Source organism: Passer domesticus, chromosome 1 (assembly GCF_036417665.1).
Source record: "Passer domesticus isolate bPasDom1 chromosome 1, bPasDom1.hap1, whole genome shotgun sequence".
Taxonomy (NCBI): domain Eukaryota; kingdom Metazoa; phylum Chordata; class Aves; order Passeriformes; family Passeridae; genus Passer; species Passer domesticus.
Genome location: NC_087474.1, coordinates 86498225 through 86734785, shown reverse-complemented (window position 1 = coordinate 86734785; position 236561 = coordinate 86498225). Strand labels below are relative to the sequence as shown.

General features: G+C 40.8%; 1 protein-coding gene and 4 long non-coding RNA genes across 7 annotated transcripts; 2 read left to right on the top strand and 3 right to left on the bottom strand.

Moving 5' to 3' along the window:
- Window positions 1–11331: 11331 nt before the first annotated feature.
- MYO10 (myosin X) lies at window positions 11332–183967 on the bottom strand. Its single transcript, XM_064427969.1, has 41 exons — window positions 183851–183967; window positions 138058–138156; window positions 100543–100701; window positions 83693–83880; window positions 76653–76787; window positions 75527–75651; window positions 74611–74624; window positions 74404–74488; window positions 73637–73740; window positions 71444–71573; window positions 70410–70528; window positions 69544–69690; window positions 69257–69357; window positions 68968–69034; window positions 67745–67837; window positions 66951–67019; window positions 66689–66771; window positions 65137–65245; window positions 62289–62369; window positions 41112–41236; window positions 40864–40978; window positions 37667–37773; window positions 36506–36715; window positions 36165–36204; window positions 34826–35728; window positions 33470–33593; window positions 31923–32166; window positions 29580–29675; window positions 26133–26226; window positions 25300–25355; window positions 23630–23772; window positions 23000–23194; window positions 21772–21929; window positions 20357–20480; window positions 19099–19396; window positions 18164–18371; window positions 17455–17591; window positions 16529–16649; window positions 13593–14045; window positions 13035–13226; window positions 11332–12773 (listed from the first exon to the last, which is right to left on the bottom strand). Exons 1-41 carry the CDS (start codon window positions 183950–183952, stop codon window positions 12663–12665), a joined length of 6264 nt encoding a protein of 2087 aa, XP_064284039.1. The 5' UTR covers window positions 183953–183967; the 3' UTR covers window positions 11332–12662.
- LOC135304975 (uncharacterized) lies at window positions 129300–134020 on the bottom strand. The gene is made up of 3 exons (XR_010366251.1): window positions 133805–134020; window positions 132630–132713; window positions 129300–131376 (listed from the first exon to the last, which is right to left on the bottom strand). It is a non-coding gene; the product is annotated as an uncharacterized LOC135304975 (long non-coding RNA).
- Window positions 134098–138185, top strand: LOC135304972 (uncharacterized). The gene is made up of 2 exons (XR_010366250.1): window positions 134098–134181; window positions 137809–138185. It is a non-coding gene; the product is annotated as an uncharacterized LOC135304972 (long non-coding RNA).
- Window positions 183968–203210: 19243 nt separating the features above from the next.
- LOC135304969 (uncharacterized) lies at window positions 203211–215527 on the bottom strand. Its single transcript, XR_010366246.1, has 2 exons — window positions 215194–215527; window positions 203211–203318 (listed from the first exon to the last, which is right to left on the bottom strand). It is a non-coding gene; the product is annotated as an uncharacterized LOC135304969 (long non-coding RNA).
- Window positions 215078–227576, top strand: LOC135304964 (uncharacterized). Of its 3 annotated transcripts, XR_010366245.1 has the most exons (5): window positions 215078–215647; window positions 216129–216231; window positions 218103–218199; window positions 221315–221472; window positions 227399–227576. It is a non-coding gene; the product is annotated as an uncharacterized LOC135304964 (long non-coding RNA). The 3 variants fall into 3 exon arrangements; XR_010366243.1 differs by lacking the exons at window positions 218103–218199; window positions 221315–221472; window positions 227399–227576 and adding an exon at window positions 216857–217048 and having other exon boundaries at window positions 215502–215647; XR_010366244.1 differs by lacking the exons at window positions 218103–218199; window positions 221315–221472; window positions 227399–227576 and adding an exon at window positions 216851–217048 and having other exon boundaries at window positions 215502–215647.
- The last annotated feature ends 8985 nt before the right edge of the window (window positions 227577–236561 follow it).

The window sequence follows — 236561 nt, the reverse complement described above, 5'->3', positions numbered from 1 at the left end:
CTAGATTACTGGCCTCTGCTTTCCTGACATATACCATGAAGGATATGAACAGAAATCAGTGAAAAGCTCTTCCAGAATAGGTTTGTAATTTAGCTAATGGAAAAAAAGAATGCTTGATGGATGCCAGTTCTATTTTTCTTGCTGTTGATTTTTCTTGGGCTTGGTTGATGTGAATGATTTTACTGAAAGCACTCTGGTATAAACATTAATGTGGGAGAAGAAATGAATACTTCATTCCCAGCCATTGAAAGTTTAGATGCCTTTTTCAGAAAAAAAAAAAAAAAGTAAATAGGTTGTCTGGCTTTGATCTTCCTGTACTTTGATGTTTTGCCTGCCAGGGTTTAAAAGGTTTGTGTGCAGTTTGAGTTTGGGATGGGAAAATTAGGACATTGAGCAGTTGCATGAGTGAGCTGTAATGCACAGAATTAGGTTAGACACTGTAGGTCTCGTGATAGGGACTACAGTGTAAAAAATGGATGAAAACCAGGAGAAAGCTTTGCAAGTGGCTGTTTCAAAGGAGTTTACAAATATAAAAGCATTCTAATGCTTCTGAAATATGTTTGAAAATGCTGATGTCATCATAGAGTAAGCATTGAATTCAGTTGAGAATTCCAACTCAAAATGGAATGAATTTCCTGCCTTTTTCTTTTTTGTTTTAGCTTGTTTTCCATTAGCTTCATTTCCTCACAGGATCACAGACTGGATTAGTTTGGAAGGAATACCTGTAAGACATTCGATCTGACCTTTTTCCCCACATACACGCTCAGCACCCCTGTTACTTGGCTGTGACATGTTGCTCTGTGTCATGTCCAGATTAGCTCTGATCGTCTCTGAGGGCTAGAGATTCTGCAATGCACTCTGGGCAACCTGTTTGAACATTTGGCCACATTCATTGTGAGGAATATTTTCTTATTATCTCTTCAAAATTTCTTATTTCACTGATTTCCTCTAATCTGGTTCTGCACCTTGCAGGGAAGGGTTCTGTCCCCATGCATTCTATAACCACACATCAGGTACTCTGTAAGTAGATCCCTGTTAACTCCTGTTCTCCAGAGTGAGTGAACCCAGCTCTTCCAGCCTTTCCTTCTATGTCGTTGGCTGTGTGCCACTGACATTCCAGGGGTCCTCTGGACTTCTTCCAATATGTCAGCATCTTTCTTGTCTTGGGTTGGCCCAAACTGGACAAAGTATTCCATATGTGGCCTCACAAATGCTAGAAGGAGGGGAAGAATTACTTCCCCTGTCCTACTAGTGACCTATAATTAATGCAGGATTATAGACTCTTTGCCCAGTCATATCCATGACACTTTCTTACTTGTCTCTGCTTTGAGGCTGAGAAATTGTGTCTTAGTCACTCTTACTATTGCAGCACTCTTGTGTCTTAGTCACTCTTAATAAGGTATGACTTTGAACATCCATCTTCCCTTTTCCTGACCTTTTTTTCAGTAATATAACTGAAATAGGATTTCTCAACAAGAAATAACTTTCTTGTGTGGTTCTAATCACATCATCTCTGCATTTATTAGAAGTAAGAACAGATCAAAGATTTAAATACTTTCATAACCCTGCGCCATGATTTGCTTTTGTAATAATTTTTTAACACTGCTTAATTTTTTTTCCTTTTTAATTTTTTTTCCTGTAACTAATGAAACATCACCATTTTGTCTCTTAAGTGCTAATGTTCACTTCAGAGCCTACTGTACAGCTCATTCTGGTATTGGGCTTCCCTATCACCTCACCCATCTCACTTTATCTACTTGGAATTTATTTGCCATTTCATTGGACAATTATTTGGTTTCCTAAAGTCATGCAGGTTTTTTTAGTCCGCTCTTATGCTGGCTTTCCTGAATAGCTCGATGTCATCACTAAACTCTAAGCTTGCTCTCCAGTATTTTCCAGTTCACTGTTCAATAGGTTGAAGGTCTCAGAGCCTCTCTTGAACCTCAGGAAGGATCTCCTTCCTTTGTTTGGAATGGATTGTTTTCTCTTACTGTCTGTTCCCTATCTTCCAGCCAGTTATTTACCCACTTCAGGACTTCTTATGTGTATACATAGCTTCCTTTAAGCCTTAGGTGATGAATTTTGCCAAAACTGTTTTTGAAATCCAGCTAAACCAGACTGCTGTCATTCAGAGATCTCTCAGAGAACTTCAGCAGACTTCTAGGGCAGAGCTTTATTAATCAGAACCTATGATGTCCCTTCTCAATTGATCATATTTCTTCAGGTGTCCACTCATTATTTCCTTTATTATAATATTGAGTAGTTAACATGAAAAGTCTTTAATTGCCTAGATTTCTCAAAACTTTTTAAAGACTGGTGTCATGGGTGACATATGTACCATGCACTTTTAGTTAAATCCTGTTTTGTCCTGAAGCTTCGCACATGCTTTTTTGGAATTTCTCCTGTGTCTTTTCACTAAGCTCTGATATCTTTCCTAGTTACCATTTAAGTGTAGAATAACTTTCAAATTAATAATTGGCAAACAGTTTTCTCCTTTGATGCACACCTTCTTAGCCTTTGCAGCATCCCTAAGGTCACTGTTGTGGACTATATTTGAAACTACATCCTCTTTGTTCTTTTATTTTACTGTAATATAATATTAACTATGAAACAGGAATGCAATAAGTGTTGTCCTGCAATGTGCAAAATGCAATAGGACTGTGACATGTGTTTAAAGTATTTTATGTACAAGTCTATGCATTTCAAAATACTCTTGTGTTCCACTGAAATATTTATCTGTTGGGCAGTTGAAATACATGGGACCTGATTGACCTTGTAAACTAAAACTATGTGGTAGCTTGACTGTGGCTTTGTGCCAGATGCCCACACAGCCGCTCCATAACTCCCCTCCTCAACTGGGCAGGTGAGAGAAAATACAATGAAAGGCTCAGCAGTCAAGATAAGTACAGGGAGAGATCATTCACTGTGATACTGTGTTACTGTCATAGGCAAAACAGACTCAGTGCTGGGAAATTAGTTTATTTACCAATAAGATAATGAGAAATAAAACCAGATCTTAAAACCACTTTCCAAACAACTTCCCCCCACGCCTCCCTTCTTCCCAGGCTTAACCTTCCTCCCCGCAGTGGTGCAGGGGAACAAGGCATGGGGGCTGCAGTGAGTTCATCACACATTGTCTCTGCTGCGCCTTCCTCCTCAGAGGAAGGAATCCTCACATTTCTCCCCTGCTCCAACATAAGGTACCTTCCATGTGGTGCAGTCCTTCAGGAACAGGCTGCTACAGGGAGGGTCCCTTCTGAGGTCACAAATCCTGCCACTGAAGCTGGTCCAGTGTGGGTTTCCCACAAGGTCACAGCCTCATTTGGTCATCCACCTACTCAAATGTGGATGGTCCCCAAAGGGGTTCTCAGCTGGCTGCAGATGGATCTCTGCTCCACCATGGACCTTCATGGGCTGCAGAGGGACAGCTACCCCACCGTGGGCTGCACCATGGGCTCAGGGGAATCTCTGCTCCAGTGACTGGAGCACCTCCTCCCTTCCTTCTTCACTGACCTTGGTGTCAGCAGTGCTGTTTCTCCCACATGTTCTCATTCCCGTCTCCCACCTGTTGTTGCACAGCAGTTTTTTTTCTCCTTCTTACATATATTATCCTAGAGGTACTATCACCATCACTGATGTGCTTGGCCTTGGCCAGCAGCAGGTCTGCACTGGAGATGGCAGCCATTGGCTCTGCAGACATAGGAAAAGCTTCTGGCAGCTTTTCACAGAAGCTACCCCTGTAATTCCCCTCCTTCTTCACCTTGCCACTACCAGCACCTTGGCATGCAAACCCAATACAAGGTGCATAATACCAGGTGGCATAAGATGAAAAATTCAACACAAGTGACAAAAAGATATGAGTATTGATGTTGCTTCTTATTAAAAAATGCTAGTGTATGGGACTTTTTCCCTTACTGCTAGATGTTATTCTTCTTAATACCTGTGAACTCAAAGATTTATGACTAGAACTCAACAATGAATTAATGAATGGAAGGATAATGTTTCAATTTTGCATTTTCTGTAATAGAGATCATGATCAGGAAGCTCTAATATCTCCCACATCTGATGTTCCTTTTTGTTTAGCAAAAATATGAGAGGACAGTAGTAAATATTCCATGCTCAAATGCAGTGTTGTTCTTTTCTGAATCCAGGTTTTTTAGAATTGAGATAATGTAGCAATAATATATACTTATTTTAGCAATTATTTATATGTCTTAAGTTATTAGAAAAAATAGTATTTCTGATGTGTTTAGGACTTGGTACAAGGGAGTTGACAGGAATGAGAAAATATATGGCTCAATAGCTATGGTCAAACCCAGTTAAGCCACTTAAAACAAGTGTTTTTAGCCCAGAAATAGTACTGTACAGCAATCCCATAAAATATTTATGCAACAATGTTTAACACCAAACTGTGCTGATCTTCCTGTCTGTCTAATTATGCCATGTAGAAGATCCATAAGAATAATTGATTTTCATGGATCTAATTTTGGAGCTAATTACTGTAATCTCTTCGATGGCATTACCTGTTTGATTATACGTGGTGGAGAGTCGATAATGACTTTATAGGTTTAACTCCACTCTTCAGTCAACTTTGCGTGAGAGCAGGCCAAGCAGGCCAGCAAGCTTTTTGAATCTAGCATTTGTTTAGAGTTCATGGAACAGGCAAGCTCATACTGGAGTTGTCATTGTCGAGGAAGAATCAAAATTACTGTGAATCAGCAAGTTTGGACATTTTGGCTTTATTTGTAGAAAGAGTGATCTAAGTAAAAACATTAGGTGCCATGTTAGGTTTAGTAAACTGAGAAGTCCCTAGTGAGAGAAATGCCTAGGTAGAGCAAACTGGATACTGGCACTGTACCTAGACATCTGAATGTGGTAACATGGATGGGGAAATATTCTCTCAGAAGGCAGTGTATAAGAAAAAAAGGGAAATGTCTTTCAGAATGCAGAATAGATAGTTTCCTTTATATGGGATTGTGCAGAGTGCATGCAAGAGCCCTCCTGTTGATTGAGAAAACAGGACTTGAAGATGGAATTTCATCAGAACTTACTGGTTTTTAATTCTAATGCATTCAAATGAGAGGATGTTTCACAGAGTGACAGGACAGATCAGGTTGGAAGGGACCACAGCGGGTCATCTGGTCCAACTTACCTGCTCAAGCAGGGTCATCCCTGTTCCCTAGAGCACATGGCACACGATTGTGTCCAGACAATTCTTGAATACCTCCAATAAGAGAGACTCCACAACCTCTCTGGGCAATCTGCCCCAGTTTTCAGGCACCTGTACCATAAAGAAGTCCTTCCTCATGTTCAGGTGGAGCTTCCTGTGCATCAGTTTCTGCCTCTTGTCCTACTGCTTGGTACTTACAAGTGCCTGATCCATCCTCTTGACACTCTCCTTGAGATGTTTATCAACATTGATAAGACTCCACCTCAGTTCTCTTCTCAAGGCTGATCAGGCCCAGTTGCCTCAACCTTTCATCATAACAGAGATGCTCCAGTCCTGTAATCATCTTTTTCACCCTCTGCTGGACCTGCTCCAGGCACTCTATATCTCTCTTGTACTGAGGAGCCCAGAACTGGACACAGCACTCCAGATGTGGCCTCACCAGGGCTGAGCAGAGGGGCAGGATCACCTCCCTCAACCTGCTTGCAATGCTATTTTTAATGCACCCCATGGACAATTTCTTGTCCATGAGGACTCTCCACAGGTCCTTCTCCACAGAGCTTCTTTCCAGCAGGTTGGGGTCCAGCTTGTTTTGGTGCATAAGGTTATTCTTCTCCAGGGGCAGGACCCTGCATTTGCCTTTGTTGAATTTCAGGCAGTTCTTTATCCATCTCTGCAGCCTGTCAAGGTCCTTCTGAAGGGCTGCACAGTGTTCTAGGGTATTGATCACTTCTCCCAGCTTTGTTTTGTCACTTCAGAATTAGGCACACCATCACCTTTCCATGGATTGAAGTGAGGCTGACTGGCTGGTATTTCTCTAAGTCCTTCTTCTTGGCCTTTTTTAAGACTGGGGTGATCTTTGCTTTCTTTCAGCCCTCAGGCACCTCTCCTGATCTCCATGACCTTTCAGATGTGATCGTTAGCAGCCTTGCTGTGATGCCCACCTGCTCTCTCAAGATGCATGGATGCATCTCATCAAGGCCTATGGACTTGTGGATGTCAAGTTTGCCTAGGTGTTCTCTGACCAAATCCTCCCTGACTCAGGGAAGGTCTTCCTCCTGATGTTCATTTGTCCTTGTCTCCAGGGTCAGAGGTCCCTGAGGACTGATCTTGTCAGTGAAGATTGATACAAAGAAGGCATTCAGCAGGGATCCCCCTCTAATAGTTATAGTCCCATGTCATGCTTTGGTTTCCTTTTGTTATTGATGTATTTGAAAAAGCCCTTCTTTTCCTTGACATTCTTGGCCAGATTTAATTCCAGATGGGCCTTGACTTTTCTTGCCTCATTTCTGCTTACTCTGACAACCTCTCTGTATTCAAAGTGGCCTGACGCTGCTTCCATCTCGTGTATAGTTCTCATATATGCATCAGTAATGACAGCAGTTCTTTTTTCATCCAATAGGTGTGTTGCTCCCTTTGCCTGATTTCTTGTTTATCAGGATGCATTTTTCTCGAGCCTGGAGGAAGTGATCCTTGAATACTGACCTGCTCTCTTGGACCCCTCTTCTCTGCAAGGCCTGTTCCTATGGGATTCTTCCAAGAAGGTCCCTGAAATGGCTAAAGTTAGCTCTTCTGAGGTCCATGGTTGTAGTCTTACTTGCTGCCCTGCTTCCTCCTCACCTGTTGCTGAACTCCACAATCTCATGGCCACTACAACTGAGGCAGCACCCAACCTTCACATCTCCAACAAAGCTTTCCCTGTTTGTGTATGAATCAAGCAGCACACCATTCCTTGTGGAATCCTCCACTACCTGTGGCAGGAAGTGGTCATCAGTGCTTTCCAGGATCCCCTTGGCCTGTTTGTGCTTTGCTGTGTAGCTCTCCAGCAGATGTCAGGGTGGTTGAAGTGCCCCACATGAACAATGGCCTGTGATTTTGAGGCTGCTGTAATTGCCTGCAGAAGTGCTAACCCACTTTTTCCTCCCAGTCAGGCAGCCTGGAGCAAACACCCAGAGTGTCAGCCTTACTCATCTGCCCTTTTATCCTGACCCATAAGCTCCTGACTCGCTCATCATCCACCCCGAGACAGAGCTCAGTACATTCCCAGTGTTGCCTCACTGAGAGGGCAACTCCACCACTGTGCCTTCCTTGTCTGTCTATCCTAAATAGTGCGGAGCCCTTTGTGGCAACATTCCACTGTGGGAACTATCCCACCACATCTCTGTAACTGCAGTGAGGTCAAAGCCTTGTGGCTGCACACAGAGCTCTTGCTCCTCCTGTTTGTTTCCCCCCCTGTGTGTTGGGGTACGGGCATTTAACAGAGGCATTTAATATCCCAGTGGGGTCCAGAGGGATACCCCATCATCCTGTCTAGTGGTTGTCCTTTTGTCTGCTTGTGCTTAATTGAAGTATTCCCTCTTAAGCCTCCTTTTGCTACTGGATTGGTTGCTATAGTTCTCCCCTTTCCTAAACCTCTGGCAAGTCCGGCCCTGTCCCTGTTCCTGTCCCCCTTATTGTTGGTCAGATGGTAAATATCAGTAGTGTGATTCCTGTCTGCCCAAGGAGATGTGTGTGGGTGTCAGGGAGCAAAGGAAAAATGAACTTTTTTGCAAGACAAAGGAAATAACACCTGGGCTAATCTCCTTTTGAACTCTTCAGAAACATTGTTCCCAAGAACTTGGTCTGTCTGATGAGCTCCTGTTTTTTACAAACACCCCTAGAAAATTATTTTTCTTGCCTGAATAACAACCCAAGTGGAACCATGTTTTTGTTATAAAACTTTCAAAGAAGTTACTGACCTGAATTGCTCCAGGATGGAAAATTACTATGACTTAAGGCAGCTCTCTTGCAACCCCATAAACATCAGTCCTAACTGAGACCCTGTGAACTCTCCAGCAGGCTGCAATCAGCAGCCTCCTTCTGAGTGGGGCCTCTCAGGGCCAATGAACTCTCAAATTTACTATGCTTGGAGCCACTGACAGACCCTGGCTGATACCCCCACTGCTTGAGGTTCAACCCTTTGCCCCTTGAAAAGGTGCAATGGCATCCAACATGAGCTGAACTCAAGGGGAATTTTTCACAGGTATGTACTCCTTTAGGTCTGTGGGCATGAAAATATATTTTCTATATATTTTCTATATTTTCTATATATTTTCTATATTTTCTATATGCCATAGAAAATTTACCATGAATATTGGTCTCTTAGATTCTTAAATATATCAGATTAATAAGTAAGCTAGGCCTGTGAGTTATTGTCATGTTGTAGTAAATTCTGTAGAATCTTTCGTTAAATTGTTTGAATTAGGCTATCAATTAAGTGCTGTTAAGTTTAAGTGCAGTTTAAACCTTGGCCTAAACCATTGGTCACGTCTGGGACTAAGTTTGGCAAAGGGGTCCACTCTGAACCTTGTGATTTAATAGGTGGGTCTCCACATTCCTTTTTATCCTTATCCTTTCCCATTCTTGCCCTTTTTCCATCCCCAGCCTCCATGTAAGTTACTTTTGGTAGATTTTAGATTTAGATTGATTGATTTTAGTCCAATTTTTCTCTGTATGCTTTAACCATCTAGTAAGCAGTAGGGCAAACCCTTAAACAAATTTTGTCACACTTTCACTTTAATATTAAAACTGCTTTTGCTGTACCTTTTAGCTGGTGATTCTTTGAGCGACTTGAGACAGTTGTTTGTGACAGGTGGAGAGCGAGAATAATGAGAAGACTCCCTCCCTGTTCCCTCTCCCAACCCAACTTCCTGATAAAGACCAGGTAAATTCATACTACAGGTGGAACCACTCGGTGTATGCTTCACTTCCTTGGATCGCTGCTGCCCTCTTCTGCTGACTTCCCAATGCTGTTGTGGCATGGGGAGCTTTTGAATTGTACCAAAGGCCTTGTGTCTGTTGTGATCTTATGGGAGGTTGTGGAATGAAATGCAGTGATTTTATAGGGCCGGGCTCCACAAAGAATTAGTTTTATTCAGGATGGTGCTGTCATATGTGGTTAGTACCCTTTCGTATTTACTTCACAGAGTCATAAATGATGTGGAGTGCTTGTGCTGTGAGAAAGAGTCTGTCAGCATTGAAAAAGCAGACACTGTTCTGGCCATGTTTCTGCAAAATGGACTTGGGCCAGCATGACTGGCAGTGCTGCAGCATGCCTGTGTTGAGCATTTGAGCTGGTGCAGAACTGTGAGTCCATGTAATGCCTCAGAAATGTGGGGCTTGAAACCCAGCTTTCTGATGCAACTCTTCTGGGGTAAAGCAATTTCCACTGCATAGCTTCTGTAATTAAGTTTATTAAGAATTCTGGCACCTTGACAAATGGTTGTATTGTATTGTGAGGCACAGGGAAAGCGCTAGATGGAATCCTGAAGATGTAGGAGGAATTGAAGCATAGCCAGCTAAGTCCAGAAGAGAGCCACAGAGATGATTAGAGATGGAAAAATCTCTTTTATGAAGACAGGCTGGGAGAGTTGGTGTCATTTTACCTGGTAAGGGTTCCAGGGAGGCTTTAGAGCAGCCTTCCAGTACCTAAAGGGGACCACAGGAGAGCTGGAGCAGGAGTTTTTATAAGAGCATGTAATGATAGAGCAGGGGGGAATTGCTTCAAACTGAGAGGGCAGGTTTAGATCAGATATTAGTAATTCTTTACTGTGAGGGTGGCGAGGCACTGGCACAGGCTGCCCAGAGAAGCTGTGGATGCCCCATATCTGGAAGTGTTCAAGGCCAGACTGGATGGAGCCCTGAGCAACCTGCTCTAGTGGAAGGTGTCTCTGCCCACAGCAAGGGGATTGGAACTAAATGATCTTTAAGCTCCCTTCCAGGCCAAACCATTCTGCAATTTTATGATTTAAGGTCATACTAAGATGAAGCTATACAATTTTATTTCCATTGCAGCTGACACTATTGCTAGGCCTGACTGCATGGTTTCTGCCCAGCCTTGAGCTCTTGCAGGGTGCCTGGCTGGTGGGCTCCTGGGCTCTCTTTGGTGTGGCTGTATTCCACCAGGTGTGGAAACCCAATGTGTGCTCCCAGAGGGATTTTGACAGACCTGGTGTAACCACCTGGGGTAACCACCATCTTCCAGAGGGGGAATGAGTGTCAGTTCCACAACTGGGGTCAGTTCAAAGGACATGGACAGGTATTCCACTTCCAAACTCAGGTGTATCTATTATGCTGTATTTATTTTTATAATCTGTGCATTTGTTTTGTTGAGTATCAAAAATTATGGATTTTTTTCTCTTTGCCTCAGTAAGAGTTATTGGACTAACATTTTCATGGCAAGTTGATAGGCTTGGCATGAATAAAGAGAAGCTCTTAATTACACTGATGTAGTGACAGGCACTTCTGTGTACTGACCAAGAGCAAACATCCTTCCCAATGGTTGAGAGCATCCAGAAGTCAGGAGGCAAATGAGTCAGGTAGTGGGGTCCGATTCTCAAGACTGTGACCCCGTACAAGACTGTCATCTTGTGTATTCCTGGCTTGTTAACCAATTACTGATTTTGATGATGTGCAGGGACTTCTCTGAGCATGTTTACCCGCAGGCAAAATTGAACTTTTTTGCTGTGCTGGCTGAAATGTATCAATTGTGCCATTCCAAGGATGCCTTTCTAGGAGCAGCTAAATTATTTCTAAACAACTTGCATATGGAAAAAATTTAAAAAAACCCCTCAGTCTCAGATACTTTGTGTGTGTGTGTAACTATACATAATGAAGTTATAGTTTCTTACATTCTTAAGTTTACCTTTTCTGGGAGGGTGGGGATATGAAGTCAGTAGTGTGACTTCGTAAGCCTTTAGGGACTGAGGGGGGTGTCACAGATGGGGTGACTAGAAGTATCTGGCAGTGGGAGGGGGGTGGAGGATTTCTCAGAGCAAGCCTTGTAGTCTACAAAGGCTATGTACACTACGAGGGCATTGCATGCTGCCCTGCCATGGTGTGGCTGGCTAATAAAAACAAGCCATCTTTCATCAGGGCTACATAAATAGCAAAAGCTTCACTTGCACATTCACTGTGGCAGGGAACTGCTCAGACACATTGCATGGACCAGGGCACCTGCCCCAGAACAACACACAGCACATGCACCTTTCCAAGCAAAATGCACACGCAGACACACAGAGACACACACACACACACACGTAGCCTGTGCAGTAGGCTTGCCTCCTGAGAAGACAGGAAATTAAAGTTTTGTTGCAAGTCTGACTCAGTAGGAAATAGAAACGGAACACATTACATATATTTTCTTTATTGCTGGACTTTTTTTTCCCAGTAAGTAGGCATGATTCCTTAAAGGCTGAGGTTTTTACAACAGTAAGGTTTTTCAGGTCTCTTTTTTTTCTTTTTTTTTTTTTAATCTGTGGACAAAAAGATACCTTTGAACAAAGTTTTGCCTTATATTACAGTATTTCTGTACAAAAATAAAGGTCCAAAATCAAATTATTATTAGCTGATATTCCCCAATTTATTTACAGGATACTCTCAAAAACCTTCATCAGGCAACCAGGTAAATATTAAAGCAATTGCATTGTATAACGTTGCCTTCTCTAGTCAACTCTGAAGGGCTCTGGCCTTTGGCAGTCAGTCTGGGTTGAGAAGTCCAGCCAGAAGTATAAAACATCATGTCTTTCAAAGAAAAAATTAATATTAAAAACTTAAGCTGGCATTATGGAGAATTGAACTGATAACTGTATTTCCATATTAGGGTAGTCTATAAATATTCTCAGCTACATCTCTCTTTATCATACAGCAGATACAGAATGCAGACTTCTGCTACTTATATGGTAATACATATTTGAAAAAGTAAAATCAGTGTATGAAAATTTTGGAGTTTACTTGTTAATAAAACTGCTTATAAAGTAACCATACAATTGTAACAACTATAACTCTGAACTATTAAAATGTACAGAAAGACTGTTTACACCATTGCACATACTTATTCCCTTTGCTTCAAAAGACTTGTGAAATACAGAATAAAATTTGTCAAATTTTACTGACAGCTCAAGCACGCATGCACGATGTGCACATCCATGGAAGCAAGGGGAAACAAAGTGTTGGTGTCCATCAGGAAAGCTGCCAGCAGCGCTCCAAAAAAATATACCTTGCTCTTCTTCCCTCCCCCTTCCCACCTGTATGCAGGCCAGTAGATTAGTGCATAATGGATGAATATAACTCTGTTTTCAGTGTTCTGAAAGGACAAAGGAAATCCTCTTGACTTTTATCAGCAATTTTAGATCAATACAAGTTAGGCTTATATGGTAAGGCACTTATTACTGCTTTGTATTGCAGTGGATCGAGTCTTAAGGCATTTGTTACATCAACTGAAGGTAATAATGCTTTGGAAAGTTTTGAATGAGCCAGCCAGTTCCAGGTATGTGACTATTCCAGGTGATTTTCCCCTGCCTCCCTGTGGTCTTTCTAAAACATTGTTTGAAGATGTTTTCCGTTGAAACTCCGGTTCTTGGTTAGCTTGTCAACAAAGGTGATCGATGTCTCCAGGTCATTCAGAGGCCAAGGAGTGATGTATTCTATTTAGGGTGCAGTAGAACTGGTTTTGTTTTCACCTGGAGCTGCCCTGACTTTCATGACTACTCACGGATCGAGAGGTGCTGTAGCGTTTCTTCACGATCATACTGATGTAAGCTTTCATCAGCTTTGCAATGTCAACCACCTGCCAAGAGTATGAAGAGCACAGTGAGGTAACAGTTTATGAATGAATTTCTTTGGACACTAACAATATAAAACTGTCAAGCTTTCAACAAAATCCTTTTGCAGCTAAAAGGATTGACTTCTCTCCATGTCATTCTGTCTTCCCTTTAGCTTTACAGAGATCTTGAACAAATCTCTAACATTTTCAGCCATTACTTGAATTACTAAGTGGCCTGGCTATCAGAACAGGAAGACCACAATAACAAAACTACCTTGCTCTTACCTCGCTAGTTTCAAAAAGCAGTTCTCTTTCATCCACCACGATCTTGTAGGTGTTGGCAAGCGGAGCACCAAATGACAAGATATGTTCATACTGGAACACCTCCAGAGGCCTTCCTTCACCACGCTTGTAGACAGAAACTGCATCAGCACTGACTCCAAGCCACAACTCCTGTGGGAATCCCCCTTCTTTACACTAGAGAAAAAAATGGAAATTAACAGCAAGGGGAACAGTGGGAGCCACACAACACTTACTGTTGATGCTTTTGTCTGCAACCATTTGTTAAAAAGTGCATATTGCTTGTCCTCTTTAAATGTAGCCTTTTATACTTGTACTTGTTTGCAACCTGTCAGAATAGCATTCTGTCCCTCTATTTTTACGCTTAACTGGTGGATTTAAATAGCTACAGAGTTTGCTAATGGGAGTAGGCTTTTAATAGCTCAAAGTTTATTACATCAGCTGTCTGAGCATTGTGATACTGTATTTATGGTTTCACTGCTCTGGAATGAAATCATCACCTATACAGTGTAAGCTGTAGTTTGAATGTTCATATGGTCTTACCTCTACGTCAAAGAGTGTTGAACCATAGCCAGGCCATTCCTTAATCAAAGCCATGTACTTTGCCATGGCCTGCTCCTGATTCATCCTCTGGAGTTTTTTCCATTTGTCAATAATACTAGTCCTGGAGGCTGAGATTTCCTCTTTGACCCACATGTCTAACATCTGATCCTCCTCAACCTTCTGTTTGCTGACAGAGCCACTTCGGAAACTCCTCCGCAATGTTCCTTCAAGAAAGCTGGCTCGTTTCTTCTCGGCCTTTTCTGATGCAGTAAATGTTTTGGTTGACTGTGTAATCCTGGACTTCAGCTTCTGCAAGGGATAGACTTCCTCCAGTTCTGGTATGGTGGTGTGCACAGTGTAATCTCCCTGAAGGTACTGAAGACGCAAAGCTGCAAGGACCTGGAGGGTTTCCTCAGGAGCAGGGTAATGTCCTTTAATCACTGCTTCATGAGCCTATCAAGGGGAAAAAAAGGTAGCTTTTATAAATCAGCCTTTGAAAGAAATACGAGAAACAAGGGGAGTAGAGTTACTCCCAGGCCAAGCCAGAACCTGAAATAAATGATCCATTAAATAAATCAAATGGGATAAATCTCTTGGCAAATTTAAGCTGGACAAGACTGGGTTTACCAGAAGAACTGCAAGGCACCTGAGGAACTAAATGGGAATTACTTTTACTAGGACAGCTTTTAGTGAACTCCCGTATGTCAGAATAACTGAACTATGAAAAAGGAAAATAAAATGTAAAGGGGAGAAAACAGGATCTAAACATCTGATTGAGGAGAAGCCATCTATTGCAAGGGCATTAGGAAGAAACAGGTCTTCCATTTTGTTTACTGCTATCAATAATCTGTCTGTGAAAACTGATGTTTCCCGCCAAACAAGCCAAGCTCTAGAACAGCTTTGTAATTTTACTGAAGGGAAACAATATATCTTCAATGGATCCCAGATCAAGTTAGTACAACATCTACATAGGACAGTGCTCTGTAGGCATGAGATTCTGAACCAAGAAGACTTTTAAAATTCCAGCTCTCTGCACACCCATTCAAACTTGTGAAAATGTGCAGCAGCTAGGTGTTTTCTTTCATATGACGGTAGTAGAGGAAACATACACCCATTCATTGTGTCTGGAGATCCAGGAATTGCAAGCTTAGTAAACACACAGCTAAGTAACAGCTAATTCACAGCTAACTAACAACTAGTTTGTTTAGGTGTACAAAATGTGCCTTTAAACATACAAAATGGTTTACCTGAGATTGTACACATGCAGAAGAGCGAGCTGTCTTTTAGAAATGGAAGGACAGTATTTTAATGAGGAAGAACTAAAAGATTTTCTTCAGGGCCTTATGATCATTAAAGGATTCAGACTTTAAAATAATGGAGACTGCAGAGTTAAAACTGATGACAAAAGGGAATTTTCATAATTGTCTGAAAAAAGTTGATGACTGACATCAAAAGCAGATAATTAGAAAAAATAGAACAGAATTGATGTTAGAATGTAATGTTAGCTCTTCAAGGTACTGCTGTAATATTGCTGGTAGGGATTGAATGTCATGCTTTGTAACAAATAGTACTGATTTTGGCAAGACATAAAGTATTTGGCTAAACACTAGTCAGCACAGAATGCCATATGAAAACAATCTGCTTCAGCAAGTGTGCTTGTTTTAGCTGTTCATACAGAACACTGCCTGAATCAGCCTCTTAAGCCAATAATGTAACTTAGAGATTTTCTTCTTGCTGCTTGAACTTCATCCCAAACAGAGGCACCGGATGACTCCTCTAGAGGTAACAACAGACAGACAGAATGGCCGTGTTTCTAAGCCCAGCCAGGGCAACCTATTGCCCAGATCCTTCAGCCAACAAGAAACAGTTCTGGACTGAGCTACAGCAGCAGGCTGTGGAAGGAGACTTCTGGTAGACTTGTGATGTAATATGTCTACATAATAATATATAGCAGACATATGTAATATCTATGTAATATTAAGTCTTAAAACTTAAACTGAATAAGGAAGAAATACTCTATTACAGGGAAGATGTAGCAGGGGAAAACCCTTCATATGTAGGAAAATTGAGGTACATCAGTTCTTGATCACATCAGGCTTGCTCACTAACAGAATGTCAGTGTCTTGGTGTTGCAAAGAGCCAGAAATCTTAACTCTATACAGAAATCCTTATCTGTGTCTAGTGTCCACTGAAAGAAGCTGACTACTGGAAAAATTTTTAATCATTTGCAATATAGCAGAATGTGAGAAGATCAATCAACAATAATAAAAGCCAGCAGTGAGTTTCTGAGTAACTACAGGGATTGATATAATAGATATCCAGCTGCTGATGCATTTAATTTTCATTAGAATTCAATTTAACTTATTTTATGTTTTGCAGTGTAGCCTCATTCTGGGCTCAGCATGTTCACTAAGTGGATTTCTGTTCATCAGAGCTGTCTTACTGCTGAGACTGGACTATTACACTATGGTACCTATGAAATGATCAATTTTTGACAAGATAAAAGGCTATTGCTCAATTAGTTCTGTACAGTTGCCAGCAGGAATCTCTTATTAATTAATTTGTTGCCAGTCAAACTTTTTTTCACTTTATTTCTTACAATTTCTTTAAAAAATAGTTTAAGAAGAGGAAAATTAAAAGCAAGTATTATTCTTTTTTATGCAGCTTAGATTCAGTTATTAATTTTTCTACCACTATACAGAAAGCAATTGACAAGTAATGCAGAAGTAAGAAACATAACACTGGAAAAATCATACGTGCTTCACTTATGTCAGGATAGGCCTATTTTGACTACTGAGCTGCTTCCTTTGCTCTTGATGCTTGAGTAGCAGTGCATTCAGCTGAACAGAAGCAAAATAATATCACTCTCTTTGCTGCCTAGAACCCTTTCCCCCCTCCTCTTTAAAGTGCCTCAAAACAGAATCTTTGTTCTTTACCTGCTCAAACATAAAGGCAAATTCCACGCTATCTTTTGGGACGTTTTCTGTGTCCAGGAAGCAGTAGAGCTTGAAGTAGAACTTCCAGTGCATGTCCCCAGCTTCAGCAGTGGCAGCAAGCCTGCATCATTTTATTAGGAAGGAGAGAGATCAGATCTGTGAAATCTTTTCTAAATTGCCACCTGCAGAATCTAAGCAAGGCATCAGCTGAACTTTGCTTTATGTGTGTCTTTGTATTTAGAGCCTAGAGCAAAATCAAGGACAAATGTTGGCTCAGTTCTCAAGTCAAAGGTTTCTAACCCATATTTTCTTAATAAATGTTGATTTTCAGATAAGTCAGCTGTTAATAAAAGCGCCATTACTAAGTCCTGTTATAAAACTGCATAACACTTAAAACACTCCTTTCCCCCCTGTTTTTATGTGGATAACAGGGGCCAATTGCCAAGCATAAAAAGTAAGGTTGAAAAACAGGTATTTAGGTTGTATTACATTTTCTTACTACAGTGGTTTCAGTTCTACTGGTAAGAGAAATGTTGTGAGCTGTACTGTGGTGACTTCCATGTGAAGTTAGCTAACAGTCAGAATGGCAGTGACTGCCTGGAGCTCAGTTCTCCACATTGCCACACACATTGCCTCATTGCCAGTAACCATGGAAAAATTTATAGTAGCGGAGAAGAAAATGTGGAAATAGTGATGAGAAATATCACTCTACTGGTGTCAGAACAGAGGAAAACCAACACAAGTGGTTATTAAATCTTTTAAGGAAACTAAAAAAAGAGATCCTTTTGTTCCAAAACTGGCCACGTGTGTAATTCAGTGCATCATCACAAACAAGCAAGTCAAAGAGAAAATTCAGCATTACTGAAATTGGAAATTTATTTAATTGCTACTTATTAGAGTGAAGAGAGAAGGAGAGGTACACTCACTTTTCAAACTTTGCCAAGACATCAGCTACAATGGTTCTGCTTTCAATTGCTTTATCAGTAGTTCCATTGTATTCAAACAAAGCAAACATATTTCTGCTATCCTCCATGGCCAAGCCACGAATTAATTTTTCAACCACCTAATGGAAAAACAGCACAAGAAAAAACCATAGCATGGAAAAACAGTATCACAGAGTTAAGACAGATACTTTGAAAACAATTAGAGCTAGGTTTTACATTAGGCTAAAAATGTTATTAACTTGTCTTCATCAGCATTATTAATTCTTGTCAAATTCCACTGTAGTTGTTATTATTTCAGAATATGTATGTGCTATCTCCTGGACAGACATAACCCTCTGTATTTCACCAAATCAGCAAGAATCTTCCAGTTTTAGGAAGCAGCTTGGCTCTCATACACACCAATGTCTACCAGAGTTTCTCCAATAATGCTCTCTGCCTAATTGCTTAGTGTTTCCTGTAATTTTTCCTGTAAGAAGGAACTACAGCTGGGTAAGCCTCTGCAGCACGAAGCTTTTATAGCAGGGATTTCTCCAGAACATACTGTGGGCATTTAAGCCTTTCCTTCCTGGAAAGGAGAGACTGGAAGAGAAAGCCCCAGTGATTCCAAAGTGCAACACTACTGCTGCCTGGGACTGGCATGTGAAGGGACATGCTGATTTTGTTACAAAGACATTCTGTCACCACTCCTCACCTCTCCAGCTGTAGTGTGTGAGTTGATTGTAATCTTACAGGAGCCCCCACCATGGCAATAAACTGTGGATGTCATCTCCTGCCTGCCAATGAGTGCTTCTATTTCATCTCGCGATGGCACAAACTCTCTGCATTTGGTTTTCTTCAGAGATTCGTAAGTGAAAAGTGCGTATTTCTCCATTTCGGTTCCTGGAAACTGGTCACGAACCCTGTGAGACAAAGCTTATTACTTTAAGCTGCAAGTGTGTGAAGTTTGCTTATTTGAGAATTTTTTCCCCTGAGATTATTTCTGTATCCAGTACACTGTTTAATTGACATGCTCCAAGTACAAACAAAGCTTTTAAATTATTGAGTTTGTTGGTGGACTGACTTTCCTAACAACACACTCTGCATTTTTCCATTGCATCACAGCAAAAGGAACTCCACATTCTAGTTAATGCTGAACTGACAACAATGGTTTATTATTATCTAATGTTCACTGATATTTTAAAATCAGATTTGCAATCACAGGTTTGTACCTCAAATACATCTTTAAATATGATACTGCTCTTTTATATGCACGATGCATATCTCATAAAATTAAGGTAAGTGGGATGAAGAATTTTTAACAAGTTGGTTTGGACAGGTGAAAATGGGACTTGGGGATATTGGGTGGAAGTCATTTAAGTTTATACAGTTACAGGAAGCGCCCCTTTTGCCAACATCAACAAACGGTTCATTCAACAGTAGCATTTGTAGCATTTTGCTTGATTCTTCAAATGTGTGTAATTCCATCCAGACCAACTCACACACACTTTTTCTATAACATTTTGGTTTTAGATTCACTGTTTGGCATAACCAAAAGTGAATGCTAAGTGAATACATCCTCAAGTCTCACTTCTAGATATCTAAACACTGTTAAAAGTGATGGTGCTTTAGTAGATCAAAGGTTCTCACCTTTTGAGATGAAACTTCAGATATTTGAGGATGCTGCGACTGGGCAGAAATGTGCAACTCATGCAGGTGAGTATTTGCCAACTGTAGAGGTTCCCCACGCTCCCAGGGTTAGGCACTTTATTGGTTTGCTTGATGAGCTGACAGTAGAGCTCATCTCGGAGAGGTCGTAAATCATGTCCTGTTTGCAGGATACCTTGGATTATAGGGATGGGATCAGACATAGACTCCAGCTGCTGTAAAGAATTAAAAATCTTGATGGCTTCATCCTGCAGAGTTGTGTAGCCTTTGTCTTTCAGCACTACAAAAGAAATATTGGGAGAAACATGTTTAGATGAGATATGAAAGAAAAAGGACCCAGTCCTAATGTGGAAATCACTTAATGCTATTCTGTGACCTTGTTATGCAGGATATTAGAATCTGTATTTTCCATTTCAAATGTATGATGCAAACTCATTTTATGTGCTTATTTGCTATTGCGATTTGTTCCAAATTTAATAACTGAAAAGATGTATCTTGATTGATTTTTTTTTGTGATGGAGAGTTTTTCTTTCAGAGGGAATCACACTGCTGAAGTGCCATATCACACTCCATATTAACCTCCCAGCCTCCTCCCAAAGGTGAAAATTTGTGGTCTGAATAATATCTTGTTTAATATGCAGTTGCAAACTAAGATAACCAAATCCTTTTCAAGGACATCAAATTCACAGTTATCAATAGCTCTGAACCATTCATTCAAAAGAGACTTCTAAATTAGTGTTTGAATCAAGAATATTAAACGAGATGATTACACTCATTTCAGGACTAAACAAAGCATTACTTTTTAAAACCATGTACATTCCTAAATGTTATTTCCCATAAAAATCTTTCCTACCCATCTTATAAAATGTACACGTTAATTGGAAGATGTGGCTAGAAGGGAAGGAAGGGTAGGAAGCAACAATAATTTAAAGAGGAGAATATGATTCAAGGGGACTGAGTGAATCAGGCTTGTTTCAGTGCAAGACTTTTCAAATTCAGTCTTCTTAGTTGTATTGCTGACAGCAGTAGAAACATTGCCTTCTGTAACACTCTTGAAGGAACACCACAAGCCCATGGCTCTATGCAACCAAACTGCTGTTTTCAAAAGAGAATAGGGAAACTTGTCTATTTGTACCATAAACATGCGTTTTGCCACCATTACTTCACGGTAGACTTAAAAATTCCACCCTCTGGTTTAGTCTTTCACAAGGAAAAGTGGTTCTGTTATTGGAAAACTTACAGTTTAGATTGATGTCCCCATATGGCAGTGGCAGTAATGGTGAGTGCAAGGGATGATGAGTGTAACGGAGAATGGGATTCCTCTTATAAATCTGTTCAACCACATCAGCATTCAGGCAGTTTTCCTATTGGGGTAAGAATAAAAAGAGGTTTTGGGGTCCAGCTTTAAGAATAATGCGATGCTTTGTGCCCTTAGCTTGGTTGTAAAAAACTGAGCAATCAGTGTTGCCACCACTATTTGGTGCGAAATCCAGTTGTGGGTGCTGTGGCTGCCAAGGCATGCTGTGGGCTATGAATGCTCAGTACCTGCCAACCTCAGGCCTTCGATAGGCTTGCTTTATCTGTGCAGTAAGAAAACCAAACTACAGCAGAGCTGCAGGACACCAAAATGAAGTATCATAACAATTTCTGAAGTGTGTTTTCATTTTATATTAATTTTTAGTCCAGTAATTTATAATGGGAAATATGATACCTGTATTAAAGTTTTATTTAAAAATATTTCTCTGGCATAATTAGCCTTTCAGCTAGAAACTGCACAAGCTACCAAACAAAATAGTCCAAAGTGCTGCTGTAAACCTGGTGCACCCACTCTACACATTCAAATACTACTCTTACTGTTCTTCTTAGGCTAGGTTTGACAGATGTGTGACCACTGTCTTCTATCAGTCCTGAATTCCATGTATTTCTCCTGCTCTGAAGAATAGCATTCATAATCTTGGAACTGAGAACTTAATACCTCTGTTCCATGGGAGAAGAGGTGGCACTCTCTAAGGGAAAAGGTCAGTAGCAGTTCTCCCCTCTTGCCTAATTCTTTGGTCTCTTGTGAGAATCCTTATCCTCTCATAAATGCACATTAGCAAAAAGCTCCAGAAGGACATTCTGTGGCTGTGTATGCACTGTCTCCAGTGAGATTGTAAAACACTAAGCAATAATTAAAAGTTTTTCTCATTACACAGAGATATGAGATGCTAAGCCCATGCTATCATAACAAAAGAAAGGGACCATAATGACCAGAAAAAAACCAAAAGAAGTCAGAAGAGCTGTTTAGTCCACATCGTGGTGTGCTGCTCACTGTGGATAGAGCCAAACACATCTGCTAACTCATGAACCTGAACAATGTGCTCTACTGCCAGGTGTAGCCTGTCAAGTTACACAAACCAGTAAAACTTGTTACTATTTTAATGGAAAAAAGTTATCCCTCTTGCCCTCCAAGCTGCACTTCAAAGTTTGCTCTTCTACTGTTTAGACAGAAATTCCTTTATCAGGTCAGAGAAGACATTCAGGTTTTACAATTTTAGTCCATGTCACTGTGTAATTAAAACGTAATTTTCTGCTTTATTACCCAATATGGCAAAGCCAAAACAAAGACTTAAGGAACCATTGTTTCTCACCCCATGCCATCCTGCTTGTGCCTACCTTAATATCCTGAATAAGCTGCTGAGTTGGAGTATCAATGGGTGCCTTTGTGTCAATCACGTTCTGGATGGCACTTGACCAGCGGGTCGCCTCATTAAGCAATTTCGTATGGAGACGGTAGCAGTGTTTGCGTCCGTACACGGTCACATTCCAGTAACCTGGCACAACAGCAAAATTCCTCATCACACAAGCTGCAGCCCAGCAGACACCCAGTGCTGCGTCCCAGACCATGCTGGCAGTCTTTCAGGAACTAAAAGTGTGTGAGTTATTAAGTATCATAATACAGATACTGCGATATTAAAGGAGATTTTCTCCTTTAAAGAAGCCTAGGAGTAGCCTCAGACTACAACAATGCATCATGCAGCTGCCAGTTTTACCCAGTAATCTTAGTAAGACAACACTGTTAATACTGTGGAATATTCTTAGGTCCTTGTAGCTTGTGGGCCCTACTTCTCCAGTCCTGTCTGTAACAGAAAAATCTGAGACAGACTTGCTTTGTACACAAGAGTCTTTCAGAGTCTGTGGCACATGTACAAACAGGCATAAAGCACAAACTACCTCCTCTGCCTATAATTTTACACCAATGAAGTGGAAACTATGACAGGAAGAGCATTTCAGTTCAAATTCTCTCTCTGCATCACTGTACAGGCTTTCATGAAACAGATTCAGTAAAGTGTTTCATCTTTCACTAGTGAAAGCCTCTTTGAAGTGCAAGTGACCCCAATGAGATAATACAGGACTGTCAACAGTCGCTTCTCATTTGCAAACAGACGCTTCCAAGTTGAAAACAAGTTCTGAAAGTGCACAGTGGAGGTGACTCAGGTGTAGGATGTAGGTTGCCACAAACTGGACTCTTACTCTGCATCTCCCTATACCTGCTCCAATGCTGGCCCTCATAGCCCCTCAGCACATAAAATAATGTATGAGAAGAGTGCTGCCCATGTCATTTCCCCAGGTCTTTGATGTGTAAGCATAAGTATTCAGACTAACTCGGCTGCAGTGCCAGTCTGTGATAATTTGAATGTTGGTGAGAACAAATTTTACTCCTCTATACATTACCTATGTTTTTCACCCAGTAATTCCCTGTAGAACACCTCGGTGACATGGGAACTGGATTTGTTCATGGAACTGCACCCATAATAATCCATTTAAAATATTCTTATGCATTGTATCTTGCATTACTAGGTAGAAGGACAGAAGGCATACCTGAACAAGAGCCAACAATTACCTGTCTCTTTGAAGATTTTTTCATCAGGTGGGACCACTGAGCAGAGGCTGTTCAGGACCAGTGTACCCAATTTCAAGGCATTTTTCTCTGAACTCTTGTAGTAGTCCAAAGAATTGTGCGTCAAAACAAACCAACGCTTCTTTAGTTTCAATGAGGACATCTTTGGGTTGTTCTTTACTTCCTTGTGTAGCCACCCTGTTTAGGACACAATTTGAATCACACTTCTTTTTCTTGAACAAAGGTGGACAAAAGTAGGTTGATAAAAGTAAATTGTATACTTTCAACAACAAAAACACTGTGTGAATTGATAAGCTCACATATGAAACAACAAGTAAAATTCTCAAATAATGAAATAATAAAGATAAAATTAATATGAAAACCTTTCCATTTTGATGTTTCACTGGAAGAATTATCTTGTCAATTTACAAAAACACCTTTGTCACCATTACAGTGTTTTCTTACATGGCACAGCAAGAATATAATTTCAGCTGTATTAATTTGTGAGTAAAGTCCACTGCACGAAGAGGAGGCTGCAACGCTAATCATGTTGGCATATTACCCACATTGTATTGTGGAGACAATCTCTTCAAAGCATAACAGATGTTATTTATTGCCTCACTTAGTTCTTACCCCTCACAATGAATTCTTGTCCCTCCACTCTTGTGTCCCCCTTTGACCTCTGGAGCAGGGTTATCCAGTGATGCATCTCTTCAGGAGTGTCAGCATTACAGTGAAGAACCCGATTAGCAGTGATGATCACAAATGAATTGGGTCTATGAAAATAAATGAGAATTGAAACAGCCTTTACAATCAGCATACATACTATTTATCTCACCCCCCCATAACCATAAAAACTGTTCATCTTTTGCATTTTCTATCCATAAAAATACTGTCCACCTCTAATGCATTATTTAGTTACCAGCTGAAGAAAAAAATTATTAAGACTCAGTTATGTTACATTCACATCAAATTGCAAGGGCAATGAATAGTGGGAAAGTTCACATTAAATTACAACTTGTCATATCTCAAATTAAATCTGTGGTGAGAAAAACTTCCAAACTTTAATCAGCTTTGCACGTGAATCTAAAGTGTTTCAGGGTCAGATCTATTTAGAGTGTCTGCTTCAGTAGCTACATTAGCTAAAACAAACTACAGTATACAAAGGTCTATAGTAAAGCAGCATGTGAACATCTATTCTTTTATTTTAATGCAGTGCAACCCAATTTACAGAGAATACAATCTATTTTTAATGAGAGTCTGGCTTTTACCCAATCCTACACCAGGATTCACTGAAGCATGAAGAACTAGCCCAAGAGAAGTGTGCTGATGGCTCTCTGGATCAGACAGGCAGGTTCCTCAGCCTACAATGCTTGCTTTAACCCTTTACCATTAATTTTTTCATCTGGAGCAAACCCCCAAAATTTAACATAAAATCCTCCCACAAGACTAAAAAATCCATGTGAAAAATGCTTACAAGATAAATGCTTAACTTATTGCATTAACATAATGTTGGAGAAATGCTAATTTAAAACTGTGAAAGCTCTGGACATTTGTGTTGTATGGTTAGGAATGGGCTTGTAAATTCACTGTTACTTCTGGTATCAGTGTTTTGGCAGACCAAGGACAAAGCACTAACTTAAAACCAGCTGTTTTACACATGTACACAATGAGGAGAAACTGGAGTGAGCTCCTGCAGTTCAAATAACACCTCACATCCAGTAACCTTATAAGCCAGTCATAGTCTGAACCCAGATTCATTTTTATTTCCCTTAACACTGTTAGTTCAAGAACTAAAAATAACCTTTTTGTTGTTTTTTATGCTGCACTGACTTCTTTGTTATAAGACATTTTTATTCTGGGGAAATAGTTTTCATCCCTGAAGAATACAACATTCATGAAGGAGAAGCTGAACAGAAAAAAACCATTAAAATTAAATTTTCTGCCTACTACGTTACTAAGGAACTCAAAAATGAGCTGGTGGTTTTGTTTGTTTTTTTTTTTTTTTTTTCCAGGCACATTACTTGTATAAATGACAGAAATATGTAATCTTCCAGTTTTGGATCACTTTAGCAGCTGCAGAGTTCAGGTACGAAGCAGTGTCAAGGAAATTACTGAAGCCCCTCCCAAAATGCACCATCATTCCTACTCCATGTTTTAACATGTGGAGTTTAGTGCTATGAAAAGGGAGGCAATAATGAATCATTTTAATACATGGGTGGCCAGAATATAGAGACTAAAGCGTAAAGTGTCTGATTTTGGCTAGAAGAAAAAGAAAGTCACCAGGCATGGTTCTGACTTACCTATCTGGATTGTCAGCAGCACAGACAGAATCAATTAGTCCTACGTCGAGTGTACCCTATAAACAAATATCCAACCAGAAAATGAGGAAGACATTCACTATTACAAAACTCACAGTACTCTTCTGAGAGACAGGAGAAAGAAGCAACAGCTTTGATCAAGCAAAATGAACTGCAGGTTTGGGCATCACTTTCTCTTAACCATTAAAACTACTGAGGAAAAAACTAAGAGACTTGGCTGAGTAGATCTAGTAAAAGATTATTTGTAGTTAGGATGGAGGCAGCTCAAAACCTGCTCTTTTCTATGCTCCCAAACATGCTTGAATTTTTTACTGAAAACTGCCATCCCAATAGAAATTGCATCCTCTCAAAACAAACTTCTAAAGCCATTAAGCAGAAGTTTTTGTTTTCCTTTGCTTGATATTAGATTCCAGATGTATTCTATTAATTACCGATGTATGTTGTACAGAATGATAAATGAAGGATCAGAGAAATCTCGAATTTTTAATTCTTGTTTTTTTAATTTACTCATTAACATTATCTTTGCAAAATTTCAAAACTGAGCACACACTGTGATGTGATAGGGAAGTGGGCCAGATAAACCACCCCCAAAACCAACAGTCATTTTTCATCAAGGTGAATGATAGGAGAGGAATCAGAAGCCACACTCTCACCTTGTACAGCTACAGGACCAAAAATATGGGAGCTCTAGCCAGTGTCACAGCTACCACCACATTTAAACAAAGTAGGTTGTGACTCTCAGAGGCTGTGGCCACCATAGTGGCCCTGATTTCTAAACATATTTGGTTTCAAAAGTTCTTCAGATTTAGACTTACCACAGCATTCTGTGGATTTGCCTGCTCATCATGCATCTCCCGGATCTCCTGCTCTGTGGACGCATGGACTTGACTCAGTACACTGAACCACTGGCTGGGGAGAGAAAGGCAGCAGTGTAAGTAAAATTTTGGCTCTGCACAAGCCTTCTGTCACCTTTGTTCCGCAGAGATGTAGCAGGTTCTGCAGGTTTTTGAAATTGCTTAAAATTCCTTTTGTCAACAGGCATAAAAGCAGCAAGGCTTTATGTCAGTTCAAGCAACACTGGATGTAAGCAAGCTGCTCCAGATCTCCCATCCAAGCTTGTGTCATACTCTTCTTCCTGACAAAAAGTACCTTGTACACTAAGTGGCATCTCTGAAAAACTGCTGTAAGCACACTGAAACATCTGAGTGCTTGGAGAGTCTTTGTAACACATTCCACCTTTCATCTGGAATAAAATACATTGCTAGCTACACACAAAGCCTTTAATGGGAATTTCAACCTTCAGATTATAAATTGTGCTGCACTGCTAGCATGACTGGTGGTAATTTCTTACAGTGATACTTCTGCAAAGACCACCTAAGTCCATTGAGCTCTCTGTAGAACCACAACTGAGAGGGAAAAAAAGAATAAAAACCCCCAAGCAAATACCTCTACAGTTTTTGTTCTCTGTGGAGCACTGAAAAATCCAGCTGCTGGAAGGATGAGCAAATTTGTGCCACTCCAGTGGCACTGTACATATCCACAAGAGGAAAAGTGGCAGAAAGGCTGCTTCAGCCCCTAGTCCAGAGCAGCAATTACAGATGGATTTAATTCCAACCACACCTTCTGCTTCTGGGAAACCTCTATCCTTCTGGCACTTGTATATGATAAAACTCAACTGCTCTAAGGAATCCCACTGAATCCCACAGAGCCTGGCCTGTTCAACAGGTTCCTGAATGCCATTCTTTGAGATATGAATTTGCCATTCTAATGAAAACCACCTGGGGCCAAGTTTTCAAAGGGATCAAAAGCCCAGCCTTTAAAACAGACTCCTCACTTTGCTGCAGAGGCTCCTCCACCACCACAGGGTTGAGGAAAAACTCAGCCTACTGCAAAACTACTGGACTTAAATATGAAATTATCTTTTCTGCAATTGCTTTTAGTCACAGAATTTTTGCCTAGGACACTGAAGAGCTGTCTTGTTAACTCCAGCATTCAGAAGCCAACTGTTCCCCCAGAATGTAGATTTCTGGAAACTGAACTGCTAAAATAGCTTGAGAAAAACTGTGTAGGCTGTCAAACAGTACCATCACTGCCATATCCTAAATTCTTTTTATCAGCTTGAGCTTTTATTAGAAACAGTACAAGCAATGAAGAAAAACGAAGATTGAGAGTGCCAGACCATAAAGCAGATGAGAACATATTTAGTTATTTCTGATTCTTTTTTTAAGACTCAGAGACACCCACAGAGAGGTTGTACTTGACACTTTGCTGGATGTAAGGCAATGCCACAAAAAAAGGAGAGAAGCTGTCATCTAGAGAGGAGGAACCACCAGCTGAAGTAAAGCTGAAACTGAAGTAAAGAAACTGAATGAAGAAAGCTAAGCCTCACCAACCAAAAGATTCCCACAAATTAAATTAATCTTTCCTTTTCTGGGCTCAGGAATTGCAAATTTATTTAAAGTGAAACTTTTATTTCAATATTAAAAAAAAAAAAAGACTTCATAGCACTGTATGCATATCTAGTGATAATTTATGGATGAATTTTAAAGAACAATTCAGAGTTTTCCTGATTTAATTTAATCTTTGTGTAAACAATGACAATGAAATGAATAATGGCATTTTGCAAAAAACAAAGGCAGAATTTATTTTTTCTTTTTCCCCTCTCACGACCTCCTTTGTTTTTCAGCTGAATTCCAGAACACAGAAATAGGGAAAAAGGATAGGGATTTGAAAGGAACAAACCCTCAGCAATGGCTGCCCACTGAAGCATTATTTTTTCAATAATAGTAACTCCTCTTCTGGGAGGAAGAGGATGTTTTTTCTTGCTTTTTCCCTTAATTTGAACAAAAAGCAACCTCAGATCCTGATCTAGCTCAGGTACAAAATATTTTTTCAATAGCAGATGTGGACCAAACACAGCCCAATGATTCATACTTCACTTTTCACAATGCTTTGTTAACAAGGCTTTGACTTAAGCCTGTCTGCAAATCCTTACACATCTTCCACATTAAGTCTTCTGGGATGAGTGAGAAAAAAGAAACAGGAAACACACTGCTAAAAGGTAATTTAATCTGGATGGTTTGTTATTCTTACTATACACAACAAGGGTGTATAGTGTCTCCTCCTCCATCTTTAAGAAAGAAATGAAGGAGATGCATGGCAACAGACAAGTCTGTGTGCTGATAATTGCTTATTGGTCCCTAGGGCACATACACAAGTCTGCTAGAAGAGACTTTACCTAAGCCTTCATTTTAAAATATCTTACATCCCACAAGAATCTTAACAGTAACTGCTAGAAAGCTCCCAAGTTATTTAAAGGATAACTTTAAGGATACCTAAAAAAAATGAGGATGGATTTTGAGTTGCTACATCTGTAGTCAGGGTCCTGTGATATAGGAAGGCATTCCACCTTTGCAAAGAACAGAATACGAAATAACTTTTGAGGCTTCTGAGCAAAGTAGCTCAAGTGATGTTGACAAAGGCATGCTGTATTCTGGCCTTGGGGCAGCAAGGCAACGGGTAATAAGCCCTGATTACTAAGTTGACTTTATTTAAATGCTTGATTTTTTAGGCAAGCATATTATTATCTTGCGTGAACTGTAGCATGGGGATTTTTTTAAAAGATGCTCTACAACTGATCAGACAAGTCAGACTTGCTCCTCACCCACCTGCCTCCTCCATGGTTAGCTATGGATCCTTTAGCAATAAAAGCAAGACCCTTTTTAAATATGCAGGAAGGGAAGCACTCTCTTACACACTCCCCTTACATGAATATGCTTTTGCTCTAAAATACAGTGACTGCATTACAACTTCTATCTGAAAAAACTTTAGGTTCTGCTTAAACAAACAGATCCCACCCCTAAGAACAAAATGCTTCATTTCAGGCAGACTGCAGGGTCTCAAATATTGATTTGATCAATGCAGCTAAACACAGCAGGGTAATCCACAAGGAGAGCATCAGTGGCTAACGACTGCCTCTCTACAGACAAACTGTATTTCAGAAAGTTGTGAGTAACACATGGGTAACAGCCAAACTCTAGGCAAATTTTCACTGGCAATCTGAGTCTTCCCAGTAATTGTCTGCCACAAGGTTTTCTCCTCGGCAAGCCTTTCAAAAAGTGTGTTAAATGCAATGGGTTTAACACAGCCTGAATATTTTGTGACAGTAATCAAACAAATTAGTGACAAGCCAAAGTCAGAATGGCATAGAGATTAAAAAGGAAAAGAAAAGGAGAAGAAGAGAGGCCTGATGATTTTCATACCTTGCATCCTCAGGAGATTCAGCAATTAAGTGGTAGGTCCTATCACTCATTATTAGATCAATACCATTTTCTTTGCCTGTATTATCAACAATCTCTCTGAAAAAAAGGAAAACACCAATATTGAGCATTACGGATTATCAACGTTTTGAAAATTATGTTCTGCTGAGAAGCTCACAATCTATTGATACTTAAAATAACAGCAGTCTTCATCAGGTTCATTTGCAAGACTCACAAAGTGATTTATCAGTATTAGTTTGCCAATACAGTAGTGTTTTCTGCCCACACAGTCCAAATATTCAAACTACTATGAATGTTACTATACCAATGTGACCATTCTGTCACCATTTTGCCAAGAACTAAAGAAAAAGCAAAGCATTATCAAACCCCAAGAGAGGCAAAGATAAGTGAGTTAAGAAATGGATATATTTCTGAACTGACTGCATAACCAAGTGATTTTTGGAATGCTAAAAGAAAGCTGTTGAAGATTGAAAACTGAAAACCAATGAAAACTGGATTAGTGATTCTGTGTGGTTGTGAGTCAGCATAAGGACAATTCCAAACATGACTTCCAGAAAAATCTGAGCACTCATCTGCTGAAAAATCACATATTTCTAATTTTTAGTTTGGACATCTAAGTATTGATATAAAAACAACTGTGAAGGCTTTAGCAATAATTAAAGTATGACATTAGATTTCCCTGTAGCTTAAGAAATAAACTTGATTTCCTTTTTGCTGTTTTGCTGTATTTGCCTGAAGCTTACTATTTCCCTAACTGGATATATTTTCTTATCAGCTCATTTATTCTCATAAATCTCTGTTCTATAAACAATATATGAAAGCTCTGCATATCAGACTCATGAGGATGACTTATCTGCTATCAATACAAAAAGCTGTAATTTTTTACTGTTTGATTCCTTCCCTCTCAGTAACAGTGTCCAATAAAATACCTCCCTGTTCTGTGTTTTAAGTGAATCAGCCTGAGATTTTTTAAATTGAACAAGGTCCCTAATAGAGAGTGGTGAAATATGTGAGTTGCACTATAAGTTAGGAAGGCACTCAGTAAATATTAACACTATCTAGAAAAGCTATTGTTTATTCCTTATGAAACACAGTTCCTTAAATACATGTACCCTTTCGTTTAGCTAATTTATAAACAAATAGTCACTGACTGAACCTACAGTTCAAGCTAGGTTCAGTAACCTTTGTCTGATAATTTTAAAGGTACGTGCAGCAAAGAACGTCTATAGGGCACAGCCAGTGAAGCAAGGAGGTAACAACCAAAAAAAGAATGATTGATTGAACATATTAGAAAAATATGCTAAATAAATGCTATGGTACATGAGACAGAGTCAAATCTAGTTTTAACCAAAAAAAAAAAAAAAAAAAAAGGATCTTCAGCTTCTATTCAGAAACTTGACTGCCAACAGCCCACTGAGTTTCAGGAGCAAGTCACGATTCTCACTGAAGCTCTTTTCTGTCCTACTTGAAGTCAGACTCAACCAGGACTGCCAAAGAAAAGATTAATCAAAGACTTATATTTAGTTTAAACTCTCTGTTAAAGTAACAAACAAATTGGATAGTTGCAGATTACAAGGCAGAGTGGAATTGAGTGTTACTAGCCATTTTTGTTTCTCGTTACCTTGGATGAAAGCTTTAAGTACACTTTATAGAGAAAAGAGACAACTAATCTTAGCACATTCTAATTTTTTAAATTAGGTAGATAATCCTAAATTGTTTAGAACGAAAAATACCATCCAGTAGAAAACTTTCTGCGTGCTTCAGGAAGCGTAAAATTCTTAGGCTTAAGGAACTCCAGTTAACAAGGCATAAGTTATTAGGTTTAGTAATCTTGTTTTTTTTAATGAATATATGCATTTTAAAGACTTTTCTAGACTACCACAATTATTTAAAGCATGAAAAAAAAATCTAAATACATACAGAAGATTCAGCTTTGACCCATGCGAACTTCAATATACTTGGGGCCTATTAATTCCACCCTCTGCATTCTGGGTTTGACTGCAGCTACAGACTTGGCAACATGCCCCAAATTGCCTTGGGAATCATTACAGACTAAGTAGGGCCTCTAGTCTGGGAGAAAACATAGATGGGCTCATTACAGCAGCATTTTTCTGAAGTATTTGGCACTGGCTTAGCTCTGGAGCACTCTCTAGACTCAAGAGAGAGCCAACTAAGGACAACACTTGCTTTCACTAACTTCACCACACACACTATCCTGCTTGCATTCACACAATTTGTAGGCAGGGCACTCAGTGTCTTCCCAGACTGAGCTCCAAGTACTACTTAGAAGGAGCCAAGGCTAAACATAAAACTATGTAAACCTACTTGGCAGTTCGGACATCCACGGCACCCTTTAACTTTTCTTCACTGTCATTTTCAAAGTACATCAACCTGGACTGTCTGAGAACAAACCATCTTTTCTTCCAGTTCCTTCTGGAAAGCGTAGATGATCCACCCCCCTTTTTGTGAAGCCAGCCCTGCTTAAGTGCTTCCTGCTTAGAACGAAACCACAGGAAGGTCTCATCTTTCAGGACACACCAGCGTCGCTTCCATGTGTTGATTAAGCCACCTGGCAAGAGAGACAAATGTGGGTTTATATGCAGTTAAAAGAAACAGCTGTATCATAAACCAGATGCTGTGAACAGCACCAAAATTGGAAGGTGCTGACCAACAACACTGCAGTTAAACTGAGTGTCTGCTGTAAGCCACAAAACCTCATTTTTGCATACCTTTATGGCCACCAATATTGTTGTCAATCTAAACATCCTTAAATTATAAATTGCAGTAAGTCTCTGTATTAGAAAAATATATGAAACATACATATAATTACATGTACATATGCATAACATATCTGTAATAATAAATTACTGAAAAGTCTTGCTGCACATGAGAATCTGATCTTTAAGACTGTTTTCAATGTATTCCAGTGATAATCTAAAAAAATTTAGCGTTAAGCTCTTTCCTCTCTCCAGGTTATTAGGAGGTAACAACATTTAACTCAAAACCACCAAACCTGACAAAGCTATGTTTAGAGCAGGAAATACACCAGTGTGAGCTCAGTCATACCAAAGTGTGGCCATACAGAAGGCAATGCACCTTTGGCACTGGAGTTACAGCACAGCCATAAAAACCTTAATCAAACCATTCCTGTTTGAAGACCAAATCCTGTCATCCCACAAAAACTGACTGCTAGCTATGTCAGAAAGTAAAAGCCATGCTGCTGCCAAATGCATTATTTTTCACACAAACATTGTGGTGTATACACTCATCACTGTTCCTATATCTACATACGGTATACTACATCGCTAAAATCATACAAGGATTCAGCTAGATTACAATTTGTTATCAAAAATCAGAAGATAAACTGAAGAATTTTAAGCAGAGAACTCCTGTGTGTATTCTTTCACAGTCTCTCACACCCCTTTGCTACATATAACCTTCTTCGTGTGTTCCAGATGCAAAGTGAAATTTGACTGAGGTCACTCACATTGGTACGCAATGTAGAATGCTGTCTATGTCACAAGGTTTTGACAGCAGGAAAAAGCTTTCCTGAAAATTTGATACAATTGGATTTGTGAGTTACTTTTTTCAATATATACTGAATATTTGCTGTTTGTGAGACAGCAAAGATGTAAGATGAAACAGAGGCAGCCCAAAACATTGATCTTTTTTTGCAGAGGGGAAAAACATTGCTAGATATAAGCCATTGCAAGTAGCTTAGCTTGAGAACAGCTCAAATTAAATAAAGTCACTTTCCCATCACCCTTTGAAAAATGAGAAAATAGCTTAACTCTACAGGAATTGGGAGTGTAATACACAATAAATATTTCTGGTTGTTTTGTCTATTTAGCAAATACTGATTCATCCAGTACCTTTCATGTACAGAAAACTGTGAAAGTAGGGCAAGCTGACACAGCTATAGACTGAATCCCTCCGGTAGGAAAGTTCATCGTCTGTATCAAACCTGGAGTCAAAATCTTCTTCACTGTCTTCAAACTACACAAGAAATGAAAGAGAGGTTATAATCTCTCAGGAAAGAGTTTAGATCAAGTTGGTTTAGAAAACTCTAGCTAAAACATTTTATTATGTATTGGAAGGTTCCTCATTGGTTTTTACCCAGCTAACAAAGGACAGACTACACTGTAGTAAGTTTCGGCTTGAACTGTTTGATTACACAACAAGTCTGTGTAAAAGCTTTGTAGATGCTCAGGAAAGTTATCCCTTTCTAAGAGTATGGTCAGGGTAAGCTATCCTGTCCTACTTGCCCCTATCACTGAAGTGCTGGGGAGGAACAGCTTAAAAATGTATTAAAAAGGAAACTTTGCACAAGCTGTGGTACTAGCTTTCCCTCACTCCAGAAAGTCAGAATTTCTGTTCTGTATCTGACACACATCCAGAGTCATGCAGCAGGAAGGCACCTTCAACAGAGATACTGAAAGTGTCTCTTTCTCAGGCAAGCTGTCAACTTATCCCAGCACCCACAATGGCTCTTGGACTGCTTATCACTGCCTCAAATGTAGCAGATATTATATCATTGAAGTTTTCCTTCTAAACAAGTCAGTGTTCCTGGAATACCTTTTCACTTTCCCAATCAGGTGGTCTCACAGAAACACTGGCTGAGTGGTAGAGGAAATCATATTCTTTCAAAAATATTTGTAGAAGGAAACCCCACAGTACACTCAGTATACAGCACTGAAAAATTTCTCTGCAGAATGTGTGTCTGCCTCAGTAATTTAAACATTTCTCATTGTGTGAACTTTACTCTCCAAATAATCTCAAAATATACCTGGCACATCAGGGACTTCTCCAAGCATCTTATTCTTCAATACTCTTGCAACTTGCACACATAACTAAATTTAGTTTTTCTGAAATTAATTCCCCAACATGCTACCTGGTACCCCAGCTCCAAACACATGCACAGAGAAGAACTTCACTGTGCACTGAGCTCTTACCAAGTAACACACAGTGCTGCATTAAAGCAGTTAAAACCATATCTGTGCAAAAGCCCAGGACTGCAAACAGCATCTGAGCAGCCTCTGACTCTAATGCATTCACCCCAGTGGCATCTAGATGGCAACAGACTACTATTTCCATAGGTGCTCGGAGCAAATTAAGCTACACAATGTTTTCTAGGAACAGCTACAGTGAATCTACAGCTGCAGAGCAGGGGAAAAAAAAAATCAGAAAGCACCTATCAATTATTAGGTAATATAAACACTGCTACTTACAGAAGACTGAGCTCCCTCAGAGCTGAACCGGTATGCTCCAGAGCTATTGTACGTCCCCACGGAACACCGGTAGTCGGGTGACCACTGGCTACTGTGTGAGTTAGAGAAGGTCACACTGCTGCCAGAAGTGATAGCACCATCTTCGTAATCGTCCTGGTCGTAATCATAGTCTCCATCAGGAGAAATAAGTTCCACAGAATTAGGGGGTCTGCAGGATACATTTTCTGGCATGCAGTACGTGGATTCGCCGCTGGAAGAGTTGTGGAGACTCACTGTGTCGTGGGCAGGAGGTATGACCATGGTGTCACTGGCAGCAGGAATTGTTGGCACCACGGTATCATTCATGTAAGGATCCTCTTCTGAGGAATCATCGCTTGTTCTGATGCCACTGGTCCTTTGATCAGAATGGCCATGCTCACTCGGGTTGGGCGAATCCTTAAATGCATCATCATCGGCTTCAAAGCCCTCATCTACCTCCTCCTCAGGATATGGCTGGCTGAAGTTAAAATTGGGCTTTTCACTGCAGGCATTTCCAGTCTGTTCAGCCAGCTCAGCAGGATACCCACTGCCCACAGAGAGAGACCTCTCAATGTTTCGGACACATTCGTCAATCTCATCAAAGTTCAGAGATTCCAGGAACTCCTGGGCTGCCCGACACGCTTCGTCCTCAAGCCGCCGGAGCTCCTCATCTCGGCGCTGCTGCAGCCTCTGTAATGAAGCCTCTGTCAAGGACAGCTCCTGCTGCTTCTTCACGCGTTGCAGGTCTTCGATTTCTTTTTCCAGACGCAGGATTTCTTCCACCTGCCTGCTTTCTTTCTGCTTCTCCACCTCCTGCTTCAGTTCTGCCTCCTTCTGAGCTTTCTGAATGGCAGCCAGTTCCTGCTTCTTTCTTTCTTCTTCAGCCTGCATAAGGTAAGTAAAATGAAAAAAAAAATAAAATCAAGCTAGACCCCTAAATGCAAGCTTGTTTTTTAAAATTTATTTCTAAAGCTCTACACTCCACCATGCTCATTCATTTAAAAGGAGCCCTATCTTCCTATCAGCAAGAAATGAAAAGGAAAGAAAAAGAAACAAACTAAAACATGAATACATTAACTCAGAGATAGCTGAGGAAAAGAAGTTCTAGTATATGCAGAAAATTCAATCTTTGCTGGAAATTAAATGAAGCATCAGGTGAAAGAAATTTCCATGCAAACTATATTGAGTTTCCTTTGGCTTTATCTGCCAGCTCCTGTAATTAGTTTAGTTTTAATGCTACAGGTACCTTTTATTTTTTTAATTGCTGGGTTGAGATACTCAAATAAACAGGGTGGCTGAAAGCATTAAGAATGTAATTTACCTGCTGGGCAAGACGCTCTGCTTCTTGCCTTTGTCTTTCCCTAAAAGTGAGTGAAGAAAAAAAGTCAGTCAATCAAGCTCAACATAAGCTCATGGCATTCCTTTGCTATGGCAATAGCTCAGCTTACAGAGATCATCTGCCACCTGGAAAAGACAGCCAAAAATAAGATCACAACGAATATGTTTGTGACTATGAAACCACCATGACAGCTATATAGGTCTTTTAGCAAAAGCAGCAAAGATTTCCAACATCATTTGTTCAAGAATAGCCTGAAATAAAGGCTTTCAGACCAACATCTAATAGAGCACAGGCAGGAGAGTGATGTAAACCAGAGACTGCACCTTTCTTCCTCCTCTCTTCTTCTTTCCTCCTCTTGTCTCCGCTTCTCCTCCAGTCGCTCCCTGTAAAGACGCCGAGCAAGCTGGCCTCGCCGCTGCTTCTGAAGGACTGTGGCTGCTTTCTTCAGGCACAGGAACTTCTTCCTACCACTGAATGCTCTGTAGTTCTTCTGTATCACAACCACATAGTAGAGAACCTTTCTGTACCGCTTTCTGGGGGGGAGAAAAAAAAAGAAACAAATTTGTAATGAAACAGTTGCGAGTGATTTTGCCATGGTGACCTGCAATAGTGAGCCCATGATAGTTCTAGCTCTGTCATAGCTCCCCCACTGTTCACATTCTTCTCCCTTTGAGAAGCAAGATTCTCTCATCTCTTGACAGTGCTGTGTGTGTCTTCATTAAGGAAATGCACGTCTTACATGTTCTTATGCCCCTGCCAAGGAGCTGCTAAAAAGACAGTTCTGTGTGTGTGCACACATGCAGAGAAAGAATATATACATCTCTGAAAAGAAAGACCATGCATAGCAGGATAGCTGGCATTAAAAAAGGAATATTGTTTTTAAGTAACATACTGGTCAGAATATAAGAACAGGACTATTAGCACATGAAAAGAAATGACCTCATTATGCAAACAAGCTTCCTTAAACTGTCCTCAACTGACTTATAGGAAAAACAGAGAAATAAATAGATGGGATGAACAACTCCACCTAACACATAATGCATGAAGCCAGGTAATCAAGTCAAACATTAATCAGTAACATAATGTCTTGGCTCTCCAAGAATTAAATAGATTTGTTTTATTTTCCTTCTGTTTTCTTACCATGAAGAAGCAAAGATAAATCAGGATCACAGCTGGTGACTTTGGGCAGCCCTACTAGGTGCCATCCAACTAGAGTTCCCACCACGGCTCTAATGCCATGATACAATCAGATGGATACTGACTGAACTCCAAATTTCTGTATTGTCCCATTCACTATATTAAAACAATTCAAACATTGCATTATTCATGGATATTTTCAGCTGCTATTTTCAAAAGCCACTTACAGGATTTGAATGCCTGGCCCCTACGAAAAGTTGAGAATGGCATCAGAAGGATTTAACTTCTTGACAATTCATCCATTTATTTAAAATCCTTGCTATTAATATTCTCATGTCACCACTTACCGGGCTGCATAACCTAAGATGTGCGCTCGGATGATCATTGCTGCCTTGGTGACTTCTGCTTCTCGCTGCTTCTCCAACTTGTGTTCTAAGGACTCCCGGAGAAACACCTACATAAGAAAACTTCTGACTTAAATTTTGGTGAGCACCATATTTAAGGGGGAGCCAAAACAATCTAAGCAGCAAGCCTCAGCTTTGAATTCAGAGAAAAATGTACTATTTCCTCAGCAGAACAAAGAAAAACAAAATGTAGTCCTCTTAAAAGAAAACACCTCCAGATGGTCCTCTAACTTTGGATTTCAATGGGAAGGGTCAGATTACTCTATTGTAACTTTTAATTAGGAGCAGGGTTTTCCCAAATGTAACATAATTACTGGATTCTTTAGCAGCCTTTCCCACCAGAGTAACACAGGTCAAAGAAGCTGCAGGGCTTAGCATGAACTTTCTAATCAGAGGGGCAGAAATACCACCCTGATAATTTACTTTTTTCACAGGCATATCAGGCTCCACAACCCCTTACAAGGCTTTCCGTTTCGAAAGACATTGCCACAGGACTGCAGAAGCAGGCAGAAATAAGAGTGCCTTCATGCTTAAGTGGACTTGACTGTGTTTTCCTGACATTACATGGAGAGAGCAGCTGACAGACACCCCACCAGAGCTGGCCACCCTCCCACAGACAGAATGCTTCCCAGGCTCTCTTCCAAGCACTAACCTGGACCATTCACCTGCACTTCCTAGTGCCTCTCAGAGGCAGCTGTAGCACATGGCATTGACATAAACTGAGCTAACACAGCCAGTTTTGCCTTAAATGAGTAAAACTGCTTCTCCAGTCAAGCAGGAGCACGGGGGAGGCAGCTTCCCTCTTCCACCTGCCTTGACATCTGCTCTTTGCCACACACTCACATAGTGGTGAGCTATCTGCTGTCAGCGCTTTTTCCAGCTCTTCTCAACTCTTCTTTTTTAAAGGCCAAGTATGCTGGTGTCAGCTACGGGTGACAACAGCCTGGCATGCTGCTGCCTCACACATGGGCAGCTGGAAATAGCCAGTTCAGTGACACTTTGATAATGTGGGATGAGAGCCAGGCTGCACACCACAGCGTGGGGATGAGGAAAGCTCATGGACAGGGTGGGCTCTGCTAAGGGAGGAGGGCTGCAAAGACATCTAAAAGCAGGAATGCATCTTTGAAGTGCTGGGTGTTTTCTCTTGATGTGAAAAAAAACCCCAAAACCCAACAAAATAATCTCACATTTCCAACTTCTCCCCCCCCAAAAAAAACCGAAAAACAACAACCCAGAAACCAAACCCAGTGGGGTGGATTGGGTTTGGTTTTGACTTTTGGGGGTGTTCACATGCAAAAGAAGCTGGTTTTTCCTCTGTGTTTACATGGGAAAAAACCCATCATCAAAGCCAAAGCAGCACTCTCAAGGACAGGAACAGTTGTGAGTTTTGAACAAAGCTAGAAAGGGACTTTCTAGTACAAGTTACCCGAGAAACAGGAACAGAAAAAGTCTCACAGAAAGTCTCAAAGTCCCAATGTCAGAGCTGCACTGGGCAGCTCTTTCTAGATTAAGTTTTCTGTCATGGAAAAAGCATTTTGTTTCACTCAGTGGGCAATCTTTCTTTGTTTTACACACAGGCTTTCAAAAACACAACAAAATTCTTCAGAAAAGCATTCAGCTACTTCTGGAACAATAAATGGATGATAAGCAGATGTTAAGCTCAGACTAATGCCTTTTCCTGACCAGGTGCATTGCAGCTTGGGATATAAAAGACAAGGAACAAAATCACACTGAAGCCAAATTATTGCAATGTCATTATTATCCCTCTAAAATAATATAGGGGCAGGACAGTGCCTCATCCCATGTTCAGCCTGAAAGCAGCGTTCTCTTGTGCTCTTCTCCTGCTTATGCAGTCTCACAAGTGCACAGGCAGCTCCTGGGGGAGGATGAGCCCAGACCTCAGTAAGGGAAGTTACAACAGAGCTCTGGCTCCTGCTGAGGTCCTGATGAGCAGTTGATTAAAAACTATTTCTGATAAACATGTGTCCCTAAGATGCCAGAGCACTCTCCAGGGTTCATGCATGAATACTGTTAATATGCTACATCTGATATAGAATGGGATGCACATCCCAGCTCTGCAGTGCCATTTGTGAGCCACTGGCTACAAAAATGGGACGGAAGATGACATCAATTGTCATCAGAATATTTCACATAAGAAATGCAAGATGTAAGATGATTGAAACAACTTTCCCAATGCAAGTCTAAGAGTCCTTAAGCATAGAGGAAAAGAAGAAACCCTTCCAAACCACCCAGTTGTGGGGAGAAGAGGAAGAGCATTTCCTTCAGAAATCAGATTTTACAAAATATATTTGCTACCTTACAGCACTAAAAAGCATTTTAAAAAAGCTTTTAATATTTAGAAGATCTCAAATCCTGAAATGGGGAATCTTCTCCCGAGTCTGTAATGCTTTCATATCATTTGCTGAAATCTAAGAGCACAAATCACAAGCTGCTGTCTACAACTGAACTTGCAAAATAAACATGTAAAAACACCTGGATTGTTTTATTTCTCAAATCAAAATTTTATTTTTTAATTTATTCTAAAATGATTTGATTTTTTTCTTTAAAGAAAAAAAAATGTGGGTGAAGGTCAGGTTCTCTGGAAGAACACATATCAAGGTCTAATGTACCTCTGGAAAAGACTCTCAGACTAGGATGGCAAACACACTTGGAGCTCAATTCTGCCATGTGAGCACTGGCTAAAATCCTTCCCCCTGATTTCTGCCACTGAAGAGGTGTTGGTTAGGTCAGTTTACTAGTATGAGTGGAGCTTTCTGCAAAACAAAAGAGTTTCCCTACATGTTCCCTACTTTTAAAAAATTAAAAAATCCAAATACTGCATTTTAAGTTCTGATCCTCACCAGTGCTACCACCTGTAAGCAGTGACAGAAATTTCAGGTGGACTCTTTCTCTGTGACTGTAATCACCAGTCAGTCTCTAAGTGCCTGAGACAGCAAATTCCTCTGCACAACCATTAATTGCTGCTTTAAGAGTTTCAAGAGCACCAACAGGCATGCACAGCTTCTTTAAAGGCCAGAAATAATTACCATTAGAACTACATCTCTGCAGCTGTGCAGTCTAAATCCTGTCCCCTAAGTTTGTATATGCACCAGCACCACAATATGCACAGGTTATTTTACCTTATTTTTTCCAAGCTGCCATTCAGTGCTTGTGTTGTCATACAGACGAAGCAAGACGGCACATTTCTCATTTAGATCTTCAGGGAGGGTTAAGTTTCTCATGAGGACTTTATACCTGGCAACCAAAAAGTATTCATTGCTTCATCTAAGAGATTAAGTTCTATTTTTGTCATATGATTCTTTTTACTTTTATTCCTCAACATGGGAATATTGACTTACACTTGAAGTCCACAAGTCAGTGTGTTTACCTTTTATAAAAGTCTTGAAAAGGCCTCCGGACTGGGAAACCAGCCCTCCGAATCCTGACCGTCTCCAACATCCCAGAATAGCGCAGCTGGTTAAGCACCACTGTCTGATCAAACTGGTCTGGCATCTGAAATAAGCAGGTTCAAAACAACAATTTTAATAGCAATGGTTAGAGATGTCAGGGGAAATAAAGAAGGGCAAATTGTATGAATCTGAAATGCACAAAGCCTAATAACTGGCTACACAATGTCTTAAAGGATATTAGCAGTCCTGAGCATATAAAAATATCTACAGAATGGAAATCATGGGTAATTACAGAATATAATTTCCATAGACAGGACATTTACAGCCATTTAATCTCATCAGCTGTCTCTTTCCATTTCATGTGTATTTGTAGGCTATTGCCGTGCAGGTGGAAACAACAGAAAGAAGTACAGGCAGTTAACAGGTCAACAGCTATAAGCTTGATTATTTTGCTTCTTTAGCAATTGAATTTAAAGTCCCTGTCGAGGATTCCAAATATTGAAGATACTCAAATACAAGCCATATGGATGTAATAAAAAAATGAAACTAGAAGGACAGAAAATATTCAATTTTTAGTGTATTGACAATTATCTGCTATGGATTCGGAGCAAAGTTTGCCAGTGGTACCTCAAATCTTAAATAAGCTGTATTTAAAAGAGTTTCTATTTATTGCTATTCTGAACAGTAGAAATATTCTCTTGTGTAAACAGATCCCCCCTGCTCATCTCAAGTAAGTTCCCCTTAGTTTGCCTGCAGCTCTTTCAGCATTGTTTTCCATTCAGAAAACAGACAACTCCCCAGCCACTCAGTTATGCAATCCTGTGACTACTGATCAGTATGGTTCTGCTATTGGGAGCCTCAGGAATACCCTCAGCCCATCTGAGAACCCCCCAAGTCACCTGTATTTTCACCATGGTTTGAGGTAACCCAGACAGAGCCATGCAAAGCTGCTCAAGACAGCACTAATTGCTGCCTGGCAAAACATGGGCAACCCCCATACGGAAATGCCACCACATGTAAACACACCATTTAATTCATCAGCATGAGTTATCATCATCCACTTTAACCCATCAGCTGACCCTCCTCCGCAGCCATTTGCAGAGCTGGAACACAGTGTTCAGTGTTTTGCACGTTCAGGAGGTGGGATTTCACAGATACAGCCAATGGTTCACATAAAGATCTGAAGTTCTTCAGCCGACAAAAGTGACAGCAAGATCAAACCCTGGGAAACTGTCAGTCAGAGGACTGTCTTGGCATTTATTAACTGGCTTTAATCATGCCTCTTGTTCAAATCAGCAAATGAATTACTCCCCCAAATTTTAACTTAACAAATAAATTCAACTTAACAAATAAATTACACCCCCAAATTTTAACTTGTACCTTCAGGAAAGCACAGACTCAAAAGCTCATTTTCACTATCCAGTATAACCTTTTCCATCAGTGCCTTTATTCATGAAACAAAACACTGTGTGCTAGTGGTGACACCAGACGAAGAAAACTTTTCTGTGAAAGATGGGAACAAACCCATCTCCCTCAACAACATGTTTCATTGGATTTTTCCATGGTGAGTAAAATCTCCGTATTTCAGTGAACATGCAGCATGAATGCTTTTAGTGAAGGCATCGATATTGCCATGGCTGGTATTGCAAACAGGGTTTCCTGGATGTGCCCCCTGTATGGCATCCAAGTGTCAGGGAACCAGTCTGGCAAAGCTGCCCTTTGCATGTCCATGCCTCCTCTTTGGGTGCAGGTGGCTGATGCTGCCTGATAGGAAAGGCAGGGAATGGACACAGATGTACACAGAGAAATCACATGGAAAAGCTTTCACTTTTCACCTTGTGTAACTCAAGGCTGATGCTTGCCACAGCTCTTTTTTTTCTTTTTTTCTTTAACACTAAAACTACCTTTAGTCCTTTTACCCCACCCAAACTTGCTTTCTCAAAAGGTGAAGTTTTTCTCAAGACTTGCAAACATAATAGTATTTTCTGTGTGCCGTGGTGAGGAGGAAGATGCATGGATGGGAGTGGGGATGCAGCACAGCCAGGCAAAATGCTGGTGACGTGACAGATGTCTCTCTCACTAGGCAGCCTCTCACTCTGCAAGGGAGCAGCTCCTGCTTTGAGAGACAGATGGCTGATGTATCACCTAACCCTTTTATTGCCACCTCCAGGCACCTAACAAGCCAAAAGTCAGCACCACACCTGGCTTGAAAGCTCATGTTACTGTTTAAAAAAACTTGAGTCACAGAGGAAGAAGAAACATTTTGGTAACATTTTCCCTACAACTACAGAAGTTTGAAACAGCCCTGCTCTGTCACCAGAAGGTGGAAATGTCACACCGACACCTAACTTCAAACACCTGCAATTTTTAAAAAAAGCATTAAATATTGCAAGAGATGTCAGCATGCTATCAACACAGGACAATATAGAGACCATTGCAACTTTAATCAACCACTTTAAATGTCTACTCCATCACTTTACATTACTTGCTATTTTTAATTACTCACAGACACATGAGACATTAAATTGAAGGGCCAAATCCTCCTGGCATATCATTGGAATTACATCTGCAACAAGTATGGCTGCTTTGAGAAAACAGAGGGTTGGTGATAAGAGATTTATCTCTTATGCTTTTCAAGGTGAAACTTGAAAAGATTCCTCCCCTCCACCCATAGCAGGGATAACCTTAAGCATAACTTCTAGCAGGACTCCTCACAATTAAAGAAATCAATTGTCTGTGCCATTATTGAACTAGAGTGCAAGAAATGCACATATCCCTCTACTGAACTGCAGACACTTCTCAGACAGAGTGACAACCATTTCCACTTGAACGCTGCTTGGTGCAGCAAGAATTAAACTTGCAATAGTGTCAAATCTCCATGCAAAGGGCTACCTGTGCAGCTGATCATCACCCTTCCCCTCTTTACTCTGCTCCTTCAGACCTCCTGTGGGAAGCAAGCTAACTTTCCCATTGACACCCAAGTAATACAGGACAGGACCTAGCTCTGGGGTCTGCTGAATTTCTACCAGTACTGCTGTTAAAGCTTGGCTTGGCTCACAAACGAACACTTGGGAAGCAATTGTATTCTCTAGGAAAACTTCATATAGACAGCAGAGCCATGACTGATTTTAAAACAGTACATCTTCCACAGTAAAAATTTGAATTCCTAAAACTAAGAGTTCTGCAAAGTAAGATCAAATTTACAAAAGAGAAGGCAACAGAAAAGAAAGTCAACATATAGCTTTCAGAACTGTCTCTGAGATGCAAGCTTTCAAAATTGTCTCTGAGATGCAATCAACTAAATTTTCAATAGATATTTCACTTTTATCATGGAATGGCGGTGCTGAACCACTCCAGCACACAATATCACTGAACAACAGCTAGAATCACATCAGTCAAGTCATATTAAGGCACTGAGCAATATCAATGTGAAATTAATAACTACAAGCCAGGTCTGTTCTGCATGATAAAGGTGCTTTTTTATTGTGTTGCAGACACAACTTGTAATTCATTATTTCCTGGATCTAAAAGTCTCCACTGAATTTGCAGCAGACAGCACCAAAGCCAAGACTTGAGCATGACCTGGAGTCTCAACTGGCGAGACTTTGGCTGCTAAATGCTTGCTCTGATCTATAGTGACTCTCCCAGAGGGCAAAGCTTCTGCCTGAAATCACAATTAGAAGCAGCCATTAGGACAGACATTTAACACCTATGTGTAATTTTAATAATAAAATAGTTCTTCAGATTACAGCTTGACTGAGCTTTAAGAAAAAAAATTTTTTTCGGACAGTATCTTTAGTGAAGATCCCAAGGTCTGAATAACACAGAGAACACAACATTTTTATGTCCTGTGCATCATTTGCACAGAAATCAATCATCTGCTGAAACACAGACCATACCTGACTTCACTCTGTGTAAATCCTTCTTCCTCCCTGAACTCCTGGCTGCCTCACCAGAGTAGAGGCACAATAATGACAAGTTACAGCACCCTCACAGACTTTAAGCAGGAGGGAGGGAGTTCACAGGGAGACTGGCAAGAGGGATAGGGGTGAGAGGAGAAAAGAAAAAAATCCCACTCCGTTGCTTCTGTATTTCTCTGTAAGAACTTGAGCAGAACTAGGTCAGCTTTGCTACTGTGTCTTAAAATTGTTGATTTTCCCGGCTTAGAAAAGTCTTTAGTGGAAGATACATGCAGAGAAAGAAAAAATGAAACAGGTAAGATGTAAAAAAGTAATTTTTTAAAAATTTAAACACCAGTAACTTCTTTTCAATGTCTTAGTTTCTTTAAATCTGCTCTTTTACTCCTAAAGTGAAATCCTGGCAGTTTTGCTCTGGAGAAAACCACCAGAAATTAACAAGAGGTCAGTCTTTCTCTGCTTTATAGGGGGTTTGAAATGAGTTTTCACATACAAATGTGTATATTTTGTCAGAAATAGCAAGACTTACTAAGCAAGATGTTTCTGAAACATTCCCCAGGGTCTTCTGATTTCAGTTAACAGCTCTATGAATCAAAACAAGTGCCAGGCTTTCCTTACAGACAAGTTTGAAAAATGTGACTAATTTAATTTCTAATATTTATAATCTAGCTGAACTGATATGAAGAATTCTGCATGCCCATTGCTTGCCCTTTTTAAACCAAATTATGCTCAGTGATTCTCATCCAAATGTACTGCTTGGCAGCCTTTATTGGTGTCAAGGATTCACGCCAGTAACCTGAAAGAAGTGAAAGGGAAATGCCCTTGTCTACAATAGGAAAATGCTCTATGACACCAGGACAGGCAGGGATAAGGCCTGTCACACCTGGAGACTGCAGCAGTGTGCATGTCATCCCCCTTCCTCCAACAAATCATTTCACCCCCTGCTTTTCTAGCCATCATTTCTCCAGTCATTTGCACCATCAGTTTTGATGACAACAGTTTATTAAACAGATTTTCAACCTCAGAATTTATGTGCTTCCAGCACATAAAGCAAGGAGCATTAAAATCTGTGCATATCCTGCCCAAGGACCTGGAGCATCAAGCTCCACTCACCTAAAAGCCTATTTCAAAGGAAGAAACCCTCTACATTTTTCTCTAGCATGTTTTCTCTAGCCAGCATGGAACAACTGGAACAGGTTTGGGTTGAAACACACACAAGTTTGATGCCTGCTTTGTTTTGGAAGGCGCTCCCTTACTGTCCCAGAGTACTTGTGTCCAGATAAACACCATAAAAATACAGGACAATAAAAACAAAGAATTTGCCACAGCTATGATTTATTTGGGGTTTCTACTGTATGGCTATGGCAAGTCAAGGAATATTTCAATAAACCTGAAACAACAGCAAGTGTTTCACATGTCCGAAGTTCTCCTGGCCTTTTTCCATACACCCACCCCAAAATCCCAGGAATAGCCTTTAAAAATTATTAACACTGCTGGTGCTAGAAAAAGAACATGGGTATATTGCAACAATCTTCCTGCCTCAAAAAAGTTCTGCTGCAAACTCCATGCCAGATTTCACTGCAAGCTCAGTAATGACATGCTGGCTCCTTTTACAGTCTCTACAGGTCTGAACCTGAAAGCACTGCATTTACCAGCAGCAATCATTTACACCATTAGCTGATCACTTCAACTCCTACTACTGCATCTGACCTGCATCACTCATCTTGCAGCCCTGAGTATTTCAGATAAGAGACAGACAGCAAAATTAGCCACTCTCATGCCACTGGTTAGAGTTTCCTGTGCTAAAAATAGTACTGCATAGAAGGAACACTGTAATTTTAGAAGTCTTCTACTCTACCAAAACAGTCAAAGCAGGAGCCTCAATAAATGAATGTGAAAATGCTTTTGTATTTATATGCAGCCTGTCACCCAGCTTACTTTACAAGCAAGGGCATCCCAAGGACATGTTTAAGACTGCAGCCCATTTAAGAGCCATGAGGTAGTGCAGTGCTACACTGACTATTTGCACTAGTGTTTAAAGATTTCAACTAGGTCAAAACACTGTTGAATTAGATCCATCCACAAAATGCTGCAGTTGTTTTTCAGGTCCTGCTTGACTATATTCAGCAAAGAGAAGAGCTGGAAGTAGCTACTTTGTTGGGGGGAAAGATGCTCAAATTATTCTGACTGGCTTGCTATGATTTCAATGCTTTCATCAGCAACAATAAAATCACAATTGCAGGGCTATTTAATATAGGTTTTATTAGTTATTGTCCCTGTACTCTTGCATTTCAATCTTTCTGTTTGGTTTGTATGGACTACAACTATCCCTGAGTAAATATACAACAGCCTCTTTGTGAACCTTCCTTTTTAAAGGTATCCATAATTTCATCTAAAGGAAGCCAGGATTTGCTACCTCTCTCATATGGGCCCAGAGGAATGCTAGCTACTCAGAATGACTTATTTCTTACACACTGGTTACAATTTCATGGAATAGAAACGGACTGTTAAAGGCACAGGCTTAAATGCTGGAGAGACCAAAGTTTTCTAAGGGCATATTTAGAGCTCTGTAAGTGATTGCCTAAACTTTCAGCTGAAGTGAACCCTTGTTGTTTGAATACATTATTCAGGACCTCCATTGAAATTCACAGCAAGTCCCATGGGCTGTTTGTCCCAGAACTGCAGGACCATCCATGTGAGACAGGCAATTAAAAGCATTTGGGAAACAGGGATTTAAGGTTTGAAGCCTTGCTGGCAGGGTCTCAGCACAGTGACAGAAGGTGTGACTCGCAGCACAGACCCCAGCTGGAACTTTTCATGGACCCTCCTTTCCACCTGTGTGTAATCTGCTGCCATTTCATCTGAGGTCGTCCTCACTAAAGCCTCCAGTCCCTGCAGACTAAACCCCAATCTGGCCTCATTCTCCCCACATTGTGAGTAATCAGCAGGCTTCTGAAGAAAATCAATCAGGCTGCCTGAGCCCCAGACCTACCATGAAGAAACATGCTGTGAGGTATTAATTGCAGGGACAGCTATCCTTCCTTACCAACCCCATGTCAAGACAACCAACACCAGCATCTCCATTGTTCATTAGATGTTAAGAAGATTTGTGCACACACCACTCCACATCTGCTGAGGCTGCACACAGACCAGCTGCAGGGAGAAACCCTGACCCTCCATGTCATCTAATAACTTATACAAACTGAGACATCACCCTTTTTTTTTTTCTGGGGGAGTATTTTTTTTTCTTGTTTTAATTTTTCCACTGTACTGTCACTTCTCTATGACAGACTTTGTATCCATATCTTACAAGATTTTTTTTTTTTTTGTCATTTGACAATTTACTGTCAGGCTGGGCACATAAATGCATTATTAAATGCTTAAAAGCAGTAAAACATGTTTTACCATGGTCTCTCTAACAGGATTTCTTCAGACAATGGTAGTTGGTATCAAGCATTCATTCCCAAAAGAGACAAAGGTTCATCACAGAATAGAAAACTAAGATGGAAATACTTGAGAGAACATGTTTAAGATTAATTTCCTCTTGCACAGCCAAGGCTGACATGGCTGTAAAATCTTGTAGCAATCTGTGTAAGAACCTAATCCTGTGTGTTTCTAGTACCTGGTGCACTGTTACCCTTGAAACCCTCCAAGAAGCCAGTTCTCACTGACATGCTAACACAGGATCACTTCAGCAGTACATCCCCAAATGGTATTGCAGATAACTTTGATCGCAAATTTTCTTTGCTCTCCGTGGTGACCCAAAACTGAGCAACCTCTTTTCAGACCACAGCTGCACACAAGGGAAGAGAGGATAGAGAGTTATTGCCCCCTTTTCTTTAATGCAGGTTAAGTGAAAAGGATGGGGTGGAAGAACCTCACTTGCAGCTCATGGGTGGAGGGCTCTAACACTGCATTCCACAGAGCGACAAGGGACATCACTTGTAGAGCACAAGAAGAGTAGAAGAGGATTCTGAATCCAAATCTGACTTTATTCCCATCTTCAGTTTTGTGCACACACCTGCTGCTTCTCTAGATCTCATCACACACTATCTTTTTAGGATCCCATGTCCAAATGCCATTTACTTCTTGATATTCTTCCATTTTGAGGCATTGCTTTAAAGAGAATACTTAAAATTCACTGCTATATCAGAAGTCAATTCAGTGATTTGTGAGCAAACCTGTGCTGTGTGTGACACAACAATCATGAATCACACCTCTGCAAACTACAAGATTTAGAATAATAAAAGTGTCAGTTGGCTTTAGCTGATTTAAATGTGGAATGTTCCTGCTTGTTGTAAGGCCCCAAGGGCCTGCAATTTCATAGCTAAAATAACTAAAATAAAATTCAAGAAACATTAAAAAGTCAGCACTGATCATACCCCCTTTTCAATACTGAGGCCACCAGCAGTTTCTGCAATGCATTTTACCCCTGCACACAGTTCTTTCATTCCATGTAAGATGCCTACAAAGCACAAGGCTGACGTAATGCTCAGACTTGCTGCTCCATGCTTTCTCAAGCAAGGAAATGTTTCAGAGCCATTCCTCTGCCGAGAAAAAGTATGTGGTTTTATAAAATTTTCTCCTAAGTAGCCCTTTCTCCTCTCCTTCCTGTACCGAGCCTGTTGTTCGAAAGCCATAATGGGAAATCAGCCAGGCTTAAATCACGGCCAATATCTGATATGTGCAAATGAGGAACGCCACGAAATATTCAGCCGAGCAGCTTTGTGTTGCTAGGACACCCGAGGTCGGGCAGCACTGAAAGGGCAGATTATTCCCACCCCAGCACAGGGCTCCATTCACAGCTGCCTCTGGGCTCTGCTACCCAGCCCTCCCGGAGCATCCCTGCCTCCCAGCTCCCTGCGCTGGCCCTTGCCACAGTGCCCAGCACACAAGCCCCTCTGCACCAAAAATGCCCCAGTGGGCTGCACATGGCTCTGGCTGATTTGGATAATTTCCAAAGGCTTGCTTCAGCCTGAGGGAGCCCAGGGTACCAGGGGGCTGTTCCAGACTGGGGATCCAGCAGACTTGCAGTGTGTGGTCTGGAGATCTCCTTTAAGTATCAGGAACCCTGTAACACTGCATTTAAGACCATTTTTAAGTCTAGAGATGGGAAATTCAAATTTACAGAGGTGATGGAGATCCCTGTGACCAGCACAGATGTTTACCTAGCTGACAGCAAGAATAGCATGATGGTCCACGTGAACAGCCCAGCTCAATCCCATGTAACTAGTGTGTTAATTACTACTGCATCTTCTATCTCAGTACATCTCAGAAAGTGTCAGTCTAATTTTGGCATTTTTCCTAGAATCTGAGCTGCTGTTCTTGTATTCCTATACATTTTTACATTATATACTCAGGACTTGCTTTGCAGATCTGCAACTGACTAGACAAGAGACAAGAAGAGTGAAATGTGTGTACGTGTGTGTTTGCAGGGCAGGGGCAGAAAAAGAAGGCAGTTGTTTGTTCTTGCATACATTAAGTTCACAGGAAAAGGCAGTAAATATGTTCTCCTTAGACAGCTTTGTTATAACACAACAGTCCTATCCCATTGTCCTGCTGAGAGTTGGAGAGTCTTCTCTTTCAGTTCTTTGATGTTTCTGAGAACTACAACAAAATCAAAATAGGTATTTCTGGTAATGCTGAAATTTCCAGTGTAAGTCAAACAAAAAGCCCCTTTACTGATTTCTTCATATTTTATATAAACACAAGGTGGAGGAGCTGTGGATTACAGCTCTCCATGCTGCTCCAGAGGCCACACACAGGTGAGTCAACATCACCCTGGGCCAGAACAGCAGGAAGCTCCTGTGTCTTCTGCATTGATATTAATTGCATTCAGTAGAGAAAACACCCCACCACTGTCACATCATCGCACCAGGTAATGCATTGACAAGCATTAATATGACTTTTTTGTTCCAATTCCTATACAGCTGTGAAGTAAGAGTTAACTATGGAGTAAATTCACTTTGCTTTATTAGCATGGTGCAGGGTTATCCAAAATGAATGGCAATAAACCTCCTTAATATCAATATGATAATCAAAGTAGCTATTAACTGATTTATCTACACATACATATCTAAAGAGTGAGAGAAAGAATGAATTATAATAAATGGTAACAGCACATCAGGATCTAACTAATCTAACATTCAACTGCCTTCTGAGTGACTTAATTGTGATGCCACTGCTCATCTCCTCCAAGCAGAATTCACAGCCATGGATGCTGGTCAACAGCCCTTTGTTTCAGTAAGGTTTAGCTCCATCTTCACTTAGGTACATGAACCACACTTTTGATTGACTCTATCAACTTTTAAGATGATTTTGTGGAGAAAACTCCTGCCCTTACCCATGATCTTACAATCTGTTGTGACACATTCAAATAAGATATTGTCTCTTCTTGTCCTGGAAGTAGATTTTTTTCTATCCCTCTTCCATATTTTCTGATCATGGTGAAAACAGACTGTTGAGACTCCATGAGTGATTAAGTGCATTTTCACTGCTGCTTCATCAGCACTCTTTCTCAGGGAACTGGCCAGCTGCATGGAACACACATGACTGGAAGCAATAGATGTACCAAGTCTTGTCTTCTCTGCACAGATGATTTGTGACTTTAGGCTGGGCATGCACTGTAAGGGAGCTGCACAAATGTCTCTCCCCTTCACAGCTGTGTGATAAGAGGTATTATGACTCCAGGTGCTCTGTTAGGTGCTGGCCAAAGCAGCATCAAACCAGTAATAACTTAAGCAAAGCATTTACATGTGTGCTTAGAGCTCATTGAGGCCAATAAGATGTACATGTCCTGTAAGAACCAGGCTGATTTGAGATGCACTATGTTGTGCATGCCAGGGGTCACAGGGAAATGCAATTTTAGATGGCTGAACAGCCATTTCTTCCCTGAGAAATTCCTAGGCTAGCTTAAGTATACAACCCAACATAACCCTTAATACTTGACTCAGACGGGAACACTTGAGATAAAATCAGCTTTCCTAAAAGCAATTTTGTTTGACATGTGAATTGCGTGCCTACATTAAAAACTTCCTTGAAGCTAATTTAAGTGCTGCACCACTTCTAATAAGAATCTTCATTTCTCCCTTTGAAATACTACTTTTAATTGATGAGGCTGGTCACTGTTTCTTTTTGGCTAAGTATGAAGTATGCACAAACAGTGTGTTTGCCAAGCTGCAGATGGACACACTCATCATGCTAAATCTGGGGCAGCCATTCGTTTGAGAAAGCCAGTATCACAGATGATCTGGCTTGTATCTGGCTTTCTGAAAGTGGATGTCTTCTCTCAACCCACCTACATTATCTCTGTTTCACTAATAATGGTTTGGAGACCCCTCCAAAGCAACTACTTGCCACATCCTTAGAAGATTTCTAGATATACTGAGAGAGTGAGTTTCAAAAATGCCATGATTGATTACATCATGTAAACAGTGGAAATAGAACATAGCACTATCAGTATGGTGACAAACTTGCCTTCTCTACACCAGATATTGTATAATACTCACGGGTGCATGGCACAGTCCAAGGTGGCTGCAAAACAAAAACTTGCCAGTGTCCCAAATGATTTACATGGTGCAATGGGCTTCTTGGCAACCAGCACCTTCACAGAGGTGCTCGGGACCCAGCAACAGAACAAATACTGCCCACAAAGCCTGAGGAATTGTGCTGCTATCACCTCCCCAGCAAAGCTCCTGTAAGCAGCACCAGCTGCCCAGCTCCTTGATGTCTGAATCGGGAGTACATATTAGGAATGTGGAGAGAAGACAAACCAATAAGAGCAACCTCAAAAACATCATAATGTGTCAGCCAAAAACTTCCTGTAGGTTAAACTGACCACCCTTCCAGCTCTGATGATGTCCTCAAACTCAGACTTTACAGCTACTACATTCCACTTCATACAACTGAAACCACAACGTAACTGCTATGGACAGTGATAGGAATGAACCTGCCTTGCTACTGAGGTTTATGAACTGCCTAAACCCACCAGAAACAGTAAATTCTGAGTGTAAGACAGCAAAGATAAAACACTTTGATGCTCTTTGAGTAAATATTTTGTGTTTAATGCTTCATCTGATGAGGTGGCACCAGATGTTCTGAAGTGTACTTAACCCTTACAAATGGATCATAGTGAGGTTTCCCCTTTCCCCCTGAAGTCTTTGCTGCATCCTGTTAATAATAAATTAAGAAAACTCACATGTAAGTATGTATGTAAACAGATAGATACAGTCAAAGAGAAAAAGGTTTAGTAACTGATCCAAGTTCTACTCTTAAACAACATTACCTTCTCCTCTTCACACAGATTTTGTTCTGAGGGTAGCTTTGACAAAAATCTGTGAATAACTGGGACAGCACTCTAACTTTCACTAATCTGTTTTTTATGTTATAACCTCTGTTGTTAAGCTTTCATTTATGCTACAGGTTGTAAATACATTTTTTTGAATAAGCCAACAAATGAGAATCTAAATAAATCTTATCTTTTCTAAAACTAAGAAGATTTAGCAGAAGAAATACTGAATACATATCATCAATGTGCAGACAACAAAACCAGTTACATTTTGACCTACCACCTCTGCTACCACTTGGGGTTTAAAAGGACGTATTTTAACATCAGTGAGAGAAGAACAACTACAAGTTATGGCAACACTGTTTCCTGGTCCCATAGGCACTTTATCAGATCGTGTACCCTCCATCTAGATTTGCAAGGCAAATCTAGGGCTGCACTTCTTGAGACCAGAATAAAACTCCCATAGACTTCAATGATGCAGGATCAAACCCATTCCCTTCATAACAGGTTCTCTCAAGCAATTTTATCCTAATTTTCTACCCCGTGGCTGAATTCTAATGTTTGCAGAGACAAGCACTTTAAGTGGGAAAGCAAGGCACAAAGTGCAGCTCCCAGAAGCAAAGGCAATCAGTGGTGAACGGCACTATTTTACCTGCTGTATTAGAGGGCTATTTCATTGGGGGCAGAAGGGAGAGTTGACACAGCAAAGAAGGTCAAAATATACCAACTGCTATGCTGTCCTTTCCATTACTACTGGAGTAATTTTTTTTCCCCAGGCATATTCCATTTCCTGTATTTCTACGGCAAAAAAATTACCGTTTCAAGTGTGCCCCATCAAAGTTTCTCCAGGAAAACAACAAAATTAATTGAGACTTCTGGGTTCTGAAGTTACCTTGCTTGACTCCCCCCATCCCGAATACACTTTTCCCCAGTATTACTTTTTTATCATGCAATCAATGCAAGAATACATGCCTTATGCCTTAAAAAATGGCAGGAATACTATAATCCTTAGCTTCACATAGCTGGTTTTCCTGAATATACACTATGGACTGATAAACAGAAAAGATCTTTCCCCAGAAAGCAGCCCATCACTACAACAGAGGTCTTCCCCCATCTCCACACACAGCTCTGCTTCTGTCGACTTTTTCCCAGCTCTGCAAACAATCACCCCTTTAACTTTCAAACAAAGTGTGATTTATTAAAGCAGACTGCTTGGCAGCAAAGCTCTCCTGGTGTTCAAAAATATGATTAGACCAGTAAATTTAGTTCTTTTGTCATAAACTCGATTCTGCATGCATTTACCCTCTTTAAAAGAAAATACAAGTTCAGAAACATTTCCAGTACAGCTTGCTGAGTCAAACTCCAGGTACTTTTTGTACTTTTCCTACAAGTCCACTGCAGCTTCAAGTATGCTAGACTAAAATAATTAAAAAACCTGCATGAATTAAGCCCCTTACCTTTTAAGACGTTTTCCCCCTTCAGTGTTCGTCCATTGTGAAAAACTGAATCTTTATCAGTTTTTTTTTGCAGCTATGCACACATACACACACACAGAGACACACACAGAACAGAGCTTTCTTCAGCTCTGGTATTTCAAGTCTTTCATGTGATATCTTTGGCTGTACTTGCTTAATTCATTCCTGCTGCTACTCAAAGGAAGTCAAGCCTAGCGAGGGCTGGCTCTACAGCAATCACTGAAGATATTCCTGACTAACAGGACACGAGGGCTAATCTCACCTTATAGGCAGCAAGAATGTAAATATATTTCACAGCCAGCAAATTCCTAAACATTAAGAGATAAAACGCACAATATCCCTATGACACAGCTTTGCAAGGAAGAGATGTGTGAACTTTAAAGTTTTTGCTAAAGAACAATGCTCTGTACGCCAGCGATGCTTTTGGAGCTCTAGAGATGTCTATTTATCATGGACTGTGCATGTTCCCTTCGAGTAGTTACCATGAGAACACAGCAAACAGGATTTGAATGTAAATTGCCATTTAGAGATGGGGGGCACTATTTTTTTTGGTAGTACTTAAAGAAGAAAACTTCCAGAGCTTGATGAAGTACACAGTTTTTCAACACATACATTTGCATGACAATGTTTGCAATTCAAATGCTTGGTAGAGCGCACAAGAAGGAAGAAAAGCCAAGTTCTTTGCTGGTATTTATAAAAAGCAAATACTTCAGACTTTGGATCAGTAGTTGCAGCTCCACGACTGTCAATTTATGCCACATAGCCACATATAAAGGAATTCATAAGCCACAAAAAAATCCATCAGGTGGCACAACACACAAGAATTATTGTAGTGACTGAAGTCAGCTGTAGGCAGTAAGATCCTCTGCTGCGGGCAGATCAGTTGCTGAAGCAGTCAAAATCTTTGTCACTTCTAGATATTACACTGAACTACACAGCAAATATTACACATTAAAAATATCCCATTCCTAGGCATTTGATTTTTCCACAGAATTGTTCTGATACTTTGCCATCTGGGCCACCCTCATCCAAGTCCCTCCCAAAGCAGCAATTGCTCCCCACGTGTCCCTCCATCCTGCTTACATACTGCCACAGTTACTATCCAAAATACAGAAATTGCTCCTACCACTTGTGGACAGAGTCCTACCAAATGGTACATGCTGCAAAACAAGCAAAACTCTTGCTTGCCTGCTCTGCCTGGAGCTGGGTGCAACCTTTACAGCACAGTGTCTGCTCCCTTGCCTGCAGCATCCCATCTCAGCTCTCTGTCCCTAGCCTTAAACAGCTCAATTTTAAACCCCTTAACCATGGTCACTGAAAGACAAACCCTAATACACTTAGCAAAGGAATGCCTCGTCAGCCCTGCTTAGCAGACAACAAACCTTGATGAAGAAGAGGAACATGCCTTGTCTGGGTGACTGCCCGGAGAGTGGAATGACCTACTTCAGCCCAGCAAGCAGGGATACGCTGAGATGGGGACAAAGGGACAACCCAGTGGCTCTCAGGCAGCATAACTAAGAGAAGAGGCTGCACCACAGCAGTGATGGGAGTGAGGACACTGAAGAGAGGCATGGCTTACATACAGCACGAAACACCTTGCTCTTTCAGACAGGGATTCAGATTCACACGTTACATTACTGCCAGCACTCTGTGAGCGGGAGCAATTGCTTTCCTCACACCCACTCTCCTTGCCACTTTTACCTAGGGAATGAGTCCTCTAGCGCCTGACCTAATTACTCAAGTGATGTGTCAGAAAATGATGCAGCTGGGATGTACTCCACAAGTCTTGATTGGAAGCTATGTAATTCTGCAAAACCCAAGGCGACAAGATCCAGGCAGCTGAATTAAGTGGCGTTGGCCAGGCACGACACCACACCTTCCGACTGCGCCTTCCTGCTTGTGAATAATAAAGCCTCATGAGCTAGTTAAAGGGTAAGGAGGATAAATAGTTTGCAATTGTTGACCTGCTAGATCAGGCCAACATGCTGTGTTTTTGGGAAACAGTTGCTCTTCTCCCAAATGATGAGCCTGAGCAGCAGCTCCCTGAGTCTGACCCAAGCTGCCCAAGCAAAAGCAATCTGTGCTCACAGCCTGTGGCTCTGCTGCCTCCAGAAGCAATGACAGCAGTAATTGGCAGCCAGAAAGCTTTCTTAAAGTAAGTATTTATTGAGAACAACTGAGATTAAAGGCAGATTTTAAGACAATAAGGATCTCTAATATATAAGCTCCTTATACAGCTGTAAATTAATACTGCTAGACCTTAACTTTCTACAGACAGCCCCACACACACCCAGCAGCTCCACCTGGGCTACATTAGCTATTTCCTCTACTTTCAAAGTATGACAGAGTAACTATTAATGTGACCAGGCTATCTATTACCTTTTCCTTATGGACAGCAAGTCAAATTTACCCCATGATCTGCTAGCTCCCAGTACCAGACACCACTGCAGCTATGCTGCAGCAGAGCTACCTCAGGGCTTAGCAACTGACTAAACCATACAGACACCTCCATTTAGGGCCTAACACTTTTTTAGCTTTTAACTGCTGGGCTCAGCATCTTTAAAAACCCAATAAGGCAGATGCTCCCCTGTAAGGAGACCCAGAGTCTGCTGAATGTCACTGTATAAAGCAAATGCTTGGTATACAACTACATGGGCATAGAAGTTTGGAACTAGAGCACCTTATTAAGGATAATTTTTTAAAATAAAGACTTCTGAAAGTAAAGTTATCCACATGCTTAGCAATCCTGTGCTTCAGGTACAGTAGAATACCCTTGAAGTTCAGAGCTTCTCTCCCTGAATCTTTCAAGATTATGTGTCAGTGCTCTTCCCAATGCAGTATTAGACTTGCACTTTTCTCATCCACATTTCTGAAAAAAAAAACCAAAACCAAAAAAAACAAAAAAAAAAAACCCAACAAAACAACCCATCTCCCTAGAAGGCAAACTCAGTATTTCATACAGTCGAATCTCAATATGACACCACTGCAATTCCAGCTTGACAACCAGCTCACCTACTGCACTTGTACCTGCTTTACACCCTGCACACAATCACCCTTGCAGATGGGGTCAAGCTCTGCTATCACTGTTCCTTTGCACTGCATTCCTGAGCTGTACTTCTACCTGGTGTTTAGGCTGGTATCATGCTAAACTTACATTTGTAATGATTCAGAGCTATTTTAAGAACACAATTTTAATTCAGGCGCCAAGCAAAATAGGTTTATATCTTATTTCATATTAGAGGACAAACTGCTTGCTATTCCAGGGTGTCTCATGGTCATTAATAACCTATGCCTCAAAGTACACTGCAGGTGCCAATAGCCATACCTTGATCCCTTCAAATGGCTCTGTCCCCAGAAGCCATGTTAACAATCTTATTGCCTTGATACTAATTTTCCTAGAATGAATATGGAGCATGATAGGACTCTAAGAGCAGTAGACCTCATAGAATTTATTACAGACTTTTTTCGACCAGTCTTCCTTTGAATTGCTAAGGCATTATCAGTTTCATTTTTACTGTTGCTCCCTGTAGCCCCTACCCTGCAGTAGCTTTATAATACAGGTTTAATTTTGCCTCACTTATTTACCCAAAGTAATTATATTTTAAGATTTAAAAAAAAAGTCAATATAAAAACCTGAAGAGAAACAGAATTGTCCCTTTAGAGATCACAAGGTCTTAGAGAAGGCAGCTTTTATCTTGACAGTGACAAGACCATCACTACAACAGAGGAATGAGACAATAAATGAGCAGACAGACATGAGTAGGGACCTTGCAATCCTGTTGCCTGGTGGCACACATCAACACAAGTTTTCCATAAAAACAATTTAAAAAGTGAAATTTTTGTCTACATCAAATACTTCATGTGAAACATAATTAAGCCAGAATTTTGTCTATCAGGACCAAACTGGCCTTAGATCCGTAACCAAAGAGAAGTGCATGCACCTATTTATGTGCAGGAGAGAATGGCCACATCTGAACCTGTTCAACTCTCAAGAACAGGGGATTATAAAAACAAGCTGTAATAACTGAGGTTTTGAGAGACCAGAACAGCTGAGGCGGATGCTGGAGGTGGGGCCACTTGCTATGATTATACCAGTATCATGCCACTGGAGATTATGCCAATGTATTTTCAAGAAATAGCCTAAATAGAAAAGGGAACCTGAGAAAGCACTTGAGCCAAGCTGCACAAGGCTGGCTGCTTCTGGGCAACAGGAAAACTTCTGCCTCTGAAACAGCTTGAATAGGAAGTTTAGATCTTAAATTTACTCTGATCTGTCTCCTGAATAGCACCAAGGCATAGCAACTTATTAATAGCAGCAAGCTGGAAGAACACTCAGCTGATGATTTTAGTAATGGCTGCAGATTCTTTTAAAAATACAGTCTTTTTTTTTTTCTTGTTGGTTTGGTTTTGTTGTTGGCTTTTTTTTTTTTGTGGTGGTGTTTGTTTTTAATTCAAAGTATGCAAAGAAAATGAGAAAGAGATCAGAAAAGGCAAGGTTGCAGGGAGGAATCATTATCAAATAAAACAGGAGACAGAAAAAGAAACATGAAACTAAGAAAGAGAGAAAGATGTGCTAAAGTTCAAAGGGATGAAATAATACATAGTTCTGCCAGCTGCAGTGAAGATAAGGAAAGCTGAGGAGAAAGACACTTCATTAGCAGAAAACACTCATTAAGCATACCAAGTGGAAAAGTTTCCATGTTATGGATAGTTCAGAACAGATTGGAAATTGTGAAAACAGATACCCTGATTGTTCTGGGGTCTCCCAAAGATTAATGGGTCCTCTGTCCTTCTGTCTGAGGCCTGCCTGCCGAAATGTCTTGTGACAAAAGGTCACGTACTCCATGCGCTCCCTTTAGGAAATTGCACTAATGAGTGTAGAACCTGCTTTCATATGTAAATGTTCAGTGGTTTATTGCTTAAGCTGAATTGTTTTTGCCTGCCACTGCAACATATTTAAAAAATGAACTTTAGAAAAATTAAAACAATGAAATAATTACTGTAAATTATCACATCTGCTACCAACATGAATACGCTTCAATATCTAGAACAGCAGAGAAAGTAGCTTGCTATACATTCTGCTTTTCAAAGGCTTGAATTTGACTTCTATTTACTTAACTTCATTCACCTACAGAATTCAAACACATTTCTTGAGTTCCCCTCCAGTTACAAAGGATGTTCACCAATAGGTGTGTCCCCTATATGTATCCAGTCTGTATCCAGATGGAGAGGCTTGGCTCGCAATAAGAGAATTTCAGCTCTCTCTTTGATGAATCTCTCTGGTCCAGCTCTGTTTTAATGCTGTATATTAAAAAAAAAAACCAAAAAAAACCAAAAAACCCCCCAAAACCAACCAAACAGAAAAAACCAGTAAAACACCCCTTTCTTCCACACAGGTATTTGGCAAGCACTGTTTGAGTACCTTCCGAGTGACATTTATCATTCCATATCACCATGACTGCAGATGGAAAACACAGAGGAAAATGCTCAGTGAGGACCTTTACTTTCTTTTGATCCAAGTTTACTCCACTTCAAAATCTTTCAAGCAGTTTATTTTTTTCCTAGGCAAACCTCCCAACAGTGAATCCCAAAGGTGCATTTTGGGGACACTTCCCTGAATGAAGAATGCCATTGACAAGCATTATATATGGCTTTCCTTCTCATTTTCAGTCAAGTCTTCTACTGAATCAGCTACAAAAGAGAAGCTCTGTGACACTTGACTCTTGTTCTTCAAACAGTATTTCTTATTTAGTAAAGTCATTAATTCAAGTTAAATCTGCAATCAAACAAAGGCAAATGGAAAACAAGTACAACCATTTTTGCATAAGGTTTCTGTGAGATTTTATATGTATATTGAAACAGATTGTCTACAGAAATCTCCCAGTCTCTTCCTGCATGCACTCCTGCAGTTAGAGGTGGTCCACAGAGACTGTCTCAAGCTTTTTCTCCTTGCACAGCTGCTAATTCTGTGAGAACTGTGTTTTAGTGGTAGTAAAATATGTGCACAGATACAGTAACACGCCAAAATTGCCAGGGATGAAACATTTTAGTGGGAAAAGACTGGAAGAACAAGGAATATAGGAGTGGGAACTCAGTGTTTTCCTTGTTATGGAAATGCAACAAGTGCCTGGTTCTTGCATCAATCACAGCAAATCCTTGTCCCTTTGCTACTGTGCAGATGAGCATTATTAGTCAGGTATGAAAAGACAGATAAGGAAAACCTGAGAGTTTGTTACTGAAATCCTTCTGTTTAAGGGTCATGGGGCTTCCAGACAGAAACAAGAGAAGGGAAGCAGACAAGCTTTTCAAAACTGCCTTCCTTCTGTGATCAGGGACTTTGCTAAACATGCAAGCTCACAAATCCCAGCTACAGGCCAGGGCTCTGTCATCCACGTGGGTTCAGCCATCTGGGTGGCTTCACACCTCAGAGCACCTCTTAAACACCTCAAGATACAGAAAGTTGTTTTTATTTGCTTCCAGGCTGCTCCCTCTTGCTAAGGTGCCCAAAATCTGCATGTTATTTGGCACATCACAAATAGCAGAACAGTCAGCAAATGAAAACATGTCAAGTCAAGGATGTACTGTCCAGGTGGCACAAAAACCTACAAAGAAATCCACACATCTGTTTTGTTAGTATCCTGATTACCTAGGCAGCCCAGAAAAATGGAACATGTAAATATGGATTTATAGTAAAGTCACCAATCTCTGAGTTGCCATGTGAAAACCATAAATGAGATTCACTAGCACTTCTGGCTGTTGTATTTTTGACAAAAGCAGACCATGCCTGAATAACAGTCTATTATGCCCAAAACAGATGTGAAAAACCCCATAATACCAGAACCAGGCTAACATTACTAATTTAAATGACTACTGTACCATTACCACTTCATTTCTAGAGAGCCCTCCAACATATTTAGGCAAATCTTGACACTGCCTTTCATTATCAGTAACTCAAAAGACAAGTTGATATTGTAAGGCTTAGTTTCCAAGCCTGTTTTAAAAACAGAAATCTGAAACAGAACAAAACATCCAGCCTGTACAATTCTAGGCATTTTCATAAATTGAAAGACCAAGAGTCTGACAACAGAGTCATTCACATCAGTTTTTCTATACACATCTGAATCACTGCCTCTAGTGACCTAAAACAAACTTTGCAATTTTGATATTTTCTCCCTAACAAGGCTCTCACAGAGTTGTCACACAAAAAGTGCAGCCTTCTTCCTTCTGTTTATAACCTTCCTTACAGCCAGTAGTTTATCAGAGTTGTGGGCAATGACTATTAAAGAGGTACATAATCTGTGTGTGAAAAAAAATAAAAAATTCGAAAGCCCTTCCTAGTACCTTCCCCTTGAAAGCCTTCTACAAAATCAGTGAAGAATGCTACCCTCTGCTTCAAAAAGCGGTAAATAACCAGACAGGCAGCAAAAGATTAGGCCTGAGATGTACAGAAAAGATGGACACCATTTAAAATCTTACCTTCTGCACGTTGGGTTTGATGCACCGAACAAAGAAAGGGTTTGAAGAACTCAGTGTCGCCATTAAAGAATGAAGTGATTCCTGAAACACAGGTAGAGAGAAGACAGTAGCTCACAAGCTGGATTTTTGCACAAGCAACATAACCCCAGACAAGAGCTCCTGCAGCTCAGCACTGCAGACAGCATCTAACTGCAACACCTAGTGGTGCATGCCAGAAGTTACTGCACCCTGGAAGCTCCTGCTTCCAAAGGGACAGGGTCAATATGTGTGTGTTCCCTTCTCCCACTGCCTCTTCTGATCAAAACAGGCATCACCATTTAACAATGAACAAGATTCACAGATTGATATGAAGAAAACTGTTCCTAAGGAAACACCAAATTGTTGTTTCAGGGATCTTTCAAATGACTGCTTAAGACTTAGGCTCCACATTCCCAAACAGCTAAACTTGAGCAAGTCAAAAGGAAGGATAAGGGGTGTGTGGCAAAACCCACCAACTCAGATTCCCTATTTTCATTTCAACCACCCCAAACCCACACATTTTCCATCTTCCCTGAAGACAACAGGTTTTTTCCTAGCTTTAGAACTGTGAATGATCCAACGCACATTAGACTATCAGTTGTCTGAACCTCAGCCTGAAGATAAAAATCACAAAATCCCTTAGTCCTTTTATGATTATTACTTTAATTACGCATCCGCCCCTTTCCCATCTGAGCCATCATTCCGTATCTTATTCCAACTTGCCTCATTCTGTATCATTAAGTATGATGAACCTTTTTAAACTGAAGTCTTGCATTTACTCTGCAGAGATACAAATGATTGTACAGGAGAGGAGCTCAGGCTCTGAAGAGCCCACAAAGTTAGCAATGGTAAAGTTACTCCCCTCAAAGGTGGCACTTTGTGCCAGGCAGCAGAGAGAACACAGAGAAGGCTGCCAAGGAGGCAGAAAGTGCACATTTTAAAGGAGCAACACTGTGTGTCCTGCAATATGTCTTGGAGCAAAACTGTCAGTGTCAGTCTGTTATAACAAATTCTTGCTTTAATCTGCAGACCAAGCACTTGGTGATTGAACATGCAGTGAAAAAGGCAGCAGGCAGAGTTATGGCTATGCACAGGAGCTGGGGCAGGGCAAAGTGAGGAAACAGCAAAATAACTGGGAACATAAATGGTAGTTTTTGGTTCGCTTGCCTTTGCCAGCCTATGGACTAGGGAGCTGGGCAGCAAATATTAAACAAAACATACAAAGATGAAAATCTTTGTGTAAAGATAAATAATTACAGCTCTGAAAAGTATAGGCTTCATTCATATTAAACCTGTGTGAACCTTACATCTATGCACAATTCTCTCCCAGGCTCCCACTTACAAACTGGAAAAGTTGGTCAGTCTAAACAAAAATGATTTAAACTATTTTCACTTTCACCTGTGGTACAGCCAGCCAGATTCTGCACAGCGCTGCAAGCCTCTAAGTCTCTGTCAGGTGATGAACTAATCTGGAGCTTGCCCTGGTAATCAACAGGCTGAAACAGATGGTATCTAAACTCTGCTATTCTGCATGCACCCCCAGGCCTGCATTAGGCAGGTCATCAAATGAAAAGAAGAGTCAACCAATTTATCATGAGAATAAAACTGTGAAGGCAAAGTTCTTATCTTCAGTTGAAATAAGATGGACTAATCCCTGTAAGGCTTTAAAACACGTAAAAAACACCCAACCTAATTCTCTGGGGAAAGCATGATGTGAAGGTCAGCATCTTGTAAAGCAGCCCAGCTGGTTAATGGTCAGTTACTGCAGCGTTAGATAAGGGGCAATAATGTTTTGATTTCGTGTTTTATCGCCCTTGTGTTCTCCAGGGCCCCTGACAGAGAACAGAAGGACTACTACACTTTGTTCTACCTTGCCAAATGAGTGAAAAAATATGGTCTGTTTTTGTAAGGTTAACATTTTAAAGGTCTACTTTGCATGTATAGAAATAACCAAGTGGAAACAGTACCTTCAGCTACCCCAGAAAACCAGCAAATAACACCATCTCATGACAAGAAATGGATACTTCTGAGATGAGTTATGGTAGCACAAAGCGAGCTGACCTGAAAATACATCAGTGTTTTTTAATAAAAAACATTGTGTGTGCCCCAGCATACACTCCTTGCTGTTCTGTCCAACACTTATAGCAATAGTCTATTAGGATAAAATCTGCCCTTAAGGGGTTTGAGTCTGCTCTTCTTTAAAAAAAAGTGAATGAACTCTGCAAATGTATATTAATTCAAACAAAATGAAAGGCAACTAATCCAGACTTGTACTCACGCAATTTAGGAGATGTTTCATGCCAGTCTTTCCCTTTTAAATAATTTGCAGATAGACTTTATGCTAGATTTCAATTTGATGCCATTTTTGATGAGAGGCTATAAAGCCTCATAAAAAGGTGTTTAACAAAAATGCCTTCCAAACTTTAAGTTAAAGCAAGGCAACACCTTAATGAGGTATTTATTCAGCACTTATTTTTCTCAGCATACAGGCACTGCTGTAAGGCTTTGTGGGATTTTGTGGCTGGATTTAGATTATAAAGACAAATCAGGACAAGAGAGACCAACTTCACAGATGAGCTTTAAAATAAGAACAAATAGGCAAGTGGGGAATGCAACAGGAGTTTTGTGGGGATGGTGTGATGGAAAGGTTAGTGTCTACTTGAAGCTAGCCAGGACAGTCGATCAGTTAATTAGCAAGGGAAGTATCATAGAAGAGACAGCAATGTTTTCATGCTAAAGTTTTGCCTTTCTCAATCTGCACCTGTTCCTTACTGAGCAGGGTCTGTCTGTCACTGATTAGCTACAGAGCAGAGACAACACATTAACTAACCTTGAACTGCAGACTGACAGTAGGCTTTCGGTGCTTGCTTCCACATTTAAGAGTGTCCTGATTGTTGCGACTTGAAACATGTTCAAACAGATCATAGATGAAATCAAGACTGAAATGGAAAAGAAAAACAGTATTTCTAAAGTGTATCTTAACAGACTATGAGGTTCACCACCGTAGAATGCAAAGAAAGCACTGTCTCTTAGCAAGAAACTTCACCATCAAAAACATGCTTATTGATTTTCTCCACAATCTTTAATAAACAAAAGATTTTGCCTTTGCAGAATTTATCCAAGGGAGAAAAAAAGCCCCAAAACAACAAAACCAGGAGGTTCTTTCTTCTCAATTCCAAACACATCATTAGGGAAATGAAGTGTGAAGTCCTGGAGGCTTTACTGCTTTTCACTCAAACAAAACTGCAGCTGACTGCAACCAGAATTGTACCTGAACAAAGACTAAAAAACAAGACTTCCAGCTTGGTTAGGGACATAACACAAAACAGCCACCCATGCAAGCCTCACTTTCAGATAACAGCTGTGCATGTTGTTTTCTACCCTACTGGTTGGGTACTCTCCTCTTAGCACTTCTACAGAAACACAGACATTTTAATTCAAGCTCCACACAGATGTTGATGTAAAAACAAAACCAGGCTCAGCCCAGTTTAACTCATTTAATATTTTTACCTAGACACTTCAGTTGACAAATGTTATATCAGAAATGTCATAAATCCAGAACAAATAACAGAGAGGGAACTGCTTATTAACAGTTTCCCTGGCACAGAAGGGCTTAAAGGATTTACAAACAAGCAACTCGCCCAGCAAGGCAGGCTGACTGGATAGGATAGGGGAGGGCAGCAGATGAGACAGCAACATCCAGGCTCAGCTCTCTCCTCTTCTCCCATTCCTTTGTGTGTCCTGGAATCTCACCCAAACACCTACAAAAAGGGATGTGGTACCACCACAGCCCACAGGGTACCACCATAAGGACCCTAAGACCTTACACAGCAGAATGACATGAAACACGCAGGTACCAAAGGCATCCAAGCTCAGACTTTCGGTCAGATAAATCTTAATAGAAGCTCTCCCCTCAAAGCTATTGCTGTATGGCAGTTTGCACTGTGGTTATCTCCAACAGCAAGTGTTCAACCAATTAGGAAATGCCAGAAACACAGACATGAAGTAAAAAACCACACATGCGCGCTGCCTATGAGGCACTCTGAAACAGTTAAAAACCATGACCACCTTCCAGCATCCTTACTCATTACAGAGCAGTAAGTTAGCTCTCTAGGAAGCTCCTGGACTGAACAGCAACAACAGTACAATGTAGGTAAACCCAGCTTTGTGAGAACCAATTACAGTCAGACCTGCTTACAGGCAACTCATTTCTGTGATATGATATGCTCATCCTATTTCATTCTGTGCTCCTTTCAGGTCTGTAAATGTCTCCTGCTATGCAACATCTAACACATTCAAACCCCAGCAGAATTAAGTGTTCAATCCCGGCAGAATTAGTTGATACAACACCCCTTAGCACCATGTCCTTAACAAAAACTTACCTGCTTTCACGTAACAAGTTCAGGAGATCATCTCTAAAAGTATCTCTGTTCTTCTCCAAGATCCCCCTGACATCATACTGGACCTAGAAGAAAACAGAGCTGGTTCAAACAACAAGCCAAACAGTCAGGCACCTCTCACAAGAGCGGTGCTGTAAAAAGTGCTGAGGGAACAGAGTGCTTTAGTTAATTTTGAGCAGCCTTGGGGGAAAATTAAGCTAATGAAAGTTCTGCTTGGAATAATTTCAGCAAATAAAGAAATTACCTCCCCAGCGTAGTGCTTCACTCCAAAGTTGTGAACGGCAACTCTTGGTTTTACATAAAAAGGATTGTTCTAATTGGAGGGGGAGAAAAAGAGAAAAATATTTGGAGGGGGTTGTCACATAATCCTCTCAGCCCATACCTAAAAAGACCATTGTCTTCCAGTAAACTCTCTGGAAGATTAGTGCTCCAAAAGCAAACAAGCAACTCACGATAATAGGATTTGTTAGTCTGGGCTGCTTCAAATGCAGTAATAACAGATTTATAGCACATAAAAAGGCATTATACTAAACCTGAACCCCATCTGGCAGAACCATCTATAAAAGGCACTTTGAAAGAGAAGGCTCTGTCTTAAACTGGCAGTTATGAAGATTGGTGGATATGCCTGCATCCCAGAAATTGTGAAAAATAATTCCAGTATCACAAATATAGGTAACACTAATCTGGACAGAGGAAACAGCAAAATTTCAGTAAATGATATCAAGGTGAATGCTTTATTACATCAAGGGAAATTGAAGATCTAAATAATCTGAGCTACTGCAGGCTGACAGAGTAGAATTTGAGTAGAATTTGACTTATTCACCACAATAGAAACTTTTAAGTGAACAGCAACAAGGGTATGTCCTTCCAGTAACCAGCTCAGCCTTGTCAACAAAGTACACGGATTGCCACGGAAGTAGGATCACATCCAAAAAAGCCTCTAGAACTATGCACCCCTATGTTTGAACCATGCATTTCTACCAAAGCAAAGACATCCTACATATTTTGCATAGCAAATATCAGCAAAACACCACATACAGCATGCTGGGCATTCAACTTCTCCAGTAAGGTGGAGTCAGTAGCTTGAGGAAAATGGCTCTCCTCATTGATGAGTGCCAGTAGTCCCAGTTTCTAGAACAAGAAGAGGCAGAAGATTAATTAGTGCATGGAGGGACACAGCTGTTGTCCCCTGTTTGGAAAATTCTCAGTCCTTGAAGTTGCTCTGTGCAGAGAGGCACAAAACCACTCATATACAACTAAAACCCCACTACTGAAGGTGACTGTAATCCTGGTTTTCTGGCAATGCTCCTTTTGAAATATAGAGCATATGATCTGTAGGCAAAATAAAGAAAAACAAGCTACTGGAAGCATCAATTCTCCTGACACAGGCAGTTTTCAGATGCATACAGTGACATTGCCCAGAACATATCCCTAGCCTCCAAGACCTCCATGATCAGAAGTCCGAGGACTTTGTGTAAAACAGCCTTCCAAAAAATTTATTCCATATAATTATCCACCCAGTTGTTGAACCAATGCAAACTTTTAGCACCCACAGTGCCCAGGGGCAAAGCAAAGGATACAGAGTTTAACTTCACCCTGGGTGAAGCACAACCTCCCTTTGCTTTACATATGCCTCTGTGTGATTTCCTTTGATGTTCCCCACTTCTCATGCTGGAAGAGGTGGTAAACAAAGCAAGCTACCCCACAGTTAATTAATGTGTCCAGCAAGCTCCAGGTTGATAACAGCCTCTCAGGAAAACACGGGTGTTCAGGGGCACATTTTAATAAGCCACTTCCCAAGGGCTCAAAGCAGCTCCTGAAAAGCCACCCTGCCCTGACTGCAGTCACGTCCTGCTGCTGGGTCCCCTGCCTGCTGCCACTTGCTGCTGTGCCTGTCTGAACTCTTGCAGTCACACACCCTGCCATGGAGATAAGCTCACAGAGCCCGCCTTGTGCTAATGGCAGGAGAGAGAATGGATCAAATGGTTCTTTTTAATCATCTCCAATACTGCTTTTTTATATAATCACACATGGAGAAAAGATGCTGCAAGGAAAATATAATTTTTAACATAGCCATACATGAAAATGATCTGATTAAAAGTTTGCTATTTAAACATGCAATATCCACCATTTTCTTCACTTGTTCTTTGTGTTGACAAATGTTTTAAAGACATATTACCTCAGAACAAAAAACTAAAATATGTAACAGTACCAAATTGTTTCTTAACTAAAATAGGTGACAGTATCAAATTCTTTCTTACCTTTTCAATAAGATCCAAGCACTCTCCATTGTCTGTCCAGTCAATATCTTCCCAAATTAGTCCTTCCCTAAGGAAAATAAAGCAGGCCTTTTTATTGAAATTATTTTAGTTGTAAAAATAGGAGAAGCTGGTGTATTTATCTTGAAAATTACAGTAAAATCAGCTTGGTTTTATAAACTACACAGCTCCAGACAGAAACTTTCAAAGGAAGCTAAGGTAGCTGTGAACTAAGACTTCAGGTAAACATGATATTGTCAAAATTTATTCAGATTTCTCCTCTCTCTCTTACCTGCTGTATTCCAGTTGCTCCAAGGAAAAGATGTGCTTGTTGAAATACTCCTGAAGCTTCTCATTTGCATAGTTAATATTGAACTGCTCAAAACGGTTTACCTAAAGAGACAAGAAATTTTCAAAAATACATACACTTCAAATATTTTATTTTGCAAACAAGGGAATGGGTTAGGTAATAACGTGTTTAAAAATCAAGTTCCAGAGAAGATGACAAAAATATGTAAAGCATAAATAAATAAAGCATAAATATCAGACAATCCATTTGAATAAGCTTTTGAAACCTACCTCAAAGTTTTCAAATCCAAATATGTCCAAAATTCCAATAGTCTTGAAGTCTTCCTTGCTCCTGATTCTGCTATTGATTTTCTTAATGACCCATGCAAAACACTGAGAATAAAGTGCCATAGCCATAGAATCTCTGCTGTCTATTGCCTGTGTTAAAGAGGGAATACACAACACATCAACCACCCCATGACCGAGAACTCACAAGACTCTGCTGGTCAGTGTCCTTAGCACAGCACAAAACAATGCACAATGCAAGCAGCTTCCTATTCCTATGTAGCTTGGCAGCAATTGTAGTAGCACTTACAAAGCATCATGATTTGAGCTTTAACAGATTAACTTAAAACAACTGTACTTTAAAATGTGGCTTTAAAATTACATTTCAGGGCTAAAGCATTCAAAAAACTAGGAAATTATAAACTTCAGGTGTGGAGGAAGGAAAGAGAAGCATAGGAAACAATATCTTAATTCACCCTTTTCTAGAGGGAAACAATGTTATGATACCTATTTCTAATTCTCTTCTTGTAAATTATAAAAATATTTCTCCTGAAAATTTTGAAAAAACATCCCCCTGACACAAGTGTCCACAGTGAAAAAAATATCAGCCAACATATTTAGAATTTGAAAAAAATGGGAAATAATCAGTATTCATAAAAATAACAAGGGACAAGTATAAGCCCTGGCCAGAATAACAGGATGGGATCTAAAGAGATTATACCCTTCCCAAAAAACCTATGTAATACTTTTGATTACAACTGTGATGCATGAGCTAAGCTTCTGTTCTTGAGTGATCAGTGATTTCTCTAGACTTGAAGACTAAGACACCTTTCAAAGACCCTAAAACCACGTCAAATTTGAGATGCCTTTACCTGTTGTATACTAAGAGGTGTTAGGATTTCTTCTCCCCTGAGAATCATCGACCTCTGAGTCAATGCTTCTGTTAGCTGTGTGGAGTCCAACCCCAGTAACTCAGCAGATCGACCCAGGGCTGGCAAAAGAGAAAGACAAATATAAATATGTCCTCAAATATATAAAGCTATGAAACCAATTTGGTTTTTTACTATTATTATTACTACTACTACAACCACCACCACCATTTAAGACACTTCTGAAATGACAGGGATTAGAGATGAAAACACAATGAGAAATTCTAGGATACTGTTTTGCTGCTCATGAAAAGGCATAAATATGAAGGAAATTAGTAGAAGTACATCACAAGCAAGTTACAAATATTTATTTTCCTCTTAATGCTACATCAAGAACTTAACCAATCTACTAACATATTTTTCCAGACACAAACATTAATTGACTCTTTGTCCACATGAATGTGTTTCCATTTTCCTTGGGATGTTGAGGATTAACCAATGAAATTTTTCTTCCATTCATACTTTAATCTTCAGTTTTGCTACAATGTGGTATATAAAACAATACATAATGCTACTCTCTCATGCAATACTTAAACAAACATTTTAAATGCCCATCAGCTCAATCTTTAGACATACCAACACATTCTTTCAGATATGTAATTGAAATACTGAAAGCTCTAAAAAAAGATACTTTCACTGGAGATCCTTGTTAGGGAATGTATTTGAGCACTTATGTTTTATCAACTTGAGAATATTTCAAAGAAGGAATTAGATTCAAATAGAATTTCATTACTGTTAATGGAATAAGTATGTGCCCAAGGTCTTCCAAATTAAGACCTAGCAACCAGCAGCAGACTACTTTGCCTTATCTGTCAAACCCCATCCTTCCAAAGTAACATTTTAATCAACATTTGCAGATGTTAAAAAGGAGGAAAATCCTTTCACTCCTTGTCCTTGCTATGTTCAGATACACTAACAACAAATAAGGCTTTCAGAACCCCAAGAAACATTTAGATTAGGATGCACAGCCTTCCCACCTGTTTTAAAGGACACTTGTGCCCCTCCAGCAGTGATGAACTCAACATTTCCCAGATGCAAAATGCCAGCCAACAGCCTCAGAACTTCTCGTACTTCCTCCCTGCTGAACTCCATCACTTCCATTGCAGTCTGGAATGACATGTGAGCTTCTTCAATAACATGCACAGACTGAAAAATGGGAGGCCTTAGGAAAGCAAGTCAGGACTAAAAGAGAGCTGGCTTGAGTCCATTCCTTTGGTTTCATCCCAAACTGAATACACTCTAAGGCATCACTGGGACATCTTGGAACATGTATGCATCACTCTGCTTTTAAGAATTTCATTTTGATGCTGTAATGGTGTTGTAATTTGCTTTCAAATTCATCATTAAAATCATATAAATATTGGAACGACCTGCTGAGTTGTGTATCAGATGCAATTACTATAATTTGAATTATTAATTGATTACCTCCTGCATGTTTTTACCAAAATTTGCCTACTGGCCTTGTAGGTAACAAGGCAGGGGGGAGAAAACACTGCAGCATGTAAGATTTGATAATTTTTGTGCCCGAACATGCACCTTACCAGTGTGGTCTGACAACTTCCAGTCAAACTGAAGAAGAAAGGTATCGATATAAAAAGTGTTGAATTTATGAATAAACAATATGGCAACAATCAAGGCTCAACCACATAAATGAGGAGAAGAGCAAACAGTAAAATATTAAAAGAAACACTAAAACAAGAGGAACACATGCTTTCCTTTGACACAGGACGGGTAAATGTAAGCCTCTTGAAATGACCAAACTTTCCAAATTTGGGTGTAATATGAGCCTGAGACCAAAATACTGTTTTGTGCCCTTACAGTCAGACTCATCATGTTATAGTCACTGCAGGTGGTTGACAGATGACACATTTTATCTTTCATAAATCACCCATAACAAATGGAAAAGCCTCAGACTCATCCCACAATTCAAAGCAGGGTAGAGATAATGGCTGAAGGTTTATTTTGTAAAGAAGACCTCTCACAATTAAAGGGAAGCAGCACTACAAGTTCATCTCCCTGCACACTGTGCTGTTCCTTCCTGTCTCCTATAAAAAAAGTTTCCCTTAAATAACACTTCCAAGACACTGAAATAAAAGCAGCCAAAGGAGATGACTATAACAGGAAAAGGCAGGTGAGGGTGAGATCTCGGGGTTTCTGCCCACCTCCTGCTCTGGGAATGCAGCCTTGCAGTCTGGCAGCCGGGCTCCCAGCCTGCCCACGCTGCAGGCAGCAGGCAGACATCACCTGGCCAGCTGATTTCTGCCTAGCCTGGGATGATTAACATAAATTAAATGTCATGATAATCAACTGCAGCATGTGACTACAATATAGGTAAGTTACCAACGTTTCCAACACCTCCTTCTGCCATACAAGATGAGGGATTATTACACTGAAAAAATCTAGACATTAGTTCATCAGTTTGGCAAAAAGATTAACATAGCTAAGCAAAAGCAGTTTGGTGAAGGGCGTAAAACCAAATGTTTTATCTGATTTTTAAAATCTAACACCCATCACCTCGGTGCTACAACACCCAATTAGCGTGGTCAGTAAGAACTAATTGCTGTGGAGGTGAGAACATAAAGCCATTCAGAGAGATTCCATCAGGACCCAGGTTTTTAATCTGTGCTTGTATTTTCATAACTCTATTATGTAAGTTACTCCATACAACTGCATTTTCCAGCTGCAACTTAAAGAGTCACAGCTCCCTGTGTGCTGTACTGCAGACTCCACCCAGTAGGTGCCACATGAACTGGGCAAAGCTTTCAGATTGAAAAACAGTGATATATGTGTATATTTATTTATTTATTTATTTATTTATTTTTATATATGTATGTATGTGTATGTGCATGTATATACATGTGTATATGTATATGCATATATATCTGTAATATAAAACAATGCAGGGAAAGGCAAAGGCATGTAAAAGTCTTACTGACTTCCCAACAGATATTCTTTTAATTTCAAAACATAAGCATTTGCTTATGAAGGACAGACACAGGCATGCTCAAAATGAAAGTGAAGCATTCTGAGAAATGTAAGATTAATGCCCCAGTGAGAGAGCTGCACATGGAAGAAAGCACAGGAAGGCTTTGTACCCCGCTTTGCCAATGGAGCCCACACACCTGAACTTCCAGAACTTTTAAAGCAACAGAACTAGGGAGGCAACTCACAATGACTTCCTTGAAAGAATCCTTGTCACTGATTGTCTTATCCGCTATACATCCAGACTGGTTCAGGTAGTGGTAGTTCTCAGGTACAGATAAGTAAAAAGCATCTAATGAGAGAAACAGGGTGAGTGAAAAGGGATACCAAAACAGAAGTACTCCACAAGTGACTATGTCAGACTTAAACGGTTCACAATTCATTTGCTCAGAAATTATGACAATGAACAAGACAAGGTTTTATATTAAAATCAGATGGGGGGTTATTTTGCTGGGTTTTGTTTTATTTAGCTGCATAATAGTTAACTCTACTTTTTAGCATGCAAAGACAGCAGGCCCACAGGGAGATGCTGAAACAGCTTTAGGCAATTTTGCACGTATACAAATGGCATTTCTTTTGTTCAGTGGATTTATTCTTTATGAGAAAGGATTAGAGCAACCAGAATTATTTATCTTTGTTGCTGTGGAGTTATTTAGTACCAGCAAAAATATTCAGTTTGAACACAATGAGGCAAGTTTGTCCCCAAGCAATTTTCCCAAGGCCACAGCAGAAGCTGGGAGGAAAACTACTGTCAGCTCAGTGACATTCTTCAGCTAAATGGGTTCCTTTATCAAGTTGAGCTCAAATTCACACTCACTGAATCCCAGCTGAATAAATAACCTATTTCTCAGCTTGGGTTAGTGGGTTTCTGCAGTTAAATTCTCCACTGCTGTCGCCACTGCTGACTGCTAGCAGAAAACCACTACAGCTGTGTGACTTGTGCTTTGCCACTCACCTTTCTCTCTCTCTTCTATCCCTGCCAGCAGAGCATAGAATATATGATAATTTCTTTCCCCGGGGTTTTGTCTTACTACACGATTCTGTCAAAGTAAAAAATAGTTTCCACTTAAGTGATAATTTTTTAAGACAATTTTTTTATCCACAGTTCAGACAAAAATTTAATTAAAAACAATTAATTAAACAAAAGCAAACATCAACTTACTTTTTCCAATAAATCTGGAGCCAGCAAGAAAAGCTTCAGTCAAGGAATAAAGTAAAAATCAATTCATGCAGAAGCTATTTATAATCTTCCTTCTTTTGTCTGAGACAATAGGAAGACTATCATGGTCTTTTCTTAAAACATGCTAAGCCTGTTTCATACAATACACCTACAAGAAGATAAATACAGTAGCAAGAATGATAATATCGTAGCAGTTCTAATATCTGTGTATCAACACCTTCCCTTCCATCCCACCAAAACTGGACTTGGCAGATTCTGCATTTTAAATGACATCTATTTTTTTTTCCCTAAAGCTTGGAAACAACTCAAAAATTAAGATTTTCCCACTGAAACCCACTGAAAAAGCAGTTTATGTTTAAAACAGCAGGTAGGATCTCCTTGGACTATTCCTCATCCTCACACCTCTGCCACTCTGGTGGAGGTGGCTCATAGTCTGATTTTGCCAAATGCAGGACAAATCCAAGGATTTAACCCACCCAGACTCACACTGCAGAAACTGAGCAGCTCTGATCTTTCAAGTACTTTTCCAGAGAAGAAAGCAGCTTATCTTTGGATACAGTAATGAGAGAAATGGCTGACAACTCAAGGTATTCCCGAGGACCCAGACTTAGCGCATTACATGGGAAATGCACATGAGCCATCTCACGCTAGCAGCAGCAATCCAAAGTGCTGCTCCTCCAAGAGTGCATACATCCCATCCACTACAAAAGTATGTGTGCAGGTGTGAATTTGGTGTTGCTGCTTCCCCTTCCCAGCTGCACCAGCTCAATTTAACTGTGTATGTTTCAGGATGGGGTGAAAGGACAGACAAAGGCAAGCCAGTTCTCCCTCAGTCCTCCATCAAGGAGGTACATGGGCGCCTCCCACAAACAGGGGTCAAATCACCAAACAAGGATACAATCCATAATTCTTCCTCCCTGAATGTTCCCTTTCTGACAGATGTTCAGTTGAATAAACTTCCCAAAGCGGCTTGAGTTGTTGTTGTAAACAGTCTTTGCATTGCCAAAAGCTTCCATAATTGGACTGTGAAGACAGAGAACGACAGGAGTGTTAACATGTGACCAGCATGCCAACAACTTCACATGGGGCTGCTGAAAGGAGCAGCACTCTGACAAGCTCCCCTCTGACACTCTAATCAGCAGCAGCCTATATCCCAGCATCACCCTCCCTTCAGCAATGGGCACCTCAGTTTTCTAGCAGAAGATGCAAGTATTCATGCAAGGGGAAGATAAATCACACTGAACTACTCTGCAGCTTCAGAGTAGTAACTGCTACTTCCTACTCCTTTTGTAATTGCACAAAAGATGCACACAATTCTCACTGCAGTACTCAAATGATAGAAATAAAAAAATCTTAGCACGTGCAAATTGCTAGATAGATGCAAGGAGTCCTTGTCCTAGGGAAATTAAAAAAAATAACTACATCAAGATACAGCATGTACAGCAGAGATGAAGCAAGATAAACAGAAGTAATAGCATCTCAAATTGCCTTTGTTTTTAAATAGTTTAGAACCATGTAATTTCACGTCAACACCAAGATTTCTTTTTGCTTGCATAGATTGTGTCCAATTTATCTGATGCATTTTCTCATCTGTCTTATCAGCTCTCCTTATCCTCCCTTTCCTCAGCATGCTTTTACCACTTGTGCACTTTATCCTCACCATGCTGTATCTTGTTCTACCATGTCCTCAGGCTACACAAACTGAACCAAAGGTTTCCCCCTCCCATCACCCATTTCCCTTACTCTGATTATCTGAATTCAGCCCCAAACACAAATGAAAGCCACAATTAAAGCTTCATGCAATTCAAAACTCTGCATATTTTTTCTTCACTAAGAGATACCACCATGCTCACAGTTCTCTAGAGCAGCCAGGTAATATTGTTTAATGGAGTACTTTCCTTTCTCCAGTGCACACTTTACTGTTCAGTAAACACACACATATTTGATTACATTGCAAGATCATATTTCAATGTTAAGGTTTATGTCTTCTGAAAAAAATACCCGTGTATTGAAAGATCCTATACCTGCTCTCAAGAATAGCTTGCTCCACACAGGAGGTCTTCTCTCTGGAGGACAGCTCCAGTGAATGTTGGCTCATTGCAGACAAGAACTTGAGAATCAGCTTAGTGCTCTCCGTCTTCCCAGCACCACTTTCGCCACTGAAAGAAGAGGAGGAAATGGTTTGCACAGTCCCAGTGGCCAGTGAAGAAGCCTTCTGGCTAGCCACCCAAACTCTACATTACTGGAGGTCAGAAAGACTGGGGTGATTAGAAGTGATGGTCAAATGAAGCCAGAAAACCCCATTAAACTTCCTGAATATGACATCCTTAAGCTTTATAACTGCCCAGACAGCATTTCAAGGCACTGACTGCATATGTACACACACCTAGGAGGCAACAAAGAGCTCTCTGAATGTAAACAATTATCCAACACTTCCTACCATCATGTTAAAACAAACTTACAACAAAGACATGGCAAAGGTATAAAAACCAAACTAAGAATTATATGGGAGAGTTTGGTAAACATTGCAGCAGTCTAGCTAATGAAGGAGCCCTGCTGGGAGGAGGTGGAAGGTAGAGACACCAATGCACATTCTCACACATAAAGGCCACTTGTACAATTAATACTGAAACTCTTAGTGAGCTACATACTCTTTAAACAAACTTTTTTTATACCTGTTGAAACAAACCAGATTCGTGTGAGTTCAAAATATCCAATTTCCACCTCTCATTACCATCAGAGATATAAAACCTTTCATCACCACCCACAGGAGAACAAAGCTATTTGATAATGCTAAATTGACATTTTAAAAGCAAATTATTAATAAGCAACCTTGCTGATACAAACAGAAGGCAATATACTCAGTTTGTCTTCAAAACCAACACTCCAAAAAGGGAAAGTTTAGATTTGGCTCATTTCCTCAATACCCTTTCCCTTCAATTACGTAGCCTAAACAGACACTGTGAGCTATTAAGAAATATAACTTGTAGGAAAAGTTTGTCTAATTTGCTCAGTCTTAATCTACAGTAATAGCATTGTATCCTAAGCTGTGTCCTAGCTCCTCATTAAGCTTTACCTAACTCCCGTTTACTCCCAAAGAAAGAGGGTACATTTTGGTCTTACTTCACCTTTTCCATTGTAGCAAGTGGAAATTTTGACTTTGATGGAGCACAACTGGGCACGTGGAGCAAGCCTAGATAATATGACAGTCTTTTGTTGTGCCATTGGTGAGCAATGATGCCATTGAATTTAGGTTACAACAAAGTATAATGATGCTTTCTAGTAAAATGCAAGGAAGAAAGGCATTGCCCATAAATACAGCATGACATTTTCCTGCAAATGAATGTCAATAATAAAATTAGGGAAGAGACATTCAGGAAACATAATGAGACGTCTTCATAACTGCCAATATGTTCCAGCAAGTGTGATTCATCCATTATATTTATACCACATCAAACAAATTCTGTAGTGTTTTTTATGTAATTTTACCCTTGATGTCTGGCCTTTTCAGTATTCCTTCCCTTTCCCTTTGAAGGCCCTCACTCACTCATCTCTTCTGCCCAAGAAGAAAAACTTAATATTCCTGCATTCAATACTCACCATAAAAAAAATCCATTTTTACTAGTAATTGTGAGAGAGCTTCTCAAACCCTTGCATTATTCTTGTTTAGTGCAATAAATCACCAAGTAATACACATCTCTTCCTGCCTAATTCTCTCCCTCTGAGCCATGCATATAGCTCAACAGCAGGCACAGGGTGACATTGAAGACATCACCTCTTCCATTGATATCATCCTTCCTCTGCCCCCACCCACTGTCCCTTGATCTGCAGAATCTGTAGTTCTATGGAAGGTGAAAGTTACCCCACTGTAGCTAAGAGCCATTCTACAAGTGCCATTCATTCAAAGCCGATGGAAAAAATATCTCCTGCACCTCTCTCTGGTACAAGTGGCATTATGCACAATTACATGTTCTTGTTTTTTTCTCAGAACAAGAGAAACTTAGAACTGGTTCAATTCTGAACCTGCCCAGTGTCCTATTTTGACAGTTGCCAATTGGAGATGCCCATGAAAGACAAAGATTATTTTCCTTCTGTGTTCCTTACAGTTTCCAGCTCTTTGCTGTTCAGAGTCTTCCTCATCTAAATCTGGTTTTTACATGTCTTCTAACCCTCAATATATATTTATTTTCTATGAGTTTCTAGCCATACTACCTTAAAGAGCAAATGGTCTTGTTTTTTCAGATCCACCTTCTATTACCTTCATTTGATATCTCTCAGTTCTCACGGTAGAAGGAGAAGCCAACAATTCATCCCGGAGGTCTTTCTGCTGTGCATGACTTGGTGGTTAGTGCCCCAAGTTGAAGATGCCTGTCTCCATTAGCCATTTCCCATGTTATATTCTTTATTACTTTTTAAAAATTTTCTCTGAACCACTATCAGTTTCACAAAGTCCAAAGGATGGATTTATACAACGTTCTCTACTCATTTAGTAGTAACCACTCCATTCTATCCACTTTTACAGTTACATGGGATCAACCCTTTAGAGTGCTTAGAAAGCTTTTGCCTACAAGGTCAGTAAAAGGGTGAATTTTTTAATGCAACCTTTCCAGCAACCTTTCCAGCCCATCAGTTTAAGTGCCCAGCTTGTTCCACATCACTACGTTCGGGACTGTGAACATATTAAGTCTGACAGCAGGCCAGAAGGCCCCCACTTAGAAGATCTTTAGACTTTCTCCATGATTTGTTCTATGCAGGGCTAAGGGCACAGCAGCCTGCACTCACGACTGCCACAGCATAAAAAGGGGTCACTGAGAGAGACTCCTCATGCTGAAGGACATAACACTAAATCATTTCCCTGTTCTGTCTGGGTAAGAGTCACAGGAACAGTCTGTAGTGGCTGCTAATCGCTGACACACAGAAGGCACTGCTCCATGACACCTCTGGAACCCCCAGTCCAGCTCCTGAGGGCCAAGTGACCAGAAGCCCCACATGGGGACAGGGCCCAGGAAGGCCAAAGGGTACTTGAACTGAGGCAGGAGGCCAACACGTCTTGACCCTACCTTCTCTTGGAATTTCTACCAGTTGAACACCTCTGGAACCAGGAGTGGTAGCTATACTTGTTCTTTTCTGTATCTTTTCTGCCATTCTCTCTTTCTTCCTCTAATTCCCTCTTCCCAAAGTTTTGTGTAACTTGAAATCGGATGAGTTTAGAGTTTGCAAAGTTAAAGGGCTAAGTTAATGCTTTGAGAAGTGTTTTATATTGATGGAATGCTGCTCTAAACCTTTGCAAAAGTTCTCTGATTTTCTAAAGTTGCCAGAAAAGCTTTTTGTTATTTTAAACCCTTGAGAATATCTTCTCAGTACTTCTCCTGTGCATCTCAGTACACCAAAAATCCTTTCAAGAGTCTCATCAAGTGAAGTATCTGGGGCCTTACAGTCTGCTGCCTTTAAAACCCCAAGGCAGATTCACACAGACAGAACAGGCCCCTTCAGCAATACACTTCATCAAATGCACATCTGAACTTGGGCGCATCAGTCTCACAAGGACACCACACCCATCACAGATCTGGGTCCCATATAAAAGATTTGTTTCATATTGATTTTCAAGGTGAAAAACAGTAACAAAAAGTTTCAGGCCGTGAGATAATAATAACAGAGAGAACAAATTGGTATCAGACAGTGATTTCCCACTCATGGCACTGACTTGAATGTCATACAGAGCAATGGTTGTGGCTCCCCTTACACTTCTTTGGGAGTGCTCTGATGTGAATCAATTACAATTTTATCTGAGAGAAGAGCATGTGTTTTCTTCTGCACAGACTAGATCACCTCATACAGAGCAGCAAAAAAAAAAATCCAACCAAACCAAACCTAAAGATATTTTCCTATTCTTGTAATAAAGGCATGGAGGTTTGAACTTGGTCTCAACTTGTGAACTTCAGCTAATCATGGGGCAGCTCAGCCCCTTTCCTACACCAGGACATGCTACTTGGCTATTGCTGAAATTAGATGGATTTTCTTCATGATCCTGAGGCACCCGGCTGAAAAATCAGAAGATGTTTTTAACATGGTGGGTTTTTCCACCCCATTTTAAATGAAATTGGACCCTGCAGTAATGGTTCAGACCAACATGAAATTGAGAAGTCATTGATGCAGACGTTTTTGTCTACAGAAAAAACTTCAGTTTTTTAGCCTGGGAGAGTTAAAACACCATTTCACAGCTATGTATGTATTCTAATACACCAGTTGTGTACAGCTTCTTCAGTGTCCTGTTTTGTTGACATCTTAGACTGGTAAGTACTTTTTATGCAGCATTATCATGAATTAATGCCTGTTACACACACCAATAAATAAGCATCTCTAGGTGATTCAATTTATCACCTCTTCCGTATTTCCTTCCTTATCACCTCTGACCTGGATGGTTATACAGGAAAAATGGTCTCACATTTAAATTATATTCTGAGTTTTTCTAATTCATGTTCTTCACCCTCTCAACCCTACCCCAGCCAGAAAAATATACCAATATTAATATTTCAAAACACCAGAAGCTTTTTCACATGTTTTTGAACCCCAAGTGTGAAGAAAGCAGCTCCAAACCAAAGCTGAGCTAATTCTGGGGGCCAGCAGGGGGCACTTCGAGTCCAGAGGATCACCAGAAAGCGATCCAAGCGCCTTCCTTTGTGAGGATGTTACAATTTGCTACTGAATGCTGAGATCCCAAGGTCAGGAGCAGCTCAAACTGCCGATCAGAATGTGAATAATTCCCTCATTTTAACCACCGTGTTCTCAAGATGTTTTCGAGAATTTTCCTCTTCATCATCTCTTACACTATTATATTACAATGCAAGACCAGAATATCTGTCTGAGTTAAAACACTAAAGAGCTCCACTTGGCTACGTTCTTTTTCAAATGCCAGTAGTAACCAAGAAAGTTAAAGTGACAGTACAGTGACTTGTTACAATGTCTAATTCTAAGCCAGTAAAAGATGCAGGAATGACCAGGATGCTGAATTTACCAAGCACACTGTTTTACCTCCCACTTCCTATGCCCTAAACTAAGCATGTGACAACAGGGACTTTCCTAAGCTGCAGGAAGGCCATGGAAATCTTCAGTAATTTTTAAAAATCCTATTCTGAGTCCTTCACAGATAGAGCAGATAATGCTCTTTTATGAAAGCAGATTTGGTGTTCAATTTTTTTAAATTTGAATTGCATGTTTCCTCAATTTCTGCAGTAACAAGATACCCTTATACGGTTGTATTGTGCCACTTATCTGAAACACAGAACTTACACAAATCACTGTGTCAATCCATATCCACAGTAAACAATTTTAAAAGGGATTCCTAATACAAAAATCCTCCATATTATGGTTTATCTGTACCAAAGCACATGGTTTACAGAGCAGAAAATGCTGAACACTCCCCTGGAACATCACAGACTCCTGCTTATGTCCATTTTAGGACATAACCTCCTTTCCTCCTGGCAGCTTGTAAGAAACTGGAATGAAAGGTAAAATACTGAGACTAGTACAGAATAGCAAAAATACCAGTGGCCACCAGAAATTGTTTTGGTCCCTAAATTTGTGTATACAGGCTGTTCACAAGTAACTGCCTAGCAATAAAAACCAAAATCATGACTCCAGGCTAGCTATTGTCACATAACAAGTGAATTTTATTTTTGCTTGGATTCTTACTTGAGCTCATCTTTATAGGTACAGAACTATGTATTAAATAATAGGAAGGAGAAAAACAGTTAAAGAAAGCTGGAAAAAACACACTCTTCAGCTTTGTGTCACTGCAAAGCAGAACCTGCCTAGAGGCCAGGGCAGGTGGGCACTGTGACCTGAGAGCCTGCAGAAAGCTCCAAGGCAGGCCTGGCTGTGTTGCAGCTAATCCACATTTCTAACAACAGCTTGGATGCTGAACTACGTACATCAAATCCCCCTCTTATCCATGAAGCCTTGCAACCTGTCCCACAATCTGGAATGTCAGTAGAAAGTGCCTATTGCCAAAGGTGCTGCTCTCACTCTGCTGCATCCCCTCTCTGTCCCACCATCTGCCCCACGCTGCATTCAGTCCTACAGCCACCACGAGGACTCCTGGGGAAGTCTGGAGACAACCAAAATCATGGCAACTCTTGCCTGAAGAGCTCTACACGTGTAACTTTGGGGTGCAGGATGGTGACAGCAAGTAGGCCTAATCACAAAAACATTGTGAAGGCAAGAGAGGAAAGGGAGGGGAAACACAAGGTCTCCTGACCCTCTGAGCATCACCCCCTGTCCGGAGCCCGGTGGTCGGGGCCATGCTGCAGTGACCTGTTCCTCCCTATCTGGTGGGCCAGACTTTGGTCACCCTGCCTGTGTGTGAGCCAGCACAGCTGAGCTGGCAGGGCTAGGGAATGGGAAAAGAGCTGGCTGCATTTTCAGCTCTCCTGGAGCCAGAAGGAAGGAGGAGCTGAAAGCAGTGAAAAGCTATTGAAATGCCAACTGCTCCCTAACGCACACTCGGCCACAGCCAGATCCTGAATACCAGCGGCACAGTGGTTCAAACGGGAAGCTATTAAATCACCATTAAATTAAAGCACAACAAGATTAAGCAAGGAAGATTAATCAGGCAGAATTAAGTGGCTGAAATGTGGAGGGGTTTCTCCTTTGCTATCCTTATTTATTGCATATCTCAAGAACTGGTAGGGTAATTTTTTCTTTTCCTCTCCATACAGGAATCAAAGTCTAGTGGTGACAAACTACGGAGATGCACAGAGATGTTTAAACTGGTGGGAAAACACTAAGCGGAACATTTGATGTGTCAAGACCAAAAAATGCCCAAAAATTCAACAGAGTTTTTCACTAAATATAATTGTAAGATGCATAAAAAAACCCAAAACTGTTTTGTTAGAGGTGCACAGAATGACATAAAACAAGTCCAGAACTCTCTTGAAGCGGTGCTGTTTAAAAAGCCTGCTTTCTTTTGGAGTTATCCCCACGTGGCCCACAGCCATGCTCCCAAACCACCTCGAAGGGCTCACCATCAGGGACACCCAGAGGGGCAGCAGCAGCCTCCACTCACCTGATGAGGATGCACTGGTTGTCGTGGCGCTTCCAGAGGCAGCGGTAGCACTCGTTGGCCACGGCGAAGATGTGAGGCGCGATCTCTCCCATGTGGTGCTTGCTGTACCGCTCCACGGCGGCGCGGTCGTACAGCCCCGGGATGCTCTTGTAGGGGTTCACGGAGGCAACTATCGAACCGATGTAGGTCTGCAAAACACAGCACCCCCAGGGCTGTTAGCACACGTGTGGTGGAACAGATTAACACTCTAACAACAGACAAGAAATACAGATTTGCAAAACCATAACAATCCTTTGGATAAAGGTGGCCAGCAATTTTCCCCAATTTCTTCCTCTCAAGAAAAGCAACCAAAGGGCAAAAGTTGTTGCCACCTCTGTCATACTCTCAGGCTTACCCCACCTATAACAGTGAGCTTATTGACTGTACAAATCCCTGCCTTAACGCTGCTTACAGCTGCATGGTAATGCCTATCAGCACTGGCCTACAGCTGCTTCTCATGCGTCCTTAGGGACTTGCTGAACTTACTAAAAACCTGACTGAGCCCAAAGTAATGATGGAAAAGTCTGTATTTCCATGTAGATTATCCAAGTCCTTCTCTGCTACTCACTTTTAAAACAGAAATTACAGGCATTATGGTAGACACTAGGACAATTATATTTAGAATAGCAGTCTCTAAGAAAAGCACGTGAAGCGGCAGATGCTTCAAAGACACTGGGTTTCTGCAACATTTTTAATATTAGTTAGATGCAGGACAGCAGCTGGCAAGTCATTAATTTCTATCCCACTGCAATTAGAGAGCACATCAGTCAAAACCACCCAGGTAGCAGCTTATGCCCATTCCCATTGCCTTAACTCATTAGGCTGCAGTAACCTGATCATTTTCAACAGTCTGTTCACAATGCTGTTCAATTTCTCCCTCACCCTCTATCCACTTCAATATACTTTTCTAATAAAATCCCATTCAGTGAGGTAGGAGATAACATTAAGCATGCTATCTCCACAGTTTCTGGGGCATGTGAAATTAATTGATACACTGTACAGCATGTGCAGTGTTACTTCTGCGGTACCAATTCCATCTCGTTAAACGCCCTTTCTGTGCTTACAGGCAGGAAGCTGACACCTGGCTTCAAACAGCCCTGCTCTGGACTGGTGAGGAGCCAGGCAGGACAGTCTCCAGCCATGTAACACAGCCCCCATGTCCAGACAGGTGCCTCACAAGCAGTCAGTCCTCTCTTCACTGACAGGAACCAGCTGTGAAGTTGACAGCAGGACTGAGGATCTCTTCATCTCCACAGCACCCTAACCAGAGATGGATGGGTAAGGGGAGCAGCATCTTGCAAACCCCTGAAAGGCAGCCCCATATGCCCTTCCTGCAGCCTCCTTCTTGAAGCCACCAAAGGGACCATCAGTTCCCCTATACTTTCCTTTCCCCCTTATCAGTCTCTTTTGCAGCATTTACAGCACACATCTACCTGCCTCCCTCTTTTTCCCTTAATTAACATGCAATTATCGCTGTGTATCAGCTCTCCTTTCTCACTGTTACCCTGCTGTTACAGTCCCCATTATCCACCTGTTCACCCTCCATCAGGCCCGACAGAAATTGCAGCCTTGAGCTTTTGCTAAGGGAACTGCACCGGTGTCCTTGAAATCATGACAATTTTATTAGCAGTAAGGGAACTATCCCTCCTCACTGTAACTCTAGCACCTTTTACCGAGGGGCGAATTTTCAATCTGTGTGTTTTATAACACCACCCCCCACCCTCCCATGCTGTGCAACAGCTCAGAAGATTTCATCTAGAAGAGAGATACCATTTCAACATGAGATCGTATCGCAGCACAATTACAGCACTGAGACAACAGGGATCATCCCCTCTTGGACTCTTAAATAAGTAATAAGTGACAAGGAAGGCTCTGAAAACAAACTTCCTCTGTTTGATACATATTTCAGCACAGATTGCACAGGGAAAAATTTTAAGACACTTCTTTTTTAATTACATGACTGCAGTGCAAGTATGACCAATAAAAGAGACTGCTACAGATCTTCCTCTTTCCCTTATTAAAGTCTGGCTGAAGTCTTTGGAGAAGAGTAACTTGAGGCACATCATCACAACAGATGCCATGGCAAAGATGTAAATACAATAATCCCCATGAAACGTGATACCATCTTGCTTCATAAGTAAATAATCATTCTGTATCTTCTGCAAGAGAAAGTACCTGACAGAACAATTCCTCCATGATAAAGCACTGGTGAAACTGCATCACTATGGGCTACCCATTGTGACTTTTTTTTACTTTTTATTTTCTTTACTTTTTTTTTCATTTCTTTTTTTCCTGTTTTGCTTCTCTTCAAAACAGTAAATATCAGAAGAGGTGACAGCAGTACACTTCTGCATATGCTCATTTAAAATGGGGCAGTCTTTCAGATGACTTCAGCACATTTTTTTTAAAGTGACAGAAAGACTTCGAGAATATTAGTCATTACTGTGAATTATAAAAATTTATTAAATAAAGTGAGCTGGCTTCATTGCCTTGTAATTCAATAAGTATAATAGAGAAATGGGTGGTGTATTATGGCAATAAAAAGAAACCTGGTGAACAGCAGAAATCATACTGGTGAAAAAATCACTCCAATGAGTAATGCTTAGGACATGTCACTATTTAAAAAAATTCCTTCTCTCTATCGTTTTCTTTCAGCAAAAACATGAAGAACCACAGTCTCTACTGACGAAGGTGCAGCTTTGTGGTTCCAGTCTTCTGGTGCTTTAAGTATGTACTACCTGCAGGACAAGCTAAATGCATGCACAAACTGCCACCAAATTATAATGGCACATGCCAGAACAAACCCAGGACTTCAAAAAACAACTGCCTCATCCCAAGGCAAGATAATGAAAAAAGTATATTTTTCACAGACACAGTGTATCACATTTATCACCTACCAGGTGTCACAGTCCAACCCAGGGGTACCCACAACCAGCTTAGTCTGCATGGATTAAGGAGTTAGCTGGACCAAGAAAAAGTTTTGCCTTAACCCAAGGTAGTTCAGCAAAGTATCAATGGGTTGAAGCAGCACTGTTGTTAAAAACTATTCAAATTATTTTAAATGATCACATTAAAAGACAAATCTTCCAGAAGTCTTTGTAAATTGCCTCTGGGATACTCCACTGCAGCAAGATCTGCTGCTGCAAGAATAATCTCCTACATCATTTCCAGGCTTACTACTTATCCCATCCAGTACCTATCACAAGGTCTTAGTAGAAGCAGTATTTTATAAGCAGTAGATCCTAGACTGGCAGCTCTAAGAGCCCCAAAATGAGGGACCTGGAGGAGCGGGGAAGGATACATGTACTCCCATGAAGAATGATACCACCTCTCAATTTTATAGAATCACAGAATAGCCTGGGCTGGAAGGAGAACAATGATGATGTAGTTCCAACACCCCTGCCATGGGCAGGGACACCTTCCACTAGAACAGATTGCACAATGCCCTATCCAATGTGGCATTTAACACTTCCAGGGATGGGGCATCCACAACTTCCGTACGCAAATAGTTCCAGTGCCCCCACTGTCACAGCAAAGAATTTCTTCCCAATATCTAACCTAAACATACTCTCTTCCAGTTTGGAGCCATTCTCCCTTGTCCTGCCAGTACACGCCCCCATAAAAAGTCCCTCTCAATCTTTCTTGTAGACTCCTCCCCTTACCCTCCCTTGGAGACCCTGAGCAGCCACACAGCACAACCCCTTTCTTGCAGGGCACACCTTCTGGGCTGGCAAATGTAAGCATCTTAGGAGCAGGTTAAACCAGTGTGAAAATACATGAAAATGCAGGACTGCTCAGTAGACATGTGTTGTCTCCTGAGCACCATTTCTGCATCAGACATCAGCATATGGCAAATTAAACGAGTTAGCAACCAGAAGCAGGATCTCTAAATTATGTATTATGCCAACATTACAAAGCAGGTGAAATTTCAGAAAAAATATTTTCACATAAGAATGACACTTCCACTTTGCTTGTAAGACAGTAATCTAAATTTTCTTTTTGTTCTTTGCAGTTTCTAATCTGATTCTGGAAGTCAATAATTACCTATTTTAATGAAAGCATTCCAAAGCAATTATGAATGGGAGAAATGCTGTCAGAGCACTAGCACGCAGACAGGGGAGTTCTAAAGACTTCCAGTTGAAATAGTTTGAGAGTTTTTTCAGTGATATACTGTGAGAACTCCTGTTAGAAGACTGACCCCTTAAATGCACGGCAATGAACGGGGCAGTTTACTATTCCCCGATATATGACTAACTCAAGGCTTCACACAGAACCACACACAAACTCTTGAACTACTTTGGTACAGACTAAACCAGCAACAACTTGTTATCAGATCATGGCTAATATATTTATTTAAACCAAAGAATAAATGAGAGTTGAGTTAGTCAGCCTGAATCCCAATGCAGCACTTTGATTACTGTATTAAAGGTTGGGTTTCTTTTGCACTTTCAAACTTTTACTGGAATTTTACATTGTTAATTCATCTCCTAAAACACTTTCACTTACAAACCACAGACACTCCTGCTCCCCCTTTCAGTAAAAAGGGAAAACAAGATTGTTTGCTGATCCTCTACAAGGACTTTCAAAATTAAAGGTTCCAATCCTATCTTCTCGGCTAGACACTGAGTAAGGCAAGACAAAATGAAAGATGTACTTCAGAAAGGAAGAGATTTTTTTATCAGTTCTTTGAATGCTTTTTGTTTTGTTTGTTGCCTTCTGATAGCAATTAGCTTTGAGCCTCTGTCTTGAATTCATCCCACAGTTCTTCAAACACTGAAAAACAATTTATTCTTTACCAAGAGCAGACAAAGACTGCGGATACCCACGGAAATACTCTAGCAAAACTTAATATAGTCAGAGTAGTCCTGTCTAACATGAGAGGGTGGGGTTTTTAAATAAAGACACAATCAATTTATTTCAGTTTGGTGCCAAATGAATCTAAATGACATACAAGCTTTTATTGATCCAAATACACTTTAGTGTATTTTACACTTAGTATTACAAGAAAAAAAATTGCAATATAGCAAAAAAATACAGTTTGAAATGTTACTTTCTCATGTGGAAAAGGCTTTCAGATTAAAAGAGAAAAAGGTAGCATAAGAAATTTCCTCCTCATTTTTTTTCAAGTTCTCTATAATAGAAAAGCAGTGAAAAAGAAACTGTCCTAATGGAAGACCACTTCATTAGTCCTATAAATCAAACATACTGAATACACCAGAGCCATCCTGCTTTTCATCTTTTCTCCTTCACAGATGCTTTTTAGAATTTTGGGGTATATCCTTTCAGGTTTGTTCCATATCCAGCAATCATACACCTTGCACTTCTTCCCTTTTATGTCAAAACTTCTCCACAATAACTTTTCTGTTTCTGAGGATGCTTTATGATGTCTCTGTTCTATCCAAGCTCGCTTTTTCCATGTAAGGTCCTTAAATTTATTCTACACTGCCCTTCTCATGACCTTTCACTCTCTACATCAAGGTGTCCCTCTGTACTTCACAGACTTGTAGCATCTGAGACATCCCAGTTATCCTGCTTTAACAAATAAATAAATAAAAAGGGGAAAGCAGGGAAGGACACACACTTAGGCTCTCCATATCTCATGCTACAGGGAGAAGGCAGAAGAAGACTGGAGGACTCTGTTGAAACACATTATGTGCTGCTCCTGAACTAAATCTTTGATCAACAATCTCAACAGAAATTAAAACTGCTTGCATTATTAAAACAGGCACAAGAAGACTGCATTACTCTATTTCTTTATAAAACTGTGTTTCTTTACTACCACCCAAAAATCAAAATATTTTTCACAGCTTGGAACTAGAGATGCTAGAACAGATCAAATACAGAAATTAAGATGCTTTGTTACAGATTTATACACTAAAATCGAGAAACAGGACATTGTCCAACTCTCTCACCAGCACTTTCAAGCCTTTCTTTTTTAGAGCATGAAAACTCTGTTATTACAGAAAGAAAAGCATGCTTACTGATGCCTCAAAAGATATGTTTCTGGACCATTTTTGAAAAACTACTGAATTTCCTGGAGTCTCTTAAGGAACTGATTCTGTGTCTGAAAAGTAAAAGTAGTTTTTTAAAAAAATGGGGTATTGGTATCAACCTGCCAATTTATTCCACAAGTATTACTTTTTGGGCTTACCCTTAATATATGGGAAACTTCAAATTAAACTGCAGTACAAGTGGCTCACTTCAAAGTTACTTCTACGTTACTTTTACAAAAGGCATGGGAAAAGATTTTTATCACCATTCCACATAACCTCTGCATCTCACTTACTTTTAAATCATCACAGCTACAGGAACCTTACCAAATAAAACCAGTGTTTTCACAGAACATGCAGCAGCAAGCAACTTTTAAAAGACCACAAAACAGTCATCAAACTTTGTTATGTTTTCAACACCAAATTTTAAGGTGTCAGGATGAAAAACCTGGGAACAGAAGAGTTTGCTCCACACTGCAGCTATGGCCTTTGTGGTTTAGAGCTCTCTCAGGTGAAAGGATTGATGGTAATCAGGGTTGAGCTTATTCTGTGGCAAAGACAACCAAATGTCTACCACATACACATCAGCAGAAAAAGGAGAAAGATGGCTGGGCCATATTTTGGTGTGCTTTTTAGGGGAGGCAGAATAAGGGGCGATGGTATGCCATAAAGAAGATGGTAATTAATGCTCTCATTCATGGGAGGATCTCGATTTATCCTCACTGTGGTAAGTATACCCTGTCTTTCAGCTAGCCCCATGCTAATTTCAGTGGGACAGAATCCAGTTGTCTCATGTCTGAAGCAAAGCTTCTTTCTTAAAAACCATAATTGAAGTACTAAACTACAATTTAATGTTTTTTAAAACTACATGTTTTAAATGTTTTCAACCAGTCAAGCCATTTCTAAGATAGAAATGCCATACTCTATAATCACCCTTACATGCTTGGGCTCCTGCAGTCCTCACCATGTCTGGTGACTCATGGTGAACGTCCAACCACCCAAATTTACATCAGCTTTGCTTTTCTCTATATCTGTGTTCCTTGTTATTGCACTCAACATTAGGACCCCTAAACTGTCATTTTTTTCTTCTTTAGTTCACCTGTCGGATTGATTGCAAAATGAGCAGCTTGTAAATACACAAGCCACATTACAAATACAAGAGTTAGCACGCACAGGAGAGGAACTTTAGATGACATAGAATGTCACTAGAAAGATCAGCTACCTACAGCCAAGACTCATATTCTACATGTTCTCCTTGTCACTGTTTTTGGAAACTGTCTTCTCACACTGCTCAGCTGTATTTTCAAACCATGTCCTTCAGCCCTTGATGGAAACTGCAGCAGCCTCTCCTACCAACCACTTCCCTGCTGGCCTTTTTTCCTTCTGTGCTGAGCACAGAACAGATCCAAGGCACAACAGACCGAGGCCTTTTCAAAGCCAGGCTTTATGCTTGGTTCCACCAGCACAGCTCACAAGATTTTGGAATAGTTTTGGACAATTTAATATGTGATTTCAGGTGATCACAGGCAACTGTTGGGCAACAGGACACCCTCTTAGATGCAGCCTTGTCAGTGATGTTGACCCTACAATCCAGCTAATGTGACCTTAATCTTCCCTTGGTGCAAGTGTTAAGCAACACCACCCTGTTCCCAAGCCCCTCCAAGGGCAAAGGCTGTGCTATCTCTTCAGGAAAAATGTTGTACTTTGTAACCCAGCTACCTTAACTTCTGCACTAAGAGATTCCTTCAGCTTCAATCTTGCACGTTCATTGAGTCCTTGTTCTAGGAAGCTAAATGAAACTGCGTAGGTCTGTTTCTTAAGGGTAAAAACCTGGGATTTGGCCACATTAGTTGCCAATGTAAACACCCCAAACTGCACTGAGGCAGATGCCTTTCTGCCTCCACAGAAGGCTCAGAGATGGTGAAAACCTCTCCACCTGGTTAAGAGATACGCTCACAGCTTAATCTCATCTTCTTTTTCTCTATTTTCTCTTATTGTACAGATTGTTCATATGGACGGGGATTACTCAAGGAAAGACTACAAGTGTTATTCTGAATCCACACAAAAAGCAATCTAGTTAGGAAGCATGAAACCTATATAAAGAAAGGTTGATAAAAGAGCACTGTTACAACCAAAGGTAAAAACCAAACCAGCAGATAATAATACAGATGTCATTTTTTCTTCTTGAAGATATTCACAGATCTCTGGCAGTTTTTCTCCTGTATAAAAAGCACCAAGTCTCCTTGTTTTTACTGCACTTTTTTGCTGACTAATACAACGCAATCTCTACCATGCAGCAGTCCTATCTACTGGGTCACAGTAATGATTTTTTGTACAGTTTTCATATAAACAATTACTGAAGAATTTCTCTCTTTGCCATTGCCACACAGATAAAGGCAGTGACCTCCTGAACACAAACACGATTGATCAGAACAAGACATTGATTTTGGTTATTTTCATGGGCTGCAATACAGCATGTGAAAATAACTTTGCAGAGGAGACTGTAGCAATCTGTGAGCACAGTTTTAACCAGGCGAGCTCTAGCTCAAATCAAAAAAGGCCTCACAAAAAGCAGAGACCCCATGGCTTATCACTTCATTTCAAATGGCCTGTGGCACAAACTAGTTCTTCCTCCTGCTCTGTTATTGCACAATGCTCAAATGAGCCTTTCAAAACTGTCTGAAGGTCTAATTTACCCTCCAGCAAGGAAAAGAAAAAAATGGTCTTCTTCCTTCCTATACATTCATACTGGAGAGATGAAGGGGCTTTTCAGAGAAAATACACACAAAGGAAAACCAAAATGCCGGTAAAACGATGAACCAAAGAGCAGTGTCTCTAGAACACTGGCGAAATATTTTTCTATAAAGCTTCACAGATCCGTTTAATTCTTCCTAAAAGTACTTTATATACTGATATCCAGATTTCCATAACTTCTGTGGCTCTTTAATATTTGAAGACCTCTTCTGTAGAAAGGACTTTTTTAAGAGGAAAGCAGGAAGAGCAGGAATTACTCTTTAACAGAGCATGAAAAGAGAAATCAAAAGCCAGCATAACTGAAATCTATGTCTATGCCAGGTAGTTAGCTGGATGGCACTGAACTGCAGCCAAATATCTGTCAGTGGAGAAATCAGGACTGAGATGGCAAATGGAATTAACTGTCAAAAATCTGCTAAATGGAGCTTTTGGATTCCGTTTGCTTTTAAAAGGAGAGACTCACAAACATCAAAGGGAAAAAGCTGAAACTGTCTGTGAGAAAGGGACCACCTCTTTTCAAATAAAAATAACAGGCTATTATGAATCAATAATCCATTTACACAGATAAACAATAGCTATAAAAGTTAATTCACTCCCAACTTAAATGGGTTGTTTGCAGCCTTTCTAGTATTAAACTGCTGGAATATTTGTATAAGACAGTTGGACGGTGCAGCACAGGCAGGAAATTTTGCACAGCTCGCTTTACAGTAAAAGCCTAACTCACGTAAAACGTGCTGGTGACAGGTAAGCACCCTAAGTTTTGGAGCCCAAATTCCTGTCCTCCTTTCAATGACTTGGCTAGACTGAGAACAACAGATGTTACAGAAAGGAGCCAAAGCTTACCTCCAAGTGAGGCAATGGCACGTGCAGAAGCATTCAGCACTGTTTGCAAAAGCTCTGACTGAACAGCACTAAGCTGCTGTTGTTGTTGTTGGCATTTGTGCAAATGTCTTATAATTTTTCTTTTGATTCTCCATGTTGGTCTGCTTTCTGTTTTTGGCACATAGAGTTAGCAGTGACATGCAATAAACGAACACTAGCCTTCAAATCTGAGAAGACGTTAGCAATAGATACTATCACCAATGACAAAATCTGCACATGATGCAGATTTCTGCTTTGCAGTTTTCTATATGAAGTTACCATCCAAGATAGCTTAGAGCTTTTGTATTACAAATAGAGCACTCATGGAAGTCAACAGAAACTGACCCTGTTGCCAGTCCATCTATTATTTATTCCCCAACCAACCAACTGAGAAAAAAAATACTGATACAGAGCAGAATAGAAAGAGCAAGCTTTCATGTTTTAATAAAACTTTGACTTCTTCATCCTCTCCACCTCTCTAAAGCAGGCCACTGATGCTAGCAGGTGAGATCCTTACTGCCGTGTGTACACCCAGCAGGTTACCAACACCCCCTAATGCGCTGCAAACCATAATATAAATTTATCTGTTGTTGCAGGCATTGCACACATGCGGCCACTGCACACACTGCCAAGTGTTTGTGTAGCTGTGGCATACATGGCTATGTACTCAGTGACACACACCTATCATTTCTTTTAATGCTATCACATTGATCACAACACCTCAGGCTGAAATACTTCCTTGGATCTGAAAATAGGCACCTTTAAAATCCGCAGTATTTTCAGTTGAGGACTTTGTGAGGACGGAGTTCAGACAAACAATCTTTATTGTTGTTGTTGTTATTACAACTATTAGCAGTTCCACAAGCCATGCAGAATGGAGGAAGTCAGAAGCAAGGCTGGTTAACTAACTGATGGCATTTGTTTACTTCTCATATCATTACAGCTATGTTTCTCCATTAACACATATTTAAAAAAACCCAAAAAAACAAAAAACAATAATTTGCCTGTGGTAGACAATTTTTGATCTATATAACTGACCAGCCTTTAGAAATAACAATCACCAGTAATAAATTTCACTAGATTTCCAATTAAAACCCTGCTGCGTTTTTATAGATCTTTGTCTGCTGCTCTCTAGTAACAGATGTGAAATGGAAGCTGTAATTAATGCTTGGAGACAGGAACTCGCTTTGAACCGCATTTTGAAAACATTATCTGATGTGTGCAAGCATAACATTCTAATTATGGAGGTAAGCAGCCATGTATAGGCATTTGTCATGCATTCTCAGTAACAGCATTCTCTGCTTCCACACTTCTGTGGAAAGAGCTGGTGGCAAGAATTTTCCCCATCTTCTCAGTAGCACAGGAAGGCGTAAAAAACACTGTGATTCTGCAGCACACTTTGAAGATTTCTTTACTGTAAAAGGAGAGCAATTAAATAAACAGCAGCTTCCCCAGTGACCACAGAGCAGATCCTGCAAACCGGTTACCTGGGACTGCTCTAGAGCACTGGATGCCTCTGGAGAGGCACCACGCAAGCACAGCTGGATTGCAGAAAAGACCAAGATAAATGTACTTCTAGAGGCCAGTGTAGTTGTTCTAGGGACATGAACTGTTTTTATATATGTTTTATGGTACTAATTAATGACACAGTTTCTGGGTATCGTCTGGGGTTTTTTAAGTCCATGGCCCACAATTATTTATAACAAGGCACACAACAGGCCAAAGACCAAGACTGTTGAGCTCTCCAGGACGTTGTAGGGGTCCATGACATATATTCTCTTTAGGTTCAGTTTCCGCACGGCATGTGTCCAACTTTTTCCATTTAAGAAACGAGTCATGAGGTTTTGTTTATTAGTAAACACTTTTAGGTTATGGTTTAATGGTATTTATGGTGGCATCCAGTCAAAGGCTGGTCTTGAAGACATTGGAGGTCCTTTCCAACCTCAGTGATTCTATGATTCTATAGGCTTCTACTCATCTTCCTTTGTTTCTCTGCCTTCACCTACAACTTGTGTCCATGTTAGAGGACATCTGAGCAGGAGTGCTGTGGAAGTGTATGAATTATGTCTGTCTGCATTACATCAGCCACGACTTTAGTGTGCCCCACTGTAGCATGCAGCAATATCCACTTCCTGCTGACCATCATAGCATGGTACAGAGTAACTGCACTGGATCCAAAAGGAGTTTTACTGTACTCGGAAAAAAACCAAATATGCAAAAACCCAGAAAAACAAGTCATAGAGAGCAACTGACCTAGATACCAAAGTGTCTGTGTCTGCAAACAGAATTTGAAAAAGCCCCTCTGGTGATTATTGATTAATACAGCACAAACATCAACTAGTTGCCTCTGGGAGCCCTCATGACTTCAAGGGAGATAAACTATCTAATTACTGCAAGCGTAACAAACTACAACTGAATGTGCTGCTTAAGTAAATAAACACTAATAGATTTAAAAATCAATGCATAAATAACTGAAAATCCCTTTTAAGAACAGATAGAACTGAGCATTCTGTACAATGAAGTGGCTAGGAGCTCTGCAACAACCTTGTCAGGGAAGAGACAACTTTTCCAGTTTAACACCTTTTTCAAAAATCGGATAAATGTTGCTTTTTTATCCAAGTTATTCAATGTTTGTTGCTTCAGCTGAAGAGAAAAGGGAAGCTAGCCATGAAAACTGAGCTCCTAATTACCACCATCCTCCCTCTGATGTGGATGTGGCTGGTACAGCACTACATGTCGACGTGGCTGGTACAGAACTTTTCATACATATGCAGGCAGACATAACAGATGGTTATAATTATCTATGGGCGAGTTGCAGTCCTAATTTGAGAGTGAGCAAAAATAGGTTGTGTTGTCCCTCACCCTTCCTGAACACCACACCCGACTGCTGGACAACCTGGAAGTCATTCTCCCTCCCCATCAGGGGAGGGTGACCAAGGGACCACCACACTGCAGCTCAAGCAGAACGCTGCCCTGGGCATGGTGCACATCCTCCACCTAAACAAGAAAGGCATGTGTCAAGTCACCATCAACACTACAAAGATAGATGTGCCTACCTATTATTAATTAAGTTAATTTCTTAATTTAATTCTAAAGGAAAAAGCTAATCAAAAGGGTTTTGAAACTTGTTTATTGTTTGAACTCATACAAATGAGAATGGATATGACACTGAAAGCCTCAGCACTGACCTGTACAATATATACTGCAGCTATTTCCAACCTGCCTCTCACCTCAGCAAAAGCTGCTCTCTCACTCTCCACTCTGCTCTTCTGAAATTTGCTCACCTGCATCAATAACCAACCACTGGCAGAGACAAGCCAACTGCAACTCATCCCAGAGCCAGTCCAAACACCATAATTTGTGCAACTCACAGCACAATCCACGCCGTGTGGTTTATGGAAGTCTCTCCAAGGCTAAGCCAGTCTGCTCCGCAGTGTGTACTTAACTAAAAGTAAACCAGAATCAACAGCTTGGGAACAATTTCCCTTTGAATGTCAACAAGAGTGGCTGCCACAGCACTTGCCCTCTCTACATCATCGAGGCCTGTGATGGCCTCGCTTCAGAGGTGACCAAATCCCCCAAGTGCCTTCACAAAAGGCTCTGTTTTCAAATGTGGCCATCCTCCATTTTTAGCACTAGTGTTTATCTTTCCATATTTTTCCACATAGCAGTCTAGCATGCAAACTAATCTGAGCACTCAAAGATGAGCATTAAAGCTTGTATGCTGATGTCCACAGCTGGATCACCCACTGTTGTGCCCAAGAAGAACAAAATGGGAGATGAAGTAGCAATGAAAGCCCGTGCATCATATGATCACTGCCATCCTAAATTTTGTCCTTTCCTGGACAACAAATGTAGTGATAGCACAGAACCAAACTTTCAAATAAATGCAGTATTAGTCACAAAGCCTGAAAAAAATACCAGACAGTACCAGCCTGCCCAGAAGAATCAAGAAAGGACTTGTATATCCTATGCTTCTCACAGACCAGAAAGGGAAAGCACACACTCTTTCATGGAAATTCACACAAAACGTATCACAAGATGTTAACAAACATGACACTGATACAAAAAGATGGTTCCACATAAACAAGAACAAAGTTTTGTCATTCACCTCGCAAACAGCAAAGATTGAGCTGACAGCCTCAATTATGTTCAGAGCCAGAAATCATTCTCATGATGAACATAATCTGTAATCTAAGTTAATATTCTTCCCTCCCCAGGAGATACCAGGAAATATAGAAAATCCTCTGCTGACCCTTTAAAGCTGCAGTTGTTGGCAGCAGCAAATAAAGTTGCTGATGTGTTTGACAAAACTTGGCATCAACAGCAATTAACTTTGTAGTATGAATTAGGAAGTAGTGAAAAGTTTAGGAACACGGGTATGAGTATGTGAGACAAAAATGTTAATAAGTAACGGAAGAGTAGACTGAGCTCAAACATCTGAAGATATTTATTTAAATGCTCATTGCTGGAGAAACAGCTCTTCAAATACAGAACAACACACAAGTTAACAGTGGAGGATCTGCATAAACAATTGTCATTCTGAGAAAGTAACTGTTTAAATTTCCCTTTAATTGTTTCTTCTGTACCTTTGCAATTATACACACTTTTCTACAATGAAGTATATTGCACTCAATATAATTTTTATATGTGTGCGAACAAGCAAGGCCCAAAACTCAAATCCCAACAAAGCGTATTCTTTGTTAAGGTAAAAAGGTGCTTCCTGGTCCGAATGCCACTGAGAGAAGGAACATAAAGCTGCTATGATCAAGAACCACACTAATATATTTGCAATACTACAAGCAGAGAACTCAAAAAAATGACAACATACACCTTTGCATATCTCTTCCCCGACTCAGGATGTGAACAGGAAGGTGCACAGAACTGAGATAAAAGGGATCTGTAAGCTAAAGGACAGAACACAGCAATTATAGGGTGGTTTGTATCCGGGGATGGTAAGAATTCTTTCAACGGGATGATCAGCCCCTAAGCCCACAGAGGAGGGTGGTACATGCCTTCCCAATTTATCCATAGTGCACCAGGGTTGATACAGCCAAGGTGATGAGGCAGATACAAGAGACAACATATGAACTACAATAATGAAGCCACTCCTGGCCAAGGAAAAAGGCAAATAAATAATCTGTAAAGTTTTGATTGCTCCTGGCATAAATTCCAATGACTTTTACTGTTCTGTACTAGGACTAGTTTGGTCCCAAAGCCGAATGATCGAGCAAGTTTGAATGATCTCCTGCAAAATAACCTCCAACAAAGGTAAGCATAATGCATCTTCAGTCTTCTTTTTTTTTTTTTTAACATTAAAATATTATTGAATTGCTCAATATAGGGAAGAAATTTTGGCTCAAAATGACAGACCTCCTTTTGCAATGACAACACCCCCTTTTTAAATACATGCTGCTATATTTATAAACTTTAATGAAATTAGTCAAGACATGCATTTAGGTTTTTTGGGATTTTTTGTAGCCCTTTCCTGCTAAAACAATACCCTTGCTGCAGTAGGAGTGGGGTACCAATGAGGTTGGAGAAAAGAAGATGCTTCTATAGTCTGGTCCTGATTACTAGAACACAGGGCAAGAGAAAGGCTTTCATATGCACTTCAAAACACACATTTTTTTCCAACTACCTTTTCAATAATTTTTCAGGTAGATTCAAAAGAGTAAGCAGTTACATTAACAAAACTGAAGGGACAATGCACAATCAGTAGCAACTGAAGATCTGTCATCATTAACAGCACACAAACCTGTTTGTCTAGAAAAGTACACTGCACTAAGCACCAAGGATCAGAACACCCTAAACTTGCCTTGACAAGCTAAGAAAGAAGCTAGGACATGCCTCTTCAGAACAAGGTTGTTCTATGCCTCATCAAAAAAATCACACTCATACCCTCATGGTTTTTTAAAAGGGGGTGTGTCCTCTGTGTGAGTGCACATCATGAAACAATTTTTAAAATTTTGACTCACACTGAGTACCATATGCTAATCTAACAACACGGCTGGAAAACTAAATTTCTGTCAAGTATGTTTTTTACTCTCACATGCAGGGCTGTTCACTTATGCTATTCATATTTTGTTTGCTGATTTTTCTAAAAGGTAAAACAGTTCATTTGTTTTGAGAAAAAAAATACATAAAGACTTATGTAAAGAGAACTGCCGCAGTATTGAGGATTCCCCATGCTAGCTATTTTAGGGTAATGTGCAAAGGAATATTATTTCATTGTGCTCTTTTTTGTTTTTCATTAAATCTTAAATACAGGGAAAGTTTATTTTTTCACTTCGATATGTTAATATTTAAAAATAAGAAGCCAAACTCAGTAGATGATGGTTGAAATAAAGCATGTATATGGTCAAATCAAGGGCCCAGACATGTGATGAAACACAAATTGTGTTCTGGAATTACTAGTAAAAAAACACCAACCAAAATGGCCAACCACTGGACCACTGAAAAGCGCAATTTTGCAACCTGTAGCAGCTGCTAATATTCCTTGTATCGTTCTCATGATTAGTGAAGTTCCAGACCCATGAAAGATTTGAATCTAGTTTAAGAGTAATGAAAATATTGAAGGAGCAGGTAAATATAATAATAAAAATCTTCATTAAAGAATTAAGAAAAGGAATTTTGTGTGGACTATTTCCTAGTTTTGGAAACTGATAAACAGCTGTCTGTTTTCATAGATCTCAAACTCCAACTATCTTTATTTAACAGCACAAACACTCAGCTTGACAATTGTATACTTCTTTCATAATAACCTTTCTACTACAATGCAAGAGGGGAAAGCTGATCAGAATTGGATCTTGAAGGCCTAACAGGATCTCAAATGGCAGTGACAGACCAAATTCGCCACATCCTCTCTGGTGATATACAGAGCACATTTTGTTGGGGAGAGAGTCTAAAGGAGAAGAGGAAAACGAGAGTCCTTTTAACAACCTTGTCACTGAAAGTGTAGAAGTGAATGCAGCATGCCAGTTTTTCAAGATTTCCAAGGGATTGCGTGTCCAGCCTGAGCTACCTTTTCCTTCCATCATTGTGGGTAAGAAGTCACAATATGAGGCATGCTTCAGCCCTCTGTGGATACAAGGAACTGGAAAGCATTAGGAGAGGAGAGAGCACAGAACAGCAAAACACACACAGCACTCACACATTCAAAAACATTCCCAGTGGATATTCTTCTTAATTTTAGAAAAAACTTACGTAGATTTTATCTTGCTGATATCGCTGGAATAAGTTGTGCATAATGGAGCCTTCATGGAGATCTACAAGTGCTGCCATGTCTTCCACACTCTCTGTGCTTGTTTGATGCATAGGCGTTACTTTTTGGTGTGTGATCGTGCTCTGTTTGTAAGTGAATACCTGAAAGAGGGGAAGCAAAAACAGTATTAATCAGAGCACACATTCAAAAACTCTGTCTGAGAATGGAGCTTTCGTACCCATTCATATCCCCTATCCAGCTTATCAGTGTGCAGGCGTGCAAAACATAATAGCCTGGCAGGGATACCTTCCTCTAAAGCTTCTCTGACACTGATTGAAGCCCCAAATACCTACACGGGTCATCAGAAGCTAGAACACACTGACAGTGCACTGAGAACTGTAAAGGCTTTTCCTGTTAAAGGGCAAATGCAATGTTGTTTCACACTGGATTAGTGCTAGACTTTATCAAGAGAAAAATAAACCAAGCAATAACCATTCCCAAAAATACGAAACCAACCAAACAATAAACCACCTCTTACAGTAAAACCCACTTACACTCAAATTGCTCTGGGAGGAAATGCTTGACTGTGCAAAACAGCAAATTAAAATTAATGCTCTAATAGGCTGCAAGTGTTCATATGTTTGATCTGAAATGCACTTAAATGTTTCCATTCAACTCTCCAGTCAGGAAACAGTCATTACACCTAATGCAAGTAGCATTTTAAGTTCTGTGTGCAGCAGATATTTAGAAATTAATAAGCCAACAGATTTCTTAATTGACTTTTGGGACTAGTTTCTGAAGCCAGTTCTTAATAAACAGTAAAAGTTCTAAAAAAGAATTTAAATACTTAGTTGGAAAACACTTCCATATATCTTCTGTAAAACTATCACAAATATGCAAGAAGATGTACACATCCTCAATATAGTGAAAATTTTATGAATACTAATAACATCAATAAAGACTACATCCCATTTCCTGCAAATTTACATCTTGGCACCTCATCCTTATATGCCCACATTTGCACAGCCAACGCTCCTCAGGCAATTCTTGTCCCTGCTAATGGCGCCATTTCAGCGTTAAAAAGTCAAAGCACGGAACTAATGCAACAACTTTGTGGAAATACTAATATGGAACATTAGAAAAAACCCAAACCCTTCTGAAATCCTTTAAAATAATATTTATGAAGCCAACAGAAGCAGAGCCATAACTGTCAGCCAAGCACCAGCAAGCACTGTGGGAATTCTGCTGTGGGTCGGGGATCATGCTGTGCCTGAGGGGCCACTTCTGTGCAGGAGGAGGAAATCCCTCAGAGGTTTTTAAAAACCTTATGTATGTTCCTGGCAATGAAAGACTGAGCAAGTGACATTGCAGGAGGCCATCCAGACAAACAGTGAGGTTGTCTGTCCTACTGAGACAAGTGAGAAAAGAGAGGCTGTAGAAGCAAGAGGCTGAAGGCAGACTGGATGAAACACCAAAGCTCTGTACTGGGACATCCTAACAGCTGACAGAGGAGTACAGCCTGAAGACATTTCTTCATTAAAATAGTATCCTAAACATAGCAAATGCTGGCACAGAGCATCACACCGTTACAGGTGTCACTTGCACCAGCACAAAGCATACTGAAGGAAAGCTGGGAAAGAAAGGAGAACTGGGAAAGAAATTTCTGACAGGAGCTGGGAGGCATCACAGACATCAACAAGGTATGTGAGCAAACTGTCAGAAAGTTCCAATAGGTTCAGAACATCCTAGGTATAATTTATGGCTGAGGGAAAAAGACAGGCATGGAGAGATCAGAGCCTTATTTTGCGGTGAAGAACCATAGAGATGACAGGACAAGGATTTGTACAGGACAGAGTGACCCTGCCAAGATGGAGAAAGCAGCCACTTGTAGGAGCATGCGGTCCAGACAGAACATCTAATAGACAGAACAAATGTGAAGAGCATCAACTGATAGCAAAACTTTCGGAGCAGTCCTAAGACTAACCACACAAATTGTAAGAGGAATTAGAGATAATTAGATCTCAAAAGTTATAAACTGCAGTTCCTAGTTAGAAGAACCATAAAGGAAATCTCAAATGTCATACTGTAGAACAAAAATACCACAAGCTGAAGGATTTGGAAATAAAAGGGATTAAAGAAGAGCAAATCCTAGAAAAGTAAGCAACTTGATAGAGGCTATGTATCATTCTAGATACAGAAAAACAGACGCAGCGAGAGAATTAGGAAACCAAAAGGGGACGACACATATCCTGTGAGTGCATCTCATGTGAACATGGAAAGGAAGAAAAGTATTACTTCTAGGAGGATAACCTCCATATTTTGTGATGTCTATCCTTTGATGAGTGATGCACAGGTTAGTAGGTTAGGCAGAGCACCCAGTACATCAGTCAGCACGTTTATTAATGTAAAGAATTCACAGACAAACACCAAGCAAAACAACACGACAAATGAGCTGCATGTGGCAGCACTACAGAAGATGGTCTCTACAGATTCATCCTTCTCACTCAAACTCACTGTTTTCTTCAGTCTAGTTGTTCTAATACTTCCATCTCTGTCACACACTGCCTTCTTGTTTGGGTGGAGAAATTTTTCTGTGGGCTGATTCAGAGACAGCACTGTGCATCACTTAGCTAGAAAACACACCGACTGCTAATAATGGCTGCCACCCAAATAAGAAAGTAGGAGGAGCTCTTCTTGAAATCTGAGTAGCTACTTTTCCTTTATTTTTAATTTTTGCCAGAACCATGCATCCCTCAGATTTCTTAAACCCACTGTAACACAAAATCATCTAACAAGACTGAAGTCATGAGAGGGGGCTGCAGGATCACATGTACAGACTCATCTCCTTGAAGCGGGCGTTTTGCAGTCCTGCTGCTCAAGCTCTAAAAAGTCTGCTTTGTTTTATTTAATCTTCAATCAGGCCTTCATTAGGATAAGGATGTGGTAAAACTACCTTGAACTTTATCATTACTAGCTAGAAGATCATGTTATGAAATATTACAGTACTTGAAATCCTCAGGAAATAGGAACCCAGAGCCACTCTGCAGGGTCAGCACAAAGAACAGGAAGATGACCAAGCTGGCTCCTGAACTTCAAGAGGACCTTCTTGGCAAAGTGCAGGAATATCCATCCTCAAGGACCCTCCCAGCATTTCTGGAAGGTCAAGTGCAATATGCAGGAAACTAGAATAAGATTGAAGACAAGCCTAAATGAGAATTCAGCAAAAACTTTTCCTTTCTAGATATAAATGGTTCAAGATAACAAACATGCTGAATACATGGAAAACTCTAAAATAAACCTTAAAGAGACAGCATGCAAAAAAAGAACTCTCGATGTTATTCTGGAAATGAAAATTAGAGGCTGAGATACGATGAACCAACGCAAAGAGCAACAACAAAAAGAACAAGTTTAAGAAATATAAAACAAAATGGCAAACTCAGCCTAACAACAGTCAAGTGCATTTCACTGAGAAGGAAGAACCCTTCAAAACTGCACTGCTGTCCCCATCAGAGCTTACTAGTGCTGTGATGAACATGCCAAAAAGGGACTCAAATGAAGAAGTGGCCTAAAAAGCCAGAGAACAAATGCTATCTTGCACAATTAATGTGAGAGAAAAGTTGTCTTTCAAGCCTTCCATTTAAGGGAAATACCACAAATCAATGTAAAATTAATTTTCTCCATTGAAAAAATACCCCTAAGCTCAAGACTTAATAGAAATTATGTTTTAACAAAAGATGTAATTCATAATATAATTTATTAACATGAGCAAAGTACATGAAAGTAGGCTCTCAATGACAGGAGCACAAATGATTTCTCTCTTATGGTACCATTTGTGACACAATGCCAAATTTAGAAAATCCCTGTTTGCATCAGATCATTAAATGACACCAAGAGATTTCACAACAGCTGAGTCAAGTGAGTTAAAAGAATGCTGAATTAAGTGCTTATGTACATCAAAAAAATCCCACAATCCCCACTTCTTACAAAAGTTACAAGTCACACCCGGGATTTCCAGCCTGCATGTATCCCATACTCAACTGAATCATTCAGGGTGTTTTTCACAAGGAGGTGAGGTTTTGGTTTGGTGCTGATGACCCATATTGGATGGGAGGAAGGCAGAAGGTATTCCAAAAGCTTCCTGATCAACAAGTTGGTATTTGAATTACAACCTTCATTGTTTCAGTAAGATTTTTATTTAAAGGCAGAAGTAGGCTCATATGCATCATGGAAGCCCTGACACAAGCTGGATCACTATTAAAACTGCTCTCTGAAAACAAGCTAAGTCACCTACTGAAGAGTTCACATATTGCAAGCATTTTAGAACAATCCCTTCCACACACACTGACCCATTACCCACCTCGTGGGCACCAACTGCAGTAGTTGGTCACCAGTCATAGCCTTGCCATTAATAACACATGCTGAACGTGGTACTGCCTGACTGATGCCACGTACTGCCTGCTTGGGCATGGTTGTGCAGTTTAACATGTCCCTGTTGTTAGCCTTGTTCCAATAAATCGAGAGGATTTATTGGCAGGGAAACAGATATGGAGCAACCAACTTCCCTCAGCCGCTCTTTGCTGCTCAAGAATTTTTTTTTATCAACCCTAGGTGTACTCGATAAACTGCAGGGCCTTACAGAAGTTAATCCTGGTATCCAAACACATAAACCAGAAATATTAAAGTTTTGTCACACAGTCAATTTATATTAAGTTGCTCAAATCTATATAACAAGAGAGATAATGTAAAATATGGTAAACATAAAATTTAGTAGGACAGGAAAAATGAAAACAAAGAGCTATTGCACAGAAGTCACCTGAGAGACAGGTTTACAAAGTAAAAATATACAAGCAAACAACCACAATTTTCTCAGTAATTCCTGTGATACTAGCAAACAGCATCTGAGCAGTCCACAAGCACCAGAAAGCAAAACTAATTGACCCAAAAACTAAACCCCACAGCCTTCCTGTTGCTGTCCCATGGACTGCCCTATGTGAACCCTTCACAGGGTTAATCCCAATGGCTACTGTGATGTCCATGAAAATGCATGACTCAAGAGCAGCTCCAGAGGACTTGGTTCATACGTTCACAACATCAGTGCCCTCTTTTATCTGATGCCTCTTTTTTCCTATTGTCACTGACCCCACAGCAGAGATAAGCATAGCCCAGCAAAACACACAGGACTGTACAGAGAAACACTTAAAAATATTAATTCTTTTTTTCCTTCTCTGCTGTTGGTCTGAACTGTGGATCATCATTTGTGTTTCCCTCGTGTTTAGAAGTTAAAAGAATGCAATAAATCTTACAAAATGTCTTTATAGATGAGTCCAAGCAGAAAAAGGAGGCCATTACAAGCTGTGGAATGCAGTGTTCCAGGGAGAAGAATAAATCATGACAAGCCCAAGGACCCAGAGATTAAAAACAAAAATAAAAATGTAGTATTTTACCCTTTTTTCCTGGAGAGATCTACTGTCTAATTAGATACTTAAAATACAGGACAAGGATGCTCTCTTATAAATCTAAAGTAATTTAAGATCAAATGTAAAGGAGAAGAACTATTGACATTGTAAAATTCTATAATTAATTGTGACAAGAGTGTAACCCAAGTAATGTTTTTTCCCAGTAATTTACTATTTTTCTGTATCAGTTGACCTTAGACACCCACTGTGTTGTTCCAAAATAATCTTTCAGATAACAAGATGTACTAGGGCCCAAGGTTTGCTTTGATGTGATGTAATTTAATCTCTATCGAAGTAACCAAAAAACTCCAGAATGACATTTCTTACATATGACACTATGAAGGAAAATGAAATAATTTTATGCAAAACATTTATTGATGTTTGCAAAAAAAGTACCACCAATCTGCTATCTGTGACCTTCTGGCCTTTTCTTCAAGCAACTATCCCATACACACATCAACTGAGAATCAGCCTATTTTCCATCTGTTTTGTAAAATTCTCCCCCTTTTGTGCTGGGAACCACTGCAGTCCCTGGCCTCCCTTACCCGTTAGATGCTAATCTTGACCTCTAATGGGAAATGTCTAAATGACCACTTTGCACATCACTCTGCCAACCCCATCAGTTGAGTAACACACAGCCTGTAAATTGTGGTAATCCTACACTTTATCTTTACCCTCTGCTCACTTTGGTTCCTGCCATTTTCAGTCTTTGTTCTTTGTCCTACCAATCCACCCCCTTCCAAACCCTTCCTCAGCCCCCATTTCATATCTCAGACTCACTGGGGCCTGGGACACCTCTGTCAGTAGCTGCTCCCAGGTTCAAGTGCTGGGAGCCAGCCCTGAAGCCTTCCTACCCTCTCCCCAGCCTCCAGCAGCAACAGCACCAGCGATGACTCGCAGCACCTCCCCAAATGGCTTTCCTACTACAACTTTCAGGTTCTCACACCCACGCAGAATTTCTTTCTGCTCCCAAGCTTCACAGTGACAGGAAGCATGCTGCCAGGATGACAGCCCAGCTCAGCCACAGCAGAGCTCATCAACCCTCTAAATTATGACTCTTTGTTGTTCCTCTACATGCTGACCACTGTCAACAATCTTGTCTGATCAACACTTCTCACCTAACGTCCATTCCACAAGATTCCATAAGGTATTTAAAGTTTACTTCACTCTCAGAACCATTTCCATTCCATAGACAAGCTCTGCCATCAAGTATGAACAAGCTTCTAATTACAGGCTCAGAACTTATGACCCTTCAACTGGGGTTCCCCTACACAGACAATTAAGTAATTTAATTGGAACTAAACACATCCATTTTACCTAGATTACACTACTGTAAGCTAAGCCTCTAGGCAGTCTATATAATTCTTACAAGGAAAAAACAGAAGTCCATCTTCACCTTTCTTTCCAAGTGATCTTGCATAACTTACAGCACCTGCAGACACCACAAAGCTCAAAGTTTTAGAAGCCGACCTATAAATACTGAGACTGCAGTACAACAGAAAATGTGCAACACCCCTCACATGTCACCAGCACCTTCTTCACCAGGCAAAAGTGCTCCTTTCTGTTTGTCAACAAAGAAGTGAGAGAACTGCAGCTGCCCAAACCTCCCCACATTGCTGGAGCAAGTGAAGCAGTCCAAGGGCAGGACACAGGACATGTACCCCAGCACATGTCCCCAGCTCCCTGACAGGCAGCCAGGTCTGACCAGCTCTGGCCACGCAGAAACCCAGGGAGGAGGCTCTGACCCACATGTCACTGTGAGATGAGACAGAGAGCAGACCCCATCTCGTAGCAGAGAAACAGAAGGTCTGGGCCCATGCTTCCCAGGGGTTCAATCTCCATCTGTCTTGGGACACCCCACCAAAGGCACTCCCGAATCAGTGTTACTGTAAGGAGCAACCAGCAAACAGACGTAATGGCAATCACTCCTTCTGCTTTCAGTGTGCATTACCTTAACTAGCTCAAAGGACAAGGGGGTGAAAACTGATGATCTCTGCAGGAGGAAGACCAGAACACTAAAAACTCTCACCCTTTATCCATCATTTTGCACACAATGGAAAAGCACATCTACGTACAAAGCCAGGCACTGAGAGCTTTCCTCTCAGCATTACCTATTGCTCAAGTGAAAGTTTCAGTGTCAAATTTGTATTTATTCTGTGATTCATAGAAATAAACAATGACTATTTGCAATGCTGGATTTGAATAATATGCCCCACTATCAAGAAGTGGAACAACTATGGTCAATAAACAGCCTACAAATTATACCAGCTTTTTTGAGACACAAAGCAATTAATCTCAATAGGTCTTTTTTCTAGGAACAAAATAAAAAAGGGAAAAGCCCTGCAGATAGCTGACTGGATTGTCTCCAAGACTAGAATAGGAGCAGCCTGTGTGCAACTCAGCAGTGAAATCAGAGGCAATGTATCTATGGGAGCTGGAGCTCTAGAGGAGCATCCCTGTAGAGCCTTGTCCCAAATGAAGGCTTGCCATACAAGGTGATACTCCAGTGGTGCTCTCCAGGATTCCAAATAAAACCCAAGCAATGCCTCATGAACCTTTTGGCCTCATCCTTCCAGATTCTTCTCAACCCAACACTTGACATGAACTGACCCTGCCTGGGCTGCTGGTACAGCCCCCATGGCCTGTGGGTGCTGAGGGTGCCCAAACCCTGTAGGAATTGTCCACCTGCATGAAGTCATGCAGAGGGAAAACAGAAGACACCTGGGGAGCTGCTGCCAGGCATAGCTGCCTGGTAGGAATTTCCCCTCAGGAGAGTTCCTGGCACTTATCACCACTGCATTATTGCCAAAACCATGTAGGCTCTGCTGCAACACCAGCTGTAATGGATGAATGGTCGTCACATCAACCCAGTGCAAGCAGATCCCCTCTCACAGGGAGACCACAGCTACTAGGCTGGGGTGCTCCTCCCTCTAAAAGGCTGCTGCTGCACAGGGGTGGGAGGGAATAAAAAGAAAACAGACCCAGAATAAAAGTTTTTGCATTGAAATGGATGGTCTTCATAGCAAATTTCCACATGGTGAGACAATTTAGGGCTTAGGTTTCCTTCACCCCTCCAACCAGGCAGCAACTAGCCCCTCAGCTCTTGTCAGATGCAGCCAGACACCGAAGGTTTTGCTCCAGCTCATGGATCACTCACCTGGTACTGGCTGGGTGGCAGGGGCTGGCAGACCTGCAGGAGCACCCCAGCAGGCTCCAGGGCCACCCTCACACCAGCCCTGAGACAACCAACATGGCCAGGAGCCAGGCTGGAGAAGAGCCAGCACAGACTGCACTTGGCTGCTGGCAGAGTGATCCAGGGCACTCCTACAGCAATGCGCCAGTCAGAGAGGACTGCAAGGTCTTACAACCCTCAGCTACCTCCATCCTGAAAGACACCACCCACAGAGGCTCGAGCAATAACCTCCCAGAACCAATTTGCTCACTCCTTCTTCTCCTGCAGGTCATACACCACTGGCAACAGAGCAAAGAATGCTTCTCCTCCAGCGCTTTCCACCACCAACTCTACCTCTGTGTTCCTCTTGCAAAACCTCCCCTATTTCCAGTCATTTCTCCTACCCCCCCCACACCTCTGCCCCTTGCCAGTACGGTCCTATTTTCCCTCCTGGTGCCCTCTCCCACCCATCACCTCCCCACAGGGAGATCTGTCCCTTTGGAACCACCCTCTCCCAGCTCTCAAGGCAAGAACTTGCTTTCCAACCCACACATGCATTTCACTTTTAATTCAAAGTGTCCAGTCCCTGAAATCTGGCACAGGTGCACCTCAGTCCAGCTGTCAGTCAACTGGTTCTGTCTGTTCTGCCCACAACCAAGGGAGGACCTAAATGTCACAGGAAACACAAAAGGGTTGTCAGACAACTAATTAATGCTCTACTTGAAACAGGAGCGTAAATGTTATGTGAGATGCCCTGAATACATTGGGGCAATAAAATAATATAGAGCAAGAATAGGATACTGGCAGGCATTAGTCATGAATCCAGTGCTGAGGGCAAAAAACACTATGCACTGACTATTTTTAAAGCTGTTTGTGAATTAAAGACATGACAACTTGCATACATATAGAGGAAGTCCATAAACACATAATCTCAGCTTTCAGATCTCCTGACAACTTTTAACTATAAAATTCTCAATTTATGTTTCCCTCAGTTTGTTTTTTTTTTTAATTTCTCCAAATCTTGGCTTGATTTTGCTAGTGTATGCATTGTATGCCCCACAGCAACAATATTTGATTGTACTCAGGTTTTTAATCAAACAACCTTTTGTTCACAAGAGCAATGTGCCTGCTCCTATAGGACCTTCCTGCCTTAATGTAAAGAAATACCTTTTAGATTTTTACATATTGACATATTTCCAGAGAAGCAGATTAAACAAGAGATTAACATGAGACTGAACTGGTGGAGCTTGAAATTATCTTTAAGGGATTGGATTAATTTTCAAGTTCTTTTGAACCTACTCCAGTGAAATTTAGATAAGGGTCTACTCTCATATTTGCTTGTTAAAAAAATAGTTTTAGGGCATTTTTGCCTTTATGTTACAAGAATAAAAAAAAAATCTAAATGACAGATAGTACAAAGCTCTGTATGGATTTTCTGAGATCACAGATCATAGACTATCTCAAGTTGAGAGGAAGCCTTAAGGATTATGGAGTCCAGCTCCCTGTTCCTTGCAGAACTACCTAAAACTAAACCATGTGACTAACAGCATTGTCCAGATGCTCCTTGAAGTCTGTCAGGCTTGGTGCCATGACCATTTCCCTGTTCAAGTGCCCAACCACCCTCTGGGTGAAGATTCTGCCCCTAATATCTGACCTAACCTCACACACACACTTCATGTAATTTCCACCTGTGAGAGCTTAAGTCCAAATTGAAGCATGAATTATTTGTTTTAGAAGAAAAAGCCCTTTTATATTTCTTTTTAAAGTTAACTTTTAATCTTTTTTTTCTCTACAATATTATGAAATGGCACTTCTACAGTATCCCTACTTGTCTTAAAAAACCAAACCAACCTCCCCCCCTTTACTGACACGCCACACTCCCACCCACACCCCTGGCACTACTCACTGTTGCTCAAGCCCAGAAAATAGGGACTGGGTACAACCCTGGCGTGAACACCAGCCCCTCACTCACTCTTTTCTCATCTTTAAAGGATCAGAGGGGCTTTTTATTAAGCCAGCATTTACTACCTGCTGTTCCTGCAGGTTGCCTGCAGTGAGAGGTTTTGACACAGCTATGCTGCTAGGAAGACAGCCAAGGGCATATTTTATCTACAGCTCAAAGCAGTCCTTTAAACGAGGTAACCATGTACTTAACTTCCCTTCCCCCAAAACCTGCAGGTGTACAAGGGTAACTTACGCTGCAGGCAGGAAAGAGAGGGCAAGAAGTGGAAAAGGGAGGAACTGAGGCCCTGAATACAGTAAGCTCCTAAGAACATCTATCCATGAAAACAAATAGGGACATGATGGGTCATAACACACAATGGAGAATGCTCAAAGCAGAATCATGGGCAGGTGAACACGAAACACTGGGCATTTTTCCAAACTTAAGCACATGGTACAGTTTCTATAACAGCCTAGTCAACAAGGCTATGCCATTTCAAAGTTGATTTTTACCATGTGTGCTGATCTGAAAACAATTCATCAGGCTTTCAGGAAAATGCTGTCTGAGGAAGAACAGAAGGCCAATACCTCTGTCACTACAGCCATTCATTCAGCTGAACAGCAACTGGGATTTTTTCCAGTTCTGACCTAAGATAATGGAAGGTGCCCTTAAACAGCTGCAGGAGGAGGTGACCTCCTCTTACTTATGTGCCTGGCTCTGACATGCAGAGGTAATTGTAATTATACTGTAGGCAGCAACAGACCAGCTCTCAGCAGGTGTCTGAAGCTGCCTTTTAATCTACCCAAGTTAGCACTGGGTCTCACAACAGCATACTTTTCCCTGCCTGAGAAGGCACAAAAAAATTTTTTTTGCTAGCCTGGAAGCAAATTAAAAAATTAAAGTGCGGGTGGTTTATCCACATTCAGAATTAGCCAGTGCCATTCATAACCATTGCCAGGGGCAGCACCATCTTGGACAGAGGAGGCTTTAGCCCTATCTCATAGTCTAGTCTGGAACTGAATCTCAGCTGGCTTCACACAGCATGAGTACAGCTTCCTCCTACCCACGTGTGCTAACCAGGATCCCAGCACATGTGGTCCAGGGGCACATGACAGTCCATGGTATAGAACTAGCCTGGGTCCAGGAAAGGATTGATCATTCACTCAGCCTTCATGCTGATCTCCCTGGGCCCCATACTGAGCTCCCCACAACCCATGGCAGTGCCAAAAGTAGCAACAGGCCATGACAGAAAGCTTCACACAGCAGGCATGGATTTACTGGCTTTGCCAAAGATAAAGAGAAGATCAGCTTCAGCTCTGCACCCCAGTGAACCCCTCTTCTCAAAGGATCAGACACTGAACCTCAACAGCCCGGTCCACAATGCTGTTTCTGCAGCTAGCAACCTGCCAGTGTCTGATTACTGCAGGGTTGGCTGCCCAAGTGTGCAATAATAATGCACAATAATCCCTCCTGAGAGGCACTGCTCTCACATGCCCTGCTAGCAGGACTGTGACAAAAGACTCTGTGTCTGCAGAGGGAAGGAGCAAGGGACCTTGCCTCCCCACCAGCAGAAAACCACGGGTCACTGCAGAGGGCAGGGGGTCCCTCTGCTCCTACCAGTGCTCAGGCGACTTGGCAAAAATAGTAACTGACAGGTGAAAAGTGGGAGAAAGGAGGAAATAATTATTAATTTCCATACAGTAAGCAAAAACTTGGGCTCTTCTTAATAATATATTCTGATAGGTTAACTAATCAAGGAGATTTCAGCAACAAAAATTATCATAAACATTATTTTCAAAAAGCATGAATCCATCTTTATTTACAGTTCTACGGAGTATATTCTGCTCTTGGAATCTTACTTTTCTCCAGGACCAGCGTGCTTAGAGAACAGCAGCAGTCCCCAGCAGATGACCACTGACAGCTCCTGCAGAAGCACTGTGGGTCAGTGAGCATTGCTACTGGTCAGGCAGCATGTTGCAGTAGGGCTTTGTTTCACTCTCTTCAACCAGGAATTCCTCTTGAAAAGGTACCCAGGCCCTTTGCCAGCTGTGCCACACTACAAAGCTTAAATCTTAAAGCTTCAAGACTCTCAGGGCTCTCCTGTTATTCTCACAACAACGTGCCAATCAACATGTTAGGCTGAACTGTCAACAGTGTTCAGCAAGGAAATCTGAAACTCCCCAAACCTGTAATGGGGATTGGCTCTCCAGCCCCCCGCCCTTCCCAGCACCGTTAGCTGCAGCAAGGGGAGAGTCTGCTGCCAGGAAGAACAAAACAGGTTTGGACAAGCATGAAACCAAGCTGCACGTATCTCAAGATAGCAGCCAAGGCGGTTAAGCCTTTGTAATGACAAATATGAAACCCAGATTCACACTCCAAGAACCCAACTGGACCCTGGCAACTGTGGTCCCTCAGAGCCACATGCAGCTGGGGTTGGAGGATTCTTGCCGCCACATGCCAGCCCTTGCTGAGTTACAGGGGTCAGAATGCCCCTAGCAGGTCACTTCTGATATTTTCATTTTCATTTAGGGGGAAATGCTGCCTGACTGAAGTTTTCCAGACCTCCCCTGACCAACAACTGCTCTGATTAAAGATCAACAAAACTAGCTGAATAGTGTACAGTGGATCAAATAAATAAATAAATAAATAAATAAATAAGCCTTACTGTATCTTGTTTTGAAAATATGCAGAAATAAAGGAAAATGCATAAATTCATATTTATCCTCTAGTTCAAAATCTTTCATAGAAAGAAGTGAAAAAGAGAAATTGCTTATTTACAAGCAGCACAGTCACTTTCTAACTTACATTGAAGTTGCACAGTGCACTCCTGGGCTGCTGCAGGAGCATTACTCAGACTGATTGCACAGACAGGTACCAATTACTTAGGCTCTCTCAAATGCATACCAGTAAATTTGATTATTACTCAAATAAAGCGTACATTGTTAGAAATGCCAGAGTGGGCTCTTTCTTTGACTGAAACCGTTTTAGAAAAAAACCCTACTTCTTTGCTATAAAGTTTTACAGTGTCTAGTACAAAAACCTCTTGGAGATTTTTAAAGTAAAAATATGAAAACACTTCTAAATTTTAATATGTCTAGTTGGGGAAAAACAATATTACATTCTTTTGCTTGGTAATATTACAAGGAGAGTGAACAAATATATCAGGCCCAGGAGCCCAAGAATTCACAGAACAGCTTAAAAGACCTTTTCTTCTTTCTGTCTTAAGAGTCTCTACAAGTTCCCCTTTCTCATACCCTTAGAGATAATATTGCATATAATACTGTTCATTTTCCATTATCATGCAGGTAAAAATCTCCTTCCACTGCACTTGGGAAAAGCTTGTGGATGTTAAATACAAAATCTTAATTTTTTTAAAAAAAGGAATGATAGAAGGTTTGACTATAGGTTGTCTTGGTCATATTCCTGTGGTAGACTTCCTTGAAGAAAAGGACAAGTGGCACTGCTAGAACTTGGTGAGGAGACAGGAGCACCAGTTGTTCATTGCAGGGCATAAACCCACAGATATGGGCAGATAGAGTGGTTGAGAGATGCAACACTTTTCAAAGCCATGTCATTAAGTCTTATTGCACAGCACAGTTTTATTGCTTTATGTGTGAGAACGTGCACTATATACAGATAAGGGAAAGAAGTTGCTCTTGGCTGTAAAAGTTTGAGAGACTGTTCTATATGTTACTCCCATAAAATCTGCATATAAACTGGCTGGTTTGCATTTGAACTGTAAAACTCCTGCCCTGCAAGAAGCAAAAGGGCAAACTGAACACACATAAAGGTGGCTCTCCTTATAAAAGGTGTGTGTGTGATTTTATTTTCCACAGCTTGCCTGTGCTTACATTTGAAAACCACAGTTGAATCACATACCAGATATCATGTATGTGTATGCTGGAGAAGCCCAATTACAACTGTTCCCATGATACCAGCAAAGAGTAATTCACAGCACTATTTTTCCATCCTAAATAAGGACAGTCCTACTTCAGTAGTTGTGTGAGAATTATGGAGACAGACAACAAAGATGTCTTATATTCAGAGAATTACTTGGTAGCTTTACACATAACCATAATGTTTATAGTTCTGGAAAGAAAACCCCAAACTATTGCTGCAAAGAAAAATACACCAGTATTTTTCTGTCTTTGTAAGGATACTGCTGTTTGTTTTTGAATTTACTTTGACAAACCTCAAGCACATGAAGCCGTAAAAGCTCCAGTTTATATTCTTTAAAATGAGGGTTAGCCAGAAGTCTGACATGAAATACTGTGAGATTACCTTAACATGTTACTAAAAACCCATTAGAACAGACAGATTAAAATTGGACCACCTTTTCTGATTTCTTGCATTGGAGGAAAGGCTGCGAGAGAGATATATGGACATGGCAATCTCAGAGACTAGTGAATAGTGTTGTCCTTAGTAACCTTCCCAGGCTACTCTCTGTACTCAAAGAATCAGAAATACACACTCAGATGTGTATTTCTCATAAATACACATCTTAGAATTCAGCTTTAGAGATCCCTGATAGTGACAAAAGGCTGGCTTTTCAATGTTCTTTTTCCCCAAAGATGTGACTCCTCTCACCTTGCAAGGCAGGTTCAGCTTGTAAGCACACAATCTCATCAATGGTGCCATCTCCCTGTTAGGACACCAACCAGCTGCTCTTTTTGTAACAGACATTTTCAGTGCATAAGCCTGAATATGAAACAGGCTTGGAGAATGGGGAATGAAGCTGCATGTCCACCCAGGGCAGAGCTGACCTGAGGGCAGATAACCCCAGGGAGGTGTGAGTCCTAATGCCCTGCACTGAAGGACACTATTATTCATTATTTTTCTCACCTGTTCCATCTTTTTCTCACTAGGAAGAAGGCAAGTTCTACTTCCAAGGTATGTATTAGGAAAAAAAAACAAAAACCAGAGTTGGTGTGAATGTATTTCGTGTATTTTTCCATGTAACTTACAGGCTGATGAGTATACTTGCCTGAACCTACTGCAGTACAGCTATAACACTGAAAAATCCTCCTGCAGAGCAAACAGCATCAGATTAGAAGACAAGGGATGCATTAAAGAACCATTTAGTTTAGCTACTCAAAGCCTGAGCTAAATGCCACTGCTCCCTGGAGTACTGACCTAAAGTGATTCAAGCAATGGCAGGGCTGGATTAACAGTTGCACTCCATGATCTTTGTGGTCTTTTCTAACCAAAATTATTCTATTACTTTATTATTTGTGTCACCTGTTCCATCATACCTGTGTATGCTTCAGAAGTGAGTCCTAGGCTTATGCTCTCTGGTTAATTCCAGGGACTTAGTTCCACACATAAGCTCTCTCCTGCTCTGACAGCTATTTTTGCACATAGCTTCAGCCTGGCAGATTAAATAAGAAGTTTCTAGAAACAAGAGCATGTTTCAATCCTATAGCCAAAGAGACCATTGTGATCCTTCGATGTGAGCAGCTGTGTAACATAGGAAAACCCAGAAATACCTAAATTCAGTTTTTTTACCTAAGTCTGAGCCCTGAAATACTTCAAATCTCTTTCCTTCCCCCTAAAGTATATTGCATTCATTACCATCCATTTTGATATTGATTTTTGCTATTCATAATATTAACTCAAACTAGTAGAGGAAACTTCTCTATGGGCACTTCTTGTGTGAGATTAATGGCTCCCAACTCTTGCCCATCTGATATTTAAAGCCTGAGTATAGTGATGCTCTGTGTGATACCCAACTTTGCTCGTCCTCATCCAAGAGCCATGAAGCCCATGGCTCCAATCATGTACCATCACATTCTACATGATGCAGGCAAATCCATTATCAGTGGTGTGGAAAGTACGGACCCTAGGAAGGACAAATCTGGGCAGTTCCACAAAGGTGAGACAGAGGTACTACCTAATACCCAAGTTCAAGTGTCGTTGCAGTTTTGCTTAATATCAAGGCAAACATGGAAACACAGCCTTAGCAATAAAGAAAGATATTTCATGAAGCAATGAATGAGCAAAGTGCATTTGTGGACACAACAGGGCAAGATTGGCTCCCACCGCACACCATGTGCAGCACAGCTGGACTCTAAAAACCACACAATGCCTTGTCTAAAGTCAAGTGCTCTGTATTGAAGGCCAGACCTGGGCCTTTGAGGAACTGTTTATGCTGCCACAGTTAGAACACAGAGGGAGGGGAAAAAAGGGCATGCCATTAGTATGACTTCAAGTAGAAATCTTTATACCAGTATCTTCACACACTTTTTGTTAGCATATGCTCTGAGAAACAAGACACAACTAAAAAGGCAAAGCCCACAAAAACCTCCAACAGTGAGTTATATCCAGAGGCATCAGTGAGGAATCACTCAACATTTCATTTAGTTTAAGACAGGTAGGTAAAAGAAAAAAATTTTTTTTTTCCTAGTATGGTCTAAAAATTAATCTTAAAGTCTTCAGATTAAGTTATTCTTATGAGATCCCTCTGTTGTAAATAATATAAAACTACCGCTATATTGGATGTTCTCAATTCTGGGCCTCATTTATCTGAAAAAATTCAGTCAAACCAATAAATTTGCTGATACTAACCTTACAAGGCTTTACATGCTTTGCAGATTCAACAGAAAATACACAATCTTGTGCGTCTCTGCAAAAATACTATTATGCTGTGGGAAGAAAAAGCACACCACAGGAGCATACCAAGAGAATGACCAGTTGCAAAAGCATAGACATAAATGTGAGTTTCCAAAGCACCAAATTTAGTTTCTTTGCAGCTGAAATTTTTAGAGAAGGAAATGGCTTGAAAAGGCTGCAACTCAGGTGCTGGAAGTTGAGCACAAACCCTTACTATCTAATATTCAACAGCTTCTGGGAAGAAATTTCTTATCCCTAAAAGCAAGCTATACAGGTTCCTACCACTATCTAAATTAGAGCACCTGATTTCAATTATCATTTTTATAGGGTTTGCTTTAACTGATCTGACCAAGACCAAAATAGGTCCCCTTATCAGATGTTGCACAAAAAGACAGAACCTCCACCCTACCACGAGGCTGTCCATAAATACTGCTTCATGTTCCCAGGCAGGGGAGCAGTACTTGCAGCCCAGCTACTGGCAGAGGAAGCCTGTTGGTGGGGAGAAGGTTTAACGTGGACTATCAGGATGCACTTCTGGAGAGGGTGAGCCAAAGAGAGCACATGTCAGGCACAGAACTCATCAAAGAGATTAAGTCAATAATGAAGTTGAAGCAGCACTCATTTTGATCCCCTCTGTCTGCTCCTGCAAGGTAACTCAAGCACCCAGGTACGCAGGGCTGCCAACAGAGAGCAAGCAACCACTGGTCTCCACACAAACTCACTTCCCATCACCAGAGGCTTCTCCCATTAAGACAGGTCTACACCAGCGCCTGCTGCTGCATCCTGTGAATCACAGATATGAGGTTTTCCCAGCAGAGGCCCTTGACCTCGCTGTGATTACACTGATGGTGCTTTTTCAGTGAATTTTCTTTTGCTCATGGGGCTACTGGGGTTACTTGTTCCAGGGTTAGCAGGCTGTCCACACAGTCGGGGAAGTGCTAGCACATCTGCCAAAATGTTTTTCCAGGCCCCTTGGGGCACAGCTCAATCCAATTAAAACACGCACAAAAGCAATAAAACTCAAAAATTATTCCCTTGATGCTGTGGGCTCCAGCAGTCCAAAGGTCCTTCCCTCTACTATAGTGCCAGCAACCTGAAGTCAAACCCCTTCCAACAGAGCTGTATCAGCTATTTCTGAAATCACTTGACCCTTTTCCATGTGCATTTGAGACAAAAAACCGTGTTGACTGGCCTGGGGTCCTTGGACATAAAGGAAATATTTTTGCCCAGCTGAGAAGAAACTGACAACAGCTTTGCCCCCAGAAAATCAGCACCAAACTGCAAGTATGTCCTCCTTCCTCCAATACAGCTGCACCACTACAGTGAAACCAGTCTGCTACATCAGCTGAAATTTCAGTGGTAGCAGTGCCCACACAGAGATTTTTATTTTGACTTTGCACAATCCACTTCTTAGAAAGAAAACGTGCTGTGAAGAAAAGGATGAGTGAAAGACAATTAGTTTCTAAACAGTGGTGCAAAATGTGAATTAGCATGCAAAGCCTTGTCAACTCAATGATCTCTGAAAGATGTTTTGAACCAGTGCAGAGACATCCCCTTGGAGCACAACACTACAGGCAGATGCTTTGAATGGGATGCTGACCACAGGAAACAAGAGATTTCACAATTCAAGCTAACGAGGCACAAAATATGCCATGTAGGAAGGGCACAGGATATGCTCCTGAAACACAAAGGAGTTTTAAATGTTAGTAAGACACTACCGTCTTGTCTAAAGATCCCAGAAGATAACACTGCTGAGACAAGTTCAGGCGAGCACTCCCACTAGATCGCTGGGCAAAGAAGTGCATCCAGATCAGCAACCAGTAAATGTTTATTTCCAGTGGTCAGAGGCTTCCAGGAGTGTAAATTCTGGTTACTCCATCAACCACACACTGTGCTCACATCAGATAGACAGCTTTCACCCTGCTGGATGCTCACCTTGCCAACCTCAGGCTACATCCACCCTGCAGGGATGGCAACAGGATTTCTGGCTAAACCCAACATGCACATGTGAAAATCAGTGCAGGTATTGCCCAGAGAACTGCTGCACATATGGCTGCTAAACTTACTGGAGTTGAAAAGTGTGATGGGGGTGTATTTGTTACTATTTTCTATTAAGAAAAATGCTTGTGTTCCCATGGACGCAGACCTGTTTCAGACTATTTACAATAAAAAAGTTCCTCTCAAACAAAATAGAAAAACAAAGAGTGCCGTTTGAGGGTGGTTTGGGTTTGTCTTTCTTTTTGACCCGCAGACCCATTTTCAAACACAAACCAAGAAGTAAATAACAGACCTTTTAATACTAAATTTATACACCCAGAAACTAAGTTTTCCATGAGCTTAGAGACTAAAATTCAGACACTTACCACTACCATGTAGTTCAATACACTTGTAACAGATTCAAGATCTTTTAAAAGAAAGTTCAAACTCCATTTGTACTCCCAACAGCAAGAGCTGGCTTTTCTTCCAAGCCTCTTCACAAACCTCTTGTTCAATAATGAGCTTTCAAAACTATAGTAAAATTCATTGCTCCTTTTATACTCATCTCATTATCCTGGCCTCTTGCTGTGCTTGCTCCTTTTAATGGATGGAGCAAGTATTAGCTTGATTTCCTACCACACATCAAGTTTTCAGCTGAGGTTAGTAATATACATCTCTAACAAATGATAAGATCTCTATTATTTTACTATTAAATGCATAAAGCTGGAGATTTCATTTTTGCTTGCATCTGACAAGATAGTGTGAGCACACCTTACTTTTCTAACATGCTCTAACTTTTGCAGGCAGGCACAAATGATAAGAGGAATTCAAATCAAGGCCAGAACTCAGTTATCATAAAAGAACTGAATTGAATATATCCATTTGCATCCATATGTAGAAGACAAAAAATAAAAGCACAAAGAAGTGCCTCAGGAATACTGCAGTCAATACACAACAAAAGAAAGTTTTAAGACCTGAAGTTGGCAACAGCACATTTTGATGAGAAAATTAAACAAAACCACATGCCTGTTCAAAATACAGCTTACTGAGAAAATAAAGAAAATAATCTAAACCAAAATGGTTTAAAAAAATGTCATTGCTACAGTTTCCAGACTTTATTCACAAGGTCTTGCACATTCAGACATGGATGGCCAAGTGTGAATTCAGATGAAGCAGCATAAAGGAAGGGAAGTTGGAATTATTGCTGACAAATCATGGAAGTCCCACTACTCTGGGTGACTCCAAACTCAGCAGACATGTCAGGACAACATAGCAAGATGCTCTGCTGTTGGCAAACCTGTGCTGACACAGACACCAATTGTTTTTGCAGTGGTAGGCTCATAACTTTTTTGTCTAACAGAAACACAGATCACTTCTTAAGTTTCATAACTGGAAATTGGCAAACAGCATTCACAAACTCACCTCAGTCACCAAGTATCCTGTGATGCCCTTGGCTGAAGGCAACAGCCAGAACCTGCCATCTACAGAAATGCTGGAAAAAGTTAAAATCACAAGCACAAAAAGCCTGGAGAGAGCTCTAAACTTAAGGAACCTCTCTATTGCACGTCCAGGGCAGCAAGAGCAGATCCCTCTAATGACATGACTGGCCACACTGCTTGCTCCTGTAAAGGAAAATGCCAGGGAGGCACCTGCTCCTTACAAGAGCAGCTGCTGCCAGGGCTGGCTGCAGGAGCCCCAGCCATCCCCACTGCTGCAGCTCACCCTACTTGACTGCAACACAGCGAGATGCTAACCTAAACCTTTCATGAGTTTTCCAATGGTTTTGGCACTACAAGTTTGTCACTTTTGCTTTTATGCCCTACTTGGTACAGAGGTGTAACAAATGGATGAGGATCTTCGTGTGTTACTGCTCTGCAACGAAGATAAAACAGCAGTAGCTGATGCACAAATCTACTTGTATTAAATTAGTGGCTTTAAGCACTCAAACCTTTTCAAAGAGTGAAAAAGGAGCACCACAATAATTTCCAGAATTCCCCATTACTGCAAGGACAGGTCTGAGCCTCTCAGTACCAATCAACCTCATCTTAAATAAGCATAATAGCTCCCACAAAATTTGTTTATTGAAATTTACTGTGGGGCTGAGGATAAATTTGGTTTATTTTCTGCATTAATTTGCAAAGCCAGAGCTGTGTGCTGGAACTTTTAAACAAAGCGCTGGAGTCAGCAGGACCCGAGGTTCCACCCAACCACTGTCTGACCTTGAAGAAGTCCCTCACCTCATCATAAATCTGCCAGGGCAGCTGTGAAACTGGATGAAAGCAGGACTTCCCCACAAAATGCATGCTGCAACTCGTTTGGCCTTCTGTTAAATAAACATAACGCCCCCTCAAAACAAACCCGACCAACTAAACAATGTGTTTTTTTCTGTATACAAAGCACTTTGTACTGTACAAAAATGGAGTGCTTTACCAAGTGGGAGGGAAATGGATGTAAATATTTACACATGTACTGCAAAGAGCTGTTACTCACTCTAGGGATGTGCATGCTGGTAGCTGTATGATTCAAGAGCTACATCAGCATAGTGGGGGTGCCTTCACTAGACAGAAATAACACACTGGTCTCTGGAAAGCATGCACTGTGCCAAGGAGGGTAAGGAAAAAACTCACATTAAGGGGACAGTTCCTGCCAGATCGGAAACCAAATTAGCTTCAAATAAAACAGAGATTCAACAAAGCTACAAGTGCTCAGAGCTTAATTACAGGAGAAGATGAAACTACTATCTTAGCATCCAGATTTTTATTCCACTTGTCCATCATCTCACAAACTCTTCCAAAAGGCAAGACTATTTTGGACCAGTAAGTCTGGAAATACAGAGGATAGCTGTTTCTTCTTATGCAACTTGTGCTTGATTGCCCCTTATGCCTGCCAAGAGAAGTTAATGTTAAGATTGGGAGGGGGTCACCTCAGTCTGTAACTCACCTCCATCTTTTGTGTCCTGCTGCAAATGCAGGATCTGCTACTTTACATCCTTACATACTTGAGCTTCCACGGAGGTGATAGGACACTGTCTTTAAGAGTAACTACTAGTTCTACTGATATATTTTGATCACTGGCACATAATCCTAAATGCAAACTAAAAACAGAGGTAAAACCTGTGCTGTGTAAGGGAAAGAGGCTGACTGGATTCCCTGTCACATGGCAAAGTCTGGCACCATTAATTCATGGGTACTAACAGCTCAAGATATCACTTGCCAGTGTTGAAAAACTTGGAACCAGGTTCCAACAGCTTCCTTATCAGTTAATTTCATCTTCCATTATAAAAATTAGTCTGTCCCTTTAGAAATTTCTTGACAAAAGAGAATTGGCCACTGGCTACTGTTTTCCATTGCTATCGCTTCAAAGGTGAATTTGCTTTACAAGTGTCAGTGTGGTAATGCTTGTCCCTAGTTTGCTATTCAATTGCACACTTCTTATAAGACATTTCTTTCTATTTTCATACATAAATAGAGGAAGCACTGCTTGTAACTGCAACCTTGAACCACATGTGATAAGGTGCTTAGTATTTACATAATATCCACACTAAAACTGATAAGAGCATCACGTTGTACACAAGTTAGAACTTATGCAAAAAATGCATGACCCAAGAGCAGCTTCCGCAGCTCTGAATCTCTGTGGTGTCTGAATCTTTGTCGACTTCAAGCAGCCTAATCTGCTCTAAGGACATAATGTACAGTACGCTGTTTGTTCAGCTTGTGGAGAGTCAGATTTAAGGATTCCATATTCAAACAGCACTGACTCAAGTAGCAATGCTCAAGGACTTTTCAAAGTGCATCTGTGGAGCTTATCAACAGCACAAGTTGAATACTACTCTACCTGACTGTGTTTTCTTTAGCCAAGGGCTCGGGTTTTCCTTAAATCCAGCATCAGCGTGAAGCTATAACTGAAAAATCAAACTTTCACTTAGAAAACTTCTGTAGGCTACTGTTGTCCACCATTTTTTCTAAGGATATGAACCTGCATGTGATACAGAGTAAACACATTCTAAGTCCATCAATTTTAAGACACAGTACACACACATATATCTATATCTATATCTATATCTATATCTATATCTATATCTATATCTATATCTATATCATGTGAGCACCGAGACACACATTTCCCCATTTCATCATCTATACAACATACATACACTGACAATACTTTCCAGAAGAGCTGTATCAGCATATCAGGGGCATTAAGACACTGCACTGCATTGCAATAGCTCTGCTCATTTCTGAAATATGAACAAATGCATTTGATACGTACACTGTCAGCATGCTTGGGATTAGCAGAGATCAGCAACCAATTTGGAGTAATTGAATATTCGCAGCAGCATCTGGTCTGATCTGTTAACACAGTCACACATAGGGAATGTAGGGCAAGCATTTTAAAAAATGCCCAGAAAAACAACCCAGAAGAAAACCAAGGGTACTACTTAAGGAAAAATGGACCCCCAGCAGCTTTATACTTCTTGGCTTCCTGTTCACCTTCCGCAGAGTCTTTGCTGGCTGCAGCCCATATATCAAGGGTTTTGTTCATGTGCAAACTCAGTGCAGTGATCACATTCTTCCTAGAAATACATGCTCATGTGCTGGACGTACTGAGCCTTTGTCACGCTCCCTTGGCTTTTCTGATCACGCAGCAATACTGCCCTCTCTTCCCCCCCAGTGAGGACATGTGAAAAACATTAACACATCTTAAATGCCTAGCAGACCTTGAAGTATCCTTGTCAGAATTTTACATTTCCTGGGCAAATCTTGTGGTGACAGAAGCTCTCTGTAATTGCATTTAAGCCATTAATGATGCACTGATAACGCCAATGAAGTCTGACCATCAGATTTCAATGTATATTAAATGCCTGCCTGAAAGCAGCATTAATAATGGAATGGATTTATTATTTTCTTCTAATTAGAACTCCTTGCTGATGCTAGTGAAAAAACACACTTTCAAGAGAGAAATAATCAGCAGTAACATGCACATAATTATTTTCATTATGGACTTGTGTCACTTCTATCTGTTAAGATTGCCCCCTTCCCAAATCTGTTTCCCAGTTCTGCAACAAGTGGAAAGCTTTGGCTAAAGTATTCAGTAGCAGGTACACATCTCACTAGAAATGCATGGTTTTTCAAAGTAGCTTATTTTATCATCATAGACAAAACAGTACTTTTATATCATTCAGGCCTACAATAACTCTGGTGATTTGATACATGAACATTCTCCGAGGCCGTTCTTTGGAGAGGCACGTTTAATTTAAAAACGAACAACTGTTTCCAAGAGGCAAGATTTTATCTTTCCTGTAAAAGTCATCAACTCTACAAAGTTACAAATCACTGGAGAAAAATCCTGCAGCAAGCCTTCAGTAGAAGCTCAGACATTTAGCAGCCAAACACCTTGGGAAAGGCCTCCTGCCCTTGGTGTGCTCTAGATGCTGCTGAGCAAGAGCTCCTGGAGCTTCTCTTGGCAGCTCCAACATGCCGCTCGCTGTTCAGGCTGTCCCCGACCAAATGTGAGGAATGGAAGATGAGAAGGTTATCTGACCCTCATGCTCCTTGTGAGCTGAAGGAGGCTCTGTGAGGCTGTGTTGAGGTTTGCTGCCTTTACAGTGAGGTCTCCCCCTGCCCTGCTGCTGGCTGGGGAGTGCAGCAGGTCTGGCCATCACCCACCCAGACAGATCCCGTGCTCCCAGACCCAGGAACTGCCAGCCTGCCCTGTGCCCCACAGTGTGCACACCGGTACTCGGGTGTCACAGAGAAGAGCCCGGAGCAAGGCTGCAGGATGGATGAGCAGGTTGAATGATGAATTCAGAGGTAACTGAATCTGAAGCAGATGCTTGGAGAGACCAAACAAATAAAAGCACAGCAGCCCATGCTTGGAAGACAGAACAAAGGGCAGGTAGGAGGCACAAACCCTCAAGCAAACAAAAAATATGAACAAGGAAGACTACTAGGGTGCTTTGAGGAAGCATCTTTTACTTCTACCCCCATTTGTACACATCCTTATAACTCCAGAACATCCAGAAGTGCTTACAGATGATTGATACTGCTCCCCTGGTACAGGTCCCTCTCCTCTCCAGTGTGTGCCACAACCACCTAGCTGCAAAGGGGCAGCACGCTGCTTTTTCTACAGTGCAAAAAGAGGCCCTGCAGCATTTCTGAACTCTCCAGGGTATGACTTTGCAACACAGAGGGGTTTTCTCCATGTACATTTTCTGACTGTTCTTGGTAAACTCAGCTTGAGTAGATAAATCTCCTTAAATCGTCTCTCAGCTTCACCATGTGTATGCTAAACAGGACCTGGCTTGTTTTACAAAATAAAGAGTGCTGGATGAGGAGGAGGCACATGACCTACACTAACATTTTCTTCCCCTGGTTTGGCATAAATAAAAGCACCACTATGAAAGGGCGCTTAAAGTTCCTTTTGCAGCTAACATTGAAAGAGTTTATTATCACACTGCAGAAATGCTTTAGGGGAAATCTTGCTCTGATAGTGTTCTCATGAGAACACTTGACGTTTTCAAACAAGTCACTTTGAAATGTTTAAGAATACAAGTATCATGAGGCTCCCAAAGGTGCAATGACACATCTTATCACAAAGGGAACCTCCTGTGTTGCCTGCTTAAAAAACCTGCAGCTCTGCAAGAAGTACTTCATATTTCAAACAGTATTGCAAACATCAAACTTTGAAAGTTATCTGGCTTTGAAACACCAGTCAGATTCAGTTTCTTTAAACTTAGTTTGTATACTGAAGGGTAGATGGAGTTGCAGAAGATCCCACTTTGTTTCTGTATTTCTCTGGTACACAGAGGTAACATAGATTTCAGGAACTACTTGAGTGACCACAGGATAGGGCAAAGATCAAATGAGATTTCCATCTACAGAACCAGCACTATGCAGCCAGAGGCACTGCAGCCTTTCCCAGAGGAGCTGCCAGTAGACACAATCTCCTTTCCTACAGATTCATCATTCCACCTCGCCATACCTGCTGTCCAGGTATGGACAGCATGGGCTGGCATCACCAGCACACCTAATGCAGTATCCCACACACCTGCCCCATGGCTACACTTTTTACATTATTTGAATGACTTGAAATAATAATAAAAAAATAAAGATTTTTCACAGCTCACACCCATAAGTGCAGTCTTCAGTCCCTGATGGAGAAGTGGGGTGGGGATGGGAAATGGCTCTTCCAAACAGTGGCTCCCAGAGGCCTGGCTGTAAAGGAGAGAGAGATGGTGGTCTCTGGACACCACTATCAAATTTTTTTAATGATGCTTGCACGTGCACTAGCATTTTCTCAGAAGTCACTATTGTGTAAAATCCCATCCAGAATTATCCAGTCATTTAACTTTTTAATTTAAAAAAAATTTAAAAATACTATGAAATTTAAAAATCCATTTAATAAAAAATAGGGTGCTCTAGGCTATTTGTGTTTCGCTCAACTCATCCCCTCCAAGTAAAAATCTCAGGGCCCACCCACCATTTATCTGCACTGTAAGGTACAAAGCCTCACCAGAGCAAAACTGAGCAATGCCCTGTTGCAGAGCGAAGTATCCCCACATGTAATTGTGCTTAACCTAAACCATATGTTCCTAAAGACACCAACAATGCTGAACAATGAGACCAGCCTCACATCCAAGGGAATTTAGGAACAGGGGAACAACCGAAGTGACAAGCTTGTTCATCACGGAGCTACAAATTCATTGTTGTCATCGTTTTTTGGCACAATGCTGCCTGAATTCCTTCCCATGTTTTGTGAACAGCTGAACTGTGTTCCCTTACAAAAGAAATTAATATGGCAGCCTGTGTACATCTACTTTAATCTTAAAACAAAGAAGTTTTGCTATCTTTAGTACAAGCATAATAAAGGCACCAAAAAAAAGACAGATGGTTTGGATTTTCTTTGCAGAAAGCAAGAGGGAAGACTGACATCTCAACTGTTTATGTAGCCACAACCCATTACGTGGCCACAGCAAACCAGAGGGGATGCAGAAAGTACCTCTTTGTCAGCGTCTCAGATGCCAACAGCTTTCAGTCAGGTCTTATAAAAAGCATAAAACAACACTGCTCACAGATAAATGCTTTTGTTCATACAGATTTAATTTATATGGTTAGGAAAACACTTAACAATGGCCACACTAATGCCAAACAAATTAATTTCAGTAAAGCAACAGCAAACACTACCGTTCTGTTTAGGCAGCAAAGAACAAAACCCTTGAAAATCCAACATTAAGGGAGTTATTTATGGTCATTGCTCAGCCCTCCTGCCCCCACCATTTGTGCATTAGAAATCTCCTGACTGCTCACTTGCAAACTCCCTGACTTCTGACCAAAACTGGCCACACACTGATAGCCTGAAAGTTCATTCTGCAGGGATAATATAATCACCCTTGTCTGGCAGTTGGGATGGGTCTTGGATTTTAGGTTTTTGTTTTGTTTTGCATTGGTGGTTTTTTTTACAATTCAGCCTTTCTTGTAAAATATCTCACTTCAGGATTAAAACTTTCCCCTTCCTGAAATCCATCAAACTGATAGTGGTTTTGGCAGAAAGGGAAGTAACACGAAAAAAGTAAGGACACAGCATGTGCAACATATCCAAGAAGTAAGTCATAGCTTGCTCTGTATTTTTTATGTAACAGATACATAGTTCATGGAAAAGTACACATAAAAGGAGGCTTTTCCTATTACCCTTTAACAAATATTCAGAGAATGGTAGTCATGTAAAAATATCACCCTTGATATACAGGGACAAAAAGACAAGCTGAATTAGCTCGTGAATTAGGGGCAGAAAAATGTTCTCTAACACAGATATTCCTTCTTTCAGCATAATTAAATGCCTTCTTAATATTTCCATGTTGGAGAATTTAAGAGACCCAAATTAATGATTTTTCCAATTAGCAAGTATTTAAAAAGTAAAAGAAGATGGCACACATGGAAAAAATCCAAAACACTTGTTCAATTTGTGAGTGCTTCCACTTGAACCAGTGCTCAAACACAGTACTGACAAGTAACACTTGGGGTTTAGAAGCAGCATTTCCATTAATGAAAACGTTTGCTGCAGTTGCATGAAATCCTCAGCAGGCACGGGGAGGCTTTTGTGCGTTGCAGTTACACTCCATTAAATACTTCCCAGGAGGGCTGGGGTGGCACGGCTCAGTGGGCCTGTGGGACACGTGGGCTTGCAGGGCACGTGCAGCCTCTGCCGCGTCGCTTGCTTCGCTGGCACCTCTCTGCAAAGAGCACGGGATGGAGCAAGCATGGGCAAGCAGGGCACAGCCACCCCTCCTCGCACCTCCTTCTAGGTGATGCCCCACAGGCTGGGGTACCAAAGGGCCCCGGGGATAGCCAAGTGCAGTTGTGCAAGGCAGGGGGACCAGACTCCCTGCGGATGCTCCCGGAGAAAGCTGCTGGCTCACATCTGTCACGAACTCTGTTTACAGGCGCGCCAACAGATGCTTGCAGCGAGAGTCGCTGAACTTTGACAACCAACATAAAGATGTAAACACTTCTCCACAGAAGATAAATCCTGAGTACTAAAAGGCGCTCCGGCTGACTTCTGGCCCTCCCCAACCCCACACCATCCGCCAAACCCAAAACTCCCACACATATCCCTTAAAAACAACAACAGTAAGAAAGGCCCAAAGCACAAAAAAAAACCCCAAGAAATTAACATACTAATAGCCACAGCACCAAGATTTTTAAAGTATGCTAACCAGTAGAATTATTACTAGTAACCCAAATATAACTGACTGGAGAATAAAATGAACTTTACAATGTTTAGACAGATGGAATCTGATTTCCTGCTGTAAAGCTGCTGAATTTGGCATTGACCCTGAGCCCCAAAGGCAGGGGACCTGCTGCCCAAAACACACACGAGCTGCCCAATGTTCGGAATCAGTAGTCACTACCCTTCATATGCACCATTAAATTAAAAAGCATGAAAGTCTTCATAAATAAGATTTGCAAAAAGAGATGGATTCATTTAATGCTAAGAGCAGCCAAGACCAAAGCCCACTGCATATATCTGTGTGTTTTCATAAGAGGCTCTATATACAAGGGAGCTCACAAAGGGCTTCTTTAAAATGCTCCCTTGTAAATGTGCATTTGAAGGGTAATAGATATTGAATTCAGGAAAATGTCAAAAAAATCACTGTTTGGAAATATTTTTAGGCCTTCATGTGGAAGAGCTAGAAGCAATCATGATGCTTTTCAACGCTAGCTAAGAAAATCCTTGTCCAGAAGGATTTACTTCTCTGATGCCTGATCCTATGAGCTGTGGATGCAGCCAAACACAGCATTTACTGATAAACAGTCCTACTGACTTCAGTAACTAAAGCCAAGTAACTTCAGTGGTGTTATTCATGCCCTGTGAATATGAACGGAAGACTCTTGTTTAAAAGGGCTCCTCACAACAGCAAAGGCTAGCACAAGAGAGTCCCAAGCGAGGGTGAGAAAGGACACAAGGCGAAGAAAAGAGTCCTTATGAGAAATGCTTAGCCATTACCTGCATTTGAGGCTTTCTTTTTAATTTTAAACCAGAAGTGAGGAAAACGTGAGCTCTCCTGGTATAACCACACAGTAACCTCAACATAATCTTATTGCTAACTCAGAAGTCAAACAAAAGGACACCCCTCCCCCCCGACAGAACAAACCCCAAACCTCAAACAAAGCCCAGGTCTACAACTTCTGAATGAGGTCACAATGAGAAACTCTCCCAGCCTTCAAACCAGAAAAAAAAAAAAAAAAGTGAAAACCTCCACGGAAAACATGCTTGAGCTGTGTTTAACAAGGAACATCTGTAGCCTTCCAATTCCTGAGATGCAGAAATGCCGCAGAACAGCCACAATAAGTTAAACACACAGGGAAAAATACTTTTGTTGCTGCCCAAACCATTTACAGGTGCCTCTGATTTGAGACTAAGGATACCAAGATCTACTCTGTTTGCTGACATAACACCATGCTGTGAAGGACTTCTTTGTGAAGAAAATTCACTGAAAGCTGGTTTAACTGACAAAGTCTTTACTGGTGAAATATGACATCTGTTTTTAAAGAGCCTACATTTTTTGCATATTATCAGTCAGCTGTTTCTATTTATAACATTCGATGTAAAAGTTTCTCTCAGTCAGCTAAGTAGGTATGCAATTAAGTATCCTGAAATTTTAGTGTCAGACTGAGGACAGTTTGCAGCAATTGATTCAACTTTTACTTCTCCCTGGATGAGTTTGTTCACATAAGATTTCCCCTCCACACACATACATTAGTTATGTCTTACACATATACAATTCTTCCCTTGCAAGGGAATAGAAGTGTGTTCTCAGGTGCTGTTCTGGAAGTCCTCAATTCTCAAAGGCTTAAATATAGTGCAACTTACACCAACAGCAATAACTGCATTAAAAAAAAAAAGAGTTCTTAGTCCACAAACTATATATTTATAGTGCTGACTATATATTTATTGGCATTATTTTTATATATACTTGGATGTATAAATGGAAGAAAAAGTAGAGAGTCCTATTTAGGTGACTAGAAAAATGTTCTTGAAATCAATGCCACGCAAAACAACACAGCTTTTCTGATAGATTTCACTCCCCCTCAAGCTTTTTGTATTTACTGTCTATGCTTTCATTGCAGACAGCTTCACGTGTGTCTGTACAAATCAGGAGCACAATGCAGTCCTCTTTGATCTGAAATAAAATAAAAATCACAGTATTCAGGAAAAAAAAAAAAAGAAAAAGGATAGAAACTGGAAAGAGGTTTTTTCTCAATGGAACCATTGATTACTGAATATACACAAGTAAGTAATTTCAAACAAAGAATAGAATGACAGCAGGGCTTTTAGGGTTTTATTTAAACATTCACTTAAGTACTTTATAAGCTCACACAACTTCATTAAAAATACAGTAAGACAATGATGAAATGTCTGCTTTACTGTAACTAAAACCTTTAAGGAAGAAATAATTTTAACCCCAAAACTAAATGCGGCAAAAATATCCTCAAACATGAAAAAAAGAAATTCAGTAACTAATGTCATCTTATATATGAATGTGTATCTAAACACACAAGGAAAGATTAGGACCTACTTTTTTTAATTCTAAATGTTCATAGACTTCATTGACAAACTTAATATATTCCTACTAAGTATGAATATACTGTATTAATAAAGTAGAGTCATAGACATGGTGTTTCCAAAACATTCAGGACAGACCCCTTCACCAGCTCTCTGCACTAATGGAACAGAAAAAACAAACAACACAACCAACCCACCCACCAGCTAGCAAATGAGTACAGCATCTTCTCTTCTGGAAAGCATAAGGTTTGTGCTTATAAAGGGAAACATATTTACCATATGAATTGTCTGCACATGGTAGCTTTTCCAGTCACTGCAGACTCCCTGTTTTGAAGGCCAGCCTGCAGAAAGCTTTGGAGAGCTACTCCAGAGCCAGCTGCAGCCCAGCATCATGAATGTGTGCTAAGAGGGAGGTCACACCTTTCATCTCCCACTCCTTTATCTAGAGCCAGGGTGCTGAAACACAGGCCTGACGTACTCTTCCCCTCCTTGTATTTAATGAGGCTTTCATCTACCCCCACACAGTGACACATTTTTCTTCTTTTTATAAAGAGCTATGAATTTTTCATAGCTATTTGCTCAGGGAAATCCAAGCTTACAATGGGATATTCCTATTTTAGTACACCATAGCTCATGTATTGAGTATTTCCCACAGACCATCAAATCAGCTAGTTTTACAACCATCTCACACAGAGGATGACAACAGCAGGAAACAGTATCACAGTTGTCTATAATGATAATTAGTGAATGAACTGTTTAACTGTAACACTCAGGTAATATATACAAGAACACTTGAGGAGGAATTATATCACCATGTGATAATCATGAAATTGCTATACAGCTTGTTAAAATATAATTATATAATCCTACCTTCACACTGGGTAGGATTCCCTACAACCATCCCTTCAGCACACAACTGGTATGCTGCTACAGGTTTTTGTGGCAAACTAATTTCTGCAGCAAGGGAACAGAAAGAAGAAACTAAGAGGTAATATACTGTGATATGAAAATTTAATAATTCTGCAAACTGACATTGGCAAAGACTTGAAGTCCAGACTCATAAAAGCAACATCTGAAACCAACTCCAGCCATAGAGCTTCCCAGTCCCACTGCCCTGCCAATCATGTCATTGGAAGACGTGCAGAATGCTCAGTGAAAAGGTGAGAAGTGCAAAGGCTAGTAGAAGCTACTGAATCAGAGAAGATAACAATGCTGTGCTTTGATAAGGTCCCAACGTTTTCATCAGTTTGTCATTAGACTTGAACATGAGCTCCAGCTGTCAAAACTATGTGGAAATCAATACACCAACCATGCTTCAAAAAGCATCATCACCCCATATTTCTGCAACCTCACTAATTGCTTCCCCTCTCTGGTTCTTCAAAGTGATATTGAGCATTGCAGGAATTGCCAAACAGTCAGCGGTAATAGTCAAGCATTATCTCAGTTCCATTTCACCTGCTTGCAACATTCTGCAGCCCATAGGTAACCAAACAGCAAGGGCAGGATGGTCTCAAAGCACATCAGGAAAAGCAGTGGGAGAAAAGACCATAACTGACCAATGTCAGCTGGCACAGTCCTTTTACCCACAAAGTCCATTCCTGAAACCATAAGCCCCAAGGATGACTGAAGTTATCAAATGCAGTGAATTTTTACTATGCCTTTGGCTGTGCAGCTGACAGCTCAGACCCCTGAGGAGGTGGAATGCCACATCACAGGTCTGAAGGCTGATCCCTATGTGCTTCCCATTTTGCACCACCTGATTTTAACATGCACACCCAAACAAAGGAGGCAATTTTCTGCCCAGTGATGTTTGTAACACCAGGGTTTTCTAAGCAAACTTAATCAATTGGATGACATTTTGGTAAAGACTTGAGACTTTTTCCATACTACCTGTAGTTTCAGCTCTCATTATGGAAAGGCAGTAACATCACACAAAACGCACATAGAACACCCTTAATAAGCAATTTATCTGCTGGTAGATGTCAGCACTAGCTCTGCCATTCTTTTCTAGGGCACCAAAGCAAGCTGTCCCTTTTTCCTGATACCTTGAAGACTTTCAGGTATCCACAACTTCTCTGGCCAGTATGTTCCAGTGCCTCACAATCCTCAAAATAAAAAATTTCTTCCTTAGTCTTGTCTAAACCAACCCTCTTTTAGTTTAAAACAACTACCCCTTGTCCTACTGCAACATGCCCTGCTGAAAGGTTTGTCCCCAGCTTTCTTGTAGCCCCTTTTGGTACTGGAAGGTGCTATAAGATCGCCCTGGAGCCTTTTCCATGCTGAACAACCTCAAATTTCTCAGCCTGACCTCATAAGAGAGGCATTCCATGCCTTTGATCACTTCCATGGCCTTCCTCCATGGCTCCAAAAGGTTGATGATCTTTCAGTGCTGGGGGTCTGAGAGCTGGATACATCACTTCAGGTAAGGTCTCATGAGAGTGGAGTAGAGGGGCAGAATTCCCTCCCTTGACCTACTGGCAATGCTGCTTTTGATACAACCCAAGACACAGTTTGTTTCCTGGGCTGTCAACACACTGCCAGCTCATGACCAGCTTTTTATCCACCAGCACCCTGAAATCCTCTTGGCAGGGCTGTTCTCAACCAATCTGTATGGATACCAGGGGATGCCCCAACTCAAATGCGTGGACCTTCTACTTGACCTCATAGAACTTCATTAAGTATATGCATGTTCCCACTTCTCAAGCTTGTCCAGGTCCCTCTAGATGGCATTCCATCCTTCAGGCTTGTCAGCTGCAGCATTCAGCTTGGTGTCATCTGCAAACGTGCTGAGGCTGTTCTCTACCCCACTGCCAATGCTGCTGATGAAGGCATTAAACAGTTCTGGTCCCAGTCCAGAACTCCAAGGGACATCCTTGCCACCAATTCAGCTCTTGACCACCATTGTCTGAATGCAGCCTTTCAACCAATTCCTCATCCACCAAAGAGTTCATCCATCCAATCCCTATCTCTCCAGTTTAGAGGGAAGGATGATGTGGGGTTCTGTGTCAAAGGCTTTAGAGAAGTTTAGGCAGATGACATGCACAGTCTTCCTTTCTTCACTGATGTGGTTTCTCCATCATTTTCATCCCACAGTGCCAGCACAGCAGCAGTTTAATAATGAGTACATTACATTTTACCCATCAAAAGCCATTCTGCAATTCTGTCTGGTTCCTTTCCTGCCTGGAGAAAGGCTAGTGTAAGGAAAGCAAGGGTTCCCTGTCTCTGAAAGACATGCTTTTATTTTTTTGGCTGTGTGCCAGACCCAATTTTCTGTTACTGTGAGGGACTATAAGCTTTAAGAGGCCACCTTCCTCCAGTAAACTACATAATCACCAAGTCTGTGGAACAAGGCTCTCACACCCAGCAGCATTACTTTAGCTTTGTCAGACACAATTATAGCAATTGACTGGAGAGGCAACAGAAAGAACTACTAAAACCAAGTTGCACATTCAGGTCATACAAAATGAATATTTTATTCACAAACCTTTTAGCTTTCTACTATGCCCTCCACGCAAGGAGAAAATGCACAGCTGGTGTCACCACCATAATTCTGGGGGTTTTGACAACAGAGTGGCCTATGCAGTGCCAGGCATGCTGGCATAGATGTGATTCACCTTTGTCAGCAAGACTTCAGTCTTACTGTGATTATGCAGATGTGGTGGGATAGCTCCCACAGTGGAATGTTGCCACAAAGGGCTCCGCACTATTTAGGAGAGACAGACAAGGAAGGCACAGTGGTGGAGTTGCCCTCTCAGTGAGGCAACGCTGGGAATGTATTGAGCTCTGTCTCAGGGTGGATGATGAGCGAGTCAGGAGCTTATGGGTCAGGATAAAAGGGCAGATGAGTAAGGCTGACACTCTGGGTGTTTGCTCCAGGCTGCCTGACTGGGAGGACAAAGTGGGTTAGCACTTCTGCAGGCAATTACAGCAGCCTCAAAATCACAGGCCATTGTTCATGTGGGGCACTTCAACCACCCTGACATCTGCTGGAAAACTACACAGCAAACAGGTCAAGAGGTTCCTGGAAAGCACTGATGACAACTTCCTGTCACAGATGCTGGAGGATCCCACAAGGAATGGTGTGCTGCTTGACCTCACAGTAACCAACAAGGAAGGCCTTGCTGGAGATGAAGGTTGGGAGCAGCTTTGGCTGGAATGGCCATGAGATTGTGAGGTTCAGTATTGAAAAAAGGGGTAGCAGGGCAGTAAGCAAGATTATGACCATGGACTTCAGATCAGCTAACTTTGGCCTCTTTAGGGATATTCTTAGAAGCATTCATGGGAGCAGGCCTTGCAGGGAACAGGAGTCCAGGGGAATTAGTCAATAATCCTTCAGGCTCAAGAACAATGCAAACCAATGAGAAACAGGTTAGGCCAAGGGCACAAGAAACCTCTGTGAATGCATAAAGAACTGTCATTGCTCAAGTATAAGCAAAAAAGTTCACAGGAGATGAAATAAGGTCAGGCCCCTCGGAGTGAATTCAGAAAGGTGATCAGGGTAAGCAGAAATGAGACCAGAAAGGCCAAGGCCATCTAGAATTAAATCTGGCCAAGCAGGTAAAATATAATAAAAAGGACTTCTTCAAAACCATCAGTAACAAGAAGAAACCAAAGGATGATGTGGGCCCATTAATAAATGGAGGGGGGACCCTGGTAACAGAGGACACAGAGAAGCCAGAGTTGCTGAATGCCTTCTTTGCATCAATCTTCACTGACAAGTCAGCCCTCAGGGACCTCTGACCCTGGAGACAAGGACAAATGAAAGTCAGGAGGAAGACCTTCCCTTAGTCAGGGAGGATTTCGTCAGAGAACACCTAGGCAAACTTGACATCCACAAGTCCATGGGCTCCAGCAGGATGCATCCATGGACTGTTGAGAGCTGGTGGAAACCACAGCAAGGCTGCTCACAACCACCTTTGGAAGTTTATGGAGATCAGGAGAGGTGCCTGAGGGCTGGAAGAAAGCAAACATCACCCCAGCCTTCAAAGCAAGCAAGAAGGAGGACACAGGAAACTACCAGCCAGGCAGCATCACCTCAATCCCTGGAAAGGTGATGGAGGGCCTCATTCTGTAGGCCATCTCGACCCACAAAGGAGACAAGAAGGTAATCAGAAGTAGTCAGCATGGGTTCACTAAAAGTAACTCATGTTTGACCAGATTGATTGCCTTCTGTGCTGAAACAACTACCTGGACGGATGAAGGGAGCACAGTGGACATTTTCTACCTTGACATCAGCAAGGCTTTTGACACTGTCTCTCACTAAATCCTCATAGACAAACTCAAGAAGTGTTATGTTGGATGAGCAGACAGAAGAATGGATTCAGAACTGACTGAGTGGCAGATCCAAGAAGGTTGTGATCAGTGGTACAGAGTCTGATTGTGAGCCTGTCACTCATGGTGTCCCCCAGGGTTCTATACTGAGCCCAGTGTTATTTAATTTGTTCATCCGTGGCTTGGATGAGGGAATAGAGTCCCTTCTCATCACGTTCACTGCTGACACAAAGCTGAGAGGAGAGGTCAATACTTCAGGTTGTGCAGCCTTTCAGAGGGACCTGGACACACTGGAGACCTGGGCAGAGAAGAACCTTCTGAAATTCAACAAAGGCAAGTGCAGGGTCCTGCACAGAAGAGCCTGTGGATCCTGGTGGACAACAAACTGTCCATGAGCCAACAGGTCAAGGGAGGTGATCCTGCCCCTCTGCTCAGCCCTGGTAAGGCCACATCTGGAGTGCTGTGTGCAGTTCTGGGTCCACAGCAGAAGAGACACGAAGCTTCTGGAGGAGGTCCAGCTGAGACCTCTTGGTAAAGAGTCTGCAGAATCTCTTTCATTTGCAGCCTTAAGAAAGGCTGAGGAAGCTGGGCCTATTCAACCTCAAGAAGAGGCAATTATGAAATGACCTCATTAATCTGTATAAATATCTGAAGGGAGGCTGTCAAGGGGATGGAGCTAGGCTCTGCTTGGTGGTGCCAAACAACAGGAAAATAAGTCACCAGCAGAAACTGATGCACAGGAAATTCCAACTAAACACCACCAAAAACTTTACTGCAGGTAAAGGGTGACCAAGCACTGGAACAGATTGCCCAGAGAGGTTGTGGAGTCTTCTTCACTGGAGATATTCAAGAGCCACCTGGGCACAATCCTGTGCCATGTGCTCCAGAATGACCCTGTCTGACCAGGGAGGTTGGACCAGACGACACACTGTGGTCCCTTCCAACATGACCCATTCTGCAATTCTGTGAAGGCTTCTTCTTTACAGAGTTGTGAGAAAGACAGAACATAGAGGAGCAATGCCCATACCTGACCATAGTCTGTCCTGAATACAACAACTCCTTCTGCACAGGAATGAACAGTGCTGGGATAATGCTGATTATTTTCTCGCAGCCAGACCCGAGACCCCTGCAATAAAAAAAAAAAAACAAAACAAAACAAAACAGAGTTATTAATGACATAACAGAAAAACTGAAAAAATAATTCTACTCACTATTTTTCTCTGGAAATACTTCTCAGGGAATAGGAGAGAAAGAGAAATCAAAATCCAAATAAGCAAGTGAAAGAAAATAAAATAACCTCTTAGCAAGTATTTGTTGGTTTCTGCTTGAGCAGTAAACACAGAACTACACTGAAGTGCCTATTTTTTTTTTTTTCCACAAGTTCCTAAATGCTGCAAGAGCAGCTGGAACCAATCCTCTGATTCTCTGAGTCATGTGCCTCATGCTAGCACATGTAAAATTACAGAACAGTGTTTGAATTTACACACAGTTTAGAAGATCCGCCCCAAAGCCAGCTGGCTCCCTACCTGTTTATTTTCAACCCCAGTCAGACACTCCCAGCACTTCTATCTTTCACCTTTTTTCTAAACTACTTCCCTTTATATGGTTCTCCTCTCTTGTCTGCACAACAATGCAGAGGACTAAACAAAGAGACCCACTAGTAGCAAGCAAGGTTACAAAGATATTTGCTATGGAGGCATTGGAGATGCTATCAGTGAGACACCTAAGCCAGTCTAGTAGAGCAGGTAGAGCTTAATGCTCCATCTACCACCTGGCTGGTAGATGCAGCATTAAGAAAACAGAAATATCTAGCACTGAGAAGAAGGGAGGAGGACCACAGCTGCTGCTGCAACTGCAGCAAAAGCCATCCCATAAGCAATATCCACTCAAGTTGTGTTGCGTAGGAGCAGACTTTAGCTGGCATGAAAACACTTAGCAGTAGTGACCCATGGCCTGACTTCCAACCAAAACTACACTCCCATTCTCTTCAAACATCTGGCTCCATATCAGAGCAATAGTATTTTAGTGGCTTTCAGAGAACAGAGATTTTTTTTCACCAGAACAATCAAATATTCTCCTAAAGAAAAAGTAAAGGAGTGATAGGAAGGTGCTGGGATATACCCTGACAATCATAAGGTTTGGGTGTACAATCATTTAAAAAAAAAACCAATTAAAATAATTTTGCATGCTAGCATCCAAAGGCTGTCCTTGCCTGAATTTTCACAGAGAGACCAGACATAAAGTCTTTCTAGGGTAGGGGGGGTGCAGTCCTGATTAATAAGACAAATACAGATTTTTATTCTGCTGCCTATTTAAGATGTCTGGCCCATGAGCTTATCAAGGACTTCAGCCACATTACAAGTTATGTATGCTTTTAGACAATGTTGAATAAATGTTATTCTTCTTTCTATGATGGGACAATAGCAGCACTGAGACAAAATTGAGAAATTAAAAACTCTTGCTGTTTGGTTTCCGTAAGTGGGAAGAGCTCTCCTGAACACAGAGGATGAGGCAAGAGCATCCGTCTTTATTTTTTGCCACTACATCTTTTCACAAACTGCTTTCCATTTTCAAGGCTGCAAACACCTGTGGGGCATTTGCCCTTTTACTTCCAAAACCTCAAGTCAGATGGTTTCTAGATATACAGCAATTCTGAAGCAGTTGAAATGCAATGTCCATAAACTCAAAACTGCAGGGTTAAGGCAGATGGAAGCGGAAAGGAGAGCGCCAGTTCCTGAGGTGGGTGGGGGGAGCAGGGGACTGGGAAACAGTGGGGAGACACCTCCCCAGAAGTGGTAAAAGCAATAAATAAGACTTGAACATTAAATTCAAAATCCAGTAACAGCAGATGGAACACTTCCACCCACTCTCCTGCGTCTACATCAGACTCTGGTCTTCAGAAAACCAAGGGCACTGTTTTTATTCTCCTGAACACCACAAACATCCCAATGCCAACTGGTTCAAGGGTACCTCTCACCCTGCACTTCCCAGAGGAAGGAAGGCTGATGTGAGGGCTTTGCTTTTGGACTTCCTCTGCTACCTCTGCACCAGAGCCAGCAAATAGAAATGTCCTTTGTCCCTCAGGTACAGATACAGGAGCAATGATAACTTAAAGGCTACATATTTGGTACGAAGGAATATCTACCACAAACACCATGTAGAGGCAAAGGGGTTTTTTCACATTAATGCAGGTGCTGCCATCAGCTCACTGTCCCCAAGAGTGTCTGAGAGTGAAAACCTGAGGCTTGCAGCTGCCCTGTGGGGCTGGGTGATGCAGAGCCCACTTAATTCACTGTGGAACGGGTCTAAAACCCCTAAGCATGAGTGCACAGCAAGACACATGATGTGATGATGCAACCATGCTACACCATGCCATACAGTGAAAGCAAGGTGAGCCGAGCTTTGCCTGGGATTCCTGCATGTCCTCAGCCATCTCAGTTCATTCGTGCATCACGGAAGGCTGAAATTGACAGGGACCTCTGGTGAGCCTCCAGCCCAGGGGATCAAGCAGGCTCACAGAGCTGGCTGTGAAAACAGTCACTCCCACAGCAGAAAGTGTTTCCTGATGGTCAGTGTGAGCCTCCTGTTTCAGCCTGTGCCCACTGCCTCTGAACCTCTGAGCATCACCAAGAAGAGCCTGGCTCCCTCTTTTATCTTCCCTCCAGGTATTTACATACACTGGTGAGATTCCCCCTGAGCCTTATCCAGGCTTAAGAATTCTAGCTCTCTCAGCTTGTAGTCCTAGGAGAGAGACCCTTCATGATCTTTCTGGTCCTCTGTTAGACCCTATCCAGTATATCCATGTCCCTCCTGCACTGGAGAGGACACAACTGGACACAGCACTCCAGCTCACAGCTCACCAGGGCTGAGCAGAGGAGTAGGATCACCTCCATCAACTTGCAGGCAACACTTTACTAACACTTTCAACAGCAATGTCTACAGAAACCTCATGAAATTATATACTCCTGATTTAACACAGGACACCAGAAGAAAGAATCCTCAGCCCATTAAGCCATCCCACTCAGTCAGACAACCACTGTTTCACATTTGAATGGTTTTTTATTAGTGGGACTACTATAGGCATAAAATGAAAAGATTACAAGGTTGTCCAGATCTCAGAAAATTTTTATTTCACTGGTCTTTTTTGCCTTGACCTAATAACCCTCACAGGAGCAAGGCACAGCAAAGCTTCCCCCCACAGCAAACACAAATTACAAGGAATTTAATGATGGTGGTTACTGTCACCATCAGGCTCTGGAGACCTGATGGCTCGAGGAGTGGATATGCATGTACTACTGCCACCCAAACAGCAAAGAGAATTTGGTCCCAGCCTACATACACCTCACCCCGAAATACTTTTGCCAGCCTGCTGCTGGGCACTAAAGGTCTGTCCTACTCAGTCTTCACTGTCTCTTTCCACGTGAGCTCAACCCACCTAAATACATACATAAATAGCAAAAAAACTTATCTGCCAAAATGCAGCCAAGTTCTTCAATTGGTCTGGATGTTTCAGGACAACCAAGCCCCTGTTATTGCACTGGTTTATTATTTGCCAGCATCTCAGAAGCTCAAGTAACGTAAAGTTTATACTTTCAAAAGCAATGAAAAGCTTGTAAACATTAAGCTGCAAAAATTCTGCCAAAACCTCAGCATTCAAAATAGCCTCTCAGAAGGAGGAGAATGGTTTCCATCTTGAAATAAAATAATCAATGTTGCAAAGGTTTTTTTCTGGCTATGAAGGGGAAAAGAAGAGGCCTGCACAGAATTCTTCGCTTGGTTGGGCTAGTGCTATAATAAGCTTTTTAAAGTAGAGAAAGGGGTTGATTTAAACAAATGTACATTGTTAGGGGTCAATAGCTGCTATTCAAAGGAGGCTGGAACAATGCAGGTCACAAAGCCAGAGGCATCTGGAATGCAAATACATGTTCCCTGGCAAGGTAGCTCTACAATGGAGTGTCTGTCCATGGGCCTTCCCCTATGGGTGGGGCAAAACAAAAAGGTCTTGGCAAGAGACACCTTGCCAACTATGCCAGCTACAGACTGATTTAGCTGCCACCCCTCTGCAGTGCATTAGCCATGCACTGGTGACAAAATCTTCACCAGTGCTTAATTTATGTTCAAGACTTGGCATACAGGACCCACCTGAGGAACGAATCCTCTCAATGCACATCGTGGCTACATTGACCTAACCTCTTTTGCAGGGAGAAGCCCGGTATCTTGGGTTACTCCAGAGCTCCCTGACAGCCAGCCTTCTGTGGTAACAGGGCAAAGAAAGCCATGGAGCATTAACTGCAGCCCAGTGTTTTTTATTTCCATGAAGTAAGGCTGTAAAAATACTTGGAATAGTGCTTGTAGAAGAACAGCCATATGCCATCATTTCCGTAGCAAATAAATTTCTCCTGACTGCCAAACTGAAAGGAAATAGCTTTGCAGATCTCACAGCTGCAAGACCACCTGGAGAAGTCCTGGTCCTTCTACCTCACAGAATTTGATGCTGAAAATGCAAACACTACTTGTCTTCCTCAGTATTCTGTACTTGGAGATGGCAAAAATCCATTCTTTTTTTACTTTCTGTTAGATATATGTGCTGAAAATCACAAAATTAATAAAGAACTTTTTCTCAGTTAAGTAAAACAGTGGAGCATTCATTGCAAAACTCTAATTAACAAGTTAGGTTTTATATGCATCCATGCTGTATGCTGAATAAAATAACTGCACATTAATTACATTTTATATGCACATATATCATATATATGTCTACATACGAAAAAGCAGATACTGTGTAACAACTGTGTTCTCATCTCAGCGCAAACGCTACCCATTCACACTTTATAATGTGAAATCCAGTCAATACATCAAGGCAGTTGATTCAAAACCATTAAAATCACTTTAAATTATGAGCTATGAATGTAGGTTATGCTACATCTGCATTCAAAAAGTATGTCACTATTGAGGCTTGGCAAAGTGAAAGGAATAATAGTCAATATATACTTAGAGAACTTTTTGTTTATGCACCTCAGTAGCTTGGCTCCAAATACAAAGTCTGAGAGACAGGAAGAGATGTTATTAACTGGGTCAAGCAGGACATAGCTTTTCAATGCAAAAGATAACCAAAACCACATTTATCTTCATTCCTTCTCTTTCCTAAGTCACAAACTGACAACAATTAAGGAGGGGCCACGAAAAGAAAGAAGTCATCAAGAAAAAGACCACAAGTTTTCTAATTTCATATTAATAGTCAGTTATTGTACTGAAAACCCACCCTTCCCTGTTGGCTTTGGCTACTGAAAACAGTTAAATTTAGGTACCCAAAACCATATTAAGGCCAGACTACTCAATGGAAAGTACAGTGGAAGCTGAATATCCCTCACTGACTTTAATTCACATACGAACGATTCAGCCTGTTGAGCAGAAAACCAGCCCTGTTCTTCCATATCTAAGTCCAGGGAAACAAGCAGTAATGGCCATTTGTCTGATGTACTGCTCTTTAATTCACAATGTTGGTCTAGATGCCCTCCTTTGCACTGTCTGGCTTCCCTGGTGCTGCTTTCCATCAACAAAAGGCTTCCAGAAGAGCTGGTCATCAGTGGTGGCTGAATGTGGGACCTACTATAAAGGTTTGTGGCTACTATTGTCACACAATGTACAAAAAGGAAATAAATGAACACTCCAGAAATTGCTCCAAGACAGTGCCACCAATGGGCTCGACAGCCAGGCTACCCCTCTCTGCCAATGGCCAGGAATCAGCAGTATTTATTCAAGGATTATAGGGTGGAAAGGGATGGTCAGAGTTACAGAAAAGGACTAGTTGAACCCTGTACATAGTGAGAGAAAGCACAACTTTTTAAAGTTTATTTGAAAATGCAATCTAAATTTCAGTTCCTTAAACTACATATCTACATAAATCAAGGTATATACTTAATCCAGCTTAATGGGGTAAAATTACTTTTTAAACCCTTACAGTAGTATTCACAATTTCCTCAGAAAACACTCAGGAGTAAAATAGCAACACCTTCCTCTCAATAAATTTAGTTCTGTCTCTTACACAATATGAATTTCTTTCCTGTTTTAAAGCAGAACAAAGCCATGAAGATGTTTCCATGGGATGTAAGGCCAGTTCAGTGGGGTTAGTTTCCTGCAGAGCAAAATGTCCTTGAAAATGAGATGTTTCTGTTGTCTGTCAATCCCCCACATCAGATCAAAGCACCAGCTCTCCTGCTCCTGAGGTCTGTGCAACAGCTGCTGATTAACCTTCAACAGGCTTCATCTCCTCCTGTGTCAGTAACTGGAGATAGCACAGAGCCAGTGATGGTATACTACTTTAAAAACAAGAAACCGGATTAAAACATATATTATTACTGACTTGAAAGGGAACCAGAATAAATTTGAATCTTCCCTAGCCCTTTGAAGGCACCAGCGCTTCTTACAAGACCACTGCTTCATATAAGGTAGTATTTTCTACACAAATTTTAAAAACCCCAAAAAATAACTGCACAAAATTTTTAATCTTTCAATTATGCGCAACACAAACAGCACACAGATATTACTCTCAATATATGCAGGTGGACAAGTTCCTCCTCATCTTCTGCTGTTGAGTGTGAAGACACCCATCAGTAATAAACCTCACTCAAAAGCCAAAAGACAACTTCATCAAAAAGCAACTGCAGTTCTCTGCTGCACCTTCTGAAGATGTGGTTGTCAGCTCTTGAGGACAACAGATTTCCACGTGGCTAGGAAGCAGCAACTTTATCATGCACTCAAAAGCAAATCCAGCCAGAAGATACCATCAAGTCTTTTGGAAAAGTTACTGGTATTGGCACAGTCTGAGTTATGACTTTCATGAGAGATTCAGCAAACTTGTTTTGACAAGTTTTTCACTTTCAGGATTGCCTAACCCATACCCCAGCATCATGGCTGCAAAAACATGACATTGCAGGAGTTTGGAAAGCTTACTGCTATTATTGATTGTGGTCAAGTTAGACAGGCTGCTAGCAGACAACAGCTTGTTCTCACGCCTGCAAATGTAAGGTAAAGAAATAACAGTTTCTGTGCAGTCAAAACCATGGCATTACTCGTTAATTCTGAAATTAAAAATCGTTGCTCCAAATACTACTTGGCAACTGACCATGAACAGAACTGCAAAAATGAAACAGGGAAACACATACAGCAACTTTTCTCTATCTACTGGATCTACAGTTTCAAGTCCCACATTACATCATCATCACTGGGTATCACAGACTTGCCTGGCTTATGGCACTGCCTCCACCACTCTCACCCCTCTACCTTAGCTTGGAATGAGGAGGTAGGATTTTGATCTGTTAAAACTCAGTCAGGAGGATAAGCAATCCAAAAAGAAAACACATGGGTTAGGAGAAGGAAGAGTAGACAGCTATTGATGACAGCAGTGAGATAGAGGCTGCGCATGGGCAAAGGAGTCTAGGTCCACTGCACATCCTTCCCTCAGGATCTACATTGGGGCAGGGAGTAGCAATGGCCAGGCAAGTGACAGACATTCTGGTGTATTCATGGTCATCTTAAAAGCAGCATGTAATTCTCTCCCCTTATTTGAGTTCTTAAAGAGGAATATACAATACACTCAAAAACCCTCTTAAAATTTATCCTGAGAACCAAACAAGCCCTAACTCTGCATCCACAGAATTCAATACGAGTTGCAGTTCTGTCTTTGATGACAGCATGGTTTTGTCAAGCACTCATATTTTTCTCAGAAACTCGTTTTTTCATTAATTAGAGTCATGACCACAAATGTGAAAAAACATGGACAAAACAACAGCCACAAAAAAACTGTAACAACAAAGCCAAACACAAAAATTCCAACAGGTATTTTAAGGAACACAGAACCAAGGAAGGGCAGCGCAAAAGAATGCAGCAGGGGAAGAGAGACTCCACTAAGAACCAGTCACCAAAGCCTACAGCAATACAGCCAGCAGGAGTAGTTATCCCAGCACAACTGCCCAAACAAAACAATTTCAATCACCACTAGCTTCTGCTTACATGCTCTTTGCCACATCATCTAGTCAGCTCTTACACTGCTGTGCAGCTCTACCAGTGACTCAGGGAAAAGGAGAACAGCCTGCCAAAATGCCTGTAGCTCATCCACCATGCCTGGTTGGGCCTGGCAGTCTCCAGTCCAAAAGCTGCCAGCTTGGCAATGTTTTGCTTATGCTACATCACATGCTTATAAACGCATATCAAGGGGGAGGATTTTCAAATCCACACATGTGAGAAACCATGCTAGCACTCTCTTCTCATTCCTTGCTTAAACTGCTCTCTTGGGACTGGAGTTTCAAAGACCCATGAGGGAAAGTAATGGTAGAAATTTATTCACTACCTTCTTTGCTGGGGCTCAGCCACACAGTTTTGCTCTTCTTCAGAAACTTTGCCCCTAAAAACTTAAAAGTCCTCTGCCACAGGTCTCAAAACCACTTTTCACAAGTTTTGCAAAACACCCAAGCAATTTTTTCACCTTCCTCTTGCCTCTCCTGTCTGGACACAAAGCAAAAGCCGGCAAGCCAACTCACAAGCACCAGCCACAGGGCATGGAGAGACCAACCACTCTGAATCAAGGTTTAGTTTGAGACTGAATTGGAGAGATGTTTCTCATTGACTGTCTATAAAGCCCAAGGAGACTCTTGTTTCCAAAATGCTAACTTCTGCTTGCAAATGCACATGTTCAGTCTTGCTTCAAAACATTTTATTGAGGAGGAACATCTTAATTGAGTACTTCAAAGACGATTAAGTGGAAAAAGAAAAAAACATTCATTTTAGCACATTTATTCTGAAGACTTACAATTTACTTTAATGAGACATTAGACTTTTCATTAGGTTCACCAGTCAAGCACTTTTCAGTTCTTAACACTGATGTCTATGTACCTGGATATGGAAACTTTTGAAGATAATCCAGTACAGAACAACTACATAGTAGTACTAGTTTTTCTCTGGATGCTAGTTGTGCTACACAAGCACAGATACGCCTTGCCTAGAGGGGCAGTATAACGATTCAGCCTGATTTGAATTTGCAAAGCAGATGAAATTTCTGATCAATATACATCTTCTACCTTTGAACAGCTTTGTCAGCTATCTGTTTCTATTCTGGTAGTATTAGTCAAAGCATTCTTGCATCAAGAAGCATCACTGATACAATGCCAGTGTTGCACCTAAAAGCAAGCAGGAAGAAATGCATTTAGCAAGGCAAGGACTATTCCTGGCTCCTAGGAAGCTCAGCATTGCCTTTTTTTTTTTTTTTTTCCCTTCTCATGCCAAAGAAGCAGGCAATTCCAGGAAAGCACACCTTTATCAAGGTATCAAGTGGGATTCTGGTGAGAAAAAACGAATCCATATCAAACAGCAGACTGTGCAAGGTAACAAACATACTTAAAAATTATTCCGAAGAATAATACTACCACTTTCACTTTTCAATTTACTGCCATCAAAGCACAAAAGGTTCCACTTTAGTTTTATACTCCATATTGTCAGTTTTCATGATCCTTTTACAGGTCTGAAAACATTAGAGGGATTTTTTTTTTGTATTTTTTTATGTCTCCTTGTAACTCAAAAATGTCAGTTTACACATGAACAATTTTTGTGCATTGAAGTAGGGATGGGCAAGCAAGAAAAGTATTTCCAGACTCAATTGTTGCAAAAAACAGCTATAAGATCAGAGCCATAAGACAAAAACAAACTGAGACACTCAGCCCACATTCTTTGTAAGTAGTTTGAGGTATTTTTCCCCCTCTCTTCTTCCAAGCTCTATATTTGCTTGAAATTAGAACTCAGGATTTTGTAGAGACATGGGTCACACACTGATGTCATAAGCCTTAGCAAAACTTCAGTCCAAGGCTAAGAAAGTAAGTGTGAAAAGGAGTGAGAAAAGACAATAATGGACCACAGTTCTTTCATTATTTTATTAATAGAAACACTGATTATTGAAAATAGGAGAATTTTAAATGTTGGGTCATAAGTTCTTTTGCTAAGCTGCATTGATCCCCTCACATTGAATTTACAATTGATGATTTCGTATGCTTCATTTCACTTGGCAGCTTTGCTCAAACAAAATGATCACTACATATCTCTCTCTTGCCACAGGGACACAAGTATTAGAAGTATTTATCTTACACTGAATGATTTTTTTACTTGGCTAGCTCATGCTTCAGTTTGGGTGATTTGGGGATTTTTTGGGTGGGTTTTGTTTTGTTTTTATTTGTTTGGAGTTTTTACTTTGGTATTTTTGGGGATTTTTTTTTTTTGGTTGGTTAGTTTGTTTTTTTCTTTGTTTTCTGTTTTTTAAATCAAATTTTGGCAAGCTATATGGGGCTTGCCCTATAAACACCAGAATTCTTTGCTAACTTTGCCGACAAATGATGTCCTTCAGATGTCCACATAACCCTGCATATAGGTAAACATCTATAGAATAAGGAGAATCAGATGAAAAACAGTTGGTAACTTAGGATGTGCTGTTGCACCTGTACAGCAGCCTTTTGAACATTCCAGCCTTGCCTTTCTGAAGCCCATCTGACCAGTCTGACCCCTCGCTGAGGAACAAATTTCAGCTACACTTTGACCACAAGCAGTTGAGCAGTCTGGGCTGCTCAGACCTTTAGCAGTTGGAGCTCAGGTCCTCCACTCCCCCAGGTCACAGTGACTCACAGAGCAGCTTCCACCAGCAGCCCCTGCTCCATCCTGTTTACATGCCTGGCTAAAACTCAGGGCCAACATCCAGGGTTTGGGACAAGCACCTCTGCACAATACCAGCTCCAACACATGAGACACTTGGGCAGCCCAGCAGACTACCCCAACACACGTGTGGTCCCTCAGGGTGGGCACAAGGCAGCACACCACAGCTCAAAGGCAGGAATGGGAGCCCAGGGAAGCCTGCTGCAGATTAAACACATCATGTCTACACCTAGCCAGAAAAACGTGGATTTCTGGCCGGCAGCAAGTGGTACCAGCAGCACTGAGGCACATTTGGGAAGCTTGGGCAGATGTTATCAGGCTTTCAGCATCATACAGAATGGGTCCAACATGGGTTATGAAACAACTTGAGGTGGTGGGAGCCAGTACTACATTCCCAGGACCTAAACATCCCTTAAAATTAAATAAATAAAAATACTAAAAATCCAGGTGGTAAGGAGGAGGGGAGTCATACTCCTCTATATTTGAAGCCCACCTGTGCTGCCTGGCTTCTAAAGCAGGTTTTGAAAATGGGATGACACCTTTGCCAGAGCATGGGTGTCCCAGTGAATGGCAGGCAACACAATGTCCTTCCATGCTCTCCCTCCTTGCCTTTTGCAATTTGGATGAACACTGAAAGAGCTGACACTGCCACTGAAGTCCTAAGCTGGAAGGCTAATGTTAGCAACTTGCCACACTAATTTGTACACTGCAAACCACAATAATCACTGAGCAGCTCCAAATTGCCTGTCTGGAGATCACCTGATGAAAACACAACCAATTAAGCAAAACGTAATGGCACACTTTATCATTAGAGGGCAGAGCACTGGCTTATTCCCATGCACCCGAGGCAGAAAGGCTGGCAAGCACAACGTGTGCTTACGGCCAGCCTGGGGGATGCAGGTACAATGCTGGGCTTGCTGAGCCTGAGCTCAGCCTGGCTCCTCACACAGAACACTGTGACCAGCCTCACTGTGGGAAAGGTTTTGTACCTCAGAAGGACATGTGCTCTTCTTATGGTGCATAATATCTGATGCCTTTTGCCCTCTGACCTTTTGCAGCTCACTGCCTTGCATGCAGCAATGATTGCACATCTTAAAAAACAAAAGCAGGCAGGCAACAGTGCTTCAATTAAATCCCAGCAGCATAAGAAAGCATTCATAAGACACTAACTAATGGGTATTGTATTTCTACATAGAAAAGGAAAAGATTCTTTGCTGGAGAGGTATAGGAGCTTTAGTAAACAGAACAGAAGTAAGCACCTAAGTAAAAGAGTAATCTGGGTAACACTGTTTAAATAGATTTTCTCTATTTTTAGAAGAGAGGGAGTGGTGGAAAAAGAGTTGAAGGGTGACCCTCAGTTAGACTCCCCAGCATGCCTGTGAAGAGACACACAAGTCTACATACACAGGAAAAAAAAAAGTTTATTCCACCTGCCATTTATTTTAGAATTAATTCACATTTCCAGCATCTGAAAAAAGGATACTAAGAGAAATCTCTGAAATTATTGCACCTTTTATATCATCTTTTCTTTTATCCTACCTACTCTGATCAATATTTTGGAATTCCTGGGAGGAAACACTCCCTGAGACTTTGGTGGATACTTCTCTTGTACCTGGAGCAGACAGGAGAACTCTTCCCATTCCCTCCTTCTCCAATGATTACCACCTCCTCTTTCTGTAGTCAGAAACTCAGAAAAGACTCCCAGCAATCTTAGAACTCAGCCATGAACAAAGATGTAAAACACATAAGATTTGATCACTGTTGTCTTTCAGTGTTTTTCAATTTTCTCTTGAAATATGAAGACAGTATGTCAAACTGCAAAGGACAGAAGCCTATAACCTATATAACTTGTTATTCCATTCAAAATTCATGGGTTTTTTTTATAAACAGGATCTAACCTACCAACTATAAAACAAACGCAAAGCTGTCAGTAAATATGAAATAGTTGATTATGAGTTACTTCTCAAACCTGTGACCATATTTTAAAATAAAAAAAAATTGCAACAGGCAGTTGAAAACACCTAATTCACTTTGCCAACACAAGGAAAATTAGGTGGCAGTAGTGGAAGAGAAATCTAATCCCAGCCCAGTCTCCTTCTCAGCTGTTGCACAGTATAAGCAGAAGTCTGTCAATCAGAGCTAATCTCTGCTTTCCCAGAGGACATGTGACACCAAAGCAGGCTGCACAGGCAGCCTTTCACACCACTGTGATACAGGTGCAACTCAGTATAAAAGAGAGTTTGGGATCCATGTTGAAGGAAGATTTAGCAAAAACGTTTATATAGTGAATGAAGTTAGAAATCCATGAAGTTCAGATAAAAGACGGCATTTCCTGCATGCACCTTTGCATTTTATCATCTTTAAACTTCTCGGAAACACTGTGATGCTTTGCAATGCTCTCCACTGCAGAGCCTGGCCACTACTGATGAATACCAATGGTATGCACAGTTGCAAGGTAGAAAGGCAGCCTGAAACACTGCATTCATTATATTCAGCCACTCAAGGTCACAACCCTCTGAAAAACAATCTCCTGCTTTTTTGCTTACTCCACTTCTCCCTGACCAGATACATTTCCTTGCAGTAATGCTAACCTCATTAGGGTATCTGTTTAGATTCTTCTGCACTTGTGCAACTAGAAAATGAAATGTCTACAGGGCAAGTCAGTGGAATCATTTGGGCAAGTCATTATTGCTTTTACTGGCATTTTTCCTACAGATTACATTTAAAACAAAATTACTCCTTTGAAGTTCATTCACTACTGAACTATTCACTACTAGAAGGGAACACCTTTAGTAGAAAACACAGAAACAGAGTATTTTATAAGAGCAAACCTTCTCTCCTCCTGTCATAGACACTTGCACATCATACACTGGACAGAACACTGTAATTGCATATTGTTCCATCTCACATCTACGGAAAAACCCCCAAGGCAGCTCACAGGTTCCTTAGATGTGCAGTGACACACCCTTCCTCATAGCTTGCAGCACCTTTTCCAAAGTAGCTTAAAATCTGCATTCCACCTTTCAACAGAAAGGTGCGTCACGTTTCCTCATCTGCAGGCACACCTAGAGACTTGACACATTCCCATTCTGCATCCTTGTCTCCATGACAAGGACAGACACCTACTGTATGACTCTGGTATTTGATTTTTTTTTTCCTTTATTCACTGCATGTTTACAAGAGCTGGTAATTGGCAAAAGGAAAAATTACTACCTCAACCTAGTACTTATAGCAGGAGTAGGAGAAGCAGAAACACAAAGAAGTTGCTTCTGTAATTTTTTTTTTTTTTTTTTGCACACATGCGTGTTTTACTGTACAGCAGGTTGTTGAAGATTTGATCCAAAACTAAACCACAAAGCAATTAGAAGAGCTTAACCAAGCAGAAGTGATTTAAAGCATTACCCCCTGACAAAATGCAAAAAGGCATTTTTCTCAGAGATAACCAGGAGTAAGGAAATATACCTGGGTTCACACTCTCTTCTAGTTTACTATGTCCAGTGTGAAAAAGCATTATTAAACCAGGGCTGAACAGCTACATGGCTGTCAATAGGCAAAGGACCTCTTCAGCCAAATAATTTTGACTATACACTGTAATCTCCCAGAGCTGCACCATTCATCTATCAAGGTGGGAACCCCTTGCACCTAAGCCCTTCCCATCAGCCAAGGGGATTAGCTCAAGCAAGCAGTGAAGCACTGCTGGAGCAGAGATTTCCCCCCCTTCCCCATTTCTCCAGGATCAGATCTGAAATAAGATCACACTCTTTACTAACTGATGTGACCTACTTGGGTCGAGATGCCAAATTCGACCAGGGAGAAGATCCCATTTCCTTCACACAAACACCTGCCAGCTGTGACTGACAGTCACGTTTCCCCAGCCTGGAAAAGCCTGCAAGTGCCAGCTGTGGAAAGCTGTGCTTCCCCATATTAGAAAAACTGCTGCAAGACCAGAGGACTGGCAAGAACACAGCTGCTTTGAGACAGAGATATAGGAGACAAAGAAAAGCCAGGGGGATGCCTGGGGATATGCAGCAACTCTCCTATAAAGACAGAGAGCTGGGGTTGTTTAGGCTGAAGACAAGGCTTCAGGGAGACATTATTATGGTCTTCCAGTACCTAAAGCAGCCTACAAGAAAGCTGGAGGAAGACTTTTTGAAAGAGCATGTAGTGTAAGCACAAGGAGGAATGGCTCTAAACTGAGAGGGCATGTTTACATTAAATATAAGGAAGAAACTTTATGTGAGGTTGCCCAGAGAACCTGTAGATGCCCCCTGCTTCAAAGTGTTCAAAGTACAGCCTGAATGGGACTTGGAGCAACCTGGTCTAGTGGAAGGTGTCCCTGCCCATGCAGAGGAGGGTTGGAACTAAATGTTTTTTAAGGTCCATTCCAACCCAGACAATTCTAGGACTCTATGATATTCAAAACTGAAATTCAGTAGGTTTTTAGGCTGATGAAAGTAACAAAATGACAGCAGAGATGTAGGGGATGTAACACATTATTTGCATATGAAGCAGAAGTATCTTTGTGGTGAGCTCAGCAGCTACAGGCAGGGGGATCCAGCTGCTAGCCAGAGCAAGACCATAGCCAAGAGAAAGATCCTCTTTCCACTCTACACATCTTGTCTTCAAGAAGTAGCCATATTTCAGTACACATCATGCAATGCCTCAGACTTCCTACAGACCAACATAAAATCACAGAATCATTTAGGCTGGGAAAGACATCTAAGATCACTGATCATTTAAGCACATCCCTAAGTGTCATGTCTACACACATTTCAAATACCTCCAGGTATAGTAATTCCATCACCTCCCTTGGCATCCCGATCCAAAGCTTTACAACACTCTTGGTGACAAAAATGTTGCTCATATCCAGTCTAGACCTTCCCTGGTGCAACTGGAGGCTGTTTCCTCTTGTCCCATCATTTGTTACTTGTCAGAAGAGACCAACCCTAACCAGCTTCCACCTCCTTACAGGTATTTGTGGAAAGACACTGCTATCAGGCAGCAGACAGACAACACACACAGATCATAGAGCAACTTTAAGTCTGATAAAAACATAATTTTCTTCTACAAGGTAACTGCTCCAGTAGATTTACACATCCCTGCTCTGCATCTCTCAGCTTCCTCCCTCACCCTGCCACCCAAAAGGTGTGCTGGAAGCTGAGTCAACAACACACTGGACAGAAGGTTCTCCTAAGCAACTCTCACTGACCCTAAAGCCCAGGGAACCATGACTCTTCTCTTCAGTTACCTCTGAAAGTGTGTCTACTCAGCAGCATGAACCTTTACATGGAAATTCATTTTACTTTGCAATGACTTACATCAACCAACTCCTCTATAAACTTTTGGATTAAACTAACCAACTACTCTGTAAATGTCAGGTCAGAGAATTCCATAAACACCTGCTTCCCACAGCATGGTGCAGTTCCCCAGTCTGTGAGACCTGGGATGGCTTTGCAAGCTTTCCATCACAAGGATGATGCTTTAAATCATCTATAAAGAAGCTGACTGCACAATAATTTCAAGTCAAATTGTCAGTGTGTCTAAATTAAAAAGCAAGTGCAGCACTCAAAATGCAGTATTACTGATTCTTCCCTGCCTGGAGAGGTGCTTATTCTTAAATTAAAAACAAAACATCCCCCCCCCCCAACCAACCAAACAAAGCCAAAGCCCTAAAAGCAGAAGTAATAACCCAAGCAAAACTCAAAGCAATTTGGCTTCATAGCAGGCCTGCAGAGGCTCAAACTGGGAATTTTCCATGACTGTTTCACACAGTGCTATTAAAACAGATTTAATTGTACATGCTCATAATCAGATTTTTATGGCACAAAAGAATGCAAGTATAAAACAAATAGAAATACTTTCCTCTGCCTATACCCAGCCAGTGTCTTTTACTATTTTTCACGCTTCTAATAAAGTCACTCCTCATATTACTAAGCTGTCAATAAAACAAACAAACAAACCAACCAGCTATTTATTCTGTTTGGGTGGTGGTTTTTGCTTTGTTTCATTGGGATTTTTTAAGAACTCTTAGGTAAAATGAAATGACCTAAACACTACTGAAAAAAAACCCAAAAAAACTTTTCCCACAAATGCTGAAGCATGGAACTGTGCAAAGAGAAGCATTTTTGGCTAATTAGTGGATTAAGAAGAGGATTTGGGAAAGCCTCATTAGTCAGAAAGAGCACGTGCTTGATTTCAGCTGATATGAATGTGACACAAACCCAAGAATAAATTATTGCTTCTTCAGCCTAGACCTCCTCTGGGAAAAACATGGTCACCTGGAGGGGTACTCCTCCCTACTGAATTACTCTCAGAAATGTAATTTCAAAAAAATGGGATGTTTTCAAGCATGTTACTAATTATTCATACTGCTTTAGCCAAAATTGTATTTTTACTCTTCAAAAAACAAACACAGTAGTCTGTTATCACTAATCTCAGCAGCAAAACAACTGCTGCAAAGTCATCTTGCTCATGACTACCAAAAAGCCCAGCCTCACAAGACAGTTTTGCTGAAGCTGGTGGCTCTTCAACACTCCTGAACTGTAGGAAGCAAGAAACACGAAAAGCTGCTTAGGCTTTACTCCAAACAAATGTTGCAGTAGCAATGTGTTCCTACACTGCCAGCTCTGTATTAGCTTCCTCCAAGCTTTTACTTGGCTGGTCAAAAAGACTTGGCCTTAAAAATAACCTATTTTCTCTTCAAAGAAATCATAAATCATCATCTCAAAGTGGAGCAATAACTTTCTGCTTACCGCACATACTACCTCTAACCCACGATGCAGCATATGAAATACTTCATTCTGCAGGCAGGAACAGAGATTTCCTCACCTCTAAGGAAATTAATTTTGAGTCCTCAGAGCTCCATACCATTTTCATGTGTGAAGTGGAAAATATTGCAAGCTGCAGGGACTATGTGCCTGCTGCTCCTCCTCCAAGCAAGTTACCCAGAACTTGGCCCCCTGCTTAGCACAGGCAGTAGATCTGGTTTATTTGCATGGGTACAAACTCCAAGGGAGGGCAAGAGCCTTATTTTTACACTACACCTCTCCGAGGAAAAGGGAAAAACACATTGGAAAGGGAAAAACATACTGGAAAGGGAAACGCTGTAGTAACTGGACAGCCATGGCAAAAGCAGAGTGAAGCTTTTGTTGAGGGCTGCAGCACTTTGGCACATGCAGCAATGCAGTTTAAATCACTCCAATCCCAGGACAGTATTCACGACGTCACTCTCCTCCCATTGCTCATGAACCACTCTTCCTACAGTTTCACTGTTGTTTCAAGTACCAACTTGTCTTTATTTTGAAGAAATTACTGTAATTTCATCATAATTCTAGCTGCTTACTCATAAGATGAGCACAGCTCAATGTTCTGGCAGCATGTTTATCACTGAACATAAATCTTTTTAAGAGAGCACTGACATGACGTTGTTTTGGTCACGTTTTCAGTTCCTTTCATCTCCAGAGAGACACGAGCATATTTGTTTATGCACAATGTGACCTTCAGAACTTCTGTGTATATTTTCAGATATACACATGGTTTCATGACATTCCCTTTTTGCAGGAGTTAGATCCACAGCTCATGTTCACATAAGCAAGATCCCATTTGTACAGGAGAACTACACAATCTAGGTCCAGAGCTAGTATGAAGAGACACTTGCTGCATTCTCATTCCTCCAGATCACATTAAGACCCACCTCAAACATAGCCAACTTCCAGAGGTAATACACAACTTCAGCCAACTTGCAAGAAGCTTGTTAAGGTTTCTTAGCCTAATATGCTGTACAAGGCTTTCCCTCAGATAAAACTGTATCCATTTATTTTTTGTCTAAAAATGATTTATGGACATATTTACAGAAAGAAAGGATGTGAATCATTCACTGGTTCTTCTCTTGCGAAAAAAAAAAAAGCTTCCAGCAGAAATTTTCCCCAGCAAGTTGATTCTTGAACATTCAAGACTGAGCATGGGCTGGTGATGAATCACCCTGAGTGCACACACATGCACACCCGCTGCTCCCCAGGCAGCTGCATGAGTAACAGGGACCATGCTGTGCCACAGGTGTGGAGCACTGCTTGCCCTGTAAAACACAGTTACTACTTTACACAACAACGTGTAATGTCACATGCAACTTCTTCCTGTTCATCTGGGGGAAAGTGCAATGTCCAATTCTTCTTTAAGTCTATTTTCTTCACCGTGTTTCCTGCTTGGGACTTTTTGCTCCTAACAGCAGCTCTCATTATACCATCTGGTGCCTGAAAGACAAAGGCTGATGTGTAATTACCCCTATCCAGCCCTGAGGCAATTCTGTTGCATTGGCAGAGGTAGGAACTACATGGCACCCCCTCCTCTACTCTCAGTTTCATACACTGCTCTGCTTCCTTTCTGATAATTTAAAGGAAACATCATTGAACTTGACCTTCTGTGTGCCAATATGGCAGCAGTATTTGTAGTCTTTCAAAGACAGTAGTCTCTTAAGGAAAAAGACAAAAAAAAAAATCTCCTGTGGATCTTGTGTGTCAGATTTAAACACCTTCTCTACAAAAGGCACCCGGTGTAAATGTTCTTCCCTCAATACATGCCATGTCCTGTATAGGTAAGGAGACAGCTTGGTGGCTTCATTAATAGAAATTAAGTAGAAATAAAAAACTGATTTCTGTCTTTCCAAGGACATGCCTGCAATAAAAGCAGCTCTACAGTCAATGTACAAATCAATGCAACAATGATCCTGTGATGGGTTAGAAAGCAGTGGTGAGTTAGACAAGTCACCTGCTAACAAAGCCACGTCTGTGTGAAGAGCACAGAGACATGACTGTGGCAGAGGCTTCCTGCCCTCATCCCTGACAGGATGGACACGGCTGTGGAGGCCACGCCGGGCTGTGCCACCCACTGCTGCCCATCTGGGAGCTACGGCAGCAATGCAGAGGGGCCAGCAGTGTGCACTGCAGTGAGGGTGACAGCAGCTCTGCAGAAGCTGTGCTTGGACCATGGTCACTGCTACTTCAGTACAACTTGTGCCAAGATCAGCAATAATTACCTCCTGAATTTCAATCATTTTTTCCTGGTTACTGTTAAGTGGATTTTTGGGAATTTCCTGAGTCCCAGTAGATGCAGTGTGCACAGTCATAGACTGGTTTATGTTGGAAGGTACCTTTAGAGATCATCTAGTTCAACCTTCCTTGTCACAGTTAGAGACATCTTTCCCAAAATGTTCATTAATTCTCCCACAAGCAAGCTTGGATTGTGACGTGTAAGAAGCCAAGTGACTTGCACTCAGCGAGAGATGAAAAATAGGAGCTATTTCAGAAAATGCTTAAACACATTATGACTCTGCTCTTACTCAGGTGGAATTGTGTCCCATATTCATCCTGGGATTACCATGTCTTTACTTATTTTAAGTAGAGCAACATCAGGAGCCAAATTTCCATGGAAATAATTATACAGCCCAGTACTATGTCAAGGCACCAAATTTTAGAAACTCAAGTGTCAACACTAACTCCCACTGCTTGTTTTGGATTCATTATCTTTAGACATGATCACATTGCTTAGCTATAGATCACCAAAACTCTAAAACTCTCCTGTGCCTTTAAACCTAACCCCCCGCCCCACAAGCCTTGGCTTACCCAGCAACTTCCCACTCCTGCCCAGTCAGAAACCACTATTGCAACCACGTGTTTGGGAACTGCCAACATCTGCCGATAAGAGAAGCAAAACTCAGAGACTGGGAACAGTCTGCTCACCTGCATCCCCCATGGATCAGCAGAGACCTTTATAACAGCCCCCTAGGCCTTGGAAGAGCTGCTGGGCAAAATGCACACAGGGAGCTGGGAGCTACAATGAGTAGGACACTCAGTGTCCTAATAAAGGACTCAGGAAAGCCCAAAAGCACTGCATCTTTATTACTTTCCAAAGAAGCCCAACAGATGTAGCATGTCCACAAATACACTTTGCTTTAAAGAGGAAAGAGGACACGACACATGTCACTGCTCAGTCAGCCAACAACACCACGGCAGAAGAAATCTAGCTCTGAAGATGAACGTTCTAGTTCTGCACCACTAAGTCAAAGAGAGGTTAATTATTACTCAGCTATTCAGGCAAGCCCCAAAATCCTTCACTTAATTGGGCAAATACACAGCTAAGCATAGAAGGGAATTGCTTCTTAAACAAAGACTTTTAAACTAAAAGTGTAATTTGTGGGTTCAGCACTGTACACAGTGCAATAAAGACACAGAAAGACCCAGACTGCACTCGGTGCCCTTCTGAATAAGGTTAATCCCAACACCTGGAGCCTAGGAAAACCAGCATCTGTCTGAAGCAGTTCCCAAACCCAGCAGGGAGCCCCTGGAGTCTTCAAGACTCTGCCAGGATCCCCAGGGCAGTCTCAGTGCATTGCTACTTCAGGCTGGTTTTTTTACATCCTCCTCACTTCCATGGCTGTTGTCCCCAAGGAAGAAAATCAGTCTGCTCCTTCACAAGGTTGCAAACCATGTTTCATTTTACAAAAGACGAGGCCAGTTGACCCACGGCTGCACATTAGATACTCCCTACACCATTTCCATACTGCTCACATGATCATAGATATGGGTTTAAAACAAAATTCAGAGTTTTATCAGAACTGTAAATGCACTGACAGAATAGACACTGCCCTGCAGGGAACACAACTTACTAGAAGTGAAATGATTCATAAGCTCATGTATTTATTTCAGACTGGGGCCAAACAGCTTTCGTCACTTATCCAAGTACACTTGAAAACCTTCCTTTGAGCAAAAAACAGCACAAGTGGAGCTATTTTTAAAGCCATCTAAAAAACATCAGGGCATGACATACCTTACTTTTTACCACATGGTAAAGATGAAAAACTGGAACAACCTCTCTCTTTTATCCGTCTGAGGGCCTAAATGAGTAATTTTATTTATAGCCACTAATGGCTACTACTTCTGACCTTATTTTTTCTCCTCAACAAACCACCTTTCCATCAGGGAATTTAAGCTTTCAGCAATTCAGACATTAATGTTATTCTTGCTCATTATGGCTTTTGAGCTGTGAACAAACTTCCCAGGTCACTGGGAAAAATAAACAAACAAACACAATTTTTATTTTTTTTCTGCTTCAGTTAATTCCAGCTACAAAGGTAAGAAAAAGGGAGAAGATACACAAACTAATCGAATTTTTTTTTGCTTTTAAATAACCTTTAAGTAACTCCTTGCCATATATTTCCTCCTGTGCAGACACAGCAGCTGTGCCAAATAATGTACTTAATTTAAGAAATGGAAAAAATTCATGCAACATAAAAGAATTGTAGGTAACATCAATATTAGCAAGGAACAACAGTTTAACAGAAGGCACAAATATCCTGTTTAGATCTACACCAGCAAACAATACAAGGTATTCTCTTCCCCCACGCCTTTCCTCTTCATTGGTACATAGGGAAAGGAAGGAACAGCACAGCATTGCAGCTGGAGTACAATAAAATATCAGCAAGCTAAATAAATATACACACCCACAAAGGAACCAGCACCTTACAGAGTCATACCTCTGAGCTTACTGACACACCTTTTCTTTCACAAAGCACACACAAGGAGCATCCTTCCTTCCTGGTGGTCTCAGACCCTTCCACAAGTGAAGGTGTAAAGAGCAAACATCCCAATGGTCGCAGGTACAGACTACCTCCAGCAGCCTCAGCAGCAAAGCATTTGCCAAGTGACAGAACTCTTGACTTTTTTCCCTTTTCTAACAGTTACAAAGATCTGATAAAAATACAGCTCTTTTCTGAAAAACAAGTGGTAATATCACAACTGGACTTCGGGAGAAAAAGAGCCACTTGCTGACTATTTGTTCCTCTGGTAGAGTGTCTGGAACAAAATGAGTGGAAAAGATGATCACACAGCAACGAAAAGTAGGGAAACCACAAAAGGGAAGATTTTATTACAATAATTTTTGCCACCCATGAAGCACTACTAACAAATGCCAAAGTCCCACTTTTTGCAACATATTTTATTGCAGCTTTTTTGAGAAAAACCACAGATTTCTCCAATATGCCTATACCAAATTATCTAGAAGCACATAATTGCTCAATACCACTAAAAAAAATATATTTAAAAAGACTAGTATAAAATGCATGAATTTCCAAAATGTTGGCATTTATAATGGAAGGAGCTGTTGACTCCCTCACAGGAAAAGAGGCCCTGCAGAGAGACCTAGACAAATCAGAGGGCTGGGCAATCACCAACTATAAGAAGTTCAACAAGGGAAAGTGTCACATTCTGCACCTGGGATGGGGCAGCCCTGAATGTATGTGCAGGCTGGGGAAAGAGAGGCTGGGGCTGGGTGCTCTGGTTGATGGAAAGTTGGATATCAGTCTGCAGTGCCCTAGCAGCCAGTAGGGCCAACTGTGTCCTGGGGGGAATAAGAGACAGCATCACCAGCTGGGCAAGGGAGGGGATTGTCCTGCTCTGCTTTGGGGAGGCCTCAGTCTTGAGTCCTGTGTGCAGTTTTGAGTGCCATGATATAAGGAAGGTCTAAAGCCATTAAGAAGCATCAAAGGAGGGCCACAAAGATGGTGAAGAATCTGGAGGAGAAGCCATATGAGAAGCAGCTGAGGTAGCTTGGTCTGTTCAGCCTGGAGAAGAGTAAGGAGAGACCTCATCACTGTCTACAACTTTCTTCTGAAGGAAAGCAGAGGGGCAGACTCTTCTCTCTGGTACCAAGTCACAGGACCTGAGAGAACAATGTGGAACTGTGTCAGGGGAGTCTAGGCTGGATATCAGGAAGAGGTTCTTGTCCCAGAGGGTGTTTGGACACTGGAATAGCTCCCCAGGGAATTGGTCACAGCACCAAGCCTGACACAGATCAAGAAGCATTGGACAATGCTTTCAGGCACACGGTGGGATTCTTGGGGTGTCTCGTGCATGGCTAGGAGTTGGACTTCAATGATTGTTGTGGGTGTCTTCCAACTTAGGACATTCTATAATACCAAAGACCCAACCAGCCAATACATACTCAAAACCTTCACATAGGAAAACTCCAGCTGGTCAGAGGGCAGCAAAAGAAGATTTTTCTACAAAGTTGAAAGGAACTACAAAGCAAAAAAAAGCTTAATTCATGCATTTTAAAGCAGTAGCTATCAGACGCTGTATCCGACAAGGATCCCCCTTTGAGGAGCCATCCTGCTAAACTACCTGCTCCTGCTCAGAGTCTGATGCTAGTTTCCCTCCTTCACCTCCCCAGGAGTGCCTGGGGCCATCCCAGCAGCAGTGTGACCCATGATCTGTTGCTGCAGGTGTCTGGGCCTTTGCTGCCCTAAGCCTTTCTTGTCCCTTCAATTTAGCCACCGATTTATGTGCAGCCACTCTTCTTGCCTGATGTCTACATGCAGAGTGGGAGGCACATCCCTGTGCTCTTGGACAGTCACAGCTCATATTGCATAGCAAAACCTCTGATGCCTTCCAGCAGGAAAAAAAAAAAAAAAAAATCCCAGGAAAACAGCAAAGCTTTTGTGGCCTCTCTAACTGCACAAAGCAAATGTGCACTTTTCAAATCAAATGTTTCCAAGCAATGTAAAGAAGTGTTTCTGTAAGTGGCACACAATTTCAAGAAATCAAAATACAGAATTACAGCCTTTATTTGCCTGAGTCCAGAAGCATCTGAAACACAGTAACTGCTGATTCCCTGTCTGAAGATAAATGATTCCATGACTGAGTGTTTTCCTTTTCACTCAGTAAGGACTGCTAAGAACAAGCCACTAGCAAAGAATCACTGGATGCTCATAAGAAAATGCACAGATTTCCATACCACTTTCTGTCCTCCACCAGCTACTGATGGCAACTCCACCTTAACTGCATGGTACAAAGGCATGCTACTGACAAAGGTGTAACTACACAGTAACAGTTTAAAACAACTATTTCATCACATTACAATTCAGTTCATTCAGGGGATTCTGTGCAAAAGAAATCTGGGGTACTAACTACTGCACCAGAGTCCTAGTCATTTAAGGCACTGGATCATCAAGGCAAAATGATGTGATAGGAACAGAAACTGGGAGTAGACTCTTAAAATTAACACAAAACAGAGAATCAGCCTCTTGCCTTTAGTGCTGTGAAAACGCCAAAATCCCATTTATTGTCTGTTAAAACTTCTCAAATTTGGTGTGCAAATTACTAGAAATGTTATTTCAAGGAGGAAAAAAGGGTCTGCTGCACAAATGACATTTTCTAGCCTAGATTTGCTGCATATGTTTATTCCTTGAAATAGCTTATCAAGTATCACACGGCAGAATCCGACTGGAGTTTCAAAGAACAAAGAGCTCACTTCATGGGACACTCCTCCTGGTACACTGTCTGAAAGGCAGCAGGAAATGCCACCCTTCAAAGCCCTGCTGTAAACGCTGCTCTTATTTTCTTCTGGGGAATATACTAATTGATTGGACACACTAAACAAACCTATTCATTGTGCCCATCACCAGAAAGCTGTAATGAGGGGATAAACCCTAATCACAAACCCAGTCTATATTTAATAAGGGGAAGAGATCCAAGAAGATGACCAACAAAGCAAGAAGTCTGACCTACAGAATGAGCATCTACTCCTTGTCCTGACGTGAACTCCAGTGTGACTCCTGACGTGACTCGTGTCCCGCCAACTTGGCTCCTTTCTGAAGCAAATAAAAATATAACCTAACCAAGACACAAGGCTGGGTTTGATCCACTAAAATGGTCAAATAGAAATGATGTCCACTGGCTCTGTAATCAGATGCGTACATTAAACAAAAGGATTTGACTTCTCCTCAAGATAAACAACTTCATAAGAAAAACAATCCCATTCTCTTAACAAATATATTTAACTTAATCTGAGAGAACATTTCAATGTCACTCTAAACAACAGCAACTAAAATAAGAACAAATAATTAATTTCCGATAACGCTATAAACGTCAATATTTTTTTAAAACAACGAATAAACTTCTCTTATCTGCTGTCCCCAAACCCAGGGCCAGTTTGGCTGAATGCAAAAGAGAAGGCGTGAGAACCTTTCAGAGAAATCCTGCACTTCTCTCAGTGAGATCAACAGGCACATGCAGTGCACAACACCAAAACCACACAAGGCTTTGCCAGTAGCATGACTTTCACAGTTCACAATCATTTCAAGAACTACAGAAATGTTTTCCCAGATGCTGGGAAGTTCATCAAAAGTAGTTTTCTAAAGCCTTCTGAAAGCCTGTAAGAGAAAGAGGGCCAAGGGATTTGGGGTGTTAACTCTGATGACAACTTTCAGTAAAACTCTGCTTTGTAATTCCAGCTGACAGTTGGTACTCAGCAACCCTTGAGCCTCAGGTCTCTACCTGAGGTTGTGCTACAGGCATCACAATCAATCCTGATTTTGAAACCATGATAGCAAACTTGGGCAGCAGGGTGCCACTCTGCCAGCATTACCATGCCAAGAAGTTAAGAACAGAGGACACAACCCAGAAGACCCTCAATACGTATAATGAGAACCCCAGTACAGAGCCAGATGTGCCATGATAAAATGCCCTCGGGTAAACCTGCTCAGAGTGGGAACACAGTTTTGCCCCCCAGGGGAAAAAGCAACAACCAAACATTTTCCTCTGCTAAGGTGTCCTCACAGCAATGCCCTTAAGGGCATTCTCCAAAACAAAAGAGACTTGTATTAACACACTCTTGTATCACTGACCTTTAATAAAGGATTATGAATAGTTTCCCAGGAATATATAGGAAAAGGCAATACTAATACATCAAAGGGTAGTTAATCTTTTACTTCCTGAGTCGTCCAACACTGCGCTTCACCCTGTGCATGCCACAGGGTCCCGTGTGAAGGCACGGCTTGGTCCCTGAAATCTGCTGCTGAGCTACCCTCTCTTTCTTCTTGCCTAATTTGGAACAAACCAGAACCAAACCCACCAAAAATGTCATAGAAACATTTAATCCATCTAAGGGATGGATTAAAAAGAACATTCATTTCTCGAACATTCACCTTAGCTTAACATTAAGTCAAAAGCCTGGCATGGGTTGGTGCAAGATGAAGACAACATACTCTCAAAGAAAAGAAAGTCTGATACCATAAAGCGGGCAATATGCCCCACTGAAACGATGTATGTATCTGCTACAAGGAATTCACATACAAATACAGGAAGCCTATTCAACTCTAAAGTCTGACAGGACACTGATTGTACAGGAGTAAAGTCCATCCTCTAGAAAGTTTTCCTGCAGTATGCCACTAATCCTAGAAGGAGTAAAAGGTATTACACTGACTCGCATATTTAGGCACTGCTCCAATATGTTTACATTTACCTACTGGGGACAGGGTCATTGAAACACACAAGAAATCCAGCTTTAGGTTTATTTCATCTGAATTTTCAATGCAAGTTTAGCAAACCATACAAGTTACCAGTACCTTTCACTTTTGAAGACTTCCTTCCATACATCAGGGTAAACTGCAGTTTTCCTCAAAGCCTTAAAAGGGCTGAAGTGTGCTTGGTTTTTCTTTTCCAGTTATTGACTGTGGCCACCCCTTGGTGAAAAAGTACCTAAGCACAACTGCACACTAGGAAAAACTATAAGACCTCATATAGAAATTTTATGTTAAACCCCTCTACAGAAGAGCCTACAGAAAACAGAAATGTTAACTTTGGCCAGCAAAACTGAACACACCCCAATTTCTGCCATGCTTTTAGTGTGAACCAAAACTGTCTGTTCCTAGTAAAGTATTCAACAGAAAACTCCATATATTATTAAATTACTCCAGCATCACTCATGCTTGCTATTTCAATGAAAAAGAAAAAAAAACCAAAAACCCAACTCCCTAAACATTATACCAAATAAGAAGGCTTTCACAGGCTGAACTGAAAAAAGGTCACTTGGCCCAAAGGAAAACAGCAGCTAAATAGAGAGCAAGTATTTACATTAATGAGTAAAACAAGCACAGGTATGACGCATTTACAGCTGAATCAACTCAGCAGCCTTCCCCAGCCAGTCACTGGTCTGCAATGGGAAACTGGCCATTCAGTCACAATGCCCACAGAACAAAACCTTGCAGAAAAGCTGCCAGACATCCCTACATTGGCTGTCCTGGCTCAGGATATCAGGAACAAACATAAATGATAATTGAACCTACCTGAGATTACAGTATTAATCACCAGCTTTGTAGAAATTAGTCTAGAAGTGGACAGTATATTCTCCCCCAACATCTCCCTTCTCTTACAGGAACACTTAGAAATACAAGCAATCTTTACTCATTCCTTCTCTTCTAATGAATCTTTCCCTGTATATTTTCCTAATATAATGCTCGTATTTTCCACATAGCAAAGGTGTAGTTTCTTCTTCAGCACAGATGTAGTTCACTTCACAAGGCAGATCTAGAGCACAGTCAATATCAGCTGCCATTCCGAATCCAAACTTGATAAGTTCTGCCTTTATAAGAATGGGGTGTTTGAGCTACTTATGAGACTTCTTAAGAAAAGGATAGTCCACTTAACCTTTCTTAATCAGGGGGCTGTCCAGAACAAAGTTGCATTACAGTAAATACGGCAAATGGATAATGCTCATGTTTCAGACATAGGACATCTTAGAAAATCCTAAATAATTGGAGAAAAAAAAAGCCACCATGCAAAATTTGAACCAATAATACCCAAACCCAGTAATTTACCATTAGCTATGGTCCCAACACCAAATCATCCTCATTTATGTCTCACTAGTCGTTTAAAATGTCACATAATGATAAATATCAGGAAAAACCAAGAGAAACAAGAATGCCTAAGCCATGACCCTCTGATACGAGCCTGAAGTGATAATTAATCAAGCAAGTTTTGAGGCCACATCCCAAAACTTGTAAAGTTGTTAAAATTAGTGACTTAAGGCTGATAATTTTTTTTTTTGCCCCCTCAACAAAAGTCTTAATTCAGAGTGACTTTTACCTCCTGCCCTTCTACCCGTACTCCACCCAAAACTATGTTCCTGGCTCTGACCACATCTGGAGACAGTGATTCACTAAGGAAAAATACTGGCCCTGCAGCCAAAAAGGTTGGTGAGATCAAACTACCCAGAGGACACACTTCCCTTCAGAACTGCCACTGCACTGCAGTCAACCTGCCAGATGCTCCAGGGGTGGAGCTGCTTCTCCTCCTCTTGGCTGGAGGCTGCTGAACCTTCCACAGGATCTGCACCCATCCAAGAGACACAAAAAGGCATTTGTCTCGCTAGAAATTTTTTTAGAAGTACCACTAATATTAACAACCCATACTGAAAGAAAAAAAGAAGGCACATTATTCACTCACTCGGGGTTGATTAGCACAGTGACCATGTATATAGATATTCACACATATGCTCCAGCACACAGAGCCACAGACCTACCAGTTTTTCTTCATCTTACCACACTGAAAACAAAGATTCAGCTGAAATCACCAGAGCAGAAACCCATTGTGGTACAACTATGCATAAATATTGATAAGGGGCCCCAAACTTTTCCTTCCATCTTTTGAGGCACACTGGGGCTACAAGAGCACTAAAAAGCTGCAAGGTATCTCAGGTTATTCATTGGACCAGTACACTAAACTCTCCACATGACACTAAAAGCTCAAACTACCTTTCCTTTTTGCTTCTTCTCTCCCCCAAAGTGGTCCTCTCCTGCCATCACAGAATACTGGTCAGAAATGTGGAATGTTTCTGATAAAAGTTTGTGTCACTTGGCCTCAAAAATATGTTGGGACTAGCCATGCTTTCAAGCACTATTTTCTTTTACCAGCCAGCAAGCTGTGTGACAGCCCTGAGACAAAAAAAAAACCAAACCAAAAAAAACCCAACAAAACAAAAAAAAAACCAAAACAAACAAAAAAAACAACACCACCAAACACTGAAGAGGTTCACAATGGTCAATATCACCCATACACAGTACTCACCAAATGAAAACATGTATCAAGAAGAACATCTTAAAGCAAAATAGCTGCAAGACAAAGTGCTAACACAGGCATACAATTAGGAAAAAGACCAAAAAAAAGTTAACATTTCAGTGAGGTGTCACCAGAATGTAAAAAAAACCAACCCAGACTCAGAAGCAGCCAAGCTGTCTGTAATAGTGGGTTTCACAGCTTTCTTTGGTTGGAGACTGACTGAACATACCAGGAAAACCACAAGCAGACCCTGCAGAATATAGAGCCTCCATTGCCAACTTCAAAACTTATGTATTTTGCAGCTTTAAGAGAATTCTTGTGTCATTTTACAATATGGGCAGTGCCAGCAGGGTTGCTAGGCTCCAGCCCAGCCATGACAATGTTTCAGTTGCACAAATTTGTCTTATGAAAGGCACATGTGAAGCATCAGTGGTGGGCAGTAACCATTACATGATACCAATGACCTGAATGTGATTTCCACCTTGGAGCAATAAACCTGAAAAAACTTTTATCTTTCTGACTTGATAAGGTAGTGCTAAGCCTCCTTGAAACATCTTCTATTCAAAGTGCTCTCTAATTAACCTAAAAATAACTGCAGACAAAACAACCATCAGCTTTCAAAAAAAACTAAATTTGACAAGTCACAGCTCAGAAAATTCAGAAAACACAGCCAACATCAACAGCCAAAAGAGACACTGTTTCTGTTTGGCATGGCTTTGGCACTTAGAAGGTCTCCAGAAACACCTTTATGCCATCACTCACGGGTTTTGCCCCACCAGACTAAAGGACAGCGTTGCTGGTGTAAGCTACACAGCTTACACCAATACTAAAAGCTGGAACATCAGACCCATGATTGTGTTACTATCAAAACACTTGTAAATGAAAACTGGGGAGACTTCAAAGGTCGTCCCAAAGGTATACACTGTGCTGCACAGCACAGCCAGAATCCATGTATATCGATGCAGGTATTTATTTGCATCACCAGGTTTTCTCATTAGGTGAATAACCCTGGTGGTGCCAAGGCCACCTGTCTGTAGGAGATGATGAACTACTCAAAAGACTCAGTGCTGTGAGGCTGATATCTGCCACATGTTGCAACAAGAGAGCATCAAGATAAAGCTTGCTGCAAGCTGCTGAATTAAGAGCTTCCAGGTTCAAGCAGATACCTCCTCTGACAGCTTCCTGAAGCTAAATTTTTGTCCCATATCTTTCCTGCAGAGGGAGGTTCAACACATGCTCCCATAGAATACATGTTGGGAGCCCTCTCCTTAAAAACAGGGTACACAGGCAAGTATGTGCAACTGTGGAGAGCAGAAATTAAGGAAACCATTCTGAACTCCAGGTACCAGTGGTAATGCTAAAAATAAAAGCACAGTAGGCACAGAGTATCTACTGTGTCTCAAAGGACACTGGGAGGGTACCCTGCAGTTCCAAATAAACTTCTGTGCAGTGCTGGATAAACATCAGCAGGACCCCTATGATGGTGATGCCTATACAGTGATCGCCTTCAACATCATCTATCCAGACATGCTACACAGAAGGCAGGACACAGAGTTGTTCTCCCCTCTTCTCCTCAATTTCCACAGTTGCAGGGGTAGGAGGATTCCTTTAAGGTTGGCAACAGCTCAATCCAAACAATCCCTGCAGCCACCACTATACACACCGTGCTGCAAGTTAGTTCCCCAGGAACTGAGCATCAGCTTGGAGGACAGGTCTGGACAAGCTGACCTCCAGAAATTTCTCCCAACCTCAAGCCCTTTCTGACCTCCACAGGGTCAGCAAATGCCACATTCTTCTGTCACAAGGACAACAGCCACGGTTCAGTGAGAAATGCCGTATGTACTGGTCAAAGTGACTACCATGTAAGAGGAAGAAGATAAACCTGACTTCTGCATCCTCTTCCCCTGCTGCCCTGATAAGCCCTGCTTGCGAACTTGAGATGCTGAAGGGGCAGTTTGAGCTCCCCTCTCCTTGTCTTCTGCCTCATCTGAAAATTTCTTTCTTCCTTCCCTCATGGCATACATCCCCTCTTAGCAGGGATACATTCTCACTGGAAAAAAGTCTGACCTCAGCTACCACAGGAGCCTGTTCCCTTGAGAGCACTCTGGCTGTTGGTAAAACATATGGGAACAATTTTTTCAGGCTGTTTTAAGCAATGCAGCCAAATAGCTCTATTGCACATACCCATACAGGATTTCTACAGATTTTAATACTTTAGATAAGCAAATATAACTACAAAAACAAACAAAAAAATATTAAAATTCTACCTCCAACCTTCTTTCAAAGACTGTAAGGTACCATAGACCAATCAACAGCCTTTAAAGAAAACACTTTTCCTCTGTACTTAGAATGCAACTTTGTTATTATGTTAATACCTTGCAGCAATTAGAGCATGTTGGGGAGTAAGTTACAGGACAAACTCTTCTAGCCTAATTCTTTACTTAGAGCCATAGGGTTTTTTATAATTGGTCGAGCTAGAAAATTGGGACAGGAATGGAAATCAAGGCTTCCCGGGAAACAAGTGCAACCACTTGTTGTCCTTTAACAATAAAAGCTGAGAATACTAAGAAAGAGTAAAGAAAGGAACTGGGCAGCAGGAGGGAGAAGTCAAAGAGCTGCTAAGTCACAAATTATGGCAGTGTCAGATGATTGGCACGAGTCTGAGGTTATCCCACACCTCACTTAAGGCAGCAAGTCCCAACAGGACTACATCCCTTGTGATGCACCTCCTGCTCTCCAGAGGTGTCTCACTCAGTTGCTTCATTTTGTTCCAGTAAGCATCACCCTATACTGAGGCATGTTATATTTAGCATCTAGCTATGGAAACTGATGGGAGTAATATTAATGCAGGGTTTTTGGTTTTTTCCTATTAACACCTTTAAGTTGTACAATATTTTCTGCAATACCCAGGCTGAAGACTTCTGCATCCAGTGTAGCAAACAGGAGCTTCTTGGTAACTCTGAGGTGATGACCTCTCTGAAGTGCCAGTATTTACCCTTCCTACTATCAGCTTTTCTTCCAAAATACAATCATATCAGCAGGTTTACATCACTGACAAAGAACAGAGCACACCTTTCACCTGTGCCTTTCATCTAGCTTCCTCCTTCTTCTTCACACTATAACTTATTTTAAGGAGAACAGTAATTCCCTTAGATAAGTCAGCAAATATTTTTGTAAAGAGCAGCTGCAGGATGTCTGCCTCACATAAATTAAATTACCTAGTGGCTCAATCCAGTGCCTTCAACAGACATTCTTCTGTGGTAGCTGGGTCAAACTCGGCGCATTTCTGCTATTGTGCCTCATGCTTTCTATTCTCCATTTACATATGCTCCGCTCCAGAGTGAGGGAAGGAAAGTGTTTATACTTGTGGGTGGGACTTTGGATGCAGATTAAAGTCAAGGTGCTATATTTACTGATCTTTTAAAGTAATATCTGCATGTTGAAAGGGAGTCAAAGTTCTTAAGAAAGATCAAAGTCCACATGAAGCAACCACAGATTAACATAAATATATGCTGAAATGCTAACACAGACTGGCAAAATTTACTTGTATTTTCCCTGGAGCAAGTAATTTTGCCTAATAGGGGACTCAAAACCATGAAAACTCTTCTTCACCTTTATGTAGGGCACACTGCAGTACTTGTGTTGGGGCAAATGACTCTTCAAACTAATTTTGCAAGGCTAGGTTAATACTACCATATTGCTCATGGCTTACAAGCTTTTGAAAGGTGAGGGCTACATCCTCTAAAGAAAAAAAAAAAAGGGCAGTATTACTACTTAACTCAGACTTCATCAAAGCTAATCCTGCATTTCTTCCTTCTTATTGCAGTTGACAGAACTTTTGTTGTCTGACAAATGAAAAGCCAACAAGCAATAAAGTGTACGACCTTCTTTTATTTGACTAATTACTATTTCGGTAAACAGATCACCTATTTTTCTTGCGGAAGCATCAACAGCAGCACCAAGAACACGAGGGATGTTGTTTCATGAGGGCAAAGGACAGTTTTGCAGATTAATCACAACCCTGTAAAACAGATGCCTGGCCTGTATTTACAACCCTGACAGTGCAATTGCTTTGGCAAGAGGTGCAATTAAAGCAAGTGTGAAGGCAGTCACCAGAAGTCACAACCCTGTCATGGGCTTTGCCAGCAAACTACAGGCACAACAGCGAAGACATTGATCCTGCACACTTTATGCTCATAAGGCTGTGTCTACACCAAGCAGGATAAACTGATCGAGTAGAATACTGTCGTACAAAATTCAGCTAGCTTGGACCAGAAGAGGACCCAGGTTCTGAGTTTTATCAAATATCCTGAGTCAGTAGCAAAGCACCTTTAATTTGGTTCCCTCACCCGGCATACTGAAGTTGTCAAGAACCACAAGACCACGGTAAAGCTCAAACGACTTTCAGGAATTCAGCCTCCCTCCTTCGCATTTTGTATGAAAGATTTCGTCTGCACTTAACAACACACACTCAAAAAAGAAACCTTTAAAAAAGGGCGCCCACCGGCAGCCCTGCCTCTGAAACCTCCATCGTTTGAAGCCTCCCGTGCCCGTGCACGGCGGACAAAGCGCACACAGGGAACCCCCGAGGAGGCAGAGACTCCCGAGTCCCACCTGGGCACGGTTTCGGGGCTGCCCCGGGCAGGCAGCGGGGAGCGGGGCAGGGTCCGTCCCGCGGGGGAGCTGCCGCCGGCGGGCGCGGGGCTGGAGCCTCCATCCATCCCCGCCGCCCTAATGAGCCCCAGCTAGCGCCGGGAGCCCGCCCGGCTGCGGACAGCCCGCGGCAGCACCGCTCAGCTCGGCGGCTCCGAGTTCCGGCCGGGAATTTGGGGGGCACAACTCCCTCCCCCATCTCCCCCAGCCTCCCGCTCCCCGGGCGCTGCTCCTGTGAGCACCCTGCAAACAGAACTACTCGAGGGAACGCACACTTTCCGTGAGCCTCCCGCCGCTTTGCTGCCGGTATCCCGCCCGACAAAAGCGACCCCACGTTGGAGAAGGAGTAGGAGGAGGATCCCACCGGCCCGCGCTCACCTCCGCCAAGAAGTTGTCCATGGTGGCCCCTCGGCCCGCCCGCGGGTGCGCAGCGCCGGGCACCAGCCGCGCACCATGTGCCGCTCTCGTCCGGCCCGGCCCGGCCCGGCCCGGCTCGGCTCGGCTCGCTCCACCGAGCCGCCTCAGCCGCCGCGCCGCTCCATCGCGCCCAGCGCCGGCACCAGCCCGCAGCCTTTGTCCGCCCGCCCCTCAGCGCCGCTCGGCCGGGCGGTCCCGGCAGCGCATAGCCGCCGCGGGGAGCCGGCAGCGGGGGGACGCGGAGGAGGAGGACAAGGAAAGCTCCCGCCGCCGCACGCTCCTGCCCGGGGCCGCCCCCGTCCCGTCCAGGCGGGGCAGGAGCAGAGGCGGAGCCGGGGCCGCGCCGCTCCCGGCGCCGCCCTCAGCCGCGCCCCCGCCCCGCCCCGCCCTGGCCCGAGTGCGGGCAGCGCCCCCCGCGCTCCTCCCGCCCCGTCCCGTCCCTCCCGTCCCGTCCCGCTGCAGCCCCCGGTACGTCGGCCCCGGGGTCCTGGGGACGCGTGCCCGGCTGCTCGGGGCGAGGAAGCCCGCGTTGGAATGCGGAGTGAAAGGGGCGCGGGGCCTGGAAGGGGAGCGGAGGCTCACCCCGGTCTGGGGGCGGCCCCGCTGCCGTGCCCGACAGCGCACAGCAGTGCAAAGCTCCGCCATCGGCAGAGAGGTGCTGCCGGAGGTGGTTAAAGAATACGTACCTGCAGGGTTCTGCTGCGGACAGGCAGCCCTTAGGTAAATGTGTAGCAAACTTGTGTAGGAGCTCTCCTCAGCCGTATCCGCGTTCCTTTGCTAAACACATCTTGCAGCAGCCACTCACTGAGACATCGCTGCAAGTGAAAATAGCCCCCCTTTGTATAGTTTTCCAGTCCTTTACATTTTTGAAAAGCACATTTAGAGTGGTCATTTGGAGACATATTTGAAGACATATCTTGTTAATAATTTTGTGCTGACCCTGTAGTAGCTAACAGCCCAAGAAACACAGCAAAGGAGAATCAAATCTTGCGAATACTGGCCTATTTCTTTCACACTGCAGAAAGAAATGTACCAAAAAATAAGTCACAGCCATAAAAAGAGCAAATACAGTATTCTGCTTATATGTCAAAGGCAGAACCCTAATAATGGTTTGGGAGCTTAAGCATGTGAGCAGAGATATGGGAGACCAGCCCTTGATAGTAGAAATAATCATGAGTCTGCAACTCTCATTTCTTAAGATGTCATGGACAACATGTAAGAGCACAAGCACCACGAAAAAAAAAAAAAAACCAAAAAAAAAAAAAAAAAACACCACAAACAAGTTTAAGATTAGATACACAACACAACGAAAAACTTTCTAGTTTCACCTTGGTGTCAAAAAATCACTTTTATTTGAATAAGGAGCAGAGCAGGTAAAAGATATTTGGCTTTGAGATAGGTCATGCCCAAAATGGGGTTGTGCTGGTCTTGAAGATTCACACAGTGACATCTATGAAGAAAAGAGATGTGCTGTCAAGGTTAGCACTGGGACAAAGCCAATAGAAGGATTTTCTGCCAAACAAGTACCTGTTAGAGCCTACATGGGGGCTGTGGCTGCCTATCCCATCACACAGAAACAAGGTCGGGGGAAGTTTTCAGGCAGAGAGCAACTGCCTTGGACATGGTCAGCTCCTAGAGACCAGCAGCTCTCTCACCTTCCCATGGCCAGTGATAGTGGCTTGCAGCAGAAAAAGCAGAAACACTTCCCAGCTTGCTTGTAGCACGGCACAGAGTCCCTTGGGCAGCATCCCTGTTGCAACTTGCCAAGCCCAGTTGGGAGATATCCTGCTGGACACCCTGCAGCACTGGGAGCTGCTGGGGGATCACTCCTCTTGTCACCCCCCTAACATCTACTCCTAGGCAAACAGGTTGTACCTTCCTACAGTTGCTCTGAAAGTCAAGATTTGCAAAGGATTTAAACTGAATTCACCTGTCTACACAGTATCAGCTCACATAGAAATTAGCCTAAATCATTATTTTGCTGTAGATTCTAAGGCATAAATTCCAGTGTGGGAGCTCTGTAACTCTATTCCAAACTACTGCACTTCCAAAGTTACTCCAGGGAAACGGGGTTTTTTTCACACAATCACTTTGCCAGAAAGCTTCCCCTCTCATACAAGCCCTAGTTTGGCAAGGGCTGAGTCAGACTGGAGGCATTTATTAAATTATTTTGACTTCTGATTGAATACTTTGTTTGACACCATGTTATCGGAATGTAGTGTGCATGTCTGGCTACTGCATTGTACTTGGGTCTGTGAAGCACAACTGGCATAGGAATTAATGAAAACTTTGAACCAGTCATCCAATAAATGCAGCCTGTATTTTTTAAATGAGAATTTCAGTAAATTACAAGAAAGCATTACCAACAGAATAGCTTTATGCAGCCTAAAAATACATTGCAGAAAGAATGAGTATTCTCTTGTGGGGGGAAGCATTGCAAAAGAGTTGTTAAACTCCTAAGACTTTGTTAAGATTTAGAATCCTGAAAAGTTGCAGGAAGGATTGCAGAAAAGTAGAACAGGATTGCAGGAGTAGAGGGAAACAGTCACTCCAACAAACTTCTTCCTTTTCTCCTTCTTTGTCTTTTTGTGTCAGTTCTGCTCACAGTCTGTAAGCACTAGCATCTGTGTTTCAGAGAAAAGGGGGTTTGAAACATGGCGTTTCCTTTTCCCGCTCTGAAAATGACCCCAAACTAGTCTCTTATTCATTTTATGCAATTGTTCTGGAATTTGGAAAACCCCACAGACACAGTGTACAAAGCTCCATGAACATCTGGAGACTTGGCCAGTTCCACACAGCTCCGACTTTCGTTTAATCGGTAGAAATTCCTTCACTGATTGTGTGCCTAAGGTAAATTGCTTCCTTTTGAAGCTGCTCACATGCATGCCGGCTCAGCTTTCAGATCGGGTGAGAACCAGGAATGGACCAAAAGCTCAGTTCCAGCTCCTTGATGACACACCTCCCAGACTGTGAAGATCTTACCCCCTTGTGTGGATGGTCGGTGGTGAGGTCTCTGGTCCTTGGGCCCCTTTCCTTGCTCCAGCCTCTCTCTTGCTCCATGCAGCAGAGCTTTGGCATTTGCTAGGTTGACTTTGCTCTCAGCTGGTCTGTTAGGCTGTTTTAGTATCCCTCAGTTAAATTTGCTGCATTACATGGGCCAAGACTCATCTTAACCCAGTCTTTCTGATCTTTTTTCCCCTCCCCCAGTAGTTGCTAAAGTCCATATCTGACCAAAGTGTCTGACAACAACAGACATCTCTTCCTTCCTTAGATCCCAAAGTATTCTTAGCAGCTGGGGCTTTTGTAGGACCCTGGACTTTTAAAACAGATTTAAGTTACTCCTGTCTCTATCAACAACTCTATCCCATTGCATGCAGATTTCCATTTCTGCTCCAGAGGCAAAACCAACTTACTGACTAAAGCCCAGCTATAAATCATATGCTTCACCTGAGCTCTGATTCTTCACAGAGAATTACACCAGATTTTGTAGGGCCTTTTTTAAAGATTTCTTGCATATATCACAGAGTTTGTAGATGTGATTGCATCCTGACAAACCATTAACTCATTCAGTACTTTGAGTATACTTGGTCAAATTCTAGATGCCCCTTTTTAAAAGTAACATTTCCTCCCAATTTTTATGTATGAAAACCACCAGGGCCATATGAGTTTTGGTGTGTCCCAGGGCTGGCAGAGTTGGGGGCACCCTGGGGGAGTGATGGCAGAGCCTGGAATTCAGGGCCCATCCCACCACCCCAGGCAAGGGCACTGGGCCATGGGGAAGTAGGAGGAGCCCTTGGGAGTGGACAGGGATGATCAGGACTGGCAGTGGCCTCAGGGTTGTAAAAGTGAATGTGTTTGAAACCAAACAGATTGGACTGTAGCATGTCCTTGTCTTCACTGCATCTGATTGTCCATGGTGATGGTTGCTATACATTTCACAAATCCTGCTCTCTTTTCAATAAACAAAGACCTGTTCTGTTGCCCAAACCTTAACACAAGATCTGTGAGGGGCATTTTTATGCTAAAAACTTTATATTCAATGATTTTTTAGAAAGGCTGATGAATTTTCATTGCATGCATATGATGCTTTGCTCTTTCTTAGCTTATCTTATTTTTAGTTGCCATTTTCCCCCAGTGATATCATTGAACTGAGTGATTTAAGCTTTTGCATGCCTGACAGGTTTATTGCACAAAAGCTTTTTTCACCCTGTGGAAGAGTTTTCTTTTCCCTACTGATGGCACTGAAGTAGGCTATCTGCTTTAGCCGCAGCACTACTGTCCCTTCTGTAAGGCATGTGGATTGATTTCAATCAAAGAATTAAATGATACATTCAGTTAATTCAATCTTATTGATTAAAAGGAGCCTAAATTAACATTCTCTCCTCACCAAAATGAGGCAGTGTGTTTCTTTGTTCACGGCTCAAGGCTTCATTTCATCCAGTATTATCTGTAAAATCTGCTCTCAGATTGTTCCCCTTGGTGTCTTTGTTCACAGAACACATAATTTTTGAGCAGGCTTGCTTATGGTCTATATTTCTGATGAGAATTTCTGTTTCTTTAAACTTACTCCAAAAGAGGAGTTTTACCCCCACTCTGGGGCTGCTATTGCACTTGTCAGCTCCTATCAGGTTTTAGCTAACCAACTTTTTGTAGACAAGATGTTGGGTAATGACAGATGTTTCTGCAGTGGGTGACAATGTACAGGCAAACTGCTGGCACAGACCAGGATTTTCTACCACACCAGTTTTGAGGAATGCCCGTTTCTTATTTGGGATGTACAGATCCAAAGCTGTTACCATGGAGCTGGATTGCCATGTGAGAGCACATTTAGCACTACCAGGTTAGGGTCTGGTGAAGGCCATTAAGTAGGTGTGGTTATGCTCAGTTTCTGATCAGAACCTCTACCTGGGAGATTCTAAGTTTTAATTTCCACATAACAAAAATGTTCTCTATTACAAGATTTCAGTATATGATTTTGCAGACTCCAGACTTTTTTCCCGATGTCACAGAGCCACCTCCTCATTGAACATCTGGCAGCACGTATGAAGACAGACAGCTGTCTGACTCTGTATGTTTTTACTCATTTCCTGAATTCTACTCAGCCCCTTTGCAGAGCCTTTCTCTTCAGTGCTTACAACCCTTTTTCTGCCTTTTCCCTCTATCCTTTGTATCATGGAGTGACCTGCTTCCTTCTGGGCCCCTCAGGCAGCACCACTGCTCCTGGTGGCAGCCGATTCCCTGTGTGCAGCTTAGTCCTGGTGTTCTGAGCTTCACTGACCCTTCATTTCATTTAAGATTGATGATGCACTTAGTTGTCACCAGCATCTTTTAATCCAGTTGGTCTTCTCTTACAATCTTACTTGTAACCTATTAATTTCAATTCTCTTTATCAGCCTGGAATATACAAGATGCCAACAAAAGAGAGCTGTATTGTACAAAAGCATTGGTTTATCACATAAAGGTACCCACTGGAAAAAAACAGTGAAGTGACAGACAAAAACTACCAAAAAAGCTTAGAATCAGTTAAGGGATAAAACCAGTAGTAAAACATAAGAAAAAAAGATTAAAAGGAATGAAAGCTTTTCTTGTCTTCTGAATCAGACTGTGAACACATTTTCCTTGCCTTTACTCAGGAAGCCTGTATGAAGACAAGTGCATGAAGGCAACTTGTAGCTGCAAACCCTGCAGTCATAGTTTATGACATGTTCATTTATCAGGTAGTCAGACCTGTGCAAAACATCTCAGCACCTCTCTGAAGGTCACCGCCTGCAGAGCAGGGCCCAGAGGGGAGCCCACGAGGGCACCTTTTGCTGCCTCAGTGCCATGCAAGCCAGGTTAGTTCAAAACACTTCCCCCAGCACTTTAAACTAGGTCATCCTTGTTCTGCTGAGGGAAACAAGCAACACCCACACTTTCCTTGCCATTGGCAGTGCTCTGGAAGGAAAAATCTTCAGTAAAAGGGCATCAAAGCCCAGCAAGGGCCAGTCATACCTCAAGCAATTGGCACTGTTCAGCCAGCAAATATAAATCAAAGGCTGCCTTCTCACTTGTGGTGTCAGGCCAGTTTACACCATGCCCATGCTCTCTCCCCACCATTTATTACTTCCTCAGCTGTGACGTGTGAAGGGTAAGCCTACCTGAATCCTGTAGCTTGGCACCTTACAAATTATTTTCCAGATGTCTCCCACTTCTTGTGCTTGCATTCCTGTTGGGGAACAGTTCCAGAGTATGCAAACTCTGTGCCCTCTGTGGAAAATTAATCTAAAATATATGCTCCAGAAACAGCCTTGGTAAGTAAGATCAGGATATAGGACCAGATTAGTCTTGTTTGAAATGCAGCCTCTGAAATGGACCTAGGAAGGGCAATGGGCCCCCAGCGCGATATTTCTCTCCACAGATGTGCTCTTATTTTCCTGCAGTCCTTACTTGTGTGGCATAGCTGTCTTATCTCTGTGTATTGATGCAGAAAATGGGGGATGGAACAACTGATCCAAACTTTTCTTTTGGTTTGGGTTCTGATTTTGTGTTTGTTTTCTTGAAACAAAAACTTGTGAGAAAAAGTTTTGATTCTGATCAATTACCTGAGCAAGTTCATATAAACACCTTGCAAACAAATATTGTTGCAACATGAATAAGTACAGGAACAAGGGTACTCTACATTGCTGCTAGCATTTGTTCCTTGGGCCAGGATTTAAAGAGCCAGGAGGAACAACCTTCACAGTTACTCGTGCTTTGGAGAAAGTTTATCCATTTCTCATATTTAAGGCTTTATCAGCCTGAGGGATAATTGATACTTTCCGTCAGTGCTCTTCTGTTAAGAGTTTCTTTCCATGTGTCCGCTATGGCAAGAAATATTCTTCCCCTTTGCCCCTAGATTCCTTCCTGTGTTTGAAATCAAGAAATCCCATCATAGGACAGGAGTGCTAAATATTCATTTCAGAAGAGACAGAGTTTCCCACAAAGTCTGTGAGGGCTTAAATGGCAACCACACAGTCTTAGGGAGACACTCAGAATACTGAGAACCTACACATTTTAGAAGAGAATGTTATTCAGAATTTTTTTGAAAACAGTATTTAGTAATATGAAAATGAAATTGGATGATTGTATCTTTCATAATCACATTTACAACTTAATGTATCTTGTCTGAAATTACCTTAAAACCTTCTCTGGTCTTGCACTAATGTGGTAGGTTCAATTTTGGTAGCTAAATTATTGCCCAAATACACTTGTTTTGCTTTAGTATATTATTGTGCATAATTTTAGGATGTGTTTAGGTCTCAGTCAAACTATAACTATGCAAGTTTGCCTATTTACTGAATGCCTTCAAGTGAATAAACATGCCATTTCTTTGTTATAAACAAAAGCAAAGTTCCTGGCTTACATCAGTCTGTTGTCCCAGAATAGAATCAAAGGCTGCTGAGGTAGCTTAGGTCCCTATTTAGAAATAGGAAAACCTTTGTTTTGTGTACACAGACACTGAGCACTCCAGTGTGAGATGTTAGAGGAAGTTGGGGGTCAGCAAGCTAGCTACATTCTTGGCATGCAGTCTGCCTGTAGCAGTATTTGGTGTTTCTATTTACTTGCCACATACGAGAGTTAGACTGGAAAGACATGGTAGTCATGTTCAGTACAAGGCTGGTTAAAGGATATGTAAGACTTCATCTTCTGTTTCCCTTGATTCTTATCCCAACTGTTTTACCATTTACCAGTCCCCTAACACCCATAAAACTGTAGCAATGCAACTCTTTCCTTAGTCAATGAATTACAGGATTTGCACAGGATGCAGCAGCAAGCTGTAAACAAAAAAATGAAGTAGAAAACAATTCCATAAAAACAGTTGTTAACATTTGAGTAACAAACACGGTAGCAAACATGGTCTTTTTCAACAACCTGACAATATCAAGCCTTGTAATTCCAATGGGCTTTCAACCAGAAACTGGGAAATAACTTGCCTTTGGATCTTTGTAAATTCTTTCTTGAAACAGCAAACACCTGTGTGTTTGCACTACCAGAACTTTGTTCTTTTTTGCCTTTTCTGTCCAGTTGCTACAAATAGGATACAGTGGAGTATATTGACCAGTGAACCCAGCCCCCCACAATTGGTTCAGAATTCCACAACTGGAAAGATTTCTTTTCTTTGTATTTGTGAGCAGAAGTTTTGAGTACAACAATGTGGTGTATGTGGGATCAGCCCTTCAGTTATGTTGGTAATTTTTTTCCATTGGAAAGCTACTGAATATCTGCTAGAGGTTTTGGGGGTTTTTTTTGCTCAAAATCCTAATTTTTTTGCTAAATCCTTTTAGAAGCCCTGAAACACAGCTAACCCCCTCTGCATCTAGCACAAATTCTCCTTCAAGTGTAAAGACTTCAAAAGCAAGTGTAAATCTCTTCAGAAAGGAAGCCAAGTGCCATGTATTTGTGGGGCAACCCAAGAAGAATCAACTCAGATGGAGGGAAATCACCTGGAGGATGAGCAGAATAGTGCCATTCCTCCCAGTCACAGTTATCAGTGTAAAAGCTGCAGAAGATCAAGCCCTTGCCCTGTGCACAAAAACTGTGTAAAACTCTGCAGCCAATGTTCATCTACTGAAGACTAATCTGGCAGAAGGACTCTGCCTAGGCTGGAGAGAGAATCTTTAAATTCCAATCTGGACTAAATTTCTTGGTGGTAACAAATCTGAAGGACATTTTTTCCTGACTAAAAATAAGAATTCAGGGCAGCCTTTGCTACTGACTGACCCTAGTTAAAAGGGACAAGTAGATCAACTTTGTATGTACGTTTAGTGAATCACCTTTTGCCTAGAAGCACTGGCAGAAGGTTTCCTCTTATCTTCAGAAAAATAGATTAATCTCTTCTCAGGGAAAAAGTCAACATTAAAAAACAAACATCAAAAGATTGAGCTGAGTTTTGTTAAGAACCAAATGTGTGCTAAATTAGGATTGTATGTTTTGCTTTTTATTAAATGGCATCTTCAGAGGATACTGACTCACTGGATGACGGAAGTGTTTGTGGCTTGGGACCCATCCTGAGTCACTCATCCTAGAACTAGGGAAGCTCTTCTCCTAATATAAGGAAGCTTCCAGATTCAATTGTCATGTGCTTCAATACTAAGAAATAGGGGCAGCAAAGCACTCAAGTAAGGCCCTCTAAAACGGAACAAGTTATCTTGTGAGGTTATCCAGCTATTGGTGAGGTTTTCTAATAGGGAACAATCAGGATTTCATCAGCCTTTGAGTACTGTTCTTTTTCCACTCAGTCAGACCAGTGATTGGTTTTGCAAGTCACCCATTCACTCTGTCCCAGCAAGGAGGGCTATGCCAGCTATGGACACAGACAGACCACAACTGTGGTCCAAAGAGGAGAGTTAAAGGAGCCAGCCAGGTTGATTTATTCTCATCTGTTTTGGCTGCTTTCAGAGTCTCTCTCTGATGAAAATTCCCGGGTCTTCTCTTTGCACAACTCAGTTGTTTTTCTGTTGTTCCTAGGAAGTGATGGATTAAAGGGCTGCACAATGTCTGACTCAGAACTGTGTTTATACTTAGGTGTTTTAGCCTGATTAGAAATTCAATTCTTCCTATTACTCAAGTGTTGGGATTAGAGGTGTGGAAAAGGGAAAAGTCAAACATCATACTGGAAGTCACCTTCTTTTACCATTGTACTAGATGTTTACCAGGACCTTCAAATAATCATTGCAATGTTTCTACTCTGTGATGCTGGCACTGTTGAAGGGAGTAGCAATTGTAAGGCCTGTTTTGCCTTCATGCTGCACTAAACACATGACATGTAAGAAATGGACCTTCCCAGTGGTAAGATGATAAAGGATTATCATTGTCAGTATCTTTCAGTCAGAATTGCAGAATTGTCATTGTATATTTTCCTAACACTTGGCCTGACTGCAGCAAGGTAGCAATCCATAACTATTCCTACAGAAAAAGTATGTATTTTTAATTTTGCAGTTTATTATTTTTAGTAGTCTATATGTTTTATAGAAGCACCCAAGCTTAGGAAATTTTGAAACCAACAAGGTTCCATACTTAGATGTAAAGTGCTAATGTACTTTGAAAATTCTGGGCAGGGTTCTGTTGAGCAAGTTAGTTATTCATGCACTGAAAAGATGCCCTCAGGATGCTCACAAAGCTAGGAACCTACTGAAGCACTCCTGGAGTTTTCTTCTCATTCCTCTCTTATTCACCTCTGCCTGTTTGTTTCTGTTGCTACCAGGTACCTTTTGTATCCAAATTATTGCCACGTGAGTGGGCTTTTGGAGCTGCCTGGAGCTCTGGCTGAGGCAGAGTCCTGTGCATGAGTGGCAGCTGTCTGCAGTTCACAGACTTCCTTCACGCTACATGTCAGGGTTGCTGTGATGGCTCAGCTGCCTGAAGATGAGCTTGTGCTTCAGCTGTCACTGAACTGCACCAAGAGACAGCACTCTTCATAAAGTGGTCTTTAAAACATGCAGCTACTGCTCCGTAGTAAAACCCGAGGACGTTAGGTGATGTGTGAGCTATTTTAAATGTTGATTTTCAAATCCTTCCTGTTTTAAACATTTAAACTTGATAACAATGATTATGAAATATGCCAAATGTTATTTTTATCTAATTGCAAGTTAGTCCCATGGTCTATTGGAAATGTGCTGGGGTTTACTGACACATAACATTTAAGAAGCTGGACTGCACTCTGAACAGTGATGCAGTGGGAAAGCAGCTCCAGTTTCAGTGCAGTAAATGCTGCTGAGGCCTCAATGTGCAGCTGCCCATTACCACATGCTGCTGCATGAACAGGGCAAATCTGTCAGTCTTCAGCCTGTGGCTAATCTATGCCAGAACTCTGTGCTGCAAACTGTAACCCCTGAAGAGGAAGGCTTTGTGCTACACCCTCTGGTCCTGTGGGTTTTCTGGTATTGTGCACTTGTCTGGGCTCTGACAGCTGTGCCTCACCTGTGCAATTTGGCAGTGCAGTGCTACTGCAAAGCACAAGGCAGTGCTGGCACAGCAAGGGACTGGGTCAGTCTGTAAGAGCACAGATTTGATGTGAGACTTCCCAGTTCATACGGATCAAGATGGTTTCTAATTAAAATGTCTCTACTGCTTTAAAACTGTCAGTCAAAATGGGTTCTTTTTAGCTTTGGGGCAGGGGGAGATTTTTTTTTTTTCTGAGTGACCTTAACTTACCCAGATTATACAATGGGTGGCATGATCAGGACAGTCACAGTGACCACTTCTTGCTCTGTAGTCCTCCCCCAACATCTTTTGTCCAAAATACATCAGATCCATTCATGAGGTTTTCTTCTTCCAGTCTTACACTATTCCTAAAAAATTCACAAAGACAGAATTGAGATTCCAAAAAATAATGCCAGCAGGAAACAGAATGGAGACTGAAGCATTCCCATCTAGAGAAACAGGCCAACAAAGAGAATATTGTCTTCATTTTGTAGAAGTTTATTGTCAAATTGCTTTGACCTCAGCTTTAGACTTATCTATATGTTTCTCAGTAGCAAAATTTGAAATGCTGACAGAACAGCAGCAGTGCTCCTGGTACAGTAATCTCATGACATCTTTTGTGGTCAGTCTTTATGCTCACCATGATAAAACAGCAGCCAAAAAGGGCACATTATGTCAAATTACCCTCACTCAAACTTGGATGCTATGCAATGGACAAATAAAAATCAGCAAACGTTTTCTTGACTCAACTGCTGGCAGTTTCCAGCTTTTGAAATATTTCAAAATAAAGTATTTTTGAGGCTTTTTCAGTTAACCAGATGCAATCCAGCTTCTAAATATAATCCTGTTTTTGCCTGGAAGCCTGTCACAAAGGGTAAGCACCAGGACTGAATATTTCTGATAGCAGCACATAAGCACATAGGTAGCTTGTGAAACAGCTGGTGTGTCTTCAACTGTGCTAAAGCTGTGCTTGGTCAGGAACATCACAGTCCACAGGAACGGCAATGAGAGTCAGGTCTGCAGGCATGAATAGGTCAGCCACTTAGTGACAGTCAAATAACATCAGATCTTTAAAGTCTGCAAGTAAAAATATATAAAACCAGCAGTCTCTGTTTCTGCAGAAGTAGAGGAAAATGAAGAAAATACTGCCAATATGGAAATTCTGAAACAGCCCTTAAACATTCACATGTCTAAACTGGTGCCACCATACTCTTACCTAATGTTTGAAGTCCAAATATTTCTGAAGGTAAACTATGTTTTGAAAGACCTTTGAAAAACACTAGTTTTAGGAAGTTTAGTTGTACAGTGATGGGAAATCTGCACTTCAGAGCTGCTTCCTGAGCTGAAAGTTATGCAATAAGAATGGGGAATTTCATCTGTGAATACATATAATAATCTATTTTTTTTAAACAGAATGGTGATAAGGTACATTATGAGCCTAGTTTTATTTCACTTACTCTCCTTTTCCCTGATGAAAAATCCTTTCAGTTAAAGTAGTCTTAAAAATAAAAGACAGAAAGAAACAGGATTCAATTTATTGAAGACAAAACTGAGATTGGGAGAAATACCCCTGTATAGAGAAGTTGCAAATGAACCTCATATGAAATTCCGTGGTAGTTCATAATCTTGTGACATATCTAATGGCAATTTCCTGGGGGATAGGGCAGAATGGACATAGCTCTTTGCATAGGACAGCTTGACAGATAAGCTATCAGATTTTCATTACAGAGAAGAGGTTTTTCATTTCTTCTGGATGTATTATAGTAGTTATTAAGGTCAATAAAGCACACCATCGAGTCCAGGGAAGATGACAAGAGATACAGCAAACAAGGTGTTATTGATCTGTCTCGAGGACAATGAAATACCCACTGACCCATTCCCAGACCAGATATTTACTGCTTCTCCCTATTACTAGATGACAGCTAGCTTTATGTTTGTTGTATATAAATATTCTAGTTTGCTGGAATACATATGTTATGGTTTAGAATTTTATGGGGCACAGATGAAGCGCAACAATATATGCAATGGGATGAACAGACACAGATCTGAAAAACAAGTTGAAGATTGTCTTTTCTAGCACAAATGGTCTTTGTAAAAGATACTCACTGTCAAAAGAATACACTGGGCATGGATTTTTACATGTGTATCTAACATCTAAATACAAGTTTTCATTTTCCTCATACATCATTAAAATTAATGGATGACAGTACCTTGTCCAATTATAAGCAGTATAAAGATTTTTACTTTAAATTTTAAATTTATGCTATCATTGTTTATGGGCTCATTGAAAGCCCTTGACAGATTTATATAATGCATGAATTACAACCAGTTGTGAATTACCAGATTGCGGTTCTATCAAAAGCGTCAGGTAATGTCATAAACCACAGGAGAGGAGCCTGATTCACTAAAATCCCAATGTAAATACAGATCTGTAGCCTCATCTTATCTGCAATTTTACCTACAAACTCTGTGTGAGGAAATACTGATGCAGATACACCTCCTCACCTAGATTCACTTCCCTCAACTCCTCCTGCTTCATCATTCCCTTGTTTTTGTGACTCCTCACATCCATGGGCATGTTGCTTTGGGTGGCAGATACAGTCACTGTCTCAATTGCAATTTTAAGGCTCACGAGTTCTAATGTCTGTCTATTCTCCTGTGCATTAACACTGGACTGCCCTCTGCAGAAAAGTCAGCAAAAGCAAATATGGGACAATTCATAATGCACACAAGTCTACAGAGCAGTGAATGGGCTTAATCCATCAATGAAAGTGTCTGTGCTAACCTCCTGGTGGAAGAATGGTGTATCTGGGGTGTGGTATAACCCCTATCCTGATGCAGATTCTTGGGATGCACTGTCAGTCTGTGCTACCTTGGTCACCACAACCCAGGGAGAAAGGATTTCCATCTTCTTTAAAGGAGCAGGCAAACCAAAGCATTTATAATTGTAGGTCTTTTGATGATCCACTGCGCATTTTCCTACCCTGTTTGTACTGCCTGGCACAGTATAGAAGGGAATTGTACCTCTCCTGTGAGGATATATCAGTCTATATATGGCTGTGACATTCACATCCACACAATTGCTTATGTTTGACAAATGCAGACCTGTAGTTCATTCCAGTTCGAACACTAGAATGAAAAGATATTTAAAAGTAAAGTCAGAGAACCTGGAAACCAGAGAAAGAACCTCTTCCAAGTCTCCAGCCAGTGCACTGGTAGGTGCAGCCAAGTGCCAGCAAGTCACCAGGGCTTCAAGACCCTCACTGCCAAGGGTTTCAAAGTGCAATGGACCAAATCCTTGTCACTGGGACTCAATTGTGTCATGTAATGCCTGTCCACACTTTATTGAAATGTTAACAAATAAAAATATATCGTTTACACAATTTACACCTCACCTTATCTTCCCCAATGCTCACAGTTCAAGATATTGTAGCTTTCTGAAAATGTTGCAGATCAGGTGATATTGGAAAGGTAAAGTAAATCTAATAGCTAGCAAGGGTTAAATAAACCTAATAGCTATCAAATAAAACCCAAAATTCAGAGCTGCAAAAAGCCAGGACTTGCAGAATTTGGCACTAGAAAGCAGATTGTACAGGTGCAGAAATATGACAGCTGTGTGTGATTGTAGCCAAGGACCGAAGTAAAATTATTCTTGAAATTCCCTTGTAATTAGTGCAGGGACACTGCACATCATCAAAGTCTGTGCTTGTGAGTCCAGGATTTCACAGAGTGAAATACTGCTCATGACGCTGGCTATGTTTTGGTGTCATTAGCAGTAATTAGGCAGTAGGGAAAGTCCCTGCAGACCAGAAGGACCCCATTTTGAAGTCTGATGAGGAAAAGTATTTAAAAAACCTGCAGACTTCCCTTTGAAAATGGAAGCTACATCTACTTGATTTTCACCTTTCATAGTAAGCACTTATGGAGACTATAAATATCCATAAAACAAATGGCTTGTTGGATGTATCACCTTGGTCAAAGTGGATTAACAAATCTTAGATAATTTTCCCATACTGGTAGTGCACCTTCTTCACCACCAGCTTATCTGCAGATGATTTTTTAGAAGAAAGAACATAAACTGGCAGGAGGGTACAAACTAATTTCAGTCTATTAGTTCTTTTGAAGTGTAATTGGTCAGGGCGAAATAAATCAATACAAATAAGCCATATTAATTTTTAATCTTTGATTTTTCAGAGTAAACATAGATTCAGTGTTGAACACATGAACAATCACATTTATGTCAATAGAAAATTTAAAAATTAATCATGGTCCAATTTTTGTTGAGCATTTGCAACAATGAAGAAATTTATTTTTTTTAAGAGTCAAGGGTTTTGAAGATTCAAATTTTTTGAAAGGATGTTGTTAATGTCTGATATACAAAACTAAGATTTATTATTAAAATAACCACCTAAAATCAAATTAAAAATGCAATAAAAAAAGCTCCCAGTGAAATGTTACAGGTATTTTATTTTTTCTTTAATACAATGCTAATCCTATTACTTCAAGAGAAAAATATTGGGAAAAAATGTGGAAAGTGCATCTGTCAAAAAGGATCATGCACAGGCACAGACAAACCCCCTTGAGAGTGACCAGTGTGCCAGGACACTGTGCTAAATGCAAATTACAGTAACTTTTTAAAATGTGCGTGTTGGGAAAATAATCTGTAAGCCTTCCTCTAACTTGCTGAGTTCAAGAACTGCAAAGATGTCTAAGATATGCACGAATACCAAAAATTATCTTCAGGTCATTATAAAAATTCGTATTGAAAGCAATTTAAGTTGTTCATTGTGTGCAGCTATAATCTTCAATTTGCTATGATACTGCAGGGGTTTATGCCCACTTTGAATGTTACACATTGTTGTAATAGAATTTAAATAATGTCTAATTGAGTATAATGCATGCATTTTTATCAAGGTCGGAGACCTACTGTGCTGTTTGAACTGCCTAACCCTAGCAGTGTATCCACATCACTAAAATGAAACATGCCCGTGTGACGTGGGATATGTACACCTGAATTCTGCATGCGAGTTTGTCAGTGATTTTCCTCTTGACCTTGGGCAACTCACTGAAAAGGTCTACTGGCCCACTGCCAGGCAAACTACACTCCTGTGGGACTTAGTAAGCTTGTGAAAGGATTAAGCCTTCAATGCGTTTCCCTGCATTCATTGACATATTTGGATCCTCAAAGGAAAGATTACCTTGTATGCAAAGGTGTCTTTGACAAACCTGTAAGACCTAAAATTTTAGCAGATACTCTTTTCCTTCAATTCATCCTAAGCAATGAAAGGTGGAGAAAAACAACTTCCTTCACCAACAGGCCCTAACAGTTTATTGAATCATCTTGACAGACCAAGTTTTCCCAGGCAGCTGTTTTCTGCAACACTGGCCTCTCGTCCGTGCTGAGAACAGCTGTGGAACTGTTGCATGGAAAAAGAGCAGAAGAATTATCTTTGGGACCTTTCACTTTAGGACATGGTTCTGTTTGCAATTTTAAAGTCCTGGAGCTTACGTACATCCAGATGCCATATCAAAATGAACAAACAACCATCCTGTGGGGCAGAGCACAGATCAGACAGGAAATGCCTTAAGGTAACCTTGGCAACCTTAATTTTCTCCATTTGTACAGGCTTTAATTTTGTCATCACACAGTAACAATTCTCCTTCAGCAGACTTCTCTGCCAGATGTTTAGAGCAGCACCAGCAACCACCAAGTTTATGGTATCTAGGTGGTCTGTGCCAGAAAAAATAACCAAAAAAAAAAGGTAAAATCCACATGGAAATTTGCTAATCTTTCAGCTCAAAAAAACCCTCTGCAATTCCTATATATTCAGTTTTCTCTTGTACAAAAAGTGGGGAAGACTGAGGGAAAGGAAGCACAAAAAACTGTATGTAAAGTCCATCTTATACAGAAATTATTCTTCAGGGACGCTGATGAGAGTTTATCCAATTCCTTAATACATCTGAAAAAAGATATGTTGCTAGAAGTTCCACTCAGATCACTCCAAGCTCTGTTTCTCAAGGTTTCCTAGCCATCACATTTATTTTTCAAACAAACTTGGTTACATAAATGGGAAAAAACCCAGTCTATTAAGAAATTATTTTCAGTACGCCATAGAATATTTTTCAATATAAAACATTTTTAAAGATCAAATTTCTTACAAAGTCTCTTCTGGGAGAAGCTGTCCTTGGAACTCGCACAAATGTGAAGGCAAAAGAGGAACAGTAACTGTTACACTGCTTATATAGTGGCTGTTTATAGCAAACACAGTTGCTGATTTTGTAATTTTATAGAGAGACCCCAGCTGGAAATGCAGTAATATTGTTATTTCCACCCCCACTGGATTAGCTACGCTAGGATTTTATGTTGAGGAGACTGGCAACTGGGGTTTCCCCCTGTACTAAAACCATAAATAATAATCCTCTTCTCTCTAGCTAGTAATCAGACTAAGAAGAGCTTCTAGGACAAATGAGGAATACCTGCATTAACATTTATGAAATATTATGTAGGAAAGATCCAATTGGCTATTAATTTATCCACTATAAATACTTCCACATTAAATTGCAACAGTGAAGGTGGTACAGAGTTAAAAAAACAGATTACCCATACTGCATTTACTGCATACTGACTGAGTAATCAAATGCCTTATTTATTTGTGAATACGAGGACTCTACATGTGTCAGTTATAGGTGGACCAAAGTTCTAAAGCAGAAACCAGTGTTTATCTCAAAAGGCAGGTGGAGGCTGTGATCTATTACTGTTAAAGCAAGCAAAAGGATTGCATTTGAAAAGTGAGTCTAAGGTATACTCTGTAGACAGAAAGTATAAAAGTACACAAGCAACAATAATAAGCAAAAATGAAAAGATGAAGTAATAATAAATCATCATGAGATTAATTTAGGAACTTTGCAAGCTGATGTGCAGCTACTGCAACATCTGGAAAATTCCTCTGAAAAACAAGGCAAGCAGATCATGGTCATCCATTAATAATCTCTTATGTTTCTTCTGGTGTCACTTATCTCCTGCAACAGATCTTAAAATTTAGCATGCTAGCCTCTAAACAAAAATCAGGTTATTAATCAGAGTTTGAAAAGTATTAATGTCAATCCTATTTTCTTATTTCTTCTTCCATTTCAACAGGGTCCAAAGGCTTTTGTATCAAGGGCACATCTTGCTGCTTTGAAATAAGAATTTTATTGCGGAGTTTAAAGTCAGCTGAAAATGTCAGTCCAGTCCAAAGATATGTCATCCATGTAATAAACGCAACAGAACAGGGGCTGCAGATTTGCAGTGTTGGTTTCTAAGTTTTCCAAAAACACAGGGAGGACGAAGGTCTTTCTCAACTCTCTGCTTCTACTTTTTCTCCATTGGTATTATGCTATGGGCTGACAGGAGAGGCTGATATGAGGTGCTCACAGGTGGGAAGGCAGTGGAAAAAGCCTCTTTTCTTGTCAAGTTTCTGTAGGGTGGGCCTAGCAGTGCTCACAGTGTTTCCCCTGCCCCAGTCTCAGGAGTGTGGGCAGGTGCCCACAGACCACCTTTCCTCCTCATGCTCGGCTCTCCTGCCAGTACTTCTAGTACTTCTTGTTAAGAGGAAAGAAGTGCTAGATGAGTGGAATTAAACAGAAAAAATCAAGCAGTCATCAGATTGTTCCCAAAGTCATCTGAAAGCTCAGCTAACCTACTTCTGAGGTCTGCTCAGGAATATGCGGAGTGTTGGATCCAGCTGGCTTAATCCATGTCCAGGAGCAGGATGAGGCTGGGGGAAGCTGAGCATCTTCTACTGCCCCTTCTCCCAGGCACAGGACAGCAGCAGGGGACCTCCTACGGTGACAAAGGCACAACCAAGGCATGTTGTAACCAAAAGGTTTAAAACAGAGATTCATTTCAATAGTTGAGTTCAGCAGATTAGAAACTTGCAAGAAGCTTTAAAATTTTTATTTGGACGAATTGTTTTTTCTAAAATATTCACTAAAGAAAAAAGTGTAAGACATTTAATTATATTTTCAGTCTAGAATAAAGTATTGTTGGATAGGAAGAAGGCATACCAGAAGAAGAAACAGTTTGGTGGTTAAGCTCATCTGCTGTGTGGGATGATAAAGTCCAGATCCCACTTGAAATTAGGGAATGTGATTTTCTTGCTATTAATTTAATTGTTTTCTTATTCATGCCAGGAGCAAATTTAAATTCACTCTTGGGAGGTCAAAATTCACTTCATGTTCTTGCAACTGCTCTGAATTATTTATAGTGCATAGTTTTAGTAAAAGACACCAGGAAAAAAAGCTGATTTGGGGGTGATAATCTACATTTATATTAGCTAACCAACTATGGACTTGAGCTGCTTGGAAATAGATCAATTCAAAATAATGAGAAATTATTTCCTAAAAATTACTAATTCTGCCTACATTTTTCTAGATCTGTAAGGGTTTGAATAATATTCACCAGATACAAAATAGCAAAGAAGAACATGGGAAAGCAAGTTACACTCACCATCAAATTTACATCCATATGCATAACCAGCATTTGTGTTTCTGCATTCTTCTCATTTCCCCATGAGAATGCAGTAAACCTACTATTCCCATTCAGGTAAATACATTTTTTCTTTCTTTATTGCGAAAACAGCAACAAGATTGGCCCATGGGGAAATAAAACTGTAGCAATAATTTAGATATGTTGTGCATTATATCATTAATGTACTTTGATAAATGGTTTTGATAGAGCTTCCATCTCTCGTGCTCTTTCAGCTTCTTGATCTGAGCTTGTACTCTAGGTCAGCAGTTGAAGTCATCAACATTTTGTAACACCAACATTTTGGTGTTACAGCTGCTTATTGTTGTTTTCATATCTCCTACATTTCTTACAGGCTTGTCCAAATTTAAATGAAAGCTTAGTGGTAATATAAGGCACATTTTTTTGGTTTACAACTAACATACTGGAGTACTGCTTGTAAAAATAAGGTGATTTTCAGTGGTATTATATACCTATCTCAGCATTTTTCAGTAGAGCTTTACTACAATTTCTCCCTAAAATCAGCTAGGATTTTAAATTAAGTGTAAGACAATGGCTTGAAGGCAGGAATTAAAAGAGCCAGCACTCACCCCCATTTCCACAAGCCCCACTGGCAACACCAGGAATTAAATGCCAGTGGTGACCCAGCGAGATCCTCTCTGTGAGCAGCTCACTAAATACCTGCCTGTGCACACTGCAAAAATGTACTTTGAGCTGTGGGAAACTCTGTGAGCTCATCCCTGGGGCTCTTTGTCTGGGCTAATTTACATGGGCTTCCCGGTGCCTAACATCGGTTCACTTATCTCACCATCTCTAGCCTTGTATCTGGAAAAAAAAAATTCCTTTAATTCAAAATCATTTTAATTCAAAACCCTTTTAATTCAAAACCAAGTTTGGCATAAGTTTGGCTAGAGTTGATGTATTCAAGGAGATTTACAATTTTTATTTTCAGTTTGTAGAACATACTGAAGCCCATTCATACACACAGTTAACTGGAACTTTATATCAATTTTGGAAATAAAGTCCTCATGGATAAGAACCTATGGAGTCTAATGTTTATAATTTTCTATGGTATCTTTTATGCAAGGATCTCAAGGCCTTTTCTAATATTAAATGTGCTTTAACACTCCACATGCTATTTCCACACGCTATTTCCACTTTCAGGAAACAGTGACACACAAAGAGGTTTAGTAATTTGGCAAAAAGGGACATGTAACCCAGACATCCTGGACTCATGCCTTAGTCAGAGAACAATTCTATTGGGATTAGTTATTCAGCCTGCACTGTTAAAAGTATCTAACTAGCAGGATTATAAAATGAGAGACTTGGTATTTCAGTAAGACCTGTAAAATGGCTATAGTTTCTAATACTTGGAAAAGTGTCTGGATTGTAATACTATATGAAGGAGAATATGTTCTTCACCCACCAATTCTTTGCCATTCACAAAAAAATATTATTTTTTTGTAAATAGTGAACAGATGAACAATAACTAAAAAGAAAAATCAGAAATGCTAATCACCAGGGAACCAGAGGCGTTCAGTGAACCCATCTCCCAAAACTGAAGCTGTCATAACAATGTATTTTTTTAAAGATAAGCTATATTTTCAAATTGCACATGCCAGATAAATAAATATTAATACAAAATGATGCATCATGAGAGGTTTATAATAATAGAGACTTAGAGCAATGATGCACATGTAAGTTTAGTAACTGAGTGAACAGAAAGTTCACGCAAAAACTAGAATATTATTTCAGAAAACAAGTAGGAAACCCATTCTATAAAATAGAGAGGGTTTTCTTATGAAATTCAGAGTCTGATTTTCAAAGATTTGAAGGCAGCAGCAGGTCAAGATATGTGTGTGAAGGTTATTTCATGAACAGGACAGGACTGCTGGCAGATGAGCTATTATTGAGCATCAATAATATTCCTTGAGCTATTATTGGAGCATCAGCCTCATTACATGGTTGAGACAATAGGAAAATGGCAACAGCTCATGTACAGCCAGCAACAGCCAAGGATTTCTTTTTCACAGAGCATTTAAAAAACTTTCTAGCCAATAGCATTTTGCTAAAGCTTACAAACAATTGTTCTAGCCAATCACTAAAAGTACACATACACCTGCTTCACACAATACTTGCTTGTATGCCTTCTATTAACAATATACAATATGCCATTATTAAGCTTAAAACCTTCTACTATCTTGCTAAGCATATTTTTCTGCAGTTTTAAGGTCTATCTTAGCCAAGCCTAAAACTCAAGCTATTGTTTCATGTCTTTGCTTGCTATACTATTGTAACTTTTCTACTTTCAGACTTTGCAACTGCAGCTAGTTCTCTGTTTTTTTCTGTTTCTAAGGCCTGCTTTTCCCAGCTCTCTAAAATTCTTCTTACCTTTACTATTTCCCACAAAGGTATAGCTTAGCAATATCTAGGAAGATCTCTCTTCTTTCACTGTTCACTATTATTAGTAATGTAAAACTATCCTGAGCTACAAAAATATTATTGTTCTGATAAGGTAATTAAAGATCACTGATAATATTGATTATTCTGTCTTGCATAAAATAAGTTATGAATAGATTAACAATTAAACTAGCTCTGACTTCTCCCTCAGGAAAACCTCTCTATTTCTCAGTTTTCTTTGGCAGTGACTTTCTAAACATTTTGTTATCTTTTGGCATAAATGAAATTATTCTGAACATAACCTTCCTACAATTACTTTTCACATATAACAAGTTGTTATAATATTATCATTTTCTGATCTCCATACCATCATATCCTTCTCTTAGGGTTATATTGTGCTATTTCCTGTATTCCCTTGTGTTGGGTATATCTTACAGGAAGCAATACAGTAAAAGATGGAAAGCTGCTGGTGTGATCCTTTGCTAGCTCTCCCTGTCAGCAGGTCCAGGACTAGCACATCTCTTTTTCTTTAGCTCTTCTTATTCTTAGCTGGTCCTGTGAGTCTTTGGCTATTTTTTACCACACCATTTTTAACACCCAGTATAGGTGATGGGGAATTCTCCAACCAAAGTGACATAAGATACAGTGATTAAGAAAAGGTTGTGGGAATGTGTTAACATTCATATAAATTTCATTTGGGGAGACATTTTATCCAGATTATATACATTGGAATAGCTGATAAGCCAGGCTAAGGTTTAAATAACTCCTTGGTCTGATTCAGTTCCACAACACAGACACCAGACTGCAGGTGACTGCTAAGCAGGTTTTCCAGTCTCTGCTGTTGGAATGGTCCATTTCTCATGGTTTTTGTCATGTTCTGTGCAGTGAGGACCTGAACCTTAATTTCCACTGCCCCAAGTTACAGATCTCACAGCTGGGCTTTCCAAAATATTCAATGATTAACACAGAAAAGCTTCAAAGGGAGAAGGAGAAATATCCTGCCCAATCCACTCTTTCCAAGAACAGTCACCCTGCGGGGGTAACATATCCTGGTATAAATGAAGACACTGGAATAAGGAGTTACCCTAAATGGCCTAGAGGATAACCCAGACACATTAGCTATTCTGAGACAACTTCCTTCATCATCTTGGTGGATTTCAAACAGTTTTTAACACACAAATTATTGTGGTATAGGTAAAACATTCCCACCTTGTTCTAGCCCTGTGGCTATATGGAGTCTTACAAAAGCTCATCTGCCTCCCAGGCCTCTGAACATGGGCAAACACAAAGTTAGCTTAAAACCCTTTCCTGCACTGAGATTACCATAAATTGGTTTCAGACTCTTTTTAAGTTCTCTTCTGCATCTGCAGAAGAAACTGTTCAGGTAATATTTAAAGTAAAAGTTTAACTTGCTATGGTTTGTCTTTTCCCACCTCTGCATTTTTATAGGAGTAATTCCCAAGAGTTCTAATGTCAGGTACAATCCTGCTGTCCTAGCCAATGATGCCATGAAAAGAAGGTCCCAGCCTGAAGAACTTCCTCCCTCACATACATCTTCCAATACTTAGGATATCATTTAAGTTTTGGGGTTTGGTTTTGGCTCGTTTGTTTGGGGTTGTTTTAAGTGAATAAGCTGGGATACAGTGGAAAATCTACAGGTCAAAAGAACACCCTCTCTGGAGGCTGGGAAGACTTCTATGTGGAAATCTGGCAGGAAGTAACTTATTTGAGAGCTGTAATAGCTCTGCAGGTTTCCTATTCAGCTGTTGCACAGGTGGACCTTGAAGGAAATTCCTTTTAGAAATTAAATAAAACCATATGGTAGTATCTACATGCACTAAAGGACTTTAATATAAACACAGCATCCTGACTTACTTTTATTTAGAACAGATGGTATTTATAAAGGGAATGCAAAGGAAACACTTAAGATGGGAGACACATGGTACCAAACAGGTGAGTCAGAAGAAAGGTTCCAGTCTTGTTTTGCAAATTAAATCTCTTACTGGATAAACAAGGCTACTCTCATTCTCAACAGAACATTATTAAAAACAAAAACAGTATTAAAATTTTGTTTCCAGCCCTTTGTACAAGTGTCAAACAATGACTGTTTTTATTCAGGAAACATGAAAGACAAGTCTTGCAGTGATGATGCAAATCATAATTGAAGTGAACTGTCAAAGAGCTGCAGAGGTTGAAGGAAATATGCATCGTGTCACTTGAGTCTGGATCTGCTCCATACTGTTAATCACCCAATTCTGCATGAACTGCTGCTGTAAACCATCAAAGGATGAGGGATGTTAACCTCTTGCAACACTGGCTGGGGATGGGAGGATGGTTAAGTCTATCTTTCTCATTAACCAACACATTACAAATTCAATGCTTCACAGAACTGTGGCAATAAATCCCTGATAGCTTTTTTAAGATCATCAACTTCTCTAATATTAGCTTTCTAAATATCAAAGCACTCTCCTATTTTTTTTAAGCAACCCAGAAGGGATTACTGTATTTATGATGCAGAACTAGGGGTCCAGTGGTCTATCTTCTATTCCCTGTAACACTGTTGAATTAATGTCTGACCTTGCCTTGGGATACAGTGCCATGAAACAGTTATTTTGTATTTAAAAGGAACTAAAGCTTCCATGCATTTCACAATAATTGTCAGTTCTAATAATTTTTATTATGAGGAAAGAAATTATGCTTTTTCTTGCAGTACATGCAGGTATTTTATACTTCATTATGTTGAAGTCATAAAAACAAACACAATATGTTGCCCAATACCAAAAGGGAATCAGAAAACATTTCAACAGTTCTTAATGGTGGCTTAGCAAAGTTACTTTTACTTTGTAATTTTCCTTTTGCAGCAGATGTCACAACAACTAATGAGAGCTTGTCCATTGATATAATCCAGCTTTGTATCAGGCAAGTCAAACTATTAATCAAAAATATTCATTTGATCCTCAAAATCCAGGTGATGAGCTTATCTTTCAAGAACTGAGTAATAATTTTTTTATAACTCTTTTTTCCTTTAGCCTCCTACTCATCGCATTTTTTTACAAATTTTCAAGCTTTTTTTCTGTAGCAACAAAGACATGCAATATTTAATTTGAAAATATTTTATATTCTTTAATTTCTAGTGTTGTCTTTAAAAAACAGCACCTACTACTTTACCTATCTTTGATAATAAAACAGGATTAACCAAATATTAGTACTAAAAGCTGTGTGACCTTAAGAATTTAAGATTCAGTCAGGAAAGAGTTGTGTGCTAAAAACATATGTGCCTTATGCCAGCAAGTGAACATACAGTTATCCAGTTGTAAAGGACTTTTAAATCTATGTATATTATTGATATTTAATGGGTTAAGATTTGTTTTTATAATTCAGAATGTAGCATCAATTTGTTAATTTTCCATCTTTGCAGCCATGAAATCAAGGACCCTGCTTAGCAGTGAGCCCACATCTTGTTTGGCCTTTTTTTGCTCATGCAGAGGCTGAAGCTTTTTCCTTGGCCTTGATGGCCTTGCCAGCTCAAGTTGAGCTTTGGCTTTCTTAACCCCTCCTCTGTATGTCTGGACAATGTTTCTAAGCCCTCTTTTGTTTCTAAGCACTCTGGCCCCATTTCTGATTCCTGTATGTGGCCATTTTGCAGTAGAGCTCTGTCAGGAATCATAGAAAACTTGAGTTTGGAAAGGACCTTTAAGATCAGCCAGTGCAACTGTTAACCCAGCACTGCCAAGACCACCACCAGACCAAGTCCCCTGGTGCCACATCTACACATCTTTTAAATGACTTCAGGGATAGTGACTCCAAAATTTCCCTAGGCAGTCTGCTCCAGTGCTTAGTATCACTGTGTAAGCAGAGAGGAGAACACAAGGAAAGGATAGCAGCATTTTTCAAGTAATGTGAAAGTCATGAAAAGAGATGTGAGAAAATTTGGGATGGTGTCAGTAACTGAATGGACAACAAGCTGAGAAATGATTTTAAGTACTGACTGGTAGGCAAAATTTACACTACTCACACCTGCCTCATGGGTTCTGCAAGGGCAAGAGACACAAGAATTATCATTCCAGCACTTCATAGGGCATACTGTGCTCTCTGAGGCCACCACAGCTCCACTTCCTTCAGAAACCACCACCTGAGCTAGTTTTGAGAAACAAGAGCTTTCCACCTATAATGTTCAAGATGAAACCTATTGTATTTGCAGGGACCCTCGTGGTACGGAGGGATGATGAATCTTTTTTTTTTAAAAAAGATTTTTTTAAAATGATTGCTTCATAATACTATATTATATTAAACAATACTATACTAAACTATACTAAAGAATACAGAAAGGATACTTACTGAATGCTAAAAAGATAGTAATAAAAACTCATTACTCTTTCCAGAGTCTCAACACAGTTTGGCACCAATTGGCCAAAGAGTAAAAACAATTCACACCAGAATCCAATGAAACAATCACCTGTGGGTAAACCATCTCCAAACACATTCCATGTGAGCAAAACAGAGGAGAAGCAAATGAGATAAGAATTGTTTTCCTTTTCTCTGAGGCTACTCAGCTTCCCAGGAGAAAAATCCTGGGCGAAGGGATTTTTCAGAAAATGTGAATGCCACAGAAACCCAGCTATCTCTGTCCTGCAGGGCAGGACACTGCCCTGGCCCCTATCTCATGCAATTTCCACAGCCAGATTCCTGCCTGCAGCTTTGGCAGGAAGGGCAGCTGGCTGCCACTTGTGCTTCAGGGACACCGTGATGACAGTCTGTGATGACAGACCAGCTGTGCAAAGTTTTTGGCAGATCAGATGGACAACGGACAGTCAAATAGAGCCAGAGAGACGCAACTCTCCTTCAGCTGGGGGTGCAACCTCACCTGGTCATCCTGTCCCAAAAAGAATGCTACACAAGTGGAAGGCTTAAAAACATTTCAAGGAGTGAATGTTAAGACTATTTAAGATTATTAGGACAACATGACAAAAATATTTATAATGAAGTTTTTCAGAAGGTAGATAAGAGGTTCATATTGTATCCAATTTTCTTTACTATGGGAAATGGGAAATGTCTGACAAGGTGTTCTTCTATTATACTTGACAAGGATCTGGAGGAAATTTATATTTGTGATTTTTATGCCTTTAAGCTAATGCAAGGTGTGGACTGAGGGGACTGGAATTTTGTACAAAAGCTCTCCTAGGGCATGGAAGTGCTTGATGGAGTTGAGCATGTGTATCCTAGAAGCAGTCTCCAGAAAAGGAAGCAATGCTTATGGGCCAGAGAATTTCTGTGCTTGAGGTCCAAGAGGCTTCACATTCAAGAGACAGGCTTGCTTTGCTTCCTGTAGTGCCACTCCAGAGGAGCTTCATTACTCTCACAGCTGTTTCAGAGCATTGTGTGGACACATCAGAGTCTGTCCATGCTTTTTTATGGCTCCTTACGCCATACTTCAGTGCCTGATTATGGCACTGGCCCTGTGCTCACTACCAGTGGACTTGACTTCACAACAGTTTTGGACTTGGAATTGCTCAACTCAAAAATCAAAGAGGACATCTTCACTGGGAAGACTGCTGCAGCCTCCTATGCTAGCCTGGCCAAGAGACCTGTGCTGAAACACACTTTTGAAAAGCTATCCAAGTAATGGAACAACTAATGCATTTTCTGCCCAATGCAGTCCTACACTGCTGTGCTGCTCACTTGCCACACTAACCAGTTCATAGGTAGTTCAGTCAGGTCTACATTATACTCTCTCCACAGAAGTGCTTCAACATAGACAGCCTGTCACAAAGGAGCCCTGAGAAGGCATAAATGATTTGTGCTTTTCCTTCCATCATTCAAATGGTGAACCTTACACAAACAGGACTGGGGGAACAAAACACTCATAAACTTTTTCAGACCTAGAGGTAGGTACATGCTCAGCATCTGGAGTTAGTGGCTTATGGTCTTCCCAATAATTCTCTGATATAAATTACACTTGAGTAAACTTTCCTGTCAAACAGACAACTTACCTATGCTATCATCAGTTTGTAAATGATTGATAGGATCTGTATTCAATAACTAGGTGAGAAAAAATGCTGGGGTATATTCTGCTGTTAACATTGTCAAAAGTAATGCCTTATCTAAAATACTTCTTGTCAGGTTTAGTGAAACAAGTGCTCTAGTGAGTAATTTTAACCTTAACTACCTAATGCAAGCACAAATTACAGTTTATAGGAACTTCACACAGCTATCAAATACGTGGTTAAGAACACACTTCCCTCATCCTCAGATGATGACGTACTTTGACCTCTAAAAGGCTTCCCTGGAAAAACTAAAAAAATTGCCATCATTAATAGTTCCAATAAGAAACTTGAGCAAATATAATTTTATCGGTGTTGAAAAGGACCAAGTCATACAGAGACATAACTATAGGGAAGCACCGGTTCTTTTAATTTCTGGGTATTATGTAAATAAATGTCTTCCTCAAAATCACTGACTTCAGGTTTGGAGGTAAAGTTCATATACATATTTAATTTAGCATTATGGAAGTCCTTAGAAAAGACCTGTACTTCAGGACTAAAAATCAGATAAGACTACTGCTTAAAAAAATAGCCTAAACTGTTGTGGCAAACTTGGAAAAACCACTCAGAATATTTATTTAGGGTAATAACAGAACACTGGTATTAGAATTATTGTTGGGTTATGCAACACAATTTATTCTAATGGTGAAAATTTGACCTTAGAAGTGTTAATACATGGCAATGGGTAAAAAAAGTTCCTGGTTGGAATTTATGAGCTAAATTAAGACTGATGACAAAAAATCATAAGCACTGGAAGAAGCTGCTAAGGGTGAAAAAAGAGGGGTCAAATAAACAAGCAGAGGCCAGAGGGATAAAAAAGATGAGCTCTGTGTTTGCCTATTTGCAGCAAGGTTAAGAGTTACAAATGCTATGATGAAGATTTGATAGAGAGCTCACAAAAGGAAGGACTTCCAAGATTCATTGGCCAGAGCTGAAGTTCACAGAGGTGAAGTTCACACCACAAATTAGGTACAAGCTTTAGAATAAATTTGGCTGTCTATACTCTTTACACAGAGAGATTGTTTTCCTTTTAGACTGCAATGTTTTACAGTATGTCACAGTTTATATAAATTGCCATGCTGGATGGAAATTTCTTGGTGAGAAAGTTGCATGGCCTCTGCTAAACAGATAATACAGAAAACACTAAATCCTGACTAGTCAAAGTCCAGTCTTGGCTACCAGGTTTAATACATACAGGCCTGCTTGAGTCTCTTCCTATTCCTTCCATCTACCTCTTTAAAACTACATATGGCAAAGGAGAAATTTTTAAATACCAAGTCAGGAGGCTAAACAGCCTGTTTGGGGTAGAGAGAATTTCCCTAATTTGATTTTGCACCTATCAGATGGGCAGCATACTGTTCTGGAAAGGGGCTCTATTCAAAACATCTGATACAGTGGCATCTCCAGTATAAACTGTGTAAATAGCACCATTCCTATGATGTAGAAATCATAGGAATGGTGTTATTTATTTAATTATAGGAAGAAAATTAAATTCTAGAATTCTTCTAGAATTATATAGGAAATATGTCCCAAGATTTATTCACTCTCACATGGCAAAAGAGAACAAAAATGCAGATTTTTTTTAGTAAGCAATATTACTTTTATATATGTGAATTTTAAGAGGAAAAAACTTACCACTTTTAAAAATAAAGTTTTAAAGTAATATATGTGAACAGATTTCTCAATGTTTTCTTTCCCCAGGCTTTGTGACTGATTGAAAATAGGGTCCTCAAGGAGAGAAGCTGAGGCTGACCCTCTGGCCAGCTGGACATCTGCAAGCAGGAGAGCACCCTTGTAGCTCCAGGCTGCCTGGTTCACTGTAGGGATCTTTGGCCAGAAAACCAGGATACTGTTATCAGTGAGATATAGGGAACATGGGACCCTTTAGAAATGACTGCTCTTCTTGGAGAAACTGTCTTAGGTCAGTAAAACACAACTTGCCTCAGGTATGTTTTGTTCATCAGCAAGTACAGTCCAGTATTTAAGAAATAAGTTCAACATAGGAACCCCCTCCTGTGAGTCAAAGCATGGTGGGCAGTCAGGAGGGAGTGCTGCTGAACCCAAACTGGGAGGCTGGGACAGTGTTGCTTGGGAAATGGAGAGCATGAGAACAAGGACAAGGAAAGAGAGATACTTTTCAAAGCAAGACCTGAAGTAGACTAACGTAAAAGAGAGGAAAGTGGAGCAACAAGTGAAAAGAACGAGGGTAAAGAAACGGCTGAGACTGAGACTATCCAGGCTGGATGGGGCTTTGAGCAATTTGATGCAGCAGAAGGTGTGCTGGTCCATGGCAGTGGGGTTGTATCTAAATGATCTTTAGGGTCCTGTCCAACACAAAACATTTTATGATTTTATCACTGTCCCACTACCATGAATAACTTCTCTATAAAATGAGCCATTAATCCTATGTGATACCAAAAGACATTGGCAGAAACAGAAGATAAATGGAAATTCCAATTCCCTCACTGATTGTGAAAGTATACTTTTAGTTTTCATTTTTGATGTCAAGCCTATAATTTTTTTTTAACAGGGATTGCATTTATCTTCCATGGATTGACGAAAGAATCCAGTCTTTACTATGTTTGTTCCAGAATTTCTGCACAAACTTTATTCCTAGGTTACTTAATTGCTCATGACACAACAGTTAAACAGTCACTTTTAATGAAAATCTTCTGTTTTAGAGTTTCACAATGCCTCTGATCTCAGGATTTAAGGCCAGGCAGAAGGTACAGAGAAGCAAAGTTCTGTAGCCCTGGGGAAAAAAGAGGTTAAACAGTGTGACCATTAAATGAATCATCTGAATTAATTTTTGCCTATGCTCTTTGCAGTTACTTATGACAAATTCAAAAAGTTCAGCACAGGAAGAATAAAAGAAACAGATGGCATCATGTTTCAGCTCTGGCTACATTTAAACTGGACTTTTAACCATGGCAGACCTGTCCTTTTATTTCTTATACATCATCACTGGTCTAAAAATGCAGTTTCACAAGTGAAATTTCTCTCCCATTATTTGCAAGTGATACCTTTGCAATGCAGAACCACCAAAATGGGACTGCTAGCCCCCAGTAAGTACTATTCTCTAAAATTAATATTATATGTTTCTTAAAAAAGTGAGTAGCAAAAAGGAAAGTATATCAAGGCTAATGAAGTTCTGTAACTTTTACAAGTGGAAAAGTACATTATTTGCCCCTTGTTTATACACAAATTTAAAAAACTGCTTTGTCATAAAAATGAATTTAGTAGACTGTCCTGGCTGGTAAAATAAGCATGTATTCTATTTTTGCCATCTGTTGGGGGTTAGGCAGTTTTTCTTATCTCTTTCAAGAACAATGACACTGCCAGGAAGATAATCTCCTGCTAATGGGCTATTGAATTACTCACTGTGGCTGGTAAGATTAGTTACATCATCCCATTGGGAGATGCTCCACCCAGAGGGAGGAGCCAAGCATCCCTGCCACCATAAAACAAGCATTTCTGAGACCACAGACAGCCTTCTTCGCTGGATTTCCCAGAGGAATCAGGAACCACGGCCCAGCTGCTCCTTCGCCGCATTTTTGGAAGGGATCTACACCCTTCTGCAGATCGCCGCTCCAGGAGGAGCAGCCACCTTCTGGCTGGACTACTATCAACACCCTGACTTCTCAGGGTGTCAGGTTTTTCTCACTCTGCCAGTGGTTTTTTGCTTGTGCTAAATTACATTGTTATTTAGTTTTTTTCTTCCTAGTAAAAAACTGTTATTCCCATTCCCATATCTTTGCCTGAGAGCCCTTTTAATTCTGAAATTGTGATAATTCGGAAGGAGGGGGTTTACCTTTTCCATTTCACAGGAGGCTTTTGCCTTCCTTCACAGACTCCTGTCTTTTCAAACCAAGACAGTAGACTAAGTGCTGTTATCAATCCACAAAATAAGAAATTACTTCCTGCTGATTTTAAATTAACGTCAGAAGGAAGAAGAGTACCAAAGTCAGAACATTTTTGCAATCATGCAGTATACATCAAGAATATGCTGAGAAAAGAAGCATATATGTATATTACAGAGAGAGAACTTACAGAATGTCAACTTCTATGGGTGCTCCCTTTTTCTCCAGTCATGTGTTCCCAGTCCCCTTCCTGCACAAAGTTATGCCAGTTTGGTCTGGCACTAAGAAAGTCAGTTGTAAAAAAAGAGTAAATTTTGAACTTTTTTACCAGGTTGGTGTTTGACAAGTTTCACACCCTAGACCCCTTTTACCAAGAATTCACCTAATCAATAGTGTCATTGGGGGGAATTTTAGGGGATTGTAGCTCATTTCAATACATTTGGGCTGCCTTGAGGTTCTGGCTAATATGCCAACCATATGGGACAGTATTTCAACTATATATTGTTCTCTATTTGATTCTGTGTGGGTTTTACTTTGCACCAGCATTTATTTTCTTCCGATGGTGTCAAATGCCATTTATTGTGGAAGAGGTTTTACAGTGACTTCTGTGAGCCAGAGAGAAGTTTCATACCAGGATCCGTGTTTACCCCTGAAAGAATTTTCTACCAATGTAATTGACATAGAAACCAAGAAAGAAAGAAGGATAAATAAGAGAAACCTGCAACTGCCTATTCTAATAAGCACTTTGTCTTTCGTGAGTAAAGTGTAAACTTAAACACTTTTTTAAAGAATGTATAAAAAAGATGCATGCTATAATAAAAACTGTTTGAAGCCTTCTGAAAATGGAGTGTGTTGCTTAGTGTTGTGACTGTCTGAACTAGGACAATTTCTCATAAAAGTTTATGGAGGAGAGTAAGAAACATGTTAAATACTGTTTTCTTCTCATAGTTCACTACAATGGCACATTATCATGCAGTGAGAAACACAGTATTGAGCAGCACCCAGTTCATTTTGATTGTATTGTGATCCTGAAGGGGTTTGGTCAACAATGCTGTTATAAAATGTATTTAACTTTTAGAAGAAAATGCCTCAGGCTTCCATTGAAGCTTTTCCTTCCTTAATACAGCAGTCACAATCTTAATAACTCTAAGTAACGTAGCCCTTGAGTTCCCACAAAGAAACTGTTTCAGAGCGTTTGCTGATCTGCTGTAGAAAAGCATAGCATGAAGCCAATGATAAATGGAATTGTTTTACAGTACGCGTATACTTATTGTTTCACAGCATAATGTCCGGAGAGGAAATACCTCTGACAGAGTCCACTATGAAAGTATGGGATTAACAGCAGAGTCAATCTAAATTAAATAAAGCAGGACTCTAAACGTGTATTGTCTTTGGAGGTGTCTTTCATTGCAGGTCACTATGAAGGGACACACAAAGGGTAAGACGAGAAAATTGCATTATGAGGCAATATGTTAAGGACAATGAAGAGAAATGTCTAGCTGAAAGATGTTATGAGGTTCACTAGGTCATAAAATAGCAGATGAAACTCAGAAAAATTTAGAGCAATCCTAAACTTATACACCCATTAATATAGGATCTGAAATCAGTGTTTCCATGCAATAACAAGATCTAGGAGTTATACTTCCCCAAAGTCTTTGTGTCCAATAGCAAACACAAAACCAACCCCATATTAAGAGATTCTAAGTAAGGAATGGAGAACAAGGCAGAAGATATCATGCCACTATATAAAATCCTATGTTTAAATACTCCTGCTAAAGGTACCCTTACACGTGAAATACTTCATACAGATCTATTATCATTCATTATATGCAGGATGGAAAAGATGCAGAGAAAGGAAAACTCATGGAGCAGTTTCCATATAGGAAGTTGCCTAAGGGCAGATCTAAGTATTTAAGGAAGATATCCATTATGCCTTATTATCTTCTTTCTCTGTTGGTTTCTGTCATAGGCAAGAGATTAGATGGACTTCTAGTACAAATCAGTGTTGTTTCTCCTTATGTTCTTAATCAAATCCTGAATCAAATAAAGCTGTTTGTCACCAGACAGTAGTTGATCCAATTTCACCTGTGATTGGAGAATTATGGTGATTTTGGCAACAGTAAATATTGTGCAAAGGTTAAATAATGAGTACCATTTCTATTGTGGACTACTAAGCACATCTAACTCTTTCAAACTCCAGGCAGAATGACCATAATATAGCATATTGCCTGAATGGTTCTCTAGTTTTAAGACTATCCTTCATAAACCACAGATTAAATTTGTTTCAGTGCAGATCATTTATTCAAGTCTCCCAACAAGTGAGGTTTATCACAACGATATGTTTTATCCTCCTAGAATAATCCCAGTGGAAAGCCTATAGTGAGGCATGCTCGTTGAGAATCCAATACAGACCAATTTTCTTTTTTATAACCTCTCTTCAACAATGGCAATAAAAAGATGCTGATGAAGAGTTAAGTATAGGGCACGAGACTTATCTCAAATATTCTCTTAACCACCATGTATTTTTAGATTGACATAGTCTAGGCCTACCACGATTTTTCCATTTAAAAACCCTAAATAGATCTTTTCTCCAAGTTATCTTTTTCAACTCATACAAAATTTAAGTATCCACAATATTCTTTGGAATGGAGTTCTTCAAGTCTGCCACCAACTGTGCCAAAACCTCCTTTCTTCCATTTGCTTTGGATTCAATTCCTACTAAAAGCCTGTCATATACTGCAAAATACAGCAAACTCACAATCTTTACCATTGTGTCTACACGGTGTATGATTCTGAAGGCCTCTATCACATTGCCTTATAAACTCTTTCTTTTTCAAATTGAGAAACCCTACACTGTCTGTGGTTCTGGCATGTACTCAATCATCCTTGCTTATCTTTGAAAAGATTTTCCAGTTTTAGTCAAACTAAATTTTTTTGCAGCCTACGTTGAGTATGGTATAATGTTTTGAGCACCACAATATAAAAAATTACATTAAACTCATAAGAGAGGGCAATGGATGTGGTGAAAGGCCTTAAGGGGAAGCCATGGGAGAAATGGCTGAGGTGGCTTGGTCTGTTCAGCCTGGAGAAGACTGAGGGGGCATCTCATTGCTGTCTGCATCTTCCTCATGTGCGGAAGAGAAGGTGCAGGCACCAATTTCTTCATTCGCATGACCAGTGACAGACTGAAGGAAAAATCATGACGCTGAATCAAAGGAGAATTAAGTTAGGTATTAGGAAGAGTTTGTTCACCCACAGTGTGGCTGGACACTGGAACAGGCTCCCCAGGGAAGTGTTCACAGCACCAAGCCTAACAGAGTTCAAGTGTTTGGACAACACTCTCAGGTACATGGTGTGGCTCTTGGTGTGTCCTTCTCAGAGCCAGGAGTTGGACTTGGTTATCCTGATGAGTCCCTTCCAACTCAGCATATTCTATGATTTTATGTGTTTTTTTTCTTTTGTTTTTAGGCTTTTTTGTTTGTTTAGTTGTTTTTTTTTTATGATAAGGGAGGCAGAACTGCATGGAGTATTAATGCTAAGGGTGAACAATGCATTTATGCATGCAAAATAATGCTACTGATTTTCTCTTAATTCCTTTCTAAATCATGCCTAATTTTAATATTGCCATTTTTTGAACTCTATTCAATAGACTTTGAATTGTACATTTTCTGTTGAATTGCAGTTCATAATCCAAATGCTTCACTCCTGAATGTCACTGGTCAGTGCAGAATCCCTTATTTATGCAAAAAGGAATTCTTCCACCTTACCCTTACCTGCATTAAATTTTATCTAACATTCTATTGTCCAGTCACTAGTTTCAGAAAGTTCTGATATTCTTCTTCATTGTTGTCTTCATCCTTACTATGAGAAAGAACAGAAATCCTTTCACTTCTTACTCAATGTCTTCCTTGTCTTCTCCTTCTCCTGTCATTTAGGTAGCACAGATTTGAGCATGGACACCCACAGACTTTGGTGAGTTTTCTGAAAGGCTGTGATTAACATTTTCCTTCACCCCTCACATCCCATCTCATAGCTGATCCATGTCTTACCACATGGCTCTTTGGATTCCCAAGAGCTTTTGAAGGAAATTGACAACTAATTATGAACCAGCCATCTTCCCACACAAATCGCATATATTCAGATGTCCATGAATTAAATTATTTCTCAGAGTTTTACTAACTTGTTTGGTTAAAATTTTGTATTACAGATGTGTGGTTTCCTTCCTTCTCCCTGGAACCTGTTTTAAAAACTGCTATAATATCTGCCATCATTTTAGTCATCATGTACCAAAATAGTTGTAAACGGAGTGGCTACACATTACCATTGTCAATTCAACTATTTCATCCTTGACTTATCTTAAAGCCCAGGTATAAACACTGTCCATCATTAGTTAGTATTTCCATTGTCAATGTTTCCTTGACCTCTCTAGCCACTTAAGTCAGACATACTTTCTGAGGAACATCTTCTCTCTCCAAAGGGATCTAACATGCATCTCCAATTTATTTCACAAAGAAAGCTTAAGTAAAGAATGTATTTGGCTTCCCAGCAGTGTTCTTTCCCTCTCAGTGCTCCTTCCATGCTATGAGCACCATTTAGCTCTGCAGCCTCTCTAGTACGCTTCCTGCTCTTCGTATGTCTGCAAGAAAATTTAATATTAATTTGATCCTTTTAGCTCATTGTTCCTTGAGCTCTGTTTTGACATGCACTATTGCATTTATACAATTAATCTGTGAAAGTTTAAAATCCTTTGACTTTTCCTCGTTTGGATACAATTCCGTCTCTTTGAAAGATGTCTTCTTATTCTAATAATCTACTTATTGTTTTGATTAGACATGCTTGCTTCCTTTTCACCCTTATTCAAGCCTTCTTAACAGGTGGTGCACTGCTGGGTTTCCAGTATGCAGTTCTACACTAACCTTCTTTTCCTGCACAGATTTACTCACTTTAGGTTTAATTTAACAAATTCCTAATTTTCACACATTTACCCTTTTGGAAGTTGTGTACCTCTGGGGTATTGACAGTTGGGGTGAGATTGATGATGGGGGTTGAAACCATTCCCTGTAGGGATGCTGAATTTGAATTTAGAACTTACATGTACACCCATTAAACATTACACACTGTCTAAGAAGGGATAGGTTAAGAACTACAGGTCAGGACTTACTGGGTTTAAAAGGAGTAATTTCTCTTGGTGTCTCAAAGCTGCTTAAAAATCAGCAACGTGATTAAGAACCACTCAAGGATTTTGTACTAATGAAAGTCAGAGGTACTAAAAACTTTGTAGCAGGCTACATTCAACAAAGGGCTATATTAGCAACATTAGCAGCCTTCAAGTTAAAAAATAATTTATATAACTAAGAGTAATGTAATTTTATCATTTATAAACTATTGATCAGCAATTCCTCTTTTATTAACTATAATATGTTACACATATTATTTGGTGTATGTCAACCATACACAGCTTTAATACATTGTTTTAATTAGTTGAAAGACAGGGAGCCACTAAAAATACACATTAATCAGTGAGAAAGCTGAGACATTAAGCATTCTTTAGCTCATTTTTAAGCTGGTACTTTACTAAATCCCTACAAGCTCTCTAGGTCTTTTGACATGCCTGCAGGACATGGTAGTTTGAAAACATCAAATTAACTTTTGAAAGAGGCATTTCATGAGATACATTTACATTTTTATGAATGACTTTCTGTTTTAAAAGCTGAATCCTCTCAGGAAAACACAGCAATTCCAGTTTATTTCAAACAGATAATGTCCTCTTGTTCTTCAATTCAAGGTATTATTCAGTAAAAAAATTTGGCTCAGATTTGTGTTACAGTATAAGAAATCAATAGTCATCTGAAAATACTTGCATTGCCTCCAAAATGTATTATTAATACTTCTGAATATATTGAAGAAATGCCTGAATATTATGAAAAGTGGCATAACATAAGCCAAAATCATGAAGACAGTGGGGGGGGGGGGGTGGGGGGGTGGGGGGGGGGGGGGAGGAAGTCATAATATGCTCTATATAGAAAGTATGATAATACAAGTTGCAGACAATCAACTTAAACAGTACAGGTAACTATTTTTGACAGGATTTATGAGAGTTTGATTTTAAAGTCTTAATATTTTCACAGGCAGTAATTTTCAAGCCCTTTCCCAGATCTTATAAAAGGCAATTCTAGCAATGCTTGTCAACAGAGCTGGATTTTTAATATCATGGCACAGACCTCTATCATTTGAGGCAACAATAATCACAGTAGACTCCTTTCTCTGCTCAGGCAGATCACTGGAGGAGACACCTGTGACTTTTCCTGAGCCTTTTTAGATAGCTGAGTCCAATCCCTTCTAGTTCCTCACAGTCCATACTGCCTAATTTCCTTTATCCTACTCCCATAGACCTTTTCTGTTGTTGTCTGTCCACATTCTCACCACTCCTTGTCCTTTCTTTTACTATCCTCTGTCCCCTCTCTGATCCCAGTTGATACCCCATACTCTCCTCTTTATTCTTGTCCCCCTAATCTTCTCCAATTTACTGAATTTCCATCAACAGAACTATGTCTTTTTCCATGGTATTGGTCATAGAAACAACTTCAATATTTAAGTTGATGCTCAAAATCCACTCCTCCTTAGGCAAATGTCCCAAGGAATTTCAGTCTCAATTGCATTGAAAAATAGAAGCGTTTGGTAAAAAGGAGCTTATATAAAACCCTAGCTACCAAGCTGTCTGTAGCAGTTAACTGATTCTTTGACAGTATCAGAAGAACCTGCAATAAACAAGGCCTTCTAAATTTAGCTTGGAATCCAATCATTAAAAATGAAATCTAGGAGCTAACCCTCCCATTCATTTCCATATCTGCAGCCTGACTCTTCCTTCACCCAGTGATGTCTGTGCAATGTGTCAGCTTCTGTGGAGAAAATGGTAACTTCATACTTTTTTTCTGAAAAATTCAAAAGGCAAGGACTATGGCACCCTGCAGGCACACATTCACTTGTATATGCTTCTATTTTTCATATAAACCCATTCTCAGGCCCAAAGCTAATGAATGGTAATTGGATACATGGATAAGAAACCCCATAATTCATGATTATTACTCTGAATTGAGCGCTGCATGATATTGAACATTGGGTAGTCAAAACCATCATGGGCACCCTCTACTCTGTGCAGCATGAATGACCCAGGCTAATGCTTTCTTGGGAAAAAATACTTTGAGAACAAACATGTGACCAATCACATTATCCCCCCTTGTTAATTTCTTTCACAACCTCTGGCAACCTGAACATTTTAAATTCTTTCCTAGTGACATCTGTATTCATGCATCTAACTCAGATTAAAACCCACAGCAACAGCACTACCCTTGTGTAGGGAAGCATCACTGTCAGCCCTGTTCCTGCACTCACCAAAACCCACTGCCCTTTGGAGCCCTGCTATCAGCTCTTTCCTATTGATCCAATTTGCATGACCAGTCAACAAAGGATATCCCACAGCCACCTGTAACCCTGCAGCTTCTAGTCTCCAGCTGAAAACAGTCCCACTCGCTCATTATTTCTCTGCTCTTTACATACAAACTCCTAATGGCAGTCAAACATCCCATTTCTGTCATTTGGGAGTTGCCTTAAAACTGCAGGGCAAAAAAGCCCCACAAACAGATGGGAGAGGTTTCCTTGGAGTTATGCACACTCTGTCTATACTCTGCTTAGGCTGAACAGCACAGCCTGCTTAAAGCATCTTACACAACATGGGAAGGAAAATTAACATATTACACTGACCAACATGCTTAATTTAAAAGTTTTAATTGGCTCAGAATTTTAAACTGTCAGTTTTTTTTTTTAGCTGAAACATATTTTTTGGACTCACTCCAATTAATATTCAAGTAAAGTGTTTTCTTCAACACTTAACACGAATATCAACTGTAAATTAAGACAACTTATTGGAAACAAAAATGCAGATGGTGCAAATCCACAAATTTCACCAATATTTGCAAGATCAAAATAACTATACCAAGGACCATGGGAACTGTTCAAACAAAAAGGGATTATTTATACTGGTTTAAATTCACACTTAACTTCAGATATTGAACTTCTCTTGGTAGCCTTTGCATTTTGAAAGTACTGCAGATAAGAACATCAAAGCTAGGAAACCTGAACAGGAAAAGAGGTTTCATAGACTTGTCTGAGGTACTTGTCAGCAAACTTAATTTAGCATAGTATTCAACCGTGCCCCAGATAGAAGCACTTGAAGTATGTTACTGCTTCATTCCCCAACTCTTAGAGACATGCCTACATGCCTACTTCATCAGTCATACCCCAGAAACTATAGCTCTTTTGTCTTCTATGGGGCAGATTTCTGAAGCTGCCAGGGTCATAAAAATAACAAGGATAGGCAAACAAAGGGAAAACATGTTTTTCCTTTAGGAAAAGGCAGATTCAGGGCTCTAGTTCTGAGATGAGAGTCTGCTGGGAAAAGGGAAAAAAATGTGGGAGTAACACTTATTACAATACAGTCAGTTTGATTAAGCAGATTTAGTGACATTTCCTATTTTCTGTAAAGGCATGGCCACATGTAATCCTAAGTAAACATTCCAAATTGTAAGTACTATGAATTATGGCTTTTTGGTATGAGTTCAAAGCTCTCCATGACAGATATACAACCTGACTCATTATATTTGGAATAATGATTATCCTGTATAAAACACAACAGCTTTCCTCTTGTGGTATACAATAGAAGACTTTCTCCTATGATTTACTACCACGCTTGCCACTTAAGGATTTACAAAACTGGTTAATGGAACTCTTTGAAAGTACCCAAATTCTTATCTATGCCTGGAATAAAAGTTCCCTTCAATACAGATGTGGAATGCTCTTTAAACACTTAAATATCAACATTTAGCAATTTTTCCATTGCTCTGTTCAAGCAAGGACAGTATTCAAGCAACCTGCCAAGCCACACACTGAAAACACAGAGGGTATTCTGCCTCAGCAGCTGACTACCTTTTGCTGCTATTTCTGACCCCAGTTCCTGTCAGTCTTCTTTTGCTCCTTTCATAAAGCCCATTTCCATATGAGTTCATCATTCCTCAGGCCTAGTCACCATTATTCTGTTATGTTTCACTGTCTTTGGGCTATGTTAGCATTGGAAAGGCCAGAGGCTCTTTTGTAGTAATGAGATACAGATGTGCCTCTGCTTTTCAGTCTGTCCTGTGTTCGTTCTCTGTCCTGAGCTAGTAAGACAGAAATTTATGCTCTTTACATGACACAGTGTGAAATACATTTCAGGACAACAGTCCTAATTCCCTGTCAGATCTGGAATTGTAAAAATTTTCTACTGATGCGAAGATTTGAAGAATACAATCATCTTCCAGCAAACTTCAGATAACTTTTTTCCTATAAGAATGGTTATATTTCACTTTTTGGATGTAGATTACTTGCATAAATGTCATCATCTAAACAAGACAAACTGTATCTGGAGAAGCAGAACACACACTGCTGAAGTGCTTTATCTCAGTGAAACAGGGGCAGCTTTGTATTCATGAAAGTGACCATCAGAAAGGGTCCCTTATTATTTAGTCTAACAACTGAAGGAAGCGAACAACCAAGCTATTTTGATTTTTATTTTTAAAGCACCTCTTACACAGATTGTGACGGGAGCATTTTGTGAAAGACACTCTCACATCTTTGTTGAAATCAGGTCTAGTCAGAGAAGGAAGCTTTTGCTTCCTTTTGCTGCTGATTAAGAGTCTAGGGCTTAAAGGGCAATTCCAGACAAGGAAGGAGATCTTTATCACTGCCCTTGGAACAGTTCCCACTGTTGTGCTCATTTTCCCCCACTCTTTTAATCACAATTTACAGCTGTAAAACATATCTCAGAGAATGGTACCAGCATATCAGCTGTTCCATGAAGATGCTAGATCATTCAGCATTGTTATGTTTTCAGTACTTATAAATGTTTCTAATAATATTACATGGTTTCAATCAGTAAATAGTGCTTAAGAACTACCACAGCTGTTTTCTGAGCAGCTAAAGTAGATCAGCTTGTAAGAAAGCAGCACAGGACAGTCCTCCTCTAAAAAAGTACCATGTGGGCAGAAGCCATCTGGTGACTATTACATGTCACCTTCTTCTTTTAGCATTATTCACCTGGGGTCCAGTCCCTTCAGGAGAGATCGTTTGCATTGCAAAGAAGGAGAAGAGCTTAGGAACAATTGTAAGCATTCAGATATAATACAGCTCTTAAAACAATCAGTAAAGTTGATGCCAGGCTGAACATGAGCCAACCATGTGCTGCCATCATGATCAAAGCAAACCACTAAGGGCTACCTTAGGGGAAACAGCAAATCAAGGGAGGTTATTCTGTGCTTAATCTGTTGCTGGAGGAGCAGAGCATAGCTCTGTGTAAACTTTTGGGAACCCACATACACTTCAAGAGAGATGTTAAAATTTTGAGAGGGTCTATGAAGTGTCTATCAAAGATAGCCAAGGACATAAACCACATGAGCTTCAAGGAAAACCTGAGCAAGTTGTATTTCTTTGTCTGGCAAAGGAAGGGCTAAAGGGGAATTGAGTAGCAGACTTCATCTATACAAAGACATCAGGGTATCACAGAATTACAGAACTAATTAAGTTGGAAAAGACCTCTGAGGTCATTGAATACAGCCTATGACCTAACACCACCATATTAAAGAGACCATGCATTAGGTGCCACATCCAGCCCTGACATAAACATTTCCAGGGACTCCACCGCCTTCCTGGGAAGCCCATTCCAATATCCAATCATACTTTCCGTGAATAATTGCTTCTTGATGTCCAACCTAAACTCCCCTCATGCAGCTTATGACTGTTTCCTTTCATCCTGTCAGTTGTTGCCTGGGAGAAGATGCCAACCCTCATCTTGCTGCAGCCTCCAGTGAGGGAGTTGTAGAGAGTTATAAGGTCTCTCCTGAGCCTCCTCTTCTCCAGGCTAATTAATCCCTGCTCCTCACAGGACATGTACTCCAGACTCTCCAACAATTCTATTACCCTTCTCTGCTCCAGCACGTCCTTCCAAACTGAGGGGCCGAAAACTGGACGGAGAACTCAAGATGTGACCTCACAATGCCATGTACAGGGGGACTGTCACTGCTCTGGTTCTGCTGGCCAAACTACTGCTGATGTAGGTGAGGTTATCTTTGGCCTTCTTGGCCAGCTGGGCACAGCTGGATCATGTTCAGCTGCTGTAAAACAGCATCCCCAGGTGCTTTTCAATTGGGCAGCTTTCCAGCCATTCCGTCCCCAGCCTGTATTATTGCATGGGTTCTTGTGGCCAAAATGTAGGACTTGGCTCTTTGCCTTGTTGAACTTCATGCTGTTGGCCTTGGCCCATTGATTCAGCTTGTGCAGGGCTTTCCTACCCTCCAGCAGATCAACACTTTGACACAGCTTAGTATTGTCCACAAATTCGATATTACAGGGATAACAGAGATTTCTCATGGCAGTAGCAGAGAACCTAATGAGGGGCAAGAAACGTGTTCTGACTTTGAATTTTCAGAAGGGACACTCGGATTAATGTCTTCACAAGCAGGGCAATACAACACTGAAAGAAGCTAGGTAGAGAGAGGTTGGACTTCTCTGCTTTTCAATATTCAACTAAGCAAACCCATTCCTCTAGTGTTGCTTAAAGTCAGTGATGATAGATGTAATGAGCTGGGAATGATGACAATTCTTCTTTTAAAGAGAAGAATGGACTGCCTGATATCCAGATGCTGACCCTAACCAATGCTTCAATATGGTGTGAATATTTCTACAACAGGAACTGACAAAAGATGCAACTGAGACTCTGTGAGCTTCCACAGCCCAGGCCTACTTTATTATTTTCTTTATTTCCTGAAAGAGAAAACATGTGGTTGCACTGTCTTTATTGATGGGCTAGTTCATATGGGCAAGTTCACTCAGGGGTGACAATATTATGACTTACATCCCAGTCTAGTTCCAGCTTAGTCCTTACAAAATAGACAGTTGCAAGTCTTCCATAGCTTCTTTCTAAGTCTCCCCACAGTATAGCAATGTAGTATAAGTGCTAGTTGATACCTCTGAAATTGTCTGTGGTATACTTTAAAGCCGAGAAAAAAAAGATTCCTTTTCCACTATTTTTTGACTTGGACATTTTGAGAGTGACTGCCATGATTTCCATGCCATAGGAATTTGAGGTTCTTGTTGAAAGACTCTGGCAGAGCTCCAATATTTAAACTTGTTTGTCCTACAGTCACTGACAGGCTGCCCAGGGCCTGCAGTATGACACTTGGGGTCTCACTGATTTGCCACAAATGCTACTGAGGGACTTGTAGCAGTGCCAATGAATCTGGCCATAAACAGTCTTGTTGACCTGTGACACAAAAGAACATAATTTAGGCCAAAAAACATTGGACAGAACTTGTTCTTCATTGAAAGTTTTTCTAAGTCACAGACGCACATGAACAAAACTTTCCTGGGAGGATGAGTGTATCTCAGTGTACAAGGAAGCAACAACTCAGGAAAAACTGAAGACCCTGTTCAGCCTGCTGCCTGTACTAATGAGGTCAAGAGTCATAACTCTTGCTTTTGGACTACTATGTGAAATTATCAGAGCTAATACATATGTTATTACTAAAGCTGAAAACTTTGTAATCCTTACCTTTTTTATAATTCACCTTATTCAAACCGACTTGGATGTACTTGCTAACAGTTAACAATATTGCCTAACATCTCCTTATTAACTTCACCTGCCACATCAAAACAGAAGAGCCCACTGCATTGTGGTTTGGCAGCATGAAACCAGACATAGAGAATTAAGACCTTGCCACATCTAATTTTTGACCATTTTCCCAGAAATACACAAAAATGCAAAAGTTACAAAACCAAATTCATCTAGACTCTGACACTCTGAGACTGGCTTCTAGTGCACAATATTGAATTTATGTGAGCACCCTGGAGTGCAGCATGCTTGACTTCCTGGTGCAAATAAATGTTCATCCAAGGTTAAAATATTGCCATCTTTAACAGAAATGTTCTGAATATATTAGAGCACCAGTGAAAATGAAGCCCACCTTGTCTTGTGGAACTTAGTATCTTGTAGTTACTTTCCTTTATTTTCCAAATTACCTTACAAGTCACTCTTTCAAATGCAGGATTGGAACCTGTGTTATTATAAGGTTCTTGTTGGTTCAAGTTTTTGGAGGACAGTGCTTGTCTCTGCTGGCCATCAGCTAAACTGATTTGTGATTATCTGCTTTGCACAACTGCCAGTTCTAGGATAGTCAAAAAAACTTCTCTCAGTTATCCCCAGAACCAGACACCAACATCTTGTTGTTTGTTCTTTTGCCAACCTCTAGTGCATATTGGAGAAAAAAAAAAAAAGGCTTATATTATAGAAGGCCCAGGAATCACTGACAGCTGGCTCAGCTAGTTGGGAATGATATGATAATCAAAAATACCACAGCCTGTCCTAAATATTTCAGCATGTAAAACGTTAGTTGTTCAGTTGAGGATAGGTGACAGACAGACTCTTGAATTTAAACATACCTTACAGCAACCTGGCATTAAGAGTAATGGGAGCTGGGTAGCAGATATCTGTCTCAGTCACTACTTCAACTGGTGCTATGGTGGTGATTTATTTCCCCAGGATAACTCCACATTGACTGAGTTTTCTAAATCTCTTCTGTTCTCCCACCCAGCACTAACACCAAATTTGGTATGAAATATATTGCTAATGAGCTATCAGACCTGATCTAGAGGGTGATCAGCATTTCTTGACACAGCACCCAAGAGAAAGTACGTATTAAAAGCTCATCCTCTTCTTACAGATTATAACTAATTTCCAGATTTGACATCACCACTTTTACCTCTGATAACTTCTAGCTGGTTTTGTGTTAAAACATAATTTGCTTCCAAGGATAGTAACAGCTCCAACATTTTTGCCCAAATTCTCTAATATAAATATATAAAATAATAGCATTTAGCTTTCGCTTTTTAAGCATGAACAGTTGGGGTTTTTTTCTCTTCAGGATAAGACACGATATACATGAGTGTGTTATGGCTCTTTTTCTCAATGGCATAAATTCAGCACTTCATTTTATTATGTGCTAATTTTATGTCTTTCTAAAGGCCTTGTACAAAAACATGCTAAATTACAGAAAACTTAAATTACAACTGCCAGCATGAATCATACAAAAGTGAAAGACAATTGTTTAGTTCATGACTGCAGAATTTAATTTAAGATCTATGAGACTTCAGATTCTCTTACCAATATTTATTTCCCTTTTGTTAACTGCCATTAGGGCTACAACACTTCAAAAAACATCATGATAAAGGTAATACATGGAAAAAATAAAACATCACTATTTACAATTTAACACATACAAAGCTTATACAAAGTACTCTAATGACCTTCAAGCTTGGTGCCTAGCCAATTTTAACTTTATTCCTGAGAACTGGGTTATTGTCTAAGATTTGGTTTCATTCAAAACCAAAACTTGCATATAATTTCCCACTCAGTTCAAGAATGCTTGGATCTATGCTTAGCCTAGGACTATAATATCAGTGAAGGGTATGTTAATTTAGGGGAGCTAAAAGGAAAAGAAAAATCTTGGATACCCTAGGTAAAAATTGCACAGCACTGAAAGAAAGGAGGGGAATGGAAAGCATGCTTGCTTAAGTAATGTTTAGACCACTAGCTTAATTTTGCAATAGGACTAATATAACTTGCAGAGATGAAGGTACAATTGCAAAATTCAAACAAGTAAGTGACAGATTCATAGGTCCTCTTTATCCCTACTGTAGCCAAACTGTTATCCAAACAGGATATCCAAGTGGCTGCTGGAAGCCTGGAAAGTGGTTTCCAGGGCTGTTTATATTGGACTGCACAGTGATAAAAACTTTTTTTATTTTAGGATTGTAGGGGAAGCTATCCTGCTAAAGCCAAAATTAGAAATATTGCATACTTTGGAAGACAAAAAGAAGAAAATGGTTAAGGCAAAGTCCTCTGCCCTGACAATTCTGCTGCTAGGTGAATTAATAGATCAAGTAACTTCTCACAAAATGAAAACAGTCATGGTAGGCTTGAGCTGATAGAATGACAGAAAACACAGGATGCTTTGTGACTTGTCATGTTGGCAGTCTTTTGGTTTCATCTACCCACCTTGATCTGATTTCCATAACTTCAAAAAGACTCCTGAAGATAAGCCAAAAAAATAAGAGCTTTTCCTCCCCCAAGGACTTCTAAACATAAAATATTTTCATAAAATAAGACAAAACTTAAAATTATCTGTTATCAGTAGATAACAGAAGGAGTTGAAAACTATTTGGCCTTATAAAAGCATGCATACCATGTAACCAGTGCTTTGAACCACTGATCATGGCTGATATCCTGTAATACTCTTCTAAACTAGAATTTTTTCCCCACTGATTCAGTTTTGATGTAATTAATATTTTACATTTTCTTTTCTGTACCGAATAGGTTGCATGGAAATATATCTCATCTTTCTGTTAGAAATACTGTCTTTCCTTAGTAGATAAGTTTATACAGAAGAGCAGAGCTTGCTGTGTGCATGTAGATAATCTGAGAGAAGCAAATGATGATCTTTAGTTCAATGGCATGGCTCAAAACAAAGTGAATTGACATAGATTATAATTACAATATTTTCAGTCTAGATATTTTTCCCCAGGAAATTTCAAACTACTCTGAATTACAGTTGTCCTCATTTGGCCAAAATAATAAATAACACCTTTTACAGGTTATCATGTATATATGTTTTACAGAGACAAAAGGTGCTTGTCTGAAAATAACTTTATTTTCAAGATAAGCTGCAACCTGTTTCTCAAGTTTTATGGTTTTATATTCTCAGATCTCTCAGACAAATGGACTGCTATCTAAAGAACTGAATCTCCATGCAGCATTATTTCTGTTGGCCTAGTTTAGTAACTTCATGCTGTTGATCAGCAGCAAGCTCTGGGAAGCAATACTTTTTTTGCCCATCACATACTATATGAACAGCAGATCTCTAATATTCAAGAATAATAGTATAAAAGGTAGTCCATCTGAGGCCTTGTTAGAAGCTCAGGGAAACCTCACTGTGATATGCCACCAGCACAACACCACCCTACAAAGAATTACTGATTCCCCTCAAACACTTTCATTATAAGCTAAGATGGAGATCCTTGATATTCTCTGGCAGCGTGGTGCCGCTAAGCCCAAAGAAAGCCTGGTAATGACTTTAAGGGTATGGCTGTGCTCCTGAGTAAGTGATCATGTGCTCAAGATAGCTCTACTGAAAGTAAGCATGAGAAGGAGATGAAGATGTAAATGTGTTATGGAAGAAAAGAAGGGTCTGAATGTATTTTTCCTCAAAGTTTTCACTGAAAGTATTTGTAATAAACAGCTGTACTGGAACTAAGCTAATGATACCAATACAATTCAAAGCACAGCAAAGACAACAGGAGCCTTGCCATCACCTTAACCGAAAAGGAAACTTAGGTAATACACAAACCAGTTTGAATTTTCCCTGATGCTTACATTTCATCACTATATTCTGCCTAAAATGTTTAAGTTTTTAAACTTTTCCAATTCTCTTTTGGCAAACACCTCATCATGTTCTGTATGGTTGGCTCCAACCAAAGTTTACCTCTTTAATGTCCATGAAAAGACTGTTCTCATGGTATTTCCTCCCAAGTCAAAAATCACATTTTACTGTAAATCTCGCAAGGAACCCAAATCTTTCAAGATTTCTAACCTAATTAGACTTGGATAAATTTAATAAAACAGCTTCTAATGATCTTGACTCCCACAGCTTGTCAGCATCCTACAGCTATCCCAACCCTACAGTTGGGATTTACTCTCTTCACTGTTTTTGCTAAGCACAGAATTTATTGGTTTTTTTTTAATACTCAGCAGCAACAGCAACTGCAAAGATGTCTGTGTTCTCTGCCACGTCACTACCCAAAATCCATGGATACGTGTCGTGGCATGCTCGGTGTTAGGTGCTTGACAGGGGAGCGACACCTGCCCCAGGACCTCCTGTGAAGTTACCAAAGGATCAACGTAAAAATGTGAGATGGGTGTTGCTTGTTTATCTGAGGAGCATTTGTTAAACCATAAGGGTGAAAACAAAAGCATCCATAACTCCAGTGTGGAACCGAGGCAAGGACCCCAAACAAAGGCCGGGCAGTGCATTTGAAGGGACAGGACCAGGGTGGAGGTTAGGGTAGGGAACCAATAACAAAGGGACTGGGGAGGAACACAAGCCAGGGATCACAATGTTTAAACCAATAGGGAGTTACAGGGGACGGGAACAGTTTAACTAAACTAAAGAGGCATTGAGGATACAAAAATGACAGGGAAATCTGTGGAAAAAAGGGCAGGTATGAAGGAGGCCTGACAGCTGGGACTAAACCAATGTCTCAGAGAGGGGTGGGTATAAAACCAACTATTGAAAACAATAATATAACAAGACTCACACAACAGCTGTGAGTTGAGGTTACATGCTTAGATGCATGGACTATCATGGTTATGCCACATTAAAGATTATTTTATCCTTAGATTACATTACCTTTCTAAAAAAAAAAATTAGTACATTCTCAATTTCCAGTAAATTAGTGCTATGGAGAAATGCTCCAGATTACAAGAAATAATTCAATTTTTGTGTTTTTGAAACTAATCTTCTGTGTCTCCTTAGAAGAATCAATTTTTAGCTAGATGGCTGTCTTTTAGATGGCTGCTAGAGGTAGATCGATTTGTAAGACACAAACCAGCCGACCAAACACTGGTTCTTGCTCTCCACACTCCCATCCTACTAGAAAAGCTCATCCACCTCTCCTTAGGGCTACTCTGAAAATGTATTGGAATACTTTTTTCTTGTAGCAGAAGTCTTTGGAAAACACCACTAAAGGTCAGCCTGAGGCTGCTCTTCTCCATCAGCTATTTCACAGTTTGGTGAAAAAGTTCCCTTGGCCACATGATTAGTAGATACAGCTGAAATAATCATCTGCAGGAAAAGCATTCAAGTTGACACAGACTTTCTAAACATGCATTGACTGTTCAATTTTTATTGCTCACTTGATGTAAAGTGCAGTCATAACATCCAAATATGAAATATTTCACTGGCAGTAAAAACATGCCTTTGACCTTTTGGAAAATATCACACAACACACCTGTCTTTTGAAACTCTGAAAGCAGCAGAAACACTTGAATTATTAATGTCTCTCCCTTATCCTTGCCTGAAAAGTCAATAGGAACAATTTATTCTGTTAAGAAGCCATACCTGAGAATTTTAATGCTGAGTTTCAAGTGACAGGAAAAAAAGGAAAAATGCATCTGAACTGCACACCGACACCTCAACTATTTGCTTGGTCCAGTGACAGTAGGAAGTATCAATTATGGGTTGAACAGAAACAGCTTAATCCAGCATGATTTTGTTGTGCCAGGGTGACATATACAACCTTTGGATGTTATTGTTGCATGTGCATAAAATTACTGGGAAAATCCCATAGTCAGGATAAATATGTAAAAATGAAAGCCTGACCAAAAAAACCCCAAACCAATCTTCAAATGAGGAGCTTGTTTATGAAAGAACAAAACACAGTGCTTTTAAAAAGTAGCAAAAAAGGGTCTTAGTGCTGTGAGGCTCACTTTTACATCTTACTGTTATTTTACATCTTACTGTTCTTTTACATTGCTGAGGGGCTGTTATATACAAACCCAGTGCTGTTTAATCTCAAAACCTGATCCAAGAATGCCAGGAAGCAATGCAAGTGGAGCTGCTTCATGAGAGAGGAGAAGATGTGTTTCTATTTGGCGCCTGTCTCACAGGGTCTGAACACATCAAGCTGATGTCGGGGTCCATTGGAAGCCACAAGCAAAGCAACTGATGAGCCAACTCAGGGCTCCTGCAAGGGGTGCCCTCTGGAGCAAAAAGGGACAAAGACAGAGCCAGGGGTGGACATGAGGCTGCAGCATAGGTTTTCCATCCATGAAGCAGGGCTGAAGACCAGGAATCCTCTGGGATAGCTCAGAGAAAGTTTGTGTGTCTCAGGAAGGGTTAAGATGAGGTCCTGAGTCATGGGCAGTGTGGCTGTAACCACAGGAGAGGCTGGGCAGGGACATTCAGGACTTGTAGTGCCTTTGAGGCCATAGCACTGACCTGATTCTGCCTGAGGATATCTTTTATAAGTCTGAGGGTTTGAGACCTAGTAACCAAAGAGTAAAACTTTTTCATCCCTTTCATTAAAGGCTTTGGAACCTGTTTCTATACATTAATCTCCTTGAATATATAACAGAAGGTTGGCTTTCCTAGAGTAAACGTAAAGCTGTTCAGTTTGGGCTGTAGGTCTCCAAATGCTTCCCAACACTTCCCCGTGCAAATTTCAGCTTAACAGTCAGTTCAGGGTCATTGGCTATTCCTTGCCCAACCCAGTTACACAAAGGAACTGGTAGACAAACACTAGGATTTATTCAGTACAAAATGCTACTGAAAAATAGGTTACTTTCTTCCCCTTGCCCAGAGCTACAGTAGGTACTCAAAACTTTCAATTTATGACCTGCTTGAACTCTCCAGTTTGCATGTGCTGGAATGAGGTTGAATTCTGTCTCAAACCCAATTTACTGCTATGATGACTAGAGACATAGTGTTTGTCTACCCTTTTCCTAGGACTTTCTTCCCACATGAGCATGACTAAGGAATAGTCCTTGCCTTATTCATACCTATGAAACTTGTATTATTCTCTTGGAGGAATGGTATGGCTGGAGCACACATTCCCAACATGTTAGTAAAGGTATCAGACATTGTGGGATGAACTCACTTCTACCCAGATCAGCAGATGAAAATCAGATGTCTCCCACTCCACTGAATAAGACCAGGTAACAGGGGAAATACAATGTAGAAATGTCTAGTGAAATTCTTTTTTTTTGCTCTTCTTTCTAACCATCAGGTGTGGGCTGGAACACAGAGTTCTTATGCAACTCTCTGATCTTCAAGTCCAATGCATGAGCCACCCTGAACGTGAGGGTCAACACAGTATTTCATTACTTTTTTTTTTTTTAATTTGAACTTTATTTCAACATCACCTTTTCACTCCATGTAAACAGGTCCATCAGCCTTTAGCTCTGTGCAGGTGCTGTTCATAGCACTCCGGTGTGTTACATCTCATCTCCCAGGGATGTAAAAAGGGAGGCAGTTCTGCCTCCCCTGGGGCTCAGTAAGGAGTTATCCTGTTAAGCAGAAGTTGCTCTACCTTTGAACTCAAGATGTTTGGCAATTTTTTCCTGACACTTGCATCCTCAGAGGCCTTGGAAGTCTCCAGCTCACGTATTTTCAGACTAAACAGTTTATCCATTCTTTAATATCCATTATTGCATTTATGTCAGTAGCTATTTTCACAGTCTCTATTAAGATAAACTAAGTCCTGCCTACTCTGATGTCATAGAATCACAGAATATTTTGAGTTGGAAGGGGGTCAAAAGGATCATCAAGCCTAACCCTTAAGTGAATAGGGATTGAACCCACAATCTTTGCATTATTAGCACAGTGCTCTAACCAGCTGAGCTTACCTCAGATTTTTCTGTAAAACCTGCTCACCTGCCTTAGTGCAAATCTTGTTTGTCAAGGAAAATATGATACATCCCTTGTGCTGTGGATGATGGATAAATGGTAAAAATGAACTAAAATTGCTGTGTTTGGTGAGGTAAGGCCTGCTTGAAGAACTTATGCCATAGGAACTGTTGTTGGCCTCCTGCTCTCCCGTGCCCTCTCTTTCTCTGGAGCAACACATGTGAAAGACAGGCTGCAGGACAACACTGAAGGCTTCCCTGTAGCAGCTAAATTAGTAACAAAAAAGTGGAGAATCTCTAGTGATCTGGAAGCAGCAAAACAGATGGGGAGAAGAAATTCCTCCTTTTCACAAAAGGAAAAGGAATTAATTTGTCCATCTCACTTTATCCATTTTGGTGCACCCAAAATCAGTTTTCTTATAGCTACAATGTCATGCAGAGTCTTTACACCTGGAACAGCAGGATCCTTCATAACGATGCTGTTATTTATTATGGAGCAAGTGATGCTGTGCCCCGGGGATTTGCTCTGCTTTATTACTTTATTTCATTCTCTAGGAAAATATTCATCTCCTCTCTGTGTGGATAAGCAGTGATGGAAACAGGTGTTTAGTATTCCACTTAGCTTCCATTACAGTGGCTAGGAACTCATTTCATGTGTATGCTGGTGCAGTCAGACCAAAAGATAAGTACATAGAGGCAAAGTAAGAAAATGTAAACCAGAGCCATCTCTAGCTATTTTAGCATCTGTTCTGATCTGCATGCTGGCTGTTCAGGCATGCTGTCAAATTCACCGTCAGTTTAATCACTTCCCTCATTATTTCAGAGGAATTCCTAATTTGTGGTATTAATACTTTATGGAGTAAAAGAGAGACAAGACACTTAGATTTATCATCACAATGGTTCAGTGTATCTTCCATTTCAGCTTTGAGCAGTGGATTTTTTATTGTGGTGCTTAGGGGCAACATTTTTGATAGATCTGGAATCTGCAAGAATTCCTCCAAAAGAGTGATTTCAGATTGAGGAAAACATTTTGTTCAACTTGAAAAGGGAATGTTTTAATTTTAAGAATTCCCACATCACTTTTATTAGATATTTGCATCTCTTGGGGCTGAGATAATTCCCTCAATTATCTGTGTTCTATAGCTTCAGAAAAGTGGATTAGTGTTGACTAATACTACAGAAGCCATTGTAGGGAGAAAATTTCCTTCTGCAACTGAGTAACCCAGCTAGCTGATCAAGCGAAACCAGTAGATGCAATCTTTTGGACTTCAGCAAAGCTTTTGATACTCTCTCAGTATTCTTCTGGACAAGATATCCATCACACAGCTGGATAAATGCCACATCATGTGATGGGTGGCATCAGCTGGCATCCGGTCTTTAGTGAGGTTTCACAGGGCTCCAATTTTGGCTCAGTTCTCTTCAACATTTTCAACAACTCAGAAACAGGACTTGAAGGAACACTAACTCAGTTTGTCATGACATTAAGTTAAGAGGAGTTGTTGACTCCCTCAGGGGCAAAAAGGCCCTGGAGAGAGACGTTGACAAATCAGAGGGCTGGCAACCATCAACCATATGAAATTAAAGAGGGAAAAATCATGATTTCTGCAACTGGAATGGGACAAGCCTCATTGTGTGTATAAACTGGGAATGAGATGCTGGACAGCAGAATTGTGGAAAGGGACCTGGAGTCCCTGGTCTGTGTCAAGTTGAACATGAGCCAGCAGTGCCCTGGCAGCTAGGAGGGCCAAGCCTGTCCTGGGGGCATCAGGCACAGCATCGCCAGGCAGGCAAAAGAGGGGATTGTCCTGCTCTGCTCTGCACTGGGGCAGCCTCACCTCCAGTGCTGGGGGCACTTTTGGGTGCCCGAATATTTTTTTTTAAAAAAATACATTAAGCTATTAGAGAGCATCCAAAGGAGGGCAATGAAGATGCTGAAGGGTCTGGAGGGGAAGCCACATGAGAAGTGGCTGAGGTCACTTGGCCTCTTCTGCCCAGGGAAGAGGAGACTGAGGGGAGACCTCACTGCAGTCTGCAACTTCCTCATGAGGAGATGCAGAGGGGCAGGCACTGATCCCTTCTCTGTAGTGAATGGTGACAGGAGTCAGGGAAGAAGCATGAAGCTGAGTCAGGGGAGGTTTATGTTGGATATCAAAAAAATGCTTTTCACCCAGAGGGTGTTTGGGCACTGGAGCAGGCTTGCTGGGGAAGTGTTCACAGCATCAAGCCTGACTGAGTCTAGGATACGTTTGGACAACACCTTCAGGCACGTAGTGTGATTCTTGGGTTGCCAACTCTTCACACTTGCACAGGGTAAAGAGTTGGACTCAGTGATCCTGAGGGTCCCTTCCAACTCAGCATATTCTGTGATTCTGTGGCTCTATGCACCTCTATATACAAAATTAAACTAGATGTTCTTTGCCTACACTCCAGAGTAAAAAAGGACATTCCTTGTGCTGCATAGAGGAACCAGACTTGTTTTCCTGATGTTCCTGCTGAGTCCTCAGTTGCCAGCTCTCAGCCAGCCGGCCCCTTGAGAAGGTACATCAGACCTGAACATGAACACAGCGCTACTGAGCAAAGAGCAACAATGAAAACCAGCAACATCCAAATACACATTCCAAAAAACTGCTGCCTCTGCGCATCCCAGTAAAGCCGAACTCTTCTCTTAAGATGTTGCATGACTACCTTTCTTGTTAAGCTGTATATTATATCCTGCTCTTCAACCATGCTCAGTAGTTATTTTTCAACAATTCTCTTCCTGCAGGAGGGTGTTCTTGGTGGTGCTACACCTGACCTCTGGGACTTAAGAATGGAAGAGGAAAATCCTCTGCAAAGGTGCCATATGAGCTGTGACAGAATTGTTAGTGGTCAGCTGTACCAAGTAGTGGAGGGGAGGGAGAATTATAGCTTTGACTCTTCTTCTGTACTTTTATAAACTGATCTAGACTCGCTTACCCTGAAGGTTTTAACCCTGTTTGGGCACAGGAAACATGTTTCAAACATGAATAGCAGAGTGTCCTGTGTTAAGGCTTTGCTGTTGTAGTACAAATATTTCTGCAAAGCAGGTTTGGCTGACCAAGCTAACCCCCCGTGTACATCAGCAGGGACTTGTGCCCATCCCAAGTGCTTCTTTAGTCACTGCTTGTCCTAAGAGTATCCACTGAGGTTTCAGCCACATCAAACTCCTTCAAGTACACAGTGAATACAGCTACAGTAGACAATTGGATGTAATTCTAATTAGTTTCCAGTAACTCTCACACACTGACTATCATGGACTTTTCAACTTTAAAAAATGACAAGTTGAATACTAATTATTACATCCTCAGTAAGAAGGCGCTATAAAATAGGTAGTGTTACATGGTACAATATACTGGAGCAGAATCAAATGAAAAAATGAAATGTTTCTAAATTTTGATCTTTAATAATTTATTTTGGTCCTAACCTTTAGGGAATATAATTACAGTCCTATTGGGAATATTTGCCAAGAAACATTTCCCTATACATATATTCTAAGAAAATGTTACATAATATGTCTTTTTCACATATACAAAATGTTTCAAAATACAAAGCTCAGAGTAGGGATCTATCACTGCTGCAGTACAGGAACATTTGTGATGGGACCTCCAAGAGCCAGGAAGAGAATGTGCACGATGCTGGAAAGAACAAACCACTGTTTCAATGTTAATTTCAATTTTTTGCCATTCATAGAATGGGCATGGTACACTGCTAGTTTAGACAAAAAGGCTGAGATTTCCAAATACAAATTTCCTTACCCATATTTTTGTAACTTCACACTGATAGTGTGATGTTAAGTCCACTGGCTATGTCAAATTTAAAAGTTAAGAAGCCATCATATGTTATATTTATTATTAAAGAAAGGCAATTAGGAGCTGGTTGCAGCAGTTTACTGAGAGGTAGCAATTATGACTGCTTCAGAAAAATAAAGGAAGCCACCCTTCAGGAAGGTAATGATGCAGTATCCTGTTGTCTCTAAACTAGCACACAGAGAAATACAGATTCAAATCAAAGAGGAAAGGACAGGGAGTCTGGCACCACTATAAACCTTCTGGACAAAGGTTTGCCTTGTTGTTAAAATGATATACTTTGTAAATATACCAGAAGTGTATGAAGAAGAAGACATGTTATGAGGGGCAAGGACAGGTTTTCTGTAAACCAATCTTGTTTTCATTTCAATGTATCATCAGTTAATATTCCCAACTAGGGACAATTACAGAAAGAAAAGAAAATAATGTAAACACTAAAGCCTCTTACAACTTTAAACTTTGGCTTCTTGTTAACGCTTTCATCAAAGGGAAGAAGTTTATGTAATTTCTTCAGTGCCTTTTTGTTCTGAAAACTTGCTATCAGCTGTCCTTCTTTGTTCACTCAGTTTTGATGAAATAATGCACAAGAAGTTTTGTGCATTATTTCATAATTTTGATATCTGCAATCTGCAGTATCAAAACATTCACTAAAAAGGAATAAAACGTGTATAAAATATTCTCTAATTCTTCTCAAGGCTTATAAACTTTCAATTTGCCTGATTAAGATAGTCTGTGCAACAGAAATTTTCTATCAATTTCTCATTTAAAAACAAGTAGTAGGTACTTCTCAGAGGATCCAAATCTGGGTGGAATCATCATGCAGCCATGTCGAAGTCAGTGGTGAAATGCAACTGCCTTTGGAGCTGAGAAGCAGGAAAATAAACTAGGGGTTTTGTTTAGGATATCCAAGCTGCTCTCATACTAATGTGTACCCTGCCTTTAATTTCTGTAGTGAAAAATGACTGACAGTCTCCATCTTTAGAAAGTCATGCTCCAAAGCCTCTGTCACAAGATTGCTATAAAAATTTTGTTAGCTTAACACTCCCAAGATTCTGCCTTAAAATATGGTTCTGTGATTTCAGACTGTGCAGTCTTGTCCTACCCACATGTGGCAGCTCATATCAAACACTTTGCAAGGCTTTTGCACTTAGGGATGATTGGTAACAGTCCCTACTCCCAGTTAGGATCACGTACTTTGGTAATATGTTTTCTTTTAACAGAAGCTGCTACTTACTAACACACAAGTACATCCTTGGGAAGAGAAGTGCTCCCTGCTCTTTGGTGTGGGACATCTCATTTTTCACCACATGCAGTTGGCAATGCTTGCTCCTGTCAGCACAGGCAGCTCTTGCCATGTAGTGTGGAAACTCTTCAAGGTCCAAGAATGATCAATTTTTTTATTTTTTTCCGCACTAAGTTGTAGTGCAAAGTGCAAAGCTTACAGTTTGCTATAACCGTCGGAAAAGCAGACTGAACTGTTTGCAAAATCAATTAAGTGCTGTGTTTGCACAGAGAAAAGAAGGAACAGTGTTTGAAAAGGCCTTCTCTCTCTTGGCAACGGCAGCACGTGTCAGACACTGGCCAGAAAGTGAGATTTTAATTCCCTGTCTTAGCAAAGAGAAATGGAGGTGAGCCTAGGAGACAAAAGATAGATGTGAAGGCAGGGCAGAGTCTGGTAGAGCAGAGCAGCAGGATGGCAGAGCCTGGAGGAGGAAGGCTGGCTGGCTGGCTGGAGATGTTGGGCACTTGTCCAGTTGTTTTTTTCCCCTAGTGATTAGGTCTCCACAGAGCAGACAGGTACCTTTGGGCTCCTTTCCATGGTCTTCTGCTTTGAAAGAAAATTCTCACTAGTCTTCCTGGTCTGCAGCAGTGGGTGGTTGTGGGATGCAAACCAGGATGCAGGCTGGTTGGAGCCACACATCATATTTGGCACCGGCTTCTCCTCCTGCCAAGTTTCTGCAGTCCCACTATACCATGGGAACAGCCTGCCTGTAGTCTTTGATTCTGCAGTACAAACAAAGCACTCTTTATTCATGTGGAGAAGGAAAGTGAGCTCATATGAGCCACTGGCTGAGAATGATCATATGGTCTAATGCCTGTACAGCTCCCATCTCACACAGCTGCTCCTCTGCATCCTGGATAAAGGGACCACAGGGGCCAGGCCTCCAAGTGAGAGACACACCACAGCTGCAGTAACATGTACACCAGGATTCACTTTTGGAGGCAGAGGGAATGGGCACTAGGTCTTGATTTGGCAAAAGGAGAAATGTGAGAGTTGATCTCCAGGTTGATGTGGTTCCCCAATGGATTTATCCCAACTCATACATTCAAGGTCAAATGTAACAGATGATGCTGAATTTGGATTCTGAACTCCCAACTCTTGCAATGTTTGCAACTACTCAGACTTGGTTTTAATTTTAATTCCTCTCCATTTGCTGTCACTTCCTGAAAATGATACCTTTGGTAATGTTGGAGAGGCAATATTGTTTTAGCAGCTCTTTCCAGCCTATCAGAGAAGCTATCTTGAATTAAAATGTATTGGCCTAAATTAATACTGAGCTTCAGCCACCAACCAACCGAAAGCATTTCTCATCAGTATGCTGAAGAAGCAGTTTATTCTACCATGTGCATTCAAGGACACGGCTAAAATACCATCCATATATGGCACATTTCCCAAGATGCAACTTTTAATTGTTTCTTATAATGTTGCCATATAAATGCAGACACATACTTACCAAAAACGGGAAAAAATGTTGTCAGAACAAAGGAGACTAAACAGACAAAACTTAAACAAATGCAGTCTTATTTCTAAAAATAAAGTGTGGTAGTATTGCCACTTTCAAATAAGAAATAGAAAGCTCTCTAGTATAATAAAAAAATATTTAGATCTTCTGGTGTTTTAGTCACATTCAATCACAAAGAATTGAAATAAAATAGTACCTACCATTTCAATTTTTTGGTCAAGATATCCAGATGTGCTCTAAAAATAGTAATGAACAATTACTATTGTAATTGCTCATTGTCACCATTCCTGAAAGACACCGGACTACCACTGCAGGAAGAATTTTAATTTAAATAATTTTAACTGGGTGCCCAGACACAGAAACTTTCAGTTAGCTTCACAGCTGGCACAAATATCCCATCCAAATATCACATCTTACACACCAGTTATATACCCTCTGCATTTCTTAATGTACTGTAACCAAATTTTCAGAACAGCTTCCTTTTCTGTGACTGTAAACTTCACTATATAGTACAGAACATTACATTTTTTCAAGTTTATAACCCAAAGCTTTCTCATTATTGGATTTGTGATTTGGGTGTTAGAATATGACCTAAGTTTGATGTATGTTTTCCTACAGATCAGAGGAATTCAAAACTTAGCTGTAGAGTGATGGGCATGGCTGTGCTTCCAACTCATGGGAAAGAGGAGTATATTGAGTGTATCAAATGCCCCAGGCTGTAGCTTTCTTTTGAATCCAAACCCTGTTGCTGAGGTTCGGGCTGCATTTGCCCACTCAGTTTTGGTACCTGACATCCTTATTCATCCTTACCCCTTGTCCAAACTGAACTGACCCCACCTTAGTCAAAAAAACCAGCATGACAAGGAGACACCTCAGCAACTGTAGAGATCCTGTTTTTGCTCTCTTTTTCTGTTGTGTCTCCAAGTATAGTACCCTGGCAGAATGCACTGCTCCCTCACAGATTTTGTGGAGCAATGGGCACTGTTGGAGATCCCAGCTAAGCACCTCCTCTGGCTACTTTGCATTTTTGAGTCTTTAATCCTTCATCCCATCCTTTTAACACATCTTGTGTGGGTTCGCTTGTGCTTTTTCCTGAGCTTGCTGCCTCTACCTCTCCCTTTTGGTGTTTCTCTGCCCTCCCTTGTCTTCTGGGGACACTTGTCAGTGCTTGTAGGAAAAACAATAATTCATAGCAGATGAAGGAGAACTACAAGAGTGAGGCCATTATGTAATGACACATGTTCTAAATGATCTTCCAGCCTCTACCATTTTGTGGCTGAGACTCACTGAGAAGGAAGATGTCTTTTTACTTAATAGAATTTGATAGATTTTTTTTCCCATTTGCTTGTCCAAAAAGGTGCTTTATCAGACTTAGTTGAACTGTGACCACACACAAAGATAAGCTTTTGCATGTATGCAGTGTAAACCCTGTGTGTGTGTCATCCAGTTCTCTTTGGCAGTCACCCTACAGATGATTTCAGATTTTTCAGGAAGATTTTAAACCTGTTTTAGAAAATCATCACTATTAAAGAATTATTTTTATTCCTGTTTCTGGCATTTTCACTGAAATTTGCGAGATGAATATTCAGAGCTTTGTTTCAGTCAGGAGTTTAGGAAGCCAGTGGATAACAATAACAGTGAGGTCATACATTTATATTGCCTGGAATTTTTTTTTTTTTTTTTACATTTGGCAGTTTGACCCTAACCCTATTAATTCCCAGAACAGCCATGGCAGATATTCATTGTGCCAGTGTATCAGAGGAGTACAGCAAAGACCTTACCAATATTAAACCTTCCACTGCCCACAGTAGGATTCAGTAATCCCTACTGAAAGGTGAGAGTTAGTTATGCAATAGTTACACACCACAGTTAATGTGGTTATGCCCCATTGATCCACTGCCCCTGCAGCACTGAAGTCACCTGACATGCATTTTTTGCAGCAGTATTCTGAATAATGTGGATTTCAAAATGCATGGCTCTCTTTCAAATTGTAATCACACCTGGGTTTGCACTGATTCTGAGATAACATGAAGTGTCATTTTATGTTATGTTATTTCCAATTTTGTCAGTGACAACAATTACTGCTCTAATTGAAATATTTAACCAATAAGGAGAATCTCCAAATCACTGTGCTTTAAGAAAAGTGTAGACACACAATAATTCTGTCTTCAAAACAGGGTGCCCAGGAAAGACCTTATAATCTTTGGTTGGCATATTTGCAAACGTTCACAAAGCCCAATTCACAGGATACTGAAGCATCTGAAATACCAAGTGATCAGAAGTGGTGGGATCTTGTGACCTCTGAAAACATATTCTCAATACTTTGTTTTCTAATATTAAACTTGTAATATGAGATGAAACACATCTGCTTTATCACTCAGTTACTACTTTCTGGTGCCTTGCATCCCCTCTTGGGGCATCACAGGATACCCATGTGGCTCAAGCATAAATTATTTTTATTCTCACAGTAAGAAAATGAGATAACATAGGAGTTATCATCTCCAACTTATAAACTCTTAGAAAATACTGATTCTGGAGGAATATACATATCTACATTACATATGTGTCTGTAATCATTGTTATAGATAAAGACAGGCTTCCTTGAACCTGAGATTAGCTCTCAGAGTCTTTTATGCCCTCTCTATCAGCTTTTTCTTAATTCTTCCCTCCTGCTTATACTACTGCTCTGAGTTAATGAAGCATAATGCAGAAGACTTTGCATGCTAGTGTATGATTTCCCTGATACAATCTGTAGAGGATTCCAGAAAGAAACCTATAAATATCTTAATGTTTGGGCTGGCACGCAGATTCTTCTTAACAGGTTAAAATGATCTGGATAAACTTCCTTGATGCTTTCCCAAAAATAAATTCCAGGGGAGGTTCAGGAAATTCTTCAGCTGTTGCTGCAGAGCTACTTTATATAACCAACACGTGGATAAATGACACACTTCAGAGGATCAATGTTTTAGTAAAGGAAGTAATGTCTCAGAAATCTCTTGTAACTTTTGAAGGTGCAGTCTGATTTAGTCTTCCTGGATTTCCAGAGAGCTCTTAAGGAAAGGAGGTGGCCTTTGCATACAAGAGAAGATAACTCCATAGATAATTAAAGAGTTAATATGTAAGGACAGGAGCAAAAGGCTGGTTTTAGTTATGGCAACAGACATCAGCAGCACATTATGGTGACATGTGGTAAGGCTGATGTGATGAAATAGGCTGTTCAGCACACCCATAAAGAGATTGGAAGGGCACAAGCAGCAAGGTGAGAAAAACGTCCAATTATTTTAGTTTTTAGAGGATAAGAAGAATGAATTGCATGTAACCCTTATTGGACTGAGTGACTGGAATTTCAAATGAGGGGTGAACTTCAATTTTAGTTCAGTATTAAGTGGTGTTCATGAAAATACATTTTCATGTAAATGAAAATTAAAATATTCTCAACAAACTATTATACCTCAAAAGTAAGAATTTCCTTATTAATGTGTGGATACATCAGTAGCATTCAGAAAGCAAGAATGGTGTTGAAAGTTACTAACAAAGATGTAGAAGACAGATTATATCAGTGTGCTTCTAAATACTTCCATGGCACACCCCCATTATAGATGTAATGTGCAGTTCTGCACCTTCAACTCAATAAGGATGAAACAAAATTAGAAGAGGTCTAGTGAAAGCTATCAAAATGTGAAATATCTTCCCCACTAAGTCCAGGACTCTTCAGTTTGGAAAAGGGATAACTGGAGAGAGACTCAGTCCTAAAAATCCAGTGCCCTGAAGATAGTGAGGTTGTATTGGCTGTTTGACTGTTCTTCCAAGAGCAGAATTGGTCAGCATGCCGGATTAGAAGTAAGGAGACTTCAAATAAAAGGAAAAGAAAATATCTCCTCTTCAATGTAAAGCTAAATGGTTGCAAGAAATCCTTTGCCAAGGGGTGCTGTGGACACTGCTGGTGTACACACATTCAAAAAGCAGCCAAGCATTCCCAGAAGAGTATCCATTGAAGGTCACCATGTCCAAGCCTGCAATATCTGCTGCTGTAAGCCAACAAACTGCAAATTGCTAAAGAATGACAAAGTATTCTGGGAATGTATCACAACAGGGGTGCACTGCCACACTCTTTTCCTGTTGTATTAGCTGTTAGTCTGGCCATACCTTTGGTATGACCCTGCAGAACTGTTACACCATTCTCTGCCCTGGCAGAAGCCTTGTCCCTTACAAGTATTTCTCTAAGGATATCACAGAGGTTTATCCCCCTAATTTCTTTGTTTCAGTTTTGTGTCACAATGCAAAGCAGAATACAAATCAAAAAGAAAGCTACTCTTTTGGCTTTTAGCATGAAATAAATAATTTCAAAACTGTTAACCTTCACTTTTGTCAGTATATATGAAACACCAAAAGCTGTGCTGCTTTGCAGTGGCAGAGTTTCTCATTAGCCACATGTTGACTTTCTCCAGTGTGAAATTTTGCACTGTTTATGCATGCAGCAGACAAACCATGCACAGCAGGTGTCATGTTCCGCTCTTTCCTAATATGTTTGGATGTGATGCTTCCAATTAGTTATCCTTGCAAACAGAGAAAGGAAATGTGGTAAATATGGTCATGTGGGCTGACTACCTCATAGCCCAGTTAAGTCAGTGTTCTGTGGGGTCTGGCTGGAAGTTGCTGCCCTGTGAGAAATAGAAATAATTTATGTATACTTTTTTAAGGGCAGTCCATTGTGGCTTTTGCAAAGAAATATAATGATAGCTCAAGCATATTTGTGCAGACTGCTGTGTATTTTGCATATGCACAGCAGTTACTATTTTATTTTATTTATACTTTATGCAACCATTAAAGTTAATCTTTAATAAAATTACATAAAATATTTGGTATCACTAATAAATGTAGGATCTGCAGCTGGATTTATTCAAGAGTGGTCTAGAGATCATACTAAGAGATGAAGGTCTGAGTTTTTGAGTATCTGAGTTAAGTATGTTGATACTCAACACCTAAAGGGTTTAGCCAAAACAATCTGTATCAGTCTGAGAGGTC

What these genes read in the sequence shown, in the direction of transcription:
- MYO10 (XM_064427969.1), bottom strand. Translation starts at nt 183,952, where the DNA reads ATGGATCTGATGTATTTTGGACAAAAGATGTTGGGGGAGGACTACAGA. An exon ending in CAAGCTATTCTTGAGAGCAG is followed by an intron (nt 75,652 to 76,652) that starts GTATAGGATCTT and finishes CTGTCTTCACAG; the next exon opens with TCCAATTATGGAAGCTTTTG. An exon ending in TTGGATTTGAAAACTTTGAG is followed by an intron (nt 69,358 to 69,543) that starts GTAGGTTTCAAA and finishes TTGTCTCTTTAG; the next exon opens with GTAAACCGTTTTGAGCAGTT.